Source organism: Larus michahellis, chromosome 1, assembly GCF_964199755.1.
Source record: "Larus michahellis chromosome 1, bLarMic1.1, whole genome shotgun sequence".
Taxonomy (NCBI): Eukaryota; Metazoa; Chordata; class Aves; order Charadriiformes; family Laridae; genus Larus; species Larus michahellis.
The window spans coordinates 175,850,342-176,138,699 of record NC_133896.1 but is presented as its reverse complement, the minus strand read 5'-3'; the positions used below and the strand labels follow the sequence as shown (position 1 = coordinate 176,138,699).

At 38.0% G+C, this 288,358-nt stretch overlaps 3 protein-coding genes across 34 annotated transcripts; 1 reads left to right on the top strand and 2 right to left on the bottom strand.

Moving 5' to 3' along the window:
- Positions 1–5,938: 5,938 nt before the first annotated feature.
- Positions 5,939–14,022, top strand: CLN5 (CLN5 lysosomal BMP synthase). Its single transcript, XM_074563771.1, has 4 exons — positions 5,939–6,302; positions 8,075–8,240; positions 9,423–9,648; positions 12,835–14,022. Exons 1-4 carry the CDS (start codon positions 6,184–6,186, stop codon positions 13,344–13,346), a joined length of 1,023 nt encoding a protein of 340 aa, XP_074419872.1. The 5' UTR covers positions 5,939–6,183; the 3' UTR covers positions 13,347–14,022.
- A 6,312-nt stretch (positions 14,023–20,334) lies between these two features.
- Positions 20,335–37,003, bottom strand: FBXL3 (F-box and leucine rich repeat protein 3). Its single transcript, XM_074563758.1, has 5 exons — positions 36,493–37,003; positions 31,751–32,114; positions 29,458–29,580; positions 26,435–26,606; positions 20,335–22,255 (listed from the first exon to the last, which is right to left on the bottom strand). Exons 2-5 carry the CDS (start codon positions 32,111–32,113, stop codon positions 21,612–21,614), a joined length of 1,302 nt encoding a protein of 433 aa, XP_074419859.1. The 5' UTR covers position 32,114; positions 36,493–37,003; the 3' UTR covers positions 20,335–21,611.
- Positions 37,004–47,557: 10,554 nt separating this feature from the next.
- Positions 47,558–247,791, bottom strand: MYCBP2 (MYC binding protein 2). 32 transcript variants are annotated; one of them, XM_074563476.1, is made up of 86 exons: positions 247,044–247,791; positions 220,877–220,952; positions 211,661–211,876; positions 206,502–206,655; positions 204,937–205,133; positions 204,476–204,718; positions 204,127–204,198; positions 201,296–201,392; positions 196,788–196,861; positions 195,432–195,570; positions 193,737–193,813; positions 191,466–191,670; positions 188,725–188,889; positions 187,828–187,986; positions 186,864–187,068; positions 185,996–186,141; positions 183,746–183,847; positions 175,203–175,310; positions 167,764–167,883; positions 167,241–167,322; positions 160,944–161,061; positions 160,222–160,426; positions 159,717–159,870; positions 157,130–157,302; positions 155,878–156,003; positions 155,652–155,779; positions 153,793–153,884; positions 152,628–152,762; positions 152,461–152,544; positions 151,111–151,207; positions 149,048–149,240; positions 148,146–148,420; positions 146,981–147,202; positions 145,312–145,503; positions 143,933–144,139; positions 143,050–143,181; positions 142,328–142,506; positions 139,294–139,436; positions 138,400–138,500; positions 136,761–136,979; positions 135,082–135,307; positions 134,623–134,741; positions 131,527–131,614; positions 127,658–127,710; positions 126,204–126,376; positions 125,726–125,870; positions 123,877–124,089; positions 121,026–121,081; positions 120,488–120,603; positions 119,298–119,395; positions 115,049–115,165; positions 114,122–114,262; positions 107,500–107,574; positions 105,110–105,334; positions 104,083–104,215; positions 99,053–99,178; positions 95,542–95,727; positions 88,303–88,404; positions 83,908–85,551; positions 82,354–82,523; positions 81,306–81,550; positions 80,426–80,593; positions 78,604–78,761; positions 77,987–78,186; positions 76,861–77,010; positions 76,016–76,176; positions 75,257–75,413; positions 74,380–74,604; positions 73,682–73,747; positions 71,104–71,343; positions 70,867–70,965; positions 69,819–69,899; positions 68,284–68,550; positions 65,116–65,399; positions 64,721–64,817; positions 61,772–61,891; positions 59,723–59,824; positions 58,201–58,329; positions 55,624–55,756; positions 55,242–55,345; positions 53,915–54,103; positions 53,284–53,391; positions 52,076–52,285; positions 49,754–49,861; positions 49,388–49,553; positions 47,558–48,375 (listed from the first exon to the last, which is right to left on the bottom strand). In XM_074563476.1, the coding sequence occupies exons 1-86, from the start codon at positions 247,328–247,330 to the stop codon at positions 48,260–48,262; spliced, it is 14,388 nt and encodes a 4,795-aa protein (XP_074419577.1). In that variant the 5' UTR covers positions 247,331–247,791; the 3' UTR covers positions 47,558–48,259. The 32 variants fall into 32 exon arrangements, with proteins under 32 accessions (XP_074419577.1, XP_074419596.1, XP_074419606.1 ...); XM_074563495.1 differs by having other exon boundaries at positions 70,876–70,965; XM_074563505.1 differs by having other exon boundaries at positions 95,542–95,703.
- Positions 247,792–288,358: the final 40,567 nt, after the last annotated feature.

The window sequence follows — 288,358 nt, the reverse complement described above, 5'->3', positions numbered from 1 at the left end:
CTGCTCTAGGTGACGCTGCTTTCGCAGGGGGTTGGACAAGATGATCTCCAAAGGTCCCTTTCAACCCCTACCATTCTGTGATTCAGTGATAGTGCTTTGAAAGCCAAAAAAAGTGGAATTTGGGTAGAGACCAGCAATGCTGCTGGGTCCCAATGCTCTTTGTTTCAGTAGTGCTTTTACTCATCAGACCCATGTGCCCCTGTTGGTTCCCTTGACCTTGTATTGTGCTCTAGAGGGTGGCTCCATTTTACCAGGAAACCCAAAGAGTTTATTTGGAAAACCAAACCGACCTTCTTGTACTTACTCCCAGCTTAGTCATTAAGGCATTGCCCTAGGGAACGAAAGGTCTTCCTTGAGCCAAAGCAGAAGTTCATCCCTAGTCTCCTCCTTACAACTGAGTATACAAATGCCACACTGGAGGCCAGATGTACTTCATTTTAGCAAGGTCTCTTAGCTCTTTAGTCCTCCATTTTTCATCAGCTGCTTCTCTTACAAGAAACTTGGGCTTAATAATGAAAATCTACTCTTTTACTGGAACAGAGGGATGAAAGGATGGATCTTGTAGAAAAATGGGAGTGTCTCCCAAACAGCTCTACCTCCACCATAGCCCATACGCTGCCTCTCAGGATTGAGCAGGACTGCAGTGCAGTTCCAGCTCAGAAAGGCCTTGATTACCTGACCGCCAAATCCACAACCGTACATTGGGAGATCCCTCTCAGCTCAAAACAATTGTGGAGTTAGAGCTCTGTTTAGCAGCAAACCCTCACCTTACTCTCCAGGCTGAGTAGGACTCCAGGGAGTCCTACTGGAATTCCCTACAGGGAAATTCCAGTGGAGCCATGTCAATTCAGAGACATACAAAACACGTTTGGTAAGAGTGGAGTGGCAGTTCAGCATGCTTACTGGCATGGGACTCCCTGAGCTCAGCTGCAGGAGAGCAGAAAGGTTGGTTAGGTTTGGGGATAGGGGAACTGAGAGTCTCCAGAGCTGGAATCCTCCTGGAGCCCTACTCATGCCTGAGAGCTAGGAAGAGGCTGCTGTCTGGATGGAGTTTAAGTTCAATGCATGTTTGGAGATATGAGCGGATTTCCAAAAATCTCTTGTGTGTTAGGGCCAGGGTTAACATTAGAACTAGGGAACTGAGTGCCTTCAGAGCTGGAATTCCCTGCTGCTTTCTGTCCTGACTTACTGACTAGTCTTTCTGGATGGACTCCGGACCTGAATTGTCAGTAGCCTCATCTCCAGTCTTGTTTCTGGCCCTGTCTCTTGAGGGGACCTTGGACTCGAGCATAGGAAGTTCCACCTAAACATGAGGAGGAACTTCTTTCCTTTGAGGGTGGCAGAGCACTGGAACAGGCTGCCCAGAGAGGTGGTGGAGTCTCCAACTCTGGAAACATTCAAAACCCGCCTGGACGCGTTCCTGTGCAACCTGCTCTAGGTGACCCTGCTCTGGCAGGGGGGTTGGACTAGATGATCTCCAGAGGTCCCTTCCAACCCTGTGATTCTATGATTCTTGCATTATAGGTAGCCCTTTTTCCTGGATGGATCTTTGACTTGATTGGGTTGTGATGTTCCCATCCCACTCAGGTCCCTCCTGTCCTGTCCTTGTGCCAGCTCCATAACTGCCCTGGCTCTGTGCCGTGGTCTAGCTCCACCTTGCTCATGCAATGTCCCTGCCCTGGCTCTGTGACCTTGTCATGGCCCTCTGTGTCTGTCTTAGGTCCATGTTTTCATCCCAGCTCATGACATGTCGCTGCCCTGTCTCTGCATCACTCTGAAACAGCAATTGGTGACTCTCCTCTGGCCTGAGCCCACAACAGCAAATAAAAACAAAAGCATTTCACAAGCAGTACACCTCTGAAGCCAGATCTTTGTAAGGTGTGAGGACTCACCTTGATGGAAGCAGAAACTGCTACTAGCACCCTGAGTGCCTTAATAGGCCTTAATTACATTGGCCAGCCCCAGCTGTGGCCTCCACCCACCCTCTGGCCACTGACCCATGGGCTCCACGTAAACTTAGGCCTGGACATCCAGACATCTCCTGAGCTACGCTGTAGGTGTGCATGTCCAGTCCTGTCTCCTGCTGTCCTGACATATGGTCTGGTCTTCCTTCACAGATTGTGAACCTATACTGCAGGTAGCCTCATCTTCAATCCTGCCTCCTGGATGGACCTTGGACACATACTATAGGTTGTCCTGGGCTTGACTCTTACCTTGCTGTGTCTGGGACTGTTGGTGAATCCAGCCACTACTACATACCTGTTCCATTCAGAAACTTCAGGACTGCACCATGGTCATTGAGGTCACTGGCCTTGCCTGCGCCATGGTCACCTCTGCTCCTGGCTCATCCTCCCATGCAAAGCAGCCTTACTCCTGCTGCTCCCTGACAACCCTAGAGCCTAGCATAAATGACCAAAGTTGTTGTCTGACTTTAGATAAACATGCGTTTGAAGTGGGGAAGAGGACTCACTGCTCTGCTCTGTGGAGTTAGGGTGCCAGGGCGCAGTGAGGGCTGGCTGCTCCCCAAGGAGCAGGGAGCCAAGCAGGATAACAGGGTGAGTGGAAGCAGGCGCCTCACCAGCCTGGCCCAGTCCCACCTGCCCGAGCAAGGTGAGCAGGGCAGCTCTGGTGACAGTGGTGAGATTCCACCAAGAGTCCGATCACTAGGCAAAGTCCACGGTGATGAGGCAGATCCAAGGTCAAGCTCGGGAGACTGATGATTGGGCCGGGGTCTGCATCAGTGGGGTACAGGGCTTGGACCCAGGCATGGCTGCCACTGTGTAGCTCAGGTGAGAGGCAAGAGCCTCAGCTTAAAAGCAGCTCCCCAGGGAAGGAGCAGGGAAGCCCCGACAAGGTGTCTCAGCAGAGCTGTTTGGGAGAGCAGTTTCTGGCTTTCTTCACAACGGTTCTTATCAGACCTTGAACAACCAGCTACGCAACCTGAAGGGGAGAGTGTGTCCTAGGCCTTGATGTACTGTGGCCTTCTGACTTTAACTCGTTGGATTACAGCTCTGTCCTGGACTTCAACCCTTTCCCGACTGCTTGGGATTTGAGAAAGATGTTTTCTCTAGAGGAAATCCTGCTCTGAAGGGCCTTAGTTGCCTAACAACAGATTCTCAGATTAGCTTAAATTTGACTTGGATAGCTCTTTGCATTTCACAGACTCTATCCAGTTGACTCATCAGTTCACCATCTGCATCCTTATCCCAGCCCTCATCCTATCTCTCAAGCTTCAGCAAAGCCCCTCTGGAATTTCAGCTTGGAAAGAAATCATTTCCCTAAAATAGTAGACAAAGTAGGGGCTTCCCTGCAGTCCCAGATGCTCACTGAACTGCGTGTCTGTCCTGAGCACAGTACCCTCATCCTAGCTGTCAGGGTTGAGGAGGGCCTCGGGGGAGACCCTTAGCCCTACCTTACGCAGTCACAAAGACCAGCCCTTCTCCTTTCCTGTAGAAAAAGACGTGGCTTTCTCCCACCCCAGCGCACAGTTCAGTTTGCATCTCGGGCTTCGTAGCAGAGTAGAGGTGCAGAGGAGTCCTGTATCTGGCTCCTTTTCTCAAGATGTCTTTCACACCCCTCAACGGCGGGGAGGGTGGACTTCAGACTGATGAGCTCCTATCTTTCAGGCTGGCTTCAGTATGACTTCAGGTAATGCTTGTATTTCTCAAGAGTGCATCCGGCTGACTCAATAGCTAACACATGCCAGTGTGAGTATAAAAAAACCCCAACTGTGAGCAGTAAAAGTGCCAGCTGTGTAGTTTTGTGTACTATGATCTGTATATATGTAATTGTAACTTTCTTACTGATGGGCATATTCCCAATATAAAGGCTGGCAGATGTGCAGCTGAGGGTGTAGGCACCATCCAGAGAAGCCCATTTTCCTGAGACAGTAGCTGTTACTTCAGGTTCCCCAGCCTCTTTGCTGTGACTATTACAGTGTGGTGACTCGTGTGGATCTTCAAAACTACGCCAGCTGTTCAAAACCACAACTTTTGGCTGCAGCAGCAGGTTTTGTTTTCCCTTTTCTCTCTGTTCTTTCCATCCTGTGGCTCTCAAGGGCAGAGACAGAGAAGGTACTGTTTTATAATGGGAACTCACTGAGTCGTCTTCATCATTTCAGAAAAATGTTCAGTTTTCACTAATCAAAAGAAAATTATCCGGGAAATGAGAAAAATTTAGGAATCCTGTCACCTCCAGAAGCTGATCTTTGTAGCCAGTCTGTCTTTCCTCTAAGCCGGCTAGTGGACAAAGATGCAGATCAGCTCTGTGGGTTTATAAATGGCACATTGACATGTTTCTGGACAATAAACAAGACAGCTGCTGACTCAGAAATTGCTGACGTGAGCTTTTTAGCTCAAATATATTTATTCATAAATTTATTAGTCATTTATTTTCTATGCTAAAATATGGTTCATGACATGACTTAGGTCTTACGAGAAGAAAAAACAGAGTACTGTGCTACAAAAGTTTCCTATGGGTTGCAATGAAGCGAGATATAAAAATGCTACTAAAGTGGAAAAAAAAAAAAGAATAGCTTTGCCATCTTAGTCATTTGACACAACAGCTTCAGCAACAACAGCAGTGCCTGAATGGAGACTTAATAGTCCAAACTGCAGACATATGCTGAGCCAGGACTAAGACCTAGTTCATACTGTATTTCTAGTTTGGCTAACGAGCAGTCACGGCAACTTCATTATGTCATTTCACTTCCCTACATCCCGGTTTCATAGAAGGGATAAATTATGCTTCCCTTATTTCTAAATCTCTAAAACTAGGAATTATGGTTCTATTCCACACAAACACATAACTTTTTGAACAGATGAAAGAGCTGGCATCTTGTACTAGGAAATGCTAGGAAATGCATATGAGTAAATAGCACACTTTATTTTATAAAGAACAAAAGCAAAGCTTTACTTTAAAGCAGACACAAATAACATGCATAAGATTAAAATGAAATATGAAAATATGGGTATGTATAGGTTATGTATACATGCATGAAAGTAATGTATAATGCTGAACAGCCGTATAGAATCAGGCAGCAATGAAGTTCTGAGATACAGAAACGTAGCTGAAATTAAAGATTTTATTAGCTGTGCCATTTTACGGTTTTCTGAACATGTTTAGTGGTCCCAGCATTACTGAAACCGATATTCAGCAGCTTATCCTGCATTTTTGTGCAGGATGCAGGGATTTCCACCTCCCATTTTCTTTGGATATAGCTTAGCAGAGTGCTGACTGGAGAACTGATTGTTCTTCAGGGGCTTATATGCGGTGAGCAGGCATGTTTCTCTGGCCCCTGACCGTCAGAAGTCCCCAGCAGAGTTATTATTTACCCAGTGAGCAGCACGCACCAGCGCTGCCCCCTGCGGATGCCAACTACCAAAGTTAATCCAAACTCTGATGCCAGTGTAGATGGTTTTGAACTCTGCAGAGCTGGAAAAAGCTGCGTTTATCGCAGGAATGCTGCTGGCAAACCTGTTCTTGCCGTTTGTTTTAGCCAGAGCTCACCTTAAAACCAGTTCTCACTATTGTAAAAATGAGAGAATAAATTGCTGTATAATCCCTATGATGTAAGTTGTTACGACCTGAATGAGCATTCTGAAATGGGTGACGGGTATACGAACTTAGCTTGAAGCCCTGGAAGGCTTCAGACAAGACTTGTGGGCAACCAGAAGAGGCTCAGGGCTTACACCGTTTATCACAGCAAAAGCCTTTCAGCCATTTGGCGAGGCCTCACCTCATCCTCCCAGGTCCGGACCCAGACAGAGGCCATCCCTCTCGGTGGGTTCTGGTCGTAAGGATGGACATTTGATGTCTTGTTTTAAATTGGGTCCAAAGCAACGCTCAAAAAAAACGACACACCAGGCCGTTAAAATTCAGCTGAATTACAGGAGCACACGGTTGTGTCTGGGTCTCCAGAAAACTGAAATGATGGTTCAGTCCGGTGATGTTTTTAAGGGATGAGTCCACACACGGCCGGTGTTCCTTAGGAAAACAAGCCTGGCTTTGGCCAGGCCTCTGCGTGTGGCACGGTGCCGCCCTCCCCGCCTCACCCCTCTCCGGCCGGCCGGGGCCCTGTGGGCGGGCGCGGCCTCCTTTCGGCCCGGCCTCCCTCAGCCCCGCCACTTTCCCCGCCCGCCCGCCCGCCCGCAGCACCCAGGCCCGGCTCGCAGCCCCGTCGCCATGGGTGCCGCCCGCCACTACGGGCTGCTCCTGCTGCTGGCGGCGGCGGCGGTGGTTTGGGGGCCACGTTTCTCCGGGGGGCTCCGTTCGCCGCAGCGGCGGTGGCCGGTGCCTTACAGGTGAGTGAGGCGGGAGTGGGGGGGGGTCCCGGCGGGACGGAGCCGGGGGAGAGGAGCGTCCTCGGGGCTGCTTGGCTCCGGCGGCCTGCGCCTGAGAGACCTCCACCACCACCACCACCACCACCACCTCCTCCTCCTCCTCCTCCTCCTCCTCCTTCAGGGTTCGTCAGCTTTCTGTTTGTTTTGTATGTTTGTGTCATTTTTTTTAGACTAAAAAGGTCATGAATGGCTTCCTCTTTTTAATCAAGGGAGTTATTTGACATTTATGCTGTATTCGGTGTATTTAAGCCCACAAGGGAACGAGTGCGCCGTCCCTGGCCTAGAGCTGCGCTCTCTCTGTCAGCAGTGGGAGGGATTGCTGCCCCCGGGAATAACCGCCCATGCTCTGAAGATGTTCCTTTTAATTCCTGTTCTAGCAAAAAAAAAAAAAGGAAAAAAAAGTTGCGATGAGGAAGTCAGGTTACAACTTACCTTATTTTTTAGATTGAAGTTTACTTCAGACTTTTCGTTGAAAGGGCATAAAATTCCGTTTGCTGCCTTAGCTGCAGAAGGAGGCCCGGTGCTGTTTGGGGAAGGCAGAGGGGTGCCTGTTACCGCATTCTGCTGAAGCAAGTAGCTTTGGTTATGTTGAGGAAACGAGCCTCTTCAGGAGAGAAATGAGCCTCTTCAGGCGAACGGCTATGCTGGCGTGTGTATTTTGTGTGGGCTTGCTGTTTGTAAAGGGAGGTGTTATAGTTTAACTGCTCTCTGTCTAATGCGTGCCTGAAGTTTTGAAAGCCCCTTGTGTAATTCCTAGCCGTTCAATTTCTATCAGGTGATGCCTGAAGGAGCCGATCTTGCAGTCACGAGTCGTCCATGGGGTTTTCCAGCAAGTTCAGTAGTTGCAAGGGTGGGTCTCAGGGTAGTCAAAATCAGGAAGAAAAGCCTGTCAGTGTGAGACACTCAGAAATGTATTTTGATGTTTTTTAACATGCCTGTTACCTTCTTGCAGTGCACAGTGGGAGGGGAAATTAAAAATTGAAGATGTGCAATTTAGAAACAGATCTTAAGTGTGTGGCTGGCATAAGTGTTTGCTGTATGTTCTTTTTCCAGTCATACTCCTCTTTTTTTTTTTTTCCTTTCTCCTCTCCTGAACCAAACAAAATAAAAGCAGACATGGTGAAGTACGCAACAAGCTTGGAGAAGTAGTCTACAGGGAAAAAAACGATGGTGTCTCAGCAGTGTACGGCCTTACTATGGCGTACGAAGTTCTGTGTCCCCAGAGTCGTCTCACGGCTGTGGTATTTGTCCCATTCAGTAGCCCTGAGTGTGTTAGACTCCCAGGCTGTGCTCTGGGCAAGCTGTGTATGCCAGTCTGTTTTGGTAACAGGAATATAGGAACCTTGTTTTAGGTGAAATGCAGTGAGTGAATTTGAAAGAAAGTGGGAAAGAAAGACTTGTCTGAAAGGTTTTTTGCTGTTTGTATATAGGGCGATATGTAAGCAGACTTGGTCTTCAGTTTTTGAGATTTAATAGGAATGATGAATGGAGACAGTGATTGTAGGTTCTTAGGCCTCTTTATCTAAGTTAAGTCCTGTTTCTGCCGATGTGCACCTCCATGGCCTTATGAACTTGTGCACTCCACGTATTGCAGGATCTGGATCAAAGAATCTGTCTCTGGGGGTGGCTGCACACTTGAGGTTTCCCACTCAGGCCCTTAGGAAGCCATGAGACAGTTACTGCAGCCATGAAGCTGTGCTTATCATTCTTTGTGCTTCTCTTTCTCAACGCAGGCGCTTTGATTACCGTCCAAAAACTGATCCTTACTGCCAAGCTCGCTACACCTTCTGTCCCACTGGCTCTGCCATCCCAGTTATGAAAGAAGAGGATGTAATTGAAGTGTATCGACTACAGGCTCCAGTATGGGAATTCAAGTACGGGGACCTACTAGGACATTTGGTAAGGTGGTGTTTTTGTTTAACAAAGTTATAGTGGCAAATTCTGCTCAATTCAACACCAGGTGTCAAGAATGGGAGCTGTAAGGCTGGGATATGCTTGTATGGAAGAGTATTGGAACGCACAAGCTAGGCTATCCATAGGAAAGATATCCAAAGACCAGTATGTTTCAAACAGAAGTTACAGAATTTAGCTCAGCTAAGGAAAAGAGCATGACCAGTACTGTCAGTGTGTTTGAATGTATTCCCCCTGGAGCTACATATTGGGAGTGTTTTATATACACACATCATTATGTTTTGGGTGTCTTTTTTTCTGCGCTAGCATTGCATCAAGAAAATACCTTTATTTGTCCCCATAAGTCAGATGAAACAGTCACTTAGTGTATTAACTTTTATGTTGTTAAAAACTTAAATATTTGCATGAACGTGGATATCTGTCAGGAGTGGACAGCTAGCTGGTCAGAACGGTGGATGATGGGGAGCTGGCTGCTTTTAAGGATCTTCCTTGAATGTTATCATCAGTATTGAGCTAAAGTCTCCGTTCATGGAGTCATGCAAATATGAAAGAATCTCAACTTTAGTAATATTTGTAGCTATATGTAATTAAGCTTCAAAGCACGATCCCTAATGAATAAAGAAATACTAGTGAACGTGAGATAGCAACATCAAAACCAAGCACACAGTGTCAAAAATGGAAATAGCTTCAAATATTGTTATCTATCTCAGTTGTTAAACGAAGGTCCAATTTGTGTATTTACAGCTTTTAAAATAAATATTTATCTCATTCCTTTTGTGGCTTTCATAACTAAGACCTGGTTTTGGTAACTCATTTCTGCTCTTTATTTCTTCAATAACCCTGCGAGGCTAAGGATTCAACAGTAAGCTTGAGTTTTGATGATGAGCTCCCACTGACTCTCTGCCTCCAAATAACAGAATTTACAATGGATGGATTTACAATGGACAAGAGCTGAGACAGTGTGACTCTGTGATAAAAGTACATGTGTGGTACCATCTAGTATGTTATACATCAGTGCTACTGAACCCAAGATGTTATAGGAACCGCTTCCCCTCTTCTCACCCAGTTACACAACAGCTCCGAAGCATCTTATCTTACATACAGGTCAAGCTGAAGTCAGTTTTATGTTAAAATTTTGGCTTTTGGGGCTTTTTTTTTTTTCTTTTCCAGAAAATTATGCATGATGCTGTGGGTTTCAAGAGCTCTCTCACAGGCAAAAACTACACAATGGAGTGGTATGAGCTCTTCCAGCTTGGGAACTGCACATTTCCACATCTCCGGCCTGGCATGGAAGCGCCATTCTGGTGTAACCAGGGAGCTGCCTGCTTTTATGAAGGAATAGATGATGCACACTGGAAGGAAAATGGAACTTTAGTTCTTGTGACCACGATATCAGGTAGATTTCAGATGCTTTGGATGGTGCTAATATCATAAAATACAGAGTCAGCCTTGTCTTCTTGGTAAAGCAGTATCTTTTAATTTATGTTTTGTAGGTTATTTGCAATGTTAGTCACTGATGCTAATCTAAAAACGAAATACTATGTCCGCACTTTCTTTAATCCAGAAAGTGGTATGAGGCTGCTGCCTTTTGAACAATGCACACTGAAGAGCTGTTAAAGGAGAGTCATTTGGTGTTGCTGTGCAAAAACACTTGAGTCTCTTGAGTGTAAAAATAGCAAAACAGCTTATACAGAACCATTATGAACTATTTTCACATGGCTTCACCAAAGAAAAGCCTTCTATTGTGAAGTGGCAGATGACTGCTGAGATAGAAAAACTGGTGAATATGTGTACGTTACTGAGCAAACAAATAAGGTATATTTAGAAATAGTCTCAAAAATATAAAAAAATATTAATCTCTATTTCCATCTCCCCCATTATGTGTCATAAAAACTGTGCAAATGTCCCCAGTAATAGGTTTCTGTCATATGTCATAGAACAAAACCAGGATTTGCACTTCTAAATATGTGGATGATCACTGGAATAGCTTCCTGGTATATACTGAACACTGAAATTCTAAAATAAAAAGGTCATTTAAATAAATCTGGTTGATCGATTGCTGTAGTAATACAGCGAATGACTTACAAACAGAGTCCTTTGAGGACTTGGAGAGTTGCATTTTGTGTGACCAAATCTACTTTCTTTCCCAAGTTAGCATAGCGTACACGGCACAGTGCAGAGTCAGTTACAGCCAGTGTGATGTGGTGCTTTACATTTGCCCGCTTTCACCTTTAGCAGCTTTGCTGGACTCAGTCTCTAGATAATCTGTTCAGTGCTGCTAAGAAATTCTAGGCTGTTCTTCAAGCAATGAAGTGAGTGGGGCTGCTTTCCTGTGAGTTTGTAGCTCGTGACTGAAGTCTTTGATGCCTGATATGGTTGTATTCTTCTGTATGAATACCGAGTTAAATATTTTCATACAGTTGTGGAACTTGTAATGCTTCCTGCCCGTGTGGATTATTTGATGCCTAAGGGTGAGGTTACACTGGATGGATGTGGAGGCATTGTTATGGTTCTTTGTGTCTCTCTCGCTTCCTGTTCCCAGGGAACCTTTTAGGAAGCTGGTATCTCTGGGAGTTTTGAATTGTCTGAATTTCACTAGGAATCTGAAAGTTACTGTGGAAGAGGGTGAACGGATGCAAGCACAGATGAACAGCATCATGAGCTGAATTCTTTCAGAGAGCAGGCAAAAGGCATCCCATTTTGTGGGAGAGGGCTTTAATGCATGACACAGCTGGATCCTCTTTGCCCTTGCGAGATCCTACGGAGCTGTTTGTCAGCCGTGTCAGAGGCAACACTGAACCATTTTCATTTTCTTCTAAAGCCCATCGTCCGGGTTAATGTTACTTAGCAGTGTGTTTCTTTTGTGGCAATAGGGCAGGAATATCCAGAGTCTGATTTTTGACTGTGTAGGCATCTTCCAACAAATTATCATAGAGCCATGCATTAACCTGTAATATTTTGGTTTAATTTAAGATGTTAAGGCCAGAACTTCAGATTAAGTCCATCTCGGTCTTGTTAGGAGAGACAAATCCTTTTCAATAACATGCCTTGCAGAATACACTAGGAAGCTAATCTGGTAGGAATTTGAGAAAATAAAGGGGAGCTTCAAGCCCATCTACAGTGTATAGCAAGTACAGTTCTTGATACAGATTTAAATGACTTGCTGTTTTATTAAACCAAGTCATGGGCAATTAAAAAAGAAAGTATCCGACACTTTCACTGAACAGAATGATTGTTAATGTTTACTGTGAAGCCCAAAAGCCCTTAAGTGTGGAACGAAGAATGGTTATAAGGGGGTGAATGTGCAGAGCTTTAGTTACTCTGAGGTAGTAGCTTGCACACATGCCTTACCGTAGGGTAAGTGCAAGATGTATTTACTCTCTGATGAAGGGTAGACCCAGCAATCTGACCTTTGCGGCTTGTTTTGGAGGGAGATGTGTGGCACGCAGTGCTCTTCGTTGGTCTTGACGAATGCAACATTGCAGTGAATTCAGACTTAATGTGAGAGGCTGGCTGTTGTGTGCAGGGCAGTGTTAGTGACACAGGTCTGTCTGGTGTCTGCCACCCCTGAACTGCGAGGTAACTGCTTGCAACAGTCGCGCCTATTTTTCAGCAGCTACCAAGCCCAGTTACTGTACCCACAGCAGTGACGCTTGCAGCTAAAGAGAGGTCATGGCTTGGAATGCTGTCATGATTGCAAGCTGTCATCTGACTGCGTCTTCTGATGTATGGTACAAGAAGAATCCACAAAATTTGGCCATGCTATGAATGCGAGGTGGTAGACGGGTTTGAGTCTTAGATGGTTGTACCCTGTGCCCTGTGGAAAGAGAGAGCGGGAAGGGCTAGGCTAGGACTACGGGAAAAACAAAAGGAAGATAAGTCCTGTCTTTCAGCTCTTATTTTGGGGAGGCAGTTGAATCACAAGGATGGAGCTGCTGGCGGGATGAGCTGTGTTAGAGATGTCTTCCTCATTCCAGCTGTGAAATCACCAAAACACTTCCAAGCACGTATTCTAAATAAAAAAAATAGTCCACAAGGTCTTTAAGTTTACTGGTCTTCACATCCTGCTCATATCATTTGGCTTAGTTCAACTTTGCTGACTGAGGAGCTGCTAGAACAGCAGGGTGTCTCAGTCTAAGGTTTCTTACAGGGGAGATATGAAAACTTCTGCCCTGAATTGATGAATTTAGTTAAAACTTGAGGAAGTGCAGAAACACCTGCTGTGCTGGTGAGCACTTTGTCAGCATCTCTTGTAGGTTGTACTATCATCTGCCCTGTTTGCCTACATGGATAAAACAAAATGAGAAGCGTCATGGTTCCCTGACTTTTGGATCTTCTGGCATAGTAGCAGGAAATGGGGCAGAAGAAGGAATTACAGTTTAAATAACTTACATGTAAATATAGTTTATTCAGTGGGGTATCACTTTTCCCTCTAACCTAAGCATTATGTCTTTGTAGGGCTAGGTAATGTTGCAGGTAAACTTTTGCAGGGAAGGGAGGCAAACCTTGAAATTGATGAAAAATATTTTGAGTCATACATTTGTTACCTTGTCTCTGTAATGCTTATTTTTATCTCTTACAGGAACTATGTTTAATGAAATGGCAAAATGGGTAAAATATGACAATGAGACTGGCATTTACTACGAGACCTGGACAGTTCAAGCAAGTCCCGACAAACAATCAATAGTGTGGTTTGACTCTTACGAATGCTCTAAATTTATACTGAGAACGTACCAGAAGCTGGCTGACTTAGGAGCTGTATTTAAGAAGATACAAACAAACTATACGAGCATAATTTTATTCAGTGGAGAACCAATTTATTTGGGAAATGAAACATCTATTTTTGGACCACTAGGAAACAAGACATTGTCAGCAGCTATAAGAGACTTCTACTATCCCTTCAAACCTCATCGGACAGTTGGAGAGTTTTTCCTGGATCTTTTAAAAATAATTGATCGTGTCATCTTGAATGGTCAGTTTTACCTCTTCTACAACTTGGAATACTGGTTTTTGCCTATGAAGTACCCTTATCTCAAAATAATTTATGAAGAGGTCCCTTTACCTATTGGAAGCAAAGCATCCTTTGGTGTGTAATTGCTTACTGAAGACCCAAACTTGCCCTTATGCCAGAACATCCTTAAGGATTTTGGAGCGCTACCATGATGGCATTAAAGTGTTGTATGTTTCATTGCTAACTGTAAAAATTGTGTTGGGAAGGCTTTGCTACACCACATGAAAGACTATGCCTTTTTTTGTTATTACCTGCACGATACATTCATGAATGCTTCAGCATCTCTGACTTGGTCACCTTCTGTGTAACCATGGACACCTGCTGCCTGAAGGTAGGCTGATGTGGCCCCTCTTGGCTAAACTCTGCAGTGCCAGAGGGTGAATGGGAAGCAGCCTGCCTACTCCGGTCTTAGGCCCTCTCCACATATATGGCCATGTGGTGACAGATAGAACCTGGCCACCAACAGAGATGGGACATAAGCATTACAAGAACCTTCTGTCCTGACCAACTTGGCTATCCATGTGTTGGAGCTAACAAACCTGAGTGCTGCCTAGATGTGCCTAATTCTTCCAACATGTGCCTTAGATCGCTGTTTCTGTATTTCTTTGGTTTGTACAACTGGGACCTATGAACTCTTCTCTGGTTAACGAAGTTAGTGCGCAGCAGGGTGGAAAGGGGGCTGTGTATCTATTAGAAGATGGCATGGGTGGTATTTTGTCACCACTTTGCTTCCTTCACAATACAGATGGCTCTTCCTAAGATTTGTGCGTGAGTTTTCTAGCACAGATACAAGATAAACAGCCTGTTTTTCACATCAACTTTGATGCATAACTGCAGTGTTCTGGCAGTCTCCTGTCTAAAAGTCTACTCAAGGCTTCAAGGTCAGTTTCATGGAAGTCATGTTTAAATTCATTTTACATTTCTTTAACAAGCATGGAATCCTTAATATGAAAGAAGCAGTGACAGTTTGTAGGATGTCAAAGTTAAGATTCAGTGCTTGTCACAGACTTGCCTGTAAAAAGTGATTGCAGCCATGGTGCCGTGTCAGCTGTAGTGTCCTTTAAGCATAGCCACAAACAGGACCAGAGCAACCTGGCAACTGGTTCCCTTTAAACCCAACTGACCAATGCCAAAGGAACGCTGGCTTTCTGGAGAGCAGTGAGGTGCCTATACACAAAAAAAAAAAAAAAAAATCTCTGCAGCAGCATAATCATCTCCAAGTGTACACTGCTCAATTTGGGTTTTAAACCAGTTGCAGAACGAGTGGCGTTCCTGCAGAGGTTATTACTGCTTCATGGCTCAGTAGTTACAAACAGGGGCACCCAACTCTGCTGTTTCAGTTGGCTTGAGCTGAATTAATAGCCTGCTCCAGCCAAAGAGGGGAGTACACGGTGCAAGTACACAGTGATTTGATTCAAATCATAAGAATGGCAGAAAATTGACCTTGTGTTACAAAAGTCACTAAAATTAATTAGTTGAATTGTGTTATTGTGTAATGGGAATGAGATGATGAAAGCACCTCTGTTCTGCAGGGGAAAGGTGCTAATTAGTTCTACTGTTACATGAAACTTCATCTTCTACCTCAGCTTGAAAGACTCTCTGCAGCCAAAGTCAGAAGCCTGTGCTTTAACCAGCAGAGTTTCATATTCTTTAGGTTACCCACCAAGAAGGTAATCCAGGAGGTACTAGGGGAGATAAAAGGGAGGAACAAGCCTCTCTAGAGAAGGTGTGTTCTTGTTGAGATGTGTTTTTGTAACTTTGAACCACAAATCTGCATTTATCCCCTCAGGAAAAAGCCTCAACCTCAAAACCAGTGTCCCAAGCTCCGCAGGGGAAAATAGGATCATGGAACCAAGCCAATAGAAGCCCCCAAAGCTTCTTCTCTAGCATTTGCTACAAAGCTTGTATCAGTGATGCAGCTAGAGGGACTTTTCAGAGCCTGAAGCAGATGCCATGGTGGGATGGGTCATGCTCTCCCCTAGTTGGTAAAAGAGGTTCTCTGCTCAGCCTGACAGTGCTGTTCCTTCACTGTACAGTACTACATCATCTTCATACCGGACCCAGGGAGCCTAGACACCAAAGTCATTCTTTTCCCTTTACAGCTGGGGGATGTAAAAGAGCCCCACAGAACTGGAAACACCAAATCCTCCAATACACAAGTAACAGTAGCTGAATCCCACGTATCAAAGCTGCCTTGCACAGCTCCTAATGAGAAGATAGGTGTTTGTGGACTGGTAATAACTCTAGATTATACAACAACTTGACATAGCTGACTGATTACAGAGGTAAAACCTTCATTATTATTAAAGAACCTGAATCAGAAGCAATGGATGCCTATAGGCAAGTAGTAACCACTTTTCATGGCTGTGGGAAAATGTAACTTCATGGTTCTGTCAGTACAAGTTTATAATATCCTGGGCTCCTTGTAACTAAATAACAGCCCTTTCTCCCTTCTCCAATTTAATCTGTACAATCTGCTTAATTTAGCATGTTTTACTCTAACCCTAATACTCTGGATAGTACAGGAAGTCGCTTAAAGAAAAAAAAGAGTTCCTTCCTATCACATATTAGTCAAAAATTAGAGGACAGTAAATTTCAGGCAACAAAAAAAAGAAAAGTAAGATGAAGACAACTGAACAATTATTTGTCAAGGACACTGCATCCCTTCCAGTCAGAAGCAGGAAGAAGCAACTATTTGAGACAAAAATCTCCGAATATTTTCTGTAGTAGGTCATACTGATGGCCATTTGACGATTCCTCTATGCAGCCATGCGCATATACAAGTTTGTGTCTCACTTTGGAAGGAAGAGGAACTCTATCCTCAGGCTTTAAGGTACTAATTATCAATATAGTAGTTGTCCTTCTTTTAGCATACATGAGCTCCTTCTGAGGCCCGCGTTTATTACTTCCATAGGCACAATATTTGGAGAGGAGAGGACTCCTCGCTTTCTTTGCTGCTCTCTGTTTGGGAGTTCTAAGGTTCTGACCAAAAAGCCAACTGTTCAGAGGGAATGCACAGCCAGCCAGGTGGAAATGAGCTCCACCAGCACAAACTGCAATTCTGGAAGAGGTGCAGTTGTCGAAGTTGTCTAATTATTGCACCGAGAATAGTTTCACTAGCATTTAGACTGGAGTTAGCGAGTGCAGTGCTCTCTTGTAGGCAGAATCCAGAAGCCTTGAGTTAGGCCTATAGAGTTAGATCCAAAATAACAATGAAGCGACGAGTAGGCTACTTCTGTGAAGTTTAGACAAGCCCCAAATAGATCCCTAAGGATGATACTTCCACCACTTAAAAAGCAAACATTTGTGATACCTAACAGCTTCTGTACACCTGATGATCTGTTGTTGTTTGTGCCTGAAAACCACCCATTTAGCTCAGACATTTGAGCTGGAGCAGAAATAAAAGGGTAACACCTCACATCCCACTCACCACCAGCTGGTAATAGCACTTGCCTGATGGTATGAACCAGGGGCTGTCCTAACTGCCGGGCGCAAGGATAAGCTCCTACTTTCTTTTACCTGTCTCCAGGGAATGCGTCCTTGAGTCATTGCTCATGCTTCGAATACAGGAGCTGTCGGTCACTTTAGGCTGTGCTTGGTTCTGCTCCCTGCTTTTATGCATGTTGCAGTTAAGGGTCAAAATACACGATCGTTCTGTAATATGAAAATTTTTAAGTCTGCACAGTGGGTTTGTGCAACGCTGCTTCATTTTCATACCACTGAGCTGCTCGGGGCTGGAACCCAGACTTTGCTCTAGGAGGGTCCTCAACCAAGGCTTGTCATACATCAGGGTCAAATCAAGCACGCAGCTCCTGCTCCCTGAAGGGCCATGCGATGACAACAGCTGGCACAAACGCTTTCTGCTTTCCCCCACACAAACCCACTCACAGATGATCAGGATGAGGAGAGCTGCCGCCTTCAGTATCATAAATGAAGATGGTGTCAGTGATGTTGAGGTTCTTCTGGTTTTGAAGCTGCCACCACTAGGGAGTAACTTGACTGGAGCAGGCTTCTGCTCTTCCACTTATAATTTAGACTCCATTGTAAGTCTAAAGCATAAAAAAACCCCACCATCAGCTGCTGATTGCAAATTAGCAATATTAGATAGTGAAAATAGACCTTACCAGCCATCCAGAAAATACATTGTATTTTCAGTCTAGGAAAAATGGCTAAAATGAAAAGAATCATCTCCTGTGTCACATCATCCTTAAAGCAGAGGTGGAAAGCAGAGCAGAAAGCACGCCACGGTCTCTGTTTCAAAGCACGTGAACTCCAACAGCCAGCAGTGGATGTGATCCTACAAGAGAAACCTAATGAAAAGGATGAATCATAGAATTGTTGAGGTTGGAAGGGACCTTTAAGATCATCGAGTCCAACCTTTAACCTACCCTGACAAAAGCCACTTCTAAACCATGTCCCTAAGTGCCCCATCTACCCTTTTTTTAAACACCTCCAGGGATGGTGAATCCACCACCTCCCTGGGCAGCCTATTCCAATGTTTAATAACCCTTTCAGTGAAAAAATGTTTCCTAATATCCAATCTAAACCTCCCCTGACATAACTTGAACCCGTTTCCTCTCGTCCTATCACTTGTCACCAGGGAGAAGAGGTCAGCCCCCATCTCTCTACAACCTCCTTTCAGGTAGTTGTAGAGGGTGATGAGGTCTCCCCTCAGCCTCCTCTTCTCCAGGCTAAACAACCCCAGCTCCCTCAGTCGCTCTTCATAAGGTTTGTCCTCCAGACCCCTCACCAGCTTTGTAGCCCTTCTCTGGACACGCTCCAACACCTCAATGTCCCTCTTGTAGCGAGGGGCCCAAAACTGAACGCAGTACTCGAGGTGGGGCCTCACCAGTGCCGAGTACAGGGGGATGATCACTTCCCTAGTCCGGCTCATGAACATACAGAACATCTAAGGTTAACTGTGGTTTCACCGTCCTAGTTTTGATACTTCAGTCATATCTCCAAGGAGTTTATTTCTACACCATCTGTATTTTAGGAAAACTATTTTGTAGTCTGAACTACAGACACTGAAGTTCTGAGTCCCTTTAAGATTTCACAAGTTTCCTCATTAAATCAATGCTCCAGTTTTAGGTACAGCAGCAGCATTTACTTTTACCGTTCCACGTGCAACCGACGACGCCGGCCAAGGATCAAGACAGATCTCTCTGAAGTAATGCAACAAAGTTTAGGTTCTAGTCAGGCCTACTCCAAATATAGAGGCCCACACGAACCCTGCTTTAAATTCATGGGAAATTAATTTGGCACACAAACAACAGTTGTAATAGATATAGCTAATTTTTATACCTGTGTGGTTAGAGCAGTTTGCATAGTATTAATGGAAGTTTCTGACTAGAAATCACTCCAAAAAAACCCACTGAAATGCACAGGTTTGTAGCTTTGGGTAAATCACTGGAAATTACAGAATGAATGTAACCAGCTGCTCTTCAATCACTCACCTTTTCATTTTTGTTACAAGTTCTCACTGTAAACTAGCATGGCTGGCCAGGGTTGCCCCAGCTGTCTGGCATCAACAGCTTTCAAGAGTAATTTTATATCCAAAACCCGAAGTGATACAGCACTTGTGTTCCAAGGCAAGATTTGCCACTGCATGCATTAACAACTCCGACCCAAAACTGGACAACCAAGCCAACGCTGGATTGTCTTCTGAAAACAACAAGAAATAAAGGTGAATCCAGGGAAAGTTATTTTATACAGCTGTAAGACAACCATGTTCATGTTTCTGGTGAACTAGTGGTACGCTTGTTACTACTCGTGTCATGGATTTTTTAATTTTTTTTTTTAATTATTACTCATTTTTTCCTACATGCATACAAGGCAAAATAAGAATTGTACAAGATTTGTTAAAAAGGAGGATTGTAGCTTTTCCTGAAGCTACTTAGAATGTAGGCTTGCCTGGGAAGTTTGTTTTATAGCTGTATTATTTGAGATCAGGATGCTGTAGTTGGTTTGATGTATAAAAACTGACGACGTTCGCTGGGAGAGACACAACTGCTTTCAAGTGGCTTTCTTATCCCTGAACATTTTGATAACTGTTATGACACTATGCTAATATCACATCCATGAAGGACTTTTTGAAGTCTCTGCAACAAGACAGAGACCTTCTCAGAAGAGGCCAGCCAGTTTCCTTGCTGGGGAAAGCAGTTCCACTACAACTACACATAAAGCCTTCAGCTGCTCAGATGTTCCCCACCTCAGGATCCGCTGGAGGTCTCCCTGTGGGAAGCAGGATGCTGGGCTTCAAAGACGTGAACTCCAGAAGTGAGGGAACTCAGTGAATTCAGTCTGTGTCTTGCCTTTCAGTTGTTGCCGCTACGGAAGCGGTAAGCAACAGATCTACTCACCTTGCCAGCATCAGGACAGCAGCAGTCAAGGTCCAGAGAGGTTTTAGCTGCGTTAATGAGATTACTTCACACATTAGTTTAGTGAAAACATGTCCTCTTCCCCAGATTAGTAGTGTTACTCTGCCTTTATCACACAGGCAATTCCAAAAGTCAGAATATAAAAAACACCGAGCTTTTTTACTTTTACGGACTAAATATATTGACACCTTTTATACAAATAAAAGCTAGTTATAGTATTACATTAATTTAACAAATTCTAATACAAAAACTGCGTATTTCATAAAACGTGATTTTTAAATCAAAGCTCTACCGAAACATACAACTCCCCCATAAAGATGTCGAGTCCGCTGAGCAATGTTTGCTCAAAATATAGTTATGAATTTAAATATGCTCATAAGTGTATTACACTTGAGCTATACATTTGGATAAACGTTACCGAAGTCAGAAATGAAGAAAATCTACTTATTACCAGAACTAGCTGAACAGCTCCAATGAGAAGCAGCCACCAGCTAAGCTGGATACAGCCCAGAGCTGGAGCAGCTTTGCCCCGGTGGTGGCTGACCACCCCTTCCGACACATTCAGCAGTCGCAGGAATACTTTAGTGTCATCAATCAATAATATAAAAGAGAAAAATAATGTAACTGTTGGCGGTAAGAAATGAAGTCACAAGCCACATCCAGATCACAGGCAATGTGTTGCCTACACCAATTACAGACTAAAAACTTTCTTTAATAAAAATCGATTTAACCAAGTATTCAAAACAGATTTTTGCCTACTGCTCTACTTCACGCAAGTTTACTGCTTTTAGGTTTTTAAATATTATGAAATGATCAAACTAGCTGAATTAAAGGTATACAAAATGATCATCTATCAAACATTCACTTTATACATAAACATTTCTGAAACAGATTTACAGTATACAATTAGTTTATACAGCTTAAGCAACTGTTACAATGTCATTTCTCTCAAATTGAAAGCAGCCAAAAGGTCTAAGATTTTGTTAAAAGGTTCTTGGTCACCATTCAAATTTTAACTTTCTTGTCTCACACCGTTCAGGCCCACGTCATCCCATTTAACACTGCAGGGTTCATTTACTAAACACTACATTATTCCACCTAAACCTATGCTGCAAAACCAGTTAACGCGCAAGAACAGCTCATTAACTCCGATGTGTTTTTAAATACAATGTATCTACATTTGTCCCCAGAATGCTTTCGCTTCCTGAGCTAGACGTAAAATACCTTAAAACAGGTTTAGACACAGATCTGAGCCCCCATAAGCAAACTACATTAAAATGTATGGGGGGGGAACCCACACCACTTTTGGTAGCCTGCACTAGTATTTGTTTGCTCTCTTAACTACATTTTAGACGGATCTAATAATCTGTTGAATAAGGTAGCAAACTTAGTATTTTAATTGTCTAAACTATATTACTGTGTATTGCTCTTGCCTTTTACGACGTTTATATAAAAGAACGTGTGTATTTCACAGCCTACTAAATACTCCTTATAATCTTAATCTTGTCATCTAGGTGACTGAATTTAGAAATGCTGTAATTCTGCAACAGAAACATGCAATTTCGGTGGGGTTTTGCTTGTTTTTTAAAATCAAATCTGATCGTGCCAAATACTAGTATCTAAGTCAAAGAAGGGCAGCATATTAAAACTGGTATTTTGCACGTACATTTCAATATTTTAAATACGTTTTTTATTTCCGTCAAAGTCTTACGTCGCCGTCAATGAAAAAGAACAAATCTAAACCAGATTTTTGTTTGGAGGAAAATGGGTTTTGGAGCTATCCGTGATTTCTATTTTTCAATCTGGATTTCATAAATCACTTTTGAATGAAAAATTAATTTTCTAATCAAACAGTGAAGTAACTTATAGTAAAAACTACAGTATTAAGTAAGCTTATACAGTAAATTACAATATGGTAAGCTTGGGTTTAAGGTGCTATTCCACCCACCCTGAAGTCTTTTAAGGACTTTACCACGTGGGCATCATGTCTGGGAACCAGACTCTACCGAGATGCTTTGAAACTTCCCAATGAATCTGCTCTAAACTGTATTTCTGATCAGGAATCAAAACTTCCTCCATAATAGAAAGCTGAGAGAGACGACCACCACACATCTTCACAAACTCGACAAAGGCACTGCAAGAGACTTCACACTCTCCTAGGCCAACGGCTGACAGATACTTGCAACGTTCCGCAATACGGATCAGCTCCTCATCCAGCGGCCGCAATCCGTTGGCGCACACCACCAGTTCAACTAACCGAGGACATGTCATCCCAACGCGGCCAAGTACGTCTTTGCTTACTGATCTTCCAAAGTAAAGGTGAGTGACAGGTATTTCGTAACGAAAGAATGGGTCAAACTCTTCTTCATACAAGAAAAAGTACATGACTAAATTTACTTTAGGAGAATGCTTGATGAAAGCATCCCAGCTGCTCTTTTGAATCGTGTGGAACTGAGTCTGTCCAGGATTTTCACTAACAACATCAATGCGCAAGTGTTCTAACCTGACGTGTTTTTCAGAAGACAAAGCAAGCAGAAGCTCATCACTCAGCAGATGGTAGTTCAGCGCCAATTCCCGTAAGCCATGACACTGGTCAGCCACGCAAAGGATACCTGGGAAAAGAGAACATTATGAAAGGGGTTGCACAGATAAATAACTGAACAAGAAGCACAAAACTGATTTTGTTTATGTATGTCAAGAGAGTACAAAGACCAGGTATTTCAACATGCAGTCAAGACCTAACATCACAACAAAACTGTACTGGACAACCAGAACATGAATCTTTTTCACATAAGTGCGGTCTTTTGACTTCTTTGTACCTACACATTAAGATACACATACAGTAATGCGACTACATTGCTGTTTCGCTAGGGAACCAAAGAAGTTAACACACTGCATTGTATACTTTCCTGTGGGAGCTGATTCTCATGTGACAAACAAATTAAAAACATACTTTTGACTGTTCTGCCCTTCTGTAAGGCCACATATACACAAATTCAATTTTGTACAGGGGGCTTACTCATAATAAAAGTATTTCCCTAGCCTGCTCTGGAAGAACTGCTGTCCCTCTCTGTGGCTGACAAAGCAGCCACGAATAAAATCTGTCACCTGAGGGAAGCAAGCGTAAAATGAATGCTAGGTTTTAATTCAATACAGAACTTGCTGCTGTCAGTATTTGTTCTTTCTAGCAAAGTGCAAATACTTACATTTGGAAAAGCAACAGCAAAAGAGAAGGAAAACACTGAAAAATGGGAGCAGTAATTCCTAGAACAGTGATTTTCAGACTCTCCCTTTAATGAATTAATATAACCTGCTGCTCACTGAAGACAAAGCCATTAACAAGAAGAATTCAGTTCAGTCTGTAAAGTTTCCACTCATCCTATTTCCAGATACAAGCAAAAGGTACCACACTGGTAACAGTGCTAAAAAAAAAGCACTAAAAAAAAAAAGCATACAGTCCTTTGCATTTCATGTGACCCAGAAAACTGTGTGAAATTCAGGATATGGTCTTTCCATTAATAGAGGAGATGAGAACACAGCATTTAATATGCCACTGAAAAACCTGAGCTCAATAGACTATAGCTTTGAAGCAGTGGGAAGAAGTACAGAAAAACAGCGGTTATTTTAAGATGCAGTTATTAAACTCAAAAGCCTGTACTGACTTTAAAAATACTTTCTTTAAAAAAGTTACCATAAAAATATTGCAATGCATGAATATATATAGGAAAAGCATATGTATTTTCCACCTAAGGATCTGCAAGAACACACGCATCAGAAGCTCTTCTAATTGTATCAAATACTGACCTTACGAATAGAGAAAGTTTGTTAAATGAATAAAAAACCCACAGAATTTAGGTAAGCAGAATTTTAACCAAACTCTTATTGCAACTATTTCCTGTAAAAACAGTGTATATATGTAAGCGCATTCATTATTTCATTCAGGGGAGAGGGTATGGTATCAAAGATGAAGTGAAAATCCAGGAATTTTTTTTTTTTTTTTTAAATTGGAGTACAAAATTAGAATAACCTTAGAAATACCTTCTACACATTCCAGGTATCATTTCCTGTCCTTAAGTCATAACAAAGTTACCCTTACAGCAATACTCCCATACGAGCTACCATGGCCCCTCCATTTAAGCAGACTCATGCATGCTGCTTCGTAGAGATACATCGTTTCACCACTACACAGTTTCAGAAAACAACTTGCTACAAATTTAGCATCCAAACCAGCTTGTTATCCAACTGCCATCCTTCAAACAATAATCTTTGTTAATCGTAAGGGCGCGTTATTGACTAGTGTAATGCAAAAAGGGAAGAACTGAGGTTCAACTTGCCACAGTTCTTTTATGGGTCTAGGACTGCATATCCCTGTCACGTACAGGCAATGAAATGATATATCCTGCATATAGAACTGACAATGAATACAGTGTAGACGGTTACTGGAGAGCCTGCCTGGAGCCCAAGCTGCAAGTGGTGCATTCATACAGCACAGAATCAACGCCCACCACCCCCCCGCTCTACTAAACTGCTGATGCAGAAACACCCTACGCCTTGCTCTTCCCCCCGTCTCCCATTCAAAGAGAAGCAACCCACCTATCCTCAAAGCAGCGCAGAAACACAGCCGTTACAGAAATGCTGTCAGTTCCCTCTGTTCCAGTAGCTACTATTTCAGGTAATATCAGGTAATAATCAACAGCACATCAATATGGATTTAAAAATAACTGTTACTTTGTTTTACAAGGCACTGCTGCAGTTCTGATGCAAGTTAAAGTTCAGAGAGGAAACAGCAAGCAGAAGAAGCTTGAGAGGTGTTCACAAAGTTTAGAAACACACCACTGCCTTAGTTTCTCCAGCCCAAACCCAAACATTCCTCTGTCTTTGTACAGTAATTTAGGGATTATTCAAAAGCATCTTCTAGAATCAATTCAGTCTTATATCAATCTTTTTCCTTTATCCCCGCAGTAGTGGAGTCTCTCTTGCACTACTTGCATTATTCTCTGTCCTTCACTAACAAAATCCTTAAGAACTGATCTAGTACTGAACATTACGCCCACCCCCCAAACTGCAATTTGAAGGCATATTATACAATTTTAAGCGCATCTGTAAGTAATTAGTTTTGCATAATTCATGGCTCTTTTGGTTCAATTAAAGTTTTTTCCACATTTATAGTGGCCTGCTAATTATAATATTCCCAATAGGAAAAGAATCCAGGTACGTCTTGGTGCTCCAAGTTTCTCATTTTCCTTAAAGGTCTAATTTTTGCAGCCTGTCTGCTCTGAAGCCAACTATCCCGATACCAGCTCCTTTCTTATGTTCTATTTTTTCTCCATCTCAAGGCACACCCAGACTCAAATTAAGCAATCAAACTCTCCTGCTGTTTGCTTAGCATTCTCTGGTTTTGTCACTAATGCATTGTACAAGATACATCAAACAAAATACACCAAACAACTTCGTAAACCTGTGTCCTCTCCCAAATTATCAAGTGCGTGATGTTCCATAAAACCTTCCAGCAAGGATTAGCCACAAGCCAGCAGAGTCTGCTGGAGCTGACAGGTTGCTCTTGGATCAAAGTCCAAGGAAATTACTCTTTGCCTAACTACAAATTACTGCTGCAGCCTCTTCCTCCTGAGACACATATTATGGCTCCTGTACTTCTCACACACAAGGATTCTCAAATGAAATGTTAAGTCAGAAAAAAACCAGTCACTCAAGCTAATTTAAACAACTCCCTATCTATTATTACAAAGCTTTGAAGGAAATAACATTCCAGTTAACACGCTGGTGAAGACTTGGCTGGAAAAATCTGCTGCAAAACAAACCTGCATTTTCAGGACTTTTTTTATACAAAACCAAACACAAGGTTTTGTCTGACAGCTAACATTTGCAAAAGGTATTAAGTTTGTGTTTAGTTTGTTATCACTACCGCAACATGCTCTCTGCTATGGTATCATTTTCCCCCCTGGTGAATTTTACATATAACATACCTAATATTTACAGATTGAAAATATTTGGATGAAGAAAGCTACAGTGACTACAGTAGTTTCTACTTATCCTCAGAACAGCAATTTAACTAAGTTGCCAGCATCTCATTTATAATTCCTCTTCCATTTCTCAGTGTAAAACAGATTCACAGTCCATCAACTTAACAATCTTGCTCTGCATTGCGTAAGTATTCCACAAACGTTAATTCTATGAACTTCAAGAATCTAAGTGCTTTCATTCTGATATGAGCTGGCTTCATTCTTGCTACAAACACACTTCAGAGTGCTAACGAAGTACATTTGGTAACAGCAGAAGTTCTGCACTGCTCAGTCGCATCTCTCCTTTGTTGATGCTGTCTGCAGTTATCCTCCAGTAAAAGATTAAATTGCTCGCTTTCAGAATGACTAAACCAGCATCTTCATAATCCCTGACATTGCAACACTCAAAACTCATACATAATGAACCGTGGAAAAAGAACTCATATTCCAAAAAAGCTTATTTATACTGGAATACTTAAATAGTCATTGCAGACGTAGTACACTATCAAGTCAATACATACAAGTTCCACTAGAGCTTAATCATTTGTCCAGAGCAGAAGTGCATTATTGTATTATTAGCTCAGTATTCACTCTGCAAGTGGTGGGATGGAAGGATTGACAACCAGTTGAATTAGTATTTGATTCAGTGACAGTTGCTGTAGATACCGCATTCATCCTCACTCTCACCCCACCCCTGTTGTTTCAGGAGTTTACTGGTTTCAGACAGAATGTAACGCACACATTTTAAAAAACGAGAACACGGTAGCTTACCAGCTGGAGAAACATGAGGACAGCTGCTCATTTTCAACAGTTTGAGCGTGTCACTGTTGTTAGCCACTAGCACTTTGAGAGATGGATCATCTACTGGTGTATCATCAATCTTAAGTGAAGAGAGGGATTTGGAGTTTACAAACACCACTGTCAGTGCAGAAATAAAGTGAGACTGGAAGAAAAAAAAAGTTTAAATGAAACAGTAGTATCCAAAATAAAAGTTTCAATAGTTTCACACTGTACACAGCAGTCTTAGTTTTCTTTTACTCACTGACAGCATTTGGAGAAAAGGCATTCTTTTGATATTGCATAATTAAAAATTAATGCTAAAATTGACAATTTTTTGTGTAGAGGAAGTATAATAATTTTTTGCTATCAGTCTATGTAACCGGCAAATCAGAATGTCTAACAAACATAAACCAAGAACATGACTCAGGACAATCCACGGCACAAACTTAAATTTATAGAAAGACCTCGAGCAAAGAGAAAGCCTAGAAGCTCTAATTTTGAGAATAATTTGCAAGTTGCACTCCAAAGAAGCATCTTCTAGAAGCAGAGCCAAGGAGCAGGTGATCAATTAATTACCAATTAAGCAGTATAGACAATATAGGTGCAGTGCTCAAGGTTGCTCCTCAGTGTTTTTATGTAACCGCTAAAACTTACCAGTAAAGACACCTTAACTTGAAAAACACTGACTAAAGAGCAGATGCAGCAGTGCTTGTAGAAATCATTGGTGATTTGAAGGAAGTGAATAATTAGCTTATCTTCATGATTTCTTCCAAAATTGACTGAACAGAAGACCTTAAAAAAAAAAAGCACCTCCTCCATGCACTACATTAAGTATCCCATAAAATGACCTGCTACTTTGATTTCAGTACTGTTTTGCTCTCAGCCACATGCACATGTAGAATCCTGAATAGAGTTATATGAGAGAAGGCCTAATACAGTTATATGAGACAAGGCCTGGCAGCAGTACTATGGAAACAGGAAGTTAAAATCAGAAGCATTAGGCATTTTGGCTTTAGGGACCAATCCCAACTATCCTGACAATATGCTGATTATATACGTTATGTACTGAGAAAAAGGTCCTTTCAGAGTACAGAGTGGAAATATTATTAAAGCGTTAGGATTGTGTTTTAATTCTCTGTATTTAGAATGTAATTCCCTTCACTAAGAAGGCTATTAAATAGAAAGGTAAAAAAGTTAAACACATTTACAAAAGCAGGTAACTTGAAACTGTAGTTTGAAGAGCTAATGGAAGACAGATAATATCCCAAAATGTAAAAGCTGGTGATTTAACGTCTTTTCAATATTGCCGCATTTGTAGCCTATAGTAAGATTCTTTAAAAGATTCATGTAGAATGTGCTTAGCGAAAAGACTAGGCAACACAATGCCAAATGTGATTTACAAATATTTGCCAGATGTCATGTTACTTGAAATCAGAAAAGTGCCGATGAAGATAATGGCAAGTAGTTCAGACTTCCTATACAGTCCCATTAAAAATAAAAAAATGAGACAATTGTGTAGTGTTAGCCATTTTTTAGATCCATTCACCTTTTCCTGCTTGTCAACCAACAGGCCTGTTACTAACAGCTTCCCACAACAACTCATTCATGGTCCAATTAAATTCTTATGCTTCATTAGTGGTCTAAGAAAATTTAAAAGTCATTGCTGGTACCATATGTCAGTGACAATATTATTGGAGTGGTAAACATCAAAAGGCAAATTATGCCTAGAGTTGATTTTGGTTCATTCTGAACATATATTTTTAAAGGCCACATCTTATTAGGAACAAAAAAAGGAAGCCTGTAGTTTAGAAGCCTTGAAGATGAGTAATACCATAGCATGAATGACTACAAATAGTTATTCAGCGAGCTGAATAGGACTGTAACATATCCCTCCAGTGAAAATTAAGTAAGAGAGCTAAAACAAGATTCAGATTAAGAAACGAAACAATATGCAAGAGCTGAAATAACAAAGTATTGCTAACACACTGACACTGTGGATTTTTTCCACTGCATTCAGGTTTTCTTATAGGCACACTGAAAAAGGAAAAAAAAAATCATACAAAATCTAATTAAAGATCTGGAAAGCCTCTTTGAAAATTAAGGATTAAAAATACATATTCAAGAGAATTACATGACGCGGCTGTCAAGGATAATAATTGATAATCCTCCTGTAGCTAACCTTGCTTAAACCCTATAGCCTACTTCCTTTCCTGAAGCTGTCCCTACTTCTTCCTTGTCCTTGTTGCCATCATCAGCAATGACGTCACTGAGATCCAGCTAATAGTCTACTTGTATCCAGCCCTTCACTTATATGCAGACTGAATTCAAGAATTGAGGCTGTGAGACATCCAAGATGTTCCTGCCATAGAACAAGCTGCCCAGGCTACCGCAACCACTCCCTCGCTCCTCAACAACAGTACATTTCTACCTCACTAGCAAGAATTCTTGGTTAGAGAATTTAGAAAATTCACACCTTCTAACAAAGTCTAACTTTTGGTAAACATGCAAGGTAAAAAAAAAATCTGACGAAGTTTCAGAAATACAGTGCGCTTTGCCTAAGAATCTGATGCTTGACTGCATGACATGAAGTACTGAAAATCACGATCATATTGCCTTCTAAAGTGAGCTCAAGGATAACATAATCCCTCCCTCAAGTCCACATGGATAAAACTCTGCCACTCGGTCAATTACAGTTGTCTCCTAAACATCCCCCACAGTCCCAGAGTCCAATTAGACAGACAGGAATTGTCTGGCCTCCTGATTTGCAACACATTGCTGACTATTACATCGAGGTCAATAGAACAAGGTCAGGACTAAGTTCTCGTGCGATACAGAGAATAAGTGAAACAGTTATCCATCTTAGTATGACATCTTAGTTCCTCCCTTTAATAGAGCCCAGTAATGATTACCAAAGATTTGTACTTTTACAATAAAACTTTACGTAAAGTTATAGAAATACTGCTATGAACTGCTGCAATACTTGGCTATAGAAAAAAGCACACATCTTAAAATACCTTTGGTAAATCCATGAAGCTTGGCCGGGCAGTTGAAATTAGCCCAAGTGTTTTCAGTGAGCAATTCACAAGCTGTGACAAAATATCACAAGCAGCTTCTGCAGATTCCTTGCTACTGTCCACCTTAAAAAAAAACACAAAGACTTATTGTTCAGAAAACATTGCGTCAAAAAAAGTTTACAAAAAAGCAGAATAGAGTAGATGTACTTGAACGTTTTTTTCAGTTTACCTTCTGAAATGTGATGTCAATAAAAACCACAAAACCCCTCATCAGGAATCCAACATCATCATTCTTTTTTCCCCACAAAAGTACATACCAAAAATCCAAGAAAATTTGCTATAAATTTACCACTATCCTAAACACTTTGGTAAAATTTAGCATGGTGAGGGGTCAGCTAAACAGTTTGCTCCAAGATATTCAATCCACATCAAATAATAAGAAAGCGGAGGTTCATTTGGGTCCAGAGTCTACCCCACTTCCTCTTTACATTCTTCCTTACCCAAATGCGGTAATTCTATAAACCCTTTAGTGTGTGAAAAAACCTCCAGTGGATTTTCACCAACACTCAGATATGCTTTCTCGATAGCCTCTTACAACAGCAGACATGACAGTTTTGCAAACCTACAGAACAGTAAAATAATTGATCTTGTAATCAAGTCTAAGTCTACCATAAGCCATGCTACCTTGTCAGCAACTGATCTAAGTCCAATGAACATTCATTTTCTGCACAAACACAAGCTGAAAAACCTCAGTTTTCAATAATGCGATCTTCCTTTGCCTACAAAAAAAATTTCCCAAGTTTTCAGCCCTGACAGAGAAGCAGTCAGTGCTTCTGACTGATGTATCCCATTCCTCGTGATTATCCTTGTTACTTAATATTTCCTGCGATTAGTGTTCATTCTGCAACCCTAAAGGACAAGTGAAGGGACATGTTCAAGAAATGACACGGGTATCACCCTACCAATGAAAAGCATCTGAAATCCTTCGAAAACATTTGGTGCAAAGCAACGTAGACTGGAGATAGACACAGGAAGGCGATTCCAATACTGCTATAAATTTTCTTTATTCAGATACTGATAAAAACCCTGCAATCCTTGTAATAATCAGTTTACATGTGACACTGCATTAAGCAGTGGCAATACATATGACCAGGCAGAGGCGCCCCAGCTACCCACATGCTGATGATTCCTATACAAAAACTGCCAGATCTCAGAAACAAACAACTAGTATGTCCACCTTGCTGTAAGATCATTTCATTTCAAAATTTGTCACATAGCTGATGCACACACAGCCATGACTGTTTCACAGCACCCTTCCAAAACACAGCAATATGTAGGCCAATGTTAAAGGTCTTCATCTGCCGAAAATAATTCCATGGTGTTAACAAAGCCAGTTCTCACCAAATGGTATTTCTCAGCCAAGCACAACCAGTAGATACATCATCCTGTGCAAATCCCACGTACTTTTTCAGTTAACTGAAAGTCAGCTGTGCTGAGATATCCCATACGTGGACAATCCCATACAGTTTAGTACTAAAACTGCTAGTTGCGTATTAGCAGTACTGAAGTGACTCTCTGTGCATTAGATGTTTTCTAACATGAATATTACATCCAGCTCCCTACAGGATGTGAAATGGGGAAATGCTCAATCTATGCATCCTCAGATAATTCTGAGGCAGGTACCCACACGTACAGTATTATCAAAAACTGAAGTATTTCTGCCCACTTGCTGAGGCAGAATTCTAAGCAGCTAAGATGCTATAAGAAAAAAAATAAAAATGCCCACCTAAAGGAATTAAGGCAATGAAAAGGTATGTTCAGAACTGTTATTCCAAGTTTTTGTCCAGAAAATATATCCAAATAAATAACTGAATTAGGAGGTAACCTCTATGTCTATATGCCCATTTACAGAACCCAGTTCTTCAGTATACCAGGCCTGAAAACAAGACTTACCACGCTGAGAGCTTCCATATTTCTATTTAAATAACTCACATTCCTAATCACAAAAATATATCATAAGCCTTTGCGAACATTTATCAATGTTCTTTAATTTTCAACACGTTAAAATGTTTTGATCGCAATTGTCATTTACCACTTATCATCAGTATTTCAATTACCAACATTAATTAAATCATACTTTCCATGCTTTGACATTTTTATAGATGAACCATCAAAACTGTCTCAAAGGTATCAGACATATTTCCTTAAAACATTCTGAATGAAAAAGAAGTAGGTTTAACAGATGCTTTTATTTTTACAAAATTACTTTTAAAAAGCCTCAAAAATACACTACCTTGAAGCTTACATACTGCAGGTGATTGGAATGCCTCTTTATTATTTGCTTGATTAGTTCAGGATGTGTAGCCCTCAAGTAAGACGTAGCTGGTTGATTCAGTTCAAACTCAAAACACCTCCAGAGATCAGGCATATGAAACACTTGGTTCCAGCTTCGGCAGACCTGCGATGCGTGAGCACGGTCCAGAAGGGGCAAGTACTGAAACACCTGCAGGATAATGTCTTGAAGCAGGTTTGCCCAGTCAGGACTCTGCACAGCTACGGTTTTCTCGTCTATAACCTTGTGTCTCTTGGATTCTTTCTCAGTTGTCTCTTCAGATGAACTGCTGTTGGCCTCATCAGTTTTCCTTCCTCGTTTCATTCTATAAAAATGCCAAAAAAAAAAAAATCCACAAATTTTATAAATGTAACAGAGCTAAGAACAATACTAATAGAAAACTGTGGAGATGAAAAAGTACGTTTTCTGTAACAACACTTTTGCAGATTGGGTTTTTTTTCTCCCCTATATGAAGGAAAAAAACAAAACAACCAACCACCAAGTAGCAATGAATTTGAAGTGGTAGTCTAAAAATAACTTTACCATCTAAACACATATCTTTAATATTCCTTCCTTAATCATTAACAGTGACAATCCATTTCTAACAGTCACTCTCCTTTGAGTGTTTCACTTTTGTGTTTGAGAATACTTTGAACCTGATTTGTTTTACTGCTTCGATTATCACTCTACTTTCCTACTGATGAAAAGATATTCTTCTGAACAATTTTGTGAACACTGACATTCATATTACTGCCCCACTCCTATTTACCTAGCAAAAGTCACGCAAGAAAGTAAATAATGAGTGTATGGATCTTTGCAGTCATTGCATCTTGCAGATGTTGTATCTGTCCTATTCATTTTTATTCCCAGACAGAAAGAACCTTTTCTTTATTTATTTTATTTTAAACAATGGTTACTTCAATACCCATCTTTTTAAAATCAGTATCCTTAAAAAACATATTTCATCAAGAACATTGGTGTGCTTTCATTTTTCCAACTAACTAGTAAGTAGGGATTATGAAAGATTTACAGTAATAGTGTGGAAGTTTCAACCCACAAAAAAAAAGTTTACAGAAGAGTCAGCAAACTTTTCAAAATCCTATTAAATTTAGCAAGTCTAAGGCAAAATGTTATTCTCAGTAGCATATACTTCTTCCATAGTGATCTCTTACAGAAGTTCTACCTTATATTACATTATTAAAGAGGAAATAAAACCCACCACTATATAAATCTGAAGTAAATCTAGCATTGGGTTTTGATCAAACTGTGTTCTTTTGTACATGCCAGCTCACAGTTGAGCTTAGCATCCAATCATTTATTTTTTAAAAGCCTCGATGCAATGCACATCATATCCTAAAGGACTAGGAACGAGACCTCACACTGAACTACAATACATTCAACTCTAGTCTCTAAAAAGCTAAGAGAATCCAGGGCTGGGATGGGCTTGTATAAGCCCCCCCCAGCCCCCATGATTTCTATAAGATAAACATGGACTTCATACACAGCAAAATCATTCTGGTTTAACACTCAACTACAATTACACATTTATTTTTATGAATTATCATATGCCCAGTACATTTGGGACACGGACAATTAACTTTCCCTGCTATGTACTGCAACTAAGTAAAAGTTTAGAAGTCTTTTTTAAAACCAAGTGTAATACACTAGACCTACAACTGAAAAATTATACTGTTTGTTATCCAATGCATTATAAATTATTTTCTCAAAGCCAGCATCTCCTTACCGATCTTCAAAACACTTTAATCCTACCTACTCACATACCTGCTCACAAAAGCAAGCTATCACTTAAGGTCTAAAGCTATTCATAAAATGATGTAAACAAACCAGAACATACTGTCACGAAAGACTGATGAACAGAATTTGTCTCTTGATTTTTTTCAACTTAATTTTTTATCCCAGTAGCGCTTCAGGGCAAGCATAAGATGAAAACACTATTGGGGAAAAATCTCTACTTGCTTCCTGAGAACCATTTACTGTGATTCGCAGCTCATGACTATGGAAGTGTGCAAAACATGACTCTAGTGCTGGAACAAGCTTTCCATCCCAGAGAGAGTTCTGCTGCTGAGCCACTAACTTCACCGGTACGGGACAAAAGCGAAAAAAACTGAATAGTGACTTAGAATTGACTGCAACTAACAAAAAGATGAAGGAACTGGATTTTGCAACTGTGAAAACTGAATAGTTAAAACTAATCAAGAATTAGATTAGCAAATGCACTGTAAACCTGTCATGTTTATGTTTAACTGCTAAGCATAGTCCCAGAATATTATTTGTAATAAGCTAGTCTGAAATGCAATATTCCTTTAAACTTTAGGCTAAACAGATATTCCAAACAACTAGGTTATAACGAGCAATTACCATACACTTGCCAAATTTGGGATAGCGTGTTTGATGTCTTCAAGTATTTCCAAAGCAACCTCCTGTTAATCTGTAAAAAGCTACACAAGGTAACTGTTAGACTTGGCTCTCCAAGTCTTCCGTTACAGAGATCCTAACTCATCTTTTGCTAATAAGGTAATATAGGTGCATAAATTTTCTAGTTAGGTAGACTACTTTTATCACAGCATTAGAGGGTCAAGTTGTGCATTTTCTCCCTTATCACATTATAGGGGCTATTGTGCATGTACAGTGGAGTCGATTCACACACACAGCCCATTTACTATAACTGATCTTTTCAAAGACACAAGCACTAGACTTGGCACTTTTTTTTTTTCTTCAGGAAAATAAAAGACCAGGAATGAGCTGCCACTGACAAAACCCTATGAATTTTTCAGATGGAAAAATAACCTCTGAGACATGACTGACAGAAATGGACTGGGTCACGAACAGCCAACTTACAAGCTCCACCTCTGAGTTAACTTCCATGAGTTCTAAATAGTTAATATATGCTGGTTACAGACCAAAACCCTCTCCTGAAATTGTGGGGTACTATCCAAAGTTTTTATAGACAGACAATGAAGAAAAGAGACAATACGGCCATCACTAAAGCTATACTGATGATGAATTTCAGGTCACAGTCTTCCAAGAAAATAAAATGCTACGTGTTCTAAGTGCCGTGGCTTGAATAGTAGGGGATGGTAAATGACATTTCCAGACAACTTTTTTGTTACCAACATCTTGGATGCTCCTGTAATTGAAAACAGAGAGTAATCATAAATTTTCCAAAATATTTCCTTGTGGCACTTTTTCAAAAGAGAAAAAAGTATCTAAGCTCAAGACCAAAAAATAGAATTTTAAGAATCATATGACTGTTTTGTCACCTAATTTCTAATTAATTTGTTCGTCTAATTTTTGTCATTTGTTTCAGAATATAAAGTATCAAAATAGCTTTTAAAAATATAACTGGTTTCAACCTCTTAACGTGCCTAACAATAAACAGTAAAAAATTTAAAAGAATCCATATTTGCCTACAGAAGTTTGAAGTAATCTAAAAATTATTTATAAAAAAAAAAAAGAGGCCACTTGAGAGAGTAAACCTTTCTGCAAATTTAATATAGGAACAGGCAAATGCCATTAGGCAGTTCACTTTGCTTTGTGTATCTGTGACAGTCTAAAGATCTAACCATTTTAAATCCAAGGCCAAGAGAAATAACTTTTCAGCGAGGAAGACACTGATGCAAAATTCCATGCTAGCATATTACTGTATAGGTGCAACCTATTTTACAAACAGTGATTGCTTATCACTTTTTACAACACATCAATCTTGCTTTTAACTGTCTCTGGCATAATCAGGACACACTTATCACTGATCAGTTTTTCCACATTGCTGCTATAATCAACTTTGCTTTAAAAATCTAAGATCTTGACAGAAAGGAGAAAAACAAAACAAAGCAAACCCGAACAAACAAACAACGAAAAGTAACCCGAACTCTATCAGGACAGAAAGATGTGTGAAATCAGGATGCCCGACTCTGAAGACTTTCCAAGTAAATTTCTCAACCTGTTATAGTAACTTGGTTCTGAACTCCGAATCTGGGCGCAACCCACGCTATCTTCTTTGCAATACAGTCATGTTCAGCCATAATCACATAGCTCAGTCACCAAGTAAGAGGAGGAGCAAAGCACATGCTTAACATTGTTTTTACTGCTGAGTAAGGGAGTAAGGTGCAGACAACACAATGGCAGTTTAAAAAAAAAAAAAAAAAAAACAACAAGCAAAACAAACCCAAACTGTGCACGGCTGTTTACATCCTGCTGATAACGCTTTCTCAGGAACAAGCCTAACTGAGGTCCCTGTGTTGTTTCACACCTGAAGTTAAGGCTGTTCTAGGAACAAAGAGAGGCGTGCGTGCTCTAATGGGGAGAGGGCGAACCGAAACAGGGGGCGACCCACACACAAACCTAACCCCGAAAAACCAGCTCCGCTAAAAACGAGGGACTGACAATTTATGACTGTTATTAGGAGGAGGCAGCGATGCTCTGTGAACACCGAGGGTCGGTTTTAAGCCCCGATGCTCCCGGAGACGCTTCACCTCAGGGTCCGCTCCTTCCGGCCCAGCCCAGCGCCGCGGGGCTCTTACAGACGGCCGGGACTGGGCTCCGCTCCCGTGCAGGGCCCCAAGCTCCTGCCGCCCCCACTGCTCGGACCCCCTTCTCCTCCCTCCATCGGCAGCACAGCCGGGCTCCCCGACGAAAGCCCTGCTGCGCCGCGGCCGCCGCCCGCCCCCTTCCAGTCCCTTCACCTGGCGGCTCCCCGCTGCGCTTCGCATTAACCGGGACTCGGGCCGTGCTGGCGCCTCCGCTCCGGCCACATCGGCTCCCTCCACCGAAGCCGAGCCCAGTGACTTCTTCTTCGCCGCCGCCTCCTCCGCCCGGCTGCCCGTCCCGCCCGCGTACGCTGCCTCCCTCCTTCCCTCCCTCTCTGTTTACTTCCCAGCAGCGGAAGCGACGCAAACCATCCAAAATGGCGCCGGGCGGGATGGCAGGAGACGCCCCCTTCCCCCCCCAAACCGCTCGCGGGGGCGGTGCGTGCCTGGCGTTAGGCGGCGGTTGCCCGCCGTTAACGGCCACCCCACAGCCGTTACCCCGGCGGCGGCCGCGTCTGCCTCAGCCGCCCGGTCCCCCTGCCGGGGGGACAGCCGGCTCGTCTTCTTCCCGCCTGCCCGGCTGCCTCGGCTCGGCTGCTAAGAGCCCCCTGCCCCAGTGTACGCCGCCTCACCGGGCCGCCGCGGCTTCGCCTGTCCGCCGCACTGCGCGGTGCCAAGGCCCGGGCTGCCTGGAGCCTCCCCGTCAGGTGCTCGGCGGGCAGGAAAGGGAGGAGTGAAGTCTGGAAAAGAATAACCGGGGGTGATACTGGCGGAGAAGCTGGATCTTCATCACTGGTAGAGCCAATTATCTCGGTGATTTGGAAGCTCCGTGCCAGGCTAGCCCTAGGAATAAATGTAATGGAGAAAGCAAACAATCGATGCTTTGTGGGCCCAGCAGGCACTGGAAATGGACTGCTTGGGATATTGCCAGGCAAAGGAGACTGTGGTGTGGGACAATTCCCTTGGATTGCGAATGCCTTATTATGATGTGTTCCCTGCATACGCGGTCTATCACATACAGCACATTTTTCAATCCTGTACGTGGCTGAAAGCTTAAAAGTTGTTAGGATTCCCAAAGCTTTGTTTATTTTTTGCAAGCTGTAATAAATTGCTGTTTGAATTTTTAGTTTCAGGCTAGTGGGTTACAATCCCAATTCCCGTCATTAAGTTACTTGGAAACAGCCAGATGTGGCCCAATGAATTACCTTCAAGACCAGGTAGCAGCTCTTCGGTGATCTCTCAAATGTCACCATCCCAGAGTTCTTCAAGAAGCACCTTATATAAAAAAAGTCTTCAACAGCATTTTCTTGCATGCTTAGTCTGTTAAAAATGAATATTTTATTTTTTTTACTTTCAGTTCTAAGTCTAGTCCCTTGAGATTATTGGTGGGGAAAAAAATGACTTGCATAGAAATAGCAATGTTTTTCAGTGAGAAATGTTCATTTTAATGTTTAATTTATATGAGAGAATATTCTCTTTTTCTCCAATTCAAAATGTCTTGAGACATTTATAATGTCTTGTCAGCCATTATAGTTCTGTGTGTTTTTATAAATCTCCATCCAGCCTTCAGCTTTTCAGGAAATGCATCAAAAACCTGGAAATAAGAGGTGGGTTATCACCTCACCTTGTGCAGCTTAATGCACATCTCAGACATCCTTGTGATAGCATGTAATAGCAAATATGTGACTGTGTAACTTGTTCAGTTGTACAGAACGGCTACACAAACCTTGGTAGATAATGAGGTGTGTTTATGGCTGAAGCCAATACTGTCAAGAAAACTGAAATAACTGTTTTGCTCTCCTCACCTGGAAATATTCAGTATCTTCCATTCTCGCTGTTTAGGAATTATTCTTTCAGCCCCATGTTCCAGTTCTCTAAAGGTGGGAAGGTAACAGCCCCCACTTGCAGTTTCTAGTAATGACAAGTTATATTTGCAAGTATATAACTTGCAAGCTGCTGGAGATGTGGGAGAGGAATGTAGACTCGGAGTACAAAGGGCTGACCCAGACCTGGGCCCAGTACCTGGGGAGAAGGATCTATTATTTATCAATGAACGCGGAGCAAACAGCCACATCTCCCTTATTATTTTGGGGCAGCATTACGCTGATGATGTGATGTGACAGATCCATGTCTTGTGAGGTCGGTAGAAATACCTTGTCACCAAGATTAATGCTCTGATCAAATTCTGGTGTCTGCAGAAAAATAAAAAAGGAGCATCTTGAGGCAAAAAATAATCTTTTCTGGGTCTGAGTAGAAGTCTCAGGAGGGGTAACAGGGCTACAATTTCATTAATTTTGATGTAATATTCTTTTAAACCCCCTACTGCATTATCTGAGTTTAGATGTATTGACTTACTGGGGGAGACTTCTTACAGTACCTTGCAGTTTTATTTTGCTGCCTGATATTTGGAGTAAACAAAGTTTGCTTCAGTGCCTGTGCCCTTATTTGCTTTGTTGTAATTGCCTGTGTTTTAGGCACACTAAGCGTAGGAGGAAAAGAAGTGCAGAAGGAACTCTCTGCATCACTCTATTTGGGGGCATAGCAGCCAAAATCGGCAAGAAAGGCAGCTGCAGCTCTATACTTGGAGCCAAATCAGGCCCTGGACGTGGTGCAGAGCACTCCCAACAGTGTCTGTGATGTCTGTTGGCAAAGCATGAGAACTGTGGAGTTTACTAGAATTGAATAAAATAAAACATAGAGGCAGCTGGTGGTGTGGACACCCTCTCCCGGCACCTGGTGAGCCCGCAGTGGCTGGCTCTGGCTTAGCTGGTGGGTGAAGCCATGCTGTTTGTAGAGCTCTTGGACCCTGAGGTAGCTGGAGCTGAGAGAGGTGGCAGCAGGTTAAGAAAGGCCCAAATGGCAAAGGTCCAAAGACAACATTCAGAGGTCTGGGCTGGTCTGTAAAAAAGCTGTGGTGTTGCCAGCTGTGGCAGGGCACCATGAAGTGTTACTTAGTAACTTGAAAATCTTTAATAGGTATGTCTTCATAAGGTGGTGTCTCTGCCTTACTTATCACTTAACAGCAGATGAGTTTTTGAGAGGAGTATTTTAAATTATAAAGGTGAAGTTATTTTTATTTGTGTACATTTTTCATAGTGCCAGAAAAAGTTCAGGAGCCTGTACTGAGTCCTAGTGTGCAGAAACTGCCGTGTAATTTTTTATTTTTTATTTTTTTAATTTTTAATTTTTATAATTAATTTTTTTTTTTTTTTTAATTTTTTACTTTTCCAAAAGAGAAGGAGAAGCTCTCTGAAGTTTCAGTCCTTCTGGTTGGAGAGTCACTCACATATGGAAGAGAGTTGAAGCAGCCCTCACTATGATCATGTGAACATGAGGAACAGCCCACAGAGGCCCTTCCATAAAAGCCAAGAGAATGAATGGTAGTCGGTAACAGCATAGCGTCTGATGGGAGATCTCACCCCATCAGGCTGAGGTCGTACAGGTACACCTTTTGCTATTTCAGCTGGCAGACTACCTGCCCTATGAAGCCTGCAGCAACATTGGAACTGCGAGGTCTTGGTTGCAAAATGCTGCAGCTTTTAGCACTGAAAGTTTCATCTGTGCTGATTTTCTGGCTATATTCAAATAGCTCGAAAGCAGTCACGCAGCAGCTGTGCTCCACCCAGGAAAAAAATGCAGAGGGGAAAATAATAGAAGAACTTTGAAGAGTTAAGTAACAATAAAATAGACTAGATCCAGCTATGATGAAAGTACACGAGGCTTGCAGGCCACAAGTAGCCCACTCCAGTTTAATGAAAATACAAGCTGTGAAAAATATGGGGAGAATAGTGTGATGAGTCAGTGACTGAAGGACCTGTTCTAGGCTGCCTGTGACAATCTTATTCCTCAGCAGACTGTGCTGAAAAAGACAGAAAAACAGAACTTGTTCTTTAACGATGCCAAATGAAGTTACTGTTTTTCAGTGATGGATATCATCATTAGGCAAATTTGCCTTTTTTATCGTTTTAATACGTATACACAGGAAGATTTTCTAGGGGGCGGGAAGTGCTTACACTGTTAGAATACAATGTTAGGGACCGATAAAATAAGTATATGTTATCTATGACCAACAAGGCCTTATAAAACAGGAGCTGAAACTCCCACATTTTTCAAAAAGTAGACAGAGGTAAAATGGTCCTAAAATAGAGACCCTCAACTTAAGGCCCCTTGGCTACAGAAAAATAAAAAGATAAAACTAAGGATGAGCAACAGCAGGATAGGGTGTTGCCTGCAATGGGCTGGTTACTTGATATTGTTGCTTATGCTTCTATAAAACCTGGGGATAATTGCTTTAAAAGGTTCCTCAAAACTCACTGTCTAAATATTATTTCTGTATCTAGAGTCTATAGTGATTCTTCCCAGATGAATTGCTCAGATGGTTGCTTTGTTGGTAAAAGCTATCATATCCCTCTGCTATATTTTGTAAGATAGAATAGTAAAAATTGCCGTTTGCTGGAGGATCTCTGATACAGAAGTATCACGGGCCTGGCTATGTCTGGGAGTTCCGTACAAACGGGCTGAATGTGCTGAGCCATGCAAATGGCAGTGCAGACAAGAACTGAACATTTCCATGGCATGGACCATGGAAAACAGCTGGCAGGAGAACAATACTGCTGGAAAAGGGTAGCACTATCTCATTGATAGGTTGACCTGACAACATGCTGGCAGCGGAGGTTTTTGGTTTACAGGAATTTTCTCTGTGTTCTGTGGGTCTCCCTGAAAATCACATCAGCTGGCTCTGCCAGTGGGTGAGGAGCTAACGTGATTAGCAAGCTAGCAGTGGTAAAGTTAAAATCCCAAACAGGCTTATTGCTAAGAGGGGGCTGGCATTTTTATCGGGATTGGCCTTGGTACCAAGGCACTGAAGGAGGGAGCCTTTTGTAGCGTGTGAAATCGCTCTTGCACAGACACTAATGCCGGTTTTCAAATATGGGTCCAGGACGCTGTTTCTAACTCCTGTATCCCAGCACTGGGGGCAAAATCCAGGTATTATTCACCAATTCCTTGAATGTATGAGTGTGCTGGAAGAACAGATCCAGTGTCCTGCCAGTAGGCACTTATTCATGGGAAATGTCAAATTCAGTCAGCAGTAAGACATTTGGGGCTTGCCAGAATGTAGGATTTGGCTGGTGGGACGTATGTAGTTGTGCCTAGCCCCCATCAGGAGGGAAACAAAGATTTATGAACTCAGGCTATACAACACCACGCCAGGAGTATGGGAAAACCCAAAGGTGTAAAGGTAGAGATGACAGTCTTTTGAGTAACAATGTCTTGAACTGGGATGTTGTTGCACAAATCCTCTTTGTACTGGGGAAAATGGGGACAGAGGTTGATGCAGATGCGATGTGTCATCTTACATTATGTGTATTGCAGCAAAACCCATGGGAGTGAGTTGCATTTATCCTGTACTCAGCATCATCCCTGTTGCTATTACTGCTCCTGGCAGAGTCCACTGGTACGACCTGCCTCCAGACAAATGCTTTTAAAGGGTTGTTCAGGTTCACCGGTCAAGTTTCTAAGACTCATTAGGAATGCTGTTAGGAATCAGCATTAGGATGGCAAATTACTGCTAGTGGACTATACCCTGCCTATTGTACTGGACCACCTGAATCTCCAAGTGTTTGGAGGTGGTACAGCTTTAAGTGACGTGACAGTGCTGCACATGTGGCCACCGTGGAGTGTGCATTCCCTGTGTGGGCCAGTGTGTTTAATGCCATACTTCCCTCTTCTCATGGCTGCTCAGATGGAGTGGATGGCACAGGAGAGGCCTAGGAACGCAGCTGGGTGGAGTGTGAGTCCTTTCCAGGGCAGCTGCCTGAGGAGAAAGGATAAACTGTGCAGGGGAGGATGTACACAAAGCTACATCACGCTGTCTCAGGAAAGGAATATTACTGAATGAACAGAAGGAGAGGTTGAAATAGAAGCTAAGAGCTAACATGGGCTGAGGGTGCTAAAATCACTTGGTCCATCCCCAAGCAGGGAGCTCCTCCCCTACCAAGGAGTGGTGCTCACTCATGCAAATAGCTATAGCGAGAAGCCAAGCTACAAGCAGGTAGCCATATGAGGGATTCATGCAAAAAAGGAGCAGTTTTACTAAAGGACACATCCCCAAATGACCCTCAGCGGTGCAGTGTGCCTTCCTGTGGCCTCATATAGGGCAGTAATGGGCCACAAGTAGAGAGCCAGAGGTTCAGGGGCTACCTGCACCACTGCCATCCCTGCCAGATGGGGCTCCTGCAGGCTGGTTTCTTCCTCTGCCGCGTATAATTGAGGAACTCCATGGGTGCGGCCCCGCACTGATGACTTTACTGATGTCAGAACAAACCGGAGCTGTAAATAACTGACCTATAGATGCTACGATTGTCATTCTGGTATTGTCTTCCTTGTAGAGCCTTGTTTATTGTCCAGTTTGATTTATAGATAGACGATGTGCTCTACATAGAAGAAAAAGTGCAAGTAGTGACCAATGGAAATGATGCTTTGTGTATATCAGCTGCTACACCAGTACCCAGGGAAGATGACGCAAGTGGTTGTGGCCCAGTGGGCTGCAGAAAGGAGTGGGACCGTAGAAGCAATGCCATGATGGTGGTAGTAAATGGCACTGCATGTGCTGCTCAGCAGCTAACCCAAAGCAATGCCTCAAGTACTGTTTAAGGCTTTCAGTGGCCAAACCCCCTGTTAGGTACAGCATGGGAAGAAACCGTTACATCCAAAGTGACTGAATTTCAACCAGTGGCAGACAGCCTACGTGAAATCTTGGGGCAAGAGCACAGAGCGCCATCTCAGGTGCCTCCTCTATCCCAACATGCTGCGGAGGTGGCCGCTACCTGAGAAGACTCACTGGCTAGTTGGCGGGGGACATCTTTGGGCAATTATCAATGACTCGCGATGCCCTGTTACACTGCTTGCTGTGCTATTGATGATGATCAGTTTGTTGTTCTGTATTTGGTCGCATCTATGTAGGTGTACCTGGTGAAGATCCTGCCACCTTGGTAGCACAAGTTCATCCCTACTAGACCCCAGCAATGAGAGCAGGGGATGTGACACCGCAGCCCTTCCGGTATGCCTTGGGCTGAGGGACATGAGGCATCTGTGGTACAACTACTGCACGTTCAGTCACATGCAATGTCTGGCATGGGTTAAGGAGGGGGCTGTGACAAAAACCTATGAAGTTTTGAGTTATAGCCTGAACAACTGGGTGATCCTGAAGCTCCCTGTCTACCTTCTGCGTAGGCGAAACAACGAACTAACTTAGTACAATGTGATTAATGAAAACATTTTGTAAGGACCAAGATTATCAGGCCCTGATGATGACCGGCTAATTGTCTGTGCCTTATTAACTTTTACTGTTAATTTTGTGCTCAGTGGGTGGATACACCCATGAAAGTTTAAGCTATTTGTAAACTAATGATCTATGATGTGAGTGGGAGTACTGTGGCCTCGCCTTGGCCAGGAGCTGAGTTTGGTATGAATTAGCCGAGTGTGGTGAGCTGTGGCAAACAGGGCGGTGCAGACAAGAACTGAGTATTTCCATTGCGTGGGCTGGGGATCAACACCTGACAGAAAAGCACGTGAGACTGCTGGAAAAGCGTACAGCAATCTTATTGTGGACTGATCTGATTAGTGGCCTGTACTGGCATCTGGCTATAATCAGCAGTAGAGATCGGTGCGGGGGGAGATGCGGTGACGTGAATGTCTGACACAGGATAGGAGCGGAGTGTCTGAGGTGCAGCCATTATGCGTGGGAGCTGTGCTCTACCTAAGAGCCTGGTGCTCATGCTCAGCTGTGCCATCTCCCTGGAGTTGTGTTAGTTGTGTGTGAGAGAAACATTTCCCTGACACTGCCTAGCCCTCACTCAGTCCTCTTAATAAACTGAATGTAGCAGTATCATGTCCTTTCCCCACTGTAATCTCAGTTTCCTAAATTAATACTCATATTAACCTAAAATGAAAGAGAAGGCTGGAAAAGTAAAAAACCGAATTAATTTGTAACTGTGGTGCTACACTCAGAAATTTTCTAAAAAGGATAGTGGTCAGACACTACAGATTTTTCTGCTCTCTGTAACTAGTTTTTCCATAATTTAAGACCCAGAAGGACCTATGTCAAGAATCTAGGCATAAACCCACACCAAATTACACGCGTTAATCTTTCACTGTAGTTAGTTTGTCTTTCTTCAACATTCTTTTTGGGCAAGAGTTTTCTTTTTGTATTGTCTTTTAATAAGTCCTCATCGAGTCAGTTTATGATGAGAAAGATGACTTTTTCTAAACCAAACACCCTCTGAATTTTCTGTTACAGACATCTAATCCATGACCTGGGAACATGGAAGTGCTGAAATCTGTGGTGTAAACGCAGCCATACCTCTTACATACTTTTGACACCTGCATTATGAACACTTAATGTTCCTCTTTGCGTACTCATACAGGGAAAAAAAAAATATCCCTCTAAAGCCATCTTATATTGGCTTTAAAGTGGTACGGCATACACTGTACACTGGATTTGGCAGCCCCAGGGTCTGCTATGTGTGGTCAGCCGGGAAAAGCAGCAGTGCCCAGCCTGACTCGGGCGCTGCTCCTCCTGCTCCCCATCCACATGGCAGCTCCCCTCCTGCACACCGGGGTGCAGGAAGAGGCTCCTAAAATGGAGAAACAGTAGCTAGAAAGCAATGGAAGGAGCAAAAGGGCTTGTCTGTGGTGGATTAGGACAGAAATCAGCACCTGAGAGTCCCGGTGACGAGCAGCGGAGGCAGCGATGTGAGGCTTTGCGTGTAGATGAGAAGTAGGGAGTGAGGAGGGGGCTGAGTTCTGAAGGAGTGAGGCATCTAAATAGTATGATAGGCAGATCCTTAATAAACACACTGGGCTTTGCTTTTTTCCAGCTTCTGTCCTGTGTACACCCTGTTGTACTCTAACCACTGGTTTAATACCACTGGTATAATCCAAATTGACTGCAGTACCTCCCAACTAAATAGCTATATTAATTCTGATAACCCTACAGCACATTTCTTGTATGATGAGTTGAAGAGTCCGTAGAACCATTCTGAAGTGACTTGGGGCATGTCCAATAGGAGTTCACAGATTGTAGATACAGGATCGTCAAGTATTGAGTAAGGAAGTTACTTTTTTAAATAAAAACACTTAGTCTTTTTACGGTCTATAGTGTATCTTCAGGAATTATTTGGCAAAAATCAAAAAATGACCCAACAAACCTCAGGCCACAACGTCTACCTTTCACCCACCAGAATGTGTGGAGCGCTAGGGCAGAGGAAAGGCTGATGATCTGTTTACAAAGAAAAAAACCCAACACATTAACCAGGGAACGTGGAGCCACAAACATGGAAGAGCGTGTCAAACTTTGACCTTTCACTCTTTGTATTTCAATTTCCTCTCAAAAAAAAAGTCTGCCCTGGTGCTGAAGGCTGTGGTGTCTTGGGTCCAAAATATTGCTTCTGCTTCAGACTGCAGAATAGGTTGTGATGACTTGACTTGGAAAAGGCACATTGTAGTCATCTACATTCAAGTGGCTTGTGTTTTATATTGAGATGAAATGAACCACATGCCAGAAGTTTCTGCCCCTCTCCACTGAAGATGACTACGTCTGAGGTAAACACCTACAGTATGGACATAATCTGGACAGGTGAGTCGTACTCTGTTTCTAAAAGTGAGGTACAATGTAGGAAGTATCTTGACTCTTCAAAGATGCTGAATAAAAACACCACATTGGCTCCCTCCTAACATTCAAATAAAGGTTTAATGCGATTTGAAACTGTTGGTGATTTTTTTGTGGAATGAAGGGCTTCATCATTGCAGATACAGGACCAGTCTTTCTCTTGCCTACTTGTTATTCTTTATGTCCATTGCAAGTTAAGTTTTATCTTGTACCTTTTCCCCCCTGCTATTCATCTGTAGTAATTTGATTTTGTTTCCTTTTCTTTTTTTTTTTTTTTTTTTGAAATATATGATTCCTGACTTGTCTAAGCTCACTGCTTAGTACAAGTTATATCCTTTGTTTGCACTAGGCCAGCTGCTGGCTGTGATCTTAGTACAGCTGTTCTAAAGAAAACGTCAACTCCCCTAAATAATTTTTTTTTATTTACCCTTGATTCCTACAGGATCTTATCTAAGGCTTCAGTCAATTTACTGAAAATAATTTCTCTACCTTGTTTTCTCTCTCCTTTCCTTTCAGATTGATGAATCATAGAATCTTCATGGTTGGAAAGGACCTTTGAGATCATCGAGTCCAACCATACACACACACGAAAAAAAAGAAACTCTACAATCTCTGTCACTAGAGAATGAATGTTGTCACTTCATGGTTGTTCTCATCTAAATTGCCTTTCAGTCATAATCAAATCTAGTAAAGCTGCCTTTTAGTTGCTTTCTCTACTTCATATAGCGTATTTATTTCAAATGTATTCCAAGAACTTACCAAGCAGCCTATCTCCTGATGTATATCTTTGCAAATACATACCTACTAGTTAAAATTCCTCACTGTCACAAGTTCAGTTGTTTGGATGACTGTTAGTTGTTCAAAAACCAAAGAGCAAGCCCAGCGCAAGCCCTGCGTTTGACCACCTTTGTCTCCACGCCTGCAACCTCTCCCACCCCCGCCGTGAATAAGGTAAGTTGTGCTTGAGGTGTGTGTTTTTCCCCAGCTATTCTGAAGTTCAGTCAGACATACACATTCCAGATGTCTGAAGTCAGGGGAAATGGAGCCCATGGTTCGGTCCAGTGAAGGTGCTCTGACCTATCTGAGTGCCATCTACCAATATTTTAAACGTGAGCGCAGTTGTTCATGTCTTTACTTGAAGCTATAGTTTGCTTTTCGCTATAGAGGAGCAGAGGACCTGGGACTCTTATTAAATGAACATTTTGGGATTCATGGCAAAAGGCCATTTGTCCTAAAAGTGGGGGTGAAATTTTACTGAAGAGTCTTAATAATGGATAAAAATAATTTTAAATGGAGTCGTCTTCTATGTTTTAAAACATTGTTGGAAATTGAAATACAGTACTTCATATGAATGCTTCTACATTTATCCAGCTTCTCTTTTAGAGATTTGAGCAGCGCTCTTTGTGTCCTACGTACTTCTATAACTACCAGTTTAAACAATAAACTTTCCTACTTTTTAAAAGAACCTGCTGAAATAAGTGTAAGAACCATCCCCCCTCCTCCCCGCCCCGTTGTAAAAAACATTTCTGAAAATGGAGGCTTACACATTCATTAGACTTTCACTGTATAAAAATGTACAGTGGCTTTATTGACATGTACATTCCATTATGTTTACAGCTGCAAGATATGAGGCACACTCAGTATTGCACTTCATTAAAATTTCAGGCTCAAACATAACCCAGAAGTTTAAATGAAACTGCTGTTGTAATTTAATAATTCTTATACAGGACAAACATTGATACCTTTATATACAGTGTGATACTTGTTACATTTATGCCTTCCTAACACAATTTTTTTTTTTTTTTATAACAGTCTAGGAAATAAACCAGAATATTCTTCTTTCCCATCCCCACTTGTGATGCGTTACAATTGTACAAGATTACAAAAAGTCAGTATACAATAATCAATATTTTTTTTTCTTTCTCCTGAAAGCCAGCATCATTCATAGTCCACAGACACACAGATCCTTTAATAGCAATTATTTATTTGTAAATGTCCAATGTTTCCTAGCCGATGACTGTAATGGCCACATGCAAACACCTCACAAGTTTTGATGTCTCAGTTCAAAAAATGTCAATATCTCACAGCAAGAATTATGTACATGGTATTTGGCATCCTTCTTGCACTGTAAATTGTTCCTTTTACCTGGGTTATGAAATGGTCCCGTCCTCATCCCAGCTGGACTTTATTTTCAGGACACTTGAGGGATGAGGGCACCTGTTTTGCTCTGGTAAAAAAAAAAAATACTCTAGTCTAAAAAGTGTGAGCATTTCTGCAAACCCCACAACCCAGAGCAAATTCTTCACCAGTGGGTGGATGGACAACGTGAAGTGGACATTCTGTTCCTTCAAGTTGTTTACCTTTGGGACCTACAGGGAATTTCAGGGTGAGGGGAAAAGAAAAGAAGGAAAAGATTAACGCTTGCAGATGATGTTAATAAACATATCTTACATTTCCTCAAAAAACACTCTAAGTGAAGGTAATAACATCTATAAGATGACTTTATAAGGCATCGAAAATGAAGACTTGAGAAACAAAAGATAGAAAGGTTCTTTCACAAAGTCAAATTCAAGCAAGAAGTCTAAAGGCTTAATAGGCCAACAGTAAAACAGTTATGTAAAACGCTGAATTGTTATTTGATGAAAAAACCCAAATGATCAAACTGCCATGTAATTTAAAATAAATCAAAGTAAAAAAAAAAGTAAATAGCTTGTAGGGAGAATCACTAAAATAAGTTTCATCTAATTAATGCCACGTAAGAAATTAGCACAATCTAAAAGCAAAATCGATAAATATGAACAAGAATTACACTCTGCAGTAAACAATAATTCTAAGGTTATACCAGGAATAGTAATTTTTTTCGTTTGTTTCATGTAAATATCTAATCAAAAAGATCTCACTTGTTTTTTCAACAGCAAGGTAAATAATAGGATTTATTGAGATAAAATAAATGGCACACAAAGTTAGAAACTAGGGCACTGGGGCAACAGTTTGCATGTGACAGGTACCTAAGTACAGATATATCATGTAATACTAGTGTGTTAATTTTTTCCAATATAATTTTAAGACATCATTACACATCTCAAGTCTGAACTGGTGGAAGTAAATTGAAATGTCTTTCTGTAGTGAAGAAGCTAATGTTTAAAGGATCAGTGTGATGACACTGCCTGTATTATTGCCAGAAAAAAAACCCACACAAACCCAAAAGCACGCACAGGACAGACCCATCCAAATGTCATTCAAGATACTGAATTTAAAATTTGTATGACTGACCCTGTGTTTTTCCCTTAAATTATCAGCAAGAAAAGAAAAGAATATCAATTAGAAGTAATTACTAATCTCAGAATTCAGTGTGGTAAATTTGCTTTGTAAAAATACTACCTGCAGGACAGTGTGGGAGTTCTTCTTTAGGGATGCTTGTCATTCTTTGGAAATCATCATGGCAAGCATTGCAAAAATGCGTTGTCCCAAAACAGAAAAAAACAGCAACTGAACAGCAGTAGCGGCACTTGTACTCTAAGAAATCTGTACCGTGTTTGGGACACATCTAAACAGAAAGAAAACAAATGCCGATAGATGAAGTAGCCACGCTGTAACAATCCAACACATTTCTACATTCTGTAGTATATATTAATATTATACAATATTATAGAATACATAGAATTAGAAATGACTGAATTGTCATACAGCTCAGATACTCGGAGCTTCAGAATGAAATAAAAACATGAATTCAAGTTTTTTGCTTACCTGAGCCCTTGAAACATCAGAGCATGCACCACAAATAAGCTCTCTTGGATCATAGTCATCTCCTTGTCCAGCCTCAGCATCGCAACGAGCTTCGCCACCAAAATATGCCTACATTTCATATAGAAATGATTGGACATTAAACCAGAGACAACTATTATTTTAACAAATTCAATTTGTAAGGGGAAAATGATGAATAAGGGTCATTACTGTAGTCTCCACTATTCTGCTATCTCTTGACTCTGACTCTAGATGTGTGTTTTTGAGGCCCTAAGACAACGTGTCTCAATCTCAGGATAAACAAGACCGAAAATTGTGCAACATATTCTGGTCTATGCAAGTGACCGTAAGGCATTTCAAATAGTATTTGGCTGCTCTATGGACTCTATGTGAGAAAGACAGGACTGAGGCTGAAGGCAGCAAAGAAACGTTCTACCAGGAGGGATATTTTTTTACTAGCCAAAAGCAGCATCAGTTTTTATGCTTACGTGGGTTCCCTTATTATTATAGTTTTGCTGTTTTCTACAAGTTCATGCTGCTTTCTCATCTTATTCTACCAGGACACACTGAGCACAAAAACGCACCAAGTAAGATTACCAACTCTGATGAATTTCCTCATATACTAATGTGTTTTCACATGGAGTGGTGAGATGAGGCAATGAATAACTTACTTCCTTCATTATCATCTTATTAACTAATTAGGCAACACACAAAATTCCTGTTCTTGGGAATTCTTGCCTTTTTGCGCTGATTATAAAAGGGAAGTGGTCTCAAGGCAACTCTGAGGAGGGAAAATTTAAGCAGCCCACCTTCCCCCAAGCTCTGCAGACTAAAAAGAAAAGGGAGAGTCCTATGGAATGTATGTCAGGGAATGAGGTAGTACTTTGGGGTGAACAGGTGCTGGAAGAAGGAAAGAAGTTAGAAATTAGACAGTTGAATATCACTGTTCAGACACATGGACACAGTATGAAAGGGAATAACAAGAAACAAGGGAAGGAAAAAAGAGGGAAAGGCACTGAAATAACTGAGTATTAAGTACTGGAAAGAAAGCATGATGAAAAACAGGGACAGGAATAAAAACTGGAGAAAGTAAGATAATAAAAATATGTTTGTAAGGGAGGCAAAAAAGACACTAGGCAAGTTGCTAAGGGATGAGGAGTGAAAATTGATTAGCTGTGGGAGGCAGGAACAAAAGTGAACTTAATAACAGTGTAGTAATGAGCAAGAAGGATTCATTATTGCTCTTCTCTAGCATATGGAAGGGAAGTCAATCCTTTCTCCTCTTATTACCAAATTGTGCACTTAACGTAAAAATTATTGCGGTTTCCATTGAAAATTTTGCCATGAAATTGCCTTATTCCATTCATTCCTAAGGAAAAAGATGTGATCAAGATGGGCGCTAAAATCAGCTTCAGATAAAAGAAGCTATGGGAGGGGTCCAGGGATTATCCAAAATTTCTCTAACCATAGATAAAGAACATCTCTTCTCTGCTGCTGGGGAAACCAGGGGCTGTTTGCACACAATTTTTGTCTTCTGGATAAGTTTCATATCCCCTACCTGAAGAAAGGTGTACATATATGACCCAGAGTCCAGCAGGCTAGACCACACATTTCCTCTTCCTACTCCTTTTTCATTCTTCTAATGCATCTGGCCATCATCCCCATAGTCGCTGCACTTCAAAGGCACTCAAGATGCTAAGATCTGAACTTTGGCATAATCGGTTAAGGATGACAGTTTCCTTATCCCCATCCTGAACTACTGCACCATCATGAATCGAAATTACAGAAGACGCTTCCCATCTTTTGAGACGATCACTGGGGAAAACCACACCAACAGACTTGCAGTAGTGGTCATATTTCTGCCCCAAAATCACTGTTTGCTGCAGTTCCAATCAACTCCACCTTGGATAAAAGTAGTATTGAGGTGGAATCTTAGTGAGGAACTCTCCATATCAAAGAGTTAGAATGAAACCTACATTTATACTATTTTAACGTTCATGTAAAGTATGAGTTGGTAGTGGGACAAAGGGACGGTTGGTGTTCTAAGACAATATCTGCGCATTTTTCCAAGACTATGACCTCAATATGCCATGGTTTCTGAACTGCTCTGTATGTATATTTGAGCTTTACAAGGTAAGACTCTATGTACATTTAGTTCGCTCAACACTTTTTTTTTTTCCAATTAACAACAATTCCTTTTCCTGCTTTCCTACTCCATACACAACACATTAAATATATGTTCCATTCTTTAAGAAATTACTTTTGAAACGATAACATACATTTCATTTGAGAAAATTTCACTTGAGAAAGCACTAATCGACACACCTTTTTGCACTTGTAGCAAACATAGTAAGCGTATCTGTTCATGGCGTAGCCAGCTGGGTCATTATAAAATCTAACACCGGGTGTTGTGATGGCCTCACTCTTGTGCAACCCTTCGTACTCCAATCTCATTAGCGCTTTTCTCCTTACATCTTCATAGAGTTCTTTGATTGGATCAAGCAAATCCTTTAACACTGTATGATTGATTTTGTTCTGAAATAAAAAAAAAAACAACAAACAAACACCTGATTAAAATATCTCGCACCTTTATTACAACGGCTGTGATAATTTGTATTATGGTCAAACACAAACAGTGTAATGATGTCATAAAAATTAAAAGCTTAGGCAACGGACATTTCAAAATATGGCTAATACAGTATATACTTTATTTGTTGCAAAAACAGTAACCAGGAATGACTTTTATATAACCTTTCGTTATATGAAATCATCAGCCCTTACAACAGACTGTAACGACCGCAGAGAGATGGTAAAGCGTCCGTGAAATATTCGCCACAGCACAGGAATATTCTGATGGTATGTCTTCTCTCATTTTGGTCCTTTTTGACTTACTGTTCAGCAATTAAGCGTGATGACTGACAGTCCTCTATGCCAGGTCTTTATCATTGAATAGGCACAAGCTACTGCCAGAAATTACCCAAATGCAGCACGGAGGAAGAAACACAGCACGCAGAAACGGCTGACCATTCACAAATTTCATATTGTTAGGGTGTTCAGGTGCTCTTCCTTCCCAGCAGCCATCATATGCTTTTGCTCACAGCAATTATGGTTTTGTGGAGCACAAGAGGAATTTTTAGTAATTTAAGCTGAACTAAGGACATACCTTCTTCAGCTCTGACCCTTTCATACCGAAAAGCAAAGCGGCTTTAAAAAGGGTTAGTGTAATACAGAAGCCAACTTTCCTGCTTCAGATAATTTGCATTAATACTTCTTCCCCCCGGCTTCTGCCAGCCCTAAACATTGGGAATTTACAAGCTGATAGTGCTAAGAATAAATCAGCATTAAGATAATGTCTGCTTTATGCTTTAAGAGCACCCTTACTTCCGGGAACAGCAGGGGAAGGTAAAAAGATGCATCTAATGATACCCTTTCTTGAGTGACAGGAGAAATTAAGGAAACAAGGGACGTAAAACTAATTTGTACAATATTAGGTAACTTGTTTGATGTAGGCAGTAAACACACAGCTCATTTACCTTGCAAATAGGACAGGACATAAACCCAAAAGTTATCCTTGGCCCAAGCCATCTGTTTTCTAGTACTCGTTGACAGCATTGCAAATGGAAAACGTGGCTGCAGTCCAGCTATAGAAACGAATACGCAGAAGTGAACACTGAAGTTACATTAACCACGAAACCGGAAGTAGTTATTTGCTTTTAAGCGGCAACATGTATCAATTCCAAAAAATAATTTATTTTAAATCTTAGAAGGCCCCTATTTTCTTCTTAACAAAGAGAAAGAATATAAAATGGTTGTTAGAATCATAACCTTTCCATTCCCAAACCACCAGTGGATACACGAAACATATAACTATATCCATCAATTACCTCAGCTGTTTTTCTCATTTATAAAATACCATCTATTCTGAATAAAGTACACACAGGAAACTAAATTGATACAATCTGCTTTCTCGAAATAGCAGTAATGCCAGAAAAAAAAGAAAGCTTTTTAGCAACTTACGTATTGTTACGGTGTCTTTTGACGGTGTTTTGAAGTTTTAAAAAGTATAATTTGAGGGACTTGGTATTTTAGCTTCTTACACACTTAACATTACAACCATAATACTAATCTCTTAAAAAGGGGAGGAAAAAAAATATTAAAATAAACCTGGATAGCTGGTGCTGCTGAAAGTGCTTCAGTAAAGCAGATCATGCACATGTCATCAGCATCTTGTTTAAGAGTTGTAGCGTTCTTATCGCAACCGTGCAAGCACGGCAAACAGTGCTCTTCGTTCTTAACGCCTCCACACGGATGACCGCAGGGGTGTGTCTTGCTGCAGGCAATTTTAGCATACTCCTATTAAAAGTAAATAATTATTCTTTTTTTTTTTTCCCCTCCACTGAACGGTTTGATACAGTGCCGCTTTCTGAAGGATCGCGGGTTCGTGCAATAAACTGAGACGAAAGAATCACGATCCGTGTTGTCTACTGCTACAGCAGGTACTTGGGAAAAACCGCCCATTTTGTGTACTTGAAATAAAACTGACTACCTTCGTTTACTTATGTTACTCCTGAATAGCAATGCCATAGTGAAACCATAATTCTTAAATTTTCATTTTTAATTTTAATGTAAAGAGAAATAGTCTTTCATTAATATTTTGTATGTTAAGCGCCTCCTACATAAATATTGCTTGCCCTTTATTAACAGCCTTTAAGATATCTGCAGATTTTGGTCTTTCGGGAAAGGTATGAAGTAACCCGCTCTTAAGAACACATCACGAGCTGATCATTAACCAGCATAAAGCCCTTTTATATGGAACTGGTATTTTAACCACCTCTAATTCCTACCCCTAGTAAGCAGAAAACTTGTAAAAGTTGTCCAGAAGCTAACAACGAATTGAACTGAATTATTATAACAGTAATATAATATAGTCAGTAGGCTGTGTGGGAAAACAAAGGAGACAAATTTACCACACAAACAGAAATAAATAGGGTGGGATCAGAATCTGGTTAGGATTTGGCCCTCTGCCAATTTTATCTACACTGTCGGGCGTAAAATCCCTCAGGACACATGGATACACTCGACAAACGTGGCCAAGTCTTAAATGTTGTACACTTGCATAATAAACAGGCTGTTATTGCAAACTGCTTCTATCAAGCTTCCCAGTACACCAGACTTCATGTCGGCAGTGTATATTTTACTTTATACTTGGAATGCTATTGTGAAAACTTGAGATACTTTTGAAAATAATAATGAAACTACCCAGTATTTTGTCTGATGGTGTTTGTAGCCTGTAATCAAACTATACATTTACAAACTTGGAAGTATTTGAATTACAAAATAATATTCAATATTCAAACCTTTTCATATGAGAGGTCTTATTTAAAACGGACCACAGGGATGAACAATTTTTACTCAAAACAAGGAATCAATTTGATCCTGCAGTCTCTTCTATGTACGTAATTCATGATGATTGATAATTGCTAATACACACCTGGCAATCTGTATCAGAACAAACGCTTCCCACTGCTGATAATTCTGTTCCACTCCTACAACCACAGAAACGACACGCTTCAGAACTGCTGGTGGTTGGTTTGCCTAGGTCCGCAAAAGTAAAGAAAACCGAAAATCATTGTAATGAAACCTACGGAACTGATACTCTAACAGACATCTAAAACAACAATCACAGAAAACAACCAGAAAACCAGCAATTCTTATGCAGTTAAACTATTTTATTTTTATTAACAAATGACTAAAAGCACTGCGCTAAAGCAGGTGAAAACCCCAACTGGTTTTTGGTTTCTTTTTTGACAGATGCTCACATAAAAGGTAAAAATAATCAGGATAAAGAGCAAGTAATAAGAGTTGTGTTTTACCTGTCTGTTCTCTAAACTCCACCATAGCCTTCATAGTTTTGGAATCTGCTAATGCCATCAGCCAGAAAAGTTTGGTCCTACCACAACCCTCGTGGAGATCAACTTTGATAGCTTCTTCTTCTTCTTTGAATACCTGTCAGGGTAACCAAACAGACAATAAATAGCATCTCTATGTTATTTTTGTCACCGTCTCTTTGTATTTTCATCCAATGTTTTACAGAGAGTGGCTACTGCAAGCTATTTTTGTTTCATGCGTTCCATAACTTGCACGTATCGCAGAATGGAGAATGGCTTTGTGTTTTTAAAAGTAAAAACATATAAAATTAATGCTTGAGCTAACATGGCTGGGAAACAATAATGCAGCAATCCTAAGAAGAGAGCTGCACAACATTTTTTCAAATTTAAAGAATATGGAGCTTTGGACTTTGTAACTACTATTCAACTCATCCAGGAGGCCACAGAATATTAAAAGCACAAGATAACATAACCCTGTTAGTAGTTTATCAAAGCAGCATTGATAATTACGGTCTTAACAACAGGTACTATATAACAGAGATTATTTAAGTGTCTAATATTGGTATTTTTGACTTTCACATAAATACACAGTGGACAGTTTTGGCTACAATGAGGAAAATTTATCATTTCTGCAAAATCAAAAAACTGCATGAGATCCTTAGTGGACTTTATGCAGTCTCTTCTTTTTCTTCTTTCCTAAGTTTTGAAGACAGTTCTGTTTTCATTCATTTCACCTGCAATGCAACAAAAGTTAGAATTTTCCTGGGGATGGATGTGTACACTCACTCTAAACTTTCTTTTCATTCTCATTAGAATCAGGAAAAAAACCCTAATTCGCATAAGCCCGTCGCAGTAACTTACACGCTGTCCTTTCTTGGAAGGAGAGAAAATACACTGAAGAGGTACGTATGACAAAAGTTGGACAAAGAACAGGAAGCTAACAGAAAACAGGAGACTGGGAACATGACAGAAATTAAAATTTGAGGGGCTTAACACGAGAGATGTAAAGGTAAAGGCGGTGAATAAAGAGTAAAAGTTTAAACATGCTTTTAGAAGTAAATAGGAAAATCTGATAAGTAGCTATTTTGGACAGATTAAAGGAGAAATGTGAGGACTTCTATGAGATATGAACTTACTTTTTATCAACAGTAATCTGAACAGGCTATATAGGAGAAATCAGAAAAATAAATGAGACTAGACTGTGCTGTGCCATGACAGAAGAGAAGACATATAAAATAATCTTCTTAGGGTAACAAAACAGGAAAAATGCAAAGGGGATTGCAAAGATTCTGGCTAAGAAACAGAAGATAACATCTCCAGGTGGAACTTCCAGGCTGAGTCTATGCTGCAAATGCCGAGGCACCGAGGAGGACATTTGCAGAGTGAAACTCAGTGCCAACGAGACGAAGTTCACATCACGCGTGCTCTGGACTAGCTGATCCCTTGCACTGAATGACCATTAGCAGCGTGTCCCTTCATCTATATTTTTTTTCTGGTTTTAGTTTCACCTGAAAGGAATCCACTTCATGCGCTCCAAGGCTGCTCTATAACGCAAATCAAAGCACAGTAGGGAGATAAGGATTCCTGATCCTAACTAAAAACTGAATGCAGATGCACTCTAGGGAAGGGAGAAGAGGAATGATTTCCATTGAATTAACTTTATTAATGAGGTTTATTATTTTAGCCTTCGTACAAATGTAAGTAGTCAAAAGGAAAGGGGAAAATACAGGGCCACAAAAACTACAAAAGATAAATAGTGTCAAGAAAGAGGAACCGTTCAGTAGTTTAAGCAGTAAATGCATCTTCAACGTTAATTTCAATGAGAAAAAGAAATATTCCAAGGAGAATGCAGTTTCAGGTTTAGATATGAAAAGGATAAAAGAATAACACAAAAGAACACTTACTAGCAGAGTACACAGCAATTTGTAAAACCTCATCTAGGTAAGTCAAAGAGGAAAGACATTTCAATCTTAAAAACAGAAGCAAAAGAAATCAGGAAATTTTCAAGCTTATGGATATGACAACATACTTCTCTGTGAAAAGACAGTGAGAGCTGGAGAAATATTAAAAAAACAGGAGAAGACTGACAGAAGGGAACCAGTAGGAATATTTGTTGTCAAGTAGTCTTCCTGGATATTAAAAAACGTGTAATATACATTACAAATGAAGGGGCTGACAAGCACTGACTCACATGATAAAAGTAGTAAAGGAGTTCTAATTTAACAGAAATAAAGAACCAATATATACTTAAGAAAGTCTATCTGGATTTTCCTAAGAAAATGTTCCTGAACAAGGCTAGAACAAGAGAGAAGCAAGCTGATGTAGCATAAGAGTTAGAGGCTGCTACACGATTTTCCAATCTTCTTCAAAAGATAACGGACAAGGGAATTTAACTAAAAACAACTAAAAGAATTCAATGGAAACTTATCTATCCCATCTCAAATGTAAAAGAAAACACCATTTTCAGATTTGGTTCTTGCTACTGCCTTTTGCTTATATATTAGTTGGTGAAACGCATACAACGTATGCGGTGTATACAGCAGGATGTCACGTATACTCTACCTGTCTCTGATGAGTTTTTGTTCGCCGATGGAGATGAAGGAAGCGGTCACAATCGGTACACAGATTCCCACAGATGTTACATAAAATGATTGCAGCAGTTTCACCATCATCATGGTTATCGCACATTGGCTGAAAAAATTAAGATAACTTATGAAGTAAGTCTGTCTTTATGAAAATCCTTCATTTCCTTTCAGCATCTATTTTTATTCTCCCCCAATCACTCCCTCCCAAATTAATAAGGGAGGGATAAAGAGCTTGTTTAGACTATTATTTGTATCTTTAGAATAATCACTATCTGAACAATTACTCCTGGACACAAAAAGCCCCAGTTTACCACATCTCAATATTCTGATATTCTTCATCTCAATATTTTGCGTGATGTAACAAAAATGTGTTTTTCAACGATACAGCCGAGACATCATTTTCAACAAGTCTGAGAAAAGATTTGTGTGGTAACAATGGGTTACGAGCATGTTAACAGGGAAGTTAACTTCCATCATACTGCCAGAACGTGTGGTTTCCATGAGACTGCTCGTGCAACTTCAAATGGCATCCTTTCAACAGCAGTCCTGGCAGAGGGAACACAGTTCACCTCAACGTTTGAATACCCTGGTATGAAACAGGACTGGGGAATTTCAGGCTGGGTTCAGCAGCTTGGACTATGTCTCGACCGCTCCTCTGACATTTCCAAAGCTCTACACAAGTACCTTGACTTTCTTAATCACCTCTGAAACCTTTCTGCCTGCTTTCCTTCTCAGCAGAGTTTTAGTCCTTGCTGCTGCTGCAGCTCTGTCTCCTGTATTCTCTTTCTACCTACACGAAACTGCTGTGGAGGCTTTTTCACTTAAAGCATCCTCAGTTGCTAGCGGGAAGGCACGATCTTCCCTTGCCTCCCACAGGGATCCACCTAACCAAGCTGAAAATAGACCAGCTTCATTATTTTGCTCTTTCCAGATTCGTATTAAAAAAATCATAAGCTTTTCGTGATACTGAAAAATATAGACCGAAACTCAATTAATCCATCATATTCTGTATTAAGTTCGTAAGTTCTCTGGGTAAATGGTAGCTTCCTAAATTCAGTTAGAAAGAATTTCTTTCTCTTTGGGGTAATCACTCTCCACTGAGATGGGGAAGAGGAAGCTTAATTACAGAGAAGTGATTGAGCAACACAAAAGAATTGACTTCGTTATGTGACAGAGATCCAGACAGGAAGATAAAAGCTCTGACAGCGGGTGTTGTATTCACTGAGTCAATCTACTCTCAAAAATCCATCCTATAGGTGTTGCCTTGCTCCATCCTGAATACCAGTAGAATTGCTCACTTATTGTTTTAAGTTGGAATTTTTGTTTTCTAAGCAGTGCTTGTCTAGAACACAAATACTTCAAACATGAAGGCACAATTTCCACGGGGGACAAAAGGGAGGAATAAGGTTAGGCCAAGTCTACCTTTCCCTATTCATTATTCTAAATTATTTGACTACCGAATAAAAATAAACACAAAAAGATATGATTTTCAGTCTCACCATCTGTTTCTGTTGTCCATCCTTTCCCATCCATCTTCCTGAGGATAGCCTATCCACATGATCCTGATCAAGCACACAGAGGGATGCTAAGGCCAGCCATAGCTATTGAAAGGCAAGGTAGGATTAAATGTTTTAGAAATACGAAATAAAAAAAATCCCAAATACTGAAAATATAAACTTTGTCAGATAACAGTGTCACTGTTACCTGCAAACTGTGTCATGGTTAGCTGAAGCCTGCCCATACAACGCAAGTTTTTTCTTTTCCAAAAGAAGTCAAGCACACAATAAAACTTATTGAACTTTTGGGAACTACCTTGTTTCTTTCAGGTCTGTCACTTTATGGTCATAAATACAGTAGTTAGCACACATGAGAGAATCAGTGAAAAAAGATCAACCAAAGTAATATCGAGAAATATGGCAAATATAGACTTACATATCATGGAATAGAATCATAGAATCATTTAGGTTGGAAAAGGCCCTTGGGATCATCGAGTCCAACCATCATCTCCACTCTACGAAGTTCTCCCTTACACCATATCCCTTAACACCACATCTAAACGAGTCTTAAACACATTCAGGGATGGTGACTCCACCACCTCCCTGGGCAGCCTATTCCAGTGTCTAACCACTCTTTTCTTTATCACTCCCAAACGTTGCAGGGTTTGGGGGAGAAGAAGAAATTCAAGGACACAGACTAAAAAAACCAAACCTAAACCAACAAAAACTTTAGCTCAATGAGACTGGTTTCCCTATGTTCTCTCCTCACTGCCCGGGGGATTTGAGATTACCTAGGAAAGGGTCCTGAGCTAACTATTCTTAGGAGGAAGCTTTTCTCTCTTCCTCTCCATTGACTACAGTGAAATCCTAAAGAGATGAGCTACCCGAGGATAATTTGTCGGTAGGCCTGCAACCCAAACTGAAATGCGCTTGAGATTTGGAAATAGTTTTTGATCAAAGGTTTGATTTGAACAAAAGGGCTTTAATTGAAAACCTCTACTGGACTCCTCCTAAAAATGCGCACCTCCATGACAGAACTAAGTTCATTCACAAGGAGAGGGAGGTTAATGCTCAGGGCTCCTCTAAGACCTGATTAAACCAACACAGTGACAGCAGGAGCCGGTGGTACTCTGAGACCGTGTCTTCCAAAAAGCAGAGAATGTGTGAGTAAGGGGATGAAAAGGTCAATTGGCACAGCGTTTTAAGATGAAAAACAAACATGAGCGTCAAATGCTTGTAACCATTGCAAACTTCTTATTTCAAGATGTAATTATTATGCTTGAGACACCAAAATCTGTGCTCCCTAAGATGGTAGGGGTGTCATAATTTACAAGTATGACATTTGTGGGTTTTCAAGCAATCTATTAAGGTTAAGTTAGTCCAAGTTTCTACAAAATACATGGAAAGACAAAGAAAAAAGCCACCCCAGGTAAATAATAAAGGGCTCGGCAAATGATTTTTCATTTTGAGACTAGAACACAGGTGAAGCTTAACTCAATTGTCCTAGAGAATATTTGTTACTGAGTGTTTTCATAATAGCCTTGAGATGTGGCAGCTGATGACCTAGAAGTCAAATCACTTACAAAAAAAAATGGTGTAGAGAGCTGGAAAAAGACAGCTGATACATATTGTGCAATTTTCCACGCAGATGATCTCCTAAATTTAGTAAAAGGCAAGTATCACAAACTTAAAGCAGAAATAAAGGATAAAACCCCAAATGTATAAGCATAACACTTATTCTTCATTACTTGGGAGGTACGCAAGATACGCATTTAATAAAAATTCAGTTTTTACTGGTGTATTTCTGCCACAAAGAAAACTGAAACTGCTGAGACACATAGAAAGCAAGACTCTTATTAGGACGGTGTTTGCCTTAGGATACCTGTCCAGTACGCACACACTAGATTTGGAGAATATAAACCGTATGCTGTACACGTCGTTTCCTGACGCAACCCGTAAAAGGAAGTTTTTTCTAAAATGTAGGAAGGCTCTTGGATGGGCTCCTACTGCACGTTTACAATCAACTAATGTTAAGTCTAGTAAAGTTCTTACTCTGGTTGTTGCAATGCACCTCACTGGTGATCTGTATTCTTCCTCCATTTTGGTCAGAGCTATGATGGTTTCGGCAATAGCATTCTTTGTCACGCGGGACCAAGCTTCCGACAGATGACCCTGTTAAAGAGGAAACTCAATTTATTACAGCTCTTATTAATATTAATAACAACCAGAACTGTAATTAGAGCTGCTACAAACAACATCAGGTTAGGATCTCAAGTTAGAATAGAAAAAGAAGTAGTCAAGGATGACTTTGACAAATCAGGTGTTTTCAAATCAGACACATCTGGTAAAAAATATCCCTCGAATACTCAGGTGACTGACTGAGGTAGTCTCTGAACCACTATTGAAATAATTAACTTGGAATAGGTGGAGGACATATGATTTGAAGAATGAAAGGGTATATCCTAAAGCCCCCCACCTCCTGGAGAAAAAAAAAAGATGCAGAGACAGAGGACAAATAAGTGACTGTGAACAACACAGAGATGACAGTGGGTTCCTACAGAAATCAGCTTCGCTTGCCTAGCTCAGCCTTCCCAAATATTCTCCGCAGTTTCTATATTTGAATGAAATAGAGAGAAGTACACAGGAGACATCAGAACTATAGCACACTTTCCAAACGAACCTTAAAGATTCTGAGCCTACGGCACCGACTCATACCCTAAAGCTCCTGATTCAGAGACTGCTGAATCCTTAATTTCTTAGTGTAGTCTCTAAGTTTCTAAGCCTCATGCTAAAGGTGACAGAAATAATTGAGACCCACAGGACTCTAAAAAGGAAGCTACGGTGACTAACTCAGCTGTAGATACCTACATATCACAAATGTTGAAAAAGTGAAAGGAATCCCATTTGTAACTCTTATGAAGTGGCTAATAAGACTGATGCCACCCTACTGCTAATTAGTATCTCTAAAAAAGCCTCAAAGAGAAGTTTTTACACTAGGATCCCTCTATTACTGCGCTCTCTTTTTGGGTAACGGGGCTGAACCCCTGAGGCATGTTTTGAGCGTGCCTAAACCACAGAGGTCCCTTACAAATTGTGATCAAGGAATGTTCGTACTCCCTGCCTTGAATGGCCTCAGTCAGGTCTCCCTCATCTAGAATGAACGGGAATGAGTTCAGATCTCTTCTTCATACAAGAGGAGAAGGGTCCTTATTGTTTGACTACTGAATGCTTTAGAGTAAACTCAGTCCCCGTCATTCCTTTAGGTGCTGCTACATGTTATGTAAGCAATTCAGAATCTACTGAAAGAGGGATTTATACCCACATCTGAGAGGGCTACACTTTATCGGACTGCCTTGATCCCTTTCTTTTTTTTGTAATAAATAATTCTATATTCATTCCAAGTAGAATGGTTTAAACGAGAGAATTCAAGACCCACACCAGCACGCCCAACAGCCAGCGCTATTGGAAAACTATCAGGTATGTGGGAGCTGGAGCCTAGCATACTCTGGGTATGCATGCCCACTGCCATATCTGACTCCAGAGCTTTAAGAACTTTCCTACTGACTCCTGCAACGGTTTTGGAGAACCAAGTATTAGTAAATGCAACAGTTTCATGGGTGAAGGCCTTGAATGGCTAGAGGAGCTGCTTAGACAAAAATACAAGCATCTGATTCTCGTCAGCCAGACGCTTTCTGTTTCTACTTATCTCTTTCTTTTATTCCCGGCAAAGGTCTGGGCTCAGCTTAGTTTTCATCAGCTGTTCATTAAAGGACAGGCTCTCCCATCATCGTGGGAACAAGAATCCCGTAAAACAAGGACCACAGAGTCTGCTTCAAAAGACTTGCCCAGTACTATTTAAAAACGCTGCAGAAGAGAATCCACTATTTCCCTGATGTTTTCCCACTTACCCAAAACATACCTACCAACGACATCTACAAACGACAGTGGCTACAACCCTTAAAAAACCAAAAAAAAAATACTGAACAAATTACTCCTCAGTTCATTCCCAATATATTTTGCATCTTATACAATGAAAGAAGTGGGATGCCTGAGAAAAACATAGGGGCATGCACACACAGGGGGCATCATGTTAATCCTGGCATTTACTGTCTCCTGAGTACTTGTCTTTGCAAGTGCTGGGTTTTTTTGCTCCTAGTTTTTCCCATCCAGCTGCAGCAGCTTTGAGAAGGAGTCTCCTTAAACTAAGCACGGTGAATGGTTCAGAAAAATAGCCCTCCAAAGCTGAACATAGTGAAACACAGTTTTCAAAGGGTAATCACGAAGGAAAATCTGTGTCATTTAGAGCATCTCACTGATACAGGTATAAAATTAAGGAAAAGAAAATCAACCCCCCAACTAAACTCCTTTCCTGTAAATGTATACGAAACCTATTCTTTTTTCCCCAATATTGTTTCGGGGAAATAGCTGAATCACTTTTCATCAAATTCTTCTGCCAAAAAACCTTGCCTGAAGCAAAGACAACTATGGAAAATTTCAGCCAGATGGTTAAAGTAATAAACAACAATAAATGCAGATTTCAGTAAGACTGAAATAAGTCAATTTTAACACGCAGTCTTAACCAGAAACTCCACGTATAAAAACTACACACAGTTACCTGAAAACAACACTATTACCCTACTCTACAGACACTTTTTACTTTTCAAGTGGAGTTTTGAGTGCTCAAGACTTAAAAAAATTAGGCTTCTAAGTTAATAATGTAGAAAATGACGCACAAATATCGTTTGCTACTTAAATTTCTGGTACAAGTGACTTATTCAAAAGCTTATTTCAAAAATGGATTTGTTTAGCAGAATCAGAACTCAGTTCCTACTGCTCCTAGGGCTAGACTCTACCCAGAGGACTATAACTTTTTCTTCTTGATACCAACTCAAATTTAACAGCTCCACCCAATACTAACTAATAGAAATTAATGACAAGATGTGCTCTTCATTGTCAGAAATATTTGAATATCCTCCACACATTTAAAGGCTAGAAACTTACTGCTGCCATGTCTTTAATGAGTTTAATAATGATCTCCGAAATCTGTGTAGGTGTTGAACCCTTCATCCACCAATGGCTTTCACCTCGCCGGATATAGCTGCAAGGGACATATGGCAATACATGAAATCAATTCAAGTAATTAAGTGCTGTTTGTCAAAAACCACCACAAAGAAACAGTGCACATATTCAGCATATGGTTAAGTTGATGGGTTTTGGGTTTTTGTGTTTTGTTTTTAAATCGAACTCACTAATAACTTATGACTCATACCGTCAGTGTTATATAATTTTTTCCATTTATGAAACAAAAATCATAAAAGACAGCGTAACTGACTTCAAATAATGCAATTATTTTGTGCCTTTAGCTTGAAAAAAAATATATATATTTTTAAACAAACCTGGAATTGAAGATCATTGGAAGCGTGACCGTAGTAACTCCTTTGCCTGCCGTCGTGCCAGCTGTCCCTGTTATAGTAGTTCCTTTGGCTTTTAGCTGTACAGTGAGAGCTTTGGCAATGCATCCCAAAAACATGTCTAAGATACCAAGTTTATTCCAATCTCCTTTTTCTGTGGAGTGAATGATATCGCTTATATCTGCTGGTGGAAGAGACTTCACTCCTATAATACTAGCCAGGCGACTGGGCGTTACCTCAGGCAGAACACGTCTCAGTAACGATGTTACCTGGAAAAAAAAAAAAAAAATCAGAACACCACAATTCTTACCAAGACAGCTGGAGTTTTCAAGCAAAATCACATAAAGTCTTTTTTCTTCACAAGTTAATTCAGTAAGAAGGACTGAATCTGCTTTCCGTACTTAAATCACACCTGTAAGAAATTCTGTGAGGCCTCTATCTTGCTTTGAAGTGTTTATTAATATATCCAGTGAGACAAGGCTGAAGAGTCCAGAACCAATCTCACTCAAACAATAGTTAGTCTTCATATAATAATAAAAATATGCTTAGTAATGGACTTACGATAACATCGATACAGATGTTTGTACAACTCTGATTTACTTGCATGTTACAGACACGTTACCCACTTTGCATGTAATCTTTTGATGTCAGAAACTCTGTGGCAGAACAGCTAGAGGCACTTTAGACTTCTGAAAACAAAGTACTTGCCTCGAGGTACTGAAAATCATGATTCTTTTCCGTGATACTCTTTTCCACCCTCCCTTAGTGTTCCTTGCAATATTCTAACTGGAATTTTCTGAAAAGGAAATCTGTGCCAATTGCTCTGGATCTATCAGGAGCTCTCCTGAAACTGTATGCTTCAACCTTACCAGCTGGTGGAACTGGGGTTGAAACTGGCTATATCATGCAAAGTTTGGTCCAAATCAGGATGTATGAAAGCTTAAGGAGTTAACATTTCATATCTAATTTCTCAAGCCTTCAATGTTCTCTTGAAAAACTGTTTACATTTTAAGAAAAAAAACCCACAACAGTATTTTGCATATCTGCAATATATCAGAATTATTAAGTGGGGCAGTTAGTTGCCTCCAGGCAAGTTGAGATGTGATATTGTAACAGTTCAGAAAACTGGAGAAGTAGAGGATATGAATAAAAACTACTGAAACAGGAACTAAAAATTCACCTAGAGAAGGCACACCAGCTAGCAACCAGAAGTAGTGCAGCAACTGTACTGAACTAAATATTTCATATGTCCATATATTTATGTTATACTACGTGCACGTAAACACACATATACTCAGACAACATTCAAGTTCAGAAAGAAACAGATATTAAAGCTCCACCTGAGGATATCAGAAGTAGAAAGGAATTGCCTAGTTCCACACTAATATACTCATAGCCTGAGCATAAGACAAAGATGCTAAGGACTCAGGCCTGATCAGTAACAGACACTGCGAATTAAAAACCTCTGATCTTACCTATACAGGCATTTTATATAATGCATAATATGAAATACTCAAACAAAACTGGATTTTTAGCTCCTGTCCATTTGACAGACATTTCAACCCTGTTCTTTCAAGGTCTCATCTCAACCAGCGAAGCCTCTGCTTCACGTGCTACGATGTTTTATCAAGACGCTTGTTTTTAACAAGATTAGTTCTCCCATAGTTGTAGCTGTCGCTGCGCCTCAAGGTCAAACGCAATATTGAAAGGGCAAGAATTAACGATGGCCGCCTCAAATCATGCAAATATTTAGCAACATTTGGAGCACACGCAGCACACACAAACGGGGGTGACGGCGTAGCCCTCTCAGACCATTTCCCCACAATGAAGCGGTGTGAGATCTTACTAAAAAATAAGCCGTCACCTCACCAGCTTCCTTCCACGCCTGAAAACTTAACTGCTTTTTATACCAAATTCTTATTTGCAATAAATAAATAAACAAATGGTCTTCTAAACTTCATACATTTGAGAAATGAAATTTAAAAGGAGCACCTCTGGTTCTTGCGTTTATATGTAATAATTCTGGATGATGCTGTCCTTTATAAATAAAGTAGACAAATATAATATATGAACTTTAAGAAGTCTCTTTTTTGGAATGTAACCCACAACACTGGTCTAAATTTAAGCATCGCCAGTCACAAGGCAGTGCCACTTCAGAATCTGAACTTTCATTTTAAAAAAGAGAATTCTTAGTCATTGCGACAGAAAGAAAATAACTTACGAACTGAACATACGTAACAGGACAGGGATGAATCTGTTGAAAACTGGGTTACTGTGAAATAAGATTTGTGAAGTTCAGATTCATGAAAGAATCCTTCACAATATCACTCCAAAACACAGGCTGTGTGCTTACGAAAAAGACCCCTATTAGGGCACACAAAATGACTAATTGCTCTTGTGCATCCCACTTCACTTCAGCAGCAACCCCTGCCAAGCAAACCGTATGTCCCTCTGATGCACGGTTTGAGAAAGCAATTTATCCCACCATATCCAATATCCTTCAGAATAAGGACAGGAAAGGTGAACACTGGTATTACTCAAAGGCACTTCAGAATAGCTTGCTGATTTAGGTTCATGATGACATACGGGTTAGTCAAGCAATTTTGATTTCTTACACCTCAGTTCTACCTCTTGGAGACAAAGCATTAAGAACTTACTCAAAAGTGAGCTTATTTTAATTTCATAACTGTAGCCTTCATTGCCTTCAACACTGTGTGTACTTCCTGCAAATAGTTTTAAACAGTTAAACTGTGGTGGTGCTGAGGTATATCATAATTATACTTCATAATTATACACATCAAACTTTATCATTTTAATCCCATTCAAAAAACTGAGAAAAAAAAACCCCAACAACTAACACAAATTCCAAAAGGAGATTTTGTAATTTGTTTTTAAGTGTTCATAAATTCCTATTTGCCCTCTCCTCATGATTGCAATAAAAAAAAAATAAAATTTACAATTATTCCCTATGTGGAATATAGGGATGATCTGAGTACGATTGGGAAAACATTTTTGAAACGAAAACACCAAATTACATTTCACAAAAAAAATAAGTTCAAATAACATATTCTACTATCATGCACACAATTATAGGATTCTATAGACTTTTTTTGCTAGGAATACCAAAACAGACAAGGAACAGTCAGCACTCACCTGTCTCTGCACCCTGGGAGAAGCGGTGTGCAGTAACGAGAAGAGATCCTGGAGCAGAGTCAGCTGCTGAGCCAGGTACTGCCGGCCCACGTTGGAACCGCTCAACGCCAGAACCATTGACAGCAGCTCAAAGCAATAAGCGTCGGAAGAAGCATCTTCATCGTTAGGCTGCGAGTTGGCGTTCTCTTTGCTAGAGATGGCGTGCTCCCATTCTTCACGCACACGGGTCGCTTCCATTCGTATGGCCTGGACTATATGAGCACATACCTATCCAAACAGAATCCAAATACATAGTAACGCTTAAAAACTTTTAAAAAGTTAAAGAACTTGTGTTTTACGTACCTTCACAACGATGACTAATATGGAAAGCCTGTAAAATTTGGCCTGTGCTCAAATTACTTTTCAACATAAATTCAGAAATGAATTCAAAATGAAGAATAAAATTTAGATTTAAAGAGTAGATAAAATCTTTAGAATTAAGATTTAGGTTTAATACTGAATTTGCTCCTTTTCTTTCTGTAAAATGTAATTGAAATAAATATTTTTTTATTGTAGCTCCTGCCTTTTGATTTGCTTTTTACATAGAATTCAAGTCAAAAAAACCCACATACAAATAACCCCAAAGAAATACATTTACTCGACACCCACAAAAGAAAAGGACTTATTAAAAGACTTAACTCTCTTGTTCAGTTTACCATTCAGGAAGCTTAAAATATTTTAGAAACCATATTTTCATTTTACCAATAACATGTTAAAAAGCATAGTCAAGAGATTTTAAAGTCTGATAAGATGGGTGACAAGAAAGTAGGTTCTGCATGACTTACTAATCTAACAAACTTCAGAATTAATCTAATATCTTTTGTATTACTGTGAAAAAATCTTTATGGCAATGTTTATCTCATGATAGGTGTAATAAAGATAATATAAAAGATGGTTTAGTCAGTGTATTTAAAAAAAAATAAAATTAAGCATCCAAAAGAAAAAACATATTCGAACTAATGCTTTATGCTAAGAAGAACAAAGATAAGTAAGAAAACCACAAACCCAAACCTTCATTGAGTGCAGGAAAGAATAATTTAAGAATCTGTGCACTCATTACCTTTTTAGGACTAAATTTTATCAAACCTAAATACTTTTTGATGACAGAAATGGGGAGAAAACATGTGCAAAACTGAGAATCTAAACTCTGTTGCTGAACCTCTCCTAGAATTTGAGAGGGTCTACTATTATGCTATTATTATCACAAACACAAATAAGTACCATTTACATCTCAATTCTAAATCTTTTCTTTTTAAATTGAGTCTAATAGAATAGGGGTTTTATCGTATTAGAATAGCTTTCTTTCCAGTGTCAATTACAGCAGACTTTTAATATAAACCACAGAAACATACTATTTAAAATGTAACCCAAAATTTGATTATAAGGAACAACAGAACAGTATCTGTCAAGTAAAAGGTACCATATTCATTGAAAACGAACATATTTATTACAACACGCAAACCTTTAATCCTCAAAGCATTTCAGAATGAACAAACCTGCTTCTGCAAATTTGTCAATTTGCTCCGGCTGAATATGATCCCTACCATGTGCTCCTTCAGGTCTGCATCTGATGTTGCCTTCATAAAAAGCATATTTAATATTAGATCAAGAGTTTCAAGAACATTTCCTAATTACTAGAGCAATTAACATGGAATATCATGAAACTTTGTTCTAAAAGTTTGTAGCTTTTTGTTACGGAGAAATAAGATATGTAAGCAAGATCAACTTAACTACAGTTAATAAATACCTCTTAGGTGTATTTAGTGTCTTTACAAGAGGACATTTGAGCATGAAATAAAATAATCAATAAGGAAACCAAGTGAAATATAATTATCTGAGATTCAGCCTCTTCACCTAGCTTAATACAATTACTGATTAAGTCTTTGTAAAGCAGCACAGAGAATATACTCTTCAGTTCGTATTTCACAACAAAAGAAACAGTGAACACGCAATTAGCAGGTGTGAGAAAAATACACTTTTACAATAATTCAGTCATGGAATTTACTGCCCAAGGTACTGGGTAGAGCAAACCCCTGTATCATCTGAAAAACTAAATTACTTTCATTGAGGACAGTCCAATTTTGGCTATTAAACATGATAGTCCAGCTACAGTGACCTTTTCAGGAACACTTCTTAAACTAACCCTTGCTGGAAGAAAGGAGAGTACACTAGGTAAAAGGATACTAGTGCGGTTTCTTAATATATCTTCTCTAAACATCACCAGAGCCCCTCTAAAGGTACAAGCTAATAGGCAAGAAGGACTTTCAGGTTGACCATTACTGCAGGTGTTAAATACTTCTGTAATGGGAGGCGTTTTTTGCACTACTGTTGCTACGATGTTTCCATTAAATGCATATGCTCCAATTACAGTTTACTAATTAAAAAAAAAAAAATCAATGATGCCTCAAAAAAAAATAAGCAGTTGTGACATTTTACTTCCGTTTTGATCTGAGAATTAGGAAGCATAAGACATAGGACAAATACTGAAAATCATCCTGGATCATTTTTTCAGCAAAGTATTATTGATAGAATACAAATAAATACATTGTGTACTTTTTCTTCTCCTTCTGGGGAAGACAACAGTGCTTTTTCTTCTTGTTCTGGGGTTGGCTCAGCATCACCGGAGATGAGTTTTCCAAACACCTGGAAGAAAGACAGTGACAATTAGCTTATCTCAAAGACAAACTTGTGCAGATGCAACATTTTACATTAAAACATAAAGCACTGAAAGGCTAGGATTTAAAGTAAGTTTCACCGTAGAACACACAGTTAAAATCCCACCTGGGATGTAATAAGTCGGAATACTCGCAGCGTCTCAGATTCACAGTTTCTTTGTTGAGCTACACTTGCAGAAATCTGGCCTGCTATTTTAATGCTTTCACCGTCTTTCCAGCCAAGAATTTTCACTTGTCGAACTCTTAGTGTGTTCTCTGGACCCTTCAATTCAATTTTGATGATGTGATTATCACCCCCAGGAAGTTCACTTGTTACCCAGCCAATATGTCTTGAATCCAAGTCTACCTATTAAACAGGAATATAAAGATGGGAACTGACATTACATCAAACAAAAAAGTCATGTACGTCTAAAACAAACCCACCATATATCACCGGAACCAATACAGTGTTTGCTATGAAATTTCTAATCCCGAGCAGTAAGAGCAGCATGTTTAATTATAAAAATATTCAACCTCATGAATTCAGATTAAAAAAAAAAAATAATCTCAAACTTAAAAGAAATGACATATAGCCATTTAGGTTTTGTCTTTAAAGCCTACTAAAAATAGCGGGTTATCTATCCCTTTTATCCTCTAAGCAACAGTTCATGATTTCAAAAAAAATCACTTTGAACTAATATTTGCTCACTACTTTTAGTGTTAAAAAAACCCCACCACTATAATTTAACTGAAACGATAACACACAATTATCAGTAGTTAAGTTATTTCAACCCTATCCACATAAATCCCTGCCAAAGAAATTGTAATTCTGATATCCTGATCAAGAGATGCAGGATTTAATAATTGTTTAAAAAAAAAAGAATACAGATCACTGTATCAAATTAAGTATATTTTAAAATAAATATGGTTAAAAAAAAGAATGTAATTTATGTTATATGATTTTAAACTGTGATGTCACTACTGGAAGCCAAAAACCTATAGGATGCAGTGCTCATATTGCTCAGAGCGGCCCGAGTGGGGCTAAGTTACACTTGGCCCTGAGGCAAGTGAGCCCTCTCTCATATCCATAAGGCTCATTTATTATCAAGCTAATATTTGTTCTTTCCCATTCCTACACTACTTCTCAGCGTCTGCATTGAGCTGTGCTGCAGCAGACGATTAATCACAGAATCACAGAATCTTCAGAGTTGGAAGGGACCTCTAGAGATCATCTATAAATAAGATTGACTTTTTTTTTTTATTTAAAAAAAAACATACCATGAGACAGGCTGTGCATGAGTTAGGGTTTAGTATATGTGGGTGTGTTTGAAGATACAAAAAAAACCTGTTGGAGAAGCGTCAGGACTGTTCAGCAAAAAGTCTTGCCTGTCTTCTGGGAGGAAAACATCCCTGGAAAAATGCCTGGGCGTTGTGTTTGAGCAGACAGAAACTGGGCCAGGGAGCAAGCTAATAAGCTGTACGAATGATCACGAGTCCAGCACCTGAGCTCTGCCACGGTCTTCTTTTATTTAGCTGGAAACCCAGGCATACCAAGTCAGTCTTCCCACAAAAAAAAAGAATTCTCCAAGAGGAGGGTGTGTGTCCATCTATATTTTCTATCTACACATATAGACTCACAGAGGAATACACACAAACTTTATATCTGTCTAAGTATATACACACACACACTCACACTTCACTGTTTAGTACAAGCCCACTGTACCAAAGTTTTGTTTCTTCAGATTTGTAACACCTTTTGGAGCTGTATCTTTGCCTTAAACGCTCTCTGAGGATAAGAGGGAGAGAAAAACCAAACCACCTCTCTGCAGTAAGACAATGCTTCTTCTTGAAGAATTTTATCACTGACTGTCAATAAATCAAAGAATAAAGTTTTGAGACCAAAACAGTAACTGCCTGCTTGAAACCTTAAATATCTGTGATGGGTCACATCAGTGTCAAAATACAAAACGTTGTTCTCTGTATAAAAAAAATATAGCTCTATCATTTGGCTTGGCAATAGAAGTTCAAAGACTAAATACCATTCTGAACTTGAGTCTCCAAGCAGAAGTCTTCAGCTACATGAAGTCGAGAACTAAGATGACAGGGCAAAATGTGTGCTATAAACGTGTATTAGATCACTTAACTAGAAAAACTCGTGTTGAGGGTAAATGATTTATTTTCTCCTTTCTCATGGCGTTCTACTTCTGCTAACTCTTAAGCTGCATTTCTCTAATGAAAAATGATTCCATGAAGCAGACACAAAGCAATGACAGTGCAACACTAAGAAGCCAGGCATCAGAATATCTAACAACGTGTAATACTGCTTAATGCAATTATTTCAGGTATACCTAGATATAAGTAACCTGAAAGAAACCAAACAGCTTGTTGGACCTTATAAAACTCAACCTAAACAGTCTTTTCTGGAAACCTTCTACATGGATCACTTATTCTTTCAGCTGTAGTAATTAAACGAAAAACCCTGTTCTATTTCAGTAAGAGAGTAAAAGCTTGATCAATATTCAGTATATATGGATGAATTCTGTCATTGATAATACAGTATTTTCCAAGAAGATTATGATGCCTGATATTTGTAAAATAATTTACCTACAGTAAGAAATGGAAACTACTCGCTTAGAAAAATCTCTGCTATACACAGCCAAAAAAAGAGACGGCAATTTTTGAATGTCAGCTGTTAAAATGTTTACCTGCTTTATTCTGCAGAGATCTTCTACTGCCTTGCCAGTTAGGAAGGTCATTGAAGTCACTTTGTTCTGCAACGGAGAAGCAAAATAAGAACCACTGAGGACCATTCTGACTATTCCTTTCGCATTAAGAGAATACATACATAAAAGAGAGACAAGTTGTTTCATTATTAAAAAAAATAATTTGAAAGTGATCAAAATCAAGGACAAAGAATACCAAAGCACAGCTCTCAAAAATGATATATAATTTGTTTTCTGTATTAAAAGCTGTATTTGAAATAAAGATATATTTGTAACATTACCATACAGATCAATAAAAATGAATGTAGTAAGTCTAGAAAATACTTTGGACTTCATGAAAACCCCTTATTTGAATGTTTCTACAGAAATTGTGTGCAGGAAAAGTAACTTATGAAATAATTAAATGCTGAAAATGCATCTGAAATTGAACATGCCACTGAGAACTAAGTTTCCCGGTCTTAGGTTCATGCAAACTGCAAATTTAGTTGTATTGGTCTGATCATATCAGGCACTGCTTTCTAAAACACAGAAATTTGAAAATTTACCTTTGAAACGTGAGCTTCTGAATTAGAATTGCAAACTGAACAGGACAAAGAAAACGGTGGTTCTTGACTGATAAATATATACAACTTTGACTATACAGGTTCAGTGAGAGACATTTAATTTCATTTTCCTCTTACCCCAAGATCTCTGGAATTGTCGACATGAACACACACATAACGTGCATTGATTCCTTTCACACAGTTGATTGTGATGTTTTTGGTTTTGTTTTTATCCTCATCTCCTGACTCCCAGAATGTTTCTGTAGACCCATCTGTTAAACTCCCAATCATGGCAGGTCGGCTTGATGTTTTAATGTCAACAATGCTGGTTAGGTCTTTCAGACAAACCACTATACACAGTTCCTGTGAAAACAAAATAAAATATTTAGAAAATCTGAAAGTAAGCCCAAATACAGGCATTATTTACAATTTTTAAAACCATACAGACATTTCTGTTCTGAGGAATATGCTCTCCGGATTAAAGAAGAAATTTGTAATTTATTGGTTCAAACTATTCAATCCTTTAAACCAAAGGAAATATTAATAGCTAACAGCTGAATGTATTAGCAAACGCCTAAATGTATTAATAAATGGAAGAAAACACTTTAAAGATATTCATCAGGAGTATTAATTTGTGCTCCTCAGAATAACAGACAAAAAAAAAGATATAAGCAAGTAAGAACTGGAAGTACACAGCATTTAAAAATTGAACTAACTCAATGAGCCAAATGAATTAACGAATTCTTAAGAGACCCCCAAACACTGTACCTGCAAACAAGCACTTACAATCACTGCTCCAAAATTTGGGTTTGAGTTTTACAGGGCCTAAGGGTCAATATTTGAACCTCTGAAGCTAAATATGAGAAAGAGTATCACCAACAAGACCCCAAACTGAGATACATCACGGAAATATGACATTGCAATAAAGAATGTTTTAATTCAAACAGAATGATCATAGGAAGCACGGGCTGTTCACAATTGACCTCTGCTTCTGCGAGAGAGGTGTAATACTTGCCTGATTCATGACTTCAAAACCAGACTGAATACTAATACTGAAACTCTCTTCGCTATCTCCATCATCAGATTTAGACAAAATATTGTTGATATGATGAAAAACGTTGCTCTGGTGCAGGAACTGGTGATCAGATTGCTTGAATTTGAGACTCCAGCACCTGAAAACACATTTAATAGACTTTGAAATTTTGATAATTGTTTAAAAGACATAGCCTGACAGTCAAACTATTAATTACATTTTTGCTTCTCAAAATATTTGCTATAAACCTCCTTTAACTTCAAATTTTTGCAGGATCTAAAGTATTTCGATGCATCATTTTGAGGAAGGCGGGAGTAAACTTGTCTTAGAATTTTAACAATGAATAGAATCTTTATGATTCAATTTGCACCTTTGAGACAGACACACGGGAAAAATTTCTAACAGTTTAAGGGTACTATTCAGACGACAGCTTTCTGAGAGAAAGGTATTATTACGCTACCATGCACACACACAGATACTACCATATTATTCAATTATGCGGGTTTTTTTTCATAGTGGATACAGTACAGAATTTAAGAGCAGATACATTTTTCTCTACAAAGTCTTTTCTACTATTATTTATATGTATAAACACGTACATCTTTTACATTTTCACATAGGCTCTTTTTCACACAGGCACATAAAGTTCTTCCAAACTTCGTATCTACATTGCAAAAATCTTCACATGTATAATGTTACAACATTTCCAGCCTTTTAAGCGTTTTCTTAATCTGTGCTTACCGTAAGGCCATTTGCTGTAATGCGCTGCCACTGGGAAGAGACATCATAAGATCAGAGATTGTCTGGAGAAGGCGATGAAAAGTGTGGGGTAATGGGTGAGCTGCTTCGCCAGCAATCACTATATCTGACAGAGGATGTTCACACACTCTTGTGTCTTTTTCCTAAGACGCAAAGCAATTTGTACATTGTTAACAAACTTTCAGAGAAAAAAAAGGTTAAATAAATCTGGAAGGTTAAAAAAGGTTAAATAAATCACTGGAAGAGTGATATGTTGGACTATACCGTTTTACATACTACTTTTTCAGAACTAACTATAGATGTTTCTTAAAAATCATTAAATTAATTATATCTATTGTATATATAATTACTCATATATATAATTACTTTATATATATACATATAACTACTTAACTATAGATTTTCAGACTTAACTATAGATTTTTCATAAAGCGCTGAAAGACACAGCAGACTGAACAACAAAGCTTCTCTGAAAAATATTTTCTCTTTTCTCTCTTCTTTTTGGGGGGCAAAGGAAGAATAAAAACCAAACTGTAAATTTTTTTGTTACTGGATTAGCAATGTGCTTGTGTGCCTTTTTTTCCTTCTTTACCATGAATATTCACAAAAATAATGCACTAAGAGACTAATTCATCAGCACAAAAAATCTGGCAAATTTAGATCAAAAATTAATTTATCTATTACTATTGAAAGAGTTCAACTACAATTTAAGAACTTTCATTCTGTAATTAAGGTCCTGTTTCACAGAGACTAATAAAAATATTTCTAAATTGACTACAGCATCAAGAGATACTGTATTTATGAAACGAACGCTGAACCTCACTTACCTGTTCTGCATTTTCTTTATTTGATTTATTTTCTTCATCCTCCTCTTCTTCAGGCTCCACAGGTGCAGGAGTCAGGGAAGCCACAAAATGCCATAAAATATCATGAAGAGAAGTTGTTTGAATGACGTTACAAAGAAGCCAGTTGAAAGCCTAAAATAAAATACACACAAGGAATTATTGGTTAAGCAAACCTGGAGCAAAATAATTTCTTATATGTCTTATTAAATGACAACTACATTAAAGGGAACATAGCAAACTAATTCACAAACACGATACACAAAAATAAGTTCTTTGAAAAAAGCTGAGGGATGAAGAAACAATGTTCTGATGTACTTGCAGAGATTATTACAGGATGAAGTGGCAGCACTCCTTACAATTTAAATTGGTTAATGAAGTAAAGATCCTTTTGAATTTAGAACTTTACAAGCTGAGATCTGGTTTCCCTGTTTGGTCTCTGCCATTGACTGAATTAATCAAACCAATTCAGCCACTTCCAAAAAAAAAAATAAAAAATCAATGTAGCAGGGAAAAAGGTTTTTAAAAATTGTAGCATTCTTATATTCTAAAAGCTGCAATACTTCTGCACCTTGATGTTTGGAAATTTGACGAATGGTGCTTAACAAAAGAGGTGTGTTTTTTACCTTATCTGGAAAATCCACCTATCTTTTCACATTACAAATACTTGGAAAATAGCTATGCTGTATACAAGTTCAGAAGAAACTTTACTAAAGCTTAGTTGAAATTAAAAAAAAAAAAAAAAAAAGGCAGGCCTGAATGAGGATGCCTCTTGAAGCTTTTATTGAAGCAATTAATCTTTCCTTTGAGAAAGGAACAGCAAGTAAGACCAGGAAGATGCAGAGCAAATGAGGAGAAAACAGTATTTGCATAATTGATTTTTGCAGCTTTAATAACATTCTTTTATCTATTGAAGAAGGTTTACAGGCAATACTTTTGTATTCCTAACTTTTAGAGTTAATAATACAAGTGAACTTTTAGAATAAGTTTTAGTGCACATCACAAAATATTTTGTTTTTTAATCTATACAAAAATTCTTTAAAAAAAATTCTGAGACAGAATTCACAAATGTGTTATTGTAATCATACAAGATCCATTAGTACATTAATACCTCCATGGCAAAGACTCGGCAAGCAGATTTCCGTAAGGCTTGCTTCATTGCTATTTCAAGTCCTTCCAAATCATGATGCTGGATTACAAATGCCAGCACTGGCCACTGGAAATTTCTCTCTCCTTTGGAAAGAGAGCTGTGGGCGGAGATTAACCGAGAAAGTTCAGGAGATGGATGTCTCAGGAGAGAGGACCCCACTTCTATTCAAAAGCAAAAAAATACGCATATATTAGATTCTTTGTGCTATTTAATTTTATAGCCACAGTAAAAATAAAAAGCAATAGAACAATTTCAGAATCGATATTTTTGTTCATTTCTTCTATGAGAAAAATGCATTAAGAAAACAATGTGGAAAAATGATGTTTCAACTGAGAAAGAAAATAACCACTTTAACTTTTAAATCAAGCACAAAAGATGCACCACAAATTTCAGAACCACAGTAATTCCTGAACTGCCCACTGTGCGGATCGACAAACAGCTAATGTTTATTGATAAATAAACACCATTACATGTAGTTATAAAAATGTATATTTGTCTACAGTTTCCAAGACGAACTGCAAATCCAATGCCATATCCTTGAGCATTTTTTCCACTGCTTCCGACGTCTGTGCTCTTACCCGCATCTCCACTGTTGACTCGTCTCCTAGGGATTGCCTTTACACGTGCTGGCAGAATTGAGTGCTGCTTGTCATATTCTGATGCAACAACTGAATATGATCTTTGAAAGACTGTACGCTTCGCAAGATCTGTATCTGTTATTGGGCTGGTTTCCAAACTACAAAGAAATCAGGGAAGTTATAGACCCATTAACGAATATACAGAGCGTACTTGAATTATACATAAATATTAAACAAAGACACATGCCTTTCACGACAACAATGCTACTACGGCATGAAAGTTTATGTACCTAATAACCATTTAAATGCTGGAAAAGAAAGAACACGTATTAGAATTACACATGGTGAAAAAGCATGCAAGTGCTTTATAAACAAATGTAATGATGTACATGGTAAATTCCAAGAATTTAGGTATATTTTTTGAGAGAATACAAACATTCAGATCATGCCTGAATTGAAGTTTCAGACCAAATTTGCCTTGAGAATGCACGTGAAAACATCTACGGAGTGAATTTTTAATATGCAAGCGAACTGAAATTTCGAACTTGATGTGAAAGTAGAAGTTTCTAACAACATTGGCCTTAAAGCCAATTTTCAATTGCTACGGCTACGCCTCTGACAGGTTTTGCTCCTTACCTTCAGTGGACTTCTTAGTCTGCAGAAGAACTTCGAGCTTATGCTGTCCCTATAGGCCTCAGGAGACCGTGGTGTCCACAGTTTTAATAAAGGAATATACCAATATGATGCACTCTTAAGGAGTTTTGTTAGAAAAGTTCTATTTCTGAAAAGACTACATTGTAGATTGTAGTATTCCAATAAACTGGTTTTGCAGTCAGTATAAAATATAACAGATCAAAATAAAAACAGATTAAAAGCAAGTTTTCTCTTCATTACATCCTCATTGTAATATGAGGAATCACCGTTTGACATCTGAAAACACTAAGCATGTAAGTTGATTCCGGATTATTATTAAGTAACAGGAAAAGTGGTCTTTTTTTCCCTGGCAAAACAAAAACTCCTTAATTCCTTGATTTAGGTCATAATAAACTTAATGAGTTAAGAAACTAGCTTAACCTGACAGAAACCATCTAGCACTCTTGGTCCTGTATAGCATTAAGTTGTCATTTCTTCAGTGACATTTTAGCTTCCCACAGAAAGAAGTAGCATTTTCTTAGAAAAGTGTAAGGTAATGAAATTCCCTCCAGTTCAAACTTCTCTTCAGAATGAAATCCTGAAAGAAGGACGACCACTACTTCCTTTCAAAAAGGCCATTAATCTGCACTACAGTCAGTTGTGTTAAAGAATAGAAATACAAGGGAAAAAATTGCTATGTTTTCAAGGAGTTCGCAACAGCTACAGTTGTTGGACCATTGCTCTTTAGATCAATTTTTCAGTTCTGCAGTTCTGGAGATTCTGGAAAAATTGTCTTTGTCTGTATAGGGAAATAAGCAGGCCTGAAGTAAGGACTATGGATAAATTTCCCTTTTTTCATATTTAGGTGGTAAAACCAAGACCTCTCTGGAGAAAAGCAACTGGTTTGCATTTACAGTTAAAAGTTTCAAATTCAATTTGCAAATTTGCATTGCTAGTGGTTGAAAATATATCTGGTATGATACGATTCACTGAAGATAGTTTTCTGACTACAGCTTCGTAAGTTTTTGGCTTTTTTGCTGCCATTTCAGAGATTGATCTGGGCCGATCTGATACTTCAGCTACTTAACTACAGCGATGTTTTCTTTTTTAAAAATAAATAAATACATAAATTGGTGTTATGCTAATGCTTTAGCATTTGCATGTAGTACTTAGAATTACAAGGAAGTACCTCGGGGGCATAGATTTCATGTTACTCTCTGGCTCTTCAAAGACATTAGGGCTTGCATCAGGAGTAACTGAGATGTACGGTGCAGGTACTGATGTTGAGCGCAGGTACCTCATCTCATCCTGGAAGAGGTTGTCATCCTGGTACCCAACAAAATTTTCATGATGATGCCTACATCAAATGAGATTTTAAAATTAGAATTAAGGATTAGAAGTTCCTGAAAACCACACACAGACAAAATTCCTTTGCCAATACATTTGGGCAGCCAACGCTATTCATTTACTCCTCACTTCATGCACTTAAACTGGTTGTGACTTACCAAGTGTGAGTGGAAAATATAATGGCATTTTCAACCAACAGGGAGTGGGGATCACCCTTTGCTATCTTTTAGTATTTTCATTAGATATTTTCTTTATGTACTTTAGGCCCAAATGTCTATCCATCATAGACGTGAGGCACTACAGTGAAATCTACTTAAAAATACCAAGTAAGCACAAATGCTCTGGTTTCCTTCTTACTATTTTTAACTGTGAAGAGAGAAAAATAGCACATATCCGTGATTCCGTGATATGTCTGCTACTAACACACTAAGTTAAGCTTTTCAGGAAATTCTAAATTCTTTGAACAGAAACTAAACTGTTGTTAAAAAATATTTAGCATCGAAAAGCTACTCAGGGTATATTTGACCCTTGGAGCAAATACAGTCTAAGAAATTGAACAAGATCATGGAAATGGAAGAGAGAGAAGAAAAAAAGATCATAAAGAATTAGGAAAACACATATTTTTTCTATGTAATTTTTAGTTTAGTTAATACACACATTTTTAACCATAAATAGATTAGTATTAAAATCAATATTCATATTCATGAACTTATTTTAATTACCTTGCTAAAGTCTGTAAATAGAGACAAGGCATTTTAATGGGGAAGTCTTCAGAAATTCCTTCTTTGACACTGGGAAGTTGAGACTGGAATGCTTTTGCAGGGTGATAGCAGAGGATACTGGGCTCAGCAGCACTACTTAGCGACAGTAAATACAGTGCATTGGCTTTAATCACTTGATGAGCCTCCATAGTTGGCAAGGCACGAGGAGTCTTAACTTGCATTGGTTTTCTCCTAGATTGTTTAATCTAAAGAAATTTTAAAAAGGTATGTTTAAATTATACTTCATCACAGGAAAAGGTGATAATGTCACTTAACTAAAGTTGCTTCGTTCGTCCTGTTGTCTTTTTGCAAAATGGCACTCCTATTATTTTCATAACTTTGCAAACTTTTAACAAACAGCTGAAAGTTTTGATGTTTGCCTTAGGATGAATGTTGTGTGCAAAGAAGTTTCAACAAATTTAGTTTCAAAAATAAAGTTAAATTAGCATTGTTATCTTTATCTTAAAACCTCTACATATTTGCATACTTTAATCAAGAATTTGAAGAATTTTATATTGGTCATGGAAGACCAATATAAGAACACCACCTTTTGTACAGTTCCTATTAAAAATTGCTCTAGTTTGTCCAGTGCTTGGCATCTGTATCTGATGATCTGGATGATTAAGATGATTAATGAAACTATAACGTTGAAATAGTACTCATATTTCAGTAAACAAATAAAACGAATTCAAAGTTAAATAAACTGATGCATACGTTAACAAAGTTAGGTACTACATTCAACACTGCAGTTGTATTGGGATAAAAAAAATAGAATTACTTAAAAAATTTGAAAACACTACTGCGTGAAGGGAAGAAGTCTGGTCAGAAGTAGTTGGCAAAGTTTCTATCTTATTGTTATAAACCTATCAATGACGTAAGCGGATATTTCAAAACCTTCCAAAATTCTGAAATGCCAAATTTTTTTAATTTGCCCTACCTTATTTTCAAGTTGCGAACAGTGCTATTAAGCAGATAGAGAGCTAAACATACGAGAAACAGATAAAAATACCTTCTCTCTTGCTGCTGCTTGCTTTTCACGGAGATATTTTTCTCTGCACCGATCACAAACCAAATACCAAGTGCTTCCTCCAATACCACCATCGCCACAATTACCAGCCCATCCTCCACAAAAGTGCCCAATGCTATTATAGCCTTGGCCACCAGCATAACGGCCACAGCCTACATCGGACAAAAAAAAAAAAATAAAAAAAAAAAGGTTATTTCAAAAGAAGGATTATTATTATATTACTTATTATTGTAAAAGAGAGATGGAGAGGGGGAAGGAAGATGCTTGTTTCTCCCTTGCCTAATTTTCTCCTTTTCTTTATCCCTGATCTCATTTATCTTCTTTATTTCATGTGTCCCACCAGTATCCAAAGAATCCAAACACACTGCAGTTTTCAAGTTTTTATTATGAACTTGCCCAAAGCATTAACGACTACCCGCTCAGACAGCTAAGTGATGGTAAGGTCAGTATTACACACTAGCCAACATTATCTATAACTTAACAAACATAAAAACCCTACCCTCGATCTATCAAAGCTTAAAAAGGAATGAAGTGCATTCCTTTGATGATTACTGTTTCTCAGAAAGATTCAGGGCATTGATAATTGCTGAATAATAACGTTCCTTAATTTTGCTTTAACTTCACATACAGTGCTAAAACAAGCACATGCAACATCAGCCTGAATTTCCCTAACTGGGAAAATAATTAATTATATTTACAAGCTAGAAAAAGACAAGCTAGAAGCCTTGTCGTTAACAAGGCTACTTGTTATTAGCTATATTGTAGCTAATCCCTTCTATTAGTGATCCCTTTTCTAAAGAAAACACAATTTATGTATCTTTTGAACTCAGTTGACCAGTTAAGGTAATGCCTAGCTAGCACTGGTTTACCCCATTTTCCTAAAATTAAACAAAATCCTGGAAAAAATTCAGGGATCCACATAGAAAAACAAAATAGCAGACTCAGGTTGTATTTTACAATACAAATTGTCTACAGACTCGAAGTGGATTTTTTTTTTTTTTAAGATACATTTTAAACCAAAGAAATTACGCCACTGATACCCAGTGCTGACAACAGATAAATAAAAGTTTTCCACTACTCACAGTAGAATAGTAATTGAAAACTTTTGGCAACATGGAAGTTCTAAGAAACAGAAACTCTAATTAATCAATCTTATATTTTTTATTTTATTTCAAATTTTCTCAGCAGAGTTTCAAGTCCTGAAGAGTAACAAATGGCACGTTTCTGAAGAGATACTGTCAAGTCAGCTCATTATTTTGGTCTTGTTTCAAAGAACTTTCTTCAGCATTTTTGAAGTTTAGATCCATAACTACTTAAAATTACATACACAAACATGTTAATAATTTGTTAAGTAAGCATATATAAGTTTTAATTTAGCTTATATAGTGAACCGTGTTAAAATGGTAGACAAGACAGCCTGACGCGTTTTCATAACTGTAACTAATACCACATTAGTTTGGTATTAGTTATGTTTGCGTGTCTGCGTGCAATATATTTACCAGATGGACACGGGAATGAAAAAATATGCCATCTTACCTGGATGAGCTTGTCTCATATGGTAAGTCACTGGATATGGATGGGATTCTCCACACAACTCACAGATGGTGTCTTTTTCAGGTCCTCCCACTGCAAGCTGAGCCATCTCGCCAAAAAGATTTCCCCTTGGCCTGGTCTCAACCTTTTCTTTTTTCTTTTTCTCTTTTTTGGTTTTCTTGTTATCTTTGTCACTTTCCTTCTTCTTTAACACTGCACAAGAACCAGGACTTGGAAAAATCATGTTTTGGGAAGCTGCTTTAATAGTTGCTAAAGAAATATCCTCCCAGAAAGCCACCAAGTGCTGCAGCGTTAATGGAAGAGGAGACTTGGATTTCATCGTGTGATGACTGGATGTTTCAAAGGAGGTAGTTTCAGTTTTTCCATCCTCACACTTCTCATGCAGAGGCGGTTCCTTTAACATTGAGAGGACTTTGTTTTTATTGATGCTACCCATTTTAGATATATCTGGTCCATGAGGTGAGATGTTGAACATGTTAAGAGCAGATGATATTTCCAATGAATGTCTATTTTTCAGCTTGGTTTCTTTTTCCTCGGCAGGTGGTTGAGTAAGACTGCTTCGTATTGGCGCATGCTCTTTGGACAGTTCTGGATTAAACTTCAAAAAAGATGAACAAGCCATAGCATCATGAACTATTCCTTCATGCCAAAGAAACGCAGCAAATACAGCTCTAGCACATTCTGCCACGGAAGGTGACATTGCTTGCTTGGCAGGCTCTACAGGCTTGGAGCCATCTCCTTTGAAGAGAAAGCTGGATTTTTCCTTTTTGGGTCTTGTGTGCCTGCCAGCACATTTACGGCTCACTTTTGGAGATGCTCTCATGTCTTGCTCATCTTTCAGTGGTGCTTTTCCTATGCTGAAATGAACTTTATTAGAACCATCATCCAGACTTCTGAATTCTGTGTTGTCTTCACAGGTGCTATCTGTAATGCTGTTAGTCTTTAACGTACTTGAAGTACAGACTTCAACTACCTCACTGTGAAGATTTTCTTGTACGACATGAGGGGAAGGAGCTCTATTTTCAGTTTCTGTAACCGGTATTCCATCTTTTGCAATAATTTTTGGTTTGGGTGAAGTGGACCTCCCCCTTAAGGGTTCTGTTAGTGGCACTTTCTTTTTGCGAAGGGTGTCTGGATCTAATGTGTAAGAATCTGATTTGGAGCGTTCTCGAGGAGGATCAAGCTTTGTTTTTACAGGAGATGAAGCTTTCTGAGGTAGAGTTTTCTCGTGAGGTGATGAGGATCGTGGAGAACTAGCACCAGATCTAACGGCTGTAAGTGTCTTTGTCTTTGGAGAAGATGACCTGGTTCCTGGCCCTGGAGATTCAGCTCTCAGACCAGTAGTTGTTCTTCCGTCGGTTTTTAGTGTTTGCAAAGTGTTATGATTTGGAGACAAAGACCTGCTGTGAGAGTCTGACCGCAGTTTTGCAGCATCTGATTTCAGCATAAGAGACTCACTGGCAGATAGGCCTTCTGTATTCCTAGGTTTCTTCTGGTCAGCAGCAGCTCTATTCATTCGCACATCAAGCTTGGGTGACCTGCTGTCAGCTCTGTGTTTTGATGACACGTCTGATCTTCCTGCTGGAGAAACCGGTCTAGCAGCTCCCGTGAAATTCATTCGGTCACCTGTTCAGTGTATTTTATAATTAAATTATTACATTTTGGCAGTGATACCTTTAATAATACAAAACAAGGACTCAAAATCAAACACACGCTTCTGTTCATATCAAAATGAGAGGAAGTATAAGGGAAAATCTTTTCCCCTGGAATACTTTCAATACATTTCTTCTGCCGAAGACAGATACAAACAAGTGTTAGGAAATATTTACAGAGAAAACACTACTATGGAGGTATCAAAAGGCACAGTTCACTAGTTCCACAAAACACTAGTAAAGGAAGCGCAATTTACGTCCTTAGGTAAAATGCCAGGAGTTAACTAAATTTACCACAGTTGCAACAGAAACCAGGGATTATATATTTATAATCTCTATGTGTGTCAGCCTGACTGCAGCAAGAGATTTGCAGAAAGATCAAATCTATTACCAGATTTATTTTCTTTAATGCTCAAATGTCATGAAATGTAGGAAGTAAATACAGCTGTAAGGCAAATGGGGTAAGAAGCTTACAAGCGTCCTGAAAACTATTCACATTGATAATCTGAGGTATCCACCTTTTTAAGACCACAAACTATCAATGTTCTGCTACCAGCATACAATCTACTAAAAAACCACCCACAGCCAAACCCACCTTTTTCAATCACTAAGCTAAACCATCAACTTTGGTCTATGATGTCCTTTTATTTTAATGCACTAATTTATTGTTCCTACGCACACTGAATTTGTACATATATTAATCTACAGAACTATACAAACTATGGGTAGCTTAATATAAATACACAAAAAACAAGTATATGCAAATAAGGAGCTCATTAAAGCAATCTGCTTCTAATGGTTCTGTGAACACACTGTCTCTCTTGTAGAACTGTATTTTGAAAATTAAGACAAGCAATGTTGAAATTACTGGCAAGCAATGCAGCAGTCGTGAATTAAATACAACTGTCTCTCCACAAAGTATTACACTGTGAAGTCGTGAATGTATAACAAAGTCATTCTGATATGAATGGATTTTCCTCAGTTATAAATGAAGAAGTTTCTTTAGTAAAGCTTGTAGAATTAGGTCGCAGTACTTTGGATTATTTTACTTTTCTAGATATTAAGTGTCTAGTCATCCAGGCACATTTTTGGGGAAACAACTGTTTGCTAAGAAAATAAAGTTTCAATTAATCAGTGAATATTTGCAAATTGGGACCTTGATTTCTAATGGGAACAGAGAGGATAGGCAGTAATTTTTTATCTAGTGCCTTCAGTATTGACTCAGAAGGTAGGTAATCTGTGTTTATTTCCTTCTGCATTATGAGATCTGAATCAACTTCTTCCAGTTCTCAATCACGAAGCCTTATCCCTATGCTAGAAAACATATACAAGCATGGAGTGATTTCAGTTTTTCCTTCTGTTACATCTCGCAATACAAAACCAAATGTATTTTTGGAGCAAAGTCTACCAACCCAGATGTTTCCTCAGGTTACAAAACAATTCTTATTATTCTGCTACCTCCATATTTAAGTAGCATATAAAAAGACAAACAGCAACAGGAAAAAGTGAAGGATACCTATATTGGAATATTTAGCAATTTTGAAGGTTAGAGTACTCTCCTGGCTTCCCAGGACACAGGACACGGTAGGAAATCATAATTCTCCAGGCAGAGAAGAAATATTTTGTCTATATTCGGGAACAATATGCCAAATGTAAACAGTAGAATATAATGAGATCATCTCAAATGTCATTATGATCGATTTTGAGAGTCTAATCTGTCTTTATTCTTTTTTCTTTTGAGTTCTATACTTATTTTCTGGAGGGGCGAGGAAGAGGAAGGAAAGAAATAGCATGGTACATCATAGTTTATAAAATGATTGTTCTTGCTAAATGAAAAAAAACTAAAAAGTTTCCTAAATATCAGTCCAAGCATTTTGCTCATGCCAGCTCTGTTATTCACCAGTTTTACTGATGAGCTATTTTGAGATGCCTATATGATATATGAATTCAGAAATGTAAATTATAATTACTTGATACACACTTTTCCCAGAAACAAACAAATAAGAAGATGAATTTAAGGTCTGCCAGATGAGAAAATATTCTAGATAGAACCTTTTACAGAATTCCTCACAAAGGAAAAAAATAATGAAAAGACCACAATAATCCTCTTAAAGGGCATAAAGCACTGCAAGCCATTCAGCAATGTATCAAAGTATATGCACGACTAGTGAATATCAAGCAGGAAAACATTCCAGAACAAAACTGCCTATGAAAGGCATAGCTTAGCAGTAGCTTCCAGCAGTAAACAATATGTTTTTTAAAAACAAAAGGTTTGGACTTGCACGTATACAGGTAAATAATTTTAATTAGCATTCCAGGCTATCATAAAAAAAATAAAAAAATCCCCCAAATGAAAAACTGCATAATCATGCAGTGAACTACTTTATCTGTAAACAAAAAAACCACTCATATGTTTGTTCCCCGTTCTTCTTCCATATTTCATTTGCCTATTGTTTGAAAGGAGGTGTTATTAGATTAGGTTAACAGTCACCTTTCTGTTCACAAAGCAGAAAGAGACGGTTGGATCATACATCATGAAGTTGCTGCAACTCAGGAAGGCAACACTGAATGGTCACATCAAATGAGCGCCCAAACTTGAATGTTTACTTTCAAAACAGTGTTTTATTGAGCGAATGAAATGAAAATGAACAGAAGGAGAAACCAAACCAAAACATTTTGAATGTAAAAATCTGAACAACCTTGCTATGTTGGCATGCATACCCACCCTTCAGTTTGTGAGAGAGAGATGAAATAGCAGAGGCAGGCCCAGCTACATCACTAGTTTTGTAAATACGCTCACGAGAAGCAAGGCAGCAGGATGGAGTTTCTACAGTGGAAAACAGTTGCACAGAAGCAGCACAGATTCAATGGAAAAAGCAGTAAAGAAAAACAAGCATTTCAAATGATATGCATCTCCTTTGTTAAGAATTCATTGTTTAGATGCCTACATTAGTTTTAAATGAGAAACAGTTACTTCAAAATGTTTTCCCTGACCTAAATTTTAAAAGAATAAAGGATCTGTGATTTCAGTATTAGTGAAATATGTGTAGACTAACCAATGAGATTTATGGCTTATTATAAAACCCAGCAGTACCTACTTTTGAACTGAACTCTGGTTTAAAATGTCAACTTTTAACCTGTAAATTCAGACATGAATTATTTAGAACTGCAATATGGCCTTCTAGATGACCAGTTCTCACATTCTTTTGAGAAAATTAGAGAACATCTAGATGTTTATGTTGGAAAGTCTCACGCTGGGAAGAATGAAGACAAATACATTAAACCCATCAAAACTATCTGTTTTCAAATCTGAATGCACCTCAATAATGTAATGTTTTGAAAAACTTCACGTAACGTGAAGTGTAGTTTCTCAATACTATCAAGAGACATAACTAGCAGTAGAAGAGTTTCTATCAAACAGTATAGACATGAAAACAAATCTGTATCAACACTTTAAAATTGTTTTTTTTTCTTAAGGCAAAATTACAGAATCTTAGAATGGTAGGGTTGGAAGGGACCGCTGGAGATCATCTAGTCCAATCCCCCTGCCAGAGCAGGGTCACCTAGAGCAGGTTGCACAGGAAAACAAAGCTAAATTAACAAAGTTAAATTCTGATATATTCCAAGATAATTTCAGTAGAGAGTCTACTGACACCAATCTGTTAGAGGTAGAGCTCCCAGTGAAACTTGGAGTGAGATAACAGCAGGGACTTTTAGTTTCAAGTCTATCGTTTTACTTTCCTATAATGTTTTAAATTCTAATTCCAATTCCTATTCCTTCCTCTAGAAAAAAAATAAGTCAAATTCTTACTGCATAAGTAATTATAAAGATATGTTTATGTTAGAAGATACTCTAGAGAGTATCTTGGAGAGATTCTATTGTACAAATGGAGTAAGATAAACGTACTGAAAATAAGTACTTTCAATTCCTGCAGTGTTTCAGACATCACTAACTTGTACACGTAAATATATTAAAATCCCTATCTCGTGCAATGAGCTATAGTTCTACAGACTCTACAATAAGGAGGCGTTCACACATTTGAGGTAGGAATTTCAATTTTAAAAACAAGAAAATAACCTCTATTTTCTCAATGCAGTATTAGCATGGATTTAAGAACAGTTTTACCTACTTCAATGCCTACAAATGATCTGGAGAGACCCAATACTAACTATATAGCTTCTGAGTAACAGGATGTCACGCCACCAATTTTTAAAGGTAAAATGCAGAAAAACACATTAGGAACACAAAGTAGAAGTAGGCAATCCTAAGAACGTCAATTTGATATACTAGCATTCCACTCTATGAATAATTAAGTGAAAGTCTTTACTAAATCCACTTTCATGAATGCATGTTTACACTTCATTCTTTCATTCTATGTCCAAGAATACTTACATTTTAAAATGTTGTCATCTAGTTTATGTTCAACAATGTACTACTTCTCAATCATTTCAAGGGGACCGTGGGTCAAAGAGAATGAGTTTCCCACATAATCTCCTTGCTGCCTTGGCAAACAATGTATATCTATCCAGGACAATCCATCAGCCACAGGGACCAGCTTTTTGGTCAGGATTTCTTCTGTTTGAATCACCCTCAAAGACTACAAAGACGTGAAATATAAGGTAGGCAAGGTCTATCGCACGTCACGTTTGAATGTGACAGCGTTATCTTTAGTCACACTCCTTCCTTCAACATGGAAATAGCTCCAGTTCGAAATGCTACACAATACAGAGACATAAGAGGCAGTTCAATTCCTATGGCAGGATGCAGCCTTCTAATAGCCATGCCTACTTCCTCTGAGGAAACGCTGGTAAACCAATCCAGGGGGCATGACATACCACCAACTGGTCCACGTTAAGTCTTTTTAGACAAACTCTTAAAACAAACTGGTAAAATGTCTCTGGAGAGTGGAGATAAGTTAAAGTTTCTTTCGAAATGCCCCTGCTTTTCTGCAGGATGACGAAGGAAAGCACTGACCTGCTTGTACCCTTTTGCCTAAGCAACGGATGCCTCTTCAAAAAGAATGCATTCCTCTTTCGCTTGCAGTTACAGACATGGGAGCTACAATACGGCTGTTAGCTAAATTTCCTCAAGCACTGCAATCAATGTATATTTTTTCACATCATGAAAATGCTAAATGCCATAGTGACAGTTGGACAAGGACTTTTTTTTTTCCCATGAGTAAAAGGATATACTGAAGTCAATAAACATTTGAATATTAAACATTTTAAACAGAGAAAAGTATTAGATATGTTATAGTAGAGGAATGAGTGACTGAATGAAAGCAAAAGCAGAAATCACTAGAAAAATATTAGCAATGTTCTTTACCCAAAGGTAGGGTTTGGAGCACCAACACCTGAGCCATTTAACTTTGTTAATTGAAAGAAGCATTCATGTGCTAGAAGGGTAAAATAATCATAAAAATGATTCTATAGTTTTATAATTTGTAACTATAATTTTTGAAGATGTGATAAGCCAAATTTATTTCTAAAATAAAGCTTGACATGAGCTGTTCCTCCAAACTTTACCATACTGGCCCCCCAGGGATAGTTTTGAATTGACCTGGACAAATGTATGCTTCATACATACCTTTGATTATCTAATACATAAAGCCTAGGGTATGAAACTGTTAAATTTATTAGCTCAAATTTTCAGGAATGATGCTTTGGCAATATGCAGCATCTGAAAAAAAACGGTTAAACCAATACTGTCTGGCTGCTTTGCGTGACAAGCCATTTCAGCACGATATGGAAGAGATCAGTGTGCTTGGTTAAGAATATTCCCTCCCTTCATTTTACTGAAACGCTGCTGAGAAGGGTTATGTGCTCCAAGTGTGTGCTGGCCTCTTGGGCGTTCTTAAACTGGTCTCCAACAGTTTACAAAACGTAGATAGAAGCACTGCAGGCAAAGCCAGCAGTTCTAGATGCTCTGTAACTAGCACCTAGAAAGGAAAGGAACAAAATGAAAAAGAAAGCGGTAGCACAATCCTAAAGGGAGAAGGAACTCCTGACATGAATGGCAGGGGCTGATCATATACTGTGGGGCCATATGCTGGATTGCAGCTCTGCAGCATGCATTGGCAAGGAAGGAGCTTGACAGGTCACTATGAGCGTACCGAACAGTCTCTCAACACGGCAGCTTCTGTCCAGACTGAGATAAGTCACGAAACAGTAACGGTGCTGCACAGGAGCTGCCAGGGCTGCAGTGGAAGAGGGACAATGTGCCAAATGAGGCTAATAAGGCAGGTCCAAAGCCTCTTTCAGCCTATAAATCCGTTCTTCATTTGCAATAGTAACTCAGATGTGAGGAAACACGGCATAAAGGTCTAACACTGGCGGGCTGCAACGTCTCACACTTCCCTCCCAAAGTTCAGAACTCAACAGCCAATTGTGAAATTCTGATAACTGCTGCTCGACAGCATGGCAAGATCCCGTTTGCCTGACTTGTCACATCTAAGGACTTTTATGACCCAGCACATGCTGCTGAAGGTTGAGAAACAACATCTTCCTGGACATTCTAGGTTTCCACACTTCACCTAGATTCAAAATTCAAGCAGAAATTTGAGTCTTCTGTGCTCTTCACAAAGTCCAGGGACAAATTAATCAAGCAACCAATGATAATCTTGCAGCTGTGGGAGACTGCAGACCTGAGCAAATCTGTTAATAATGGTCTTCCAAACTTCTAAGAAGCAAGCATGGGCTGGAATAATTACAGACTGTTTTGTTGAAATAATCAAGGAAAAAACACACAAACTTCTGCTCTTTCTGCAAAAAAATCTGTGCTAAGATTCTAAGTCAATACAGTTGTTCCTGAACTCCAGGTAGGTTAGGCCACGTCTTCCAGCTTTTTTTGACTTTTAGCTGAATAAAAGACTGACAAGGAATTAAAATACCTGACGAGAGCATCTTAATTTTGTCTGTCCCCATGAAAACGAAAAAAAAAAAACCCTCTCTCAGTTTTTTTCCCTTGTGTGACCATACGTGAAAAATTAGTAAAAGAATTAGGTCGGATAGAACAATCATCCCTTCATAGAGTTCTAGCAAATAACACAAAACTGGTAACACAGTTCCCCCTTCTTTTTTATAATATTCCTTCTGTAACAAATTCTTTGACAAAACACACAGGACTCTTGTTAGTTTACTTATTTATGATGTGAAAAGAATAACAGAGACAATTCTCATTTTTTCAAGCATTATATCTGACAAAGTGGTTGTCCGAAACCCTAGTATTTCCGCAAAAAAACCCCCAAACACACATGGTATCAGAAGATAGAAGGTTGTGACAAGCCCTTTCCCCCTTCTTTAAATGAATTTGGAAACCAAACCAGACCCCAAGCACAGAAACCGTTCCTCAAAGAACAGGTAGCTACAAACTCCTCCAAAGAAAAACTACCATCTGCCACTGGCACATAGTATGTTTTATAATCAGACCAACATTCTTCTCCCTATTATAGAAACCTAAATTAAGGAAATAATTCTACAGGACATTCAGCATGATCCTAACTTTCCTCATAATCACGCTGCCAAATAAAATTTCTTCCCAGGAGGACAGCTATCTGAGAAAGAATAGAAAACATAAGCGGTAGACTAATTTAGGCAGACTTTCAATCAAGACCGGTATTTAGTACAACTTCTGCCATGGAAATCTAGGCTGGCACAACTTTTTTCAACTATTAAGGCTATCATCAGTCCCTTTAACATAGCAGTTACTGACTATAAACATTCATTTTAATTTTTAGATCTAACTTTACTGCAGGAAGCACTGAAGGACAGAGCATATAATTTGAAACTAAAACTAAGCACGTCTAGAGCAAAAATCCAAGCGACTTGATATGGAGCCTTGGGATATGCTGTTTAGTGGATCTGACTTTTAATTACATGTTTGATAACAGGAGGCTACAAAGTGCTTTGAAAATAATGAATGAAAACTGCACACTTAAGAAAAGTTTCTATTGCAGTTCTATTATAAATACATCAACGTTGAACGCATTAAAAACCACACAGCAGAATTCATCCCAAATAGAACTTTCTGTCTAGATATATTCATTGCATATATGCCTTACTATTCTAACTAATCTTATATTGCAAATTACTCTATTACTTTCTAATATGTAAAGTTTCAAGAAAGTAACAACAGAATAACTGTTTAAATTATTTAATCTAGATAGTATTATATTCATCATAATTTCCTTGACTATTAAATGAACAAAGTGTATGAATATAGTCTTACAGGTCTCCCTGAGAATATTCTAAATTTGGATGAACTTGCAAATGGATGATTAACACATTTGCAAAAGACTGAAGGAGTTCAAACAGGAAATTTTCCACCATATAATTCTTAAATTTTGATAGTGAAAACAAAACTATTGATGTTTCCCTCCTTTATGCACAATTTACATTCTCTGCATGGCATCTTAAATTAGATAATAAAACTGTTTTGAAGAAAGTCCTTGTATCAAATCACAGTTAGTACAACAGTATAACAGTTCTAGTTGATGATTTTTACCCTGCTGGAAGGGCAAAAAACCGTATGGGTTGAGATCTTACACTAAGATAAAATCCCAAATCAGACACAAACTTGAAAAATTTTTCCAGTCATTATTATTATTTTATTTGGTAGACTACCAGTTCTCCCCCTATCTGACAACAAAGGCTTCCTTTTGACTCATGGATCCTTATTAAAACACAAACCATGGATGTAACTTACTGAATACAGTTTATCTACATCTGTTGGACAGGCAATACTTTGAGCAAAATCTTGAAGTTTTGCTTTGAAGTTTGACAGTTTTTCATACAATACAGATCTAAATGCTAAAGGAGAAAAAATCATCTGAAATTTGAAACAAGACAGTTAGGGTTATTTTTGATGCAATGTTGCACAAGAAACTCTGACTTTACTACTCTGAACAATAGGAAAAAACTAAAAGTGATGGGAAAGAATATGCAATTGACAAATTCTCAGTGGTGGTGCGCTGATGCCACTGGCAAACAGCTGTTTTATCTGAGTAGGTTTTGGAATATTCTGCTTTCAGGACACTGGTTTAAGTCAGAGTACAGCAGATCACTGTCAAAGTATTTCTGACAGTCTTTATAAAAGTGAATTGGGTATTTTAATCTAGTTCTCACATGAAGCCACTTCACTGTCGCTTCAGTGAACTGAGCTGGACAGATCCAGGACTGCACAGACACAGAGACTGAATGGACTGATAGGGTTCCACAGGAAAGAACCAAGGAACGACCGAGGCACTTCAGAAGAACAGTTTATGGGAGACAGGAGAAGATTAGTATTCCCTGTGACCCATGCTACACCTGTTCTGTATATAAGGAATAATTTGCTGAAATATCTGCCATCCATCATGAATGCTGAGCTCTTATTTTTCATTAATCAAAACCTAAAGTTTCCTGTCCTCTCACCAGTAATGAGATTAACTGCTGTTCACCTCTAGGTGCAAACATGCGCGTCCATGCCAATCCTATGAGCACCCAACAGAAGACTACCAAAGCCTTTCTTATGAGTAGCGCCAAGTTGTTCCCACTTTCCACCTACATCCCTAAAGTTAGAAGTGATGACAAAAATAGGAATTTGTGAGGCGAGAAAGTTTACTACTATGAATTTACTGCAGTCCATTTTTGGTGTTAAAAGAATTATCAACATTTTGTACCATATAAAATATTTACCTTAATTGTAAACCCAGAGTTGCATACAATATTGGAAATGCACTTTCATGACTTATCTACGCTGCAGAACAAATCCAACAGCAAAAGATTGTCAATATTGAAATTAAAGTTGAACAAGCTTACTTTCTTTAGGAGCATTACCTCACATGCTTCTGAATCATGAAAAACTTCACAAAACAAAACCAGAAAGGTGCACTGAGGGATGATTAGTAGCTGGTAAGCAACGGAGAACAGCAATGTCAAAGCTGCAGAAATGGACTGATGAGGCAGGTAAGGCTGACAAACTTACTCTGAAGCTGTGGCTGAGGCTGCTGGAAGGAAAGGGGTTGTCCGAACACAAATGGACTGTGGACTAGGGAAGAGGGAGGTTTTGCAGCTTGATCAAAGATGGAAGGAGCTGGGAGATTTGGCCGTGACTGAATGGAATTCAGTATGGCACTCAGTTGGTCACCTGTAGTGGGCAAAACAGTCAAAACTACAACCTGTTACTTGTCATTCTCCAGAAAGGCAGAGTAAAATGGTGCTCAATTAAAGTTTAAATGATAATAGAGAAAGCTCATAAATCTCATTTAGCCACATACACCTCTAGTTGTGGCTAAACATAAAAATCTCACCCCATGCATGGCAACAAAATTACTGAAAAGTACAAGCAGGGTTTTTAAGGACCATGGATATTTTACTGCAACTATTTAAAAACATTTCAAAATAGAGATTTATATTCGCCTTGCTAAAAAATGAAGAGCAGCCAAAGAAAAAACACAAAACCCTAGCATTTACAATAATACACACATGCAACAGAACATGCAGGAAAAGATTAGAAAAACTGATGAGAAGGGAAAGATAACATGTAATTAGGCTTTGGCAAGTGTATTTCTGTGCCAAGGCTTTGGTAAATATTTGCTCATTTTTGCAAATATCTTTAAAAGTATTCCGTCATGCTGTTTTTCAAGATCAGATTGAAGATAATTTGAAAAAAATAAGTACCATTTAGGAACTGGAACTGGTTTGCTGAAGAACTACACACATTTTTTGTGAGGCAAATGACGGCCTTCAAAAAACTAACATGTTAAAAACAGAGTTTCAATTTCTGAGTGCCAATTCTCAAAAAACTCTGTATGAACATTAGAAATATAGGAAGCCTACAGTAAGAAGGCAGAGTTTCTCACACCATGTTATAACTTGAAGAATACTTAGTAATATGAGCTGGGAGACACCAAGAGTTTGAGAGCATCTCAGATTTGAACCATCACCAAGCAAATCCTAACAGTGTCACTTTATTCTGCAAATTCGTATCATTTTGACAGCATTCTAGAAATCCTAGTAAAAAAAATTAGCAGCTAATACAGAATTTACAACTCATTGAATGTACAACATTTTTGGGTGATCATCAATTGTCTTTTCACAGAGTTACAGAAAAACCAGTGGGCGTACAGAACCCTGTATTACCTAAGAACTCCAAAATTAAATTTTGCACTTATTTTCTTGATATTTTGGTTTCAAAATTTGAGAGAACAAAAATACCAGAAAACAGCTGGAATGCCTTTCTGAATAATCATCTACAGGTATCAATAAACCAATTTCATTCCACTGTTTTGGAAGTAGTATACCTAAAAAAAATTGGAATCAATACTTGGGCAGCAATCGTTCCTACCTTAATAACCCAGAAGTGACTGACATGTTTCACAAACCACTATTATTCTTAAATATGACAGGCCTATTTCCTTAAATGATTAATTATTTTAAAGGGAAGAATGCCTGAGAAGAGGCTGAAAGTCATCTGCCCACAATAATTATATATGGAGGTGGGTAGGGCCATTCATAAGGAGTATTAAAGGCTTGCCTGCAACGTGGAAGGCTGGAATAGAGAAGACATAGCTAAATCAAACAGAATGATCGTGGGAATTATGTCTTCTGCCGTGCAAGTAATACTGCAAACACAAACCTATTACATGGGGATCTTTACATTTGACCAGCAGTTTGAAACGCTCGTAGATGGTGACTGAATTTTCATTGAAGCTAGTGCATCCCTACAAAAATTCATTTAACAAACAAGCACCCCCAAAAGAACTGCTTCATTCAGAAATTGCCCTAAGAGATTATGCTTGTGCCTTCATTTTTATTTTCCACAAAAGTCAGCTTCTTAGACCTGAGAATGCAAAAAGACTGTACATAAAGTAATAATACAGCTGAAGAATTCTATTTTTGGGAAAGTAATATCATTATTCTTGCAATACAGTTGCCAACAACTCTCCACTCTTGGGCAATTCAGAAGGAATTACAGTACACGGAATGAATAAAGTCATCGTCGACAGTCATCTAGCTGAATTGCTCACTCACACTAAACATCACTGCTCGAGGGTATGTTGAGAGAATAACGCGTATAAAATGATATGGAATTCAATGCCAGGAGCAGCTTTCAAACTTTCTGCTATTGTAATATTCCAAAGAAACACCTTAGAAACTGTTTAAGATAGGATATAGTAAAAAGAATCACAATGTCTTCAGTAACTAGGATGCCTGTTAATATAGCATATCGATCTCCAAGATTTTATCTTTGGACAACACAGGAAGAAAAAATTCTTTTCCTAATATGCTTCTGCAGAAAAAGAATAGATAATACTTGCACTATTACACAACTGACATTGAGAGACAAGCTGCAATACTGCCTCACACACCAAACATCTTAAACACTTCCACTTTCGTGATTCAACCATTACTTCAAAATGAGTATGGTTATCAATAGGGCTGTATAAAAGACCCTGTAAAACAAAAGGAAACACACTTCAACTTTTCCAGAAAAAAAAAAAACACTTTTCCTATAGCAATGCATGGACAAGCATGAACTGCTTCTTTATGCAGTCAAGCGCTGTGAAATGATATAAAATTATTTCATGTTATGAAAATAAAAGACTAGAATATTTAGGAGTAATTTTTTCCCTTCATCTCTTCTCCCTTAAAACAAGTCTTAAATCAAGTTATTTTATTTAGGAGCCCACGAAGAATATATGCTGGCGTTAAAAACACACAGCACACCTCATGCCCATGTTTGTAGTGGCATAGACAGAGTACAGCAATGTAAGAGCAGAATGACAAAGCTCCGTGTTTCAATAATGTTTCTCAAGGACACCTGCCTGAACGAAAGTCCCTTCTGTATTATTGAATCTTCTAGATCTAATCAATGAACGAACAGAAGGCATGCAGCTTGAGTTTATTGTGATGGCTTATATATATTTACATCTTGTCAACGAAACAAATCATAGTTAAAAGAAACAATTATTTTACGTCAGTAAAACTGACAAGGTTTTATTTATTTCCCAGCATTTGTAACTGGTACCTATGTGATTGAAAGCTAACTTCAGGTTTGCAACTTAAATCTGAAACGGTATCCTTTATTTTGTCATCCCATGAAAGGCACTTAAAAACGTCAATACAGATGAGAGGTGTTTATAAAATGTTTCTGATCATTTTAAAACCCATGCTTTCTAATCAAGTGATTTTCATATATTGTTTTACAAGTATCTATTTTTCATTTCTGCATTATAGTTTTGTGCCTACCACTATAGAAAGCCTCAACTGCAACTTAAAATTAAACAAAGTACTTAGGCTGAGCAGAATTAAAGCAGAGAAAAAAGCAGTCGCAACATTAACCACATGTTTTGTAAAACCCCTTGCAATTCATTGCACTACTGCTTATGTCTTTGGGAGGACATCTGATGGTGCCTAAAAGAGTAAGAAATGAATAAAAAAAATAAATAAAGTTAAGAAAAACAAATTTTTGAAATGTGAGTGTAAAAACATACCTTTGTTATTTCCAAGGCCATAATCAAACCCTTGTCCATTACTACAGCTTGTCCCCTTACTGAAAGCTTGTATTGAAAAAGGACTTGGGGGAGGAGTCTGAACATTTTGATCTAGAAGGACTTGCTCTGTAAAAAAAGCACATCACTTCCGAATTAGACCTTCTTAGTAATTGATTTACATGGGAAAGATGAGTCACAAAGGAGCGATACTGGTTTTCCACAGATAGCACTCTACCACTCTACTCAATTCTCTTCAGAAAGAAAAGCACATCTCTCTTCTTTAGAGCTCACGCTCTAGAAACAAAAAGACGGAAGACTTAATACCACAGAGACTGTTTTATGTTTGACTGAGTTGCTGCCAGCTTTGCCATCATATGCCACTTAGGAACAGGCTTGACACTTTGCTTTTCAGTAACATCACATCATTCAATGTTAATTCCTCTGAGAGCAATTGCTAAATCCATTTGTCAAAGTGGCATGGAGAAAATAATAGTTTTCAGAGTCAATAAACTTTTAATCCTGGCTATCCCCTTAATTAGCTCACAGGACATCAGACAGTTTTTCCCCTGACAGATTTATTCATATCTGATACCGAGCACTACAGTTTTGCTTTCTGTATGGTACTAAAAAGACCTCCAACTAAAAGCAACTTGGGGTCTTTCAGAATATCCGTAACAACTGAAGAGCCAAGATAAATGAAACACAGAATCCACTTGATTATTTGGTTTTAGGGAGACATTACTGACTTAATGTAGTCAGAAATACCTTTCCAAGTGATAAGTTATAAGAAATAATTCACGTGAAATCTTCCAAATGCAGGTTAAAAATCTCAGGTTGTCACATTGAACAACTTTTCCTTTTGTAAACGTACTGAAGTCAAAGTAGATTTGATTAAAAAAAAAAAAATCACAATTCTTCTAAGAGCCATTTTTAGAAAATTGTATTTCAGGCCAAAACTGCATTCCATAGTATGAACTTTTACAGAACACATATACTCAAATTAAAAAAAAAATAAAATAAAAAAATCAGGGAGAAAGTTGGAAATTTAAACTCAATTTAAAAAGGAAAGAATCTAGATATTTTCAAAATATAGGCAACTCTAGATCTTCCTGCAGTGTTTCAGCTAAAGTATCTGGATATCTGCCTATATACTTGGGCATTCAGTATGACTTCTGCTCTGACAAATCCTACTTCTTTCTGAGAATTTCATGATCATTTTATTAAATAATGAAAATACAACAGCAATATAAATGATAGTATTATTTATGGATAAAAATATAGACAGTTGCAAATCTAGTTGGAGCTCCTCCAAATGCTAATTATTTCCCTCCAGCAAAAGCATTGAAACAGAAGACAAAGTATTCCTAATTAATTTCATGGCAAAGAAAAGCAGTTAGTTTAAATAATTTTCAGATGTGGCTTACGCTCATTAGTTTTGCTCGGTACTGATTAGGACCAGGAATGTTGAATAGATTGAAATATTTCAGTAATTGCACCAACAGCCACTGAAACTGTTTTAGCTAGATGCACAAGAGTCATCTATCTTCACTCTACTTTTTTAAAAGAGACTCATCTAGAAAAGAATAAAGCCAGACATGTCAAGGCATAGGATTTGCATCAGGAAGTTCTAAGATGGTATCCCAAGGCATTCAATTGTAAAAATCCCACTACAGAGTTCTGTCCTCAAAGCTTGGAGCTTGCATTTTTGTTCTTCTGTGAGAAAACCAATATACTTGAAGACATGCCTTAGTAACCGTACATTATATCAAGAAATCAAGATTACATCAAGTATCAAGAAATTGAAGATGTATCTTCAAACAAGGGTCCTGTTTAAATTCTTACAAATTTGGGAGTTCTGTCTTAAAGCACAGATATACCTTGAAAAGTCAATTTACATATAGAAAGGATGAAATGATAAATAAGTTGTTGAAGCTGGAGAAGACTATTCAAGGTACACAAAAAAAAATGCAGGTTATATCTATTCCGTAAAAGAAGTACTCTTGAATCAAAAATTTTGCACACTGCTAAATTTATTAACTTCAGAGAAATTATTTTCTACTGTAAAAGCAAACAGCCTCGTATTAGGATAGAAAATGATGAAGTTAACAACCCGCCACACAGAGAGACCTGGACAGGCTGGAGAGTTGGGTGGAGGGAAACCTCATGAAATTCAACAAGGGCAAGTGCAGGGTGCTGCACCTGGGGAGGAATAACCCCATGCACCAGTACAGGTTGGGGGCTGACCTGCTGGAGAGCAGCTCAGCTGAAAGACACCTAGGAGTCCTGGTGGACAACAGGATGACCACGAGCCAGCAATGTGCCCTTGTGGCCAAGAAGGCCAATGGTATCCTGGGGTGCATCAAAACGAATGTGGCCAGCAGGTGGAGGGAGGTCATCCTCCCCCTCTACTCTGCCTTGGTGAGGCCGCACCTGGAGTACTGTGTCCAGTTCTGGGCTCCCCGGTTCAAGAAGGACAGGGAACTGCTGGAGAGGGTGCAGCAAAGGGCTACTAAGATGATTAGGGGACTGGAACACCTCTCTTATGAAGAAAGACTGAGGGATTTGGGTATCTTCAGTCTGGAAAAAAAAAAAGACGGCTGAGGGGGGACCTTATCAACACTTATAAATACTTAAAGGGTGGGTGTCAGGAGGATGGGGCCAGGATCTTTTCAGTCAGGCCCAGTGACAGGACAAGAGGTAATGGGCACAAACTTGAGCATAGGAAGTTCCACCTAAACATGAGGAGGTACTTCTTTCCTTTGAGGGTGGCAGAGCCCTGGAACAGGCTGCCCAGAGAGGTGGTGGAGTCTCCAACTCCGGAGACATTCAGAACCCACCTGGACACGTTCCTGTGCAACCTGCTCTAGGTGACCCTGCTCTGGCAGGGGGTTTGGACTAGATGATCTCCAGAGGTCCCTTCCAACCCTACCATTCTGTGATTCTGTGTGATTATTGAGTATGTGTGCTTTCAACATTAAGGTATTGTTCCAATGCACAACTACTTAGTTTCTAGAATCTACTTGAGCTCTCTGAGCACCTCTGAACTTGACATTATCAGACATAACTAAAAATGGAGAATTTATTACTTCGAAAAAGATACTGTGCTAAGTATTAAGTAAACACTTTTTTTCTTCCCAGCTTCTACAATTTATGAAAAACTCTTGGTTATTCCCCTTTGCAGAGTGTTTTACACCTTAAAGTCAAGCAGCAACAGCCTACAACAAATACTTACATATTACCAAGGAATTACTTTTTTTTAACGTGGTAATGTGATGATAGTTATCAGAGTGTCTAGGTGTGAAGTAATTTCCAGCACGAAATGTCCAAGCCAGAAAAAGGGCAAAGAGTCTGTTATAATGAACATAGAAGAGGCTGACAAGAAGTACTGCCTAAAAACACAAGCAGATTATGACTGTGGAGGTGGAGGTCTTCCATGAAGACATCTTTTGGAAAATGGATGCATTAGATCTCATAAACGGAGTGTGACGATAATAAATTGAAAACATCCAGATTTATCCAGAAAACAGAGAAATACATGATGAAATTTAAAAAAGAAAAAAAAAGGCAGCTTGAAGAAACTACCTCTTGAAGTGAGCTGGAAAAAAACCCCAGCCTTTAGGGAACTCTACCAAAATTTTCTTAACAACGGAAGAACCTTAAATGTTTCTCCCTGAGAATACTTGTAACAAAATCATGCTAATGAAGATTCACAGTAATTTTTACTAGAGATTGTAAAGACAAGAGGGACACACTGGACAGCTGGGGTGCTGCGTCCCGTTTCAGGCTCCCTATCAGAAGACAGACTGACATGAGTTCAGCAGAGGCCACCAAGACAGTCAGGGCAGTAGAGCACATAACATCTAAGGAGAGGCTGAGACACCTGGGTTTGTTCAGTCTTACAAAGAGAAAGCTAAGATGAGATCTTCTTGCTCCTTTCAACTACCTAATTGAAGGGTTCAGGGAAGATGAAGCTAGACTCATCTCAGAGGTTCACAGGGATAGGACAAGAGACAATAAACAAAAGTTGCAGGATGGGAAACTGTGATTTGGCATTAGGAAAGCTTGAAGGTAATCAAATACCAGTATAGGTTGTCCAGAGAGGTTGGAGATAGTGAGAAGTTGATCAGACAAGGGCCTGAGTAACCTGATCTAGCTGAATCTGCACTGACAGGGAGGCTGGATAGATGATCTCCCTCCAGAAGTATAAATACTGACAGATCACTCCCTGTTTCATCCTTTAAGGTAACGTAAGTAGCCCGTAAACTTGCACCGGAGAACTCACCCAGATGGGCTATCTGTTAAGGAAACAACAGTTTCGGAATACGTCAAGGTGTTCATACAAAGCACTCAGGGTGAAGGAAAGATATTTTAGATCAGTAATGATAGCCTGTTTAGAGGGAGATAAACATGAAGGATGATGGGGTGGAGGGGAGGGCAAGACAAAACTTTGTATACTAACATTTTGTTTATGTTTTATTTTATTATTTCTAGGTCTTACCCAAATTGAACATGAATTATCAGGACAGAAATTTTGCATTTTAAGAGAATGCAATCATACTTTCCTAACTAGAATAATTAACTAATCTGATGTTAATTTTAAATACAGTGCTAAAAAACATAACAGGTTTTTAACAGAATGCTCTGTGACAGAATTATCGAACTTAAAAGGAACATAAATAATTAATTCTGCTGTGCTTTTCATAGAGACACAAAGTAGACCAAATAAACCTAACAAAAATGCACAATTACTTATTTAAAAATGACCTCCATAGCTAAAAGAAGGACAGTTAAAATATGATAAGTGGTACAGAAGAAAACATGGGGAAATATAGTAATTGTTCTTTTAAAAACACTCAAAGAACATTTATAAGCAAATTTGAAGTTAGGCTGTGTCAAGTAACTCAAATGAAAAATCTAAATTTATGTTATAACTGTTTAAAACTCAGTTCCTTCTTTATTTATTTGTTGTTTTTAGACTGCTTATTTTTTTCTAAGTTAATTTAAAAAAACAAAACAAAACAACAACTTGCCATCTTCGTGTCGGAGGTACTGGTTTCCACCTCTGTCTCTAGCTAACGACCATGCCTCGCCTTCATCACTTTCACAGAACTCTACCATGCTGTTCTTATCCATCTGCACCCACGTACCTTCTGAATTAGTCACCTGATGCACACACATAAAAAAAGCACAATTTAATGACTTTTCAGATAATTCAGTAGCGTGATTCAGCAACTTATTATAGTATCTGAAAAACACACTCATTCCAATCTTTATACTACAAAGCAAATATTAAAAAAAAAAGTTTCTTAAATTAAGGCCACAGGCTGAGGCAGACTGAAGGACCAAAACTATTTATGGCACATTTACAGTTAGGTCTATTTCCAAAAATCTTAGACCCGTTTATGTTCAGAAGAAGCAAAACACCAACACCACAACTTTAGAACATTCAAACAAGTTTGAAGGAGATATTCACCAAAATATGCTTTTCTATTGGTGGCTGCAACAGTAGAATTCTAATACCAAGTTATATATGAAAAGTTTGTACGAGTACTAATTTTGTTCCTGACATTATATTTAGGAAATAGCATGACACACTTCATCCTTAAGCCCTTCTTAACCATAAAACACCACAGCTGGACAATTGGGAATAGTAACAACAGTTCAACAACTGAACAAATGAATACAATCATTACAGAGAAACAGAATAATTTGTTAATTGGTTAGGTCCTAGAAAAATATTTTTTCAATGAAACAAAATTCTTTCAAAGAATACGACAAAAAAAGTAGAACGAGAAACACCATTTGGTAAGGAATACTGTAACAGAAATATACAAACAAGCATATATAATTGCAGTACAATTTTAACATTATTCCAATCAACGCACACATCTAAAAGGCAAAAAGACATAATTGCATTAGTATTTATAGCATAAACCAAGTTCAAAGGTTAGTATTTATCATGAAGGTTGGAAAAGCAAACCTGTTCTTTTGTTGTGTTTATTACTGTTATATACTGGTATCTATGAAGACATGAACCGAAGCTACAAGGATCCATACCTCGCCCACTGCCTTGACTTTGTTTCCCAGAACTAACATTCCAATTGGGATACCTCTAAGGTTAGGGCAGCTTCTGATGTTGTGACCTGACGGGCCAGTCTTCACTACCTTGTACACTCCAGGTCCACCTCGAAGGAATGGCATATCTTGTTCTTGCATCACTGCTTCCTGTGGGCAGTGTGAATTTAGGTCTTTGAAAAAATCATCAGTATTAGACCTAGATTCCTGAGAAGTTAAAAAAAAAAAAAAAAAGGCAAAACAAAACAAAACAGAATAAAACCTATTAATAATACCTTTGAACTCTTTAGATAAGAAATACTTATTTCAAGACTACAACAGCTATATTTCAGAGCTAAAAGAGATACTAGTTACATCATTGCTAATTTTAGCGTGCAACGATAAAAAACTAACTACTAGTAAATTGCACATTAACTGAAAAGTCATCATATTACTCTTGAAACAGAAGTGGTATAAATGTAACCATTTATATAAAAAGGAACATCTCATATCTACCATTAGAGACAAATTATTTACTCTAGCTGCTTTCAATAAACCTTTTTTTATACTGATATTTATGAGGATACACACTCATTCCTCCTGCTGTATTTCTGAAATTTTGTGAAAAAGTCTGGGGCTATGTAGAGGGAATTTGAATATTATCTCTTCCCAAACGATACGCTTCCTTTTTTATTTCACATTTAGAATACATTGTTAATTGAGAATAAAGGTAAAATTATGACAAAGAGCAACAGCAACACCGTAGATTCTTAAATGCACGTGTAAATATTAGTGCATATTTATTATTTTCGTTATGACAATAAAAATGGCCTACAAATTTATTTCACCTGGTACCAATTACAGATGAAATATATACCCAAATCTGAAATAAAAAAAAGTTTTTGAGTTTCCTACCAAGAAAAATCGATAGTTACTAAAAGAACAAGAAATCCATTGGCACAGATTTTTCAGCCAGCCATAGCTTAATAAAAAGGCTATTGTACAGAAAAATGAGGGATGGGAGTAAAATAACGCGCATTTATATCAGAGGAAAGCAAGTGAGAAGCAGGAGCGAGCTCTATTATGCTTATAATGCAAGTCATAGGTGCTTTTAAAAGAACATCTGAAAGTTAAGGACTAAGTAATGCCCTACAGGATGAAGCCAGTGGCTCAGCTAGTCCAGTATATTGTCTTCAGCAACGGCAACAGGAGATGCCATTTAGAATTAGCATTCAAGTCTTTATTAGTGGTCCGTTCCTTATACACCAACAACATTTAAAATATTTTTATTATGGATGTTAGAGGGCATGCCCTATTTTCTTTAGTGTTTATTTATGAATCTGATTTCTACAAACTTGTTTAATTTCTTCTGAATGTGCTGATACTTTCTGCCTTCACAATCTCCTGCAACACCACCTTCCAGCTGTGTAAAAGAAAGCTTCCTTCTATCAGTTTTAAATGCAAATTCTGCTTATGTTATTTCCTTTTTCATTAATACCATTTCCTCTGATCTCTATACTTCTCATATTTTCAGCTTGTTTGTTTTGAAGTCTGTGCACTACGTCCACAGTAATACATCAGTCTTTCCCAGAACAAAAATGCATCCGTTCTCTAAATACGTAACTTTCAAAGCAAGTTAATGCAAACTGACGTTAACTGGTTCAAGGGAAAAAAAAATTCTGTATGTTTTAAAGACAGTTTAAACGTTGTCTAGGTCTTGATATTACAATGAAGTTTACTACTTTAGGGAAAAAGATTTGATGAAAAACAAGTTTTTAAATCTCTAAACCAATATGTACAACACTGAGTGTCATCTTCATTACAAAGTTCATATTAAAAAAACTCAATCTCACAATCACTATAGGTCTGCAAAGAGATTTAGACAAGCATTTTTGTAGATAATTTAAACTGCTTAACTGTACATAACTTGTTCCTATAGTTGTATATTTTTTTAAAAAAGGTTAAGAATGGGCTGAGTGTTTATTAAATATTTGTGGCTTTACCATACAAATATATCATCTTATTAGATGCTGCAACACAATGTGTACCATCCAGTAACAGAAAAAAAATTACTAGTACATTCTGCATCAAAAAGTGAATGAAAGCCTTTATTATGTTACTAGGTCATCTCTCCAAATTTCTCGTCTGGTTCTCTAAGAAAAGGAGAGTGCTACTTATGAATTATGGAAAATTCAATAATCTGCCCTGTTTGCTTTTGTTTTTTATCCTAAAGGAAGAGACACAGATAGAGCATTCTATGCAAATACGCTATTTCCTATAAAAATAATTCAAAGTAAAACAGATGTCAAAGGATATTTAGTGTAAAGTTGAGTCATAAGGTACAATCTGAAAACATGAGATACAGTGTGACTGTTCCTGTCACTTACACTCACCTTAGGGGGTAAAGCTTTGGAAGTCCATGAAAAAAAGTCCAAATCCCTTACTCCTTGGCTAGCATTAAAGACATTCTGAGCAACAAAGTTTAAAAAAAAAAAAAAGACATATATCAACAAAGAAATGGGAACAAAGAAACACTGGAGGAAGAAGCTCGAGGTACTATAATGCAAACTTTCTCCACAAGTAAATTTACTGGTAGAATGTTTTGCAAAAGGGGAAAGTTTTGTTTTCCTAATCAAGTCACCTGAGTCCATTGCTCACCATGGCAAATCATCCATTAAACAAAAACAGTTTAGTATGTCAAAAGCTCGAAATGGATGTAGTGTGTCATGCCATTTACTGAAATTAAGAGCCAGACATTTCTTACAAAGCTTGAGACTTCGTGCACAGAAAAATCCCACACTTCTCTTACAAAGAAACAGTAGTTGGTCCCACCACAAACCACAGTTTTATAGCAAGATGGTCTGCTGCTCTGAAAAATAATTTCAACTATTTCAAGACAACTGCACATGGGCTTTTAGTTACCAAGTTAGAACCGATAATATGCAGAAGGGCTAAGCTCACTATTGCTGAAAGCAATTCACTCGCACAGAATGATTTCACCAGAGCCAAAAATGCCACAGAGTGCTGTAAGGAGAACGATTGCTAAGATTTCATCAGCTTTATAAAATATACAATGCATTTACTAGTTTGTTATGAATTATCATAAACCAAATAGAGCTGCCAGAGAGACTTCACTAATTTTATAATCAATTGCCTGTACAATAGAAATGAGCACTGCTCTTCTGTGTATTTTTTCCTCCCACAAAACAGCCGGCACAGCGTTTTTTGATCACCAGAAAACATGAAAAAGAAGCCATCTTTTGGCCATAAACTGGTTTCTACTCATTTCAAAGAAATTTTCATTGTTCCTGTCAAAAGAAAGTATTAATAGTACATATATAGTAGTATTAATAATCTATATTTATGACAGAATCCTTTTAGCAAAGTAACCATTTTATCTGTTTGAAGAGAGTTATCAAAAATCTTATTTCCTATCCCCATCCTGACAGGGGAACCAAGTGAAATCCCTGGTCAGCAGTCAAATTAACATTTAACAGTAGTTAAAGAAAAGGCAGTGAAACCCTTTAAAGCAGAAACAAGAACAAAACACTTCTGGCCTGCCTCCTCTGTGTTCCTTGAAAAAACGTTTACACGTTAAAAGCAAATAAAACCATGCTTTTGTCTCATGATAGAAGCAAATCATCTGGCTATACACTGTTTGCAAAACTGCTGCTTACATCAAGTTTCAGTAATACAAGCAATTTGCAATTTTGACAAAAACAGGTAAATTGTCAAACACCAGCATTTCTTTAGAATTTTGTACCTCTACCCAAATTGAAAGAGGTACCAATGCACTAGTGAGATATATTTTGGGGCATTGGGGAAGGTGTTAGATAGGAAGATTGGCAGAGTAAAGGCTTATGAATTTGACATAAAACTATGAGTTATTAAAAGCCTACACTTGCCTAATGAGAGTGTACTTCAGAGGCATCCAACGTAGTTTCACAGACTAATTATATTACTTTGCAGCATATCTCCTATTTTGTGGTGGATATGTACTGTACAGACTATCCATACCAAAAAAGTTTAAGTATAGTTCCAAAAATCTGCTTTTGCACGTTAAAAAGATATATGTGTAAAACATAAAAAAGAAACCAACAGCAGTGAAGTGGGACCATGCTGGCTTAGCAACACCAAGACGATCAAACCAGGTTTCCTTTGCTCTAGGAACTTTAGATGTTCCTGGCTATTAGCACACTGTCCGCCAGATTAGATGAACAGATCAGGAATGTATTTGAGAATTAAGTTCTGATTCTGAAGAAACTACTACATACAAGCTTTATATTGAGTCCTTATGCTACTGTCTGTAGATTTGGTTCATTTTTTCCTTTCAAGCTTTCCCTTCCAAAACCTAAAAATGATTTCAGGAATTCATACTTTTTTTCTTCCCCCCAATAAAGTTTAAGTCTCAGAAATTAAATAATTAAATATAAATTACTTTGTTTTGCCACCAAAATTTAGCAGACCATTAAGAAGCATTTAAAAATCTCATTATTATTTTTCAAAGCTAAGGCTTATCTTAAAACAACCATCTTGACATTTTACCCAACATAGTCTTACTCTCCAATTGCTTTCCATCACGCCTAAAATGATGGTAGAAATCTATTGTGAATGTCGTTCAATGCTTCCATAGAACATTTACCTTTCTGACGTTCTGTGATCAAACGCTGCAGCCTACATACTAATTTTGGTTCTTTCTTCCACTGTAATAGTGTTTTGAAAAACTTGCAGTTTTTCAATGCTGTTTGCCTGTGGTGGTTGGGGAATGTAATAGTAAAACTGGGCAGTATGGTACAATATTCCCTATAAAGTTTCATATTTAAAATGAAGTAACCAAACCATGTTCAGAATATTAATTTTAAAAAGCCAAATTCCAGAGCTTAACCAAGATAAAATTCTATTTCTCCCTAGGGCGTACTGTTTTATGCTGTAGGTACTATGTGTAATTGTGCATACATCACTGTCCCTATATATGTAACACCCTCTATCAGAACTTAACAAGTATTTTTTCAAAAACAGTTAACCCAGTCATAGAACCGTTTAGGTTGGAAGAGACCTTTACGATCATCAAGTCCAACCATTAACCAAACACTGCCAAGTGCCGCACTAAACCATGCTCCCAAGCACCACATCTACTCGCCTTTTCAATACCTTCAGGCATGGCAATTCCATTGCTTCCCTGGGCAGCCCGTTCCAATGTTTGATAACTCTTTCGGTGAAGAAATTTTTCCTAATATCCAATCTAAACCTCCCCTGGCACAACTTGAGGTCATTTCCTCTCATCCTAACACTTGTTAATTAGGAGAAGAGACCAACTCTAACCTTCCTACACCCTCCTTTCAGGTAGCTGTAGAGCGCGATACGGTCTCCCCTCAGCCTCCTTTGCTCCAGGCTAAACAACCCCAGTTCCCTCAGCCGCTCCTCATGTCACAAGACAGAAGGAAAAGTAACTACCAGGGAAGGAAGCAGCTTATCCAAAACAACTATCTATTAAGACTCATACTCTTATCCAAAATCACCATCTATTAAATTCATAGTCTCATAATCATATTACCGACAATGGATTGGATGCTCAATTTTAGATCAATGACTACATGGCAGCCCCTCATGAAAGGATTTGACTATACAGCTTTTCTTAAGAAGGTAAATGACCACAGCTCAAATAAATAGTTTGGCAGCTACAATGGATCTATGCTTTCCTGTGATCATTTTTCTTTAAATATAATAGCTTTGATCAAAATATACAGAAATACTGTACTTAGAAGATCTAAGATACTCAATATTTGCATTATCATAAAATACATGGTTAAGGTCTACAAAGAAACGTAAAATGTAAATACAATACATATAGCAGGAGGACAAGAAGCTGAAAAATTTTACTTTTTTTTGTGTGTTCGCTGTTCTATTAATACAGTGATGAAACAGAAGAATTCAAGTTTTCTTTAAAAAAAGATACCTTCAATATATTTTACAAAATGTACTGAGAGATTTTATTTACTTAAGGGATGATTAGAAAAAGCCTGTATGCTTAAATGTGACAAAGTAATGTAATCAGAGTTGCCAAATCTGCACACTCGTAAGCTGAATAAAAACTGAGCATAATAAGAGTGATGTGACATTCATTTGAACAGGGACTACAATAACTAATTCAGTCACTTGATTTTCCGTTTGTATTTTCAGTCACGAAAGAGATGTCTTCCAGTCTATTTCCTTCTTCTGAAACCAATACTGGTAGAACAGCGTTGGATTCCAACAATCTTGTATATTAACACCTTTTTTCACTACATGCTGCTCATCATGTCATTCGGTTACCCAAATAAACAGAAAAGGATGCGCAGATATGGATTATTTCACAATTTTATCTACAGAACCTTTAGCATTTATTGCTTAATTGAACACCTTTTGCCACACAAATCCTTCACCCCTAGAAGACTGCATGATCGAATTTGAAAACTTAATAAAAATACAGTTCTTTTCATAGAACCATAGAATTATTTAGGTCGTAAAGGACCTATAAAAGTCATCTAGTTCAACCTCCCCTGCAACGAGCAGGCACATCATTTTCTTGGACAGTTTAGAGAAAGACAGACATATATTTTTGAATATTCTCCAATCAGTAATCACCTTAAAAGAGACTTTTATTTTAAAACTTTCCACCAAGAAAGCAGTATCACTTTAGCAAGGATTTAGCAGGAAAAAAGAGTTTTAAGCTAAGTTACAAAAGTCAGGAGCTTACAAAAGAGTTTATTAAATTTCATGAAGTTGTGTGCTGCGTAACGCCATAATAGCATGCATTAAAGACTTAAGGCATTCAAAAGCAAGCCACTGAACCTTGTCTTTTGTTTTGTGGCCTTTAAGAAATGTCAGAGAACATTTTTCCCTTTTTCCTCTTATCATTATGAATCAAACCAATAAGTCTTAATGCTTAAATACGGTCACAGTGAAATTAAATAACTTCAGGACATGTTAAGCCCTTTCAAAAATTGGAAAATAAGAGAGATGCAAAGAAACTTTCCATCTGAAACTAGCTCAAAATGCATCTCTTATTATACATAGCTCCATTGTTATAAGAGCTGCTTTTCTAAGACTTTTGCTTTGTTGCCCACTGGCTGCTTACTGATGAGAAGCTAAGAAAGCATGCGACTTTTACCTTGTGCCATTAAGGATGTAATAATAAGTGGTTAGTTAAAAGAAAATTAGTAATATCTACCAGCTCCTAATAGTTCAAACGGTATCAAAACTAATTCACAGCACTGTTTAAGAAAAAAAGATCTATAACATTTTATCAGAACTTTACAGAAGCATTTTGAGTGAAATGTATGATAATTAAATGCCATTTTTCGAATTTAATTGTACCTGACCTATTCAAATGAAATTTGAATTATCAAAATTATATTATCAAGATTGAATACTTGGTTTATTTATTTATGACAGCCATTTCCTTTCAAGCTTTTGTCAGGGAGCACAAGGTACATTCTTCTCTAGAAGTGTGTACTAGAGCCATTTGAAATGTGCCAACCAGTAGGCACTTGACTACTGTGCTCAAACCTTTTCCCCTCAGCAAGTAAAAAAGCATTAAGAATAGAAAAAATGAAATAAAATCTAACAAAATATAATATCCATCCAGGCTTACGATACTGCTGCATACAAATATTGTTGTGTGAAAATACACTATAGCTATTTTCTAATGAGTATCAATTTCTAAGGCCAAAAATACAAGCCAGATTTTAAGCAAAGCTTATATTTTTGCAATTTTTTTCATATATTCTACAACAAACTGGATAAATATGCCACCATAGCGTTTGAGTAACGGATGATTGAGTACAGCAATAATTTGCTTGCCAAATGCAATATTAAAGTACTTCCAAAAATACATATTTCATTGAAAGAAATCTCCAAATAAGAGTTATATCGATGAATAATTTATAGACAAGAAGGTGAACAGGAAGAAGATCTAGTTGCATCATATAACAGTGTTTGCCAGAACGCAGGCTGCAGCCACAGGGGACTTATGAATTGCCAGATTTGGCTACTAGCAAACAGACCAGTTTCACTGGAACTGGGAATATCTCAGTTCTATGACTGGAAAACATGAACAGTGTGACACTACTGTTTGCAGGTGTTTAATTTGGCCAAATATTTGTTAACTGTCTTCAACTGTAGCAGCAGCTCACTCATATAAGAGAACAAATCAAATCTAAATAGCTGTATTAGCAATCAGATCTGGTTCTCACATTCTGCCCTGAAGAAACCAAGGTACTGTCTGCTTTGAGGAATGCGCAAAACCAGATGAGCCAGTAAGGCCTGCACTTTCATAAAATTTTTGAGAAACATTGGTTTAGATAATGTACTTTTTTCTTCCTGTGTTTTAAAACTTTTTTTAAACTGTATCTTGTTTACAGAAAAGGTGTAACCTTTGAACTGCGGTGATGGTGATCACCATTTAAGTTATCCAGATGAATTATGCTTACTCTTACTATACGTTCAGGGTTTTTTTTAAATCAGTCTTGATGCTCTGGGATTCTTTGATTAGCTAATAAATTGGTAACTCCAGGGTTCAGGTGTAAAACTCAAAGAAAATATACAAAAACCAACAGAGCCTAAAGAACTTTTCAAGTTTTTTTTAACAAGCCTCAATGACACTGATTCACTGCAGGCTGCAAGCCTCTTCTGAAATCACAGCATCAGCTACTTTACGGACAAGACACCTTGAATCAGAAATACCTGGTGCAGACCACATTCTAATATGATTATATTTTTGCACACTGTCATAACGGTCCTTGCACTTTTGCTTCTCTTCTGGGAGAAGATGATTCAACATAAAAAAACCTCATACCTTTCTACACTCCACCCTCATTACACAATAGCCCTCAAAAATGCAAACACATACAAGGTAGTATTTGATAATTAAAATATCGTTTACCTCAGGACTCATTTGCAGCCTTAATTAAAGAAAGTCTTGTAATGAGGATAGAGTGTACTTTTGGATATTTTTCAAAGGCACCTTTTACTTACGTCAACAGGTACCAGAAGGCTCTTGCCAAGATGTTGGTTAAAAGAGAGACACCAGGCTTCAGTGTAACCATTCATGTTAGGAACATACTTCTTTATTGTCTCATCATTCAGCCTCAGCCAAACACCATCATCATTGTGGATCTATGGGAAACAAGCAACAAAAACGAGCCATGCCCTCCTGTAACTGTTCCGTAGCTAGTAAGGATTAACAGATTTCAGACAAACAGGCAACAGTAGCAAGGAAGTAATAATGATCTTCACACTATGCTGATAGAACGTAAGAAGAGGTGAAGAGAAATACTGGCAAAATCAGGATTTCAAAGCAATGGGAGGTGTATCTTTTTAGAAGCAAGGTGCAAAGATAAATTTAAATCAGATCATGCAATAGTAAGAGTTGTTTTGATCGGAAAGAGGAAAGAAAGCCAAGCCTTCATAAGCTTCTTAAGTTCCCCATATTTCCCATATTTCCACTGCTGATATAACTTAGTAAATTGCAAAAATATTCCTTGTATATGAAGTTATATTGTAAGAAAAATACATGCATAGTAGTCTAAAACACTAGTGATCTTTCATAAGTGTAAGTGGAAAGATGAAAATGACACCTACATCTGAATTTTTGTGTAGAGTTGAAATAGTAAGTCATGAACAGCTAAATCCTTAGAGATATTATTATAAGATGAGCTCTAGGAATTTTGTTTCCTCATATTAGAGTCTCAAAAGTTTGTTATACAGGTTTTCAAGTAAGTAAATTAAAAGGAAATGACAGCTTGAAAAACTAAATTAGTAAATATTTAGATTTTTGCAATTTATACTCTTACATTCTTAAGTTGTATATGTCAACATCTAAACATCAAAAAAAAAACATTATTTGCATGAATTAACTTTACATCTTAGCCCAATTTTCAACAGAAATGTCTTATTAATTACCTCGTCAATGAAAGTGATGGATCCATTGACTTTCACTATGCCTATTTGCTCACTCTGAAGGGAAGGGTGGCTACGGATACGAAGCCCTGCACTGTCCTTGGCCACAAATTTGCGAACCTAAGAGAAGCAAAGGAAGACAGTAAAGAAGAAAAAATTGGAACAGAGCTCTCAAAGAGTAAAAAAGAAATAGGTTTAACAGATTCTGAAATGCTAGTGACAAGATGGCAGTTTTAGAGTTACAGTTTGTTGCTAGTTTCCCATGGCTGCTGTGTGTAACTTCACTTTTTTACTATAACAAATAAAACCATAAAGTTCCAGAAAACCTTAAAAGTGCATTGATTCAGTCTTGGAAAGATCTCTGCTATACCACACAATATTCAGTACAAGCTTCTGATTCTTTGAACTGCTCCCCCCCATTTTACTTATTCTTGCAAGTTTCAAGAGGTTTACCTTTTCAAATTTAGTATTTGCAGTAACTGATCAACCTGGGATTACTGGTTCTCATTTGCACTACCATAACATCTTGTTTTATCAGTTTTTTGGCCAAAGTTGGATATTTTCCCTAGCTAAAGAGTTTAAATAGCCATTTAAAAAATAGAAAAAGAACGTATCTTTCTACTGCCTTTTTTTTTTTTTTTCAAATAGCTATTTCAACAGTTTCTCCCTTTTTCATAGGAAGGTTAGATCAGGTGCTCCTTGTTACTAGTTTGATTTACTACAGCCCCCAAAATCTCCCAGTTGCTATTCACTATCATGTTTTCACCATTTAAACACATTATCGGGCAACTGTCCCATAGAGAACAAACATAAGCCATCCTTTTGGTCTCTGGTTTAAGAAGCGCATATATTCTATGCATGCGGTATAAAACCTTCTTGGAAGGTTATTTTCAAACTTCACACATAAAACTGAAAAGAAGTATCAACTGAAGTATGGACTTAAGCTTTAACTTAAACACAGAATGATATGGAAAGAATAAACTCAGGAAAAGGTAGGTAATGAAAAGTAACAGCTAAGCGCATGAATTCATTATTTTTTTTCCTAAAGAAACGATTCATTTTAAGAAATTACATTCATTTTAAGGCTAATTTAAAACCAAAACAGAAGCATGTAACGAATTTCAAATGTAAATGACTCCAAAATGTGCAAGGTTTTGCTTACTAACAATGCTGTTACTCCAAGGATTTAGATTTCTCTCAACAGGCAAAACTAAGACTTCCAAGGTCCATGTGAAAATATGAGGCTGAATCACTGCTGACGGCACTCTCAACATAAGACAAGCCTATAAACAAAGCCTTGCAAATTATGGGTCCCTGCATTATTACCCCAAAACGTTACTTCAGAAAATCATGATGGGCTGGCTAGAACTTTGATTAAAAACCTGAATTTAGAGGAAGAACTCGCACTCAAGATCTGGATACGCGAAGGGCTGGAAAGAGCATTTTTCCCCTTTGCAGCAGCTAACTAGCTAACAGAAAAGGTCAAGCTGTAGCTACAAATTGTTTAGGGGTCAGATCCGCTGACCGACAATACAAGAGGAAATGGATGAAAAGTTCTCTAGGGCTCATTTCTGACTGTCATGAAAAACTTAATTGTCTGAGTCTTCTTTCTGTTACAGCACCTCTTTGCTTGGACTATTTCTCTATGGCACAATCGTTCAGTAACTGTCCTGTAACACCCTCATAGTCAGTTCCTCCACGGAGCTCACACAAACTGGACTCCGACTAAAAGAAGGGGCTAATGCAGAAAGGCATAGCAATTAACCTGTCCTTCTCCCTTACAGCACACGGCAGTTTTCAAGAGCTTTGTCGCTGTGCCTTCTTATTTGGTGAATCTGAAAAGAGGTACACCCGGCAGCACAGAAAGGTGTGTCATACAGGACAAAGCAACCTTAACAAGGGGGTTATAACCTTCTGTGAAGGGATGCAAAAAAACACTCCCTGCACAGAGATTTTTGGATGTGGTCAGGTTGTGTTTGCAATTGGTGCTAGCTACTTGGTTCAGTTACGTGAGGACAGGAGAAACAGTCAAAACATGTTAGTGACCAATCATTCTGGCACCAGTTTTGCACCTTCCGACTCAGCTGAATTTCTTTTGGTTGGTTCAACTACTCTGAATTACATTACTTAGCTTGAAAGATAAATGTTTCCCTCAATAGGATGTGGAATAGAATTTCCTGCAAATTAGTTGATCTAAGCTTCACAAACAATGAGGAGGCAGCAGTGATGGCTCATATAGTCCAGGCTGACTACAGATCACTATGATAACCTCCTTTAACAACCTGGATGGACAGGAAAACCAGATTTTTATCTGTCTTCAGGTAACTGAATGAAGAAATCAATACAAAATCATAATTATAGTATCCATTTTCAACTTGCAATTCAAGTAAGGTTTGAGTACAAAACTTTGGTGTTTCTAGTTGAGAACAGATCACCACTGAGCAAGCACTGTTAGTGTCCTTTGGTTGTAACTATCTGAAATTTCAGACTGACAAAGAAGAGAAAGAAGCTTCTAGAGCTCAATTAAGTACTTTTTGTCAACAAAATACAATTTGGTAATATTGGACTGTCTCTGACTGATAACATGTCTAAGCCATGATCTTGGCTTCAAAAGCATGGAGCACAGTGCAGTAATTTAATTACCTTTCTGTATTTATAATTCTGCTGTTCATACACAAAGAATTATTCTAACCTGGTTTGCTATGTGCAAGAGGCCTAGTGTATTTTTGCAGCAGGCTCTACAGACACTATATACAGGACGGAAAGATGGTTCCTCTTTCAAAGAGACTACAACTTGGAACAAGAAGCAAAACATGAAAGTAGAACAACACAGGGAGGTGATTAAACACTACGTAATGCCTCGGAACACCATAGGCTTAAATTTTGCCAAGTATTTTTAACTGTCATGAAGACTGTTACTTAACAAAATGTAGCTACTACGTATGAACCAGTCACCTCAATTCCCACTGTAATAACTGAAAAGACAGACAACACTTCCATCCAGCAATTTATCTCATCTTAGACCAGATGTGTCTCTCACTTTGGTGACAGTAAACAACACGTGATTATCATCTTGGATGGAGATATTAAGTTCTGCGAGATGAATCTCACCCAGTAGGAACTGGAATTAAGACTGGAATTTTAATTAAGATAATGAAGTAACCAAGAAGTCTTCCTTCCAAGAGAAGGGATAAAGCCTGGAAGTATTTTTTGGAAAAAAAATAAAATAAAATGCAATAAGGGATAAAAAAAATTGTGTGGTAACTAAAGGTAAATTTATTATTTTTATTTTGAGGTGTGGGTGCAGGGTGAAGAATCCTGTTAGTGGCAGAAGCAGACGCTGGATGCATTTACAGACTGGAGAATGGTACAACAAAGTTCCTGCCTCTAGATTATCCAGAAAGTTGGAAACCAAATAAACCAGGACACGCTGTATAGGTAAGAAGTTAGCATACACCTGATCCTTTTTGCAACCATGCATTTCTTAGACAACTTTGCAGTTGTAGTAAGACAGAGAAGGATAACCTTGTGGTATTTCAGAATTCCACATCTTTAAATACAGGTTTATTCCATGAAAAAAAGATTCAGTGCCTCATTTAATACCCCTTCCCTTCGTATCTAAAAGGAATTGGAATATGGTACCCTTGTGTGGGCATTTTCCTTATAGCACTGCCACACCACCTTTTAGCTTACTTCTGTTATTTGTGTCTACTTTAGTCCTTCAGGATAGAATGATAAAGTGAAATGACGAAGTCAAAAGCTACAGAAAGGATGACTTTTAAAAATAAAATAATGATATTCTAAGAAAGGAAAATATCACTAAAGAAATTAATTTTGGATTTTATATTGACTGAAGAAATATTTATCACAAAACAAACAAAATCTTTGTAAAGCCCTTCGTACAATTAATTTCAGAGTACAATTTCAAAGAAAAAGAACTAATAATAGTGCAGAACACAGTCTGTGGCTTTCAAAATGGCTGCACAATGTTTGTGTGACAAGCCAAGACTAAGGGAGTTTCTGTAGAACTTCTAACAGTTTTATTAATGGATAGGCAAACAGAAAATGGAATTAATATCTTTCACATTATCCAGTATATTAATTTCATTCCATTCAGCACATTAAAGTCATTTGCAAATATCATTAAGTCCTGCACCACTATAACATGATAAAGTATGTATTGAACAACAATGAAATCCCACCCAAATATAACTATCTGGGCTTTTTTTTTTTTTTTTTCAATTCTCCAAACCTTGTTTGGCTGAGGCTCTGCTTTTGGTTTAATAAGTTGTGTTCCAGGAGGTATCATTCCCTTTGGAGGATCTTTTACTTTCACTTCTAGTCCAGCATCTATAAACAAACAAAGACTAAGGTTTAAAAAAACATAAACGTAAGGGGATATATCAGTCAAACAATAACTACAGTTTATCTGTGCTAAAACTCAGGGTAGGCAAAATAACCACTCACTTATCTGTCTGCCTTAAACAACACTTGCAGTTGCTTCATAGTGCAAAGTATTACTTTCTCAACATTTGTATCTTCACACATGTGTAACTACAGATATATAATTTCACGTTGTTAATAGATATCTGTCATACCTTGAGTACACAGCGCTATTAGGTAATTTTGTATCCTAACGGCATATATAGAAGTACGTTTCAAGGAATGGTGAACACAGAGTTAAGTGTTTGAGGGGTGCAAGTAAAAAGCTCTTGGGGAAGCAATAGCTTATGCTTGCTGTACTGCTGCAGATGCTAACCACAAATCGTAAGGAATAGATAACAGCTTCTCAATCCAAGTTACACTACCAGAAAAGTGACAATTCAGGATACAGACATTTTTTGACGGGGCAATCTTTCCATGGTATACTACAGTATCTTATACTGTAGTCCCTAGGACCAGCAAGACAGCTAAAATACAACTAAAAATAGCAAGGAAGAAACTCAAAGCATTTAAAATTTGTACAAATAACTGAAACTTAGGGTAGAGTTTCAATTAACAGTACACTTTCTCAGTTTTCCACAGAAGAAATGATATTATTTACTCCTGAATGGTCAGGAACAATTTTCCCTTTTTATGGGTTCTTCGCTGGTTGTTTTTTTTTTTTTTTTTCCTTAAATTATACATCTCTGTCACTGAAACAAGACATTTTTCTTGCAACATTGAGAGCAGAGAATAAGAAACTCTCTTCATCTTGTAGTCCAACCACATTATAAATGCATGATTTGCCCAACCTATTCTTATTTCAAGGAGAGAATAGCTGTGGTCTTTTTTTCTTTTGAGAAATAAGAGGGAATTAGATAGGAAGCTTCTGAACCAAAACTTGGGTGCCAGATTTTGCTATGAACTTCAATACTAAATCTTATGAGCACCAAAACATTTACTGATATACAAACTCCATCTAATACAAATCTCTGCTTAAGTATAGTGAAAATTAAGTACCTATTTCAATGCCATCTATAGTAACATGGATGGTATAGAGACCAACAGCTCCAGGAGTCCAGTTTGCACAGTATGTACCATCGTTATTGACTCTGATCAACATGTTTTCACTGGGTCTAGGCATAAATAAAACAAATAAAATCACTAAACAATCACTGTCATCTTGAAAATTGTTTGTAATAGTTTGGAAATTTCTTTTTTTCTTTTTTATCAGATCATCTAAGTACCATTTTCCACCCATCCAATGTATTACTCAGAAGTTATAAACCTCTATACCACATTTATTTATAGCAAATGATGAAAGAACACATTCAAAAAGTAGGTAATACACATAAGGAATCAACATTAAAACAACTAAGAACGAAAGATTTTAAACAGAATCTTTAAACTTAAGAAAACAAAGTATCACAATTTTTGTAATGTTTCCATCTTTAGACAAGATTATTTGGCAGTAAAGGGTTGTGACTCTGGGTGTAAGCAGAAGTGACAGGACACATTAGTTTTAGTCCCTATTAAAAAGTAATTCTTTGACATTTACCTCTTTGGTGTTGGTGAAGCAAAGCGTAATTCTTCAAAAGAATAATTTTCATATGCCTGTAAGCAAGTGAAATTCAACAAACATAAAATCAACAGTTATCGATTATACTTAATTCACGAATAAAAGAAAGAGTATTTTCTCAAAGAACATACTAATCTAATTTTACACTTACCAGAAGCACTGAGCATGGAACCAGAAACCAATTCCAAAAAACAGAAACAGACACACGTATATACATACATGAAACAAGTATCTTCGCTTTCCCTTTAAATTGCACTAATTTAGATAATAAGGATACTTATTGTTAACAAAAGCTTTGTTCACAGTCAAGTATTTGAATCTCTTCCAATCTCACTTGCATAAAACCCCTTTGAATAATTTTAAAAATCTAGATTTCAACTTCCTTGTAGGCACGAATATCCACATAGTATCTAAGGGACACAGGACCATGATTATTTAAGTCAATTTAAGTCTGTCCTGCCATGATATCACCATATTGCTCTCATAATTCTGCATACCGTAAAAGTATACAACAATTTCTGTTGGAAGGGACTTCCGGCGGTAAATGGAATTCACCCCCCTGCTCAAAGTAGAGCCACCCTCAAAAATTACATCCGACTTTCAAATTAGGTGAGTTTGTTCAGGGGTGCATCCAGTCAAGTTTTGAGTATCCCCACTGTCAGAGATTCCACAGCTTCTCTGGGCAGCCTGTTCCGGCTGTTTGACAACTCTCATTGTAATTTTTTTCCTCCTAATATGTAACTGGAATTTCCTGGTTACATCAGCAAGAGTATCTGTGGGCTCTGTGGGCTGCAACGGTTGCCGAGTTACCAGATTCCCATGTTAAACCAAAAAAAAAAAAAAAAACAAAAAACAAAACCAAAACCAGCAACCAGGGGGAAAAGAGGTGGGATAAGAACATTTGAACATACATGCAGATCAGCAATATTGGGTCTCTATCCAAGATGTGGGTTTGGTCCTCCGAATCTGTCAATTTATTGTCATGAGGTGAGAAGCTACAGTTTCTAATCATGGATGTTTCTGTCAAGTACTGATACAATATGCAGGCTGGTATAAAATGAAGAGGTGGGGGACATCTGCGTTTTACACTGAAATAAGTGTGGTAAGTAACGCAGGGAGGGAAGTACAAGAGAATTTTTACACTTTCTTGAATCAGTACAGCTGTTAGTAAGCTAGTCAAGAACAGCAGGTGACACATCTGCATTTCCCACAATGTCAGACAGTCCTTAATTTAAGCAGCAAAATACCAGCTCTCTTCAGAATAAAACAAACAAACAAACAAAAGGAGGAGTTAAAGTTTTGGATGGAAAACACTTAATCGGTTAGGAACCTCTGGGAGATTCCCCAAGAAGTTGTTAAATGTAAAAGTCAAGAATGTTTCAAAAAGCAGAGAGACTTTTTATATTTTGCCTTGGTTTGTTTCTTTTACTTTTTCACTTTTATCTTTACAAACATTTGTACTGCTATTATCTGCTAAGATGACTTTAAATGAATGCTTGCATTTTTGCTTTATCTTGGCCTGATTCAAGTTCAAATTTATTACAAGTTAACTAGCTAACATCAAGCATTCCTCACTCAAAGGGTCCATCAAATCTAGAGCTTAATTTCTGGACGCCTTGACTTGCTTCACAGTCAGTTACTCCTGAGTATCTAATGTGTTGTGAGGTGTGTCACTGCAACACCTGTGTGAGCAGGTCTAACACCAATTACTGGAAAAGAAGCAGCAGGCGCCTGTCAAATCAAAAGTCCCATCTGGCTTCCTACTTTGAATAAATAATGTATTTCCTGCTCCCCCTCAAGTCACTGGTAAAAATACCAAGCAGCATCAAGCCAAGAAGTGATCTTTGCAGTACCCCAAGTGAAAAAAAACAACAGCGAAACAAGCAAATCACACTTGTCTCCTTGATATACACGCCCTAGTTCTAATTTTTTTTTCAGACATGTGATTTAACAAGTTTTATACTATTTATTGTACATCATATATATTTCATAGCTCCTACGTTGATCAATTAAGACATTATTTAGTAGCCCATTGCACTATTTACACACAGCTACTGCAGCACTATCCTCTCTAGAAAACAACCCTGTATACTCTAAAAGATGCTAGCTTGCTGATTCTCCCCCCATAAGTCCATATCGGTTATACTAAGTATGATCCTGCTCTATGTCCTGATTAATCATGTCATATTACGTTGTCTAACCGCTAGTTATACACATCATGTCACTTCTCCTAACTGGGTCAATATGTTATGCATATGTAAATATATTGCGGGTTCTAAAATATACTCAAATCAATACTAACTGTTTGGTTTTCACGTCTTTAAAAGCTGTTGCTGGCAAAGTCTCTGAGCTGATGCATCTGACTGGCCAATTTCAACAGACGTTGTTTAATATTCATGCATTGATACGCAACTCATTTATATGTTCTTTTTACTATGTTGAGCTCCTATTTTTTCCCCTATGGTCACTAGTTAGAGTTTTTAATATAGATTCACCACAACACTCCAACTCTATATGGATACGCTGGTTTCACTTCCTCTCCACCATTTCGATGGCTGTTTTCATTTCTCCTGAGTGACTCAGACTACTTTGTTAATCTGCCTAATCAAAATCAAAGATAACTTTTATTTTTAAATACCAATCCAGCAATTGGCCCTTTTGATGCACCGAGTTTTCTGCTGAAGTTAAATGTAATGAAAGTAATTTGTAATCAACGTATTTTTAGATTGTGACCAAACTGAAATATACTTTTTTCCTTCTCCTTTGCATACCTTTACACACTTTGAATGCTGAATTGAACAGTTACATAGCTAAAACGACAGCAATTTACCTTCATCATTGTAATAGCAATATATCGAGCTTCTTTTACTATCATTGGCTCATAGGAGGAATCAAGCTTTGGTGAAGGAAGCCCTCCAAAGGTCATATCACTGATAGGGGAAGCAGCTGTTGCAGGACTCCCCGGTATCCGTTGTACCTTTTTAACCTGTTCTTGTTGCAAAGATGTTTTTTTCTGAGAAACAGGAATAGCTTTGACTTCTACCTGCAATAAGACATGGAATACAGAAGATGATTTAGGGAGAACACACACACATTCATTTAGATCTGAAAAATGTAAATGTACAGGAGGGAAGCACCCAATTGACTTTGCACACGATCGGCAAAGGTCAGTGTCAGTTCTGCCAGTCCCAGAGCACTCCCTGGGAAGCAGCACGCAGCCTGGTACACCTAGCTAGGTTTTCCCACAACAGAAAATGCTCGAAGTAGGGAATAGAGCCTTCCAAATGAGTGCACAGGTTTCAGAGTGAGTCATCAGAGACTGCTTGATCTGGATCAGCAGTGGCCGGGTTGGGTCTTGGCTGGCTCTGTCACCTTAATACATCAGCACATTCAACACATATTTCACCTGACTTCCCGCCCCAGAGACCTGCCTTAGTGCAGGTAACAGTCAGTTGAATTTAAGTTTTCCAGATAGTCTGTTCTTCCTCAGAAAATAAGTTTACTCACTACTCATCCTAAATCTGCAATAAAATGCATTTAATTGCTGTTGATTTCATATGCTGTTTTAATTTACTAGAAGTCACATCAGCACATTGCACGCGGAATGAGTCCAACAGAATGATTAAATTGAATTAAGATTTATTACTTTAATACATTCAGGAAGAAAAACAGTAATTAAACAAGAAATCCAGCAACAATTTTGATGTGTGTATTTTGACATAACCTTTTCCTCATAGAGTAAAATCACTACTTAAAAGTTTCCTACTTCCTTTGTCACACATTCAAGTCAGTAACCACACATTTTAATTGCAATCAAGCTGTGTTTGTGACTGATTCTTGTGTTACTGTTGTAGACGCACAGTTCATTAATGCATTTATAGCTAAGGTAACTGTAAGATAATTCGCGATTATTACATCCTATACAAAGAACAGATTCACCTACCTCACCTACTTTTGGGCTTAAACAAAAGCAAGTCTTGAAAATATTTGTACTACTCCTGAGTAATAGTGAAAACACAGACGTAAACTGATTTATTAAATCCATTTTGTCTTCAATTTGTTTTGTTTGTGTGCTTTGCTACTTCAAATGAAGCAGCCAACTTTTATACACATCGGATTTACTCCAAAGCCTGCAAGGGTTTTCCAGTTCTAGCTGAGGCTATCATGAATACTCTCTTTCCAGTCCTTTAACAACAACAAAAAACCAACCAGCCAACCAATACTACAGGAACTTTCAAATATTAAAACCAGAAAAGGAGGAAGTGCTATTCTAGTCTAAAATAAAGTGACTATGAAATGGTCCAATAGTGTGCTTCTGATTCTTTTTTCCATCACATTTATTCAGTTTAAAATTTATAATACTCTTTCCTGGCTTAAAAGTTAAAAAATAGATTCTTGTCACCTTACATATCATCTCCTTCAAACATCATCTACAACTGATTATTTCCACATGCTACACGTGTGTAGCTCATTACAGAAAAGCTATAAATTGCATGAAACTGTGTTGGCACAATATAGAATTTGATAATTTTGTGGATTTAGAGGTCAGAAAGTCTGACTAAACTGAATTTACAAATGCCACTTTCTGCCCTATACAGGAGTATTCGGTGGAATATCTACAACAAATACTAAAAGAAGGCATGATGAAGTATAAGAACAGCCAATATGACAACAATTACCTTCATATTAGGAACATGAACAACATCCCCATACTGGTCTTTTGTTTGTACTGTAATGACAGTTGGCCAACCACACCGAATGTCATCCTTATTCAAAATCAATGATGTTTTTTGAGGATCAGCATATGAATCTGGCTGAAGCCACCTGGAGCAAAGACAAAAACTTAATATTAAAATCTCTTACAGGCCCCCGAAAAATAAATTTGTACTCTGTACAAACATGACTTCCAGCTAAGAAAGGATGCAGAAGGTCTGAATGCTTAAATGCTTTTACCTAATATATTAATAGAAACAATACAGTCAAATAGTTTTACTTAAATAATATTTGATTCAACTATTAAAGTTCTATAGCTAGCTGTATAGACAAGTAGCAGTGCACAGGTTTTGAATAACTAAATATTTTCTATTTTGTTGCAAACCTTGAAACATTACAACTATGAAGTAATGGTTTTATTCATGCAGCACACTAATTTTTTACCTTGCAAGTCGTCCACCACTTGATCCTGGTACACAAGCAATGAAATCCTCCAGAAATGACTGCTCATTGCTTTGTACCTGCAGTGGAAGATTTCCTTCAAGAGCTTCCAAAATGGTTGGTGAGTGAGATAGTGCCAAGCCTTTCCCAAGAATGCCGGAGTGAGATTTGCACACCTTTTTTTTTGCAGGGGTTGGGGATGAAAGGACAGAGACAAAACAGTTTTTCAGTATCTTAGACACTTTCCCATAACGTGACACAACTGGCATAGATATTTTGGGCACTGAAAACCGTTCAAGTAGGAGGCAAGTGGATGAACTTCAGTCTGATGGAAGTTTAAAAAAAAAAGTCAGTTCAGTCTATAAAACAATAATTTATGTCATACGAGATTAAAAGAGCTCGAGTTGAGAGAGAATTTCTGGAAGAAAGAATAAGGTAACATGAACTTCCATGTTAACAGTATCCTAAACTGCTGAATTGTGATCAGGAGAAGAATGAAGAAAGCCATTCTGAAAGTGTGACCAATGAGCATGTTCCAAAAGAAAATAAAAGGCTAAAGATATAATTTATGGAAAGGAAGATCTGTTAAACAAGATATTTTAGGTGAGACAAAGTAAAAGACATCCTTTCTTTGTAAGGAAGGAAGGTAGAAAGATGCAAAAAATATTTAACAGGACTAAAAGCAAAACTGAATCTACTACTCGCGTGCACACGCCTAGCTCACGTTTTGAATTAGAATGGAGTGGGTCCAAGAACAGATTGCTGAAAAAATATAAATATGTATTTCTTCCAAGGAACATCTGATTCCTCCTAGACAGTTTCTGTTTACTGTTCTGTCAGCTGAGGCCTATGCAATGGTGTCATACTGTAGCACTGATACATTTTTCCAGCAAGTACTATGACAACTAAATTTCAAAACAGTTGCCCTAAAGATAATTAGGAGAGAGACACAGAATGTGAGAACTCCTTTTTCACTGTGCATCATCAGCTAGGGGATATAACTAGGGAGCTACTCACCAGCATTAGCACCCATCACAAGAAATAAAATATACGATCAATCCAGAACCAACTACAATCATATTATTTGGGATTTGGTAAGTGTTACTGTTCAACTGAAAAAGTGATTTTATTTCTGCAACTACAAAGACGTGCAGGATTAATTTTGGTAACATCTCAAATTTGTTAAATTACGCAACCTGAGCCAGACATATATTTTGAAGTATATTTGGTCATCTAACTGCGATATTTTACGCATTTTTTTCTAAGCAGATTTATTTTAAAAGAAGATTTAATGTAAACCCTAAACTTGCATAAGACTCTCAAACTATTTTATAAAAAGCCAGATTCCCTTCTACTATAAAAACCTTACAAATGATTTTCTTCCATAGCAGTCAAAAAGTTTCATTGCAATTATGTGCTGAAGCATGTTGCAATGGAAAAAAAAAGCAGCGGTGTACCTGTAAAGCAGCCTCTTCAAGAATCTCAAGATCTTCTTCAAATTCATTACCTGCTGTAAAAATAGAACTTATTTTCACAACAACAAATGAACTTATTTTTCGTAACAATAATATTGAAATTTAGCTACACATGATGGAATGCAAAATTCAATTCCGTTTGGTGAAGCCTTTTATATTTAAAAAAAAAAATAAATGTAAGTTTGCAAGATGATGTGTAACATTTTTTAACCAGCAGTTGAAAGATTAATATTTTCAAGTAACACAGTAAACATGCAGTACTGTGTAGCTCAGTGCACAGGCAAATAAACAATGTACATTACACAAAAGAAAAAATTTGGTACTTGTCTTCTTGTCTCCAAGACAGTATGTATGGCAAATCTTTGGATGTGACTAGATACTTCCAGAAAAAGATTTTGGGAGGTCAAGATGGTTTCTGGGAAGCAGGACGTACAAGTATGCACCAGCTGCTCCCTTTTAAGAACTTACCATAGTAACAGTATTTGAAAACCTGATAAACACTGCATACTTTTGTAAATTACGATTCCTCCTAAAACATAAAACTCAAATACATTCTATTATACAATATTTCTTTCTCACAAATGCAACTCAGAAGTCTGATTCCAGGGTGACCAGAATTGCCAAACACAGTCTTTTAACAGAAAAGAAAAGTAAAACAGATAAGGTTACCATATTTCTACTCTCTCTCAAAAACATGTCAGGCAATTCTACTAGTAAGAAGAGAGAAAGAGAAATGACAAGAATCAAGTCCTAAGGTATTTTTAAAATTCAAAGAAATTAAGATATATAAAAGCTCTGCTCTCAGAAATAACTTCTATCAAATTTGAAACAATTAGTAAGTAATAATGTTAAATACACAAATCAATTCCACATTGCTGTTTAAGTTAGATCTTGGTCAGAGACAAGACCTCTCTCTTGGGAAGAAGTACGTTATATTTGAACCTTGGAAAGACGGCAAGGAGGAAGTGTGACCTTTTGAACGTGACAACTCAAATAGTATTTGGGTGTACTTTCAAAGATAAAGTTTTCCTAATGCATGAAGGAATCACCGTCTGGCTCATCTTCCTTTGGAGTAAAAAAGGCAAAAAGCCTTTTTGATGTCCTTTCAAAACACTTTTTTTCCTAATGGTTCTAGAGAAATACTTATATGACTATTTGGCCACTTGTATACAGAATATACGCACTATAACAGTTATTAAAAAGCAAGGTCTTTGTGAAGGACAACCTAAAGTCAATAGACCAAGATAAATCATGCAAATAAAGTTGAAGACGGAAGGGTCGTGCAAGGATGCCAGTAACAACTCTTAACTCTGATCTGAAGTCAGTTGAATCATTCTATTTTCCTTGACAGAAAGTTTCCAGACAAATCTTTTTTTTTTTTATTCCTATGATGCCCTTTGCATAACCTTCCACGAAAGTATGTGCTAAGAATTTTCAACCATGTGTTTCCAATTTCCTTTTCTTAAAATTCTGCCACATTCATGAAGTTTCTTGTCTTCATTGAAATTGCCAGGTTTTAAGAGCATATAGTTGGATCCAGAGCTCTAAAAAGTATCTGGAGCAGGATTTACTTCCCCTACTTTGGGGCAGTGAAGCATGAGATAATGAGCTCAGGACTTAGATATTACAAGATAGCTTTACAGCAAATGGAGGAGAAACAGTCTCCCCCTTTGGGTGATTAATTTCATTTTTCTCACAACTTCATCTTCGGATGACATGAACTATCCTCCCATGATGTCTACATTAACTCTAAAAGAAGGTTAGAGCTACTAGCTTAGATGTAGATGCCTAACTTCTAAATGCCAGAGTTTGGGCATTGTAAGTTAAGTTGCTAAATCTTTTCTGGAGTGAGCTTTTTTCTTAGATTACTTTCTTTAGCCTGTATATATCCACACGCGGAACAAAGTTAAAATTGTAGAAATTATAAAATAAAGTACGAAAAGTCTAACACAAAGGGCCGCCTTGTGTTTATGCATTACAAGACAGTCTTTTATAAGATTATAGAGGTTCTTCTTAAAGGAAACTCCATTCCACAAATAAGATACTGCTTTGCAGATGAGCGATGGCAATAATAGGGTATTTTTAAGACACCATTTCACTTGCAGCAAAAGGTAGAAAATACATCATCTAGAACACAGAAAAAGGACAAGTAGTCTGATACTAAGTCATTTAAACGTTGGTCCAGAAAACCACATTTTGCCTCTTTTCCTACCACAGTGTTTTTATGAAACACCAAGCAAAACACTTAAGCAAAGCAAAATTACAGACAATTGAAATCCATCTTTCAAAGCCTGCACGGTGGTTTACATCCGCAAACACTACCACTGCTACCTATAACTCATCAGTTTTGTTTATTCAGAGGGTCCAGAGGTCTTATAGAGAAACAATACACATTCACGATGCCTGTTTGACATTAGCTTTCTAATATTATCAGTAATACTGCCTGACTTGGCTGAAGTCCTTGAGTTGGTGTTAAGTAAACGAGCAGATGAATCAACTGTAATTATGTCAGTAATCAGGAAACTCTTTACAGTCAATGCACCTATCCCTCCCCTCTTGCAGATTATACACAACCACTTTTATAGGTGGCTGAGAGCGCATAGGTAACTTAACTGCATGTTTTATTTCAAATTCCTTCTATCTGAAAGCATATACTTTCCCTTCTTTTAGATATTCAGAATTAGAACAAAACGAAAAACCTCCTTAGAGAGAAGTATAAAGTATTAGAAAACATAGGAAATTAAATTAGAAGCATTTCAATTTTAGCTTCTTTTATTTTTTTACATAGGAGAACAGCAGGATAAATAGATGCTAGGGAAGTCGACAAAACTAAGGAGTTAACGAAGCTGTTTGGAGGATAACAGAAGGCGGCACCATTTAAACTACAGAATTGCCTGTACTTTTGAGAGAGAAATACAGATCTACCAGTGCAAATGAGGTGACCGTTTACAACGTAAAGAAATCTGCACATTCAAATACACAAGCAAAATACCGGGTTAAAAAATACACATCAGGTTTTGTGGTTATAACTACACACTGATCAATGCCCTTCTGCTCAGTAATACACACTTTCAGTCTCATTTACAATATTTGAGCTCTTATTTGTGCTCCTAAATTAAAAGGATCAAAAAGATATCCTATTATAGATTATGAGCCTATTTTTTCCTATTTGCAAACGTTAATTAGGAGAAATGCTGTTAGAATACGGCTGCATCATTAGGAAGTTCTAATTCAATCTCTGTATCCATTAATTTTTATAAACTCTTATTTTTCCTTACGTTTTAAATTGCATTTGGGTTACTGTAAACCTTTATTTGCTGCATCTGCTGTAAAAGTATGTAAGGGGTTTTTTTGTAATGGTAAGAAAAAAAAACTACAGCAGAAATATTTTAGGCTATAAGGTCTACAGACGCAATGGTTACTTTCAATTTTAAACAAGTAACTTTAAATTTTACAATCCAACGCTGCAGGTATTTTTCATTCAGAAAGGTGTGGAGTGCAGGGAGAAAAAACAGTGAAAGAGAAATACAAGCAAGATACCTGCACATTTGTGAAGTACCACGAGGAAACTGTAGGACATAGCTCGTAAACTGATACACTACCTGTGAATGGGGTGAGTTGGGTCAGATTTAAATGACCAGGTTTCCCTCCTCCCCATACACACATGAAGGGAACAGTGTAAGCAGAAAACACCACCACTTTATTATCTTGCTTGATTAATTCAGTTTTAAGAATTGATTTTTTATGATTATCTCTAACTGAAAGCAACATTAAGACTTAGAGGTAGTATTCATTCAGAAAACCCAAAGCAATGATGAAATAACAAAGGATGTTCTTTGAATAGGACTTACCAATAGGAAGCGCTAGATCTTTCTTCATCAAAGCTGCTGCACATGATCCTCCTAAATTGGCCAGTTCTTTCTCCAGCTGAATAATACCCTTCAAATTGAAACACATTTTAAAACAAAAATAAGTGTCTCAGAAAAGAGGACAACGAATGTGTTTCCCTGACACTAATTTATCCTAATTGTGTGTTCCAGTTTGACGTTTCTCAGTGATATTGATCCTGTCAAACAGCCACTGTCATGTTTTGCTCTGACACGGGCCAGAGTACCAAATTTTTAGAAAAACTTCAAGTAGGTAAGAGTATTAATAAATGGGTTACCATGCTTCTGGTAGCCTAGTAAGAATATCTGAAGATGATAATTGTCTTTTGTCTGTAATGTTAAAGAAAAAGTGAACTTCCTAATACAAAAAAACCCTACCAATACATACTTGGATTGCAAAGCAATGCCTCTTCTAAGTTGTACATTCCACATAAACTCACACTCCCATCTTGTTTAAAGGTAGTACTGTTCATAAATATTTTTTTTTCCCTCTTCCCTTTCTCTAGTTGGAGAGGCAAGGATGCGAAAACGATTCCATAATTTCCTTTTCTCCATTATAAATCTTGGGAGAAGCCCTTGACAGTCTCTCCCTTCTATTTACACTGGAAAGCTCTTTATTCCCATTGACGGTGTTGTTCAAGGGAATGAGAAGACTCCTCCTCCCTCCTACCAGACTTGTCACTGAAAACATGAGAGCTTCTCCATCAGTATCTTTCAACCTTGTCCACAAGAGGGAAAAAAAAAAAAGAACAGATCACACATACAGTTTTCAAATACACGTCAGGAAGGAGGCTGAGGGCAAGGAATGGGGGGAGAGCAGTATGGCTAGGGAGGCTGTAACTAATTTTTAAACTTTTTATTTTCCCTTCAACTTGTCCCAGATACGTGCAGGCACAACCTCTTTAACTTTGCTCTCAAAGTCATGTTGACACTAAAACCAATTTTAAAAGAAATCTGTGGGTGGTTCAGCACACCTCTGACAGTTGCTTCTCACGGACCAAAAAAAACACCAAACAAACCACCAGCAAAAAACAGTGGGGGAGATGGGAAACCTCTATCTGATGGATTTTCTATGCGGATTTACAGAAACCGTCAATATATAAAGTAGGTAAAAAAAAAAAATAAAATCCTTTTGGGAAGAGCCTTTGAAAGCAGTAACCCTAGACTTGCCTTGTATTCTCTGAGGCTCCCAAGCAGACTGAAAATCTCCAAAACGCATTTTAAACTAAACCCTTCGTGAACTGCATGTTTAGGACTCAAAACAGCAGGTTCAGAAATAGCAAGCAAGATGTGAAATGTGGATCAACTCACTGGATAGTTCTCTATTGTGTGAACATCCTTTATGAAGAAGGCAGGTTTTGCATATGTTCTGTACATTTAATAACGACCGGCAAAGTGGCTTTCTTTTCATTCAAAGCATAAATGTACAATTTTTTAAAAAATCCTAGGTTTAAACAAATTTTAATAGTTCAACTACGCCTGATTCCTTGATGCACTTGCTCACACTTAATGTCATCTTTCAGTTATTGCAGAGACTTTCCTAACAATGAATGTCATTCTATATACTATAGTTAGGTGACTGTAACAGAAGCTTGTCCTTTGGAAGGAGAGAGAATCGGATGTGCAAAAATTAATCCTACTGACTTGGATTAGGTCTTACTGATATTTTGGTTTTTTTAAGCTAGAGAAAACACAGTGGACACTAGAACACACGCTTTTTTTTCTACCAGCGGTAACACTTCAGAAAATTGTCAAAGTTCCCAAAAGAACGAGAAACTTGCATTGTGTGTCCAATTTAATTAAGTTAACGACTTCAATTAAGTTACTTACAGAGGCTTTAGTCCTGAGATGCAAGGTAGCTTAAACACTGTAAAACTTGTTTTTCTATTAATAGAATTTTAAATTAGAGTGTTTAGGCTACAAAAAGGTATGTTTGAAAGCAATTACTTGCAATTTTTCTTTAGATGATATAGTTAGCATATTGGCTAGCATGTTTTAGCACTGAGTGTTAAAAACATGCCAGTAGCTTTTTTTGTAAATGCTTTAAAAAAATTAACGACATATATGAATCTGCATCTTTTTTCCTACTTAAGCAAAAATTATTATTATTACTCCTCAAACACAGACTAGTAGATTATCTCTAGGATTTATAAATCTGATTTGCTGCAAGCCAATGAGACCATCATAGCTGATGATCTCATGGTATGTTTTTTTATCTGATATGTTACGAAATTCTAAAGAATCTCACGTTTTGAAAACCCAAAGACATGATTTAGCCTGAAAAGAATCCAGGAATAAGATGAGGTAAATCTTCTGTGAGGGCTGTAGTCTAAGTAAGATGCAGACCTTGTGAAGTTCATGTGAAGCTATAGGCCCCAAAGACTCCCAAGATAAAGGAAGGGCTATTTTTCTGGAATTATTATACAGCATATTAAGTATTTTCAGTAACCTCTTGAAATAAGCCAAAATAAAGCACTGGTCCAAAGACACAAAGAAATTTTATCTTCCCTGTGCAACAAAGAAACAGTGGTGGAAATGACTCATGTCCTTAAGGTCAAGATGAGGTGACCACTGCACAAAATCTCAGGTAGCCTAAATGAGCACAGCACTTCCAGGGAGGCTGAGCATTCTGGTATGAGCGAATACGGGAAAAATAACGCAAGTCCGTCATCCCATAATTGGTAGTGACAATAAAACACAAATCACTGTGTATCTGAAAGACCCAATCCTTTGGATATCTGATGGAATACTAGGTCAGAATTTTAGGAAATTTCATATCCCCTTAACGTACTAGATAAAATCATGCTATGTATTTGCAGACTGTCATAGTTATTAAAAAAACCAACCAAACAAAAGCCATTCCAATAACATTTAGATTAAAGAATTCCAAACAAATAATGTCTGTAACAAAAAAATGTTGAAAACTTACAAGAAATTAATTTAAAAATATTCTGCTCATTTAGTCAGAAGTGGAAATACAAATATTTTTACCAAAAAAGCTGGCCTTATAGGAGAGAATAAATAGGTGCAGCAATTGTAGCCATTTCACTTTTTCCTTACCTCATCAGATCCTGGGCTAAATTCATATCCAATTGCATAACATTTGAAACCATAAAAACAAGCCTTTTCATCTTTCACGTAGTCTGAGGCAGTCTCCAGAGAAAAAAGAGCTTCATTTCCTTTTAGAAAGTAAAAGGTTACATACATAAATAAAAGTTAGTATTTCTCCACTTTTTGTATGTTTTTTCTACATACAGCGCATATATGAAACCCCGGCCTTAGACGTAACGTGTAAGGTAAAACCATGAGTAACACACAGATCAATACCTCAAGCAAGAAACCTAATATAAACATAATCAACTGATGTACAACCAATGGCTCACAATGAACTCTTACCAGCTTGGATGAAGATACTATTTCAACTTGATTTTCTAAGATAATTTTGCAGAAAAATCAAACTTTCTTTCGTTACTTTAATAATTCACATTACTAGAAATTATTGCAGTATCTATTCATTACCTGGCAATACTAATACCATGGTAGGCCACCCTGAAGATCCAGAGAATTTTTTCAGTTCTATCCATGAATTAAGGTTTTCATGAACAGAAGCATGCTTTGGTCCAAATCCCAGACTCTGTGCAATCCTGACAGGAATTAGTAAACGAAGAACATCCTCTGATTGAGCAGTGCCACACTGTGTGTCAAACTCTATTGTTATCCACCTGACACATTCAGGAAAAGTCACCTAAAACAAAACAATAGTCTAATTATGTGCAAGTTTTGGGGGTTGATGGTTTTTTACATTTATTTCTACATTTCCATTTGGTTTTAACTCTTTAGGCTATGAAAGTGATTCAATTATGTAATTCTGCACAGTTGTTTCGATACGCTTTAGAGTAACATTAACCTAATTTATTCTTTGAAATTCAGATATACACAAAATGCTTTACATCTTAGTGAATTATAATATGTATTATAACTTATAGTCAGATTAAGTACTTGCGCTTATGATACCATCTGTGATTATTTTTAAGAACTCTGCACAGGATCATTAAATAAAACAACCATGGACTGCTACAAGCATTTAACTCTCAAATACCTTTTTAAACACAAACTTCAACAAATACGTTCAATATCTGTTTTGTGCAATCTTAGAAGAGTACAAAGCAGCCGAATCAGGCTTGTGAACATGGCCTGCAGCATGATAGCATATAACTACAGAAATTCAAAAGCAGGAACAACTAAGCCTAAGGCTTCAGATGAGCTCCGTAAACTTTTAGAACAATAATAAGCATCATTGCATCAGGAAGATCATATGGTAACTACATTTTTTGCAGTGGATGTCTTGCTGTCTCACAGGACAAGCAAGTGGAATCCTGAGACAGTAATTAATGACCTCCTCCAGCTCTTAGTTGATTCCAGGTTTGCTACCTCTGGATTTACAGCCGTGGAATCAATGCAACCACAGAACTTGCTATTTCAAGAACTGAAACACAAGATTTCTCACGGGCATGCATTTTATGCTTCAGTCCCGTACTCAACTACAAAAAACACCCTTTCTCTACTGATGTTGGGGAAAATCTCGTTATATTGCAATAGTCGCTCGTGTAAGGCGGCATGAATCCTCCTCAGAGTGACATAACACAGTTAAGAGGACTTCAGAGACTTCTACAATGCCAAATCATGGTCCAAGTGAAACTAATTAATGACACATTTAAACTGGCAGCCCAGCAATAACCAGAATAGGCATAGGGATCCCTATACTATAATGCATATTAATTTGTCTAGAATTGACATTAGGTATTTTTACAAAGCATTGTTTTAGCAGCTGGTAAGAAAGTCTGAGATATGATTAGATCATGTATACATAAAGCCTTCCAACTTCTACAGTCTGTACAGTTAGAGCAAAGAAACCGTGCATGACAGCAGGAAAATCTAAGACTGAGCAAATTTAGGGACTAACAGTAGATACCTGCATTAGGGGATTAAAACCACACTAGTTTCCACTATACTTATTGGACAAACAGAGGTTTCTCCAGAAAGCAGTAGAGTAATAATATAGGAAATTGTCTCCTATATTAGACAATATTAATTATCATCCACGGCAACAACTTCGCAGATAGTAAATGTTGAGAAAACAGAATTCACATGTCAAAAGCTTTTCAGAAACGGCATGCACACTTTGAAATGGTGCTTACCTTATAGTGCGTAACACAGGCGGGTTTATAGGGATGCTCACTTTCTACAACAGCGTAGTGATTGGAGGTAGTACAAGCTGAAAGCCCTTGCTCCGGTTGGTTTCCGGTGGTGCTGTCTGTAGACTGATTTGGATTAAAAGCTGGAGGGGCATATTTCTGATTCAAAACTGCCACAGAAGGAAGTAACTGCTGTACCAGGCCAAAGACCTCAACAGCAACCTGTAACATAACACCACCACACGCAATTAAGTATTACTTAGGACTGCGTGAAAACAATACTCACAAATCTACAATTCTTTACAACGATTGTTTTGTATCTTCTCAGAATATCACTACCACAATTCATTCAGTCATTTTGCAGTTCTGCTTGTACAGAAGCCTTGTACAGAAAAAGCATCACTACATTAATCTCAAATACTCATCTTGGAGACTTGCCAAAGCTGAAACAAAAATCTGTACACAACTGTGAGATACCTTCACTAAAACACCTTCTCTAATACTAAAAGAGAAGGGCAACAAAACTGTGAGGGGTCTGGAGAACAAGTTTTATGAGGAGTGGCTCAGGGAGCTGGGATTGTTTAGTCTGGAGAAAAGAAGGCTGAGGGGAGACATTATCTCTCTCTCCAACTACCTGAAAGGAGGCTGCAGAGAGATGGGGATCGGTCCCCTCTCCCAGGTTACAAGCAATGGGACAAGAGGAAATGGGCTCAAGTTATGCCAGGGGAAGTTTAGATTGGATCTTAGGAAAAATTGCTTCGCCAAAAGGGTTATCAAGCATTGGAACAGACTGCCTAGGGAAGTGGTGGAATCATCATCCCTGGAGGTATTTAAAAGATGGGTAGACATGGTGCTAGTGACATGGTTTAGTGATGGTTTTTGTCAGTGTTAGGTTGGTAGTTGGATTCGATCTTAAAAGTCCCTTCCAACCTAGACAATTCTATGATTCTAAAAAGCCATAACATTAACAATAAGCATGAGTTGAGATAAAGCAAATACTGTACTGAAGTTATAGAATATATATAAAGAATATATATATATTTTGTTTTATAACATTATTATTTTTCTTTCAAATATTCAACATATTTTAATGCGTGTAATGTTAAGGACCACAGTGTTTTCTGTAATCTTTATGACATTTTCAAAGGAGAGCAACGCATCTAAAGCAAAACACTTGGTTCTAAATTCAAGTTCATCACAGTAACAAGATAACTAAAGTCTGAAACTCTTTTAATGAAATGAATCTGTTCGATTTTAAGTGGCCGGTCCTCTTTCCTTCCCCTTTAAAAAGCAATTAGAAGAGAGCTTACAGTTCATGAAAAAACAATAAAAGGCAATAGTGTCTACTAGCTAAGGATTAAGACATTTGTAAATCTAATAATACATTTCAAGAGTGTCCTAGACAAGGCAGATGGAAAATGCTCTGCCACTGAAAAGTAATGATATTTTTATTTATAGCTGACATCTTCCCATCTCTAAAATTGACAGAAATAATCTTAATGAGAAGCTATCACTGCTTTGGATATTTATTATAAAAACAGGACTTAGAGAATATAAAAAAAACATCCCACCAATATTCATCAATAAATGAGTCACACATCCAGATCTTTCTAACTTTAGTAATTTCTATTGAGGAGCATACCTTGGGAATAGCTGCCGCTACTGGTCCTATGTAGGCTATTATGAGGGGAAGCAGCATCGAAAACAGACTGGAAGAGCTGAGTAGTTCTGGAATGTCCTCAGCTAAACAAAGATAATTACAACACAGGTATTATTAATAAATGTACCATGGTTCAAAACACATCTTATTTTTCTGGTTTGCTTCTTATGAGTTAAACTTCTGGTTTCTACAGTAGTTTTTACTTCAAATTGTTTTCATTATCTAGGTGTTGGCAAACCTGCGAAGTTCACTTGAGAAACATGCCATTATATCTGGTTCTCTGTTAAAAAATTTCCTCCTCTTACGAGCATAATTTTATTGCATTCTTTGCCATTTTGTGAAACTGTGTTCATACTTTCTATGGTAAAAAGCTAGTAAAAAAGCTCCTCCCAGCCCTCCAAATCAGTTTCTATAGCACTATGCAATATTCCGGACATTTTTGACTAGAATGGCTGAAGACAGTAGCTTAAAACCATTCAGTTTTAAGGCCAATGTCTACATTTTAAGTGCTTATAAATGCATTACATCCACCAGTCTTCCTGATTACCACCACCGTGCAAAACATGCAATAAAACTTGGAACTGACCCATCATAGCATTTTTGGAAATAAAGAATCTTACCAGCTTTAATATGATACTTGCTAAGTTGCTGAGCAAATTTATATGAGGTATCTGTCTATGATATCTCAAGTACAACTCAATGACTTAAAGTTACTCGCTGTTTGATCCCTACAATAATGACAGGTTAGCAAAATATTCTTTGGAAAGCAAAAGAGAAATATCACAAATTTTGTATCACGGATATTCTACTATTATCTCTTGCTATCAAAGAAGTTTGGAAAATTAAATTTTGAAAGTCAATTTTCAAAAGCCTTACCATCTACAGCAAGAGCCCTGTGCAACAGGTCTTTAGCTGCTCGTACAACAGCACTCACAACAGAAAGAGCCCTGCTACAATTTTTATCTTCTTCGTTAGCTTTGTTCAAAAGCTGTGATTGCAGATCTCCATCATACTCACTCCTGGATGGTGGATTAAGTTAAAGTAAGTTCACAAAATACAAAATTACATTAAAATAACACGACTGACTGAATTTTAGCACAGAATAAGTAAAACAATTAATTTATGATAAAATAATAAAGGAAACAATCAAAGAAAACACAGAGGATATTTTGGAGGCAATGTCTCAGTGATAACCCTTTGCAATCATTTTACTTTTATTTTGCAGAAAATATGAAAAGCATGTTTTGAAATGTTTCTTATGACTAGATGCCTTTCCAACCACAGAAACGTATTAATTGCTATGCTCTTCCAAGCCCAACCACATATCTTTATAAAAACACAATACGACTAAATGCATCAACAGAAACAAGTAAAATTCTTTCAATGGATATTTCTGCAGTATCGTAACAGGGAAGAAGATTCTCCCTCCCTATTCTAAAGATTAATTTTGGCCTTGAAACACAATCTTAGGCTTATCCTTAAAAAATAGCTTTTTCTTTGAAATCCACTCTGTATGTCAAATTAGGTTCTCCTAAACAACGTTATGCACAAAACTATTTCACAAGGTATATAAAAAATCCGGTTTGATTTATCAAAGTAGTCAAATGATAATTATAAACTAATTAAAGCCCTTAGTGTGACAGTGATTCAGCCTTGGCATAGACAACCAAAATCACTTAGTCAACATGTAAAGCAAAATTTCCCATTCTCTTTTGGATTTCTTACATTTGTCCAGGAAGATTTGATCTTTCAAAACACCATTCCAGAACATTAAGATTAGAGGCCTAGCACCTCAGAACACTGAAAACTTTACTTGGAGCAGTTCAGTGCACAACAAGGATACCTATCCTTCCCTATGACTTAAATTAAGCACTCCTATAAAAAGATTTTATTTTTTTTTTTGTCAATGCATCCTAGAATTGTAGTTTTGCTGTCAGCCTCAAGCCTTTTTAATGTGAATTTATTTGTGACTGACAGTGGGTGTAATTTCAACTGGGTACAGTTCCAACAGATCCTTCCAAAGCATTTCTATCCTAATCAGAAGAGCATTAACCCACTTGGTATGGCCTTTCTTGGCGTTTGGATAAGCAACACTTTGTTTGTATTTGAGCATCCTTCAGACAAAATCCAGGGTGAATCTTAAGAGCTCTCTTCTGTAATAGTTAATTCAACATTTGTTCCTTTACTGTAGACAAATCAAAACCTCAAGTCGTTATATATCAGACTGGGAATCCTCAAACTGTCTAAGTTTGTAACTATAGTCATTCATCAGATAACATTCAGGTTTCTGTTGTCCAAGTAAACTTCAAAAGACATTGTGATTACAGGCAGCAGTCTGCAAATTTTCCAAACAAAACTTCATTTATTCTGTAACAGTTCTGAGTTGTGCTATGACAGTCCTTCAAAAGCTTCTTAAAATTTTATCACAGTTGAAACAGAAAAATCTGAGACTGTTCTTGTCTGAAGACAGCTCTTTGCTGTGCTTTTTTTCCACTTGTTAGCTTATTATTAAGTTAGAATGCCTTGAAACTTCCATTTACTGAAGTTTTATGTCCTTTGCTTTTCTGAAATCAAAGAAATTGTTATTTCTCCTTTATTCCCTTTCTTACTTATATAAAAGTAGAAATTCTAGAAGTGGGAATAAATGTTTTCCTTGTCATCTTTCTTCTTTCTTGCGTTATTATTACATAATATGATCCATCAAAATCATCATACTTCATAATAAAATTCCTCCAAATGCTGGAGGGATTCCCTAAACACCGATGTCCAAGATTTCAGGAGACTAAATCAACACAAGTATCGTGGTATGCATTCTTTGATAAGCAACTGTTATCACTGACAAGCTGGATCTTTTGAGTACATCCAATTTCATATTTTACAGGAGTTCTGAACTATCCTGTATCTTCAAATATACTGTTACTATAATTTTGCTGGCAACTTTACTTCTTCGTATTTTAGTTCCTTTAAAACTTCCTTAAGAGCAACAGGTTCTTGTGGTTGTCAGTCCAGAACATGTCATTTGCTGTAGCCTTACTTATTTTATCCTCTTCATCTTTTATTAGATAGGTATATCTTGTACAAAATTAAATATCAGAGTAGATTATTATTCCTTGCTCCTTTTACTCTTCAGATATACTGTTGATCAGCCTTTTACCACCAAAATTGAGATGTGAGTAAAAGGTGTGCCACATTTTTTTGGTGTACAGATCATGGTAGTAATTCATATATTCAGGTGCTGCCCCATTTTGAAAATCACGTAAGTACCTCAAAAATGAACGCAATGCTTTCTGCAAAAGCATTACCTTAAGTGAATTCCTCCTATCATACTGAAAGGCTTAAAAAAAGCTTCCCTGCAGGACAGTCGGATGTTTCAATGGATTTTCTTTGGGCAGTTGCAACTTCTCTTTTTGTACCTTTGAACTCTACAGTAAGAGAGGAGACGGTTCCTATATAAACAGAACTTGCTTCCCTACATGTTGTAATCCTTCCTAGTAACAGAGGAAGGAACTGAACAAAATCAGAGAGATGAACATTCCAGTGCATAGTCTCTCAAAAATCTCTTAGGCTATAGAAAAAACGGAGATTGAGGCATTGTATCTTACCAGTCTCCCGTATTCCAGCTTTAAAGCAGTAGACAACGGACCTCGTAAGAGAGGTCAGCCATCAAATTATTTGCCAAGTCAAAAAAAAGGAGAATCTAAAACGAGACTGGAAGAGGCACCAGTACAATCGGTGTCCTGAAAACTGTCTTCATTAAACAACTGAAGTCAGAAACCACGCTGGAAGAACACAATATTGCTTTTAAACAAGCTCTTTCCTCAAACACATTCCAGATGTATTTATTTCTGTTACTTCTCAAAAACACTTGTGGTGTATTAGCACTTATTCACGATCATGACGACATACAAACCTGTAATAAAGAATCTGTGGAATCTGTCCTCGCGTTTGGTTTGTGCCATTACTGCTCAGACTACATGTACTAAATGTAAATGTTACACCATCTGGACACTGAACTGTAGTCATTCCTCCATCTCCATTGGCAGTTCGGCTTCCATAATTCCTCAAACGAACTGCATATTTCACATTTTCCTTAAAAAGGAGAGCCAGAAACAATATGCAGTAAAAAACGCGCATAGAAGTTAAGCTTCAAGGTATTATCAAAGCTTTTATTTTACATTAATACTAGAGAGTCTGAAAAGTCCTTCAAAGTGCTTGAGAAATGAAATTAACTGAAAAAGATCCACCATTTAACAAATGCCCAAGGGGATCTGTGTTCCCAAACTATGGACCATAACTTAAGTAAAATATTACTTCTAATTACTTGAAGAGTGAACCCAAGAAAATTAGGTACCAAACCGCACACAAAGAAGTTGCGCATTCAAGAATATTCCAAATTACTAAGCAATTACAATCTATCTTATGCTATTATAAAAATTAAGACTTAGTTTCTTTTTGCTGCCAGGATTTGGAATTTTCAGTTACAGCGTGAAACTGAAAACGTATGAGGCAAACATGTCAAGATTAATTTCTAAGCGTGTACACAAAGAAAACCCCGATTTACATTGAACATTCTGATTTTTCTTATCTGAAGTCGTCATACGAAACCTCCAGACATGCACTCCTCTAATTTACCTTCAGTGGCACAACTTTGTCAAGTCTGATTTCAGCTATGTCACTGGGAGAATCATCTGTGGTGTAAGTTCCTTTAACCAACTCTAAAGATGTCCATCTATGAGAGTGAGTTGAATCTCCAGTATGATCACTCTGATTCAAAGAAACAAAGCCAATTTAATAGATTTATAATGTAATACATGACCCATTCACGCAATCGTGCAAGTTATGTTTTCTTGTATAAATCGTTACGCAGAGCACTACAGATGAAACAAAGCTGAAAATCCTGTTCAGAGTCAACAGTAAAGCCTTTCTGCTGAAAAGGAAATTACTGAGCAGAGATGCCAGTTTCCCACAGCAACCTATGCTTGCCCTTTGGAAGTCATTAGAACAGTCGGTAAGAGTCGCTATGTAAAAGAACGGAGTTTTTTTTCATTTCAAGAACACACAAACCAGTTTTATCTTCTTCTAAAAGAGTACTTCGACAGCACATGAAACACATGTAGCTGTAAGCCTTGACCATGCTGGTAGGCTACCCCTTTCTTTAATTTTTGGTTTAAAATGTTTTAACTTGGTCTCCTTTATTTCTTGTTTTCCTCTGCAGTTTGCAGAGAGATAACAGGTCTAGCTCCAGGAAGTGAAAAGCCCACTATATTTCAAATATTTGTAATAACAGAAGATTTCAAGACCATAACCAAGATAAGGACCCTACTGGATATGGTACATAGCTTCCAATAACACAAAAATCACCACCACAAGTGAACCAAAAAACCTTACTACCAGTGCACTGTTTTACTGGTAGCCTAGACTGTATAAGAATATTACAATATTACTTTGAAAACCATATTATGAAAATCTCTGAGGTCACTTTTGTTCAAATTTTTTTCTCAAATGCAGTACTTACATCATCGACTAATACCTCCAACTCATACTCATGAATTCCTCCTCCACCATAAACAGAAAATCCTACTACAACTACACCGGGTTTGTCAACAGAGAAACATATTGCATCAGGGGATCCATTCCCAGTATTCCAACTTCTTCCCTGACTTGTTTTAGTGAATCGGTTTGGAGTGGATTTGACAGAATGGAGAGAGTTCAGCCCATCAACCTGTAGAAAGTTAAATACAAGAACCAGAAAAAGTTAACTGTTAAATGTTAGACACCTTTAATAAAGCAAAGTTAAGTGAATTAAATTAACTAGATTTTCAACTGGACAGATTTTAAAAGTCAACTGATAAAACACAGAAGATACCAACAACTGGGGCTTCTATTCAACATCGACTAAAAAGAAAAAAGAAAACAATTTCTGGTAATTTGGAATTAACTAGGAATCATAAGGAAATCCGATTCCTATTTTTTCCAAGTATTTAAATATATATTTTACAGGATGAATTGGCACAAAATATAGCTTAACAGTGCTTCAAGAAGAGTTAGGTATTTCTGCCTTAGGTAAGGTCAAGATTAAGCAAGGACAGATACAGATCTTATGGAATAATAAAAACACCTTTAATCAAGATGTTATCAAAAGCTGGGTTCTTTCTGTGAAAAAAGTCTTCTGAAAAATGTCACTGCAGAGACAGTGACACCCCTTTAATAAAATCAAATAAATTTCCATCATTTAATGACATTTAGCCTCGGTAAAGGGAACTTCTCTGTGTGATTATGAATTCCTGGATTTTAAAGCTGAACTCGGTGCCACTCTCGATTTCGAATACAAAGGAAATAAACTGGAAAAAGTCTAATGGTATAGACAAATATAATACACACCTTCTTTTATATTATCAGTATTACATGATATATGTATAAAGAGTATCTTACATATAAAGGAGGAAGACACAATGCATAAACAAAACACTTCATAACTTCTGACCCATAATCAAAAGCAGACAGGATTAGAACACGTGAGGCAGCCATGATACCCATGAGAGGCACAGAGACACTCAGGGATGTGGCACTGCCTCCAGTGAGCACATTTATTTATTTTGAGTGTACACATGCAGACACACGCATGCAAGAAGAGAAGCACTAAAAAAATTGCCATTTTATAAACAATTTGCAGTATTCTGCGGCCATAATGAAGTAGCTAATTATCAGCAGTACTTAATACAGTGAATATATGCTTTTATATTTACGTTAAAACATCTGGAAGCTATTGAGAACTGAGAATTCCAGCATCCATGAAAGATCTGCACATCTATATAATTCCGGCCACAGCCTGTATCACATTCATAATATCCTTGTCCTGAAAGACGTCTAGTAATGATTTTATGGAAGCTTTACCTCAGATCCTAATGCCGATGCTGTAAGCTCACTCACAATACTGGCGAGCAACCCACAAGTATTAGAAACCAGGTGTGAAGAGAAAAGTTCATTTTCTCTTCTAAGGCTGTTCCGTACTGGTAAAACAACAATGACCAGCATCTTTTCCAGCACTTCCCGAAAGCTTGTCATCCCTGAAACGTTTTCTTCGCTCTGCATTATGAAGAGAAAAATGACAAATGACATTGTTCTTACTTAAATGAAAACCACATCGGTTTTCACATATTATAAGCATTAGCTAATTGAAAAACCCATGACTTTTTAATAATAAGAGATGTCTATAGAGGACAAAAAAATATTAAAAATTCTCAAGGTTACCATGATAAGTATTCCTTTGTCAAAAAATAATTCTATTCTAATTTCCAGAATGAGGTGGTGTGGACTTTGTTTATTGCATTGGGCAGATATATAGGTGACCTTCTCAGGAGAGCGCTTTTCTTATAGCCCTCCTTGCCATACCATTCTGTGGTTAGAATACAACAGATACATAGCTACCTACGGAACTCTTGGCTTTGATGTTAGTCAAGAGAATCTTCTGCGCAAACAGGTAAGATAAAACCAGTGGTGGGATGCTTATACAAACAGTTATTGCTTTACTGAATGAAGACTGAAACAAACCTAAGCTTAGGCATCTAGCATGTCTTCTACCTAGCAGTGACACCCAGTTTTTCAAAACGGTTATCCATACTGAAAGTCATTCCCAATAAGGAAAAATAAAATCAGCTTTACTGATGGAAATTAAAAGTTTGCCTTTCTCACCATTTTGTCTCCCCCCAAAAAATTAAAAAATCCAAGTAGTAAACAGATGGGGAAGACAATCAGGTCAAGCAAAAGCTGTAAAAGCTTTTAGCATAATAATGACCTTTTACAGGAATATGTTCCGCAGCTTAACTGTGCATTTTATGAAGAATAGCAATCTCTTGAATTTACTTTTTGCAAAGTTCTCTGGTTGCTCAAAACTTCTGGTATTGGAAGACTCAACAATTATCCTTTATTTACCTTTCATGAAACATCCATAATTTCATAAGGTCTTACCCCTCTTGTCTTCTAAAGTGAAGAATACTATTTAGTAGCCCCATATCTTTGATTATTATGTTTACTCTTTTCATTTCTGTAAAGCTATTCTGGAATAACAGAACTGCAAAAATACAGCATTTGAGAGCCCTTGATTAGGAAATTGTTTAATAACCTTTAATAGAATTATATGAACAGGGGTTCCCTTGTCCACCTGCTGTTGACTCTTTTAAAAACTCCAGTTTAGAGACATGACTATCTATTACCAAAGCTGTGTTGACTCTTCCCCAAAACACTGAATCTATCCACATGTTCGTTCTTGATCACGTGAAAAAGCTGAAAAACCATTGCAGAAAACTCTATGCAACAGAAGACAACTCTAAATTATATTTCTGCTAACTTAATATTCCAAAATAAATAAGAATAATTTTTCTCAAATATTCTCCAAACAAGCAGTAACTGGAATATTTCAGACTGAAAGATGAAAACTGGATAAAATAACAAATTTCTAAAGCAAGCCTTTTAGAAAGAAAACACTCAGGCAAATTCAGCTCCATCCTTATAAAGCTAAAACGTCAACCTACATAACTGTTAAATTTTTGGAATGTATCCTAACCTGACTAAGTTTTTCCATGTGTGCAACCAAAAGAGGAAAACGATGGGCTAGAGCAGAGTCATTCTCAGTGCTGACTTGTTTGACCATGGATCGCAGCAACGCCTCTCCATCATAAGCAATTGGAAAGATAGAGGTGAGTTTTACTGAAGTGTGGCAGAGAGCAGACATAACAGCAGCAAGAAGCCGGCTACTGGAGGTTTTGAAGTTTGCTTCCTGGATGTCCTAAAAACATAAAAAGAAATCAACAGAATGGCATTGCTGCATTCAAAGTAAATGAGGGAGAACCTACTTTTGAAAGGACCTTTCCAGTTTTATAGTAATTATAAGAACAATTTAAAGAAAGGATTTCATATACTGTTAGCTTTCCTGTGAATTTTACACTATCTTCTCTCATGAGCTTCCATTTAGATCTTTCAAATTGGAGTAATTCAAATGTATTGGTTGACATGTTTTAAAATAATAAACCCATTTAGAAGTAATTTTGAAATAATAGCACCGTTTAATTATAATAAGTGCTTTGTCTTCAATCAAACAATTTAATTAGAATAATACATTAAAGAACTGATTCTTCCTTGAATTTTTATATGCTAAACGAATTTTCAAGCAAAGAAGCAAATTGTTTACGTCTCCCTACAACCAATGCAAGCAAGCATCTACAGTGTTTAGATGTGGGATGCTCATTCACAGTAAGATACTTAGAAGAAAGCTGTTGATTACAGAATAATATTGCCAGTTTCTCATGTACTTCACTGGATCAGAGCACTGTTGTAACACTTAATAATGAGAAATTACTCAAGTATTAGTGATGAGTATAAAAAAACGCCACATGTATGCTCCTAAGCAGCGTGCAGCAAGATGAATCACATATAAGGCATGGCCTCAACACTAAAAAAGCAGGTGCTAACAGTTACCAGCACCACAAATTTTCTTCACTGTCCCAGAGAGACTCTTATTGCTTAGACACTTTAAAAAACCCAAACAAAACAACACAAAAAAACCAAAGCAACCAAACCCCAGTTACTAAAAAACCCAAACTGCAGCAGAATTCCAGTTGCAAATCGGGACAAACACAAAAAAGGAATAAAGGTTTTAAATACTGCTTGACTTCTCTTTGAGCAAAAAGGGAAGCTAAGTCGTAATATTTACTCGTGTCGTTTTAACATACCTGGTCCAAACAATTCAACAAGTCACAAAGACATGCCCACTGCAGAGCCGGTGTTGGATAAAATGAATGAAAGCAAGCTGTGAATGTATTATGGCATTCCTGAAGAACAGCTTCTAAAAGACTGAGAGGCTGACTGAGATATCCTTGGGGATCGTTGTCCAGCTTCACCATGCAATGATCAACTCCTTCGGATAAAATTTTTCTCAGCAAGGTCCTAGTTTTTCCAATGCAATCTGCTAGTTTGCTGGTTTCTTCTACAACCGCCTTAGCTGTAGCTAGAAGGTTACAAAAAGAGGAACATTAAGTGCACAATAAATGAAACATTTTCATATTAAAATCCACATTTTACATACAAATAAAGCAACTAGAATTTAGCAACATCGGTGAATCTACATTCAGAGAAGTTAATTTCAAAAGGAAAACAGTGAAGTCTGCTAAACTACATCAAAGAAACCTGAACATCAGAAACTTCCAATTTTCCAGCCTTTCATAATATATGCTGCATTTTAAATATGAACATTGTTAAACTACAGGCATGAAAAACAGATACTGTCTTTCAATTTTAAATTGTGTTCACCACCAAAGCAGCTACTATGTACAGAAATGGGGAAAAAAGACAACACAAAGAGTCCAAAAGTACTAAATTGTAAAGGCAAACAAGAAATTAACTTTAAAATACACACTAGTTACAGCATAAACACCTGGTATTGGACACTTGGTTATGCAGATAATTGCAAATATCCTATTTCTGACAGCAAGTCTCTTAATTGCTCCAATAAAACCATATGTATAAGCAATTTCATCTTATAGCGTATCCTATATGAATACTTAGATCAAATTTTGAATGTCCTGTAGATTATTATTTACCGATAAATATGAAACAAATGAATTAAGAGGAATACCTGATATTGGATATATTTCACAGGTGTAGACCCTCAGCAACCTCAGGCAGCAAGTGCCCACAAAACGCAACCTTTCTAAATCCAAAAGAGTAGCAGTGTATTGGAATCCTTTAAGGCCACGAAGTTCTTCAACTCCCAGCACCAGTGTCGTCCAGCTCCAGTGAAGAATGCTCAATAAAGATTCAAAGCATTCCTATTTCAGGGTATGAATGATACAGAAGATAGATTTTGTGTTAAAAACAAAAAGTGAGCTTTCAGCATGAGTATAAAATGAAAAGCAAATAGCATCTATTATGCATGTTTATGATGAAGTACTTAATGTCTATACACATCTACCATACAACACACAAATCCTATTTGCTTGAGAATAAAAAGAGCACTGAGAACGTAGGGAACACGTCATTGTAATACCATGCTAAAAGCAATTTATAACATATGTTATAATATTACGTGTTTAGAAGTCTCTCAGTTATTTAAGAACTATCAACTGTTTGTATTCACCTGTAATACAGATTTTTTGGTAAATTTTACTTGCTTCGTTTGCATATGAATAGTGCATTACCTACTTTTACCAGAATACATTCTTCTCATAACAGTAAAGACTTATCAGGGCTGTCTTTGCTTTTTTTTTTTTTTAAACAGTTATGATCTGCAGACTCATGGGAACTATATCACTTTTACACTTTCTCTTTAAAGATCAACAGAAGCACATGATAGTCCACAAAAAAATTGAGGATTTAAAAAGTTTTGCTTGTCCAAAAATTTGTTTCTACTATTATTAAATGTGGTTGATAGTTTCATAAAGTTGTGCCTCGGAAGGCAAACTACAAATATTTGGTATCAAATACCTTCAAGCTGCAACAATTAAGCTGATTGTTCAAATTTAATTATAAAATGCTTAATGCTCCAGAAAGCCAAATCTCTCCTCTCAACCCAATTCAGATCTCTGGTAAGGGATAACAGCAGCAAGATAATGAAGAGGGAGGATACAATGTGAAGTATGAAAAGCCACAGGAGTTCATAGCTTAATGCAAATATTTTTAAGCAAACATGTAATAAGAGTAGCTATTAATATGTTGATAATATGATTACTAAAAATGCAAATCATGTAGATAATACATTTCTAGAAGAAACCTGAACAAAGGAAGATCATTCTGATCATTAGAGAATACTGAAGAAATGAAGAATACATAAATGAGAGAAAGCAAGCTGGTTAGGAAAATTGGACTGCGAGTGTCTATATGGAGGCAATAACTTCAATGTAACTATCAGCTGAGAATACCAACAGTATATGTAATGCAGTATAAAATATAAACCAGGATGGAACTGAAAATAAAATAATTATTGCTTGTAACAGATAAGGAAGGGACTGTACTTCAAAAGCATGAAGACGGAATTGGCCTTATCCTGCATGATAATATTGCATTTCAACTTAACAGAGTATTCCTCAAAATGTGACTAACCTCCTTGTATGTGAAGAACTGCAGACTATCTTCTATTAATAGTTGCAGCTCCCTGAGTTCCCTGTGCCTATTAATATTCCTTACCTCAGCTTATCAAAGTTTAATTAAATGCTATCTGATCCTCTATGTATATTGGAATGTATCCAAGAGGAAGACGAATCTCACCAATGACTAATTAATGACAGTAATTTAAAAGCCATAGAAGAGAGCATATAGTAAAACTCCCTCAAAACTCTAAAAATCCTGCTAATATTAATTTACTAGCAGGGAGTAAGGTTTGTAAATTGAATACAACTAGTAATGAACTCAACCCCACACCCCCCAAAAAAACCCCCAAAACTAAGTAGCTCAACTTTGTAAAAAATACATTTCTAGGCTCTCATGCTCAGGTCAATACCAAGCTTAGCTTAGATTCAAGTTTACGTCTGAAATCTTCAGAAAAAGCAAAAATAATACGATGTTCTATGTATCAATGTACCTAACTTCTGCTTGATAAAGTAGACAGAAAAAAATCGTTAGTTATTTCCACAGGTACTTCTTTCAGTTTTTTAAGTATGAATGAACTTGCAGAAAACACAGAAGATTCTTGATAATACTCACCACTGAGACAGTTCTGGCAAAAGATCTCTTTAAAATATGCACAGGTTCACTGGTTTGCTGTTTTCCTTTGGAGGCACTGCCATCACTTGTTGGCAGCCTGGAAGAACAATTTCAGAACTGACTTGAAATTTGCACTTTTTACTTTTAGCAGTTTTTACTATTTGTATTGTTCAAGTGGAACAGAAGTGGAAGAAAAGTTTAAAGTAATTATCCAAAAAATGTTCGATTTCAGCATAACTTCCTCCAGTTCCTAATCCTGCTGGACCAGTAATCAAGTATCTTGAATTCTGTTCAACTGGCAGAACTGTGACAAGTAATAGTAAAGTCGAGATTTAATTGCATACGAGATTATTATAAGTATTTACTGTATTTCTTCAGATGACATTTTTAAGACTAGAAATGTCTTAAAGAAGTCTAGTTTTGTCGAGGTAAAATATATGTGGAGAGAAAAAACACAGGCAGCACCTGTTACTGCAGCACCTTTCCTTTTGTGCCACTCGTGGCTCTTCAGCCACATCCCTCCTTCAGAGGCCTCAAGGCTTGTTTGTCTTTGGCTACAGCCAACTCTCCATAGAAATCACCCAAACGATTAATAGGTTACGCCAGGACTTTATGTGCATCCGTCAAAATGAAACCTTCCTCTGGAGAGACAGGGGTCTATGGACACAAAGCTTACCGGCAAGAGCGGGCTGTTCTGATAAGGGACTCTGAAAAGGACATGCTTAGAAAGGACACAGCAAGAGAACTGAGATGATTTCAGAATCAACATGGGGGCGGGGAGGAGTATATATATACATAAATTATAAAAATTAGGTCTTGTATGTATCTGAGGAAATCTGAAAAATATATTAGCAATAAGTGAAAGAATTCTTGCTTTTAAAAAGACAGTTACATAACATTTGTCATGGGAATAATAAATTTATGGTAACTTACTCCAAAGCACAATTTGTTGTTTGGTTTTGTTTTGTTTTGTGGCCTTTTTCTCATTAAAATCACCTGTTTGATAGTATATTGCTCCTAAACTGAGGCCTACTAAATAGAACACTTCCGAACTAGCAAAAAAAATTGAAGCACATTAGATGAAATCATGAGGCTCTACAGAACTAAATGAAAGACTCAGAACATAATATATGAAGAATGACTGCGAGAAAAACTGCAAAGAAAGAAATGTTGGTATAATGGATTTATTACTTTTCTCAAAGACACTAAGCAATATGTTTTCCCTGAAATTTTCAGATACTGATTTCCTTAGCTCAATACAACGTTTTCATGAAGCGTACGCTTACTTTAACAGGGCTTCTGTTTAAAAACATGCCAATAAATTGTTCAAAATAGAGGTCAAAATATTACCTGTATAGTAACTGCGGGATCTGCCCTGCATTAACATCTGTACCATTATTTGATTTCTTGGAACTTTTAAACTGAAATACAACACTGAAAGAGAAATAACCCAATTATTATTAAAGTAGTATTAGATCTCTTCTTTTGCCTTAAAAAAAACAGACAAAAAAATATACCCATCATCTGTAGTAATAGAGGCCTGTCCATGAGATCCACAATCACTGCTAGGTCCTGACACTCTCGCCCAGGCTACGTACCACCAGCCAGCTTGTAGAAGTACTGGTTCATCAAACATCATCGCGTACTTCTCTCTGAGAGAAATAAATTTTGGAAAAGATGTATGTGGATTAGTTTTTAGATTATTCTTTAACGAATTACACCCTGCTTACAAAAGAAAATGGAAAATTAATGGAATTAAGTTATTAATCAAGGATCTATTTATATTCAAAATTTAAAAATATTTCACTGAAAAATACAGTAGTAATTAAAAAAAGAAATCTAATTCAGAAGGACCTACAAATGCTTAAGTCTAGCTTGATCTTGCATTTTGAAACAATTAGATACCAAATGCCAAACAGAGTAAGAAGAGATTAAATCAAATTAACACACACAAACCCAATTATATTTAATACTGCAAGTAAAATATTAATTATAAGGTACTGATTATATTTTTTTAATTAAATGTTAGAAAATTTTTGTAAGTGGCAAGAGTTTACAAATAAATTCTTAGGAATTATACATGACTGTTTAAGAAAGTAATAGAATATATATTTAGAGGTATTGTCACATTAGAATTAAACCCAAAAGAATTAGTCATGGATTATTTGAATGTTAAATTATTTCATAACAGGGAATGAAAAAGCAGCTAAAACATGGTTAACCACATCCATATGCACAAAATCTTTCAAGCAATAACTTCTTGTATTCTGATGAGCTGAAGCACAATAACCCTTCTTTCGGTTATGATAATTTCATATTGCAGTAAGTTTAACGATGAGTTGTTTAATACAAATACCCATTTGCGCTAGACTGCATCCTTTTGATAGAAGTATTCAAAAGAGCTGATGCAACATTTTGTCTTGTCTTCTCATCACAGGAATATGGGATTTGACTTTGATTTATACAAGAGCAAGCATTGAGATGACGATTCTTTTAAATTGGCTTGGTGAGGTATTTGGTGTTTTACTACTTTACTCAACTTTGTTTGAGTGTAAGTTTTACATCACTTGCTACTAACTTCTAATGATGCAGATCACCTCTGTTGATATTTAAAGTGATTTTAAAATGAGTAAGAAAAAAGTAAAAATAAAGATCAAGAAGTAGGTAAGGAAAACATCTTACCTAGCAGCACAGTCATATGCTAAGACATCTGTTTCAGCAAGAAGGTCTCCATCAGTCTCATGGTCTCCCCCATCTGGACCCAATTCAAACAACTGGTGGAGTACGAAAAAAGGTAAAATTACATCTTAGCTGCTAAAAACCTAATAATACCACTTTTTCATGTCTGACATTCTGGAAACTGCCTACTACTATTCTTTCTCCTTCCCGAAAGTAATTGCTAGTTACTATCACTGACAGGTAAATTCCCATATGGAAGTCAGGATTTTGTTATATCATTAACTGTTAAAAAAATAGCAATCGATACTGATCTCCCAGCCTTAAGACCAGATACATTTTAAAGTGGAGAAATGCCCTAAATCTTGCGGGCAAGTCAAATGCAGAGCATCCAAAAAAGGCAAAGCTTGGGTGAAAGTGCAGGCTTTCTGTCACAGATTGAAACGCGCTGAAGATATACTTAACTTCTCCGGAAAGGGACAGTTTGAATGTTCAGCAGAGCTAGTCAATAGTGTCATAAACAGTTGGTGACTAGGACAAAAGATGATACCTTTCTCAAAAGAAATTGGGTTTCTTACTCATTCAAAAATAATTTCTACAGCTTGATGAGTTTGAAAGCGGACCACAATACATGTCTATGATTGCTCTTGCAAATATCTAGTTAATACACAGTTTATCAGTGGTAGGACTAGTGAATCTTATCTTGGCTATCATCTAATCCTAGACAACCAGAAACAAATTGAAAAAATAATACTAGAGTACTTTCATATGGTTACTGCCTTTAATATTTAAACATTAGTCATGCTTTTTTTTTTTTTGTTAAGTTTCTTGGCTTTCCTTAATCATTTGCAATTCTCAGTCATTGTGTTAAACTGGAATAAAGTACAACTACTTATTTTTGGATCTCCTGTTGTCTTATACAAATGTTACTGCTAAGAATCTGCCATACATCTCCCTAAAACAAACCTTAATACCTAGTAATCTGAAAATAGTAGAAGAAAACTCAATAACCCACTAAATGACAAGTAACAACAATAAAATATTCTCAATATACACAGCGAATATAAATCTCAGACAGATATTATATCCTTCCTTTACAATCTCTTTTGGGGAGTTTCCAAAATCCTTATTAAATGCAGGAACAGAAGCTACTTATCAGAAATCAGAGCTCTTTTATCACGCTGTGTGTTTATGTGAGCTTTTTTTATGCAAAGCCAGGTTTGTATATTTATTTTCTCCAGCTCTAATCATCCTTACATTTGGCACAAAGCAGAGTTAAGTACGCTTGTTGCCATTCACACTCAGTTGAAGAATCCCAGCTGAGAAGCTGTCCAGAAAGCAGTTTGAGTAAGAAGTGGTAGGGACAGTGGGAAGGACAGAAGGACAGTGGGAAGTGGTACTCAGCTGGTACCAAAGGAATTCTAGCTACTGATAAGCACTCTTTTTCTGTTTTTGAGAAACAGTACTGACATAGGATGTGATTCTAACTTGAAGCCCACGACACCAATTTTCTGCAGGTGGACCTCTGAGCTTTGTGTAAATAGATCACAGAGCCATTTGACCCATTACCACATCTGTTCAGGACACCTGTAAGATGGCATAGCATTTAGTGAAGGTAAGAATGGGCCAATTCTTGACAATAGTAATAGTAATAAGAATAGTAATTCTCAGATCTCTACTTCACCCACCTTACCTGCATGAGGTTCATTACTTCCCACTGAGAAGCCGCCTTCTAGTTCTACTACTAATGCTTTTAATATACAGTAAACTACTCAAGAACTAAAATTAATCATGGTTTTAGGTGGCATTTCTAAAGTTCTGATTTTGAGACATAATATTGTTTAAAACAAAACCAAAAAACTTACCTTTATTTTAGCAGTGTATTCACCCCTTCCTCCAAAAAGACCAAGACCACCTAACAAAATATCCGTATCAGCACAGAAACGGATAGCTTCTACTGAGTGGGCTGAATAACCCCAGCCTCCTCCATGACCTGCAGAAAAAAACCCCAACAAGTACAGTTCATCTATCTTAGCCTTTCATTCTGCAAGCCTGATTGGCTTGTGCTATAAAATTTTACTGTGTACGTACTTTCAAATCTGTTAACAACACTATAGTCTTCTTTAGAATAAACTTTCATTACTGCTTGAGTCTCCTCTTCTGTATTTGCTACACCCATTTTTAAGTCCTGCATAGCAGCCAAAGTATCAAGACAACCTAAAAGAAAGCAAAATCAAAAAGAACTCAAAATTTCTTACTGTTGATTATAATCAGTGAAATGGAAATGAATACTAGTTAACAAGATCAAAGCAACCTAATTGTTTTGTCCCTAAACCACACATATGCTACCAAATAACATTATGGTTTTGATTAGGTCTGGAGTCACTGCTGTAGAACATCAAGGTTTGCTACCGAAGATCGATTTCATTTAATTTATTCATTTTCAGAATGACCAACAAACGTGATTAAATCTACCTGGCAACTTTTCCAATGGTAAATAAATTGCCAGCAACACTTTTCTTTTTTCCTTTTTACATTTCACATATTACCAAAAAAGAGTTGAAGTAGCAACCAGATTATGGGCAGATTTGAAAGCCTTCAAAAAAAGGCATTTTGTTTCATATACGTGGGTACCTAACGTGCCTTACTTTGACTCAGACACAAAAAAGTACTGTTCAAGTTAAAATTTATCACATCTCTAATACACAATGAAGGGAGCAGGACAATGAGCTGACCACTCATCACAATCAGTGAGCAAGCGAGCCAAAAGAACTTCCAAAGCTGTGCTTTGAAGCACTGGGTAGGTTGCATATGGCTAGTTTATACGTAAACACAGTGGGATTATTTTTTGTTTTGGTAGACTTTTTAGACTCCAAAAGAAAGCCATATTACTCTTAGTGTCCCATTATACAAAACTGCAAAGAGTTAAATTCTTATTTTAGATATTGCATTTACCCTAAAATAAAAACAGCTTACTTAAGAGCACTTTTTTCCCTGTCTTTTGGAGACTCCAGGTTAACTTAACAGTACTACCTTTATTCTGCAGACTGTCCAAAAAGATCATCTAGAAAGATCTTGTATTTTATTATGCTGACCTCCAGTAGCAGGTTCCATCAGAACCCTAAAATCCTCTAGCATCATTAAGATGGCAGAAGATAACTATTTTGATTAAAATTAATGCATGTCAGCCAGATGATAAGTGTTAAGAGCAATGGTGAAAGATTACAAACTAAAATTTTAACTCAAAAAAGTCAGAAAGCTGTTAGATTACAATTCATTTATACATTAAGTAATGTTTCTTTATTTCGTCTAAACTTCTGACTCATCAACTATAAATGTATACCTAGAATGTGCAAAGCTGCATGAGATCTGGTGGTTAGAGCTTTGGAACCTGTTGGCAGAGCAAGTTCCGGACTCAAAATACTACACCGGGATTGCATGTCTGGAGCTGAGGGAAGTCTGGAATCGGCAACTACGGCATTGTAACTCCACAGTTCCCTAGCATTTGGTCGAAACCTAGAGCAAGAATAAACAGTAAAAAAAACACCTTTCACCTACTAAAAAACCACAAAAATCTCACTGATAATTAAATTTTATAAGCTATTTTATATAAATTGTAGATCTGCTAGTACAAACTCTTAAAATTGAACATAATTACACCAAACACATATAAACTTCACATGCTAGCAAATGGAAAGACACAAAAACATTCTTACTGTACTTCAAGTCAAACAGTCATATTATGGGTTTACAAATTTCAGAAAATGTTGGACACTTTTCAAGGATAATAAATATTAAAATGGTATAATCTATTAAGAAGCATGAAGTAACTAGCAAAGTACTAGATATAACGGCAGATGTGCTCAGAAATGACAAAGATGCCAAGTGAAAGTAAAAGGGTTACTCACCTTCAAATAAGAATAAAAAGATCTTGAGAAATCCAACATATTTTGTTTGGGCTTTTTTAAATGGATAACATCACCTTATGAGTTTTTAAGGGATTATAGAAAAGGGCAGCATAAACAAGGGAATACAAAGACTTTTCACACTACAGATTAACATGGAGAAAAAGAAAATGAAAAAAATGAAGTCTTTGATATAACTATGTAAAAGGAAGAAACAGTTAGAAGGCATAGGCCTATGGGAGTGTTCTGAATAAGCACAAAAGGAACTTTCACTATTCTAAAAATCCAAAGGGGGCTAAGATGGCCTAACTAACAGAGAAAGAAAGTTTTAACTAAAAATATTGTAGGACACAATTACGTATTCAGGATTTCAACGAATCAGGAATGTGCAAGTTTATACACACACACAACATTAGTTTAACTGCTTGAATTTCACTGCTACCTGAAAAAGTCACAAAGCTGTGAAGAAAATCTTTAAAATCTATGTAATCGGGAACGCTGTCTCTCTGTACAGATGAACTCCCCCCTTCATTTAAACGGGCATGAATAAAAATACACAGGAATAATAATTAATATACCAAATATTTCACTACTAATAGGCATATTCTTTAACATGTCTCTCCTTTAGACTGTTTCAGTATTTTCAATTAAACAAGAATGGGATATAACAGAAATAAATTTGCACAGACTCTAAGAATCTATTCTTCAGTTAAGTATTTAAGCTCTAGATTTAGTTCTACAGTCCCCAAAATTTTGCAAGACAATAAAACACCTCAACCCATGTTTACCCATAATAATATGTTCAACATGTGACTTTGAACTTCCTCAAGCTGAATAACCATTTTAGTGTGCTACATCAAGTTGAGTGTCATCACCTTTTTGAAACTTGCTGCTTTCCCATGGCCATTGATAACTGCATTTTTCATAAATCGAGTCTTTCAGTATGTTTAATCATGCTGGTAATATCATGACTGAGAGCTTTAAGGGATGTAGGTACTACTCTTCCTTGTTTCAAATCTCAGCACGATTTAAGTAAGAAGTGGTACCTAGCTAATGAGATTCAAACAATCCTGGGGATGTGCATAAAGCAGAAGTACAGCCATCCAAGGAACTTCAGATGTCATAAAGGAACATGCTTAACATTGAAGCATGCATGTTTGCTAAGAGGCTATTAAGTTCTTGAATCTCAATTTTGGATGAAGACATCCAAAGTAGGATGCAAGCAATCTATGGACACAATGATCTTTTAGCAATATGATCTTACATGACACTGTCTTTCCAAGGTGAATGCAGGACTAGCTGGTTCCCTGCTTTATTCTAACTGTAAGTGATTATTCTTGTTTTGCCTGAGTCTTCAAACAGTTTAAACATCATCCATCACTTGCATTCAGATGACAGTTCAAATTTCTCTCCCAAATCATTATAGAAGAATTGGATGTTGTGATTCTGTTTTGGAACAAGGGCTTATGATCTACACCTGCTCAAAGACTCCACTGAAAGCAACCACCCCAAAGGCTGTGAAATAAGTACAACTGTAATTTGAATGTCTATGCCACCTAAATAAGTATCTTTATTTTGACCTCCCAAAATGTCAGAACTGAGAATACTATTTGTCCACCCCTTCTCCTATTTAAGTCTTAACCACTAATACCTGAGAGAAGGATGATGGTTGTGGAAGCTGGGTAAGGCAAGAAAATTATTCATTGAAATGTTAAGTAGATGGAGGAAAGCAAATGAAGAATAAAAGCAGTAAATAAATAGTATAGGTTAGAGTCCCCTGAATGTCATGAGACTGGAATGAGAATGATACAAAAATGAAAAGGAATCAAAAAAGTCTGGGCAAGAGAAGATGTTTGTTTTGGGTTTACCTGAAAAGATCATGAAATAGATGAAAAAAGTTCCAAGGAAGACTAAACATTGTTTTTCATTTACTAAGGAAATGAGCATAATCAAATCTCCAGCCTCCCAAAATATTTTGAACAGGATTTCCATACTATGACCTTAATAGCTATAATCCACACTTGCCTCCAAATAACATCATAGACAGGATCCAGACACACACCAGAACCTTGTAGGTCTTCCTGCTCAGAATCATTGAATGTTTTGCAACTGCCATCTACTTTGTTTATCAGAAGACACTTAAAAGGAGGAGGTTCTGATATTGAAGCTGGTACCAAACCTAGATCAGAGAGCAAAAAGAGCAGAAAACCATGAAGACTCCACTCATTACATGGCATTTTGCATGCATGAAGCATTAATGTAGTAGGGAAGAACAGATATACTGCTAGAGCGAAAAATAAACCATAGTTTTAAGTGCAAGAACAGTTTAGACTTTTACATTCCCTTTTTGGATAAAATTAACTTCTAAAGGAGCTAGGATCACCATGTGCAGTATAACTAGAAAGTAAAAATATTTTAATTTCCTCTATTCACATTTTTGACTTGTTGCTCCTCTATTGTTTGCATGACTGAAGCTATTTTTTCTCCAATACTTCTATAAGCACGTGAAATATTATAGAAGAGGTCTTGCCTATTATATGCCTGCTTGCAAATATCTCTGATGTAGCAAGCACATGAGAATTAATGAGAGCTTCATCGATCCGGAGAAAAGTCTGGTCTCCACTCGCTCCAATCCATGTTGCTTTGCGTCCATATTTAGAGCCTATATTAGGCATAGGTGCTGGTTTTGCATTCCAGTAGGGCATATCCAGAATTGGTCTACCAAGCTGACCTTTCTATAAAGAGAAAGCAAGAGTTACTAAATAACAGTAAGTCTCAAAGACGAACAAGTTCAGTAGTTTCAATATACAAAATCAGTAATCTGGAAGAGAGAGCTTGCCGCAAAATTACCTTCAAAAAGCAATGGCTACTTTAAGTGAAGCGTTACACATTTAAATACAAGGAACAAGTTATTGACAGACATTCTCCTCCCTATTCAGTTGGGTTTTTGAATGAACTTTTAATTTTTAAATGCAACTCCAACTGTCCATGATGGATAATCCATCTTATAAAATAACACAGTTTTAAACCACCACCTTCATTAAAATACAAAAACCACCAAGAATTCCTGGCATCACGCTTTTCTAACCACAGCAATATCAGAAGGACACATTTTTAAACATAACAGACCCAAAAGACATGCAGAAGTCACTAGTAGTTCTATAAGAGCAAGTATAAGCAGTTTTGAAAGGTATTTGAACAATACATTAACTACTAGCTTATTCCCATAAGTAAATGTTATTACTTCCTTACTGAGAAACTTCCAAATGTGAAAACCTGGCCATCCATCAAGAGAATAGCTGTATGGTTGCTCCCAGCAGTAACTTGTGTACTAGGACCTGGTAATGCTTGCACCAAGGTGGGACATCCCCTATATCAAAATAAATTAATTTTGTATCAATGCACGCTTACGCAACAGTTAACACGTACATCAGTATTATAAGGATTTCAATCACTGTGAAATGCATTCACTATATTCACGTGCTATATGGAATCTGAGTCAAGCAACATCTTACATATTAAATGAATAGAGGCTTGAAAGACTGTACCAGATAGTGAAGTTTATGCCCTCTTGTTACAGGGAACTAGATGAACTAACCTCTCTTCAGTTAAACTCATAAATTAGCGTAGAATAAAAATGGTTAATTTAATAGATAATTGTAAGATTACATTAACGTTACTGCAGTTACACTAATAAATACATGCATGTATATACATATGGATACAAAATACATTGCAATGAACTATAGTAGTAAAAAAAAATAAATGCTGAGGACACTGGTAAAGCACTTAAAAAACCTGTTTGCATTATGAAGCAATCAAAGCCTTATGTGGTTGGTACCCTAGTACAATTACCAGAAGCAACATTGATATGGCCCTCCTGAGGTCACCGTCTACGGAATTATAAAAGCGAAGGTCTACCCACCTCCATGAACCTTCTAATGGAGAATAAGGCATTAAAAAACTGCTCTCCATCAAACTCACAGACTCAAGAAAGAACAAACCTCTCCAAACTGTTTCCCAGAAAGATCTTAAAGAATCTAATCCATGTGCCTCCCAAATACGAACAGGTATAAGAAAATAAATTTCCCACTCCAGTAAAAATGAAGGGGAAAGAAACCTAATAGGGTGATCAAGAAGCAAAGAAAGAAAACTTGAAGTGATAACTTAGAATAAAAATAGCAGAAAAGACAAAAAGAAAGAAGTACGAGATACTAAAACTAAAATTTTTATCTCGATCCCAAAGTGAACAGGAGCCTACATGAACTGTATCAGACTTTGAATCCCATAATGAATGTCTACCTAGACTTAAAATTTATTGTGAACTTAGAAAGACTGTGAATTAGAAGAACAAGATATTCCCAAATAACTCTATGTTGTGGAACTCTGACCCCAGAGAACAGCAGCACTATTTAAACTTATTTTAAACACGCACTTTCAAAAGTAGGTTAGGCTAAAATCAGAACAGGTTGTCTTATGCTGGAATAAAAAAAAAAAAAAGTGTCAGCCCACAGTTTCCTAGCGATGGTTTAGCAACTGATGTGCAAAAAGTTGGATTATCTGCATGTTCTGATTTTGGCTGAATTGGAGGTAAAACAGAAGTCGAGAAAGTAGGAGAAAGGGGAGGCATCGTGTGTTCAGTAGGGAAAGGGTAGATAAGAAGATATGAACATATGGAAATGTGGAACAGAGGAATGCAGCATGAAGATAGGTTGATGACCTGAAGGAGGGGAAACACAGGTAATACAGAAAGAAATTGCTCCTTCGTGGTGAATGTGGCTTCCAGTGGGTGATTCTAGTAGAGATGGAGAAACTGAAGGGCAGCATAAAATTTGGTAGAGGATACACAACATTTATGAATTTAGAATATTTTGTTGGTCTATAGGCACATGGGTTTGGACATCGGTAACATTATACACAGACGTACAGAGCAAAGTTTAGCAGCAGCCATGATGAAACATTTTAAAAACAGAAGAAACATTACATTTCCCTCTCATTAACTTTAAGGAAGCTAAAAAGGCACGGAAGCAGAAACAAAAACATAGTTAAGAACTAATCCAAAAGCACTGCTGTTAAAGGGAAATACTTTTATTAATTTTTTTTTCTCTCCCTCAAAATTATGATAGCTGAAGGCACAGAATTACCAATCCTTGTAAAAAAAAAAAAAAGAGTGAATGTTTCACCTCTCTGATCCATAAAAGCAAAGCTATTATCACCAAAATTATTTATCTTTCTGTTTTCCCAACTGACTCTATCAGTAATGTTATTTGAATGCTGTGTATGATATTCCCTTGGCAGCAGCAGAGCAAAATTGGACAAGCAAGTGATGTAGAGCTATGTAATATGTTATTCTCTTAAATAGCTCTTTTATTAAGATCACCCAGCTTTTGGAGTGGCAACTACAGTGTATCAACTAAAGAACTCAACAGGAAAAAATCTTAAGACACTTAATGACATCAAAAAACAAAGTAAAATTACAGAAAAATAGTTTTCACTTCATAAAAGGAGGAGAGATTTGGAAAAATAAGCCAATTCAACTGATGTAAATGGAATTTAAAACTTGTGATACTATTCAGTATTTCCCAATCACTCTGAAACTCAACACAGAAAAGCTCATCACAGACACTTAAGAGTCTGAAAAACTCTTCAGACAAAGTTTTGATAACCAGGGTTTCTCCATTTGAATGGGAGAAAGCAAGTAGTATTCTTCTGGGATGCAGCTGAAGAACACATTGGTGTCAAACTCGCAGATTCTTTGGCTTCTGGACATGACACAGGTACAGGCACTTGACACAGGTCAATCACAAAAGACCAACCTCAAATATACGGAAAGTAACCTGAGATCACTTGGGAAAATGTAAGACTGCTGAATGAAAAGCGGCAGATATATACGCATCAGCTAATTCATGATCCTGCAGAAGGTCCAAATGTATTTTGTCTGTCCACGCCGAAACCCTCTTCCATCCTGAAGGGTAAAGCATTTCTGTAAGCAGATGTGGTCTCTGAAAACGCCTCCTGCATTAAGTGTTCGGACGATCGCTGTCCATGGTACCTATCCAGCCAACCTCTCGCTGCCAGGTCCCGTGAGATGTCACTCGGGGCAGCTGTCCGTGGTGCTGTACATTCAGGTTCACCATGGGCTGGTACTGTGCCGTGGGTAAAAGGAAACCAGGAGTAACTTCTGCAACTTCTGCCTCCAATGGCAGGCAGAGTGGGACAGTACGGAGTTAAAAAGAAAACGGAGATTTTTAGATTTTAGAGGTAACTGGAAGTTTGTTGAAAAGATGTAAATAAGACCTGCACTGCACCGCTGAAGTAAAATAATCAGACAATACACCTAGAAACACGATCCTATCAAACACACATCATGGAACAAGTTAGGTTTTTTTTTCTAAATATATTAATAGGATATAAACTCTATGCTTTGTCTTCAAATAGAAGATAGCTGACTGTCCACGGAATGTCTGCTCCGTTTTCTTCCATGTTATTGTTGAACCTTTGGAAGCAGAAATCACATCAGGATTGTCTTACGTCAGTTGTTCCATTTCTGGTGCTTGACTGCCAGATCAATGTGCTTGATAACACAGAGCTGAAGTCAACAGTTTGTATAAGAAATGCAGGTAAATTTTGAACAATAACAGAAAGATCTTGGAGTTGTAAGTCCCAGCTTGTTGAGAGAAGCATCAGCAACAAACAGGCCTTTGCTTACCTGAATACAAAACATGCTGTTTTTCACCAAGCCTAGATACAGCAAAGCATTTCTTGCTTCCATTGAGTTTATATCCACTAGCATCTAATTTGAGGAGAATGTAAGCAGAGACTGACAAATCCTTCATGCAGTGAATAGCTCATTAACATCTGCCACTGTGGATTTCACAACAGAAAGCCTATGCAGACTAGGTTAATGGCTCCAGCATACTGATATGAAAAAATGGCCTCCCAGGAACCAGATCACTTGCATTTTTAAGTGGTCCATCTGTGAATGGCTGAAGTCTTTGCTGGAGGAAAAAAAAATCACATTGCCTTGTGCATATTGCTTGTTCCTCCACACCATTTCAGTTCTATTAGCGATTTATTGAGAATCACATCATCCTGTTCATTTGCTGTTTTGTTTGCTTGTGTGCATAAAAAACATAGTCTGAAGTCCTTCTAGAGTATGTAATATGCCTCATTCCTACTGAAGTAGAAGGAAGAATTTTTGGTGTTTACTACAGTCTGTAAGGGAGTACAGAATCCCCTTAATTAAGGAGAAAGACATGTCTGTACAGTTGTGCAGAATTCAAAAGTTAAGCACTTTCACAACTTTGAAAAATAAAGCCTCACTACTAAGTCTTTACACTGCAAGACAGAAGTCTTTGAAAGGGTAAGTAATCAATCACTGCCCAGGAACTTCCATCATTGCTTCATCTGACAATGAAGATGGCTCCCTCAGATGAAAATGAGAATTCCTGCACTTTCCCTAACAGTTCTTGTTTTCATGGGCCCCCATATTTAGATATACTAGCTAGGCTGCCTAAATATTACTTCCTTTTTTTTTTTTTCCCTCCCCTCTCTCTCTCCTGGAAACACAGTTGAGTATCAGTTCCTGGACTCAGAAGATGATGGTCTTCCTGAGGTCAATACAGGCAATGTGACACACTGCATGACTGACATACCACTGACCTGGCTGGAGCTGGCCATCTGAGCACCACTGCATCCCAACTGAGGTGGAACTCTGCATAAGGATTCCCTGTTTCCTTCTCTGAATCCCTTACTGTGAGGACAGAGGAGAGATCTCTACTTAAAGCTGGAAAAAGAAGTACATCAATGAGGAAATTATCATTTGAATGATGGTGCTAAACAGCAATATAGTACTATAGCCAGTTCTCATGCACAGGACATACTCCAAATTTCTTCAAGGCTTTTTTGAGATACTCTCTAGGGTCTGTTGTAGAATGAGACAAAGGTCAGTGCCAAGTCGTTTGTACCTCCTCAGCTTCTAGGCCCGGTCAAGCACTATCCTTTGGCACAGGATGTTTCATGTTCTCTTCTAGGATCTCACTTGGAACTACATTTGGTCTCCATCCAGTTTCTGTCTAAATAAGCAACAGATGTGGGGTTCACTGCCTGAAATTCTGACAGATACAGCAGATAGCTCCGATGCCTTCAGAAAAGCCAAGCGATTTCATCAGTTGGAAATAGGAGACAGTAAGTTACCAGTACAAATGCCACTGCTATTTGTACCTCTTCAGTCTTTAAGACAGAAACTGGCCTTATTCTAGTAGTGACTTGAATTGCCAACTAAAGCAGTTGAAGCTTGGAACAAGTGTCCAAGAATTTCCAGGAATGAAAAACAGAGTATTTAACCGTGATATGGTTCTACCACAGGCAGAAACACAGACTGCATTCACCAGTCCAATGTAAACTGAGTAAGGGTAACAGTTTAGAGACTACCATTAGGCACAGCAGTCAATACAAAGTATCACTTCCAGTGAAGTTTCTTTCTTCCTTCCCTCTCCCCCTTTTGTTTAGTGAATCCAATGAAAGTTTTAAGAAGATGAAGATTTCTTCAGAAACTTGACAAATGATTTGGAAGTCTCCAAAAGAGATTAGGAGAACAGATGTTCAGTAATTTTCATCTCACTGCTACAAGAGAAGTGACAAACTGAAGACAGGTCATGGATGCTCCACTCTGTATGTCTTTTATATAAGGATACTGGGCATTACTGGACATACACAAAGCCTCAACAATTCCTACTATTCAAAATCCCCTGCCTTATGTGTTATATGGTATATGTATGTGCCCAAAGAACATTATTACATTTCCTTTTATGGCAGGACACTGATTTTTTTACTTTATTGAGTAGATAAGATACTAAGGAAGAGATACTAAGGACGAGATTGAGCTTCACAATAAAGACACCTACATTTAATAACCTATGCTCTCACTGTAGTCAATGAAGATCAAGCCCATAAAGCTTACAGAGCTACTGCGCACACCGAAAGTAGGTAAGTAGTGGGTGGTTAGTCAAATAGCTCTCCACCCTCTGTTGACTCCTCTATTTCCATTGACCACAAAGAAAGCACTGATGCTGACATCCAAAATAAGTGTCTACAAAATGCAGCTGAGACCCAATCTTAGTAACTTAATGTTGGAGATTAATAATAAACAAAAATGATGTTTTATCATAACTGAACTACCATCAATGGTGTAACAGAAACAGGTTAATCTAGGTTTACAACATAATACTATTTGAATTATTGCACAAATAGTACTTTACAGAAATAATGATCTCTTAAGGAGATTTTAATATCATTCTCTCATATACGTAGGGAGAATTGAAGACAGAAGCATTTCAAACTCAATTATCAAAGCTACATTAATAACTATGCACAGAAGCCTTCGTGTATTAAACAAATTACTTATACACTACAACAGTACTGTTACTGTGTCTATATCCAGAGGGTTATGGGGAATACGTGCAGAACAAGAGCTTATCAACTTAATTTTGACAATACTTATGCAGCAGTACAGCAGTACCCAACCACATGCTTTAATTACCAGCTCACCTGGAATTAACATCACCGTGTCCAAGTTGCCCATGCTGTCCATATCCAAATGTGTAAACATCACCACTCTCCATCAAAACCACTGAAAAACAAACAAAAAGGAAGAATATTTTTCTGCCATATGCACATATTAACATGCTACTGCACCAGTGCTGGTTAGCCTTTCTGAGCAGCACAGTTAACAATCCCTACTGAAACACTAGGGAGATCTATACCAGATTCCTCAGCCCATCACAGCTAGCATCTCTATGCAGGACTAGAGCTGTGCCATGCAGATGTTTTCAAATGACTCAAAAATTGCTTAAAAGCTCTGATGTAACTCAATATATGATACTTATAGTCCTTTCCACTGTTAGACAGTGTAGTAGGCTACAAAACGATACTGCAACCTTTTCAACCTTTATTACTCCCAAGTACATCCTTATTGAAAATTAAACAAAGCAGTGAAAACACATATGACCATGTAAAAAAAAAAAAACAAACCAAAAATTCTATGCTATTATTAATATTGATTTGTTTTTACCTGAATGATGAAATCCACAACTGACTTGTACGGCCCGCAGTTCACAGTCAAAGCGGACAGCCCCTGGTGGATAGGTTGTGATTTTGCTGGCATCCTTCTCACCTCTTTCTCCACTTCCGTCTATAAATAAAACTTATAATTATATCTCATGCCTTCTAAAAGAAGAATGAATAGAGCAAGAATAGTAAATAACTCCCCACCCAGCCATTTGTAAGGTAGGTGAAAAGAACTTGCAGAATAGTAAGACAGACAGCTCAAAATGTGGCATCAAAGTAGGTGTGAAAGGTGACAGAATCTACTTCTAAACAGCCTACTACAAAGTTACACACTGGAAAATATCACATCCTCTAAAACAGAAGCTTCCAAAGCGCAGACAAAAATGACTAGCAAAACAGGAAATTCAAACAACTTCAGAAGTTTTGCTTAATAACCATCACTTTCATTCTTCAATAAAATGGCATTATGAATAGATAGAAAGCACTGTAGTTAAACTCAACAGGCATAGCCTGGTTTATTTTTTTCCAATTGCTACTTGTTAAGGATTTTACTTGACTCCAACTTGGCCATTGTTTTACAAAACAATTAATTATGTAGCTTATTTATAACAATGCCAGCATACTCACTACTAGCACATCTGTTTCCTGTCTAAGATGCTTTTTTAGACATTGTTTTCTGTGATTTCTTTTATTGAGTGTGAAGGGCACTATTGGTTCTCAAAGTCAAACTGCTCTTGCATCAAATAAAAGCACTGAAGTGACAAGTAAGTGTATTATTTATAAATTTCTCAAAAGCCACTATCTTCTCCAAAAATCAGAATGTTCACAGCATCTAACAATTACACTGTAATTAAACTATATGGTCACAGTGTCACAAAGGAAGGCAGCTTCATAATACTAGGAGGAAACCAAGATGACAGCGAAATAGACAATATGATCATCACCATTAAAACACCTACATCTGTGTAGAAAGTGGGCGATGAAAGCTCTAAAGAAAGTGCATTTTCACAATGAAAAATTTCACATGTGACTGCAGTCACACTGTCTCTAGTATAGAGCAATGAGAGAAAATATATGAAGTGAAAATAACTGCACAAAGGAGATTCCATATTCTTTCTGTGATAATCCTGACCAATTACTTATTAACAAAACTGATAGAGGGAAACAATTGCTGCTCAAAGCATTCAAGGTGGTGTTAATTTAGATCTATATAATTTCTACAAGTTTTCTTGAGTAACCGTTAGTGAAAATCTGAAGTCTGAGACTTCATTATTCACTGGTGTGGCATAGCACTTATAGACTTACAAATCTTTTAGACTTAAAATATAATTCTGGTTTTATACATATTGATCATATTTTATTTCCTTTTTATTGCATGGAAACTGCTGTCACAGTAAAGTCACTTCAGCGCTTCTATAACAAACCAGTTTTAACAAATCTTACTGTTCTGGAAATAAAGTTTTTTTCTAGGGATGACTGAGTATAGAAATTATATGAATCTCCATGTAGTTCATATCTGTAAAGGAAAGTGCATGTAGGTATTAAGTAATGCTTTTGTAGAATTAAGTTTAATAGCACAGGTAAAGAATCCCTTTGAAAATGTGAGTGCCTTTCATCAAAAAGAATTACACTCACACTACATGTTGGATATGTGTGGAGACATGGTAAAGGAATTGTCTGGCTCTAAGAATTGCCATGGGATTTTTGAGGTTTTTCCAATAGCATCAGTTGTGTGCTACCAGACTGCATGCACATTAGAAGTGTTTCTGAAGGTCTGTCTGTAGCTTTTTTCTTTTTGTATCAACAACAAAAGCAAATACAAAGAGACAGAACCACTATTTAACAACAACAAAAAACCCTGAAAATACAGAATTTTTCCTCCCAGTTATGTAATTCTGACTGAACATGCTTTAGTATTTTAGTTAACAATTTTGCCATTTCTCAAATACACTATCTTTGAACTTTTTATGCCTCCTTTTGCATTAAACTCTACATGCCAAAGTAAACAAGAGATGGTTCTAAGGGCTAATATTCCCACCAGAATTATTTATTCAGCAAGCAGCCTACTTAGTGCTTCCTTCTTTCACACAAGCTTTTCAGCCAGGAGCAGAAAAAAAAGCTAATTGTTCTGGAAGTCTACGTGTGGCCCCCATCTCCCCTCCACCCTTAATCATTGATGACTGTAATGAAAAATGTAAGCTCTCCCACTGTGCAAATGCACTCGAACAGTCATCTGCCAGGAAGGCACACGTCCAGTAAGTATGTCTCGTGGTTCCATGCACTTTCTACAGTGAAATGAACTAGACACACAGCAACCACGTCACCTACGCACAGTCATATTAACAAAATTTAGGAGAAGTTGTATTCTGGTCACGTAACAGTGTCACATCAAGTGATCTGCAGACACCTGATCATGTGAGGTAAACGTGCATTTCCTGCCTCATTGTAAGAAAAACATACTGCTCTTAAGGGCTTCAACAGTTACTAATAAATAGTTGAGGATTGTTGTTTTCTCAAATGATAAATACGTGATGCTGCCTTTAAATAAAAGATGATTCTAGATATACTCCCATTTTTTTCCAAAGTTACAAATGAAAGCATAACACCATATTACCCTTAAGGAACCACTAAATACTACTGTGCAAGATGTAGAGACAAGTATCTTCACATGAAACACATTTTGCAATTCCTTATCCAAGAAATAAATTTATTTTAAAGGAAAAAGTTTTACAGAGCTGGCATTTTCAAATTCCAAAGCTAACTTCTCAAAGGCTTTAAGAATGCAGGAATGGAAGCAACTGACTTCCACACATATCTTTCTTTGCTTAAGTGCAAAATTTGCAAACTGAAAATGGAACTCCTCTCCGCCTTCTTTGCACAGTTAGTAACTTGTCTCATGAGTTTTGAATCAGCTGGATCTTCCGAACTTGATAAGCACTCTAAAGTAATTTATGTGCAGTAAGTACAAAACCCTTGTAACTAAAAAAAGTAAGATTCAGCTAGTCTTGTTCAAAGAGGAAAAAAGAGGTCTTTCGACTAAAATATACAAACCTAAATAGAATATCACTACTTACCTTTAGAGCATACTTTTGGGCTATACTGTTTATCTGTATACTCCATTACATAGCCAATGCATATCATATTTGTCTAGCAGCACTCGTCAGGAGAACCAAGTTCTACAAGCTCTTACACTTAGACATAAGGCAGCAAATAAAGTGGCTCATCTCCTTTCCTTTCAGTATGTTCACAGAGTCAATTTTTTTTTAGATACGTGAGTGAAAGGTGGATGCAGAAAGCTTATTTGCACGTCTCAAGGAATAATTGTAATTATGGAGATATATGCTTGCTTTGCTTCAAACAATTGTGCATATATTAATTTCATTAGAAATAATATCAAAACAACTGTTCCTACAAGGGAAGCATAGAAAGAAAGGCTACTGAAGCAGAGATTCTTCTGGCTGAATCAATGAACCTTGTAAGCAGAGCAAGTTAGTGCTTCCAGTGTTATCCACCTGTACTACATCTGAACAAAAACTACTCTTTCAACTCTTGGAAACAAGAAAGCACCAAGGCAAAGCTCTAAAGTGCTTCCTGCCATCAACACTGAGGGGTGGGCTCCATGAACAACTTCACAATGATGGGTTTTCGTCTTTGTTACCTTACACAGTTGGGGAAGGAAAGCGAGATAACTGGAAATACAACCAACCTCCTCCCACCACCCAATTTTCCTTAGAAAATTCTTAACTCAAGACAATTTTTCACTCTGCGAAACGTGGTTAAAAGTTCTCTTGGCTGATATTGCTCCCGCACACAGAAAAAAAAAAAGCAAGCTAGTTTCCAGGAAGGAAGAAAAAGCTCATTCAGTCCCAACAGCAAGAGAAGTCATAACCTATAAATGAGAGTTCTGCTGGCAAAATAAAACCCAACTTTGTTACAGAATGGCATCTTGAACCCTTGGTCCAGACGTGAAGAAAAACATTTTGTTGGTTCCTCAACTGCAGTAAGGGTGGTGATATTTAATTTCTCACTGACCATCTTTGAAGGAGGAAAAAAGCGCTTCTAAAGATGTTAAATACATCTCTTCTCCCCACAGATGAAAAGCTTTAATGCAGTACAACCATACACAAAAAAAAAAAAAAATCTTAGAGTAACTGTCTCTTTATACCATATCATTTGCCAACAAATTTTTGTTCAGTTCATCAGCGATTACCCGAATAACGCGTATGAGTCAAGTTACTGGTTAGCATCTGTGATGTTCAACCCTCACAGGATGTTCTGAATGCCTTAATGTCATTTAAAGGCTTTATACACAACAACACCGCTTGAACAAATTCAGCCTACGACTGCAGCTTCTTGGCTGTCCACCACAGGCTTCAGCTGAAATATCTGTAACCGGTATTATAGCTACAGTGCAGGGGGGAAAGAGACCTACCTCCGGCTGTGAAAACCATCCATCCTATGAGGGCAGAAAAAAAAGTAAGTCTGTTGGATGCTTGAGAGGTTTGTTACAGAGCTTACTTGACCTTGTAGGTGAAACTTGATACACAGAATCACAAGTGCATAACACTTATGATAACGTGACAATAAACTCGCATTTTTTTCATTGGCACTACTCCCAAATACAGGAAAAAGGCGGCATTTGCTTGCAGAACCTTAATTGACTCAAGAAGCCTACTTTGGTTTTAATTGCTCCTCAGTTCATTTCTACAGTTGAGCAAATTCAACAGACTTTCATTGATCTTTTTTACTCAGATCCCCAGTGATGAAGTCCACTGGGATTGGAGGTGCAGGCTGGGAGCTCACTACCTTACTAAAGAATGATGAAGCAGAAACTTGCTTTTCTTAATGTCAAAGCACTCCATGAATATGAAGAAGATGGTACCTACACTCCTTTCTATCTAATACTTGTGATGGAGACACAGACATAGAACAGAAAGATTATGATTACGCTTAATATGCATGTTTTGTAATAACAAGGACCTTGCTATGCAGACCCTATAATTGTGAAATGAGCAGATAACAATGGCAAGCTTTCCAGAAAATGGGTGTTTTGATGAAGTTGAAGGAGTTTTCAGCTGGGCAATTCAACAGAAGAATTCCATGAGTGAAAACCATATAGATTTGGTAATATGTACAAGTACATATTTAAATTAGGCCATAATTGTCAATTCTGAAGAGGCTGTTCACATTTAAGTTTAAATATCATTATCAAGAGAAGTTCTGCAGCTGCAAAGAGAGAAGCAGGAACAGATACCAGCAAGTTTAATACTGGCCTCATCGGTACTACACCAGTCATAATAAATTTTCCGTGCCCTAGATCTTGAAGGTCTGGTTGGTGTGAAAAGTTACAAGACTATTTTAGCAGAAATCTCTGAAGTAAGAATGCCAGTTTGGAAGCATCACATTCAAAAGTAAAACAAAATAACAGGCCGATTGCAATGTTATAGTCTTCTTTTACTGAAGTCAACATCCCTGCCTCAGATTGATTATTGCTTTTATAGTCTATGTATAGTAAAAGAGGCATGCCTTTTAAGATGAGGTATACTTCTTATCTTTTTCATGATTCTCACCTTCCCCATTACTTTGACAACAAACCATTTCACCAGTTTTCCTTATTCGCTTGGAAGCATTTCCAGAGTCAAGGAGCATTTATAGTTTCTAGTGGAATTTATGGTCATCTTTTGAGAAGCAATCTTCTGAGGCAGAGAAGGGTCTCAAAGTTTACTTACTCAAAGATGTTACAGTTTTTCTTATCTGTTCAGCATGAGACATAAAGAACTAGAAGAAACTGAACGTTTCTTTACATATAGCCTCCCTCAAGGAAAATGTTCATTTCTGCAGAGAATATCTGGCAAAGTATTTCACCACAATACAGAACTTTGCATTGTTCTTTCAACTCCAAGAAGCAATGCAAACCTCAAACTGACACTAATGAACATACCTCTTGTAAGGAGATACTTGAGCTGAAGTGAGCTCCAACTACCAACACATGCCGAAAAAGTACAGATGTAGGCAGGATGAACATACTCCTTTATGCATTTACCTATGAGGTCAACGGTTGGCAAGTGGTACAAGTAGCAGTACTATCCAGCTCAAGATTACTGGTCATTAGCAAACTGCCACTCAAATGACAGCATTTAGGTTCTGTATGTTTTGTCTTTCAGCATCCAGTCTCTCACAGGGAAATTATGATAGGTTGTTCTATTTAATCCATCAAGACTTAAAGCCCAGATGGTATGTTTTCCAAATAGATCGAATATATATAATGCAAATACAAAGGATCAGATTTCCCTAAAATAAACTTAAAATGATTTCACGATCCAGTATGTTCATAACTAGGTAGGCCTATCACCCACACACACTGAGATTATATCCCAAAAGGTTTCACACTGTCATACAATTTGCTTGCACACCTGCCAAATACTATCAACTAACTTCCGTTGTTTCAACTGAAATGCCATTCTAACAATTCTTTTCATGTTTAGCTATTCTTCAACAAAACAGTTGAAGCATTCTGGGCCCTCACCATTTTAGGAGCTTTCTACTTACTTTGATCAGTTCTGTAATCTACCTTTTATATATTAATCCTTTAAATATAAATACATATGTATATATAGATCGAGATAAAGATATATACAAACTACGATCAGATTTGATGCAGCTGAACTTTAATATATTCAGTTGAAATTTTTGGTAATACATTATCTCTTCCTAAAAAAAAAAAAAAGAATAAGTCACTTATATCTGAACGAATTACACATTTAGAAGTTCAAGGTATAATGAATTTGCTTTCCAGACATACAAAAACATCAGAAATATCAGACGCCTCCCTACTTACATTCTGCTAAAGAATGTTTAACTCAAGAATATTGCAGCATAAAACCCGTACTTTGATTTGTGTACTCCCCATTCAAAGCAATTAAAAAAAAGTGTTGTTTACATTATTTTAAATATTTCCTTCCTAAAAAAAGGCTTGTTAAAATATAACGTACCTATGAAAAATTTTATGCTAGAACAACAAGTCTGAAATTGATATGTTAAAGCAATCACCCCAGATATACAACCCAAAAGTTCAAAAAACCAACACAGCAGTCTGAGTCACTGGGAAGTGCTTAAGTTTTCTACAGTAAAATTAAAGAACCTTAGGAATGCGACAGCATTAGAAATGAGAAGAGACACACAGAAAGGCAATGCATACTTCATTAAAAAAAAAATAAAAAGGGAAAGAAAAACAAAGATGATGCAGACTACCAAACACTTACACTTTTTAGAAAAAGTCGACATTTAAATGCGTTTTCTTTCTCCTCAGGTAACAAGATACTAACAAGAAGAAAGGCAGAACCCATTTTGTGCAGTTCTTTGAAAAGACAGATTCAGCGCATGGAAGAAGTGACTGGGAGGATGGGCTCACTTCCACCCTAGCCAGTAAGGAAGACCAAATACCTTTGTGCTTGTCCCGTTTATGCTTTAGCTGTGCTGGATGGGGTCTGATTCTGGCTAGAGCCTGTTCTCGATGGTTCATAAAAATAGGACCAGGAAATACAAGGGGGCCTGAGGAGAAACATTTTGCACATGCATAGGAAAGCTCACAAAATGGAAACAGTGTGTTAAACAAAATTCAAATTAAAAGCAATGAAAAAAATGAGTAATAACTATATAATAATCTTGTTTTCCTAAATTCAAAAGGTCCTAAATATAAGAAAGTTGCCATTTCTTCATAAGACCAAAATATTACGCAAAGCAGCAATATATATCCCACAGTGACACTTTTAGCTGAACTTGTAAGTATGCAACTCTACTGCAAGCAATAGAAATATAACAAACTCACATTGGAGTAAAGTTTGATAGCAAGTATCTATTACTGTCTTTAATAGTTAAAAAAAATTAATTATTATGCCTTACATCCTACAACATTGCATAGAAAATACTCATTTGGAACAACATAGTCATATCAATGCTAAATTTAAAAAACATAACTGCACAAGCGTTTCTAATTACCATATTTAAAATGCAGAGTTATCACTTATAAAGAAAATAGCTACACAAAACCACCTGTTCCATGAAGAAAATTATTCAAATCACATGAGTTTTTTCTTATCTACTTACTAATTTTGAAATCTATTTAAGTTATTTTTCCCATCTACGTAAAGGTCTTCAAGAGAAGATTTGTATTTGAAAAAAGCAATGATGTATGTATTTAAAATTTCCTCCAGACTACTTTTTAAAATCTAGACCCAAGCAGTGCTCTATTAAGTTTAATTGAGGCTGATTATATGTAGATCGTGGACCAGCAATTTGCTCCTTAAAACTGTCTTTTTTTTTTTTTCCTCTATTTTAAAGGTTAAGCATGCCACCAAGAATTTCTTTGGAGGCATCTCCTCCTTCCAGAAGTCTTACATTCAATGGAAACCATGAATCAGGAGCTGCTAATGCTGCCAAGTGTCACTCCTGCCATTCCACATGTTCCCAGTCCCAGCCCTTACATGGAGTTTCAAAAAAAAAAAAAAAGAACAACAAACAAAAAAACTCAAACAAAAAACACCACCAAAAAACCAAAAAAAAAACCCACAACCAACATACAATTCAAAAACCACCACCAAAAAAACCCTCCAAAACACCCCAAATCAGGCTTTGTGTCATGCTTTTAACATGTTCCTTCCCCCAGATCATCGATACTCTGTTTCCTCAGTTGAACTTTATTGACAAGTTAATGTAGGCTAACTTTTCATAAATGCCCATTGTCTTGGGTTTCCTGCGGTTCCTTTAGTCCATCAGTTCCTTCACTAATAGTAAATGGCATGGACAGAAATTTAAGTGGAAGTTAGGCCAAATCTATCTGGCTTTAGAACCTTCAGATGAAGAAACTTGTCTTCACACAGAAAAGTTCCCAAATTTTAGCATTAACTTAAAAAAAGAAAATGAAAAATGTTTTAAAAATCCATGACTGCCTTTCCCCCTAGCTTGGTGATTCATACGTGCGTTAGCTAATATAATGGCCAAAAACCAAATTAAACATATAAGATTCTACACACAACATAGATTATTTTTTTTTGTTTTGGTTCCACTGCATTTATCTGGACTCTCTTTATCCCAGAATAGGTCCCCTTGTTAATTAAGAACTCCTGATGACCAAGGATCTTTATTTCTTTTGGTTTACCTTCACCATGCAGATTTTTCCTCTCAATTGGAGCTTCCATTTAATAAATACTTTTTTGGTAAAGAGATCACTTTCTGCCAGGCCACTTGCTGTGTTTAATACCCTATTTCCCAGTGTTTAGACTTACACAAAAATTTATACCACTCTTTCCCTTTCTCCATGTTGAAAGGGAGTTACCAAGGAGTACACGGAGGCAGAGCAGGAAAAGGCAAGACAGAAGAGAAAGAACACGAATGACAAACAGATTATGAAAACTAAAAATGTTTGAAGGATAAAAAAATACAGGGGAAAGCTGAATGAAGAACGGGGGTGGGAGGGGAGAAAAGAAAAAACTAATGGGACTTGCTTATTGAGAAAAGCCCAGGAAATAGAAACTAGACATAACAACATGACAAAAGTGAAATGCAGATTAGAAAAGTTCCAAAGAGAGATGCAAGGACTGCAAAGAGTGCTGCTTGAAAAGTGTGGATCTAAGGTATTTGTGGGTGGATCAAACAGAAGATGTGATCTCTAGGTAACTTACACAAAAAAATTCTGAAGTTCCAGAAAATGCCTGCACAACAAACAGCCCAAGGGATGAGACACAGCCCTGCAGGCAGCCTTTGGCATTTTAGAGAGCAAAGATGGCAAAAAAAAGTGAGAATTTCAGGAAGAAGGAAGTAAAGTACATTAGGGTGAGTAAAAGAACTACAGCAGATTTGGGAGACAGAGGATGTTTCGGAAGCACAAAATGCTGTTGGCTCGAGTACAGTGCTAACACACAGCTGCCTTTAGCTGCCAAGCCACTCACCTGAATTCTACTTCTCTAGTCGAGATGACAATTCTGTAACAGTATCTAACCTTTTGCCCAAAGCAGGATTTTTCTTTCCTTCTGGATATTCCTAGATACTCTGCATTCCCACCCATTATATAAGAGAACTTGAATCCAAAACCAAATTAAATGCAATATATCTCCATTTCATAATCATCTGTACCCAATCCATGTAACAGGATGTGCAAGTCTGTCATGCTCTTTGGCTTTTTACACATGCTAAATCTGTAACACGCTCATGATATGATAGGAAATATCTACATTTTGATTACGTTTTGATGCCTGCGTGTTAAGTCAAGGGCTGGTACGATGTAAAGTATCTCCTCTCCCCCCCAGAATAACACTACGGAAAACAAAACGCTAGAACAATTCATATGGACCATATCTGCTCTCTATTTACATCAGAGGTTGCCTGTACAAAGGGAACAGAGTTTAGGTACTATGAATCAGTCTGGTGGAACAATTCAGCCATGCATTAGATACTTTGTTAATTTTGTTAAAAAATCCCTGCAGAGCATTATTTGAAAAAGTCTTCTAGAAGTCTCTAGCATAGATCTACATGTGGAATAATTACTATTCTCAGCTATTTTAGTAGCTCAAGTTACAGAGGAAAGCAAAGGTCACTGGTAGACTATAGTGCTGCTATTTTAAATCAGTTGCTGTACGATGCAAAATGACATTCACTCTCTCCCTTTATTTTTTATAGAACGCTTTTCCATATCTGAACTTTGGGGTTAAATATCCCTACCCTAGGAAACATCAAGATTAGCTTTTCTTTTTCTTGGTCTGCAGGATTCAGGCCTTTCAAGATGGACTTTATCTGTCAGTGAATTAAGAGCGTAAAGGAAAAAAGCATTTATCCACAGAAATAATTTCATTTTCTAGCAAAACAGAATGCATTTATTAAATAATGCAGTGGACTACAGCAAAACATACCCAATTAATATGATCCCACACACACTTATGTGCTTTTGCATTCTCGGCCATCTAAGCACTTTGACAGAACTATCAAAGAGTTTACTATTTGATTTGAATTTTTATTACACATAATTTGATTCCTCCTAGTTCTTTCCCTAAACAAATGCTATTTGGCAAGCTGTGATCACAGACGATCGAGATCAACGATCTCAAACGGCAACTTCTACACTAGTGCACTGCATGTAGCAGGCTACCTGAAAAAATAGTACACGACCACACAACTGAAGAGTGTATCAGGAGGAACATATAAAAGCAGTATAAATTAAGGGTGCACAGGAAAAGTCCTGTGTTGGATGGCACTTTTTGTTGTAAAACCCTATTTTTGGCTTCTGGAATACTCGTAAGAGAAAAAACAGGCAGGTGCTGGTTTTGTGTTTTTGTTTATTTAAAAAAAATACTAAAATACAAAGGCAAACCACTAATATAGAAAAATAGTTATCTAATAGATCAACAGGTGGTAAATTTTAAAGAAAATATTTCAGATAATAAAATTGGGGACTAATGCTTAGTTCGAGTTCCGCTAAGAGCGGAAAACATTATACTGCGATAATTTCACACCTTTATTTCTTTAAATAAACTTTGAAACAAATATAAGTTCCAGGTCCTGAAAGCATCCAAATAAATATTTAACTGAAACTACTGAAAGAAGCTGCACTAATATTTAATAAAAAAATCCTGTATTGGAATAGATAGTTCTGATGTATATTTAGGCATATGTCCAGCAATGAACATAGAATAGTGTTACTGACAAACTGATTCCAAGCCAACAGTGGCTTCGGCAGATGTTTAACAGATTTATGTGATACTCAGCTGACCACAGTAAATTAGTAAAACTAATTACTGAATCAGGTTCACTTCAGAAAAATCAAAAATTGCCCAAATACAAGCAGCCTCAGATAATATTGTCTCAATACACAGCAGTTTTGACAAAAATAAATCAATTTCCTGTGGGGTTTTTTTTGTTGTTCCGAGTAAGAATGAAGGAAAAGAATTTTCCGTTTCTGTAAGGCTAAACCTCGGTTAATTGCGCACCAAATCTGTATCTCAGTAATGACCATCTAAAGGTTTTTACATCACAGGCTGAGAAATAGTGAAATACCAGTGAACCACACGACCATTTATTACCACCATATTAAGAGTTATTTCTGTATTTTTTAGCTTATTAGTTAAATACAGTTTGTTTAAAAAGCTATTTTCACATTCTCACAGCCTTCTGAAAAAAACAGAATTATCTTTAAGCGATAAATTCAAATCTTTGACTACTTCTAAATTCTATTACTTCAAATATCAATCTGAAAAAGTTGCAGAAACAGCTTCCAAAATAAGCTCACTCAGTAAATGCTAATCTGAGGCTCATTGCATCGATTGCACAATATGGCCCAGGGATTTCTGTAATCCATTAAGGCATAATTTAATGACTACAGACTAAAAAATTGGTGTTTCATAGGAAACAAAAAATAATCTAACCATGCTCTGAACATCCTAACATATAAGACATCCTCATTACCATAGAATTACCTCATTACCTGAGAATAAAGTGCAACTACTTCTATGCTCACTTCCCACCACTCCCATCAAGCTCTAAACCAGCTTGAAAAACAACAAGCATTTCTTCGTAGGGTACATCAGCTCCTTCCCTTCTCACCAGAACTTGAGAAACAGTGAAAAGCTGAGAAACATCCATCAATAATTATGTTGGGGAATTATGCATTAGCATAGAAGCTGTGATGAATACAGCTGTCTTTACTTCTCAAAAGGTCGTACACCGGACTCAAGAATATTTAATTGATTTTGAGCCCTCTTCACTGCTCTTGCGACAGCCGTTAAGCTAGAAGCAGAAAGAAGCAGCTGAGTGAAGTAGTTCTACACCAGTCACAGAAAAGCAAAAATGGTCACCTGAACACACTGTATGTACTTGTTGCACTGAAAAGAGCAACAAAATACAACTAATATTAAGAAACTTTTAAGTTTTTTTAAAATAATAGATTTATTATCCCAAACTGAAGCACTTTTCCACTGTCAATTTTAAGGATCTAATTTGTCACTAAAATAATTTTTTTTTCTTTTTTTCTTGAGCGAAGCAACGTAACTGGTTCTAAACATAAAAATTATTTATTGGTTATACTTGCTATGACAGAATTGCAATCTAATCTGCTGTGACTGCTATTTCAACATAATAAAAAAAAAAAAAGCAGGCTACTTTGACCTGGAAGATGTTTGAGAGATGAGTTAACTGCTCTGGATTGAAAATACAGTAACGTTACTAACTAGGCCGTTGATATTGTAGCTATTAACGACAACTACTTCTCCTTCCCAGAATACTGAAATTCATACTTTATATATGCAGAAAAACGTAATTAAAGATGAGCATAGTCATCTTCTTCCATACAAGAGACCAGAACTGACCTCGTGAAGGAGTTAAATGATTGTCATAACTGTAGACATAACCATCACTCTCCCTTAATTCCAGTGGACCACTGAAACATATTTTTAAAATCAGAGGTCCCTGTAACAGGACTAAATTTGGAGCCTTAGTAAAGAAGCATAAACAATTAGAGCGCTTAAAAACCTGTAGTGTGGAAACCAGCATACTTCCAGCACTTGTGCTCTTACACCTCTGTCCTAAACTTTACTCCTATTTCAATACATTCAGTGGGCAAATAAGTGGGAGGTTTCTTTGTGATTTTTTGTTCATTTTGTTTTGTTTGCTTGCTTGCTTGAGGAATGAAATGTTCCTGTATTTACTAAAAAGCTTTCAGAGTCCTCTTGTTTATAAGACATTCACAATCTACTGAAAATATTTGTATTGAATAAAGGTCATCAATAGTAACTAAAGGGTGATCAGCAACATTGAGTGATGGATCCTATTCTTGACTATCAAAAACCACACATGCTTTGTTTCTCGCTGATCTAGCATAAAAGAAGAAATGCCACATATTTACACACTACAACCCAGAAATCATAATCCTGACAAACAAAACACTGTGTACCTGAAGGAAAGACCCTAACAGAGTTGAAACCTTTCTTTTGATCTCTAAATAACTATTTCATTTGCAAGGATTTGTTCAGTTACATATGCACAAATCCTAGAACTTTTTGGGAAAGCTAAGCAGTCTGCCTAAGCTTTTTAGCATTACTATAACTAAGGTTTTTTTTCAGGTTGCAAGACCTTTTGCACAGCAAAATGAAAGTCTAGTAGATTATTTAAGTGTTCTTGGTCTCTCTCACGATAAGAGCATCATCATAAGAGTTCTCAAGAATGGTGCTACTCTTTTCACCAACCCATGGAAAACTGCAACATTTGGATGGAGAAGCAACAAAACTCCAACTTTTTCATCTGATTGTGTAAATCAAGATTGATTATCAAATCATATTTTCATACCTGATTATGTAAATCAAGATCTCTAAGTATTTGTGAAACACTATTCCCAGCTTTATCACATCAGTCATTCTGAACTGAATGACTACCTCCAGTAGCCACATAGGTATAGAATTTCCATGCTCTTTTGATACAGAATATAATACGGATGCGTGCAACAAGCTGGCCAGCAGTATCTTTGTCCTATACTCCTATCAAACTAACAATAACCACACATTCCTGATATATTGATCCCCTGAGACTCTGTTAGATCCAAAACTTTTTTTTCTTTTCTCTCTAAAGAGACAGATGGCATACAAAAGGGATAAGCTGCTCTGGCACTACTTCTAACCACAGAAATGGAAGCGAGCTGAAATGTTTCTCTGATGCTCTTTTTTTCCTTTTTTCCCCCAACTGAAATTTACCTCCCAGCTCTGTCGTCATTACCCTTCTGGGCTGAACAGCAGTAGCTTTCAATAATATCCAGGCACTCAACGAGGATTTAAGAAAAAACAATCGTTAGCTGTACCTAGTATTTGCCAGCAGCACGCAATGCAGCTCCAACATGACCTAGGCAAAGGAAGAAAAAAGGCTTCCCCCCTCTACCTCTCATCTAAAATTAACCACAAAGAAAAAAAAAATTCATCCTTTTCCACATGCATAGGAAACTATAAGCTTTCTCTTCCTTGTTGCTCATTATTTCTGTTAAGACCAGTAATTTCTTACATGCGAGTGAAACAAAGCCACAATTTGCCCCACAAGGTTCACTGGCATGGAGTCTAGAAATAAAGTGTGATCACAACGCACTTTTTGTATCTGAGTAAAAACAGTATCTAATTCCTAAAAGGAGAATCAAAATAGTATTTACTAACACAGCACGAACTTAAAGAGCAAATTCCAATAAAGTTGTTCCTCTTCTCAACACACAATAACCTTACCAACCACATCACCATGCTCACTAAAATACTATGATTTGTATCGGTCTAAATCTCTCAACTTTAATTATTTACCAGACTAAGTCAGTGAGGTATTCTAAAACAAGACAAGTACTGAAAACATATTAAAGTATGTGTTGTTTGTGTGGAAAATCAACAATAATTCCCAAGGTAGATAATACACAAGGCAATAAAATTCTGAAATGATGCAGTGTTTTGTTTTCTTAATTCAGTCAGTGTGTGAGTTTTTTTCATGCTATTCAAATATAGAAAAACTCATTTTATAAAACAAGAAATTCTGCTTACTATTATACAACAGATATTCAATAATTTATATTAATAGTAATTACATAATTCATATGATAGGTAACTAGGACTGGACAGGCTTGCAGTCATTTCAGCTCTTCATGTAAAAAGGCATATAAACTCTTCATGTAAAAAATGTTTTAGGATCTACATTTTAACAAGCTATTATTCAACTAGGATACAGCAAAAAATTAAAATTAACTATAGGAAAGTGATATAAAATGCTACTCGTCACCATTAAAATTATGATTCTTGTAAGTAGACTTTGTTAAACATACAGATTTTTCATAATTTTCCAAAAGCATGCTAAATAACATAACTTAGGTATTTAGGGTCCAATTTTTGATTGGTTACTATACTGGCTCATTGGAGCAAAACTAATGAACTTCCATTTGTTTGCTTAAAGTATTCAAGCCTCTCATCAATAAGAAAGTCACTTACCTCTTCCTTCTTCCAATCTATGTCTCCTATTTACACGTTGCCGCTTTTCTTCTTGCCGTAACTGAAGGTGTTCTTCAATATTAACTCCAGGAACAGGGACAGCTACACAGATTAGGAAAACAAAATATATAAAACTATCTTTAAAATTGTTATGATGGTAATAAACTCTAGAAGAAATTAAGTAAATGAAAACTGAAGCCTACTTACTACCTGCTCTTTACATGGCTCTGACATAACACTGAGAAATAAAGAAGGGAGTTGAGTAAATTTGGAGAATAGTTTTAGGCCTTATTTCTGAATTTCCAATTTTCCAGTTTTCATAAATCTGCCACAATTCCAACATTACTGAATACCATTTAGAACTTTATTTCTGTTAGGCATATACATATCTGTATGTAATTATGTTATCTCTTTTTTTCCCAAAAAAAGTTTCAAACAGGATTATTATTAAAACAAACATTAAATTGCTTATATTTTAAAAATGTTTTAAGTAGATTAGATATTTTTTAGTTTAAGAATGCTTTACCACTATACGCTCTGTGCTTATTAAGAAGTACAATTACTTTTAATGCATGTATACATCTGTATGTAAATCAGACTTATTTACCAAAGTAGCTCATTTAATAGGAATTTGAAACAAACCGATTAGCACTTTTTTAAACAGAAAACATGATTTGAATGAATGCAACAATAAAACTACTGTAAGCACAACCTTTTTCCAGTATTTTTTCAGCAAATTGCAACAATCTAAAAAAAATACACCTTACTTCCACTATCAAACAAAAACTCCACCTGGAAGCACTGTCACTTTTCTCCAGACAAATATGGTCAACCAGTTCAACACCCTCACCTCAAACCATGCCAAGCCCACCAGAGGACCAAGAGCCATTGTCTATTCTGCTAGGAGAGGAGTTAGCGAAGCGGGGGTTAGCACGAAAAACCATAACTCCTCCCTGGTCATGCACAAGAAGAGCTGTGAAGCAGAGCTGCTATTGCCACATTCACCATCAGGATAAACCTACTTCTGTAACAGCCATATATATGCAAATTACATTTAGAAATATCTATATGAAAGTATCAGGACTGCAGTGAGGTTATTCGGGGTCCTCAGTGTTAACTTACCAAGCGAACCACTTCTAGTTTCTATTTAACTTTTGCTTGGGGAAAAAAATAATCTCACACTCAAAGTATAGAATATAATTTTCTATTATTACTACTCCTTCCCCCTCCAGATAAAATATTTCTACATCTCACCAATTTAAGTCATACATCTCACTATTTTATGGTCCTTTTCTATACCAGATACTATATCCATACATCCATGCAGGATTAAGGGCTCTATGTAAATCTAAACATAAAAAAAAAGCAGGGAAGGAAAGTCTGGTCTACAAAAGCCTGTATTCACCCAGTTGTACGTACAGAGAATACAATATTTAAACTGCTGTGATAACAGATTTTACTAGGCAAGATCCCAAACTGTATTTTCTAATAATCATACCAGTTGATATTTTTTATGCTAAGGTGGGTATTTTTGGGGAGAGGGGTGAGGTGGGAGGCGTTTGGTTTTGGTTGGTGTTTTGTTGTTGTTGTTGTTTTTGTTTTGTTTTTAAAGTAATTTCCACATTTCTGGCAGCTCTTTCTCTCTGAAAATTTCTAAGAGAAAAAAGTTTTCAAGAAACAATATTCCCCATCTTTTATGGGACTGCAAAAAAACCCTCATAAGAAGATTACAGAAAAATCTTAAGGCTATCAAAAAAGGACAAGAACAACTTTGTACTATCAACATTAGTATCATAACCACACAGGTGAAAATGGCACACACATTTACAGTGAAGTATTTCACTTACCAGAATGATCCCACTTTGCTATATCACCAAGAAATAAATCTGCCTGATAAGTAACATTTTATCTATTTTAACAATATTAAACTAAAAACTGTCCTGTAATTCTAAAAGTTCAGTAATTTGATTGGAAAGAAAGAACTGCATTACTTAAGATACAAAGTTCTATTATACAGAAGAATCAAAATACTAACTGAAATATTAACTGAAAAGAACAATCCTATTTCTAAACTAACCTTATTCATTCCAATTATTTGGAATTATTATATCCAGTTATTCCAATTCAAGTTTCAAAAGTCAGCAGTGGGACTCAGTTTATTAAAGAATGCAAACAGATGTATTGAGGGGAAATAAAAAATGCAGTAAAAAAGAAAATTAAAAACCATTTTGCTAATTTCACATCACTTACCCAGCAAGAGATCTAAAGGTATCATCTCTTTTACAGCATCAAGGATTCCTCTTTGCCTTGCTTCCTGGCCATCCAGTTCTCTAGCACACGCCTTGCAGCAGCCACATACAGCGCAGCCCGACTCACCTGAGCCACAGCCACAGATTCTGCAGCAAACAGAGTTGCTTTATCACTACCTTTTACACTTTCATGCGTTACTGATGCCTCGGTAATTAAAAACACACATCATTAGTCTGTTCTATCTGTGGACATGTAATTTTTTCCTGAGATAAACAGAAAGTATAGCTAGTTTAAATCCTAGCTGCTGTCGCATGGTGACAGGGAGCACACACTGACCGTACGTATCTGAACTGACTTCTCAGCATTAAACTTTTCCTCATTTAATTAAACGCACACCACATGAAAACATGAACAAGGAAACCCCGAGCACATGCAATGCTGGAGAAATAGTAATGGCAATATGTAAAGCAGTGGCCCTTTATGCAGATCAACCCTGAAGTAACAGATAAAAGCAACTGGAACAGCAAGATAAAAAACTTCCAACATAGGACGAGAAAGGTTATCCCAAAGCCAGCAGCTCTGTCAAGAGACAGATTACATTAGTGTTCATATTCAACAGCTTCTAGTAAAGAACTATATGCTAAGAAATGTAAAAAAAAAAAGCATTTAAAACTAAATCACCTGCAACCATCACAAGCTATTTACAAAAATTTTAACCTACTTTTGATTTTAAAAGCACAGACTCTTTTTAGACATAATGGTACCTTAGATTGAAGGTTAAGAACAGATCAACTTGGTTTACATGCAAATTGCATTGCTGTCGCCATTCAACACCCTATAGCAAGTATATTTCCATAGGTTTGCTTACCCTCCAGGTACCCTGTCAGGACGCCCACTACTAACACAGCTAGCTCCATAGCCCGTGCAATCTCCACATACAGTGCACACCATACACTGCTCCAGCTTCCATTTATGCATGCCTGGAGGACACATCATGGACTTCTCATCTTTTTCATCCAGCTCCTCTTCTAGGTCTTCATCCATTGCTGTTGCCATGTTCTCAACTCCAAAACCTAACGAAGATATTGAAACAAGAAACAGCTGTTTTCTGAGGCCAACAGTGGCTACTACTGAGGAAGCGCTGAAGAACACTTGCCGATCAGATTTTAAAAGGCATGACTAGGTATGCCTGATTTGCGCGCTCAGCCAGCACAATGACACTTTTGAAACCCCTCCGAGCATGAGCTGGTGTATACAACTAGGTTTCACAACTGAAAGGGAAATGAAACATTTATATTCTAGGATACAAGTAACAGGTCATTTACTTGTCACATATGAAATATTCCAATCCAGCAAAGGTGCATAGGTATGATTTTTCATACCTCTATTTAGGAGTAATGGAAACGTTCAGTTGTATGGAGAAAGACATAAATTTGCATTCATGGCCTGGTTAGGCAAACAACAGCCTCAAGACTGAATGCAAACAAGGAAACATAGAAAAAAAATTCTTACTAGGACAAAGGCACAAGGAGTGATGAGGTTTGGCTTTATTAATTTGTTTTAAAGAAAAACTTTTTCACCAGCAAAAGAGAAGTAATTAAGATTCTTTCTTTTTTTTTTTTTAAACATAACTAAGTTTATTAGCATGTGTAGAACACCAAATACCTGACAGTCGAAGTGAAATCATCCGTACCTCATTTTGTCTTTAAGTATGTTGCATGTACTTAAGCCTTAGTACTGCAATTATTTTATAATAAAATGCTTAGCTATCTTCTCATTTGTGATATTTTCCAGCACATAAAACAAAAGGAAAAAAAGCCTAGGTCCCTCACCTTTTCCTCCCTGGCTCATGGAGCCTGTGTCTCGTCCACACTGTCCTTTATTATTCACTCCAAATGTCCAAACTTCTCCATTCTTCATTAACACACAGGTGTGCGCTTTGCCCATGGCTACTTGAGTCACAAAATGGCCTTTCAAATCTGTTACTAAACCTGTAAGACACAGAACAATTGAGTGGTAAATTGCACTTTCTATCCGAGAAAGAAACTTCAGCAATATAACAAAATTGCTAGCGGATACTGACAATTTTTAAGTTAACAGCAAAGGAGAAAAACAGTAGGTATAAAAAACAAGTGCTAAAATAAGTAGTGAAAAGAGAATTAGGCTTAGGCCATTTGTCCTGCAGAGAAAGGAAAGCCAAAACCAAACCAAACCCTGCTGAAAATCACTTGTTCTGAAAAACAATTCTAAAGAAGTCATAATACCATTGGAGCTTTTTTTTTTTAATCTATTATTTTTTATCTAAATTTAGATGTACTGGATCATCTGCAAATTCAAAACATGCTGTCTTGTGAGCAGAGAAATGTATAAGGCCTGGTTTCTAGTAGCCTTTGTTCCTAACAAAACATGTTCTTATTTGTGCGACTTTTCCCTGTGTGGCCTTCTAGTGTCAGATTAACTCAACAAATGATTATCTTTTTTTCCCCTTAGTGGAAGCTGTATTTTTCATGTATGTGTCACCAGTGCTGCTATATATTTTTACAGAACTTAAGGAAACTGTCTTCTCTTTCTACCCTTGTGTCATATTTGGCTGAATCAGTGGAAAAATCAGAAATCTATTAGGAGATTAAGAAACACACAAACGTCATTTCCACATGCTAAAAAAACTTACAAACTAATTTCAATTACTCTAGGTGAGAAATCACTTAAAAGACAAATATTTAACTTACTTGTACTATCAGAGTAAATGGCATCTTTTCCAAACATATAGAGTTCTCCATCTTTTGAAATTACAGAACTGCTTCCATTATTGCATGCTGTAGATATGACAATCTTTCCTTCCATTTTAATAATTTTTTTAGGCTTATATGGTTTTGACTGCCGTCTGCTTTTAGCTGTAAATAAATAAATAAATTGCAAGTCATTCTACCAAAAAACCTTCAAATGCACAGTAACATTTGTATTACATTAGGGTTTAGTTTTCCGGCTGCTACTGAAAAAAATATTTCCATCTGTATGCTCTCCTGGTCTAATTTTTATTGGAGTACACTGGATTCTCTCAAAAAATTCAAGAGCAAGCAAAGTCATTATTAGATAGGTATCTTTCAGTAATGATTCTTTGAGTGTTTCTTTTATATATATATACTAGACTAACTTTATGAACTTTACAAAGCAGCACATAGGAAAAAAAAGTCCTCACTGCGGTCTGAGAAGAATATATATGACGATATATGCACAGTAAATTCACAGAATTTAAATATTACAGAAGTTCATTTTTTAAAAAAAGAAAAACAGTAAATTCTCTAGTTATTAAAACCATCTTCAGAAAACCTTTGAGTCACAACAGATTCCTACAAGAGGAAAAAGGGAAGAAAAGGTACTGAAAAAAAACCCAGCCCAAAAATCATTGTTTGTAATCTGGCCTCAAAGAAAAGGGCAACAACGGAGCTAAAGACTGGATAAAACAACTAACAGCTACTTTATTGCCTGTGAATTTGCACCCAAGTCAGAGAAGTGCCAGCTACTTTCACTTGCCGACAATTACCAACTTTCTACAGAGAACACTCATACACACCTTGCTGATAGAAACCCAGTCTCCCTGCCCAGGTTTAAAAAAATTCAGGGGGGAAAAAAAATAAATTAAAACTTGTACACATCCACTCTAAGCTAAATTAGAGAGTAACAAAGGGAACCAGATGACTCCGAAGAGAGCTGAACTTTTAAAAGAACTCAGAAAGACCTTGATATGGTGCTTGAGCAGATTCTTCAGTAAGAAGATCTAGTAAGCACTAAATCTTCTCACTTAAATTTTGCTCATTTAAACGAAAGCAGTGACAGCAATTTACTTCAAAGTGCTAAACTTCTGTTCTGAAATTGTAGATTAATTAAATACACACAAAAAATAATCAGTTTGATTGCATTTTGGATAACTTCCCAATAACTGCAGAAAGAAATTTTGAAAGTTGTGCTTTTAGATGTATTTACCAAAAGCTTTTTGTTTGAATCTCTTAAACTTGCTCTAGATTTACTGGAGAAAGTAGTATGATTTTTGTCCCACACAGTTTTCAGTAGATTTGCATTTAAGAAGACTCTACAAAGTTCCTATAGCACATGCCAAGTTTGTTATCCAGATTTTTACACAGGAGTACTACCATCAACTTCCTCCTCCCGAACACATTCAAGAATCCATCCCGTAAGCATTATCAAAACTGTTCTTGACTGTATTTTAGTTCTATTACATGGGAAAATCCACACATTCCTGGGGAATACTGTCAGTGTAGTTAATCTTTCATGGGAAAGATAAGTTAAATTTGATTTGTTTCTGCATCAGCTCTGCCATACTTCACATACGCAACTCGCTGAGTTTTTGTTAACTTTCTTGAAAGCTAAAACTCTTACACAGCTGATGGAGACAAAGCTGGGCTCTACCACTGCTGTTTACCAAGATTTTAAATTTATTTTTAAATTCTATTCTAAATTAATTTTCAAATTCTAACCATCTACTACTACCTATAGACTTGAATTTAATACCACTATTTGAGAGCTGTTTATCATATTTCTAACTGACCGCACTGAGGCAAAAAAATTTCTGTCTTACTAAATCTACGTTTTAATTCTATGGCTAGCAGACCAAACTTTTCCACAAACCTGCTTTGTGAAAAATATATCCATTTTAATGGTAACACGAAACTACACTATTGAAATAGAACATCATCAGCTTTAAGATCCTCAGGAGCTAGTTATTTATCAAAACACATTCTTTACCCTTTTTTTGTTTCTCTCATTAATCTAACACAACATAACACAACAGTCTACAGTCTGTTTCCTAAAGTGACGTACTTAATTTAATATCACAGCAGATCACAGTTTTTTAGCGTTGGCCATCTTTCACTGTCTTATAAAGTGTATTTCCACCTAAACACACAACTTTAGAGATCAAAACTAGGAAATTTGTTACTTCTATATTGAAGAGGCATTTGTTAGCCTGAAGATCAACTTAATCTGTCTTCTCTAATGCCTGAAGAGTTGTGCTTGATCAGGCACAGAAGACTGTGCTTCTACAATTTCTAATCAAAGTACCTCTCCATTATGAAGAGGCAATTGCTGGCAAAACACCCATTTCCAAAGTTCTCTAAAACAACAGTGAAGAGGCAAAAGTTTGTCTCCTCAGTTTTTCAGACCAAGTCCAAGGCAGATAGCATGGCCTCTTTACCAAACTTATGACTACCTTTTCTCAGGACAACTGTAAAATAGTGCTCCCACCACACAATCCAAACTGTGCTAAACCTGAGATTAACACCTCTTTCTGGGAGAGGCAGTGGCACTCGTTGTCACGACCTGTGGCTGCCGTAATATTTAAACCCAATGGCACACTTACGTGTTCTTGGAAAACATTAAAACTCTTCTTTTCAAATTAAAAGGTGGTTAATATGCTTTTATCAACTGTTGATCAAGAAAGCATAACACGTACTTGATTCGCCATCCTCTCCTTTACTAGCAGAGCCGGTGAAGAATATGCTTCCATCCTCAGCAACGAGTAAGGCATGTGAGCCATCATGTCCAACAGAGAACTGAATAATCTTTGGAGATTTTGTGATTGGGAGTTCAACCCATTTTCCTGCCGAAGGACCACCTTGTTTGATTCCAAGGCTCTGATATTTGCCAGTATAATAAATCTAGAAGAAAACAGTTCATCATGTTCACTTATGCTACAGTACTTTAAACTTGCATCATTTTTTATGTTGCATTGTTTTCAAATCCTGTAATTTCAAACCATACAGAACTTTTCCTGACATTGTTTACACCATTTCAATATCTCTCTCCTAAACCAATGAATTTTGACTTAATGGGGTTTTGTGGTTTAACCCCAGCCAGCAATGATGATCATGAAGCAGCTTGCTCACTTCCCTACCCCACCCCAGCAGGGTAGGGAGAAGAGGGAGAAAAGGAGTAAAAAGGGGGAAAATGCAAACTTATGGGCTGAGATAAAGACAGTTTAATAGAACAGCAATGGAAGAGGAAAATAACAACAACAATAATAATACTGGCAAAAGAATACACAAAATAAAGTGATTCAACACAAGTCACTCTCACCACGCAATGATTGATTGCCCAGCCCATCCCAAGTAGTGATTGCAGATTCCTGACCCCCAGCCAATCCCCATTTATCTACTGAGCATGTCTATTTTATGGAATATTCCTCTGGCCATCTCCACCTCAGCTTCTATGGGAAGCTGAAAAAGTCCTTGACTAATGTAAACATTACTCAGCAACAACTAAAACAATACGTGTTATCAACATTTTTCTCATACTTAATTTTCATTCTATAGCTGCTTTGTTTTGGATTAACTCTATCCCAGCTGAAACAAGGACATGGGGGAAACATCCTGATTGATTCTGCTTGTTTTGAAATGTGCTTTCTGCTGTGACACAGCGTTAGTTTTCATATATAATTGTTTGGCTAGATGAGTAGAACACACAAGAAAGAACTGTTCAGAAGAAACTATTTAGAGGAAATGAGGCATTTAAAACACTTAACAGAAACGTGTGGTCTGGGTAAAAACAAGACGGTATTATAACAATAAAAATAATTAAAAATACCAAACTACTACAAATTTGAATATGCTTTAACATATGTTTGAAATTTATTTTCAGTAAATGCACAGCAGCCACTGCATACATAAACAGTAATATAAAATAAAAATATTTCACATGAACAAACACAAAACTACTGACATGGACTAAAAAGTTTCCCCTAGAACCACACTACTCAACAGTACTATAAAATGGATGTGTTAACTTATGTGAGCACCTAAAGCCATCTTTCATTGTCTTATAATAAAAGTGTATTTCATACCTAATCACACCACTTTAGAGATCAAAACTAGGAAATTTGTTAATTTTACAGTGAAGAGGCATTTCTTAGTCTGGAGATCAAATTAACCTCTCTTCTCTAATGTCTGAAGAGTTCTGCTTGATCAATTCCTGTTTCATACTATTAAAATAGTTAAGTTTATTACGAACATTTTCACCAATCTCACTGTTTTGGTAGAAGCAGAGCACGGTGTTCATTCCAATAAAGCAATACAATTCTGAATGCAGGGAAACAAAGAACTTTGCTTATACAAGTAAAATAACATCAGCTTACCAAACTGAAACACAGTAAATAATGTAAAAAAAAAAATCATAGTGACAGTAAGCAAAATTATTTCTAAGTTTCAATGACTATGCAAATGTCCCTGAAAAATATACCATATCATTATATTGTATCATATATACGTATATCATATCATTAAGAATAGGTTTAAAGAAATCAATTGAAAACTTTGCATAGGGAAAGTCAATAATTCTCTGAAGGACTGGAAAAAAATCAGGATGGGATAAAAATAAATGACTGTGGTCATACTGTTTATGGAAAGTTATGAGGTAAAAAATTTTGTGAAGTTTTGTGAAACCTGTAGACAAAGGGTAATTTTGTCCCCCAAACCTAGAAAGCCCCAACTGTCTCTAAGATTGGCTACAGAAATTCCCACAAATTCAAGCGACTGATTTCTCAATGGTTCCAACACCACCTGTTTTATGTTTTCAAATAACCCTTGCCTTTTTCCCTTTAAAGTAGGCTCTGAAAATGTATGTAAATACAGTGATACAAATTCATTCTAACAAATTAAAAAGGCAAAAAGGAAGGGTGTAAAATAATAATTAAATTATTTAAAAGAAAAAAAAAGAAGATTTTCAGTACCTTTCCACTGGCAGTTTTCATTAGTGCAAACTCCCTTCCAGCACCAAGGACAGCAGACTCCTCATCAAACCCCGTACCTGTGCGAAAGGACTGCGTTACCCCACAGTTTAACCAGGCAGCTTCACACACCAGTTTATGGACCCAACTCCGCCCAGGAGAGTATGACACAAAAAAAAGGGTTCTAAGAAAGTTACAAGTGGAGGAAAAAAAAAAAAAAACAAAAACAAAACACGTTTTGCTGCCACAAGAACACTTACTGGGCTAGACCTGTTAAAGTTGTTCAAAAAAAACCAAAAAGCACTAGCATAAGAGCAACTGCAATTGGTCAGACAAAAGGTCCATGTAGTTAAACATGCTTTTGTTCTGAGAGTGACAAAAGCAGACACCTAACAGAGAAAAAAACCCACAATGCAAAGGCCAAGTGATACTTCTCCAAAACACCTTCGGAGACACCAATGATTTCGCATCTCAAATTCTGATGCAAAGGTGGTTTTCACATATTTAGTATCATTCAATGCATTTCTTTTGCCTTAATCCAATAAGTGGTCCTTTTAACTTTTGTTGTTAACTTTGACTCACAGAAAGGAAATTATGAAATCCTTATGAAATTCAGTAAGGGCAAGTGCAGGGTGCTGCACCTGGGGAAGAATAACCCCATGCACCAGGACAGGTTGGGGGCTGACCTGCTGGAGAGCAGCTCAGCTGAAAGAGACCTGGGAGTCCTGGTGGACAACAGGATGACCATGAGCCAGCAATGTGCCCTTGTGGCCAAGAAGGCCAATGGCATTCTGGGGTGCATCAAGAAGAGTGTGGCCAGCAGGTCGAGAGAGGTCATCCTCCCCCTCTACTCTGCCTTGGTGAGGCCACACCTGGAGTACTGTGTCCAGTTCTGGGCTCCCCGGTTCAAGAGGGACAGGGAACTGCTGGAGAGGGTGCAGCAGAGAGCTACCAAGATGATTAGGGGACAAGAACACCTCTCTTATGAAGAAAGGCTGAGGGATTTGGGTATCTTCAGTCTGGAAAAAAAGACAACTAAGGGGGGACCTTATCAACACTTATAAATACTTAAAGGGTGGGTGTCAGGAGGATGGGGCCAGGCTCTTTTCAGTGGTGCCCGGGGACAGGACAAGAGGCAATGGGCACAAACTTGAGCATAGGAAGTTCCACCTAAACATGAGGAGGAACTTCTTCCTTTGAGGGTGGCAGAGCACTGGAACAGGCTGCCCAGGGAGGTGGTGGAGTCTCCATCTCTGGAGATATTCAAACCCCACCTGGACACGTTCCTGTGCAACCTGCTCTAGGTGACCCTGCTCTGGCAGGGGGGTTGGACTAGATGATCTCCAGAGGTCCCTTCCAACCCTATGATTCTATGAAAGGAGTTCTACAGCTTAACTATGTGTTACATGAGCACTATTATGAAGTCCGAGCTTCAAACAATTATATATTTATTATACAACTAGAGGACAATACTGGAAAACCACAGACAGTGCTATAGAAAGGCGGTTCAAAATGAATGTATGGATTACTATGAGTCAAATAACACTTAAGCAGTTTCAAAACCCCTGTCCTTCTCCAAATGTTTATAATGGACCTATACCTTCCTGCACACAAGAAAAACAAAGGGGAAGAGCAGTGTTTCAGTTTTATTATTTGAATTACTAGGCTTGTTATTAACCTTCAAAGAAGAGGACTTACTGATAATGTGCAAGTCTTTCTCCAGATCAAACAATGAGATGCCACAGGCATGCAAGCATTTTCTTGCAAGCTTAAGCTGCAATTCTTGTTGCAGTACTGGCTCAGTACTTGTTGCAAATATTCGCACCACGAAGCCATCCTGTAACAAAAAAAATTAATCCACTTTATACTTCATAATGAATGCATTAGTTACTTTTCACGGCCTAAGTGTATCAGTATAATACTATTTCAGAGTAAATTATCTGAGGATACACTGATGAATTAAAATTTATTACAGAAGAGAAAATAAGAAGGTGCCAAAAAAGATAAGCTGAGTATAAGCATCTGAAAGACCTTAAAGATATATTGTATTCCCTGAAAACACTACGAACACTATGAAAATAGTGAATTGCTATAAAAATAATTAACTCTGAATCTTACTATAGAAATCTTGCTTTTATAACTATTTACATCTATCTTTTAAGCCATCAAACTTCGGCCGATTCAGAATCCAAAATTCTGCATGCTGTTTAAGAGTGACAGCTTCAAAGAGTAGCCAAAACAGGATTCTGTTTACAAGTGCAGATGAAGTATCTTCATCTGGCCATGTTAAAAAAGGAGTTGCTCCTTTAGCAGGGAAAGGAGCAGAGGAAACTGATTAATCCTGGGTTTCTTATAGCTGCATGTCTGTCACCCGTTGCCAACCCTGTCTCACCCTACCCCTGCCCCATCCCTGTTTTACAGCTTTCTCACTGTCAAAAAAGTGACCAGTCCAGAATTAAGAATGTAATTAACTGTCTGCTGAACAAAACACAGAACAGTTAGAACTGTTTTGCCCCTAACGTAAGCACTTATTTGGGTTTCCACACCTTTGGCCAATAAGAAATTTTCATATTAAAAAAATCTACTGGAATGTAGTAGCTTTCATACCTCTTTCTATTAGATTTGTCTGAAATTCCCAAAAAAACACCTAAGAAATTACAGGAAATTAAATTAGTGAAAAAAATAATTAAAATCTAAGAAATTTATCCCATAGAGACCCTGCAGAATAACATGTTAAGAAGCCATTATTCCATGTATAAGATATTTTTCCTCAGCAACAAAGCACAACAAAGTTTTTCTTAAAACTTATTTGAAAAATCAAACACATCTGAAAAATCTATCACAAATTGAAATGGTGTGGATAAATACCAATATACTGCTCCTTTATGCACAAATATGGCAGTTTCTCATTATCTCTAGTTACATGGATTTCTTCCTTAGTTGCGTTAGCAAAGAAAAAGCCAAACATTAAGTGAAAAGGAAGTTATAAGTATTGTAAAATAAAAAAAAATAAGTTGAGAGAAAAATAGTTTACCCATCACATACAACACTTACATCTCTAGATGCTGCTATTTGATTAATATATTCTCCATCAGTGAAAAGGATATTCTGTCCTTCAGTATGACAATCTGTTAGAGAAAGATTAAGTAGACTGCATCAGTTTATATTAACATACATATACTGCTCTCTGCATCTGTCTAATTCATTCTCACTACAATCAGACTATAGAGCTCTAGTCTGTCTAAAGAGAGATCATACTGTTCTGATAACATGTTATTTTATGCTAGGATATCCTCTCTTGTCTAAAGCGTATAATACTCCTTTATCCCTTTAAGAGTTACTAAAGCACTTTCCATTGTATGAAATGTAAGGGTTTACCCCAACATTTAACTGCAAAAATACTTAATATTTACCTCTGAGGGGTATTCTAAACTATTATAACACAACTAAATCCTAATTTTCTAAAAGTGTTAGTCTTTCGCCTTCCTCAAAGACTATTTTTTTTAAAAGAGAAGGGCCATTATCTTTAAAGAAAAGTCCAGCATATAAAACCTGCAGAAATAAACGAAACAGAATCAAACTTTTAATTATTCATCTCCTTTTTCCATTGTTCATAAATTTAACCAAACTATTAACTGAAAATCTAGGGGTTTTGGAAAACTATAAATCATATACTTGAATGCATCATACATTTATTGAAAACAGCTCAGCTATTTCCAAGAAAAAAAAGGTAGGGAAAGAATTCTGCCCATATAGGGGGAAAAAGACCACTTTCTCTACAAGTTTAAAAGTATGTCCCTACACTACCTCTTCTTCCCCTCCTGCTCTGCTGATGGAGCTACTAACAAAGATTTGATAATATATGACTGGAAAGGCACTTGTTTCACTGATTACACACAGGAAAGAGACCTGTTCGAAAAATACTACAGGACAGCTACTTCACACTCTAAGTATCTGCTTCATAACCTGAACAAAGATCCAGTATCAGCCATTTTATCTAACAAATTTAATGCTAAATGAAGCACACGTAATATCCTTCTGGCATAACCAGCAAGTTTGCTATTTTTTGCTAGTAGCTGCAGTGTTTTATTAAAAACAATACAGCTGAGAAAAACCCACAGTATTCACAAACCCAAAAACTTGTTTACTTTTTCCTGCTATGCTGCCCAGTCCGATACGGTATCTTATCAGGAATAAAATATGCATTAGGTGGCCTTCTCCAATTCTCACATCTTGAACTAACAGACCTACAGTAGACAACCTCCCCCTTACACGCAGGTACAAATCACAAAGAGGGTCAGCAGCAAGCAGCATGGAGAACGGCAGATACACTGACGTTTGAAATACTGCACTCTCAAAAATAACCTCAGATTTAATGACCAAAGTCAGTTCACGTTACTAATTCTCTGCTGCAAAGTGGTATTTGTGATAAAACAAAAGACTTGTCAATAACCTGAAGAGAAGTTCCAAAAATAATCTAAATGACATTTCTGAAAGGTTATAGGAAGCTGGTGAGTATTAAGATCCCCTGAATGGCTGAAAATTACATGCTCACGTAAGCATAGCAGTAAAAGAACAGGATATTCTGGCCACCAGTGGGTCCATATTACATTGTTTGGCCTATTTCTCGAGTCATTTCAAGAAGAGGTCAGCCTCCCAGTAAACATTTTGTGGGGTTGTTTATATGTTTGGTAGGTGTGTTCATAGAGGAAATCTAGAACAGGGATGATTTTTTGGTTTTGTTTTTTGTTGTTGTTGTGGTTTTTTTTTAAAAAAAAAAAAAAAAATATGTTCTTCAGAAGACTTCCTAAAAATTAGCACCTGATGAGATAACATCCAGGCCCAATGTTAAATATCAAATTAATGGGGAGAGTAGAAAATGGAATATCTGCAAAAAAGTAGGATAGTATAGTGTCTCAGCTAGCAAGGAGCTCTTATGAGCAACTGTAGTCTTATTCAATCTGACTTTGGAAATTGCTCTGGGGATATATCTTTATCCAAGGTTTCTGTCTGGAGATGACTGTAACAAAAAGGGCTTATGTTTTACTTAAAGGACAAAGCTACAGACACCTGTTAATCACAGCCTCCTTCAAGAGGACTGTCAAGCATCACCTTCTGTATTTATAGAGTGCAACCCATGCCTGCTAATCAGTACTCTTGAGGTCACCCAGGCTACCCTCAGTTCGCAGTACTTTTCAGGCTAAGGGAATAGTCCTGAGTTCCAAGATACTCGTGTGTAATTTCAAAGAACAATGAAACCAAATACCACATAACTTCAACCTCTTCAGCTGAACATAGCAACCTTTTTTTAAGGTATGTAGTAAGTGTTACAATTAAAGAAATGGTTAAGATGACGATCTCCTCTGTAAATTCAGGTCCAATCACGTAGAAAATCTCATACGATTCAGGGATTCTTTTATGATATTTGGACTGGGAAGACAGATCCACAGCTCAAGGACAGTGTATGAAGCTTGACAAAGGCATTAGATACAAGAACGTTGACACACAGCCCGGTAGTTCCAAATACATTGTTAGATTTGCTAGATCATCTATCAGAGCGGAAAGACTACCCTTTGAAATACAAGTTTACGGTTTCAAGAAGCTGGTGGATCCTACTGTCTGAGAAAGGAGAAGATAATCTTCCATAGTCCACTGAGTTTTCTAAGGTCATATGACTTCTAGCTAGGATCAGCTTCTAATCGCATCTCCTAAGGAACTCCTAATCTCCTAACACATCCCTGTGTGAATAAATATGAATACCTTATTTAAATGCATTATCACCAACCCAGGCACTTGAAAGAGATTAACTCCAGACAGAGCCATGTCTGAATATCATATCAGCTAGGAGGAAATAGCTGGAGTCATATCAGTGTTCAGCTGTTAGCAAGGTTACTGCCCTCTAGTTCTATCCGGTGTGGTTTTTCAGAACTACGGTATGTTGCAAGTCATTATTAAGATTACAGTGGGGCAGCTACTACTATTTAGAGTTATGTACTTACTCAGGTTTCCTCAGGATAGGTCACATACCCTCCCCCCCGCCTTAATTTCTTTCCTTCTAATGGGAAATGGAAATAACCAGAACTGGACCCCTTTGAATTTGTCCTAGCCAAAAGAACAACGCCATATCTGCTCACAATATAACTCTTGAGATAAATGTGTAGAAGTGCAGAAAGTAAAACAGCAAAGTTCAAGGGCAGAAATACAAAATGTTATAAAGAACATCTAGCATCCACTTCGACACCAGCACAAGCCACATGAAACGCAATTGTGTGAAGTAGTTTGATGCACTTCTGAATGGGTATTCCCACAATTAGTAAGATTTGCTTTTGCACTGAAAGATTAATACATTTTTGTTTAGAAATCATACTCTTGCTTAATTTTCACCTTTTTATAGTAGTAACATAGGGCTGTCCTGCAGAATGACACTTGTCACTGAGATTTGCAAAAGAAAGCTAACAGTTCAGAGATGTGGACTTTAAATATGCTCAAGTGTTCCTCCAGACTTGCATGAAGAGTACTGATTTGTTTACTAACGGTAACATAATTAAGGACCTCTAAGGATCCTACTGGTTGAAGAAGCTGCCTTAAGGTGAAGAAAGTAGAAAAAAAATCCTAAAAGGCAATTTGTCAGGTCCTTGAGTGTGCTCTCACTCAAATTTCTCATACAGCCCCACAAAGGCCAAGCAGCTTAAACAGACATCCATATTTTAAGGACTCACAGAAAGTTGCATAGACTAGATTCTACATTCATAGTTTGTTTCAAAAATTAATGTTTGTGTTTGAAATACAAAAAGCCTTGAGAATTTTTCTGAGGTTTCAGTCAGCACCTTCTTATTTATGTCAGGATGCAACACAATCTTTCTTCCTATCTATAGAATAAGCCTGCCATTGTTCGATCAAAAGATATTCTTGTGCCCTTCTACTGTTTACATGAGTGACTAAGAACAGATGTGCTTCACCAGGAGGCCATTAAAGCATGTTCCAGGAACATCTTCATTCTCTTAACAGAGACTGAAACTATGAGGCTCCTCTATGAAAAACCCAAATGAGGACAAAACTACAAAAAAAAAATCCCAAAACAAATAAACAAAAGCCCACCACCAATTTAAACATCAGAAGCATGGGCCATCACTGTTCATTAGCCTCGTTTGTTTTTTGGATATATTTCTATCTATATTAAAAACCAAATGGTTTTGGTCATAGTTTGTAACTACCTACACGTAAGAGGTACACTTAACACTGGAAACAAAGACGTATCTGAGCTAAATGCTCAAAGTTCAAATAAGGAAGACATAAAAGTTCTTCAAGAAGGAAGTTAAGCTCTGAGTCTTTAAATTAAGATCACCATACATTCTAAAACGTTGCAATATTATTCCAGTAGTTGGAGTAAGATGCAAGACCTCTGAATGAAATACTGCAGCTGTTCTAATGCAGCAAACCAAAGTCATAACAAAGCAGTCTCTTTGTGATCTCAAAATCTCAATTTCTCTTCTGCTTACCTGAAAATACATAGCATGTAAACAGTAAACTATAACCATCTTCTCATATCTGGAGGTTCATACCTGGCAAAGCAACTGTACCGTCTTGTTCCAAAGTTTCAGGGTTTATTCTTATGGCTGTCATACTGTGATTATTCGCATCTCTATATAATAAATAACCCTGGTAAAAGTAAGAACATATATATTGGTATGAAAAAAGTCTTCAATACATCAAAGGATAATGTCTAAAGTGAGAAAATGCAATCGCTATTTTAGGCATTGTTTAAAAATTTTGGAAACCTTTAACATCAGATTTGTTTCATTTTGGTAATCAACTTTTTTCCACTAATCAAATTCTGCAATAAAAACTGGAAATTTAACCCCTTTCTTCCACACTTTCTACATGCTGTAGATCAGCATGCTAAGGCTTGTATACAGCTTTTGAAGCCCCATGTAGTAATTCTTTTCTACATATGTGTACGCAGTTACAGTTAAAAGCCACAGCAAAAACCCTGTTCCTGTCCCCACTTGCCGAATCAACAAAAGATTCATAGGAATTTCAGAAAGGAGATACATATATTGCTGTATATAGAAGGGTGATCATTAATTTGTGCATTAAAAACGAGAAGATTTTTCAAAAGTGTCAGTTAACTAGTTTGACTCCCACACTAACAAGATTCCATGTATTTATTCTTTCTGAGCTCTTTGTCAAAGAAATTCCCACAAAGTACATGGTAATTTTGGTGACAGCAGCCATAACACAAGGTTACATACAATGAGTTCTTATACCGCTCACCTCCCAACCACGCCTAGGGAAATGGAGATATTCAGGAGTAATTATTTCATCTTTCTGTTTCTCCATGTGCAGAATACCTTCATTTCCCCCAAATCACCTATTCTGGTCAGCAGCCCACATCAAGAAGTCTCCCTTTGGTATACTGAAATAGTGTCTCTCTGTTCATATGTATATACTTTTTTAAAGGTTTGGTTCAGTCAACAGTTTAGAAGGTTTCTCAGTAAGAAGATCTGCCTACCTGAAACTCATATTTAAGGCTTATTGTTTATACCCATAACTTTGAGTGCACTTTTAAACAAACAGTCAAGTAAGTTTTGCTTTAGCTTAAGCCAGACGGGTTGCATAAGCCCCCACATTTGCATAATATGCACAGATCCATAATGGTCTTGTATCTTTTTCTATTCTACAACGCCCATGAATCCTGCGAGGGAGCAGGGTAGAAACACAGTTGGGGACTTTACACTTAGAAAGCACTTCTGCTATAAAAGCAGCCACAGGAAAGGAAACAGATTACTTAAGAGCACTTATGAACACAGTCATGCAAGGTGACTGAGGTCAAGCAAAGTAGCATTCACCAACGGGAGGGTTACAGAGGCCACTATGAATAACGACTAAGTAATGATTCTGCCAACACAATGTCCTAGCAGGAGATATGACAATGGCTTTCACTTGCTTGAACCATGACTGGCCTCAGGTGGGGATTCTACATATCTAAGTATGGATGCATTTCACAGGGAGGTCACTAAGGCTTAACCTCAGAATATCTTCATTTGTCAAAGAGTCAGAGACCCTAATTACAGTCATCTAACAACAACAGAAAAATCCAACCAACCCTTTTCCTTCCATCTAAACTACTTGAATTTTCCTGGATAAATCAATCTGTGCAATGAGAAAGAACAAACATACACAAATTACGAAAAATAAGTAAAGAGCATTAAAGCAGATAAAAAAGCTTTGGTCTAAAATAACTTAGACGATGAAGTAAGAAAAATCACTTGAATTTGAGCTGACTTAACCAAGCACGAAGGGAAATGAGACTGAGGGCACATTTTGCCTCTTTTACAGACACATACTTAGTAATAAGCGCAACTTACGCATCTTCCTATAAATATAGCCCCTGAGTGACATTTTTCTAAATAGCAGTGCCTTTGGGTACAGTCACTATGTGAGTGCACACACCTGTACAAGCACCCAAAGAATATCGAATATGTTTACAGCTATGTACAGAATGTCCGAATGTATAACTCTATATCGTGAAACTGTATGGATCCTATTCCTTTCCAAACTGATAAAACAGGCTCCTGAACGAATGCATCCACACACATTTGCATTACGCAAGTACACCTTTTGGTGACCTGTTGTAATACTAAACAAAACCAGATTTCAAATACATACATATATATATAAAATAACTGTAATAATAGGATATATATTTGTAATTAACAATTTCACTTCAAAAGCATGGCAAGGAATACACTTAATTTCACACTGAGACAATGAGACCACTCAGTTAATAGTAAATATACAATAAAAAATTCTCAGTAGTTAAAAAATGAAGCAAATTAATTGCTCTCTGCAATTGAGTTTTGGGGGTTTGTGTTGGTTTTTTTGTTTTGTTTTGGGGTTTTTGAGAGAGCGTGCACTCAGTGGTAATAACAGGATTCTAAAAAACGCACTATTTTTATAATGAATGGCAAAGACATACAAAAAGGTGGTTGATATTCCAGAAATGGACTAACTCTAAAAAAACAAAACATCCAAATATAGTTAACTTTGCAGTGGTAATGTCAAGAATTGACTGTACAATTCATAAATTTATATGTTAAACCATTGTATTTATGAATTGTACAGTCAACTGATGTGCGCTTCTTAAATAATAAAGTCTTTACCGTGACAACACAAATCAATGACATGTTTCATTACTCCTTTCTATATGCCAGTACCATCAGATGTCCCTCATCTTCCACTATTTGTCAGTACCAAAAAATTGATTTTTATAACTAAAGCCAAAGGAACAATACAATATCCATGTAAGCTTACTCTAAGTCAAAGTCTACTTAAATTACCCATGAGGGATGAGGGGTGGGGTGCATGTTTTATGTTTTAATTATTCACCTACCTGAGCATAGCCTAACCAAGACTTTTTTTCCTTTCTGTTTTTGATGCGGGACGTAGAATTGTATATATGGCCCTGAAAAGCAAAAAACTCCAATCTTTTAACAAAGATCAGTGACAATTTTAGACATAATCATTTACCATCTAAATAACAATGTCTTCAACCATATTGAGAAGTGAAAATTGTAAGAAAATGCTGTAAAATTATCATAGAAATCATCAGAAAAATATAGACAAGCTGTGAAAGAACTAATCATTAGTAAGCTACAGAAAATTCTCAATGGAAACAGGACTTCATAAAAGTTAAGTTACAATATTAACTATCTTCATCAGACAAGAAGAAATCACATTACCCTCACTGTCCCACTGTATCCAGAGCCGATTTTGTAAAGTCCATCTTTACATAAGAGATAGAGGAAAAAACCATCACTCTGAAGTAGGCACTGGTCATCTTCATCTACACATATTTCTTTCAATGGCCATTTGTGCATCAAGGCTGCCTTCTTTATCCCGTTACTGAACCAGTCCTGGATTTGGATTTTGCCCACCAGAACTGCCTGTACACTCCGCTGAAGAGAATTTAAAATGGTTGGCACCTAAACAATAAAAGAAATAGTGAGCGAAATACGTGATTATTTTTTAAATGTTGTATTTTCTGTTCTCTCTACAACTCAAGACAAAGAATTACCTACTCTTATCTCAAAAATAGTGAGGGGAAAAAAGGTTAACTGAATTTACACAGTAGGTCTTCTCAGAACTCATGTACATATCATTTACATAAATTCCCAGATACAGAGAAGTTTTAGTGCAAGACCTGAATAGTCTGACAAGCATGGCTGCCATTATTGGTGAGGATAGCAGAGATTGCTTGCAATGTTCTTCCTGTCTCTCCCCACGCAGCTACCAAACTGAAGAGGCAAGCGCAGGAAAGTGCTGTCAGGGACTGTCCTGTACTGTCATTCATTCCTGTGCTACGGACAGTTATCTCCAGAAGAAGCTGGAACAGGGATTCTGCAGATAAAACACAGAAATTACATCGACTAGTCGCAAAATCATACCAAGCAATTTGCCAGTCAATAGGAAAACAAACTTACAAAATACACGATACATCTTTCCTCAACCATTAAGTTCAGCCATATTTCCAGACAGAAAAGAAAGCATCCCACTTAAATAGGCCTACAACATCCCTAACTTTTCATTCTTCTTCAGTCAGAAAATGTCGAGACTTGATAATCACAATGTCCAGAGAACAAGAAAAACTAAGTCCTTCTGTTACAGTGGAACATATTAATAAGAAATGGTCCAGAAGGAGTTACTTTACCTGCCTATTCAGTCTACCTCATCTCTGAGATGATGTGTAGGTCTTGACCAACTTTGTCTAATCTTTATGACCATTACCCATGTTGAAGCACATCCCATTTCTCAGAAACGAGCATTTCAAATCAAAGCTTGAAAATTATTTTGATCGTATGTCTCTTTTCAAGCACTGTTTAGCAGTTGAAAATCTGTAACAATCAAGGTGTGAACACAAATCCACCTCAATTTTTTATAGTATACAAAAATAATCACTAAGGCAGTAATCAAAACAAAGCCTTCTTTGTAGCTTTTTGATACTCTGTGCATCAATACAAAATAAAAGCTTTCTGTAGCAAGTTACTATCATCTTTAGCAATAGAATATTGTTGAGCCATAACACAGGAAAACATACACAGAAAGTCTTAAGATACTTTTTTTTAAACAACAGACACTACAGCCTAGCCTTCCTTGCAGTTATAAACCATCAAAATCTATGAATTAACAAAAGATAATTGGATTTTAACTGAAAGGACATAATCAATCATACATTCAAAGCCATCAGGAGTTCAACTTTTATTTTCAATATCATTAAAAGCAGGGAAACTTTCGAATGGCCAGAGGAAGTAAAAGCAAGAATTCTGACACTTTGTTTAGCACCTTTATATAAATTAAAACATTAAATAGCTAAGCTACAGATTACAACAGCAGATTGCAAGAGAAGTTCACTGCAGAACTATCTTCTTTCCAGTTAAGACCAGGTATTTTATAGCTTCAGTAAGCCAAATGAATCATAATTTGTAAGCTTTACTATGTTTCAGTGAAACTGCATTACACAGCAACAAAGTATGAACATTTTTTTAACATATATACCCACCTTTACAGGCCAACATTCCTGTTCTACCAAAGCTTAATGCTGAAAAAGTACTGGTTACGTACACCAGGAGTTTACACTCCAGAATAAAGTCAAGTCTCTTGAGAACAAGCATGTTACTATCTCACAAATACTTGCTGGAACCATTTTCTTCTGGCCAATGCAATAACAGATGTATATAAATACAAATACAGTAACAAATGAGATATTACCTAGGACTTCAGGAGGTTCTGACTGCAGGCCTTCTGGTTGCTGGCCCTGGAGCACATTAAGTAGGGCTTGTAGGCTCCTGAGACACAAGGATGGATGAGAAAATCTTGTCTCCTTTATCAGTTCAAAGACTTCACACAATCCAACTTCAATGATCTAGAGAAGTACAGATATTTCAGAATATCTGTTAATATAATATTTTTGTGTCGTCATTAATAAAGATATATCCCAATGTTCACAGAACAAGACAGTTATTTGAATAACAGAAATGTAGTACAGAATACAATGGTAATTCAAGAGAGAATCAGAATCAGGAACCCACCTACACAACGTACTAGCAAATATTACACAGAAGCAACGTCATTATATGAAAGACCACATCTAAGCAGAGTAATAGTTCCCTGGAAATATAAGAAAACTTACAATTTTTTGGAAAGTGTAAGAAACTGTGCCTCTGAGCCCTTCTAATTTCTATTGAGTTCACACTTCATTTGACAGACCTCTTTTTCCTTGCTCATTAATGTGAGCCAGCAAGCCAGAATCGGCTTGCAACCTGACTTCCCAACTTGAGTAATGATGCATTTGACAGCTCATACTGGCAGCACTCGCACTTTCCCCTCCAAAGTCTCTGAGATTCCTCTTGTGACAGTATTAAAAAAATAAAGATTAATTACTTGTCACTAAAACTCCGTATGTACAGCCATGAATTATGCCAAGTAATACAACATCTGTAAGAGTGCTGTTGCAGCCACTCCAACTTCCCTTTTAGCATGCCTGAATATTCTGAGACTACAATTATGCTCCTCTCCATTGACTGTTCCCTGTCACCTCCTTCTCAAACTCAGTATGTGACAATGAAGAGGATGAAACTAAAATGAACAGGATTAACTCATTACAAAGAAGCAGCCAGATCTTCAAAACTTTATTATGTGTTATTGTTAAAAGCAGAGCCCCATTGTTTAGAGTGTTTAATATAGATTCACCTCTGAGTAAATCTATATTTCTCTCTATCCCCCCTGAGTAAATCTATAGAGTAAATCTAAAGAAAAAGACTGAAATGTGAAAATAAGTAAAATTGTTAATGGAACCGTCGCTTAAGCTCAAAACAGATCTATTCTGACAGTCAACTGTAAATTCTACCGGATGCCTTCTAATTGTCTTTGCTGTCATTCAACTTATTTCGACTCCTGTCTTTCAGAAGTTATTTTACAACCTGTTTCATTTTTGGAGGAAGAACAGAAACATGATTTGTTGAAGACTTGATTTGATTAAGTGCAACAGCAATCTTCCTGCGAATTGCACCTTACGTTTCATATCTTCAATGGAATCAGAGAAAACACATGCATGGAACCTACAGGGGAAAAAAACTGTCAACAAAATAACAGCACAGATGGTTCTTCCAGGATCCAAAACCCAGCAACATCTTGCAGGTGAAAGAGTAAAAAATACACTGTAGTACATTTTCAGAAATACTCTTTCTTTTCGGGCAATAGTATCTCTGACAGAAACTGAGAAGTTCATTCTGTTCTCCCCTATCTTCAGACAGCAGCTGACAGACAGCTGGAGAAAGCGGAGAACCTAACACAGTGGAGAAAAATCATTTGATGAACTTCCACTACAGTAGGAATCAACAATGGATAGTTCTGCTGGAATTTTTGCCTGATCTGCACAGGTTTGGGGTTGGGTTTTTTGGGCGTTTTTTTTATTTGTTTGGTTTTTGTGTTTTGTTTGTTGGGTTTTTTTAACTGTTTGAGATCAATAGACTGAGCAGGCTTCTTTAAAACAGGTCTTTTCACCTTCAAATAAGTAAATACATATATATATATATGTACTTATATATACATACACACACACATATATATAAATAATGTGGGTATCTCTCTCTCAACTCCTCCAAACTGTGCACTGAAGGCAAGAATAAGCAAACAGATCTTTTCAAGCCATCTTAAGCTTGTTCTTGCAGCTCTCTGGAGGGTCTCTGAGCCAAAACCAGCACTCCCTGCAGCCTCAGTCTGTGTCGCAACCTGCCAGCTCTTACTGATGCTCTCCCTCCACACAGCCATCCTCTCATTCCCTTCGCAACATCTTTGAGACTTGGGATCAAAAAAGCATAAACCCACCTTACAAAGGGTACACAAAATTCCAGCCTAGAAGACGACATAATGACCCATAATTATTTCCTCCAAAAAACCCTATTTCTTCAAGAAGTCTAATCTACACTATTTTTTTATTTCCTTTGTATTCCCTCTCTCTTAATTGCCCAATACCCGCATTTCTTTGTTTATTTAAGAATACATACATAATACTGTGTATATTTAATTCTCTGTGTCAATTTACATGTATATTAAATGCATACAAAAATACTTTACACAGGTAACACATTCTCCTAATAAATTTTAAAAGACTTAAAGTCTGTTTCTAAAGAGAACAGTTATTTTTAATTTTTGTTACGACTTTAAAGTTTTCAATTTTGCTTACACTTATTATCTAAACAAAAAATGTATGCCACTACAGGAACAAAGAATATTAGTCAGTCAATTACACCTTAATTTGGCATTTGTTCCTTTTCACACAGGGCTTTTGCAGATCATCCATAACCCAGTGTTAATTTTAATATCAAGGGGGAGCAACTGCAAATCAGATCAAATCAGTAGAACTGAATCTGCCTTATTTCAAGTAGAGAGAATTCCCCACAATTGGCAAAGGTACTAAATAAATAAGGTACTAAAGAAATAAGTCAAGCAAAGCCAAATACTTCATGGAAATCCAAAAATTCAAAGCTACTACAGCAAGTTATGAAACGACTGAACAAAATAAACTGTATTGTACGAATATATGAAGACCAGCAAATTGCATCTCTGTGTCTCTTTTAACATTTGTTAAAAACAATTTTTCTCAACCTTATCATAGAAATTGCATAGGACAACTTTTAATTCCAAAATGTATTCTAAATAAAAGCTTTAACAAACCTTACTTCTTCAAGTTTAAGACTAAAAAAAAGATACATCAACAGAACACCTAAGATGCACAAAAAATAGAATGTTATCAACTGTTTCCCAACTAAATGAAGAATTTTCACAAGCAAAAAAACCTCACCAAGGACTAACTTCAATTTAGTTTGCAAAAATCTGGAAAAGCACAAATCCTTTTTTTTAATGCTTTTACATATTTTTTTGAATCTGACTTTCACCTCATTGCCAAACTCAAAAGACATCAGTACTCTTTTTAATAAGCTAACCATAAGCCTCAGAAACTTTAATAACTTTCTTCTTTATATTAAACAAAGTAAGCCCAACCCAATATTGTTCATTATACATAAGAACCAGACCATAGCATACTCAAAGCATGAGACAATGAGACAATATTCAGGATACAAGACATTTACTTAGTTAGGCTCTAGAAGTTTTACTACCTGTGAGACAACTCCAAGCGGATGCCTTTTTCAAATGTATGAATGCAAGTGAAATTAATAATAAAAAGCATCTTACCTTAAAGAGACCTAAACTATCTAATATTAGATAGTTACTAAAAATACTGAGATTTTACCAAGCATCTAAGTCATTGTTGAATTAGTAAAAAATTCTTGAACTCTTAGATATTTTGTAGATTCTTTGCTAAAAATGAATAGTTTGAAAGCATACTGATTTTCCATTTTATATTTGCTGTATCAAATGTAACAAAATAGCTCACTGATTTTCTGTTTTGAGAAAGGAAAAGTAAAAGCTTCCTACCTAGGGTTTCTGCATCATTGTTTCTAAGCCACTATCTTTTTTAAACTGCACCACCTTTCCATGTCTCTCTTTGATAAATTCTCCAACACGTTTAACAATACCAGTGTTTTAGTTTGAACATACAAGTGTTCTGTCCATATTGCTGGTAAATCTATCCTTCTCTGAACCTCCTTTAATTTCAAAATCTCTCTAGAGCTCCATTCTGTCCTTTATAAATGCTAATAGCTACATTGACTTTTACTTAAAATTTCTAATTAAGCATCTACAAGCACTTGCCGATTCATTTAATATAATCCAAAAGGAGTCAGATGCAGTTCATAAACAATGCTAACTTTATTCTTACTCACTGCACATTATTTCGCAACTATTAACCATGAAATTTCAGTTACCAAGTTGCCGTTACCTGACTTGGTTATGTTCCTCTGCAATTCTTCACCACTATTTCCAAAGCGCCAACTTTACCTTCAGATAACACTACCTAAACACAATCAGCTATAAAATTCTAATTTTCTAAGCAACTAGAACATTCTACGCAATTACTGCTGCAACACCCTTCTTAATTCAGTATTTATATTGTTTTCAGAGCAAACACAAACAAGGGATTACTCTCAATATGCTTTTTAGATTCAGAACAATAACACAAGGAAGCGGGACTCATAGCATTAATAAGCTAGCAATGAACAAAACTGAATACACAGAAGTCACGTAGTACAAGTGAATCAGCAAATTAAAACACTTAAGAAAAAAAAAATCAGTAATTCCTATACAGATCATTTCTGATTTTCTACCATTAATCCTACTGCAAGCACAGAGGTAGTAAAGAATAAAACATCTACCCTAACTGTCGAACTATAGTGTCCAAAATCTTAATGTGCATTACTAACTATCTATAGTTGTAAGTGCCAAAAGATACTAAAGCCAAAAAAGGGGAAAGATTAAAAAAAAAAAAAAGTAGTAAGAATAATTGACATTTACTGCAATTACACGTATATCTGGCAAATCATCTTAGAAAACACTCCACTAACTGAATGCCAATAGCAGAAAGATTTATTCTTTTTTTTGGTGGTAAACCAAGAGAAAGCACCCTTTATCATACCAGCTAGAAGCCTCTGACAGATATAAGAGATGCCTTATTCCCATCTGTGTAGACTTTTGAGGCTGTAGATTATTTTCAAGTACCAGTGCTTATAAAGAAGTACAAGTTGAATGTTTACCTAACATTTAATTGACTTTAAAATTAATTATTGAGCAGGTACATAGATCTTTGTAATTCATCAAATCAGATGATTCTGGACTAGATGGACAACAAATAAAACTATAGTTATTTTCTGAGCAGCTGGCCTTATAATGCTATTCTTTATTCCCCACAAAGAATATACCAACTTTAGATCATATACATGGCACACTTTAAACAGTACCCAGTTACTTGCCTTTGGAAGTTTAATAGGTGGCTCTTTGGATTCCTCCTCTTCATCACTGTCCGAATCCCCGCTCTGTACGCTGTTCTTTGAAGCCAAAGATACAGATACTTCCTTTTTTTGCCACTCCAACACACAATGGCGGACATTGCAGTAAACATTAAAAGCTGAAGGGTTGCTATGTAATCTGATATCTGGTATCGTTATTGTACTCTCTAGGTTTTCAGTCTGAAAAACAAAATTAGTTTAAGTTTATTAGAAGTTTCAAGCTTCGCTAAACACAAGTAATCTCAACAGTCTCAGTAATTTTGGCCAACCAAATAATTCTCACACTGGAGACTGAACTTCCCTGTTGAAATATCAATAATATTTCAGGCAGGGAAGCAAGGGGAAAGAGGAAGAAGTTTCAATATGTTCTATCTGGCTTCAGTCTCTACCTCTCATAACTTGATTAGGACACTGGGACAGAAAATCAAGCAGTTCAGTCTATAGAATGGTTCAAACCTGTGCCACAGCCAAAAGGCTAGCCGAATTCAGGATTTAACTTCTTAACAGGGGTCAGTTTGTTGTGTTGGGGTTTTTTTAATTATTTTTATTGAATTTTAAAATGCATTATTTGTTATTCTGGTTGTTAACTTTAATCTATTGGTAAATAATAAAAATTTAAGCTGTTTGCTGAATGTATATTATAGATCAAAAATACCACTAGTTGTTTTGTCATTAAATGTAAACAGATGGCAAGTTCAGAAACTCCCAGAGCAGGATGCCAAGATAATAATTTTGTAGAACTAGAAAAGAAATAAAAATCTAATGGACAAACTACTGAATAAAAAAATAAAATAAAAAAACCCCCACAACTATAAAGGCCTATGAAGTAATAGGACCCTATCTTGCTTTCAGAAGCCCTGAGCCACAAAGTAAGAGCTGGGAAATGGTTCTGAGAAGCTGAGACAAGCCATGCCCTACCCTACCGCTACCCTGCCCCACCCTTTCCTTGGTATCTACTACTAGTACATTACTGTCAACTGCAGCCAAGACACAGAAGAGCCTTCGCAAAGCTGTCATTAGACTTGGAAAAATGTTAAGAAAAAGCATTTTTTGAAAAACATCTTTTAAATTCTGCCCCATACTCTCCCTTTCTGCAACAGTAAGATGAGACAGGAGGAATGGTAGACTTAAACAAACAAAGACAACTCCACAACCAAAAAGAAAAAAAAAAATCCCCAGGTTCATACTTTATGTTAGGTTGTGTAGTACAAAGACCAGGCTGGTTTGAGCACAGGCTATGAAACACTGGACTTTAGGCATATGGGAGCAAACAATTCCCTATAATACCTCGGGTACAGACAGAAGGCACAGAGACTACATAAGGAGAGAAGGTCTAGGTTAAGTGCGCAGGACAAATCTGCTTGAACGTGCAAGGCAAAATTTGGAGGAGCGTTAGGCTAGACTGAGTCAGGGTCATGACTAAATTACCACAGTTATTTTGGTTTGTTTCTTGTATTCCTGGGGGACAGTGAGGGGGGAAGCTTTTTGTCTTTTTGTTTCTTTTTATTTAAGGGGGATAGATATTGTGAATGACCATGTTCATTTGGCAGGAGAGTAGGCAGTGAATTATATTACAGAGATTTAGAACAGATCAGAGTGGAAATACTCATACAACTGAGCACAGTGATGGCAAAGAGGACTTTAAACTAGCAGAAAAGAGGGGAAAAGAACTTTGAGAACCAGTGAACTGGTAATGTATTAATTGGGTGATTTATTTTTCTACAATATGGTAGCCCCAACTTGATACATCAAAACACAGCAACGGTTCACAAGACCTTTTTACCTGCACTTATCTTTTTATTATTACCAGAAATAACACGAGCTTCTAAATTAGACCATTTAACACCATACGTTACAAAACTTAACAGAAAATTCAAAATAACTTCAAAATATTTCATAGTTTACATATTTCCTTTTATTGTTGACTATAGTATTATTCTAACTGTACTGGTACGTATTTGCATATCCTTCCTTGCAAAATTATTGCAAGCTAAAACATTAAGAAGCAGTGGTTTATTCTGTAGCCTATTTTATCCAACACAGACAGTGTGCTAATTTTTCTTACCCGTGCCAATGTTAGCAGTAAGTACAAAAATAAATAGGGAAAAAAAATTTTTAAAGCTGGAAAAAGTTACATACATACATACTGGAAGTTTGGAGGTTTGGGTTTTTTTTCATTTTTTTTTAGCACAACAGAACTTCTGCCATTCAGGATTGAAAGACAACACTAAGTTTAGTCCTTGCTCAACAAAATAATAAAGCTGCTGTTAAAAACCCACAATATTAATCAGTGCTAGAACTCAAGATACAACCTCCTATGTTATTCTGGTATCAAACTGCATCAAAATAGAATTGGACTGATACCAATGATAACGAGCTACTACATATTTGAAAATGTATTTGGCACCAGAAAACTAAACGGTTATAACATATGACTCTTCTGTATGTCAGATATCCATACACATGCCCCAAGAGTTGTTGCAGCTGCTGTTAAGGCAAACACACAATATCAGCTTTCAGCTTGAAAGCTAACTCAGTTGAACTGCACAGGTTAAAAAAATTGTTCACCAAGTTTACTACGCATTTCCTAGTTTACTGACAGGTACAGGAAGAGAAAAATATCTGGATCGTCTGAAATATCTCTACGTGAAGTTCACTTATCAATTGGTATCATGTATTGTAATTATCTGTGAAGTTTCCATTCCAGTTCTTTTTTTGTCAGTTCAGCTTAGTCTTTGTTCCAGAATAGCCCAAGTTCTGTACCTCACGTCCTCTTTTGAAATAGGTTGGCCAAATTATTTAACCAGCACAGGTAATTTTAGACATTACAGTGCTAGATAAAATATCAACGTATGTTTCCTTGCCTATTAATAAGCTGACTGATTTTCAGAAATAAACTCCTTCCTTATTCTCAATACTTTACAACCATTAAAACATCCCTTACCTAATGCTTTAGCTTTTAGACAGTGAGCACTTTAACCATTCCGTCTTTCTTTTCTACAACAGTGCCCAAGCTATAGTTGTAGACCATCTCCTACCCAGACTTCAATACAGCATAACATTCTCCAGAAAACCCTGCTGTATCTGAACAGTGTAGCATTAGAATATACAACTCAGAGTTTAATTCCTAGCTGTGATCTTAACCCCCTGTTTACATTTCTTAGTTCATACCTCCACTTTGCCTTCATAATACCTTATGTCTGAGAACTGTAAGTTCTTTAAAACTAAAAGTATCTTATATTCCATCATTACACACTTGACAAATATAGTAGCAACCCTAACAATGTCCCTTAAGAATAATTTTGAAATTCACCACCTGGTTTTGTCAGTTTAAAAATACTGGCCTGATGACTGTACTAAATAAAACCCTTTTTGAACAGTAAGTTGTTGGGTTGTAAGAACAGGTTAAAATTTAAGGGTAATTATTACTTTCACTACTTACTGTCTTTCATTTGAGGGGAAAAAGTCCTCTATGGAATTGCCATTGAATGTGTAAGCACACAAATGCTTAGCATGTCTCAAGGCAAAAGAAAGGTACTGAATGACAAGATGTATTGTTTCTGGTTAGAGAGCCTACTCTTTAGGAAGGGAATTTCCTACCATCATGTTGTTTTCTCTCTGTTGCCCTCCAAACTTAGGTAAAAACCAAATGACAATTGATTTGTGATTGATTTGCTCAAGTCTCTGAGGGGCTTTAACTATAACATTTATAATTTCCAGGTCTTCCAAACAAATAAACATCTGTTGGAAAGTGGAGGTATATGAGCAGATGAGCAGGTTGTAGAAACATCACCGCCTTAGATTTCTTTTGCAAAAGGCAGAGATGGAGCTGATTAGAAAAAAAAAAAAAGAAACAGGAAGACTTTCTGCCCCTTTAATGCAAGTGCTCATTCAATGAGCAGCTTCACCCCCCCTTTTTTCTTTTCTGCAACAGTGCTACTGTAAAGTCTTCAAAACAGACATCAGAAGTTTCTTCCATACAAGGCAGAACCTTTCCAGATTACAGCAGATTCCTAACTTCACTGAGGTCAGATGCACTGATCAAGTTTGGAAACTGGGACTTAAGTTCATCCCATCATCAACTAGAAGTTTCCTTTTCTGCAACTAATGAGAACCATGGCACTGGGTCACTCTTCTACACAGCCACACAAACTTCCCCAATAGTGTGAGATTTGTGCTACCACCTGTACAATCTTGCTACTGGCTCATAGATTTTGAACAGATCACTATGACAATCTAAGTTGTGCCTGTGGAACCCCACTTAGTAAGTCTCGTAACAAATTAATGAAGTCTTTTTTAAGCTACAGTTCTCTTAGTGATACTGCATTTTGCATTGACACAAAATATTTCTACATCGACAAGGAAAACCGTGAAACTTTAAAGCCAAAATGTTAATCGATCTCTAAGAACTCAGTGAAGCAACTCCTTAATTTTGCACAGATCTAGGACTGTTAATAATCTTGATCTCTTAAGCTACGGGGTACATTATTTCAAGCAAAAATTTCACCCTAATAGCTTGTTTTCTTCATGTTAAATGCATTGAGATGCACAGACGTATGAAATATCTTTTCACGACACTCTGGATAAAATCAAGAGCAATAGCCACTTTTTCTGCACCTCTAAAGGTCCTCCTCTTAATGGCTACTGGAATACTGCAATCCAAAGCACTAAGTATAAAAATGACTAAAAGCCCAGCTTCTAGGATGTCTGAGTAGGAGACGAGATGATTGGGTCTACATTTCTTGACTGGAAAACAGAATTATGCTTTTTGAAACAGCGGGTTTTGTATGAGCTGTAAGAAAAGTGGGACATTCTGAAATCTTTATCTTTGTTGCTTCATTTGGTATCATCATAAATTGAAAATGCACCTTCTCAAATCAAGATACATGATGAAACATACATCATAAAATTTAACAGATACCCAGTATTTCTAACATCTTCTGTCTTGAGTGCTGGAAAAATCTAGATGTGTTAGAACATCTGAAATTAAGTTTCGGTGGAAAGGAAGAGCAATTTTTAAACATGATGTCATTCTTACAAAATGTGCAATAATAAACTTCAAAAAGGAGATCCTCAACTGAAACCACACAAGGTGAGGTAACAGTGATGAAAGGTCAATTCAGTGGTCACAATGACTAAGGCATCTTTTTCAGAGGAACAGATAGAAAAATCTGTAAAGGTAATAAACATAATTAAATTCCTCACTGAAGTTTTCTGTATTTTAGGTAGACAAAACAGAAGCAGATGATGATCTCCAAACAGTTAAGATAAAATTAAAAAAGCCTTTCTCTTGAAGTTTTAAAAGATACTGAAGAAAGAACAATTCAATCCTGAACTCCAAATAATGAAATCTAAATGCAAGTCTTAGAAATTGCAATGCCAATGTAAATAAAGAATAATGAACATAGTTTTAATACATGAAGGTAAAATTTAATTCTTGTGTGTTAATTTTTTTTTTCTAGAAGGTAAGAGGCTATGCTATGAGAGAGAGAATGAAGTGCAGACGCCCATACCCTAATGTGTGACTTGTCCTTGTAAACGCACAGTCCCTGCTAAATGGAAGGATGCATTATGCAGGAGAGGTTCAACGGTACAGGTTTGGTCCATAAAATAGAGCAACCAGACTCACAAGGACTCTTCTCGGTTAGCCTCTTGTAATGTTCCAGTAGACTCAAGGAAAGAAGCGAGAAAAACATAACCCTTCAGTCTCCTTTACACTTGTCTCACACCTCAACAAACTGTTTTCCCAAAAGATAAAATTCACACATAGCTTATTTTCTGACCAATTTATTTCCTTCCTCTTGAACCAAATGACTGCAATAATGGTTTATTCTCAGACGTGATGGAAATAGACTATAATCGAGGAGAGGAAAGTCAGTCTGTTGTTAAAGATAGGTAAGGCTACAATAACCATCTGAACTAACCTGTGCATAACACTGAGCATAGAACCTCACCAAATTCTTTGAACAGTTCAAACATCTCTTAGAAAGGGATGCCCTCTTGAGGTTGAAACACCAAATAATAGAAAAGCCATTGAAAATACTGCCAAATTATTTGAGAAGCTACATGTGTTTTTAATGAGACAAATATTCATCCCGGTTCATCCACCGTATACATCTAATCATTAGCTTACAATAAATTTGTCTGCTATATGACTTGTCTTTTCTCAAGGTTTTATTCCTTCCATTTGTACAAAGCTAAACAAGTCATAGTTTAAAAGTTCTGCATAAACTAAACAGGTGGATGCCGATCATTGCAAGTACATTTTCTGTCTCTGGCAGACTCCAATTTTTCAGTATTCTTCAAGTAACATTACGAGAACAGAAGATGGTAAACTCTGGCTTTCCATCCAGTCTCTCAGCTAAGTGTCCTAAGTAGCACTTCTATGAGTTAACAGTAACGTGGAAAAACTCCAGGGGCTGAAAAGGGGGGAAGGGAGGAGAAGCAGCAATATTCATACAGCTGAGATAAGTTACACCACCTACAATCTTCTAGTGATAATTGTTGCCTAAAAAAAAAAAAAAAAAAAGTGGGGGGGGGTGTTTGAGGACAACCAGCAGGGGAAAGAATCCAAGGTGCTACACCCACATCTAATAATCACATATTTGTTTTCTATTTAAAAGTCACTCTATTCAGCACAGAATTTCTAAAGCCAAAACACACTGCACCCACATGGAAAACTTTTATACCTCTGTTAAAAAAAAAAAGAAAGATACTAAACCACAAAATCAAAAGTTAACTGTAGTTCAAATACAAGTGACCCTAACATGACCCCAGCTTAGAAACAGAAAAGGCTCAAACTACTGGGCTGCAGTAAATGCCAATTAATGTTTTATACTTAAAATGTTATAACATTTAATGCTTAAATACTGGAAGTAATTTTCTTCCAGTTGCTCAACAATGACCTTTTTTTTTAATGTTCTCTCCTCTTCAATTACTCAGTTATCATTTTGAGTAAGTGCAGGGTATAAATAACAAATTTGGGGGTTCCTTCATCTTATTCTTAATTTAAGGTCCTCCCTGCCTCTATCAAGCCTATTAAGAGAAAGCTCCCATGGTCGTTCAGACTAAAATACCTTGGTTCTTAAAAACTGAACTGATGCACACATGCTCTCCTGCTCAGAATGTGCAATTGTGATGGTCTTTTTCAACATGCTCTATTGTAAGGCTTCAAATGGAAACTCAAATTTTCTTGACAATTCACGCATCTGTTTTCAGACATTCCAGTGCAAAAAGGATCATTGTGCTTATTCTGCACTGGTAAGCATGGGGATTCATTGAAAAGCATATGGGAAAAACAACAAAAACCCAAGAAAACAACCAAAACCAAAAACCATCCCACTTTGTCAGTAAACAAAGTCTGATAACCTGAAGACATGAAGCTGATTTTATCTTTCCCTATCCACCGTTTTCAGGAAATAGTTTCCTGCTATCATGCAGGAATAAGCTGGAGTGCCTTTCTATAGCTCAGTGACTTGGAATAAACACCAACACTCTGCTGGTCAACCCCAGCCTGCCTCAAAGACTATCTAGAATAGAGGCATCAGTAAAAGACATGCAAAAACCCATTATGCCTTTCAAAGGCACATTACGTCTCACTTAATGCTTCAAGCAGAAGCTGTTTAAAATCCAAGAAAAATCTTGAAAACAACCCTGCATAGGCATGAGGTACAGAAATGATGAGTTAGTGACAAATCTAGAACTACTGACAAGAACTTTAATGTGCTCGTGTGGTCTTTGGCCATTCAGAAGGGATCCTGCCAATCCATTTATCCAGTGCAACTAAATCCAAAAAGCACATTTGACTGTCAAGCTTGTGAAGAACAGCAGTTCTGGATTTAGCTTCCTACTCGGCAGTTCAACTAGGGCATCACTCTCCAGAAAGATGACGTTCTCTTTAAATAACAATGGCCAAAGATGAAGAGTTACCTTATTTTAAAAGCACAAGATTCTGTCGCCAGACAGAACACACAAAGACTAAATACAGCCTGCAAATTTTCTTACAAATTTTTAACTTGGTTTTCTGTAGACAGCGGGTCTGATAAAATCTTGAAGGGAACAGGGCTAAAACTTCTAGTATCATAGCAACTGAAGAAAGGGCTGAAAAATTCAGTTTGGACCAGAAATATTTCACTGTACAATACTGAGAACAGAAGTGAAGATAAGCCCCTTCTATACCATAGTCTGGAGCTGCACTACTTGAGATAAGCAGAACTACCTGGTAAGTATCCAAAAAGGCAACACCAAATGAAGAGATACAGGGCTTGCTTCCCCCTCCCAAAGTCATATGTCTTCAGATAGAGTAACTACATGAGGTTTGGCAAATAGGGATAAGACGGCCAATCTGATCTACAGCGTATTTGTATTATAAGGGCATTCAACACACTAGAAAGTATTTTCTCTGGATATTTCAGTGGTTCTGTCCTTCAGAACCATTCCAGAAGTGAGTCTCTTTTTACTGATTACAATGGGAACCTAGGAAGAAGCCTTCATGCCTGCAGTGAGCCTTCATGAAAATCCTTCCAAGACTCTAGCTTCAACAGAAATAATAGCTCTCTAATACAGAATGAATGCAGCAGAGCAGTATTTTATAATACTGTTGGTTCTGTCTAGTTTTCTTCTCTGCAACAATTAAACACGGAAACATTTTTATGAAGTTCACTATACTACTCCCATGCATTTAAAGTGATGGAGGCAGGGGTTACATGGGTTGATATTTTGAAAATATCAATAGAAACTGATAAGTATCATCTATTCCATGATGGAGAGATTTTCAAAGGCAACTCTGTATTCCTTAGATATTGAATGCTCCCTTTCTCCTTTAGCCAGTATGGATAGAACTCTCTGCAGCAGTAGTTTCTAACTGTTGGCTGGACACGCATCTCTTAAATTTTTACTACAACACCAACATGTTTAGCTACATTTACAGTTTAGGAACTGGAGAACCAAAAACGTTGTTCATATTATTTCGTGCTAAACATTAGTAGCAAACACTTGAATAAGGTTAATAATGGCATCATACATTAATACAGTAGAATACAGTAAACATACAAACAATATTGGTCTATTATTATGCTTTCTAAACAAATAAATTGCTAGTTAGACTTATTTTTCTTATGTTTCTCTCAAAATTATTTTCATTTTTGAGTCAGAACTTCGTCGAGTTAGTTACAGACTTACCTTGTTGCGCGTTTTTACTTTCAATTTAGTCTTCTGTTTCCTTTTCAATTTTTTCTTGCTAAAAAGTTTCTTACTTCTGAAAAAGAGCAGAAAAGCCATGAGAACAAAAGAATTAAACTCCCTTCCATACCCCATGGTAAAAAGCTGCACCAGCGGAGGAAAAAGTCAGAACTCATCTAGAATTTTTTTACCTAAGCAAAGGGAACTAATTTCATAATTTCAGAGTAGAAACCAGAATACAAAGCACTTAAAATGATGCTTTCCTAATGCTCCACTGAATTAAGGGCCTTTACTCTCACAGCTACAACAGACAAAAAAAATACCTATATTTTATACTGGTTTACCCTACTGTTTCTATTACAAGTGCATTAGTGCCACACCGATGCTAGAAGCAAGAATTATTGACAATTCTCAGTAACATAATCTGTTGGTAAAGAACATGTATGTTTTGTGAAGTCTTTACCAGATAAAGATTCAAGCCTTCCAAGACAAAAAGGAAGCTTTAAAACTGTATCATTTGGCAGAAAGTTCAGTTGGTAGAAGAAACTGTAACTTTTGAACACAGCTTTTTTAATTTTGTCTGGACTTTTCCCGCCCTCAGTTTACAGACTTTTCATTTCCATCCCTTGACATACAGCTCTAGCTAACACACACTTCTCTAATCCTCTTCTGCCCACACCTCATTCCTATCACATTCTTTTTCTCCTCCATTTTACTACACAGTAAAAAAAAAAAGAAACGACAAAAAAATCCTTAAAAAAAATACACCATACACACACAATTATTTTGTCACCATCACGGAGATTACTCTGTTTGAGATGCATGCTTTTTTAACTCACTCTACATTTCTCTGGCCTGTCCAGATTACAAACCCTCCACACAAAAAAAGGCAGATGTTATCTGTGCAGCATACAGCTCATCCTATACAGGACTTTAAGCAACAGCTACTAACATTTCTCCGTGCCACTTACACATTACCAAATAGTTTACAGTTCAGATTAGTTGGAAAAATAAAATTATGGAATCTGAAAAACACAGGCAGTAAGAAGTTGCACTTTCAGGTAACAAATTGGAAAGAGATTGAGAATCAGGAGAACCTTAGTATTTTATTCAGACAACTTAACTTTGTTATAAATAAAAATTTTGAGGGACTAAAACCATATTGCTTACTATTCCCTCCTGTACAGCATTCTGACTGCAAGAGTATACAAGTCCACAGTGCAGCAGTCAAAAGCTGGAAACTACAGTTCGACCAATGGCCACCAGTCAGAAAACAAGCTCAAAGAAAGAACCCCTGCAGAGAATCCCCAAGGAAGCTGCCTGCTAGAAATTTCATCACTTTTCTCATCTTTACCTATTAACAAAGAGGAAGGTACACTCCTTATCAAGACACTTCCTGCAGGAATAAATCAGCTCATCACTCTTCTTACAAGGAACCACCACGATTTTCCTGGAGTTAAGGGAAGGGATTCAGTGAAGGGGAACCCCCCCACCCTCCCCAGTAAATTAAAGCTTATAAAGAGAACGTGGGTAATCCCCTAACGTTCCTTCAACTGCCAAGTTTCAATATGTAACAGTATACAAACTATTGAAGAAGCAGGGAGGAAGAAATGTCAACCATTAGTGTCCAAATTTCTATAATCAAACACCGTAGTCCACTATTTAGTTATTCTTACATTGGACAAGTTTTTTCTTCCTTATTAGAGTTTAATGCAGTTAATTCTTATTCTTATGCTGTCAAATACGAAGAACACTGCAATCCCTTCCATTCTGTAGTCATTCCATATTCTCCTCCGGAGCCAAATAACCTTTTATGAAACTTTTACCCTAAGTGTAAAAGTCCTGACTTATTTTGGACTTCTGGGCGATCTCAGTCCATACCACGAGTAAACCGCATCAACAAAAACTGAAAACAGTACTTATTATTTGCTATTGAGGAGAGGAAGAAGAATTGCCTCATAGGCCTCCAAGGTCACACTTCTAACTGTATTCCAGGTATTATTTAGCAGCTTCACAGCAATATGGCATGGCAGAACTATGTCACCAAGAGTAATTTGAAAACATTTTCCTGCAAACCTCCAATCTGAGCTTCCAATACTCTTTATCTAGTTATGCTGTTAATTATGCCCTTTAAACACAGTACAATTTGCACTTAGCAGAGACAATTTGATAAGCATTGCTTTTTTCTTTTTTTTTTAAAAAGGACACTAACTCAAGTTGCCAAGACATTTCAAATGTAATCATGCCTGCCAAAATCCTTGCAAAGTCTCCAAATTTTTTATAGTCTGCAAACATTATAAGCACTTTTTCATCTTGTAAAAATTTCACAGGACCAACCCCTGTATTTTTGTATGTATTTCTCCGTGTGTACGTATATATCTAGAAACCCCCAAAATTCAGCCTTTTTTTTTTCCTCCCCTTGCTAAGATTGGGCTCATTTCCAAAGTGACAAAACCCCCACCATTTTGCAGACTAACTTCATTTGTCAATGATACCTAGGCGATGTTCTCTCCCATTAGCAAGTAGGAAAGATCAGCAACAGGTTTACTTCCTCTTGCAGATTCCAAGCAGTGGTGCTACGATCTTCCTCATTCATACATCAACCATTAAAAATACTGCAAGTATAAACTTTTCGTAGTCACTCCACTGTAACAGTCATTATCTTCAGCAAGTTTTAGGCTTAAGCAATTTTCTACATGAAAACAATTCGGGTATAGAAATGCTGTATTGAGAATCCACATTTATCTCCCTACTTTTTCTTAAAACAAAACCTCAAGGATACCGAAATACCAATGGTTTTTTTGGCAAGTATGCTTTGCTCCTGTAACCAAATGAAACTTCAGAACTAGTAAGTGATTAATTAAAAAATAAGAAAATCATCAACACTAACTTTATAAATAGTTCTGAGCAATCTATCATTATGATGCATAATTCTAATACGTTTATAACATATCAGCATATAACATATAAAGATATATATGATATCCACAGTGCTACTGCTGTATATCATTTTGCTAGGAGGTTTTAATATTCAGATAGAAAGGATAAAATATGGGCAAGTATATTCATGAAAAACAACGTTTAGCAGATTATGAGTAATTTCCTGTTGGAAACCACACGTGTTAATTATAAGCCTGACTCTTCCACTGCCTGAAGATTAACAAGACCCAATATGGCTCGGTTGGATTTTTTAGCTAAATTATTAATTATGGTTTTGGTTAACAATTGTAAATTGCTGTAAACTGCCATTTGTAAAGGTCCTGAAACTCCATGCTGACAATCTACTTCCAGTGGCACAAGGCCTTAAGCCTTTAACTTTTAACTCTGCTGTTGATACCGTTTAGTTCACACAAACCAAACACTGATTATCAGCAAATCTTAGGCAGGTGTTCCGCATACTGCTTCAAGCCATTCTAACATTTAAGACTAAGTTAGCAGTTTTGAAATGGACCACAAAGGAAATGCAAGTCAAATGAGTACAGAACACGAAGACATCTTGACAAGGAAAGACTTGTGGCAAATGGACCCAAAGAAAGAATGAATGGTGTTATTACAACCTTCACAGAAAAATCTGTTGAGAATAAAAGCAAAGACCTAAAATTTTCAACCCTGGAATACGGAACAATTGCCTCAAACCAAAGCGAGGGGAAAGGAGGTGGGCAGCAACCCATTGCTGGAAAACTTAAAATAGGTAAAACAGCTGTTAAATGGCATGATTGCAACTTCTATTCAGCTTTGTGGCACGTGCTGCAGAAGAAAATAAAAGCATGCTCAGTTCATTTGTTTTCAAACCAGAAGCAGCATTAGCAAGTATTTGCAATATTTGATGCATTACTAGGGGGGGTGCTCCTCAGCTGTCTCACCACTGTCTCACCATTCCTCTTACTCAGTTCAAAAAAAGCTGAGGAAATGCAAACAGAGCAATCTTCCCTCAAAGTCACAATCGTCCTGAACTCCAATTCATAAACTTAAATTTGAGCAGGAAGCTTTATATGTTGAGTGTCGTCCATCCCCGCCCCCGGTGCTGTTACTGAATTACTCAATATGGGTTAACACCATGTTAATCTTCATAGTGTCACAGCAGCATAAGCTCTCCTAGGCTTTATGTTACACTAAACGTGTCACTGACAAGTGGAAAGATTATTATTCTGTCTCCACTGCTGAGGCAGAATAGGAACAACACAAAATGTTACTCACCAGCTGTCTGACCTAAAACCTTTGCTTCTATCTGAAATATGCTACCAAAGGTCACGGTAGCTACTACAGCATTAGATCCAGTCATTCTGCTGTTGATTAAATTTTTGAGTATTTTTTTTTTTTTAAAAATTAGTGAATTTAGTAAGCCGCATGCTAGCATCTGCTAAAATTTTTAAATCTTACAACTGACTTTGACTCAGTCTATTTGCCTAAACTTGCTTTCTCTGGTTTGATGGCTAAGTATCTTCAGGAAGAGGTATACTGTTGTCAGGGGAGGTCTATCAAAGTCATGCTATGTCCAAACAAATGACAAATATACTGCATTATTTTGTTCCCATAGGTTCTTCACTTTGCACAGTTAGCTTAAGCATTCAAGGGCTAGTGGAAATGCTCGCAAGAGGCAAAAACCACTCAGTGACTGTGAAATGAAACGCTGTCAGATTTGTGATATCAAATAATTCTTTTGTTCCCTCCCCTTGGTGAATTATTGCTGCTGGTGGTCAATTTGGCTAGACAAGAAGCAGCAAGCATTTGCTTCTGAACAGTCCAAAGTGAAACCCCAAGCCGAAACTGTCAAGTAGCCTGCAACTGCAAGCTGTTATCACTCATGTAGTCACCATCATGTCTCAGGGTCTTTCATCACAGCATCAAGTTCCTTAAAAAGCTCTAAATCTGCCAACAAACTTAACTAAAGGGCAGTGAAATGCGAGTAGACATTGTCTGAGGAGTCACAAACTGACATTTCCTCCACTGTTTTCCTCAGTTGCCCCATACTGAGTAACAGTGCAGGATCAGCAATACTCATTTTTTTATGTACAGAAACCACATAATAACTAGTGCTGGTTAGCAGCTTTCTTTGTGCAGGTATGTTACTGCTACAACGCATCTACAAATCACAAAACACATTATCCAGAGGCTGCCACTACATGATGGAATATCATGTTTGCCACAAAGACAGCGAGACTACAGGAAGATTAATTGGTCCAAAGCAGTTAGACATCAGCCACAGTGCCTCATCTTATCTACTTTAAGTTCTGCCCAGCAAACTGTCAGGGTAGTGTTTGATTTGCATAAGTCTACATGCCTTTGTGCTTTTTATTTTTGGGTAAATGCCTTACAATTTCTGATTGCCACATTTTTTTTCAAAGACTTTTCTACAAAAGAGAGATGAGGAAGAAAAGACTATTTTGAGTAAACAAAGCTGTTTCAACATAGAACAACTGCCCAGAAAATGCAATGACTTCATTACTCTTTTCTTTTGGTCTCTGGGAGATATAAATTATACTTCAAAGAAAGCAGCAAAGACAGTAATTTTCACTTTCTACCATGTAGTTTGATGGTTTTCCTTTACCTTCCCACATCCAAACTTCACCAAAACATTTATCATAGCTGCTGCAGAACAACAACTGGTTTGTCCTTGTCTTTTTTGTGATTCAGACAGAACATGAAACAGTTGATGGTGAGCCAATTGAGAACTTAAGGGTTAGGATAAGAGAGCAGGCCAATATGATCAGTATCGTTTTGGGTGTCTGCTACAGACAGTCCGATCAGGAAGAAGTAGATGAGGCCTGCAAGACACCTCACGTTCACAGGCCCTGGTCCTTCTAGGGGATGTTAACAATCCCAGTATCTGCTGGAAGAGAACACAGCAGGGCACAAGCAATGCAGGAGGTTTCTGCAGTGTATGGATGATTCACAAGGGACACGGGTCAGATACATGTTTACTGGTAAAACTAGCCTTCAGCAATGCCATGTCCCCAAGACCACAGGGAAAGTCTGAGTAATGACAACTTACCCTCGGTGAAGGATGTTCAGGTCACAGAACATTTAAATAAGTCAGTGGGTCCTGACAGAATGTGCCCACAAGTGCTGAGGGAAGTGTCTGATGATACTGCAAGGCCACTCTCAGCCTTTCAAAGGTCACAGCAATTAGCATAGGTTCCTGAGAACTGGAAGAAAACAAATGCCACTCCTATCTTCAAGAAGGGCAAGAGGGATCCAAACATACAATGGACAAGATGGTGATAGCAAGCAGTCAGCTTGAATTTATGAAGAGGAAATCAAGCTTGATCAACCTGGTAGCCTTCTGCAATGAGAAGGCTGGCTTACTGCATGAATGAAGAGCAGTGGACTTCATTTATTTAAACTTTTAGTAAAGGCTTTTGACACTGTCATTCACAACATCCCCATACACAGACCGATGACATACAAGCTAAATAAATGTGGACTGGAAATGGGCCAAATTGCTAGGATCAGAGTTGTGAATCATGGGACAGAGGGCACCTTCAAGCCAGTTTGCAGACAGTACAAAACTTGGAGTGGTTTATAAACCAGAGGGTTGTGCCACCATTCAGAGGGACCTCAACAGACTGAAGAAATGGGCCATCAGTAATCTCATGAAGTTTAACAAAGGGAAATGCAAAGTCCTGCATCTGGGGATGAATAACCTCAGGCACCTGTAACACTGTCAACCAACTGACTGGAAAGTAGCTTTAGAGAAAAAGACCTATGAGTCCTCATGGTAGACATATTGAACATAAGCCAGCAACACTGCCCCTGAAGCAAAGAAGGCACACAAAGCATTGCCAGCAAGTCGAAGGAGTTAGCTCTTACACTCTACACAGCCCTAGCAACATCACCTCTGGAGTACCGTGACCAGTTCTGGGCTCCTCAGTAGGAGAGACTCACTTACTAGAGTGAGTCCTGAGAAGGGCCACTAAGACGCTTAAGGGACTGGAGGGATCATCTGTCACATGAGGAGAAACTGAGCAAGCACAGATTGTTTAGCTGGGAAAAGAGAAAATAGGGCAGAGGGGGAATTTTCCCAATGCGGATGAATACCTGATGGGAGAGAGTAACGACAATGAAGCCAGATTCTGCCGAGCAATATCCAGTGACAGGCCAAGAGATAATGGGGGGGAAAAAGTGAAATAGAGGAAGTTCCATTTAAATGTAAGAACTGTAAGAGGGGTCAAACACTGGAACAGGTTACCTTGAGAGGCTACAGATTCTCCATGCTTGAAGATATTAAAAATCTACTGGACAACATCCAGAGCATCCTGCTTTGGTTGATCCTTCTTTGAGCAGGAAGGTTGGACTAGACAGTCTCCAGAGGTCCCTTCCATTCTCAACTATTCTGTGATCCTCACTGTTTGTTTACGTACCCAAGCAAAATTTGACTGCACAATAAATCTGCTTGTACATTGTGGAAAGAGTAGATTTTTTTTCTCATTCCGAGTTTAGCATTTTTCCTGGTGCCATGCCATGTTTCTGATTACACTTCCAAGTAGAGACATACTGAGCTTTTCATCTGTTCACCATCTGGATCAGCAAACATACAGCAAATTCAGGCATAAGAGCAGACTTGTATGGGAATTAGTCAGCATAATCAAACCTACAATACTATACAAAGGTAACACGAGAACAAGGGATAAAAACCACTCCACCACACTTAAAATATACATCTGTATTAAGACAAGCCACTCAGCTGAATTGATCCACACTTTTTTGGATATAACCAATGCCTAAGGGTATACTAAGAAGTGCATGAGAAAAAACATGCTTACATGCAACAATCAAGCATTTCTCTGTGCAGATGAATCAATGTGGACACCATATACAGAATCTTTAACAAGACTTTTCCAAACTCCAGTACAGAAAACTTGTGCACGTCCCCAGACAATCTAAAAATACAGTTCGACAAATGGAAGGTACTCTAGAATCACTGAAAACAGTGTCTGCAGAGGACCCCAAAAGGTCAGTCTTCCCATTCTCTGATCCAGCACGGGAATAGTCAAATTTCACTTCATTCTTCGCAGCTGTTTTCCCTGTGGAGATATTACACACTGCCAACAATCACATTTCCACCATGTCTTAAGTACTCCTACTAGAAAGCTAGCTCTTTGTGAGGTCTTTTCCAAATTGTCATTATGACAATTAAATAATTTTTTTTTTTTATGTCTTTATTGTAGAAAAATCATTTTCCTCTTCTTCCATGGCTAGCTTGAATTTATTTAAAGTCTGAGTAGAAATAAGTCATCTGTCAATTAAGCAGTCTCAGTTCCTTCAGCCTAAACCACAAGACATCTAATTTCACTCTTCTTTCATACTTGCAACTAGTCCTTCTCGTTGAGAAAACAACAAAACCAAAAAAAAAAAAAAAAAAAGAAAGAGACAAAATAAGTCCCGGAGTCCTGAAGTGCAAAGAAATGGTCAAGAATTGCTTCAGGTATCCTACACAAAAGAATCTCTCATGCATTTTGAGGGGGGGGGGGGGGGGGGGGGGGGAACCAAGAAAAAAAACAGGGAGAAACACTCCAACAGCACGACACTGATGAATCACATTCACTTTATAATTCTATACAATGTGTAGAACCTGTCATGAGGAACTTCTACCTAACCTTTTATTCACTGTCATTTCTAAATTTGTGCTTACAGACTATTTTTTTTTCTTGATGCTAAGCATTTGTTGAGGTTATTACTTTCAGTATACCTGTAATGTTTCCCAGCTTTGCGTTCTCTATGAGCTTTTGCACCTACTATCTCAATTCCAACGCTGAAACGTCAGTGACGACACTGATCAGTTCAGGACCTAGGACAGATCCAGATGCAGAACAAGTGCTACCACCTACCTCTTCTCACATGCTTCCCCCTTGACAGCCAGCCATTCCCCACCACCTCTCCAGGCTGGTCTTCTGGGTAGTTTTAAACCCACCTTGCATTGGGTGGCCAAATTGACAGGTGGAAGGCAACACACCCAAAAATTCCTCTTGAGGAAGGCTACAGTCCAGCCAATGAGATGACAGGGGCAACAGAAGCTTTTCTCACTTGCATCTCCTTAAAGGTCAGCACATGCTTCTTGGTGCAGGCCCACTTAGAGCTCTGGTATACTCATAATTGATCTGCTGTAACGAGATACTCTAACGTCTGGTTCAGTTCAGAGCAAGCTCTGAGTTGAAGAACACACTACAATGGCACTGGGTCCAAACTCAATCATCACCCGATTTTAGAACAAGCTTAGCATTTGAAATCAAGATCTCTTTTGGTGAAATACTAATTGTTTTCCGTATTATCCATAATTATTTCCCATATTTTAAAGTTATTTTTCCAATTTTTTTTAAAAATTACTTTTAGACAACTTAATAGTGGCTAAATATTAAATTTTCCAGACAGGGCTCACCATAAACGCATTTTGTGTCTAATTTATCACCTTCATTTATATAATTTTTCCAGTACTTTTAGAAATCTAGTCAACAGAAACCGTCGTAGAGTACTTCGAGTCCTTCCTTATCCATTTTTCAGTGAGGCACTGTTTACCAACTTGCTTTATACTAGTCTTCTAGAACCTTATATATCTTCTATGAATTCTCCAAGGTAATTCTCAATAGCTCTGAAATTGCCTCAGCCAGCTTTTCCAACCACTGTAAGGGGGAATTTCATTGTAATTGTGAAAATACCTAACTACTTTCTAGCCTGTTCTTTCTCTATCTGTGCCTTCATCACTGATTGATATTTGTTCTAACAAATAGCAGAGCTACTTTTTCTATCAGATCTGCATCAGAGTTTTCAGCCATGGAGGTACTCTTCTGATGAACTACAACAACGTGCATTTTAAGATTTTTTTCTTTTTTCCTTAGCTTCTGTAAGCAGATAATCTATCTGATGTGATCACACAGATGAAGGGCAGAGCCGTTATGGAGAGACATTAAAGGAATCACTGCCTCTGCTGGGCTTCCCTATCTCCCATGCCATTTACTCCATCCTCCAAAGCACTCCGAAACAGCTGTTAATTTGTAATCTAGCTTCAAGGCATCTTAATATCAAATACAATAACGGAGAACCACAGCTGATAAATACCAGTACACTTGTCAGCAGGAAACTTACTATTCACTGTCTTGTTGCTACACAAGTTCAACTATAAGGGCTTCAAAATATAGGAAGGGGAATAATAAAGAAAAAAGGTTCTCAAAGCTGATCAGAAGATCTGAAGAGATCTCAAAGTTGTGCAACCATATTTCCTACCTTATTGCAATAAATAAGGTGCTTTTTAATTTTATTTTACAGCACATCCAGACTTGCTGTTAACAACTGAAAAGCATCTGGCAAACATACAGCCAAAGTAAAAACAAACGCGAAGAGAAAGTTCAATAAAAGTTCGGGACAAACAAGCAACGGCTCAGGTGAGGGAGTTGACAATGATATGAAACAAAACAAAGTGGGCAGAGCTTTAGTGGACTAATCAATAAATAAGCGTAAAAAATGTTTTATGACCAGGGAATGAAACAGCAAGAAAAATATGTGGAGTTTGGATGTTGGCAAGGAGATAAAGAGATACCAGTGACAAAATGCAAACACTGAATATTGTTGTAAAACATATCAAAGTTGCTGCTTGTCTTTCATACTCTCTATTTTGGTACGCCCTCGCATTTACTGAAGGTACAATCTTCATCAGCCTTAATTCCACTTGAAAGCAACTATTTCTCTTAAGAGCCTCCATGTACAAAACCTCCCATATTTAGCTAAGCATTAAGGGTCCTTCCACTGAAAATCTCCTTTGATTTCTCCAACTTCAGTGCGATCTCTGCACTACTGTTACTTCAGCTGCCAAAAATCCTAAGTCTCTACAATGAGAAACTGCCTTACAACAGGCCCCATAAAGCAACACAAAGTAAATAACTTTGCAAAATCAAAATGCTATATGCCTTCTACAAAGTTGGCATAGAGAATGTGTCACTTAGGTGCTTTAAAACTACATCTATAACTGTTAAATGAGAGATACTTAGAAAATGGCTCAAGTACTAAGTGCAATCTACACTTCACTCCTAATTCTTAGCTCGCTTGCGGGTTACTCCATCTTAACTCCCTCCAACACAAATCTACCGATTAGTGTGAAAGTGGTTCGAGTCAACCGGACCCAGCATATGTGCTATCATGTTTAGAGTTTCCCCTAAAGTACCCTACAACTGACCTTTCCTAAGGCTTTCCACGTTTTACTTTTTGCCTTTACAGATACCTCCCTTTGATGACTAAGTAGCCACAGCTAATCACTCTTTCTACCACTGAAACATCCAACACACTTTCACGCATATGGACAGTGTCAGTAGCAAAAATGAAGAAGGAAAATAAACGCCACACAAAAAACACCAATCTGTTCTTGTCTTGACAAACAAAAGGTCTGCTTACAAACAATAATTTCAAAAGCTTTTTAATGCTTTATTTTTCATATCACTTACAGCAATACCTGTCAAGTTTCCAAAAGGACTTGCCATAATATCATTGACAGGGACCAAAATACACATATACAAACTGAAACCTGGCACACAAATACGTACTATATAAATACACATAAACTCTCTCAGTGTAATGCAAAACTAGGTATTAGCAAGCTTTATGAAACTCACATGTGCATACAGAATATATATTACATCATATATTTCCATCACAAACTGACTCAAAGTTTTACCTTACAAATCACAAATAGAAATAGAAAAAAAATCCAAGAACGTACATTTTGGAAGAAATAAATACACTCATCTAAATCCTTTCACTGTAACTTGGCAACAAAATCTACAGAACTCTTTAGACAAAACACCTTTTGCAAACAAATTCAGTAGCCACTGGTTAGTATCCCTGGGTTTTAGAATAACTCTGATGGGAACACTTGCTCTGTGAACTATTTCATCACAAATACCTCCATGAAGCAGTTGCTTGACCTTCCCTTCCCTCTTTGCACAGTTGCAGGCAGGGTAGGAAAAATAAGTTACTGCTTCTGGCAAAATCACAGCCAAAGTAGCTCACTTGCATGGCAGTTGTCTTGCAGACAGTATTTTTGCCTGTTGTGATACATTAGGAGTTTGAATATGATATCTGCTAGCAAAAAAAAAAACCAACCCAAGAAAATAAAAAAGTGGAAGACAGGTTGCAGAAGAAAGCTAGGATTTTTGGAGTAATATCCCTAAACTGGGGACTAATTGCCACTAAACAACCACCCACTACCCCAGAAGGCTCTAATACACAAAAGACCTTGAAGCATCTTAAAACTACTCTAAGTAATAAAAGACTTACATTTAGATCTTGTTACCATGCACCTCTTCCTACACCAATGTTAGGACAAATATGTAGCTTTAACTTATTTAAAACTGCAACTGTTGCTACCTTTTCAGTTCCCCTCATATTTCCTTTAGTTCTGTTGAGCGATAGTTCGGAGGTTCAATACATGCTTCCAGTAACATGGTGACCACATCTTGCAACACAGCTTTGCTGTAAAAACTGATTGTTCAGCATTCCATGTATTTGCTTCCTGTGACACCTCCTGTCAGAAAATATAGGTAAACTTCATACAGATCCCTTCTCTTCATGGTCTATTTTCCTAGGAATTAAAAAAATCATGGAATCATCCAGGTTAGTATGGACCTCTTTGAGACACCTTTTTATGCTGTGAGGGTTGCCCAGAGTGGTTGTGGAGTTTCCATCCTTCGTGACATTCAAAAGTCTTCTGGATGCAGTCCTGGGACACAAGCTCTAGGATACCCTGCTTGAGCAGAAAGGGGGACCAGACAACTTCCAGAAGTCCCTTCCAACCTGTAATTGTTTGGAATTATGTAGTTCTCTGACTGATTCTGTGAACCCCCTGCTCAAGCAGGGCCAGCCACAGTAGATCGCCTAGTACCACACGCAGTTGGATTTTGAGTGTCTCCAAGGATAGAGACTTCACAACTTCCCTGAACAACCTGTTCCAGTGCTTGACCATGCTTACAGTAAAGACATGTTTGTGTTCAGATGGAATTTCAGTATTTGTAATTTGTGCCCATTGCCTTTTGTCCTGTCCATGGGCACTACTGAGAAGAGTTTGTCTCCCTCTTCTTCATTCCCCACCTGCATTGATAAGATCTGCCCTGAGCCTTCTCCAAGGTGAACAGTCGGAGCTCTCTCAGCCTTTCCTCATGGAAGAAATGCTCCAGACCCTTAATGACCTTTGTGACCCTGCACTGGACTCTCTACAGTATGTCTGTCTTTCTCTTGTACTAGGAAGCCCAGAACTCAGCACTCCAGACGCAGCCTCACGAGTGCTGAGCAGAGAGCACCTCCTTCAACCTGTTGGCAGCACTCTTCCTAAACCAGTCCAGAAGGTTGCCTGCATTGTTTGCCACGGCAGTCAAGCTGGCTCACCATCAGCTTGTGGTCCACCAGTATGCCAACCTAATTCTCTGCAGAGCTGCCTTCCAGGTGGTCAGACCCCCTGGGGTTATTCCTCCCCGATACAGGATTCTGCATTTCCCCTTGTTGCACTTCATGAGATTCCTCTCAACCCAGTTCTCCATCCTGTCCACGTGCCTGTGAATGGTAACACAACTATGGGATGTATGAGCAATTCCTCCCAGTTTTGTACTGCCTACGAACTTGCTGGGGGTGCACTCTGTCCCAGCATCCAGGTCATTAATGAAGATGCTAAACAGTATTGGACCCAGTATCAATTCCTAGGGTACACTATCGATGGCTTGCCTCCAGCTGGACTTTGTGTCACTGACCACAAACCTCAGACATTCAGACAGTTCTTTATCTACTTTGCTGTTCTCTTATCTAACCTGTACTTTGTCAGCAAAGATGTGCTATGGGAAATAGTGTCAAAAGCCTTACTCAAGTTGAGGTAAAGAACATCCACTGCTCTCCCTGCCCTGAAGGTATCTGTAGGCTACCTACCATTACTGAAAACTACTGAGAGTACTATTATTTTTCATCAAGGGCTACAGATTTTTTTAATTAACTCAGCAGTGAGAATCATTGAAGAGGAAAACTGCTCAGAATGATAGGCAGATCTCAAAACAACTTCAGAGAGGACAATCAATTTTTCCCCCAAATAATAAGTTTGGTATTTTTTCATTGTCAATTACAATAGTATCCTCAGATGACCTCAAATATTTAAAATTATTGCTATCATCTTCATTTAGCAAGCCTAACACCTAACACTTGAGGAACTCCGATTTTTAGTAAGGTGGACAATACCTCAACTGTCATTCTAACAGCCGTGCGTATGCCCTCCAAACTATTACCAGCTTATACGCTATCTTCTTTGCATTATTAATCAAGCATTCTGATGTGAATTTTCATCCATGCCAATATAAAAGGAAAGTCAGGGCTTAAGCACTATATCTACAAATGGAAAAATCATTAAAATCCTGTCACCTAAATCCGTAAATCAGGGTAAGGAACATCAACCGCAATCCAATTAAGATGGGCTTAGAGGAAAAGTAGACAGTAAATTATCCATGAGCCAACAATGTGCCCTTGTTGCCAAAAAGGCCAATGGAATCCCGGGCTGCATACGAAAGAGTGTGGCCAGTAGGTCGAAGGAGGTCATTCTCCCCCTCTACTCTGCAGTGGTGAGGCCACAACTGGAATACTGTGTCCAGTTTTGGGCTCCCCACTTCAAGAGGGACAGAGAACTGCTGGAGCGAGTCCAGCGAGGGGCAACTAAGACGATTGAGGGACTGGAGCATCTCCCTTATGAGGAAAGGCTGAAAGAGCTGGGACTCTTAAGCCTGGAGAAGAAAAGGCTGAGGGGAGACCTTATTATGGCATACAAGTATCTAAAGGGTGGGTTGAAGGAGGATGGTGACAGGCTCTTTTCAATGGTTCCCAGTGACAGGACGAGGGGCAACTGGCACACGTTGGAACATAGGAAGTTCCGTTCAAATACACAGAAAAACTTCTTTACCGTGAGGGTGACAGAGCACTGGAACAGGCTGCCCAGGGAGGTTGTAGAGTTCCCTTCTCTGGAGACGTTCAAGACCCGCCTGGATGCAGTCCTGAGTAATGTGCTCTAGGTAATCCTGCTTTAGCAGAGGAATTGGACTAGATGATCTCTAGAGGTCCCTTCCAACTCTGAAGATTCTGTGAAAACAGAAGCTGACTAGTAGGACAGGCTACACTGGGCTTCTAAGGCAGCTGAAAAGAAAAGGTTAAGAAAACTCAAAACAAAAGGAGACTGATGGATGTGAGAGAACACTGCCTGGGGAGGAATACAGAGCTTCATACAGTTAAGACACCAAACATCTGGAAGATGGGTAAGACTAACAGCCACTTTACTATGGTCTGGAACTCCTCCCTGCACACACTGATCCAAAAGAAAAAGGCCATCTTGCTGCTTGACTGTTCAGTTAGGACTTCAATGTGCTACTGTTTGCGTGCTGAAATTTCACATCGTTTTAATTGTTACTTCAGTTCCACGACTCAGAACTATTTTTCAAGCCTGTGACATTAACATATATCATCTTTCCTATGACATTAACTTTTTAAACAACTAGCTCGTTTGGTTTTTTTATCTGATTTTCATTTAAACACAAAAAAGTGCAAAAGTACAAAACAGTATCTGGATCCCTTTTATAACTGAAGAGGCCTCTATAATGGCATAAATCTATCTCATATAAACAAAGAGAATATATAAGAAAGCACCCCTACAAAGCGTTCTCCACACAAACAGAAGGGTCTCTCAGTACAACCACTGACAGTTAGAGTTTCTTTTCTGTAATCATCTGATTTTTCTTTATTTGCTACAATGTTATCTATGAAATTAGATCTGTAAGAACACATGCAAGGAAAATATTCTACCTCAAGTTGTGCAGAGGGAAGTATTTATCTATCTCCTGCCCTTAACAAATATTTTTATGACTCTATTATTTTTTTTTTATAAAAAAAGTCATTCAACCATAGCAAAGATGACAATATCTGCACTTTTGGCCACTTTCCTATCTAAACGCAACTACCAAAACGAAAGTGTATACAAAGCTATCTTGCTAGAATCATACCAGCAGAATTTTATTTTAGGGAAGATGCTCCATGAAGTTCAGGAAGAACTGTACTGATTAAGAAAAAGCACATTCCCAGTGGTTAATAACAGTATAACATCCTTAGAGTGATTACTACCGCAAGTAAACCAAATAAATTCTACATTGTGTTCACTGAATAGCAGAAGATGCACCCACCTAATGCAAACAACCTGAAAACTCACCAGTTTACAGCTGTCAATGATCTACCTTGTATAACAGTATATTCTAGAAATAAAATGGGATAGACAATTGATTGAATAGAAATAGAATAGACACATGACTACTCTGAAAACATACAAGCTTAATGAAAACATATGAGCACATCTGTTAGAATAATGCATTGGCTTGTGGGAGAGAAAGGAAAGGTAAAACCAAATAAGAGGTGAGTCATAAGTAGCAATACACGTAACTTATGGTGAAATAATCAAAATAAGAAAGAAGAGGCTGAAATCACACAAACAGGAGAGTAAGGTACTTATTCAAGAACAAGCTCATCTCAATGTAATGTAAATGACTGGCTACAGGTCTGTGTAAAGACAGTTGCTGGCTTAAAGGCTCAGCAATAGAAAAAGATGAGTGATGTTATCAATCAGCTGCAACAAGGAGAACACTGGAGAAAGAAAACAAAGAGTTAACCCTCTTAAAGTTATAACACTTGGCTAGACATTTTTCCAGACTGACAGAGATCATGACCAAAATAATCTAAATCCTATGGCAGCACAGCGTAAGTTAGAGAAGAGGCTTCCAACTATTTTCATTTGCAAACTTATAAAATTTTTCAGTAGCAGTTTAAATTATTCTAATGAACTTAAACTACGAACAACAGGCTTATACTTTTTGACCTTATCTTACTTTCTCTTTTTATTGTCTTTGGCTAGGATAAAGTTAATTTTATTCAGAGTAGCTTATATGCTTTGGATTTGTGATGGAAACAGTGTTCATAACACACGTATGCTCTAGGTGTTGCTGAACAGTGCTTACAACAAGACCTTTTCTTTTTCTCACATCACCCCAAGAATAGGCTGGGGGTGCACAAGGAGTTGGGAGGGGACACAGCTGGGACAGCTGACCCCAACTCACCAAGGGGATATCCCATGCCTTATGATGTCATTCTCAACAACAAAAACTGCAGGAAAGAAGGAGGGAACATTCACAGTTGATGGGCCTTGTTCTCCCAAGTAACCATTATGCACGATGCAGTCCTGCCTTCCTGGAGATGGCTAAACATCGGCCTGATGATGGGAAGTAGTGAACTAGTTCCTTATTTTGCTTTCTTTGTGCACACAGCTTTTGCTTTACCTATTAAACAGTCTGCGAGATCTCACATTTTTATCCCTCCAACCATCTACCCCATCCCACTGCAGGGTGGGTGAGCAGCTGTGTGGTGCTTAACTGCCTGCTCGGGTTAAACCAGAACACCCTTTCATGGAATCCATAAAGTATTTTCCAAGAGTCTAAAAACCTCAGTTCAAATAGACAATTATGCTTGGGAACACAAGTCAAGGAAAGTTAAGGGAAGAAAATGAAAATAAGGAATGGCACTAATCTAACCACAGGGCTCCAGTTTTATGTGGGCCCAAGGAAGCTGAATTTATGTTTCTTTTCTAAGGCATACAACTGGTATAGATTTAGAATTATTAAGTTCATAACAAAAGAAAAGAAAAATCCTCACAGTATTTTCAGGCCAAAGTAGTCATAGATATACTACATGCAAAGAACGAAGTACCGTTCAGTTATACCAATAAAAAGTCCATCAACACATTCATCAAGTCTGAAGAGAGACAGTGAGCTATAACATGCTATTTACTATGAAGTTAATTGTTACTAAAGAAAAAAGCATATTAATATGCTTCATAATATATGAAACATTCAATCTAAATGTACAAAAACCATACACCTTAGTGTAGCCACTTATGGCACAAGGAACCCATTCTCCTCCGCCAATTTGTAGTATTCAGCCTTTGGAGGGGCACAGTGTTAGGAATTGGCTGTGAAAGATCACAGGGAAAGATTAGCTGCAAAAAACTATATTTACAATATAAAAACTTTAGTTAATTACAATACTACTATTCCAATCAGCACCTCAGTGTGAAGCGGTGTTTATGGCAAGCAAGGTAAGAAAGACAAAGACAAAAATGCAACCACGTATTTAAGAGACACTGAAAGGGATCAAGTTTCCAAAGTAAACAGAGGATGTGGAAAACAATTTGCATGAAGTACTTCAGTACCAAAGACTATTACTGATATGTCATGTGTGTTTCCTATAAAGGCATAAATAGTCTTTAAATTATGGCTTTGGTGAAACATATCTAGTCATATGTCAGGAAAAGAATTTACTAAAGAAACATTTTGGCCAGGAGGAAGATCATAATATGGGAGGAAAACCAAAACCAAACCCCCACAACTGACGGTTAAGATAGCAGAAGCACAAATTCAACATCAAGTTAAGTATGCAGGAAGCACACTTACTACATTTAACATAGCTAGCAGTGAGGAACTGTAACAACTTAAATTGCTCTAGCTCCAGACTAACTTTAACTGCTTATATTTGCCATCTAACAGACCATCCGCATGCCAGAGCGGACAGGGTAAACTTTAACTAGCATTTCCTCTCAGTTTAAAAACAAAAAAAAGAACATAAAAAAAACCCACCACAAACCAACAACATAAAAGGAAATATAAAATAGAATATATACACAGATGGTTTCAAATCAGTAGGTCTAAAAATCCCAGGACACACAGATTAGAAAATCTAAAGATTACCGAGAACAGGAAATCAGACTTTATATGAAAATTGCCAACAGAACTCACATCCCCTTAAAAAAATGGAAGCAAAGTCCAATTTCAGTTAAGCAAAAATAACTCTTTGATTATTCCTAGAATTTCCAGCTGTAGCTACTTTGAAATAAATTAGAAAAAAAAATCAGTCACTGGTTAAAATATTAAGCAGAATAAGCCACAATCATTGGAAATCTAATACGCTGATGCCTCTCATGTCCAACTTCAGAGTTTTACTTATGCTTGCATATGAAAAGTCTCAATTCTTGTTAACTTCAGCAGAATATTCAGGCGACGTCTGCCGGTTTGAAGTGGAAGAGATTTCATTATTCCCAGGACCCACTCCACCGAAAATTCATGCAATGACCTCACACGGATTTAATTACTAAAATTATAATGCTAAAACTTGAGCCAGACCTGTTGCCATTGTTAAGAATTTTGCCATTGTATAGATACCAACACCTACAACCTATTTGTCCCCACAAATATTCTCATCAGTAATCCCCAACCCGACATTCAGAAAGGATAAATTATTGTAAAAGTTTAAAACACATTAAGTACAGTATTTTGGAACACGGCTGAGCAGCCAAGATCCACAAAGGTGTAAACAACATAAAGAAATCACCAAACATCAAGAATTAATACAGCAATAAAGGAAAGTTACACAAGGCCTTACCTATGTTTGAAAAGCATCTACCGGAATGTCAAAACCCAAGAGCAGGTAATGGGAATTGAAAGAAAGGTGATAATCTGCTGTCATTATTACTAACCTTACCAAAAAGTCAATTCCTGAGACAATTACCATATGAACACTAAAAAGGCATAAGCAATAATGACTGAAATATTACAGCTAAACAGTTAGGTACCCAATACAAATGATGCAGTAACAAATTGACTGACTGGAGAACATGTCAATCATCTCCACAGGTGAACATTCAGAATGTCACTATTTAACAGTATAAACACCGTAGCTGCTGCTACTTGACACACTCTCACATAAGCACACTCTTGTAGCTAAGAAAAAATAGCTTAACAATTTTTTGTAACTTCTGTTCAATTCCAGTTTGGCCTATAATTGAACTTTTAACTGAAAAGCAAAAGGCTTCATATAGTGTTATTTTGTAGTCTAAAACATACAACACAGGGGAAAAAAAAAAAACAAAGAGAAAATATCGCACAATGGGATTCTATCACATGCACTTATTCCTCTCCAAACTACACAATTCCCTTCTAAAACAAGAATCAGAAGGACGCACGACTACAAAAGACAAAAGGTGCCCTTTTAGCATCACTAAACTTCTGAGGCTCTTTGAGCCTCAATTTTTGTGAAAAGGAAATGCATTTCTATCAACCCACAAAACCTGAATATTCTTATGTATTCCAGGTTTTTTAATTTTTCAAATCTTTTATATAAATTAGGATACATTATTTTTTTATATATATACATAAAATAAATATCCTAAGCTGCTCAACATAACATTACTATTAGCTTCTTTCCAGCTTCCATTATTATGTTTTCTACGCTAGCACTGCACAAATACAAACACTGTTAGACTAAGCAACTGCTATAGTACTTTTAAAAGAACTACTATGTAAAACTGTTTTCCTTATCAGAATATAAGGTGAAAAAGACAAGTAAAACCACACAGTTTTAGTTAACCTATTAACCAATAGCATAATCTAGTATTAGAACATTATTATATTACAGCTAAAAAGCCTACAGCTGACAGCAACTCTTAATAGCTTTTCTAACACACAGGTTAGCTTAATGCAAGACTTAACAGCACATCAATTTTCCAATTAAATAAAATTTTCAGTTTACACAGGACTTAAGCCTTTTTTTTGGGAAGGGATGGGAAGGGACGGGATGGGACTTCAGTTGGCAGGGATTTATAGAGCAAGTCTTTTCACAGGAATAAGCATGAAAATGTAATATGGAATGCATAATATTTCACAAGAAACACCACTATCATTTTATTAGTCTTTATGTATAACCTTTATTTTTTCAATCAAATGAATGGTTCCAAACTTTGCAATTATAATTTCAGTTGTTAAAAGCATCAAGTCCCAAACAAAAAGCAACTTACAGCTTTTGTAAAGGTTTTAGATCTGAAGAAATTAAGGCATTCCGGTGTACCGACAATCAAATTAACTCAAATTTCACATATCTAAATTTACTAAACGTGGTTTCTACGAATTCTTGAGTAATTTGGCAGTGCAAAGGGGTGAAGTGTTTCAGTGGTGTTTCACCAAGAAGTTTTGAAAAATATATACTTAAAACATCAAAGGGCCAAATAAGCATTGCATTACTTATTATTATTACTTATTATTACATAAGAAGGGGCATATGGGAAGACTTTGTGTCAACTTTGAAAAGCCTGAAGACTAACCTAATGATCAACTTTGCCCAGATAACGTATCATTTACAGCTATGAGTGTGGATGAGCTGGCCTACTCCCAAAAATTTCTTTTATCATCCAATAGAAAGAATCACCATAAAATGAAAGAAAGTCGACTGCCTCTTCTTCAGACAAAATGGATAAAAAAAGCCAGCCATCTGATTTCTGGTTAATAGTAGCAATCTCACATTCCAGTCATCACTGAAGTTTTCCTTGATCTCAGTCAAGCCACTTCACAATATTAGATTTGTTTGGACATTTTGTCCCCACCATACAAACAGAAGGTTTTTTCCTCTGAAGGATCCAAGTAAAAAGAGGCAATTTTATCTACAAAATAATGAACAAAAAAAGTAACCCCCAGAAAGTATTTGCATTTTCAAATGATTAATGTTTTTAAACTAATGGATAGAATGTTTCTACTGAACTTTATGCAGCGAATAAATGAAGCACCTGACAAGCTCAGTAAGGTGTCTCCCTTTAGTACAAAACAAGAAATTTTCAATATTGAATATCATTCAGTACATACTGCTGCATCTCTGATACCTAATGTCACTACAGAAATCCAGACACAGACCTCACAAGTAATTTAAAGTGCAAATGGAACCAAAGAAGAAGAACCTATTCAGAAATTATTCTTGGATCTGAATGATGTTACTTTTACTGTTGCTGAGTTAATGTCCTACAGACACACCCACACACAAAAAAGATATTATGAACTTTTTGGTAAACATCAGTTGATAAACTGCAAAACACGAAAGACAATTTGACATGAGTATGAAATTACTGCCATTTTAAAGTACATTGTCATTGTAATACTAAAATTTCAAGTTAGTCAAAATTACGTAGTGAACATTTTCATTACAAAACGGGACACACTAAAGCCATCACAAATTTGTATATCTACCCATATTTGACAAACAGCCTCAAAGAACACACTGAGCCTATCTGATACTTCTGGTAGTACATACATAGGTTAAAAAAAAAAAAAAAAAACACAAAGAGTAAAGGGACTGACAGTTTAGGGAAAACCCTGAGACGCACAAGAGATAACAGCAGCAATTCAGCTGGATAGGGATGTGTGCTAGAATTAAGTTATACAACAGAAAAACCATGTAACTGAAGACAGCAAAAATGTGAAAAATTAGAAATACTTTTAAACTACCTTACTTTGCACATACAAAGCTTCAGCACTGAAAGCAGTTAACAACTTACATTACTTCAGTAACAGAGAGCAGACTTCCAGTTTCATCCACTCAGAACCGAGCTTATGGAACAACACTCAACATGAAGTTTTTATTTGCCCTCTGAAGAGGCTCATGCTTCCTACTAGTGTTTTACAGACTTTCATGGCTACATTAGACATTGTGCCATTACTACACATTGTCATGTATTTCAGTAGCCACAAAGCAGAGACTACAAATTAAGCACAGAGTAGATTTATCTTCCAACCCATCTTGACTTGCCAAGTAAGTTTCCCACTGCTAGCAGTACCGTAACTGATTCTTAACATTATTATGTGAGCAAAGATGGTTGTACATTAAGTTGCAGCATCAGATACTTTTTTCTTTCATAAAATTATTAGGCTGGCACTAGTGACAAAACCAGCAGTTTCTCTGCTCCTGCTGCTCTGTCCAGAGATCTTTGTGCAAACCTTCACCTCATGCTGTCACAAGCACAACTACAAGGTGAGCCAGATCGGGGAATTAGTCTGGATTACAACAAACCATTTTTGCCAAGTTAATTTTAACCCAGAGCGAGTCTCTAATATGTTACTGCAAGAGACTATATAAATAATTATGTCAACGTGGCAGGGGGAACAAGCACAGCGACCGAACCTTCTCCTTTGGAGACCAAAGTGTTCATGACACCGCAGCCAGTATCACGTGAGGAAATGCAAAGCACTGCTAGTTCTGTTTCAAAGCCAATTACTGCATCCTACTCAACACGTGACATTCATCACTTTCAGATAACAACCAGCACAAACACCTTGCAAATATGAAGTTAATCTTACTTGTGACTTTCAGATAATCTCCACAATGTTTAGTTTCCATGTCTACACACAAGTATTTTCATGCTGCTTTCTAGTTCTTCATAAACATTAAAGTTCAGGTTTGGAATAAAAGCACTCACTGAGGCAGGAGCTGGTCACACCATGTGAAGTGCAGCATACAATTTTGTAGAGTTCAAGCAAAAATTCTACATCGCCATATTGCACGCAGGTTGCACTATCATTCTTCAAATTATCCTTCTCGGAGCACAGAAAGAATTTTATTAATGTTCAAAAGCCAATTTATTTAGTCTTTTTAAGGTACTCCAAGATATTTTTCTTGTCACAAACACTCTTATTGGCAGATTAAAAGGCTTCAGATTTTCCACACAGATAAAAATCAAGTTAAGACTCTTGTTATAAGCTATGTTATCTTAACTTCCAATTAATTTATCTGGCACTGTTAACTACTGTAGCAACTAGATGCAGTCACAAATTACTTCAAAGCACCTCTTTAGAAAACGTTTTGGATTGTTACCTTTTTTGTGAAAAAGCATTTTTGACCATTTCTGTTTAAGACTACCAGGTGGCTGATGTTCTCAAACCTTAAACTGGACTATTTTAACAATAGTATGGATAAAGGATGGAGATGATGAGCGGTACCTTGGCTACCATCAGTCTGATACACAAGATGTTGGAGATGAATACAAAGAGATAGCGGGCAACTAGCCGATTATTAAATATTCCTCCTCTCAAAAGTCCTACTATACACATTGGCTGTACTCATCAGTGTTAACTAGCTGTCATTTACTTGCCAATAGCCTAATATAACCTGTTTCCTCTGCACTGCCTTATTTGATTTGCTCTAAGATGACACCATCTAGCCCAGATATCTGACTAAATCTAGCCTTTAAGAATAAAGACACCCAGTAACTGCAAATGTCACTGTTTCTTTTAACTGGCATTCTCATAAGGATCTGCTAACAAGAAATAGAACACAAAAGAATGCAATCTCTGGTATCTTGGAATTAAATGTAGTTATTTTAAGAATGTAAATTTAAAAACCCCATTGTTTACACTCACCTAAGGCTAGTATTTTCTGCAGTAGTAAGTACAAGAGATACCAGCTGACTTACGCTAAAACAAAAAAAACGTGGAGGCCACAACGAATTCAAAACTACAGCTTTAAAAAAATACAGACACGTTAAGGCAAAATTCAGGCAAGTATCCAAACACCATGGAGCAATCCCACAGCTGATTTCCTTACATTTAGTAGTTTCCTTACCCTTAGCACTTGCAGTCCCAGGATAAAAAGCTCAGAAGTAGGAAGAGAAGATTTAAAGGAAAAAGCATGAGCACTGAACTAAGGAATATATGGGGTAAAAAAAACCAACTCTCACAGGCCTATGTGGGGGGATAAAAGGAACTATAGTTTCCTTGCCATATGAAAATAACTCAATAATTGCAAAGGTGTCAAATGCCAGGTCTAACAGTCCACATTTCCAGCACTTCCCATCAGCAAATTGGGAAAGTTATGTTATTCTTATAGTTTCTTACGTTTATACCACTCCTAGGCGCAGCCTGTCTGTGGAGGGAAACATGCCCTGCTGCTCCCAGTCAGACTGAAAAAAAGAAAAACCACCACCCAAACCGAAGTAGCCAACCACCCAGTGCTTTACAACCGTTCACCAACTTAAAACAAGGGTGACTCAAAGCTCTCCTCACGACTGGGCCACCCACACCGCAGATTAAGGCTGAGAAACACGGGAAAGGTGCCGCTTTCTTGTCATCCCCATCCTCGGCCACCTCCGGAGGGAAACAATGGGGACAGCCCGGGGAACCACGGCGGGAGCCCGCCCCTCGCCCCACTCACACCGGGACTCCGGCCGGACACTGCGCCCTCGCCTCCGCCGCCCCGGGAGGGTCCGTCAGGGCCGGGGCGGGGGGTAATGCCCGACACCCGCCGCCCCTCATCGCCGCCCTCCGCCCCGTCTATCAGACGGCCTGCGGACACCCGGGCTCGAGGGGGAGGGAGGGAGGGCGGGCGGCGAGGCACCCCAGGGCGACAAGCGGCAGGAGCAACAGGCACCCTGCCCAGGCCGAGAGCCGGCTAGGCAGGACCGGCCTCGGGAAAGGTAGCCCCGAGGGGCACCATCCTTCCTCCGGGAACTGGGGGCTCAGGAACCGCCCGCACCACCCCACCCCCAACCCCTCCCCGACTCCCCCTGGAAACCGCTGCCTAGGGCGCAGCCCCCTGCAGACACCGAGGCCGCCGACAAGGCGATTACCGAAGGCGGAAGGGAAAAAAATAAGGCAGGGCAGCTAAAAGGCTGCTCCGACAAGGCGGCAAGGCAGCGGGGGCCTTCGCTCGCTGGGCACCCGTGGGTGCCCCCAGCCGAGACCACGGGGGGTTCTCTGCTCCTTTCGGCGGCACGACAGGCCCCGGCCGGAGCCAGGTCCGCCCGACGTCTCAAACATGGACACCGTGAGGAAACCCCTCCAATCCCCCGCCGCAAGGGCGTGAGGAAACCCCTCTCCCCTCCGCCGCAAGGGCGTGCCGGAGCCCCCGGCCCCCGCGCTGGGGGAGGGGAGCGGGGACAGGTAACTCCCCCCCACCAGCTCCCCGGGAAGGGGAGGTGGCAGCGCCATCTGCACGGTAACGCCGGCCAAGCTCAGCGGCAGGGCCCGGGCGGCACCTGGGCGGCCGCCGGGTTACATCACCGCCCCCTCCGTCCCTCGGGGTGGGGGGGAAGGGCACACGACGGAGGTGGCGGGGGGCAACCGGGCTGCCCGACAAGGGGGTCGAGGATGGGGAGGGCGGCGGCCGGCGGAGGAGAAGCGTGCCGCCGCCGGGAGGAAGGTGCACCACACGGGGCCCGGGGGTGACAAGGAGCCGCCGGGGGAAGGGCCGCTCCCAGCCGGCGATGGGAGGGGGTGGCTGACCGTCTGTCCCGGGAGGGAGGAGGCTCGGTGCTCGTTACCTGCCCGGGTGGCTCCCCAGCTCCCGGTCGCTCAGCGCCGCCGTATAAATCTTCCGGTATCTGTCGGCCAGGGCCTTCCCGGAGAGCAGCAGCTGGTAGCGGCTCCGGCAGCCCAGCGACGGCGGCGCCAGGGCGCCGGGCAGGCCTCCCAGCCCACCGGCTGAGCCCTCTTCGGGCCCCATGGGCCCCGCCGGACCGGAGCCGCTAGGAAAGAAGAAGCCACCCTCGGCCCCGGTGCAGGCGGCGACGGCGGCTCCCGCAGAGGAGGCGGCGGCTGCGGCGCTCATCCCCCTCCCCGCCCGCCCCCTGGTGGCTGCGCTGCCTCCCGGCGCGACGCGGACACAGGCGGCTCCCGCTGCCTTCACCGCCGGGGCCCAGCCATGGAGAGGCCGCAAAAGCCGCCGCCGCCTCCACGGAGGCCGCTCATCCACCCGGGCCGGGGCTGGGGGGTGCGGGAACACCCCTCTTCTCCCCTCAAGCGGCGCCTCGGGGCCCCCAGCTGCCCGCCCGCCCCTCGCCCTCCGCCGCTGGGCGCAGCGCCGGCCGCCGCGCTCTGGGCGGGACCGTGTAGCCTCCGGGATGGGGCGGGGTATGAGGGGTAGGTGAGGGGGTGGCCTGGCCGCTTCGCTCCCCTCTTCCCGCTAACAGGGGCTGGGGGCCGGCGGCTGCCGCTCCCCCTCCGGAGTTTCTCCTCAGCGGCGGCGGCGGCGCCACCGCCCTCGCTCCGCGCAGCCGCCCCGGCCCCGCCTCCCTCCCGCCGCCAGCCCGGCCGCCAGGCGCATGCGCCGACCGGTCCCGCCTCTTCCCCCCTTCCCCCCACCCCCCCGGGAAATCCGGGGCCGAGCGGGGCCCGCACCTGCTGCCCTGAGCCGGCGGGGCCCGCGGAAGGCCCTAGGGTCGTACCCCGACTTTGCGGGCCTGTAGGTCCTCGCCTATACACTGTTGAGGGTGGGTGTCTGTCTGTCTGGTATGCTTTATTTAGGTGAGGAGTGGCGTTCCTCAGGGAGCGGTACCGTTTAACACCTTTGTGGGCGACACGGACAGCGGGATTGAGCGCACCCTCAGCAAGCTTGCCTATGCCACCAAGCTGAGTGGTGGCAGCTGGCATGCTGGATGCCATCCAGAGGGACCTGGACAAGTTCAAGAGGTGGGCCCATGCAAACCTCATGAGGTTCAGCCAGGCCAAGTGCAAGGTCCTGCACCTGGGTCAGGGCAATCCCAAGCACAAACACAGGCTGGGGGCAGAATGGCTTGAGAGCAGCCCTGAGAAGAAGGACTTGGGGGTGTTGGTGGACAAGAGGCTCAACTTGAGCCAACGATGTGCGCTCTCAGCCCAGAAACCCAACTGCAACCCGGGCTGCATCAAAAGAACCATGGCCAGCAGGTTGAAGGAGGTGATTCTGCCCCTCTACTCTGCTTTCGTGAGACCCCACCTGGAGTACTGTGTCCAGTTCTGGAGCCCCCAACATAAGTACATGAACCTGTTATAGCGGGTCCAGAGGAGGGCCACGAAGATATCAGAGGGCTGGAGCACCTCACCTATGAAGACAGGCTGAGAGAGTTGGGGTTGTTCAGCCTGGAGAAGAGAAGGCTCCGGGGAGACCTTACAGCAGCCTTCCAGTACCTGAAGGGGGCCTACAGGAGAGATGGGGAGGGACTGTTTATCAGGGAGTGTAGTGACAGGACGCGGGGTAACGGCTTCAAACTGAAAGAGGGTAGATTAGGTTAGATATTACGAAGAAATTTTTTCTTGTGAGGGTGGTGAGACTCTGGAATGGGTTGCCCAGAGAAGTTGTGGATGCCCCACCCTTGGAGGTGTTCAAGACCAGGCTGGATGGGGCTTTGAGCAACCTGATCTAGTGGGAGGTGTCCCTGCCCATGGCAAGGGGGCTGGAACTAGACGATTAATATCTACTCCAACTCTAACCATTCTATGATAGGTGTCCAAGTGTAGTTGCACAAGATGCAGAAGCTCCCGGTTTGAGCAGGGACGGCCCTTTGCAGCCTCACTGCATCGCCATGAGGTCCTGTGCCAGAGCATCAGCATACAGCTTGGGTGCGAGAAGTCTGGTGTGATCAACTGCAACAGCTGAGCCATGATGTACCAACATCCTGCCCCTGTGTCTGTGCTCTGTAGCGCCAGACAGGATCTTTTCAAGGAGCAATAAATACCCTCTCTTTCTTACTTAATGCAGAGTTCATTAAGTCCGGTTGCCACGTTAGGCCAAAATTTCCTTAAATCATCTTTGCTAGTTCCAGGATACCTTACCTGCTTTTAGAGGATAAAGGAGGCATGGCAGTAGGCACTCTCAGTATATCTTGTTGTATTACCTCCTTTCACCCAGATTGCTTTCTTACATAGTTGCTTTTTGTCTGTTGGAATTGTAGCCCTGCACTTTTACTGCACTTTCTGCTGCTTTATACAGCTCAAAACTTCAGGCATACAAGCCAGAGTCGTGTTATTAACACACACACAAAGAAAAAAGTCTGCATGCCAAAAGTGGTGTGGGTTGCAGTCTGCAGAAAACTGTGATCCCATGAAGATGCATGCTGTCATGTTTTCTTCTTTTTTCTTCTCCCCTCCAAAAGAGTGCCTAAATAAAGCCTCGAATTCTCCAGGTTCTGAATACAGATAAATATTTTTGCAAACAATTTCTTCCTGCATGACAGCAACTACAAGAGAACTGTGCAACTGTTGTCTTTCTTAAGCTTGTGTATTGCCCACCAATGCTTAAGCATTGAAGCCAAATTTCAAGTACTTTTTTTTTTTCTTCCTTTAAACAGAGAGCTGGGGATGTCAAACCCAATAAATTCACACAGTTTCTCTCAGAGGTAGCTGTCCAGGTAGCAGAAAGACAGACAGATTAATGCCATCACTGAAGAAAAAGCTACTTTCTGAATGCAGTCAGAAGCACCAGAGAACATCCAGGAAGTATTTAAAAATACTAACTACATAATTGAAAAGAAAAAGAAAAGAATAATCCAGCAGTGATAGAAGGAGCCACACAAAAACAAGCGCCACGTCTTATGGTGCTAACCACCTCCAAATTGTATTCCCTGTGAGAATCAGAGTAATAAGTCTGTCTAGCTTCTCTTTTAGGGATTACCTAAAATCATTCCTACAGCCAAGAACCAAGGGGAAAAAAAAAACAAACAAAAAAACCCCACACAACATCAAACCCTCCACCTTTTAGCTCATTTTTGTGTTTTTTGTGTTGTTTTTTTGTTTGAGGGGGTTTTTTTGGCTTCTTTTTTTGTTTTGTGTTTTTTTTGTTGAAAACTGATACTTAGTATCCAAAGAGTAATTTTTCCTTCACCAAACAGGCACTGCCTGACAAATGGGCTATCTTCTGGCATAACCTAGTCTGTCACACCTCAAAATTATTCTTCTGCACTAATGCTGTTGTAGCCATCTTAGTGTGCGTGCCTTAAAAGCTAAGTGCTGGCAAACTTTTACGAAAGTGATGCAATTTATTGCAATTCTTGCACATTGCTCCAAACTCTGGAATTTGTCTGGGCTTGTGTTGTACAGAGCCACACATGGTGTGGTGAGCACTGTTCTTTGCAAGCTGCAACTGCTACTCTCCATCTCTTTTTATCTCAAGTCTTTTTGCTTTTGGGGGCAATCTTGCTAAGTGTCCACAGAGCAGAGTCCACCTTCCATAAGTTTCATTCACCCTGTGGTGAACAATAGTGTTTGACAGTGTAATTAGGAGTTGCCAAGCAAGAATAACTCTGGACCTTCTTAGTCCACCTCCAAGCTCTTTCTCTTCACTTGAAATACAAAGTATTCTACAACTCGTTAGGCAGTTAATGGTGTGAATTGGGAGCTGGATGTTCAGTCCTCATTCACAACCATATTTCCACTTCTTGTGGTCCTCAGAGGAAGCCACCTTTTCCTTTTTTAACAGGACTGTGGTATACTCATTTCATATTCTTTGTCTGAGAGTGATTCTGAGCAATAATCCTCGTGCTGTGCCATGTAAGAGCATTCAGCAGTACACATTTCATCCAGACCAGCCTTATGCTAGATCTGCTATTGACAGTACTTCAGTAGTTAGTATAAAGTATTGTAGGTTCAAATTTGGGTTTTTTTTTTGTCGTGTGGGGTTGTTTTTCATGTGTGCTTTGGTTGTTTTGGTGTTTGGTTGTTTGGGTTTTTTTGAGAAAAAGGTGCTAGTATAGTTCTGGAGCCTCTTTTTGCACCAGATTAGCCCACATGTTTGAAAGACGGATTTATTATACTATCAAAACAAACTCAGCCAACTGAAAGTTAACATTAAGTGCTTTGTAACCAGAACGTGTCTGTCTTCTGACAATACTCAACTCTTTTCTTGTTTGCTGTCATCTGCTTGCTGTTACAGAATGAAGCACGTTGCCAGTCAGCCTCTCCCTTTAAGGTGGGGTTTTCAGCAGTTGCGTTCATTCACTTGGCACCTTTATAAAAAAGTTTTAGCAGAACAAATTGTTCAGAAGTCATCCAAAATCAGAGTCTGGCAGTCTGCCTTGTTCACTATCACTGCTCACATGGATCATACGTTAGTTTCAACACAGCAGAACAAGAATTTCCACCAGATAATTTGAAAGCTCCAGTACCCTGCATGACTGGACATAAAGGCGGAAAGTTCCATGGTTTCTTAAGCTAATCCTTCTACTTTTGAATTATATTTTTAAGTCTTGTTTTTTTAAGCTTTCAAAATATGATACAAACCAATATAGTAATTTCTTTACAAGCAAGCAGGGAATGTGGAATGAGATAACTTCATTATCAATACAGGCTGGGGGATGACGTGATAGAGAACAGCCCTGTGGCAAAGGACTTGGGGGTACTGGTGGATGAAAAGCTGGACATGAGCCAACAGCGTGCACTCGCAGCCCAGAAATCCAATCGCATCCTGGGCTGCATCAGAAGAAGCGTGGCCAGCAGATCGAGAGAGGCAATTCTCCCCCTCTACTCTGGTCTCATGAGACCCCGCCTGGAGTACTGTGTCCAGCTCTGGAGCCCTCAGCACAGGTCCTCTGGACCTGTTGGAGTGGGTCCAGAGGAGGGCCACGAAGGTGATCCGAGGGCTGGAGCTCTTCTAGGAAGACAGGCTGAGAGAGTTGGGGTTGTTCAGCCTGGAGAAGGGAAGGCTGCGGGAAGACCTTATAGCGGTCTACCAGTACCTGAAGGGGGCCTACAGGAAAGCTGGGATGGGACTATTTGCAAGGGTATGTAGCGATAGGACGAGGGACAATGGTTTTGAACTAGAGCAGGGTAGGTTTAGATTAGACATTAGGAAGAAGTTCTTTACAATGAGGGTGGTGAGACACTGGAACAGGTTGCCCAGAGAGGTGGTGGAGGCCCCATCCCTGGAGACATTCAAGGCTGGGCTTGATGAGGCTCTGAGCAGCCTGATCTAGTTGAAGTTGTCCCTGCTTACTGCAGGAGGGTTGGACTAGATGGCCTTTAAAGGTCCCTTCCAACCCAACTCATTCTATGATGATTCTATGAACTTCAAAATATGTAAACTAGACAGTTTACATATCAAATTGCAGCCAGGGAGCTATAAACCACAGAATTCAATACTTCTGCAATAAAACTTGCAATTCACTACAATCAGGTGATGATAGAGTTCTTTGTTCACCTGAAACAACTAGCTCTTACCATCACATTTTGTCCACAAATAGGACTTAAACCAGTAGTAATGTGGAAAAAAAACCCTCTTGGTCACTAAACTATCAATGTCAAGATGTGTTATGAAGCTGTTAATGTGATTAGTTAAATAACATAGTTCCAACAAAGCTAAAGTCTATTTTGTTATTTTTATAGAACTCCTTACAATTTAAAAGGAAAGGACAGGCACTATACTACCTCCGTATTAGAGACAAGGCCTTCTTCTCTATTGCTACAATGGAGATGCCTATTCCTCTCTATCCAATTGTTTTTCAGGTCAAATAGTGACACCAACTTATGCTTACTCATGTTTAGTTTCTATATACAGCACAAATGAAAGAAAACAAAGCTCACACATTCAAAAAATAAAAATATTTTCTTTTAAAAAAATGAACAAATTCAACTCTCCGGATTTATTTGCTTTGTCATTTTTTTGCAAATCAAGTTTTCCCAATTTTAATTGTAGAGACATGCTAAAGGAAAACAAACAAAAAAACCCACTTTATTTTTTTATGCCAGCTGTCACAAATTCAAGAGCTTGCTAACTGAAGGGTCCCTCCCTTCACCCACTTTTGTCTTTATACTTTCTATTGTGCCAATGTTTAGACTTTAATTCTACCTTACCCAAACTTTGTTGTCTTCTTTAAATTCTTTCTTTAAAACTCACTTAGTACACACACACACAAATAAAATTGTGCAAAGTAAAAGCTTACAGCTCTGGCATTTTGTAATGCTGAGCCACATATATCAGCTCTTGAAGTTATGATTATGACGTCTTTTAGGTATAGTGGGGAGATCAACAAAGAAAGCCCCAACATCTTACTTCTGCCATGGTGATGTGACTGGCATTAGAATAAATAAAAACAGGCACACGTTGAAGTAAATGTGGTACTCATGAGTAACTTTTTCCTTTCAAGATCGTAGCAAGTGATTATTTAACAGCATTCCACCAGATTTCCCCTTACGTAGAAATGCAGACTTTTCCTACATATATTTGTTTAAACCCGCTATGCATTACATGAAGACGAACACAGTTGAAGAAATATTACCAGGGCATAATCTGCAGTCACCCTGAAAAGCCAGAAAAGTTACCCAGAAGATTTTAACCAACAGCACTGTAGTGTGTGGATGAAGTGGAAAAATTTCAAAGAAAAAAAGAAGCATTAGAAACCCATAAAGATGACATATTAGCAATGTTATATAAGATATTATTGCTTTGAAAATATTATCTAGGTTAAAAAGAAGATATAGCACGTTTGACTTTCAAATCTGCATATGCCAGTAAGCTTTGAAACCGGACCTTGGACTGGAACTGGACCGAAACTCATAAACCTCAAGTCCTCTCCAAGATAACATATGGAATAACGTTTATTGGGTTGTTACATAGGATGAAGAAATAAAATACAGGCTAGGATGCAATCCCATTGAAAATCCTACTATAGAAACATAGGACTGGAAAAATCTACTTGGGCTGTCAAGACCAGTCTTCTGCCAGAAATGATGCAATATACATGAGAACTATAAATCCTGCATCCTTTACAATGCACGGAACTCCTGAACTCTATTGGAAACTAAATTGGCTTGGCAGGAAAAAACCCCTAGCAATTCAGACATGCTGATCTGCGAGCAATAATTATGCGTATCCCAAAAAGCAAAATGGGATGAGATCATATTTTCATTTCTACTGTATTTTTACACAAGAATGAATCACATTACTGAGACTTCTCAAATGGATAAAACAGGTAAGTTTTAAATTCAAATTCCAGACTCAGAGCAGGATGCCAGGGATAAATTTAGGACAATTTTGTTGTCAGTGAAATCTTTGAAAGTCTAGCTAGGAAACTAAAGATATGATTAAAAAAAAAAAAAATAGTCTGGGGTGCAACTGTTTAAAAACCGACACAGTTATCTGTGGACACAGTTTTAGTAACTGCAAGTTACTTAAAACAGTTTTCTTGAGCAACTGTAAATTAAATTAAGCCCTTTCAAGCTTTGTGTTCTTTTTAAAGTTTGGAGTCATAGAGTTCAGTTAAATTAATAGCTCAGTGAACTTTCTCCGCCATAAGCTCAAACACGAGAGACTTTCTACACATGAATCATCACATTGCATTTACTGAACTCTGAGGTTTACGCATATACCTGTTGCTGGACTAGCCACATTATTCCGTACAGGACTTTTTTTTTTTTTTTCACCCCTGTAGGCTTATAATTACTAAGGACTACTATATTAGTCACTTGACAGATGACTTTCTTACTAATATGTATCAGTAGGGCAGCCAAAAGGAACTTCCTATTTCAACTGGTCCCCAAGAACAAGCACCATTATTGATATTTCCAGGAGCATAGACTAAACAGCTAAATCAAGAGGCAAGCATGCAACGCACAATTTATTATTCTACTGAGATTTTAACATCTTTCAAAACATTTGGATAAAGCCTACTTGGACATTATTTGTGGGACATTCTCCATCTCTGCTGCTTCCCATGCTGGATGCTGCATCTGAAAGTACAGATTTTGCCAGTTCTGCTGTTGAGGTACTGCAGTTTCTCATACAGTTTAGTAACACGCTTATAGTATATTGGGAATTGTGTCATTGTGCTGCAGGCTTGTGACTGACGTGGTAAGACCGGCAATGGATCTTACCCAGCTGGCTTCCTCAATCCTTGCTCCCTCCTCCACTCCCGTTCCTCTAACTCAGAATTAGGAGTCCATTTAATTCTCTTCTTTTCTCCCCCAAATTCTTGTGCTACAAGTGGCTTTACTGACCTGTATTTAGAAGAATCAGATGCTGTGCCTACAAAACTTTTGAAGAATTTCCCTCAGATCACCATCTGCAAGTCCTATTGCTGCTGTATCGTTTACCTTCTTTCCTTTTATTTACTTTTTCTTAAAGCTTTAGCACGGTTTATATAGCAGCATCCCTTATGGAGACTCTAAAATCTCAGATCTTACCATTTAGTGTAAATTTGACATCTACAGGTGCAGGATCCAGGAACTGTTTATAACATGTAGCAGTATCTGCTGTAGATAGATTATCAGGATCTCTTACTTTAGTTGGAAAATTATGGGGAAAAAACTGTGGGTATTCTCATAGCCAGCGTGGTGCACGATCTCTCAAGCACATCAGGAAAGCACCTGCAAAGTTGCCTTCCCTCTGCAAGAGATGCATTTCAAAGCTAGTAGTCTGAGTGCACAGCAACATGCTACTTTCTTGCATCTTTGTTTTCTCGAGTCAGAGTGTTCTTCTATTTCTTTGTCTCTGACGTGGAGCATAACTCCACTATTCCTCATTCATCTTCTTTGCTGGCCTTTTTACAAAGCAAACAGGGCACAGATCCTCCCTGATAAGACTGCTGACACATTCAATAGCACATTAACTTTAAAGCCCATGCTGGGAAAGTGTCTCCTCTCTCTTTACTACAAGCTTTGGCCCACTGAAGAAAAATTCCTCTCTGTTGGGAAGTAAGTTCTAGGTAATACAGATAAATTGACCTGTGTGACTTATTAGTAGGCCCAATCAAGAGACTAAGTACTGAGTGAAATCGATAGACTCTTTCATTTACTTCCCTCCATCACATGCGCGCACACGCAAGAGTCAAAGCAGAGCTATGTGTCTCCATAGTTTAGTAAGCTGTGCAAGAGTAAAGTTCGCTCACATGAGGTGGGGATGATTTTTGAAGTTCTCTCACCTCTATTGGTGGGGGGGGAAAGTACGTTCCTAACTCAAAAATAATGTTTTGTTTTCCGGTCCTTTGTGGCAACATACAAATACACTGGTACAGCCTCATGAGATTAGTTTAATGCTCATGCTCCCTGTGGGTAAACTTTAAAACAGATCATCTGCATCCTATGTCACATCTTCCACTTCCCAGGAAATTGTTCTGGTCACCTTAAATGAATGGTTATCTTCTATTTTTTCCATGGACTATTTAAATGTATAGCCGTGCCTGAGATGTAAGAGGGCAGGAGATTAAAAAAATAAAAAAAATTAAAAAAACCTAAACCTCCAGAGCCTCTTTATTCACTCATTTGAAGAAATAAATAAAAAAAAAAACCACCACCAAAAAAACCCAAACAAACTCTTGGTTAAAATTGAGGATTTGAATCAGAGTGATTTCATAAATGCATTTCATAAATGTAAGTATGCTATAATCACTAGGGTAGTGGATCCTTAATGAAGGAACATCAACACCGAGTTAACTCTAGGCATACCATATTTCAGCATGTTGTAGTACGACTAATGAAATCATTTGCAGAGGCAAAGTTAACAGACCAAGATGTGTTTTTCTCCTTCTAACCCCACAGGAGTTTAGAATGGCAGATGAGCAAACAAAGAAACCACTTCCCACTTCCAAAAACCTGCCAAACTTCTATCTCATCAGTTCCTTCCAAAAAAGTTCTCTATGGTAATACAAGAAAAGGAAGAAACACAAGGATATGAAGGATGTGTACTCTAACAGAGGAGGGAAAAAAATTTAAAAGGGGAGAAGGACAAGAAGACAGTAGTTCAGGAACCCAGTGTAACCAGAATTCTCCTAGAAGTTATTACAACAGGAGAGATTCAAATAAGAATCTAGTTCCATTCACCTTCATGTAAGTATCACACTAATAAAACAACACAAAAAAAAAACCCCACACTAAAACCACCCAACCAAAACAAAAAAATATGCAAACCCCCAAGGATCAAAAGAATAGTTGGGGTTTTTTGTTGTTGTTTTTGATGTAAAATTGTACAATCTGAAGTATTCAACTTCAATTGCTCATGAGGAAGAACAGGATAATCTATTTAAAGAGTGTCATATTTTAGGGAAAGCTACTTTTGGAAGTTACTAGATTCATATGAGAAACTCAAGGGATAATTTTTTGAAGGCTTTATTAAGGAAATGACAGTTCAGTCAGACATACACTTTTGGAGGACCATGACATCTCTAATTTGGGGCTAGATTGTAATGTGAATCAGAAACCAAGAAACAGAAGAAAACTGTCAAGATTCTCCATCAGACTTAGGGAAAGCATGGACTTCAGTTACCCAAGCATATCTATATTTTAGATTACAAGCTCTGACAACAAAATAAAGTGATACAGCAGACTGAGCTAGCAAACTACAAAGATACATGCAGGCATTGAATGAAATTCATACACCAAGAGTAAAAAATACAAACGGAAACACCCTTGCAAGAACCAGAGCATATAGTGTGAGAAAAAACAGACCTAAGCACCATTCTGCATTTGAACAGAGTTTCTCTATTTGGGAGAACCCAAAACCACATTGAAAAAATGTAGACAGTGCCCTAAACAAACCAGGTATCTTCTTAGAACATACGGACTTACATGGACCAGAGTTGTAGCTATAGCAAAAATTAAATGACTTGTTCAAGAAACAGCTATAGCCAGCGATTGAAATGCTGCTCTGAATAGGAACTGAACACATGCTTAATTCTAATGGACACTTTAATGTGTATTTAAAATGTCATTAGAGATTATTAAGATAGAGAATAATTATAAAAGCAGAGAGTAACATGATCAATTTTTAGAAATATTCATCCTAGTTTTTGTGTCCGAGAACTAAATACAACTTCCTGAGAAAGTGCCCTAACACCAGTTACAACCTACTAAACAGTCCTCAATTTTGCTGTCCCTTTTAAAATAGCTTCTGTTTTGGGACGAACACCTGAAGATAGAAAAAAAATAAAATAAAATCAAGAGACCTACCAAGAGAGGGATGATATATAAAAGGAAAAACTAAAACTCCTGCAAATGGATAAAAATCACCGGGAATAAATTATAGTACAGTAAACAGAGCTATGACAAACAAGAAGTAGTAAGGTCACAGTAGAGCACAATGGTATATGTATACATACACTCAAAGAAATGTCTGCATCCATCGACTTTTCTTACTTATGACTCAATGCCACGTACATAAAGTTATTTTCTTGGAGTACTTACATTACCTTGAAGCAGCCAGGCACTTTTCATTCCATTAACACTTAAGACAGATGTTAGGAAGATCTACAGGACTAAGCTTTTTAAAATTAACTGATCATGCAGATGAGCCACAATAAGAACTCCAAAAGCCCTGGCTCAAAACTCAAAGATTTTTTAAATTATTTTTTCTTTTCCCCCCTTGAGCTGTCCTGTCTTGGTACTTAAAGATCTTTTAAAAGAAGAGAACTAGAACACTAAATCTATGCTAGTATCAGAAGTATAAACAGAATGACAACAATAATTACTCTGTAATTATTTTAATGTCACGTCTTAGGTAACAGAAAGGACTGCAATGCTAGACAACCAAAGATGAAATAGCATTAGTTATTCTCTTATTTAATGAGACCTACTTTTATATAAATCTTCTTTCTCTCTTTGACAGAATTGCACGTATAGGCTTCCAGGTTAGTACTACACAGTATTCCAACTCAGGCATCAACATCATATAGACCATAAAATAAATAAGTTATTAACTAGCTGATTAACAAGTACTTCTTAAAATGTATCAGTATATACAATTTATCCTTTAATAGAGTTTACTTCTACTGTAAAGGTGCTTCTACCATTGACCAGATTCCAATTCCACTCTTATATACTATACAGTAACTCAAAAATCAGTGCTTTACAAAAGCAAAACAAAACAACCAAAAAAACTCACCAACAAAAAAACCTCCAAAAATAAACTACCAAAAAAACCCATCATAAAGCTACATGATGTTTTCATTTTTACAAGTTAACTGGTAGGAGGGTTTCCCCCCAAAAAATACCAATATTAAAAAAATAACATATTACCTCTTTTGCACTTTTTTAAAATGAGAAACGAGACCACAAAAGTAGCACAGCTGGGATAGTTTCCAGCCCTGTACAACTATCACAATTAAACAGACAGGCTTTATTTTACAAGCAAACCCAAAAAAGAAAGTATCACTCGGTTCACCACGCAGACACAAGCGTACCATTAGCGTTCAGTTCACACACCATCTCTCACCTTCTTCTCCTTCCTCTCCTCACCCCCAATTACACCATTCTCTTTGAGCTTGGACTGCCTTTAAGGTTATCAGCTGGGAACCATATACTTCGGCTGATTCACAGCTGTGTACTGTTTTTTTCATAAAGTGAGGCAGGCTATTTTCTTAGGTCCTTAAAGAATCCATATTTTGTTGCCATAACATCTGAGCACAGTGTTGTGTCAAAAACGACTTATTGTAATCCTTGATTACAGAATGGAGAAGAGGAGGAGAAAAGAAGATATATATCACGTTGTTGAGTAATACCTATTCCTCCTGCCATTGCAATTAGTAGAAGTAATTCTGACTGAGTTTAGATTGCCAGAAAAAACGTTTGGATTCCTGCTAGCAAGACAGAAACATCCTTCAAGTTGCAATACAAAGGTGCTTAGCTGGAAGAAGGAATACATCTGACCTTATCCATTGTCCGTGCCCCAAAGGTCAGCGAAGACACGCAGGATCTTATAATTTTGTATATTTGTCGGTATATCAAAAGCACTATTCATGTATATATTTTATATGTTTCTGTGAAGACATTAAAGAAGTATTTAGAAACAAATGATTCATTAGCAAGCATCAAAGTGGGCAACTACATACTCAGGTCACAAAATTTAAGGTTTATAAAATAGCAACTTTTAAAGTAACAACTGTGTAAACTACATTATAATGTTTGTTGCATTAATGCAATTTAGAATCAAAGATTATACCTTCTCAAATATTCTGTGAAAAAGAGTGTTCACTAAATCACATTCTTGTTATGTAAATTTAATGCCAGGTTAATATTCTGGACTGTAGAAATTATTAGACGTCAGAGGAAGGAGCAGCCATACTTTGTAAGTAGAAACTTATCTTTGGGTTACATTAGTATCTGTTTACATACCCTATATTTTCATAGTCTACAGAGCAAAAAGTAGACTGAGTTTATATGTTATAAAGTTTGATATTGATATATTCCTCTTCTATATTTTTAAGCAAACTTCTTAGCTTATGATTGATTGACTACTGAGTAGCTGTAGAGCAGGTGGACTATTAGCCAAACAGTTTAATTTTGAATTTTGAATGCTCTCCCTTTTTTAAAACTGGTGTAGCACATTTACTAACTGAAGAAACCCCAAAGAGCAGAAAAACAGGAATGATATTCAGTGAAGTCTTACCCAGAAACGAATCATCAGCTTTGTGAATGCTATATCCTTATGTCTGTATAAAGCCATACAGATACAGGTATTTGGAGCAACATACAAAATAAGTAGTCATATACAGATGGACTACCTCCACTCCTTTCTTCCAGAGCCACTTACAGGTGATGTGAGACAAGAACCGTTTGCAACATAGTGCTCAGAAATAACCTGGAAACGCCATGTCTAACTGTTGAATTTAGGATAACCTGACAAGCCTCTTAACACCTCCTTCCATTCAAAACAGTTATTGGAATAATGATATTAAAGCAATGAAGTATGATATAAATTTAATTAGCTACATTTGGATGAAGTTTTCAAGTATTGCCTGTTCACACCCACACTTGGAATAAGCTGGAAGATGACTTACACCCCCTTTCTAGGGCAGTTGTTCTTGTCAGAAAAAGGGAAGGCTTATTTTTTCTAATTTTAATCATCTAAAGGTCATGGCATCTCAGACTAATCTGGCTTGAAATTTAACTAAGTACATAACATATCTCAGTCTATCACTAGCAGCTAATCATCAATATCCTCCAGGTAGGATTCACTCATTTTAACCACTTATGTATATGTTAACTGTGTTGCCTACACTAGACAAGCTCTTTCCATACTAAATGAAATCAGACAAGTATCTCCAAAGGAGCAATTCATCCCACCTGTCTGAGGTATCTGTTTTTATGGTGGAATGAATTGCCCTCCAGAGATGCCCACCATATTTTAATTAGAGCTTGAAACAGATAAATAGTATGTAAAAGCTTTAGACATCTTTTAATCAGGCAGTTATGATGCTTTTCCAGTTTCTTGATGCAATGCAAAGTAGCAAAATATGAAAGCAGATATGGCTTATGGTGCAATTCTTTCTAAAATGGGGTGATGGAGCCATGCTTTTGATTTCTGCTGTTACGTGACCATTTACTTTGATTATAGATGAGCATTGAATGCAATTTACCTTTGGCTGTAGCTCTATTCTGTTGTAAGAGCAAGTAAAATCAAAATATATTCATTCTCTTTAGTCCTTAAACTCTTACTTAGTCATTTTCACTACAGGTTTTCCAGCAAGCCCTACCAACCTCATTCCTTGACTTCCACAACAGAAGAAGTTGTATTTCAAAGTTCAAGAATCTTGCTAACCAGCTACTGTCATTTTATTTTCCATACCAGTTCACCTTTAGCTGAAGCTATATCCCAGTGTAGTCCTCAGATGTTAATGAGTAGAAAGCTCCCAGCTGCAGCTCATCTTATTAATTTTCCATTGCACTTAAACAATTTTTTTTTTGTGTATTGGAACTGCTTTTGACTGCTGCTTTAAGTTGTTGGGTTGGCTGATACCTTAGCTTGTCCCCATTTTAGGAAGTTCTGCAACAAGTTTTCTTTGCTTCTGAAATTTATAATTTTGGTTTTGCTGGATCTTTTTTACCTCATGGATTTCCAGAATTTTACTTCTGCCATCTTCTGAGAAAAATAGAAAACTGGGACTTAATTTATTCTTGTCTGAACCTCAGTTAACATGTTTGTGCTGAGACTGTAGGCCATATAGCCCCATGCAATTTTTAGATATATGCGAAGATAAGGTGATCCCTTTCATGGGGATATTAAAGAACAGCCCAGTAATAGCTCTTAAAAATTCAAGACCTTCTGAATTATTTTTTTTTACTTAGCAACAGCTCTGTATAAAAATGGTGATGAAGATACTAAGGCTATTTGGCTTTGCAGAAGTGCAATGAGGGAAAATTTAGCTTTAAGAAGTTTGCTGTATTTGGATAAAATGAACTGAAGTACGTTGATAAATAGAAGTTATGAAGCGTGTCGATAAATAGAAGTTAGTTTACCAGCAGAAGGGCTCTATTTACCATTTAAAAATCTTACTTGATGTCTACTAAGGAAAGGAAATCTATATCTTCATGAAGTTGGAATGTCTTGGATGCTTAGTAATTTGTTTTTGAAAGCACCCAAGTTCAAAGTTGTTATATTAGTAACTTAGCTATGGCAATTTGGTAATAGAAGCTAATATAAATTCAGTTTAAATGAGTATAGCTAATAGTAGGTAGTCTAATGTTTTAGAAATGCTTTGGAAATGAATATGTTGGGTAGTTTAGGATGTCTAAAAGTTATGAGGAGAAAAGAAACGTATTTCTTTGAAGATTTATCCATAACTTTTTATGAACATGAAGCTATGCTTCCTGTCAGGTCATTTTAGAGGTAAAAAAGCAACCAGGCTGGAGCTTTGATTCTAGTAATTAAATAAATTTAACCTTGATTCTTGATTTCTACTGAACTAAACCTATAAATTCCTTTAATAGTCCTAAAGTGACTAGCCTAGGATGAATGCAGCTAAAGAAACAAGTGCTGACTAAGCCCTATCTAGTCAAAATCTGAACTGAGAGCCAAAAATTTAGAGCTTTGAACATTGGTTCTGGGAAGAGATGGATCAGTCATTACTGCACTTTGGAAAGGTAGGTCACAGGAAGCCTCATAAGAAAAACAAATTTATACTCTTTACTTTCTTATTTGACTTCCTTTCTGCTATACTAGTAGCACTTAAGGCAATCTGAACTGTGGAACGTGGGGGCATATCCCAAGGTGTGGGGCCAGCTACAAACTCCAGCTGCATTTCAGCTTCATGTCCAGTACCTAAGGGGGCCTACAGGAAAGATGGGGAGGGACTGTTTGTCAGAGAGTGTAGTGATAGGACGAGGGGTAACGGTTTTAAATTTGAAAGAGGGTAAATTTAGATTAGATATTAGGAAGAAATTCTTTACTGTGAGGGTGGTGAGGCACTGGAACAGGTTTCCCAGGGAAGTTGTGGATGCCCCATCCATGGAAGTGTTCAAGGCCAGGCTGGATGGGGCTTTGAGCAACCTGGTCGAGTGGGAGGTGTCCCTGCCCATGGCCGGGGGGTTGGAACTAAATGATCATTAAGGTCCCTTCCAACCCAAACCATTCTGTGATTCTATGGAAACCAAGCTTTCGTCACCCTCCCTTTCCCCCTCTTGTTTGTTTATGAAACAGGAAGTGACTTATTTGTGTATCAACCATACAGCTAGTGCTCACAAATACTGGCATGCAAGAATTGTTTTAGAAACCATGAAAGCATGCCTTGCAACATAATTTATGAGGAGATAATAAGAAACAAGGACACTCAACAAGGAACAATGATTAAGAAGAGACAGAGAAATGGATTAGTAAAATGCTAAGAATATTAGCAAATTAAAGAAAGATCAGCCAGTCAGTCTGATAAAATTAACCAAAGGAGTTAGTTGCAAACTGGATTAGCTCAACTATTTTGGGCAAAATCTAAGGCACTTTTGTTAAAAAAAAATCCTTTTGGATCCTAAGGTTGGTGATGATGAGAAGAATGGAAAACTTTCTTAGGACTGGTAACTTGAAACTGTGCTGCTTCTGACTGTTTGGTTTACTTATACAGAAGAAATATAGATATTTTTGGGTTTATCCAAACCTGCTTTCTGCTCTGCAGATTGCAGTTCATTCTGTAAGAGTCAGCAGTAGTTTAATCAGCCGGTACGTTGAAACATTTTAGAGTCCAGATTTTTCTCAACTAATTTTAGGCAAATAACCGAAGATCCAGCATCAGGAATGTAATTGCCTTTGATTTTCAACAGTCAGCGGGTGACTCAGATGATAGGTGGGCTAGTTTGCCATCTGGAGGTGCTATTGAGAGTACATAAGGACATTCATGAGTCTTCTATCTCTTCTCCCGTGTCTTTAAATGGAGGCTATGGTGGCCTGAATACAAGCCTGGTGTTAGATAGGGTAAATCCGCAGACTGTTTCTGGTGTCATTCAGGCTACAGGATCTTCAGGTTTCAACAGTAAAAAGATAAAATTTTAGCCTGATAAGTGAGGCCGCCTTTCAATTAATATCACAACAAAAATCACCTTGCTGGAATATTTCCCATGAAAAGAAGGTTTCTTCCTGTCTTTCCAATCAGAGTTTGAGTTGATGAGGAAATCCACATGATGAATCTATGTTTCAAAACAGCTATACACATGGGGAATTCTTGCTGAAACACGCAATAATTGTTACAACTGGATACAGCTTCTCATGCCTTATATAAACTGGATTCAGCTACATCATTAGAGAGTCCTATGATCTGGACTCTGTAGTCCCATATAGAGATGTAAAGACCAGACTCGCCCCAGCACTATTTTTTGTACCTAATGCTCCATTTGGAGGGGAGAGGATGAGTCTATCTGACTGTCCCCTCTGTAAGAAACATGAGAGGAAACAGCAAAATCATAAAACATGAACGTGCTTGGCTCCACATATTCCCCTGTATAGTGATCATAACATATTCTCCACGATTTTGTTATTGTTTCAGCTTTAATCTTAATTTAGATGTTTTAAATGATAGCCTGAGATGCTACTGGCTCAAGATCTGACCGGAGACCAGCCCTTCCACTGCAAAAGTACTGAAAGAAATGACAGCCTTTGCTAGGAATGAAATTATCTAGCTCTGGTCTCATGGCAGAAACACAACACCCAAACATAACTGATAAGTGTAATTTGAGAAGCCCTGGAGAATTCCGGATGCCTCTGATACCCTATACAGAGGACCAGCAGGTTATGACACAAGTTCTGTGAGAGACCTGCACCTTTCTTCAGTGGCAGCTGGAGGTGGGGAGGTGCCCTTGGTGCCTTTGTTTAGGCAACTGAATGGGGCCCATGTTGATCATTGAAAGGAATACACATTCATGATGGATCTCAAATTAGTGGGCTGACACGGCAGATTTCTGTCCTAGAGCGGAAACAGTCTCTTGAGATGCTTTCTGGATGCAGCAGATCATTCAGAATATGTCAGAGATGGGGAAACAGATGTCTGGCTGAGTGGCTGGCACTGGGCTAACACTATGCTTCAAGTCATTGTCCCTGGAACTGTCATCCCAAAGATGATAACATAGTGTGAGGTAAGAGGCCTTAATAATGTAACTGGATTTATGAACTGCAGGTTGCTCCATAGTTGAAAGAAAAACACAAGTTGCCTATGAAGTTCCAGAGCAGACTATTTTAATGGATTTTTGGTCAGTTAAAAACTGAAAGGTTAGGCTATTTGGATACTAATGATCTCGCGGCAGGCCTTTGTGGGGAATCCCTTTGTCTAGTCCCATGCAAATTTAACACAGATTTTCTGAGACTCTGCCTGGGGCTGTCTGAAACTAGTCATCTCAGAACTGCTCAGTGGTGGGATTTAGCAGTCTGAACACAGTTTACTCAATATCTTCATTCCACTTAGCAGGCTGAAAAGGTCAATCTGACCATTTCACCACAGCTCTAATTGTGCAACAGCTGTCCAGGAATGCAAAGAAGAAAGGGAATCACTGACTTCTCACTCCATATCCCCACAAAACCCCAGGCTGAGTTTGGTCACGTGGATGCACGTCCTGTTTCTACTTTGCCTGCTGAGTCAGGATGCTCAGTGAGTCACGCATCTTGCAACTGCTGGAAGCCAACTGCTCCTGGCTTGGTGATCATCTGCATTGTTCTCTAACCCAGCCAAACACCATGAAGCTCAGCTCAGGGGTAAAGTTCAAATAATGCCACTGGACTTTTTCAATTCTATTCATATCTTAAGGGAGATCCTGCTGAAAGGCTTGAAAAATACATAACTAACCTCTTGATAAAAGAAATTATTGTATTTACATCTTCGTTCCTTCTTCAACTGACCTTGACGGTTTCAGGAATTAAGTCTGCAACAAAGTCTTAGAAAACCTTTGAAACTCCGTCCTGTCCACAGCTGTATATAGCTTTCCAAATGAGTTTGTCTTACAGACAGTCACTTCAGAGACAGGGAACGGCACATGTTATCCCAGAAGGTTAATGGAGGAGGGCACCTCATCTATTTATGAGTCAGAGGCTGTTCCCACGGGAGAATATCTGCTGAAGGAGTGTTTAGCCATTAAATGAGAACAAATTTGGTAAAACATTTCTTACTGAAGAAGATGTAAACCGTCATCCAAAATAACCTCTCCCTTTCCTGAACTAACAAAATGCAATTAGGACATTAATGACCAGATTGATAGGTGGTATCAGGACTGTTACTGGAAGCATACTGAGTATTGGACATACAATTGCACGTTTAGTTAGAGACAGCTGTCAGACTATGTGGGTATTTCAAACAGGAGTGCAAGGAGTGGTTTGGGCTCGACGTGTAACATTAAAAGCAGAGACACTATAGGAAACTACTAAAACTATCGTGCAATGCACTTATTCTGTGAGCCCCACTTGGAAGGCAGAATTAACGCCAGATAGCTGGAAGCGAGCTGGGACCAAATAGCTGTTTCTTCATAAGAATGTTAAGTACGAAACAACAGGGCAGTTGATGTCAATGTCTGTGAAAGCAAGTACTTCTTGAGTGAGTCTAGTCTTTGTGGTTCTATCTTGGCCTCAGCTCTATTCAGCTCTTATCAAAAGAAATATCTTAAACTTGGATATTTAATTTAGAGGATATGTGTAGATTACAGGTTGAAGCTTGGCTCTTCTTTCTGTGGTGAGGAGTCAGATGTTGACTCTGTACTTCTGATTTGATATAAACTCCAGAAATCAAACAACTTCTCAAGGACTTTTAGAAGTCAATACTTTGTAATAAATTTTAAAACAAAGTCTGTGCCTGATTAAAAAGGACAATAAAAATGTCCTACATGTACAGGATAAGAAGAATTCCTTAAAAGACATTTCCCTTGTTCATTGGGAGATAAACTTATTTAGGACAAGTTTCTCAGGGTGGTAGGTTCTGTGGAGTTTGTCCCTTTTCTGTTTCCCTTTGGGATTCATTACCTCACTGCTGCTGAGCTTATCTTACTCATGACCGGTAATACCTCCCAGAAAGACAAAAAAGCAACCACTGTCATTTTTTTTTGAGGAACAGTTCATATTTTTAAAATTTCTCTGCAGCTTTGTTCCCTAAAAGAACTGTCAGGTAGATTTCATATTCTGTTACACCTATTACATTTTTCTCCCCTGAAAGTGACGTCCCTTAGCCATAGAAAAATCTCAGCTTTTGCTCTTAAAAGAAGACTGAGAAGAGGTTGTTATGCTGAAGACTGTATTCGATATAAAACTAGTGAAAATAATGGAATAGATGTCATGGGGTAGTTCAGTGTAGTTCACGTCGACTCATTATTCAGTTGCTTTTCAGAACAAATGTAGTTGTAATTTTATGTTACCTTGACAGTAAACCAAAAGCAAAATAGAATATTTTAAAGGTGGAGTGAACCTAAGTGAATATAGGTTCCTGTATAATTTTAATTCGCTCTGTTTGTGAGAGAAGAGTGCCTTTATCTTACACACATCTGTCAGTTGGCTTTCCTGTTACAGATTTTAGGACAGTATTTGTCTTGGAAAGAAGAGACAAATTCAGCCACCATCTGGAAATGAGTTGTGAGGAAGCACCTTCTCCATAAAAAAAACCCAAAACTTGGAAACAGGAGTTCAACTGAACCCAAAATGCACACCAAGCAGAACTCTCATTTAAATCAAAAAGAAAGGCAAGTGAAAATTGTGCGTGAGAAAGGACTGCAGGATGAGATGTAGAGATGTTTGTCCAGCATAGTGGGTTTTAACCTGTGATACCACGACTTCCAGGGACTGTAAATTCCTTCTAAAGAAAAGAAAAAACCACCCAGGTATTTAAGAAAAGCAGGATGATTATTTGTCAGTGAACTTAAGTTGTTCTATATGCTACTGCAAAATGGCTAAGGTTACAAAAGTGGAAATGGTTGAAAATGACATCTCTAGCTTATCATTGTGGGAACATTTGAACTGATGCTGTCTTTGGTGTAGCTGTATTCAGTCACAAGGTCACCCTTTGACAGTGGAGCCCTTTTATGAACCAGAATACTCTGAGTTTATTCCCGGTAGGGCTGCTGGTTTCAAAATAAAAAGGACAAGGATTAAAGTAAAATCTTAGAAATTTCTAAATTTAACTCTTAACCAAGTATTTTTGGAAGCTTTATAAGATTTTGAAAACCTTGACAAAACATAAGCAACTAACTTATCTGTGTTCTTGTCCATCTGTGCTGAAACAAAAGAGGGCCACAGGATGATCTTGAGCATGGTACTTAAATGTTACCTAAATGTTAGCTCAGTCGCTGTCTCTGTGTTGGATTACCTCCATCCAAGACATATCTGTTCATCCAGGCGCCAGCACTAAGCAGTGCAGATTCGAGGTGGCTAGTGCCATTTGCCCTTGGCTTCCTGGCCCTTTAGGTAGGTTAACAGTATGGGCCAAGTTATTGCTTAAATATATTTATTTAAATGCTGTTAAGAGTGGTGTTAAATGCTCTTCTGTTAGTAACCAGGCCAAATACATTATATATATTGTGGCTTCTTTTATGGTTTCCATTATCTTATCATTTTATCCACTTGCAGCAAAATGTATTTAGCAGACCAAAAGCTTACAGAGCAGCGCAGAGTGCCTGAGAAAGCTTTTACTTGAAAGTAAGCACCAACAGTCTCTTCCTTAGAGAACTCAGCTGGGCTCACTCTTTTCTTTCATAAAATAACCTAATGGTTAGCACAGTTGCCAAGGAAATGAGAGACGTATATCCTATTACTTCCTCTAGCTGAAAGGGCTGTAAACCAAAACTTCCCGGGAGAATATATCAAAAGAACGGATATGGGGATACTCTTCAAAATTACAGAGAAAAAGCTTCCTCTTTCTTAAGAGTCATGCAAAAATATCAGAAGGATATTTAACTTTGAAGCCTAGGGTGTAAGTCACCCACTTGTATGGCAGAATACTGCAGTCCAAGTCACAGGATAGTTTCTGTTTTCTTTAATGAGGGTTTCACTGATGCTGTATGTCTCTCTTTTAATAGAACTGGCAGTTTGTGGATACTTTTTTCCCAAATTATTCCTAGAAGATATCGAACCTACGGAAACAGTGTAGCTAACTAAAAATGTGTTCTTTGAGTTTTGCACATATTGCCTACGCCTCTAAATCCTATCATGTATCATTTCCCTTGCTGTGATAGTCTCTTGATCTCTTTCTCTTTGTCTCATGTGTTGGGTGGAAAATTAGGAGAACTTTGATGGATCTCAAACCCTATGGGAAGTAAACCCACAGTCCCAGAGACCCAAAAGACCTGGGCTTCCTGCGCATAAAATTCACTATTACAGGGAAGAGACATAGTATCACATAATATCACAACCTTTTCAACCTTTGTATTCACTTCGAAGCTGTAGACTGTGTCCAGAACTCAGTAACTTGGGTCCAAAATAGCTAAGAGATTGGGACTGTCAGTGAGTAATACTTGTCCTATACTATTTGTCAATAGTTATGAAGAAAATTGTTGTCTGATAACTAGAAAAGACAACACTGACAATGCTACGATGTTAACAGTTAACAGGAGCATGTTTTCAGGGTGTTTTTGCAATCCGTATAATCATGTACAATGGGAGTGGAGTGTTTGTTCAAACATTGCTTAATTACAGTGCAATTTTATTCACACACGTTATATGGCCTAGATTCCAGTGAGTTTTAATTAAACAGAACATCTAAAGATTTCAGAGAGTGTTTTTTCAGAAAATTTCAGGAAGGAATGCTGCTTTTGGGAAGGGTTTTTGCTTTCCATAGTTCCAAGAGCACAAAATGCAGACCTGTTCTTAGGTGAAATGGCAGGTCTTTGCCCTTTTGGAACTGGAGGATGGTAGTGGAATGAAGGAAATGGCTGTCTTTGCTAAAATAACATTCTTCTCATTCCCATTCAGTACAAAAGAACACAGAAATTCCTAAAGAATAGGTTCTTCAGTGAATTCATTTTCTGGGTGATACTTTTCCTCCATCTGTGTTAAAGGAGAAACTAAATATATGAAGAGAGAAAGAAGTAGTTATCACTCGTAGTATTTAGATATTTAAATAATGCACAAGATTTCAGTGAATTTTAGCACCCTGGCAAAAATTTCAAAATTCTGCTATTCTCTTATTAATACCATGAGGAAGAAGGGAAGATATAGCATTGGGTGCTATATTTCCTAGGGGACCCCATTTGAAGTAATTTTTCATCCATAACAAACCACTGCGTGTATTTCCTCTCCTCACAGAAACTGTTAAGCTCAGAGCGAGCATTGCTATGGTGATAATGTATTGACGTTTTTTCACAGAGAAAAAAAATGGAATCCCTCCTATGTCTGAAAAAGATGCATTTTTTATTGCTTACCTGTGACCGGTGCCTTCAGTCCTTGCCAGGAAAGGCTTCCAGTAATAGTAATAGTAACACATTTGTTTTCAATGCAGCAAAAGTTACAGTACAAGCAAAAAAACCAGTATTACTAACTATTCTAAATATTAATGCCAAGCATAGCTGTGAATAATGAAGCAGTACAAAATATTACTTAATTTTTCAGGTTCCACTGTGACTCATTGTTTAGAAATAAGAAAACACAGAGAATAAATCAGTTTACTGATAAAGACAGTTCATCTGGAGCTCAGGAGAAAATTACTTTTAAAAAGACCAACGTAGCAGGGCAGAGGCATCCATCGTGTAAGTGGGAACTCAGCCATTCTCTGTTTCCCTCGTCAGGCATATTTCTGTGTCGTATCAAAGAAATGAAACAACCCCACGATACAGAGAGGACTAGGGTATGCGCGTATGCCACATATAAGTTGGCAGCTGCATGCAAACTGCATGACACTTTGGTGTTGTACAGGAGAGGGGATGTGTAAATTGTCAACTCAGTGGTTATAGAGATGTTTCTGCTCCCAAACCTTCCCCCTGTAAATGTATGGCTGAAAAATGATTTAGTATAAATGAAGAACACCCTGCAAAAAAACCCAACCCAACTATGTCTTTGAAAGGTTATTAATTGATTGAAGTTGCCTCAGAAACTGATTTACCTGTAGTTTGGAGATTCCAATTTTATGCTATGGAGACATGAGAGGATTTGCCAATTTTCTGTTGAATAGTGAGAGGAAAGAACTGTTCCCAGTTCTAATAAGATGATACTGGAGGTCTTTTTGATGTTATCAAAGACAGATACGACAGCGTATATTGAAGAGATTATTTAGAATTAAAGTTTGAGATTTTCCAGAGCATTTTAACTATTTAGACCATTTTGGAAATTTTAGATGGGCTTTTATATGATTACGGAGGATATAGACCCAGGATGTTCCAAATATGCAGACAGTCCTTCAGATGGCGGCTCTTTAACTCGCTTTCTGTTGTGGTTTGGGCCAGACTGACCACTGAGACGAATGAGAGATGCTCTCCCCCACCTCCGTCTCCAAGGGGAGGACGGAGAAAGAGACCTATGAGTTTAGAAGAAACTAAACTACTTTAATTAAATATTAATAAAATAATAAAAAGGAAAATAATGACATATATACAACATATACCAAACAGACTCGAGCTCCCAGGATGAAGATCATGTCACCGGCAGGCACTGGGACAGTCCCAGACTGGACTCAGTGATGGAAGGGAATGGGATTTCAGATCTGGATTCAGGAATGCCTGGATCGGGATAAAAGGCAAGCAAAACTAGAGAGTCCTCCTCAGAAGCCGGCTATTGAAGAAAGAGGCTGAGCCCTTTGATCCCTCAGCTTTTAGACCCAGCACGATGCAGGTGGGATGGAACACCCTGTTGGCCAGGTTTGGGTCACCTGTCCTGTCTGCTCCTCCCCACACGTGGTACCCCGCTATGCTCTTCCGCTTCCAACACCCCAATGGGGCAAATAACAAAGTGAGCCGGCCTTGGCTGTTACAGTAATAAGTATAAGCAGGAGCCTCCCTGCAGACCATTCTTTGGCGTAAGTTATAAAAATAGGTCTTATCACTCTGAGAGCAAACAGTGTCTCCAAAATATGCTGTTAATTTCAGAGAGTTTCAGAGAGTTCAGTTAGTTAGGCTTATCTGCAAAGTAAAATGACTGAACAGAAAATTGGTTACATTTTACCTCAAACCAGGACACCTGCAAATGGAAGACTAGAAAAAAGTGTAGATCTCCTATCAGTCTACTTCAATATTGTACAAAATATGATACAGATTATTTCTTATACAACTGCCTTAGAAACTGTATGAGAGTAGAAGGTTGGAGGAACGTACACTGGAGAGTTTGCTTTACGTCGTAAATACAGAGGTTTTCTAAGGATCATTTTATTGAATATGAAAGTCTTTGAATTTCATTCAGTAGTATATTTACAAATTAATTATTTAAAAATAAACATGAAATTATTAACATCTGACATTAGTATGAAACTCATTACAATACAGTGTAGGTCATACTAAAGTGTCAAAACACTGAAATTTCTTCATAAATGCTCGTGAAACAATATCTAATTAATAAACACAGTCAAAACCTATTTCCCCAAATTTAGCATTTGAGGCAGGTAAGGAGAGAAGAATTCAATGAAAAAGCACTTATCAGTAGCCATAATCAGGGAAGAATCAATAATATTAGAAAGTATAAGATAAATAAAACATTTTTATTTGTCAGTGTAAGTTTGATTTAATGTAAACACTTTAAAATCCATTGTCATACCAATCTACAAGAAAGGCCCAAGAGAAGACTCAGGAAACTAGAGGCCCGTTAGTCTTACTTCTGTGCCCCGGTAAATAAGGGAATTAGTCCTAGCAACTATTACCACCCCAATGAAGCAGGTGATTGTGAAAAGCCAGCATAGGTATACCAAAGGTGGAACACGCCAGACTAACCTAATAACTTTCTACAAGAAAATAACATCTGTTGACGTGGGGAGAGAAGTGGACATTGTTTACCAGGACTTCAGCAAACCATTTGACACTGTTTCTCACAGCCTTCTCCTAGACAAACTGGCAAGATATAGATTCGACGGATGGTCTGTGAGATGAGTAGGAAACTGGCTCACAGGCTGCACTCAGAGGGTGGGGATCAATGACTTTTACTTAGTCTGGCATCCTGTCGCAATTGGGTACTCTAGGGATTGATACTGAGCCCCACGCTGTTCCACATCTTCATAAATGATCTGGGTGGTGAGACTGAAAGCACCCTCACCAAGTATGCTGATGACACCAAAACGGGGTGGCTTTGGGTGGGAAATGTAGGAAGGGAGAACCATCTGACAGAGAGACCTGGACAAGCTGGGAGGGTGGGCTAGCAAGATCTGTATGAAGTTTAACAAACATGAGTACGAAGTCCTGCCGCTGGGACAAGATAACAGCCCAGTACAGGGTAGGATCTGTGAGACAAGGGAGCAGGTTTGCTGAAAGGGTCCTGGAAGTCCTGGTGGACAGCAAGCTGAGCACAGGTCAACAGTGTTCTGCTGCAGCAACAAAGGCAAATTGGGTCCTACCTCTAGCAGAGAGAGAGATGTGATCAACCCGCTACTCAGTACGTGTTAGGCCACACCAGGAGTACTGTGTCCAGGTCTGGTCCCCACAATTCAAGAAAGATGCAGACAGACTGGAAAGGGTCCAAAGGAAAGCCACAAAGATGAACAAAGAGTTGGAGAACCTGCCCTGTGAGGAAAAACTGAAGGAGTTAGGGCTTTTCACCCTGGAGAAGAGAAGGCTTGGGGGGACGTCATCATAGTATTCCAGTACCTAAAAAGTGGCTACAAAGACGACTGAGGCTCTCTTTTAACAAGAAGCCACATGGAGAAGACGAGGGGCAATGCATACAAGTTGAACCAGGAGAGATTTCATCTTGATATAGGAAAGAAATGTTTTACAGTGAGAACAATAATTCGCTGGAACAACCTCCCCAGGGATGTTGTAAAGTCCCCATCACTGAAGGTTTTCAAGATGCAATTGGACAGGGTGCTAGATAAGATAATTTAATTTAGGGTCCCTTTCCCATGAAACTTTGGACCAGATGATCTTTTGAGGTCCCTTCCTGAAGATTATGACAGCCTGCTTGATTAGTTGTCTTGTAAAAAGACCATGTCAAATAATTTCTTGGATATATAGTCATTTATAGTATATTTCTGGGAGAAATTGAAAGGCTGTTTTAACTAGATGGTCAGATGAACATCTGAAGTAGGCACCGGCTGAGTGATAGGATAGGATTAAATGTTCCTTCTAACGGAACATATACAAGTTTGTGTTGGATGTCCATGGCCAGGCATCAGCAGTGCGGGGGACCACAGGCATGGCCTCTGTGAGGAGAGGCCCTGTGGCAGACACTGCTGGTTCCATCCAGCTCCAACAGATCCACCCCAGGGAACAGCTGAGCCCATCAGCCACAACTGTGGTGCCTCAGGAAAAAAGTATTTAAGAAAAAGCAAAAAATACACAAGACAGAGTGGAGAAGGGAACAAAAAGAGTGAGAAACAACAGAGGGAATACCAAAGTCAGAGGATGGGAGGAGTTTCTCCAGGTGCCGGAGCAGACATTCCCCTTCAGCCATGGAGGGGACTCTGGTGGAGCACGTGGATATTCCTGAGGGACTGCAGCCCATGGAGAGCCCACACTGGATCAGAGGAAATGTGTGAGAGGGAGGGAGGAGCAGAGAGAAACCACCATGTACTGATCATCCCACCCCACCCCCTGCCCTGCTCGGGGTGGGGGAAGGTAGAGGTGCTGGGAGTGAAATTGGGCCTGAGAAAGGGAGGAGGAAGGGCTTAGCTTTAATGTTTGTCTGTCTTTGTTTCTTACTGCCTGAATCCTTTTTAATTGCCAATAAATTAAAGTAATTTTCCACAGGTCAAGTCTGGTTTACCCATGGCAGTAACTGGTAAGTCATCTCCCTGTCTCTATCTCGACCCACAAGTCCTCATGTCCCACTTTCTCCCCCTGTCCCACTGAGGAGGGAGAGTGACTGAGCAACTGGGAGGGTGTGTGGCCCTTAGCCAAGGTTAACCCACCAAAAAGTTTCGAATCAAAAGAAGTTCTTTTAAAATGCGTATTTCAGCAATCATTATGATGGTCAATGCTAATTGTGTTCTGTGTGTTATTGTCCGAGGATTGTTATTATTAATTAATTGGTATGGGTTTGTTTTGTTTTGAGCATTTAAAATTTATATTTCATAAATGGAGAGACTTTGGATTTCAGAGTTAGTGGTTAACATCAGATGCAAAATTAACTAAAAAAAGAGCTGCTAAAATGCTTTTGTGACTTAATTTGGGGAAAAAGAGAATATTTTCACGTTTTATGTTAGGGCAGATATATACAATGAGCCTAATATAACAAGTGAATTATTTTTTTTAGCTCATTGTAGAAATTCTGCATCACAAAATTCTCGGTCCAGGGCACTGAATCTTGTCATTCTGATCATGATGGATGCTATAAATCATCAGATCTCACTGAACTCCATATCTTAGAAACCTGAATCTCTCCTGAGAGAAAGGCATTGCCTGGTAATGTGAGTGCTATATTATGAATCAGAAATATCTTTGTTTTGCCTTACCAGACTTCAGTGTGGTCTCCAATTAGCTAGTGCGGGAGCTATCATGAACCAAAACTCCAGCATTTGTCACCAACGTAATGTTGCTTTTCATTTTAGAGTGTGCTGGTATGCAATAATAGGAACGCCATGTCCCGTTTTGGCCACTATGTTTTTCTAAAGCTTTAGATGAACTGGAAAGAATTCAGAGGAAATCAAAAGAATGATAATAGGGTTAGAAATGCTTATCCATGAAGAAAGGTGGAAGAGGTTACTGATACCACTGTGAGGCCATTCTATTATCTCGGAACACTCATGGTTATTGAAGGAGGTCCCTGATGACTGTGAAAAAGCAGATGTTACATACATTTCAAAAAGGTCAGGAGGAATGATATAGTGAACTGTAGGTCAGTCAGCCTCCCTTCAGTCTCTCAGAAGATTATGGAGAAAGACGTCATGGTAGTCATTTGCAAGCATGGGAAGGACAAGAATATGTTTGGGACCAGACAGCATGGATTTACCAAGGCCGAGTATAGTTGACTGATTGCCTTCTGTGATATTACTGGCTCTTTGTATTGGATGGAGGGAGTGGTATATGTCATTTGCCTTGAATTAAGCAAGGCCTTTGACATAGTCTCCTGTAACAAACATGTAGCCTAGATACAGACTAGATGGACTACAAACTGGATGAAAAACTGACTGGAACACCAGTCTTAATGGGTGGTAGTCAACAGACAGAAGTCTAACTAGCAGTGATATTCAGGGGCCGGTATTGGGATTGACTCTACTTAGTACTTTCATCAATGACCTGGATGATGAAACCTTTAACAGTGCAAGTTTGTGAATGACACCAAAATGGCAGGGGGCGGGGAGGGCAGTGAGGAAAGAGGGCAACACTGATCAATGCACTGGAGGGAAAGGCTTGCGATCGCAATGCCATCCTGGCTTGTATTAGAAATAGTGTGACCAGCAGAAGGAGGGAGGTGATTGTCCCCCTGTACTCTGCACTGGTGAGGCCACACCTTGAATATTGTGTCCAGTTTTGGGCACCTCAATATGAGAGAGATGTCGAGGTGCTGGAGCGAGTGCAGAGGAGGGCAACGAAGCTGGTGAAGGGCCTGGAGAATAAATCTTATGAGGAGCGATTGAAGGAGTTGGGACTGTTTAGTGTGAGGAAGAGGAGGCTGAGGGGAGACCTCATCACTCTCTACAACTACTTGAAAGGCCATTGTAGAGAGGTTGGTGCTGGTCTCTTCTCACAGGTAATTAGCGATAGAACAAGAGGGAATGGCTTCAAGCTGCAGCAGGGTAGGTTTAGGCTGGACATTAGGAAAAAATTCTTCACAGAAAGAGTGGTCAGACACTGGAATAGGCTGCCCAGGGAGGTGGTGGAGTCACCATCTCTGAATGTGTTTAAGACTCGTTTAGATGTGGTGTTAAGAGATATGGTGTAAGGGAGAACTTTGTAGAGTGGAGATGATGGTTGGACTCGATCCCAAGGGTCTTTTCCAACCTAAATGATTCTATGATTGTATGATTCTATGATTTGGAGCAACCTTGATATCCTGGAGAAATGGACTGACAGGAACCTCATGGAGTTTAACAAAGGCAAATGTAAAGTCCTGTATCTGAGACAGAACAACCGCAGGCAGCAATACAAGCTGCTGAGATAGCAGCATCGCAGAAAAGGTCCTTGAGGTGCTGGTGCACAACAAATTGTATGCAAATCACCACTGTGCCTTGGTAGGCATGAAGACCAATCTCATACCAAGGTACATCAATAAGTGTGTAGCCAGCAAGACAAATAAAGTCCTTATTCCCCTTTACTGCACTCTGAAGGCCACATTTGGTGTATTGTGTCCAGCTTTGTCCGTCCCAGTCCTAGAGAAAGTTAGTCCAGCAAAGTGTCATTTGAGTGGCTGGAGCATATTATGTGTGAGGCTGAGTTACCTGGATGTGTTTGGTCTGGAGAAAAGAAAGTTAAAAGGGGATCAAATTGCTGTCTTCAGTGACCTAAAAGAGACTTACAGAGCCAGACTCTCATAGGAGGTGCACAGTAAAAGGACAAGAGGTGTTGGTCACAGGTTGCAATAACGAAAATTGTAACTGAATAGAAGGAAGAAAATTTCAGGGTGAAAATTGTTATACACTGGAACAGATTGCCAAGAGAGGTAATGAAATTTCCATGTTTGGAAGTTTCCCTGAACAACCTGATCTAACTTTGAAGTTCGCTCTGCTTTTAACACTTCTAGAAGGACAAATTGGTCAAATTGTTTCAGATTTAAAAAATAAAATCTGATCTTCCCTAGAGAGATCTTTGAGGTTCTTTCCAGAGCTTCACTTCTATGAATCTTTTAAGGCTATCTATAAAACATAAATTGTGTTTCGCAGCGTCTAGCTGTTGGGTTCTTTGATAAATACTGCAATTTGTGCCTGTGAGTAAGGTACCTATTCTTTGTCTGGAGTTCCAGAGTATTCAGGCACCTAAGAAATGGAGTTATAAAAATCAGTGTGTGGATGCACACTGTGAAATGTATACACAACATAAATGTGTACATGACAAGTTTATCAGTTTTTAAGTTTAGGGATTTTATCCACCTTTGCACTTCTGGCATGGACAGTTTCTCTTCACATTCGAAACCTATTCCAGGAGCTGTACGCCTATGGGAGTATTGCAGAGGAAAGGTAGAAACTAGAAACTGAGGTGTTCTTTCTCTCTCTCTATTTTATTTTTTTTAAATCAGCTGCTCAATTGTTAGTATACTTAGCAAGGTTAGAGATGGTGTTGTGAGAATTAACACCAAGTCAGCATTTCTTAAGTGCTTTGAAGATAAAAGGCAACATAAAGCACTAATTATTGTTACTAATTAGCATCACACCAAACTTGACTCACTGACTGGTTTTTCAAGTCTTAAAAGGGTTGTCAGCAATCTTCTGGAAAACTTGAAAACCTTTTTCTCACAAACAGAAAACAGGAGCTGGAAAGCATTGGTGTAAAGCCAGTGAACAGCTCTAGGTTTATCTGACTCAAATTAGAGTAAATTCAGTGTCAGGTGAATCAGAGGCTAGCCTTTAATTTGAGGCCATTCTCCAAGCCAAGAAGGTAATTGTTAAACAAATGTAATGGGGCCAGACACATAACTTGTGCAATTCTATGAAATCAAATGTTCTCCTTTCCAGGATCTACACCTAGTGAGTCTGCTCAATAGGTACAATTGATTCCCTGGCTTCCATACTCTGCCTCTATCACTGTAGACATATACACCTGCTGGGGATATTTTTCAACTTGAAATGTTGAACCTGTTCTCATGCGACTCCGGTCTCATGGGTATGGCTCTCTCCTTTCCATCATATTTTTAAATGCAGATACATTAAAATTAAATGCAGATACATTTTTAATACAGCCTATCCTAATTTTAGGGCTGTTGTCTATATGTAAACTAGATGTCTTAGATCTAATTATATTTTATCAAGAGCTAGATATAATAGATACCTATTTAGAGCTTGAGAGATATTTAGACTATGAAATGTAAGTGTCCACCTCAGGATGAGATTAATAGCTTTCTAGAGTCCATTGACTGGACAAATTATCTCCCTACTGAAGTAATAGAAGCCCTCCAGTTCCTCTTAGGTGTAGACCATCTACATTATAGAAACGTAGACTTGGACAGGTTGAATCTGCCTCTATATATTAGGCATGTTAAGTGTCCCCATTGGCCTAATCAATTACAATTGCCCTGAGCAAGCCTAACACACGTGAGCAGAATTAACCCCTTCTCAAAGTGCAATAGAAGGACTTTAATGAGACAGAGAGTTGTTAGTGATGCCTCTCCTTACTGTTATGGCAGAGCGTGCCAGGTGATGTTACCTGTTCATACACTAGTGTAGATGTTGAAGCATTTAGGAAAGAAATAGGTGGTTGGGTTGAATACCATCCTTTCCCTGAGGAGATCAAATTTATGTCTCTAGAGAGTCAGCCTAAACAGCGGATGGTCTGTTTTGAGAGCAGATGCTTTCCATCTCATTTCCCAAAGAGGTGCCAGATATTGCAGCAAGAACTTCAAAGTTTATTGCACCATAAAAAGGTAATTGAGTTTCTTCCTGGGAGAAGCACATGGTTGTACGAGAAATGTCATTGCATTTTGTGAGGAACCTAATCCCATCATTTATCACTGGGCAGGTATTTTTATCAATTAGCTGTTCCCTGGTGTAAGATTTAATAGCCTGCCACTTTCCCCGACCTATTTCAGAAGACAGGAATTGCCACACCTGCATTTTGTGCAGTGTCTGCACCTAGCTTTCATTGCTTGGGAGACTGAGCTTGTCACGGAGGAAGGCGGAGGAGTGCTTAATTGCTGATCACAGTCAGGCTTGGGCCAAATTCCTTAGCGCTTTAAGACTGTTGCACTTCTAGGCACACAGTTAAACTCAAAACATGTGAGGAACCTGCAGAGTTTAAACAGTTATGCAGAAACCGAGGGAAGACTTTCACAATCTCAGTTTTGGATTTATATGTACAAATTTATATGTAAGTGTTTTTTAGGCCTCTGCCCAAGATGTTATCGTAACTACTAAAAATAATTCATGGCATCTATCTGCAGGCACAGTTTTAAATTAGAACTGTCTCTCATTCATAAGCTTGCACGTGTGCGTTCAGGGTAAAGACATTCTTCAAACCTTTATTGATTTCTGGGATGAGCAGATCTGACAGTAACAGGAGGCAGACCTGCTAACTCCTGCAAGCTTCCAAGATTTAATGTACTTTCTATAATCCCTGAGAGTGTGAAAGGAGCAGCCTTAGCCTATTAATTTTCAGCGTCAACATATACGATATAAATAAAATATATCAAACATAAGATATAAATCAAAACATGCATTTCCTTAGACAAGTGGCTTTCCAGAAAGGAAAGTATTTTGGCACTGTTCCTGAAGGAGTAAATGGAAAAACAGGATTACTGTAATACGTGAAGCTCACAAAACAGCTTACAATGTTAAGGCTCTATGGGCTTTGAAAGGAAAAGCTGTTACAGGCAAAGGTTGTTGGCAATAAACAACTTAGCTGTTCAAAGTCAGGGGTCCTAGGTGCTTTTAGTCTTCTGCACCTATAAGCGGTGCAGAAGACTAAGCAAGAAAGCTAGGCTAATGATTTGTACTGTGAAAGGAAAGAATTTGGAATGTCAGAATGGGAATTGGTGTATCTGACTTCATGGAGCATGCCGCTACAGAGTAACAGGCATTTAGAAATTACAATTCAGAAATGTGTCTGAATTCTGCTCTTCTCTGAAGCTTTGGTGCCTTGCACAGGCTGCATAGAAATGTCTTCCTATGATGGAAGTGTACAGACTCGATTTCCATGTAAAAGACCATGTTTATATCTTATTTTTTTCCTAACAATCAAGTAAAAGTTATGTCCTATTTAAGAAGAGAGGTGTGGGCTGAAGTATTTCACTCTATTGTCTTTTAAGCCGTGATTTGAGATGATATCCAAGGCCAGCTCAAACAGGAAAATTTAAGTCAGATGGATTTTTCTTCATAGCTTAAGTAGTGTCTTTTTATATGTGGTAAAACTGCATGGCTTTTGAAATGACCACCAAAATGAAAACCAAATGTCACAGTACTAGTTTTGTGGTCGCAGTTGCACAGTTTCTATAGTCTATGCACTCATGTTCTTGCTTACAAGACGCTGATTTTTTTGTTGTCGTTGTTTGCAATTTATGATACTTTTTTATTGTCGTTTTGAGGATATCTAAGAGGCTGATCAAAGAAGGAGGAGCAAGTATATACCATTTCAGCTGAGTGCAGAAGACATTTAATTTATACAGCTTCTGAAGGTCCAAGTGTTAATCCGGTGTCATTAAGACAAATTTCTGGTATGTTTTTCTGGGAGCTGTCTGGATCTGCAATCATCTTCCAATTCGAGATGCTGTTGGAACTTAAGCAAGGGTAAAAGATCTGTTGAGAAAGCTGAAATAAACTACTTACAGATATAAAACATAAAGTGCTGCAAGGAAGAGATGGATGGCAGGATCCTTCCATTGTCGGTGAGGCTGCAAAAGCTCATTATCAAATATACGTTACCATTTAGGGGAAAATGTAATGATTTAAAGGATTGTTCACTGGTCACTCATTTTGAAATGGAAAGTGCTGTGTACTACAAATGGTTGCAGTCATCAGAAATGATCTCTCAGTTTATCTGGAAGTGATAAAAAGGACTGACCTTACAGCAAAACGAAGCTTATTTGGAGTCATACAGAAGTGAACTACTAAAGAGTCAAAACCCATCTATGTTATGACCTAGAAACCAAGGTAGTTGTGATAAGAAAGCTTAAGATGAATTTTAGTTGGAAAATGAGCGACATATTTACCCTAATTAAGGTAGGTGAGATTTGAAATGGGGCTGAATCTTACTATGAAGGCCTTATAGTACATATAATGTACTGTCATAAAGAGAAAATTATGATTTTTTTTTTATGGTACATTACACTGATACTTTTCAGTTTTCTAATTACAGAATAAATCTCTTCACCAAGAAATACATAAAATGTGTTATATTGGAAATACTTGTTCGTGTCGTTATCCATCTCTCTATATATATATCTGTCTACCACCAGATAGGGAGGTGAGTCATTCAGAAGCTAGTATCATCGCATCCGAGCAAAAGTTATAGGCGTGTGTGTCTTAAAGAATCATCATCAGATTTCACCACCTTAGCTGGTACTGCTGTCTCAGATTTCACGTTCACTGAGTCACTGATTCAAACCAAGAGCTCCTATTTCTGAAGAGTGACCTCACTGTCAGGATGTGAGGAGGATGGTGGCAAAAAAAAAGCATTTCTTTCAAAGCTGCACTACTTGGCAGAAAATAATTCAAGGTTTATTATGCTGCTGAGAAATAAAGACAAGAGGGATTTTGAACCAAGCAGACTGGCTAGGCCCTTGGAGGGCGGAGGCTGGTATTCCACTTACTGAATTGTTTATGGGTATTAAATAGATATGGGCTAGTCCTTGGTGGTTTTGCATGTCTAATCATATTCTGAGACAGATATTACTGCTTAGGAAGAAAGCATTATTTTATTCACTTTTTCAGGCTGAAGGTAGAGGTATGGACCAACAGCCACGTTAGCAGCAGTGTGTTCTCCGAAGATTTCTTAAAGTGAACTAAGGTGGGCTAGCTCGAGTAATCAGAAAGCTGTAATTCAAGCGTATTTTCATAAACTGACAGGTGAAGATTGTAACTTCTCACACCATTCAATTTTTTTCTCTGCAGGTTTGCATCATGACAAACAGTTAATATCAAAAAGTTATTAAAAATCTCTCTCTTAATCCAGATATTGGCAAGTAATCTTTTTCTTCAGTTGTACAACCACCCTTGTATTAGGCAAATTTTTTTTTTGTTTGGAAATATTGCCTTCTTCAACTTTAATTCGGTGTGATTGATCCATTCATTACAGCTAGCTTGGCTGCCTTGGCAACACTTTGTTTACCAATATCAATATACTTTCCAGAATAGAAGTATTAACAAGTTCTTTGTTAAGTTCTTCATAGGTCACAGAGAGATACATAATATGAATTGTAAAGCAAAAGAAAACACAGAAAATTGTAGATTCCGTCCAATAAGAAACTTCACCTTCATTATAAAATAGGTTTAATGATCAGTATTAAATTCAGTGATACTAAATTTGGGGTTTGAACATTATCAAATTAGAACATTATATGCAAGAAATATCAGTATTTCAGCTTAAAAAAAAGACAGGAAACAACAAAATTATTGCTCAAAATCCCTCCATCGGTCAGAACTGATTAAGGCTGCTGGTTTAGGATTCCCACATTTTAAATGAACCAAATAATGTAAAAATTAAAAATGAATTGGTTATAAATAAAACAGCTTGCTTAATTTTAGTGTTAATTCATTTAATAGCATACTTTATATTCCTTCTTCTCCTTCTCCCTGCAGTTCTATTTACTTTCTCTTTTTCCTTCCTTGCATTGTTAATTATTTTTCCTTTTCTTTTTGCTCTCCATCGCTGTTTCCGACTTGTCTCATTCCCCCATTCAGAGTCTATTTTTGACCATGTATGTCTTCCTGCCAACGCCTCAACTCCAAAGGAGTTTATGAGAGTACGTTTTAGTGTCATTTAAAATTTTTAATGCAAGGCTGTTGCTCAGTTTTCTAAGTCCTGACTCCATTGTTACTCAATTCAGTTCCAAACTCCCAATGACCTTGGTATGTGCAAGATCAGTTCCTACAATTAAAAATACAAACAATAGCACAGGCAAGCTATGACACTGGGAAAATACAGAATAAAACTTCTGGCTGAGAATAGCAATGAATGAGTGTGTTCAGCAGCACTGGTAGGGAAAGGTGGAAGAAAAAAAAGAGGCTCAAAACACAAGGTGAAGTACACTTTTCTCATTCTTTAAGTCAGTGGAAGGATATAATAAAAAAATAAAAAAAGATGTTTAGTGCAACAAGGAGAATCTGAAGAAAGTGTGCCTGTGAGAACTACAGAACAGCAATTTCAATACAGAAAAGAAATATTGTTCGTCGCTTTTTAAATTATTTTTTTACGTTTTTATAATTCCTAGAGATACTTATAGACTGAGCATTTAATGTATTTAATAAACAGCTATAAAATTAATTTTCAAGTTTGTAAAGCAAGACAAAAATGTGACCTGCTTGAAAGGGTTTGCATTCATGAGAAACCTTATATAACCTTAATGTTGTGCAAAAAAGGAAATTCCACCCTCTTTAATACTTTTTAATTATGCGTGTTTCTGATAATTGGTATTCTACAAGACACAAGTTATGATTGGAATACAACCTGAAATGGATGTTTTTTAATTAGCACACCTTTTTGAACTTTCACATGGGAATTAGTTTTTCATTTCTGCTGCCTCTGTTTTCATCAGTCTTATCTTATTCTTTATATTTTCTCACACTCCAAGTAAGCCTCACCAAATCTTGTGTGTATTTTGATAAATTCAAGTTAACAAATGCTGATTTTATGTATGGAATATAATAGATGTTCCCACTTATTTTTGCTTGCCTACACACATTGTGAAAGGAACTAGCTTTTAATGGTATCATATGTAAGACTTAGATATCTCTGTCCTGCAAGTTCAAAGATTTTGTTTACTTTAAAACTAATACTTTGGTTTCTTCACAATTGGTGGAAAGTTGACATACTACTGTATTTTTGTTCTTTTCATGGGTAATTGAAAAATAATGTCATTGTGCATAACTTTAGCAGAACTCTAAAAACAAAATCCCTAATTTGATCATAATTATGATGAGAAATTAAAGTGCCTGAAAAAAACCCTATATTCAAAGTTTTAATTTTTCTACTACAAAGATATAGAATTAAACTTCCAAATTCTAAATGACTGTATATGCAGCTATAAAGCCCATTCACAGGAACGTGGCGTATTGAACCATTGGGAGTTAACATATTCCCTAGGTTTTTTTTTTTTAATAATGCAACAGAAGACATTTGGTCTCGCATAATCTAATTATGTGATAGAATTGCATCAGGTCTGTATTCTCAGACTAGATTAGTATGAGAACATAAACTAATAAAAGTATATTAACTTTCAATTCTATTTCTACAGAGAAACACGGTAAAAGATTGCAAGATATTTTTACTTAGATAAATTTACATGCAAATCAGAGGGGTTTTTTAGGAAATGTTAGCAGCATTAGAATAAAGGATCTGCATTTTAATTACAGATAACTACCCAAATGCCACTGGAGTCTTTATTAGTCACTTTGGTTTTGCACTAATAATAGAAATTACTGTTGAATGAAATGGGGGTGACAGCCCCAGGAAATTAATCAGTTTTATAGAGCCTCAATTCATAGAAATTAGAGGTGGAAAAGACCTTTCGTGGTGAATCATCTAGTGTACTTTACTGTCCATTAGAACATTTTTTTAGTATTTTTTGTTGCAGCATTTTAGCATGTAAATTTAAGGAGCTCATACCTGGCTGCCTTGCAACCTTATTTCATAGCCTAAAAGATTTCATTGGGCCTAATACTGCTTGGTTTATTTATTGTTTATATAATACCAATACAATTAATAGGACAACATCTATTTGCTACCGAGGGGCTTTCCATGATACTCACTGTCGTTGCTGGTCTTCGGTTTCAGCTGTCATGCTTGCAAATGGAGATGTGCTCAATTTGTTACCGCTTAGTGGGTGTTTTCCTTAACACAAAAAATTATTTTGGCACCTTTTGAGTTTGCATGAACTTCTGGGGGAGCTTACTGTCATTTTCCAGGGAACTATATAAAAGGTGAACATTCAAAAGTTACTAGCTTTGTAATTATTCACTTTCTTAATTTCTATCCCTTCCTAATTTTTTTTCTAATTTCCCTTTTCTTAACATTTCTTAACAGGTTATCAAGAAGTACCTGATTGGTTTTTGGTGTCAATATTGCTCATGTGTATACAGCTTACAAGCTGTGACTGCGTAGGAGTATTAGTGCAGATGTACTCAATAAGTGTTGAGCCATGTGAGGAAAGAAATCTGTCTCTTGAATATTTTTATTTTTCGCATATTCATTCTTAGTTTTCTATCTAATTTTCTTTTGTGCTTCCCCTAGAACCATTGCAGGTTTATATCTTCTTCTTTGCTCCCTTCAACAAAATTTTCAGATGACAGTATATTGCAACAGCAGAGAGGCAAGAAAAATATTGTAATAAGGCTATTGATCTGCTATTTAAGATTGATACCTATATTGACCTGAACAGCTTTGGGAACATATACCTGCATAACATAGTAAGAGATGTAAACCCAAGTAAAATAATTGTGGGATAGTGCAAAATAATTTCTGAGAGTGACTTGAATTTGTGAAAAGATCACGGATGACTGTGACCATAAGAGAAGTGAGCTATTTTTAAAATACAGTAGGGGAAAAAAGCATACTTTGAGTTTGAGTTGCTAACAGAGAAAGCTAATGAAAGAAGTCAGACAAATAAACTCTATAAAAACCAAAGATTTTGAAAGGAGTTGAACAAATAAACTCTATAAAAACGTTTCCATTCTTATAATCAAGAAATGCTAATCTTTTTAAATGTGAGGGTTTTTAAAATTTATTTCTATTAGCAATATATGAATGGATATAATCCATTCAGAAATGCATTAGGAGAGGAAAATGCCATGGGCATATATCATCCAAAAATCTAACCACAACAGTCTTTGGACTGAGTATTTATGTGGTCATCCTGAGAGCTTTTTGTGGGTTTGCTAATGATATTAACAAGATAGTACTCTAAAAATAGGGAATTTAAAGAAATCAGGCTGATGAATATCAGCTGAAAGTCTAAATGAGTATATGTCACTCCAGCAATCCTGAGGGGAAAAAAGTCACAAAAAATCAAGGGCTGGTTTTGATCAGCTGGAAAAAAGAGGCATGGTCTTGAGGTAAGAGTTCTTGAATAAATCATGTACCATGAGTGGTTATAATCATAACATTACAGGAAAGTTATATCCCATTTGGGATGTTGAGTGCATTTATGTGCATCAGATAAAATGAAGAGAAGAAATGTGATTAAGAGTAGGATGGAGGAGTCAGGTAGGTAAAATTTTTCAAATTAAGTAGGAAATAGTGGTTTTGCAAGGAAGAATGGAGACGATAATGTGCAGGAACCACAGAATAATAGTGGAGGGAAAGCAGATTAATTCATTTACCCAAGGTCCTGGCTTTGATTTTCAGGACTTGCAGCCAGGGTGTATGCATCTGCTTGCAGACCCTCCTAGGAAGCAGATGAAGGTGCATCTGCTATTGTGAAGCCTTGATCAATGGGATAGACATAGAAACAACCAACGGTGGAGAATACAGAAAGGAATAGAAGGGATAGGAGCAGCGCTGACAAAGATCGGTGGATGGGGATGACTTTGTGATGGAAACTGGCTGCTGGTTCTCTCTGCATTGCCCTGCAACCAATTAGGCATTTTCCTAGGTCAAAAACTGCTCCACTGCCCTGTGAATGAGTGAGGAAGTAGTCTCAATCATGAATGCTGAGGAACCACATGTCCAAAAGGTTTAGAAGTTAGTGTTTACCACTTTCAAGAGGAAAAATAATGGGGGTATTCAGTGACATGCTTTTGAAGATACTGAAGGTATCTATATGCTCAGTTGACTTAGCAGCTCTGAAGTGTGTTGCCTTCCAGGAGAC

Excerpts from the sequence above, each read along its gene's own strand:
- CLN5 (XM_074563771.1), top strand. The coding sequence starts at position 6,184 with ATGGGTGCCGCCCGCCACTACGGGCTGCTCCTGCTGCTGGCGGCGGCG. Across the intron at positions 6,303-8,074 it reads CGGTGGCCGGTGCCTTACAG|GCGCTTTGATTACCGTCCAA; the intron begins GTGAGTGAGGCG and ends TTCTCAACGCAG. Across the intron at positions 8,241-9,422 it reads GGGACCTACTAGGACATTTG|AAAATTATGCATGATGCTGT; the intron begins GTAAGGTGGTGT and ends TTTCTTTTCCAG.
- FBXL3 (XM_074563758.1), bottom strand. The coding sequence starts at position 32,113 with ATGAAACGAGGAAGGAAAACTGATGAGGCCAACAGCAGTTCATCTGAA. Across the intron at positions 29,581-31,750 it reads TGCAGTATGTAAGCTTCAAG|GTGGACAGTAGCAAGGAATC; the intron begins GTAGTGTATTTT and ends TTTTTTTTTAAG. Across the intron at positions 26,607-29,457 it reads GCTTCATGGATTTACCAAAG|TCTCACTTTATTTCTGCACT; the intron begins GTATTTTAAGAT and ends TTTTTCTTCCAG.
- MYCBP2 (XM_074563476.1), bottom strand. The coding sequence starts at position 247,330 with ATGAGCGCCGCAGCCGCCGCCTCCTCTGCGGGAGCCGCCGTCGCCGCC. Across the intron at positions 138,501-139,293 it reads CAGGGCTCTTGCTGTAGATG|CTGAGGACATTCCAGAACTA; the intron begins GTAAGGCTTTTG and ends ATCTTTGTTTAG. Across the intron at positions 59,825-61,771 it reads GGTGCATTGCAACAACCAGA|CTATGGCTGGCCTTAGCATC; the intron begins GTAAGAACTTTA and ends GCCTTTCAATAG.